Source organism: Chroicocephalus ridibundus, chromosome Z, assembly GCF_963924245.1.
Source record: "Chroicocephalus ridibundus chromosome Z, bChrRid1.1, whole genome shotgun sequence".
Taxonomy (NCBI): Eukaryota; Metazoa; Chordata; class Aves; order Charadriiformes; family Laridae; genus Chroicocephalus; species Chroicocephalus ridibundus.
In genome coordinates this window covers 17,596,332-17,862,590 of record NC_086316.1, presented here as the reverse complement: position 1 = coordinate 17,862,590, position 266,259 = coordinate 17,596,332, and the positions used below count along the sequence as shown (strand labels likewise).

Below are 266,259 nucleotides of genomic sequence, written 5' to 3'. Positions count from 1 at the left end.
CCGTGTCAGTAGTACCAATTAGCTACATGAATTTTCCATCTGCTTTCTCTAAAGAATAGGTGAACAGCTGCATCCTACAGGAAGACAACCTGATGCAGCCAACAGAAACTGTCAAGCACCTGGTCATTTCCTGTCACTAGCTTCACTAGTGCTGCAGATATCAAATCACACAGGCTTTGTCTGCTAACTTTGAACAAACTCCGTTAAAAAAAACATTGCTGCTGTTCCACTTTCTCTTAGTGAAATCTCTTTGCCTACTGATTTAAGTGTTTGGGGTTTATATTTTACTTTATGTGCACTGGGTTGAATAGCATAATGCCATATGTGTGAAAATTGATGGGCCTCACAGTCTCCTAAACAATAAGTACACCAGAGTAATGCTGCAAATTAAAGAGAAATCAATGATTTTCTTTGGCACGGTCTAACTCTGCTGTTAATTGGTAATATATATTGTGTTGGGTGGTTGCATCTAATCTATTTATTTGCTTAAAGGAATACCTACCAGTTCACCCTTATGTTTCACGGTATATCATGCAAACTTTCTCATTCCTCAAACTTAAAGGGAGATACTACTTTCTACCCTTCTTGTCACGACCCCTCACCCTCCACCCCACCACCCTCCCGCAAAAAAAAAAAGATGCATGGATATTATGGTGATAGATAACTTCAAAATGTCTGGCTAGCTGACTTATACCGCTGGTAGTACTGATGTTTTCAGATATTTTGCATGCAGCACAAAGTTTTTTGCAAGATATCTGGACCTTTTTGCTGCTGTCTCCTGCTGAAAATGTTGAGAGAATACCTTTCTCCTTGTTCATTGTTGAAGCAATCTGCTTACTCGCATGGCATTGTTCAGCTCCCTGGCTGAATCAGTAGAAGGCTTGTAAAGAGGTAAGACCATCTGTAGTGTTAGGCAGAGAGTGAGAATGCTTTCTGGAACTGTCAGGGGAATTAGGAGATTTCTAATCTTTTTAGACCCAAGGATTGTGAACCCTGTAAATTTGACTTTGCTTGTGAAATACCCGATTTTAAAAGAAATTGATCATTTTCAAAATAACCGTAGGTGTCAGAATTTAAACTTACGCTCAACGTCTTCACAAACAGCAATTTGAAAGTCACACGTTCATATATAGTTTGGGGCATGACGCGGGTGTATTTATGTAACTTCAGTGCTGCATCTCTTGCCTGACTGTAAAAACTGCCTTATGGACTGCCTGCCTTGTTAAATTTGCTGATACCATGGATGTGGACTGCAGAGCTGTGAACGCAAGACTGCCTCCTTCATTTTACTCTGTTTTTTAAGATCTACTTTCCTTCTAGTTCCAAATGGTCTAATACATTGTCTTTCTCCTCAGTTTCCACAGTAATCATCTTTAAAAACAATTCTTGAAACAGAGGTTTTGTATTGCGGATGCATGCATGCACCACGAGAACGCAGTCAGGGTTTGCTAATAGGTCCGTGCCTTGCAATAGGGAAGATGCTTGAGCATGCCTTCCCCAGTAGTCTGTGAAGGTCTCTGTTGCAAAAACTTGTTCTGTGTTGTCTTCCCTGGTCCTCAGGATCCACAAGCTCACAAACAGTGCAGCTAAGAAGGAAGCAAACATCTGCATGGGAGCCTGGGCAGACTCTGGGGGATGGTCTGATACGAGTTAGAATGGCATAGCGGCATCTTTGCAACTTAGTATTTCTGTTAGGTCAGCTCACATTGGGATGTGTGGCACAGCAACAGCAGCCTCTTTGTGTCATTTGACTGGGAAAGACAGGCTTTCTGCTACAAAAGCATTGTTATACCTCATTTCTGCACCAACATTTGAGAATCTCCAGCTTTTTTAGCAGAGGGAATTGAAATACAGGGGTGAGAGCTGTAACGACCAAGTGTCTTAGCTAATTGCAGGTGTTCATCTCGTGAAACCCACAGAATGAGTTTACAGCATTTCATGACACTTCATAAGTTCTGGGTGAGCCGTTTTGTCTCAATCCTGCGTTCACACCTGTTCCCACCGTGCCTGTCCCTCATTTGTTCCTTTCACAGTTGACAGCCATTTCTTGGTCTTAGCCCAGGGAGGAAAAAAAATAAATAATCATTCGGAATTTTTGATTTACAAGGTTGTACATAAAACTGAGTAAGGATCTTGGAATGGGAAATGCATATAATTGGCATTCAGCAAACTGAATTTGTGATGGCGTTTATTAAAATTCAGAGCTCACAAGACCCCTCAGAGATAAAAGAGAGTTCATTTATGAGTTCTTTTATGGTATTTTTTACTAGTCCTTAGATTACCCAAACATCTGTATCTATGAAAAAGCACTGACTCTTTAATATAAATATCTCTACCTTTTAAAGATAATATCTGAAGCTAAAATGGGTTTTCTTGAGATATATTCAGATCCTTTAGATAATGGTTGTTCATGAAGAAGAGAATATAAATGACTGATTTTTGCATCCTGAATCATTAGGTTATCACGTTATGAGGGATTTTTTGAAGCACAATGTAGAAGTATATGGTTTACAAGTACCTTCTCCACAATCCATTCTGCTGTGGGTGTATCTCCATTCTGTTTTTCTCTTTTAGGCAATTGCCCCTGACAATCAGTATATCCTGAGAAAATTACACTTTAGATTTGAGAAATGAAGATCGTAATAGGATAATCTATAATTAATTTTCAGAGATAAGATAAAATATCCATAAATCAAAGATTGAGCTGCAGCAGATATCCTTCTTCATTATTGGAGCTATTTGTGCAAGGTTTATTCTTGACTCTTATTCAACACCCTCTACACTTCCTTTAGCTGCGTATAGGCTCCTGGTTCAAAAGATTTATAATAGGTGTGCTGTTGTCTATAAAACCAGCTCCAGACATTCGGCTTTTGAAAATCTGCACCTATTCAGTAAGTTCCCAGCTGTAGCTTACCCTCCATAAACACTTACCAAGCACCTAGGCATTATTAGTCTCCTGTAACAGTGTAAGTCTCTCTTTAAGACTCTTTTACGATGACAAAATCTCTGATAAGGGTTCCTAGTACATCAAGCTTTATCATTATCACCACTGCTATAACAGTACCATTCTGCAACGCGCAAATTGGCTTTTGAAAATTGTTTTAGATTGCACAAAGTATCCATTAGACAGACACATGCAGTATGTCATATATCTACATTGGATAGCAAGAAAGGATGGGGCATCATGACAAAAGTAGCTCATTTTTTTGGATGAGGGTCTGTCCCACTGAATCATTTGTGTTTTACTGACTGACTCACTGCGTGAACCAAATGCTGCAAAGCAGGGAATCATGTCAGATAGAAATGGTGAACAATAATTCAGCTAAACACTGAAATAGAGAAATATGTATTATTCTGTATTGCTTTATTCAGAAAGTAGGATTGTGACCCTGTTGAGATAAATTTATTTTTATTTCTTTTGATTTACAAATCCACCCATTTTGCTGTCTTTAAGCTCTGAACATTTTTTCATGTAGTAAAGGTTCATAATCTGAAGCATCAGTCAGTGTATGTATTTAGATACAAGGCAACTATGTCTTAATTCCATAATAGCCACTATATAAATTTATGCACAAATATATAGCATCAGTCACCAATTGCTTGGTGTTTCCCACCAAGTGTAGGGCTCTGCTGAGCCAGCTGCTGTACTAATAGGGAAATAGTTAATGCCTTTCATATTAGGCAAAATGCCTTTCATTTAATCCCCATGGTTACTGCCAGGCCTAAGGCTAGAAGTAGCAATAACAGACCATCAGAGAAAGGTAGATAAGAGGTGCTGCAATGGAAGACTGTGTATTTGCACAGCCAGAGACATACCATACACTACCTGCTGGTACGGCTATGCAATATTTATCCCCTTTAGTCACCATGTAGCATGAGAGAGAGAGAGAAAATGAGCGTGAGGAAGAGAGAGCAAAGGAGTGAGAATAAGAGAGAATGTAGAGCGAAAAGGAGGAGATGATGGTTGCTCCAAGTGCAAGAGGAGTGGTGGTGAGAGGGAGAAAAGCAACTTATTAGCAGCAGTCAGCTATGCAGAGCTCCACTGGGGAGGCAGAAAGCGCAGCTTGAAGGCACTGGTGTGAAAACCATTGGCTGTGGTGTCAGTTTTGATGTGGTTCTGTCTCTAGCTGCTACTGTGGTCGCTCGTGCTGCTCACATCTATCACTCCCACAAGCCTGAAGGAGAAGGCAGGCTTCACAGTACCATCGAGTAGGTGTAAAAAAATAGTCAGAGAGCCAGTGGACTGAGAGGGGGAAGGAAATTCTTGCCTGTGAGGACATGTCGAGCCTGTCCCGCTAGCAACCCCAGTGTTTAAATCACCAGAGCAACAGCTTAAGCTCCTCCAATCACCCCGGCAGCAATGTGGAGTGCTGTGCTGTGCTGTGCTGTGCTGTGCAGGGAGTTACGTTCTTTCAGGTACGCAGGTTAGTGCCAGAATCGTCGGCGTCAGTGAAGATGTGTCATGTTGGATGGGAGGATTTGTGCTAGTTCTGTGAGTAAAGCTTTATACTGGAGACTTCACAGCTTCAACATAAAGATTTCCTAAGGAAGAAGCTGAAAAGATGGTGCTCAGTGACTAATTTCAGACACTGCAAACCAAGAGAAAGGGAGAAGATTTACATTCATGTCAGTCAACCGGCAATATCTTCTTTATTTTAGGTGAATTATTTTCCTTGTTGTTCAAGTCTTCATAGATTTTTTTACCTGTTTCATCAATATAATTATTATATAGGCAGAATCACTGCTATAAATGAAATCCTTGTTGTCTTGTCAAAACAGTGGGACCCAAGGTATGCCTTACTAGCTATGTGTAAATGAAGACTAAAAAGAAGTCAAGTTAATTAAAAAGAGATGAGAACATGAATCAATGGTTTCCCATGGCCACAATTTTTCTTATAACCCTTTATGCACTTTCTTGATGTGCTCATGTGAAAAATAATGCTGGTACTTGAATCAGTCTTCCAAACTCTTTTCAAGTCTACTGTGCGCTCCAACCTTTAACGACAAGCACTTAAACAAAATGCACCGTTCCACTGGATTTACTGTGAGCCTCTTAAGGGATTCTTCTGGTCAGCAAACTCACTTGAAAGCTTGGCAATCTAGCCTTTTTTTTAAGTTGAAGAGGAGCTAATTTAAAATCACTGGAGAAATCAAATGTAGGAAATTAAAGCTGCAAATCAACAGAGGAAAGGTGAACAGAATTAAATGGCCAGTGATTTAAGTGGTATCATCTCCTCTGATCATGGATACATTATGTGAACTTCACCCCGCTTCCTGCTGGTAATTCTTTAAGATCACTAGGGGTGCAGTAGCTACTTAAGACACATACTATGAGTAAAAATAATCTTAAAATATTTTTCCATAAATGCTTCTATTTGACTTCATATCCCTGTAGTGAAATTACTCATGATAAGCTACATGTCTAAACCGGTTTCCATGTAGCATGATTTCTGACGTGATCACTTAACAGGAATTAGACAATAACAGAACTATGTCCGGACATACTTTTTTCTTTTGAAACCAGTTACAAGCCCATTTATTTAAGTCATAACCCTGATTTAGTGGTCCTGAAACTAGTTACAAACTTGATAAATCATTTTGACTTTAAAAAGAAAAGAGAAAGAAAGAGAGAAAGAAAGAGAAAAAGAGAGAAAGAAAGAGAGAGAAAAGAGAGAAAGAGAGAAAAGGAGAAAGAGAGAAAGAGAGAGAAAGAAAGAGAGAGAGAAAGAGAGAAAGAAGGAAAGAAAGAAGGAAAGAAAGAGAGAAAGAAGGAAAGAAACAAGGAAAGAAAGAAGAAGGAAGGAAGGAAGGAAGGAAGGAAGGAAGGAAAGAAGGAAGGAAGGAAGGAAGGAAGGAAGGAAGGAAGGAAGGAAGGAAGGAAGGAAGGAAGGAAGGAAGGAAGGAAGGAAGGAAGGAAGGAAGGAAGGAAGGAAGGAAGGAAGGAAGGAAGGAAGGAAGGAAGGAAGGTGTTGCGTAAAACGGGGCCAAGCGGTTTTGGCAGAAGATAAACCCCCTTGCGTTCTAACACTCCTCACCGAGGTGGGAGGCTAGGTGCGGCTAGGTTTAAATTCTGAGTGATGCCCAATTCAGCACTATCAGTCCAATCGCGTTTAATGTGTATTAAACTATTACGATTTGGATACACTAATAGTGGACTGCACCTGCAGTCTAGTCGTGCTCCTGAACTAGCACGGCCTCTCTCAAGTTTTGGTCACGTTCAGTGAGAAAGCGAAACGGCTAGCTACTTAAACAGTGCAGTTTATTTAAACAACAGATATACAGGTTCTTTTGGATTGCCGGTGATAAATACACTGTCTGCAAAGCACGTGCAAATAAAGATATTGCTAAGTATACAAACGCGCGACAAAATTATAAACGATACAGCCTGGCTATAAATGTAGGGTAGAGATTCTCTAGAGAAATTTCTAAGTCCCCGAGAAAGCGCTCGGTGTAATCGAAGTCTTACCCAAAGGCGTCCCTATGGGGGGGAAGAGAGGTTCAGCCCGTCGACTGATCCCGGAAATCAGCGGTGGAATTCTTCGCGATGGTGTCTTCCCTGACATCCCCTCTCTCTTGGGCTATTTTTATATTATTTTTTTGTCTTCAAAGTGGAGTTTGAGTGACTTTAGTCATACGTACTTTTATTATGATTAATGTATTCAAGGAGGAGTGTTCACACCTCGGGGGCGGACAGCCTCCGGGATGGAGGTGTGTTTTGGTACATTGTGGTGTGCAAAGTTCGCACAAAAGGACAGCATTTCATCAACATTTGACGAAATGTTGGCTTGGGTAGTGTGTAGGCCGCTTATCAGTTCCGTAGTACCATCTTGTCCCCATATCTGCTATTCGTCACAAGGGAAGGACACGGAACAAGCGCGTTCCGTTCCATCCCTCGTGTAGTTCCGCAAACAACCTTGTACAGGGAATCACAGATGCTGCATTCTTCGTGTGCTAGCTGCGGCTGTATTCTACCTCAGAAGCCTCTCGATTTTATGACTTTCCTTAATGTGTGAACAATGCTGTATTTTTGTATTCTTGGCCAATTTAGTAATTATTCCACATAATCCACCCCGTGACTACAGTCACTCAAGCTCCACGATAATCAATACTGATGGGGAATATCACATGTCCTCTTATGGCGAGGGATATCAAGTGCAAATACTTCTTGTGGGGTGATTAAGCGAGTTAAGCTTTTCATCATAATCCAAAGTCTAATATACAAAACAATTGTCAAAGCAAAGCACAATACAGTGAGCGCTAGTAAAACGACAACAGGATGGAGGATCTTGTTAAAAAGTCCTGTAGCTGTTGGTGACCATCCAAAGAGGGTGTCCCGCCATTCATGTCCTCCGTCTCTCTTGACCCTTTCCAGTACATGGTGTATTTCTTCAACATCATGATGGACAGTAATCAGAGTTCTTTGTCCATTTTCTTGGGCCTCTTTCAACAATCGCTTCAATTCATCGTGTTGTAGCAACTTCTTCACTAGTGAGAGATTCATTCCGATAGGGGTAGGCAGCAAATCTCGAATCAATGTGTAATTAGATTGTAGCAATTGAAAAGACGTAACAGGAGCTGAATAACTGAAGTCACATCCAATGATGTTAGTAAAGTTACAAACACAAAGATTTGAGTTATTACTTATATCTACTGCTATGTCATCTACGAATACAAAAGTACAGGGAGACCTCATGCAAACACACCCTTTCCCAATATACACAAGCACAGTTTCTGGGGTTTCATCAGGTTGTATCTCGAAATGACAAACATTCTGGTTGGTGTCAAGACAAATGTCTTGTGCCTTGAGAGTATTACTCTCACAAATGAATCCTTGTTGATCTCGTGAAATGCATGCTTCAACATCAACAGTTTGCCATTTATTCTCGTTTTGTTGTGCCCACACTCTATGCTCTACCGGATGGAGTATAGCTCCATGGTGATTCAACCCCAGTGCGATGATTGGGTATATGGTGTATACTGAGGCATTGCGTATCGTTAAGACAAAAGCTGTGGCTTTGCTCTCAGTGGGATCATAGGTGAAATTAACCAGATACCACCAGGATTGAAATTTTCTCTCAAACTCAATTGCATTATCCCATATTACTTTTCGAATTTCAGTGGGCAAGGTGCCTTCTTCACCTTCCCTTATAATTGCGGCTGTCATAGATTGCATCCACAGTTGGGCTTGGATACAACTAAGGGCCAAGGAAACATTGTTTTGGGTTGTACCAAGTGCATTTGTGATCAGCTGATGGTCCTTTTCACCTGTTTCCTCCCACTGAGGCAATATATTCGATAAAAGCCATTGGTGATTTCCCAATGCTGATAGAGAGGACTGTAGAGGATGTTTTAATTTGTCTAGATCACTAGTAGTTGTGACTAGTTTGTTTGCAAGTATCTCAGCATCTATACTATTTAAGACTCCCAGTCCTGTTTCTAAGATACCAGTCACATCTCTCTTCAGTCGTTGTGAGGTGGCAACAGTTCGCCGGCCTAACCATGCTGACCATCCTGCATAAGATGTACTCAGGAATGGTGAGCAGGTGGGTTTGATCGCAGAGATATTAATCTGCATTGACAATTCTACTCGTTTGAGGGAATATGTTGGGTTAAACAATATTTGTTGTTGACCTGTGTGTTTAATGGCATAAGGGCCAATGTTAAAGGTGTAAGGAGTTAGACTAATGGAGGTCTGAGTAGCTACACCCTTGAAAGTTTGTGGGGGTGTAGGTTTTGGGTTCATTTCAACAGGTTCAGATGTATTTGAGTCAATCATAAATTCAAATAACAATTCCGTGCCCCTGTAGCCCCAAATACAATATACTATGATAGGTTTGATAAAGGTGAAGTTGTGCCAGCAATCTGAGTTTGGCTCTATAATTTTGTAACAATCAGTGTTATATTTGTCCGGTTTAGTAGAGTCTACATGGATGGTTTCAATTACAGTTGGTCTATGGTGAGCAGACCCATTGATTACTCGGCAGCTAATTTGTATTTTCTTTCCTGGGGCGGCTTCAAGCTTAGCCATTTGGAGTGAGTCTTTCCAACTCCATTTATCTCTGGAATATACTTCACTTCCTTGTATAACCAGAGTGGAGAGATTTAAATCCCTCATGTTTTCTAGTGTCTCAGTGCTTGCAGTGTATCGTGACAGTGCATTATCCCAAAGCTCATCATCAAGGGGCAGATTCTTAAGTCCGCTCAATAAGGTGTCATTGTCGGGGGTTTCAGATAGTGGCAGTGGAACCAGACTAGACTGTGGAGTTGAGTCAGGTTCGACTATATCTATGCTTTGATCTATCTCATGTCTTGAAAACACCTCATTTTCATGTAGGACTACAGTGGCCAGGCTCAATTTTCCTTTTCCTGTTCCTGCCATCGCATTGTGTTTTACATAAGCTTGAGACCACGGCCATTCTGGGTCTCTTTGACTACAAACAACAGGGAGTAAAAAGATAAAACTGAATAGCATCAATTCCATCTGCCAATTCGTCATTCTAAAATTTAGGCCTCCAGATGGCCATACAAAACAAAAATAATATTATTGCCAGGATCAATGTCAGGATTCCCTGGAGACACTCGAGGTTAGCGTAGGCCAATGCGTCTGTCCACGTACAGTTCTTCCAAGGTTCCTGTAAGACACAAAAGAAAAGGGAATCTGCTCGGTCTTACTTGACCGACAGGGTTAAAAAGGCAGCGAGGTCCACCAGGAATAGTTGTTAAAAACACTCCTGGTCCCCAAGAATCTCCTGCTTCTTCCTCACTCAGCATAATTCTGTCCCCCCCTTCAGAAGAAACTCGCCACACGTACTCAACAGCTGACTCTTCTGGTTGCCTCGAATATTTCTCCCTTATTTTTGTTAACTCGGTTGGTGTCCATGGAACGGTACGCACAGTGGTGTGAATTTCATCATCGTCATCAACCGCAGTTTCAGTTTTAACCAGAGGACGTAAAGGAAAAACTTGGGATTTCAAAGTAAAAGTCCTTTCCTCCTCATCTTCTTCGTCATCCTCACTATTAGACAAAAAATCTCCGGTCTGGGTTCCGGAATTTGGATAACACATTAACTTACGAATCTGTTGGACCTGGGTCGAGGGCTGCATTTTATCTAAGAGCCCAGTCACCCTTTCCAATAATATTTTAAGTTGAGCATTCTGGTTTCCTAAATATTCATTCTCACTTACAAGCTTATCAACTTGAGTTCTTAATTTTTCTCCTGTCTCCTTTTGCAAGGCTAATGATGACTTCAGCACCTCATTCTCCGATTTCAGGGTTGCATATTCTACAGCTGAAATCAGATTAGGAGCAGGGGTTTCTCTAGCTTCTTGTTGTGCACAAGATAAACAGGCGCCTAACACAGCACAAATCACACCCTTGCCTTTCCCCGCTCTGAGCTTCTGTGAAACCCGACACTCTTCAATACGTTCCACCACTTTCTCTTCATCCTTCCAAAATTTTTGGGCCCACTCCTTCCCAGCCTGGGAAGGGGCACAATCGTATTTTTGCAGCAGTTTATCCATGGCAATCCCGCCGGACTACGCCAAATTCTGTTGCGTGAAACGGGGCCAAGCGGTTTTGGCAGAAGATAAACCCCCTTGCGTTCTAACACTCCTCACCGAGGTGGGAGGCTAGGTGCGGCTAGGTTTAAATTCTGAGTGATGCCCAATTCAGCACTATCAGTCCAATCGCGTTTAATGTGTATTAAACTACTACGATTTGGATACACTAATAGTGGACTGCACCTGCAGTCTAGTCGTGCTCCTGAACTAGCACGGCCTCTCTCAAGTTTTGGTCACGTTCAGTGAGAAAGCGAAACGGCTAGCTACTTAAACAGTGCAGTTTATTTAAACAACAGATATACAGGTTCTTTAGGATTGCCGGTGATAAATACACTGTCTGCAAAGCACGTGCAAATAAAGATATTGCTAAGTATACAAACGCGCGACAAAATTATAAACGATACAGCCTGGCTATAAATGTAGGGTAGAGATTCTCTAGAGAAATTTCTAAGTCCCCGAGAAAGCGCTCGGTGTAATCGAAGTCTTACCCAAAGGCGTCCCTATGGGGGGGAAGAGAGGCTCAGCCCGTCGACTGATCCCGGAAATCAGCGGTGGAATTCTTCGCGATGGTGTCTTCCCTGACATCCCCTCTCTCTTGGGCTATTTTTATATTATTTTTTTATCTTCAAAGTGGAGTTTGAGTGACTTTAGTCATACGTACTTTTATTATGATTAATGTATTCAAGGAGGAGTGTTCACACCTCGGGGGCGGACAGCCTCCGGGATGGAGGTGTGTTTTGGTACATTGTGGTGGGCAAAGTTCGCACAAAAGGACAGCATTTCATCAACATTTGATGAAATGTTGGCTCAGGTAGCGTGTAGGCCGCTTATCAGTTCCGTAGTACCATCTCGTCCCCATATCTGCTATTCGTCACAAGGGAAGGCCACGGAACAAGCGCGTTCCGTTCCATCCCTCATGTAGTTTCGCAAACAACCTTGTACAGGGAATCACAGATGCTGCATTCTTCGTGTGCTAGCTGCGGCTGTATTCTACCTCAGAAGCCTCTCGATTTTATGACTTTCCTTAATGTGTGAACAATGCTGTATTTTTGTATTCTTGGCCAATTTAGTAATTATTCCACAGAAGGAAAGAAGGAAAGAAAGGAAGAAAGGAAGAAAGAAAGGAAGGAAGGAAGGAAGGAAGGAAGGAAGGAAGGAAGGAAGGAAGGAAGGAAGGAAGGAAGGAAGGAAGGAAGGAAGGAAGGAAGGAAGGAAGGAAGGAAGGAAGGAAGGAAGGAAGGAAGGAAGGAAGGAAGGAAGGAAGGAAGGAAGGAAGGAAGGAAGGAAGGAAGGAAGGAAGGAAGAAAGAAAGAAAGAAAGAAAGAAAGAAAGAAAGAAAGAAAGAAAGAAAGAAAGAAAGAAAGAAAGAAAGAAAGAAAGAAAGAAAGAAAGAAAGAAAGAAAGAAAGAAAGAAAGAAAGAAAGAAAGAAAGAAAGAAAGAAAGAAAGAAAGAAAGGAAGGAAGGAATCTTCAAACTAGGCTTCAGAAAACTGAGGAAGAGATATTGATGCTACCTATGCCCCTTTTCATCTCATGGGCTAGTGATACGTGCGCTCACCTGAGATGAGCTCCCTCGTCCCTCTGATGGGGATTTCAGCCAACATCTCTTGTAGCCCACTGCCTCTATCAACATGCCAAAGTTTACTCCAGGATGATCAATCTTCCTGGTCATATCTTGTCAGCCTCACTGCTGTCTCGGTGCGACGGCTCTCCGGATCGGTCAGGTGAAGTGCAGCAGCGTCGTGAACGAGGCTGGGAGTAATTTATCCCCGCAGGCCCAGTAGCACGGCGGCAGTAGCACTCCCCTGGCACCTCCCAGCTCCCAGTCTTCTCAGACAGAGGAGAAGACTGAACCCAAGCCTTGCCCAAGCCGTTGAACAGACCATGTGTCAGGCTGGCAAACCCCTACCACTTGAATTGTTTTAAGTCAGATAAAACACTGTTTAAAGAGGCAGATGAGGGGCTTTCACACCTATTCTCCCTGAAAATATTTCAGAGACAAAACAGACCTTGCACTAAGCAGGAGAAATGTAAAACTGTTGTGACTTTGTGAGTGACTAAAAATAGCACTTCATGGAAACTTCTGTTTTTTACCCATGTCTGGTAAAACGAGAGAAAAGTAATCATAAATATGCTGTCCTGTTTTACGCTGCACTGTATCTCAGCCCTGAGATATAGTCATAAACTGGCAAATCACACACACAGGTTTTCATAAAATGCAAAACAAAAACCCTCAACCATATCTGAGGTCTTTGCTTTTTACTCTTGGGTTTTTTTCTGCCTTGGTACTGTCTGATGACTCCCATGTAAAGAATAACCTTACATTTTACCTTCTTTGCAGAAAACAGTGATCTCTTAATTTTCAAGTAATTTTACAGGAAAACAGGTTTTCATACAGCCTTTGTAGTTGATTTTTTCAACACCTCAGCCCTGAGATATGCACATGAAAAGATCTTCATGATGCTATCTCGATTTGCTCCCAGTTAACTCCCAGTTAAGCCTCAGTGCAGTGAAATCCTGCCCCACTGAACTCAAAGGCATTTTAAGGCAGATTGCTGTAGCATTGGACTCCTTACATATTTCCAGGGACAGCCTAGAGGAATCTAGCAACATATGTTTCACTTTGAATCTAAGGGATGAAAAGTGGTTGAGGGCAGACTCACATCTCTTGCTTCCTGCTTGCTGCTGCAGCTCTATTTATTGATTCTGCAGTGGGTATTTTATAGGCGCCGTCCAATGCCAGCTGAAGGTTACCACAGTAAAGCACAAAAAAAAAAAGATGAGGACTACAAAGTCGTTGGCAGTTTATTTTAATTCGGCTGGAAAGAGCAACTTCTGCTTTTATCATCCTTTGTATTTGGCAAAGGTTAGAGTTTATCTGAGTTTCGCAAGCTGCCAAAATGCTGAGTAGATCCTGCCATTGTCTCAGTGAATACAGAATTGCATATTAATTGAAGATCTAAGGCTCTACATCAAACAATAGAAGTGTAACCATTGCAGACCTGCGACACAAGTGTCTCTGGAGCTAGATGGGTATGTTTGATTTAAGGAGACCCTTTAAATGCTTCCTACAGAAATGTTGCTAAACCCATTGAAACTTTGACAGTGTTTTGCTACTAGCTGCAGTTAAAAATCATTTTCTAGAGGTCAGTCCAGCCTGCTTACCTTGTGGTCATATCCAAATGACATGTGTTAGGAACAGTCCCATCATCCCAGCTCCTAGGGCTGCTTCAGATGACACACATCGTGGAGATTGAACACCTCACCTCCCACAAGGCCTATTGATCACACACACAGACACATTCTAACCTTACTGCTTCCTAATAAAAGGAGAAATAAGATGGGGGCCATGAGAGGAGCTGCCTATCTCATCCTTCCAGGAGGTGTATGAGTATTCCAAGGGCAGAAAACAGCAGCCAAAGGAGGAGACCTAAGCCAGCGGAGGGACATTTGTGCGCTGCTTTAATAAACGGGTGAATTTGGTCAAACTGCCATGCATTAAGAATTTCTATCAGCCACAGATAAGAAGACTTCTCCTGGATGTCATTTAATATATGCATAAACATAAAATAGAAAGAAGACAGAGAGAACTGAGCATTTATCCAATATGCGATACTAACAATATCATGTATATTACTAGCGGTGGAAATCAGGAACAATGCCAAGGAATTTAATGGATTCAAATCCATATAAAAACAGGTCTGGCAATGATCACAACATATTTGAGTTGCACAAATTGTTCAAAGCTGTTTATCCAGATAGGTTTATTCTTTTATGGAAATTTGCATTGAATCTGGGTCCAGCTTTGCTACTCAGTCCTTCTTTCATAGTGATCCTGATCTAAACCACAGAATTCCAGCATTTATAAGTTTACATGTTTACGTATGACCCCTCCCTTGCATGATTTGTTTGTCCAGGGGAACACTGTGACTTAAGTCCCAGCCTCAATGATGTAGTGGTAACTGGCAATAGTCAGTACCATTGTGGCTAGTTAAGGCCCTTGCTTCAGAAGTAGTGTCAGAAATACAAGTTACAATGTGGATATGGTATCTTAATTGCATACTAGATACCTACGTCCCTTTCTGGATCTGACTCTGCCTGACTGCCCTATGTATATTATCTGCCATTTACATAAAATATTTTGCCAAGCAAATCCCTACGTGTAATTTTTCTCATTATATTTGTAATGCAAAAGGTAAACAGTGCACAGATGCAGAAGAATTGCAAGTATAAGTGAATAATGATAACATATGTAGTTTGAATGGACCTTCTTTTAATGGAGAATGGATTATAACCTTCAGCATGCAATGGTGTAACTTTAGATGTGGTCCAAAAGTCTAGGAACCAGACATTTGAGTAGGAAGTAGCTTAGAGTACTAAGTATCTGCCATAATTTTAAACTTTCAATGCTGTATACTGCAGCCAGGAAAATTTGCATCCCAGCATTGGACATCATCCAGAGAAGATCTTCAGGCTCCTACAACTTCTTACAGACTCACCATAGCAACTTCCATCTCCGCCTCATCCATACAGCTCACTGCCTTTCTTCTGACCCATACTTTGGGGATGCACTCATAGATATTTCCAGTAAATACACAGGGCAACTGACTCTTAAGATTGCAAAAAAAAAAAGGATTTGTGAACTAAAAGATGTTAAGGCTCTGTTTCCATATTCAGTACACATACTTTAAGTAACAGAGGTTTCTTGAGTTTCTTTTATTTCTTTTCTCATGGGCATATAACTGATGCATTATAAAAACTTTGTCCTACAGTTACTGGAGCCAGAACAAAGAGGTCACGGTTTTGAAAAGTCATTTATTACCAAGTGCCTCCTCTGTGTAGTTAAACACATATAAAACCTGTGATTCTAAAAGGCAGCAATAAAAAAAAACCAAACCAACTGAAGAGAGATAAGGGAGGTAAGTTCAGTGAGATAAGATCCGCTCTATGTAAAATACTCTGTACCTTTCTCCTATCGGTATAGCAAAACGATTTTGACTGTTGCCTATATTTTACCTAACTCTTCCAAATGATGCTGTGCTTCTTAGTTACTATTTACACACACTAGCATTTGACATGCTATATGTTATAAATAAATCATATTTAGCACTGTTGCTGGAATGGTAAGTTTCATTAACAAGAAACTGTGTGCAAGAGCACCACCTCTCAAGGAAAAAGCTGCAATGTATAACTGAGTTCCTAAGGTAAAAGATACTATTTGTGATTTACCCACATGCTCAGAGGTGACTAACAATCCCCACCCTGCTTCAAGGTCTAACAATAAAAGAGTGCTTCCCAGGTAGTTCTTCCAAGACAAATTACAACTTCAAAGGAAAGAGTAGCTCCATTCACAAAATGGGTCACCAACGAGAGCTGTCAGATGGAAGGAAACATAGCAAGCAAGAAGCACAGAAAAATGGAACGTAAATTTACTGAAATCCCCTTCATGATATACAAAGGAGAACCCCCACCTGTTCTCATGCCTGCAGAATTCTATAGCCTTGCTTTTCTAACACTGGATACAGAAGCTTCAATAACAAGGCAAAAAAATATTACAGTTTTTTTTAATTTTTTAATTTTTTTCAGAGGGGTTATGCACAGTGCAAAATCAACTGGAACATATAATAAAATCTTTTACAAAGCTTCACCTATATATTGCCACATACGATACAAGTAAGGAACAGATTGCATTTAATTTCCACTTTGTTTTTTATTTATTTCATTATATTTATTTCCACCTCTGAATTCATTTATTCCTGATCTTCCAGTCACATAACATGAGGGCAATTAGTTGTTTACTGGAACTCAGCTTGTGGGGGAAAAAAAAAAAAAGTGAATTGTTTAGCCAGTTTGGAGACAACAGTTACGTAGGAGCCCCACTTGCATAAATCTGCATCCTATATGTTACCGGTTCTTCAGAAATTGTTGTCTTCTTTCCATCAGTTTGCTTGCAAAACACATTAAAAGCGCCTCCCACTCTTACGCACAGCCAAATAGCATAGCTATTGTAGTGTGGGGCTTTTCAAAGGGGTGGCCACCCTTACTTAATTACCTGTGCAGTTATACAAGCTGAGCTAAAAAGGCTAATTGAGTTTCCCATGTCCCACTGTAAACTCATCTGTAGAAGGGATCAGTCTGCTGATCTAAATAACTGGTGCATTTTGCCTGTGCTCTAACAACCGGTGGACAGAGAATATACAGCGGTCACAGATTTTTTAAAAGTCCTCCTTTACTGCCGGTTGCCAGACAGCATTGTTTTCAATGCTTCCCTAGCAAGCTTACACACATAGGCACAGGGCATTCAGTACAGAGTGTGGTGTTACCACTGTGTTTTAGGTTTGTAACACCAGCCGTTTGTCTGGCAGCACAGCGTGTACTGTTTTCTCATCCTAAATCTAGAAGGCTGAGAAGTTACGTCTATCAGTTCATAATTATACGTGGCTCTATGGGACTTCCCCCAGGTTTTTTTTGTGTCCACATATGCAGCACTGGAATATCCAGCTTGCTTGTTCCATTGTATTTCCTCCCAAAGAAGAGCTCTAAAGGGACAATTCTATGGTCGCTGAATGCCCTGTATTTTCTCTCTTCACTAATCATGCGTACTGTGCAATGTAGAGTTTGAACTGCTAAGCGTAGTGTGATTCACTTTCTTATGTGAAAAAAAGGCAGGACTGTTGCACTTCACATCAAAATCAGCGAGTTTGTAGCTGCTGGGACTTTTAATGATTGATGAGAGCTTTGGCATAGTTTCTGTTTGGAAAAGAGGGCTTTGAACTGGTGGGTGAAATACGAAGAGGAGAGACTTACATAATGGGCCCATCTCCCCTAATCTCCTCACCAAAGAATACACAAGGAAGAAAAACAAGGAGTCCCTTGTAACCCTTGCAGTGACGAGCGCCTCGTTTAATGTATTCAGTTACTTATTAGTAGGCCAATATAAATCTAGCACAACAGTGTGCAAAGTCAGCAGGGGGTCTGAATCCCGATGTTATTTTTCCCACCGCTGAATAAATGATCCCAACCACCAGCTTCAGAAGCTCATCCTCATTAGTATGTATGAAATGAGTGGAATAAGCACCAGGAGATTTATATTGTTCTGTATTCAATTTAATTAATAAGAGACAGTCCTGATTTCTGGAGGAAAGAGGCAGTGTCCATAGATTCCTGTGCACCTTTCATTGTTATTAGTGATATAAATCTATCACAGCATGGAGACCTTAAAAAGTGCCTCAATCATTTTCTAATCCTACTGACATTCATTAACTAGACGTTTTAGCAACCTGCATATTATAATCTGCCACCATCATTAAGGTCACTGTAGAGTTTTTATTATAAGCCCCCTACTTACAAGGTTTTATAACTCTGCTGGAAAATTTAAGGATAACCAAGGAGTACTTTTTGCAGTAGTCTTGTCTATTTTAAATCCTGGACAGGCCAAAGAAAAAAAGAATAACATAAATGCCACTAAAAAAACAAATCACACACAAAAAAAAGCCACACCAAACACCTATCTGTTGGTGTCAGACAGTGCTTTGAGAGCAAACAGTACAGGTAAAGTCACTGTGAAACCAGTTCCCAAGATGCAGGAATGCAATATTAGTTTCATTAACATGCAGCAGACTGTGGGAAAAGGTGGCTTGTATATGCCTTATCTGACATACACAAAGACCATGCCAAAATCTGGATTTGGACTTGAAAATCAGTGTCTCACCACACTGAGGTCAGCAACAGCTTTGCCATTGATTCCAGTGAGACCAAGAATTGAACACGACTTTCCAGTTTAATGCCTGTTTTAGTTTATTTTGTTTATTTTATTTTACAGTTATGGTCTTTTGACTTTTCTGTTTTCACCAAGCTAGGAGGCATGGTTATAAACTAGTTAACGTTATGGATTTTGCATCTCGGGTGATGTTCTGGTCTCATGAAAGTCAGTGACAAAACACCCAAAGACTGCTGTAAGGCTACTTCTTTACCCCAAGAATTTTAGCCCACGTCAAACACAGTTATAAATCTACTTTGTTTTTTATTTAACGGAACACTCAAATTAAAGATTTCAATAAAATACAGGCCCAAGGAAAAACTTAATACCCTTAAATCAAGTTTTATTTGTGTCTTTGACATAGGAGGTAAGCAGACAGTAAAATGCACATATGTTTTCTGCTGATTTTTTTGTGAACACTAATGCATATTCCACACAGGGATGAATGTACAATCCAAGCAACATCCACAGGAAGTCCCTGCCAAAAGCGAGGAATAATGTTGTTTTCAGGACAGCCCAAATAAAGAGTTAGTCACCAAGAATATTGCTATAAATGATACCCTTGGCAATAATACATGAATTTATTTTTCAGCTAGTGGGAGTTTCATCACTGATAGCACATAAATGAGGATGCCTGTGGTTTATCTCATGCAAGTTGATGTTTTCCTCCACATTTCTTCTTCTTTATATGTAGCCTTGTCACTTCTGTACCTATGAGGTATCCTTCTTTATCTACCAAACTTCCACACACGCAATGATAAGTACACGCTAATACACTATGTTTGGTATAATGGTTTAAGGAAAGGACAATGATTTGACTCAGAAATCAAATATGTGCCTCCAAGCAATGGAAACCCCTCTTTCACGGTGAGTCAGAGTCAGTTTCTGCGTGGTCTCTTGCCCTTTCTGTTGGATCGGTGACAAACCTTCCCAATGGCTTTCACTCAGTTCCTCTCAATTTTGCTGCACTAGTATCAGGCACAGCAGAGTGACTGAAACTCACTTAGGCAGGGCTGGCATGTCTGGGCTGTGATTTACCTGGGACAGTCACACCCAGGAGTATGGGCTGGCTAATGATTGCCAGGAATGAGCAAACACGGGAAGTCTCTGCTCCCCTTCCCTCATTCCCTGGTAATCGTGCAGGCTTCATTAGCAAATGCTTCTCGGCTCTAATAACCACCAGGAAACTCCAGATTACAACCAGCCCAGAGGGAGGGAGGGGTTGTTGTACGTGGCACTAATGCTGTTGTCATCATCAGCCTCAGATAGGCCAGAAGGTATCACCTCTGCACACAGTGAGAAACATCTGACTCCACAGCTACCTGTGCTAGCTTCAGTCCAACTTCTTCTGGATTAAAAACCCTTTTAAATACAAGTACCATTGGCAGAGTACAGATTGCTATCTGGAAGAAATCAGACTACTGAATTCGCGCCTTCAGCATTCTTATTCTTACTTTTCCTGGCCTAATACAATACAGGCAAAAGAGAGCCCTGCCTGCAACAGTTAATTGAACTAGAGCTAGAAACACCATCCTGACAGTTTTCCTCTTAGGAAAAGGATTACGGACAAGCAGACAAAGGAAAATATCAGTTTCAGCTCTTTTGCCCGAATAACATCTTTGCTAGATAAAGCATACTCAGAAATCACTGAAAAGACCCCATCAACTGCCTCTGCCAATTCCCCACTGTAGCCCATAAAAGCCACACTGTGCTACAAACTGACAGCTCATCCCACGTCCTCCCTTGGAGAGGAATTGCTTTCTGCTCTCTCCCATGAGACACCAGGGATATAAAGTCGCCCGTGGTGAGGGCAGGTGCGCGGGGAGCATGAGAGAGGTGTGTTTCCACTCGCCTCCTGTTTTCGCCTTGCTCACAGGTGTGAGCCAAGAGGAGCCGAACTCCATCCAGCCCACCCAGGGGTGATGGCCGCTGGCTGCCCTAGTGTCTTTTCTAGACAGATCCACCATCCAACCCCCGTCCCTGTTATTTCCTGGCTATCCTGTGTCACTTTTTCCACACAGAATTCGGTCCAAATAGCTCGTCAGGCTGCATGGGGAGGTGACTGACACTGATGAAAACTGCTTTGCCAAAAGCAGGACATGCTCTTTTCTTCCCAAATACTTTGTCATGTCTTTCAACACATTTTCAGTCACTCTTCTGTATCTTAGCAGGCCATAATGTGTTTGACATTAATTCCTCCTTTAGTATGTAAAAATATTCATATTGTTTAAAAGCAAGTGTAAACCTAGAGCAACTCAGCCTCTCATTTCTTGTTGTTTTAATTCAGTAATCTCGCAGGATCAAAGGAAAAACCTGACTAAATTATCATTTTCCATCAGCTGCTCATTTGTCAAGGTTTAACCAATCACATTTTTCCTACATTGCTTTACCATATCTCACTAATCTTCTGCGTCACATGCGGACTATTTGCTGTCCTCTCTCTTTGGTCCTCTTTCTTCCTTTCTTCTTCCCCCCATCACTTCTGTCTGGTTTCCCTCCCTCTCCCCCTCCCTGCACACTCTACTTCACAAATTTTCTCAGCTGGAGCCTTGTCCTCTACTCTTCCATTTTGTCCTGGCTGCACTTTTCCCCTGTGTTCTTCACCTTCCTCTTTTTTTTTCTGTCTGTCAGTTCCAGACCCATTTTTCTTCCCACTGCCATCAACTTCAGGGTTAAAAAAAAAAAAAAAGAAAAAAAAAGAATTCAGCTGGATGAGATTTAATGTTATGAATTAAAGTGTGTGTGTTGGGGAGGAGGATGGAATAAAGCCTCTTTCTTTTAGATAGTGAAACCATTAAAGGTTTCTCTTTGGTAATATTGTATTGCCTGGCAATTCCACTTACTGAGTGTTCCTAAGGGCTCAGTTCAGCTGAAGGGGCACTGAAAGCAATGATTTTGACTTATTAAAATAACCACTTCTTATTATTTTAAATTGGATTTGCTCTCAGTTTGATGCTGTAATTGTATTTAAAACATTTTTATTACAATATTGACTTCTTTCAGTGCTGTCTTTTCAATTATGATAATTTTACACTTAGTTCCCCCATGTAGATCTGAAACGTTCATTGCTTTTTTGCAAGCCACTGCAATGGTTGACTTTGGACCATATTTATCCACTGCAAGAACACAGGCAAAGCCAAAACAAATCTCTTTTCTCGCTGTTTTCCTTAAGGTCTTGATCAAGCCCCTGATTTTACTAAGTCCTGATGAGAACAGGGGATTTACCCCAAGAAAACTGTGTGAATTTGACTTAACTTTCAAAAAAATATATATTTTGCATGTTTTTTGAGCATCCCTCTACACCTCTGCTTGTTGTCCAAGCAACTCAGTGTCAAATCTTAATCATACAGAGAGAAACAGCAGCTGAGAGTCATATTTTATTCTGTTCAGTTCCTCACTGTGCTCAAAAAGGATGCAACATCTAAGCACAATGCTGGAAAAGCTGGGGGTGGGAAGGAATTTCTGAAATGGTGAACTACAAATGAAGAGCACAATACTTCAAACTAAACCACCATGAAGTAACTGAGGACCATCCTGTCTTCTCCCATAATAAAACCGATGGGAAAGAAGCCCTGATAACTCTCTTCAGATGCTCTACAGTTTCTGATTAATTTTCCTCTCAGAGACTCTAACTAGAAGAGACTAATGTGAGATCATCAACATCTAATGTATGAAGAAAGTAAGCTTCCCTTTATGGAAAATCCAATAGAGTTCAATAGCAAATAATTTTTCTAGTGACTTAAACAACTGTCTATGGCATACAACAGATAAGTTATACCACTCTTGTGGAGCTCTATAGCCTAGTTAAAAATTACCATATGCTCCCTTCCTGGTGAAATTTTACAAAGCTGATGATCGGTAGGTGAAATCGATATGGACGCACAAACATTAATAAGATTATGTTAATTTACACCAGAGGAGGATCTGGCCCATGTATTTAGAGTAATTTGATAATGATTCTCCACAAATCTCTGTTGGTTTTAACAACTGTTAAATTCTACATCACTTTCCCATATTGATCTTTGATGCTCTGCTGTTTTGTTTTTTTAACGGAACCACTCCCTTCACCATATGGTCCAGCCGCTATCCACAGTATTCTCTGCTTATTTCACCATCATGTAACACTCTCCTCTTCTGGGAACTAGATGACACAGTGACATGTGAATGTTGCTCACAGCGCAACATGAATTTCTGCTGATTTTTCTGGCACAGTACAGCAGGGGCTGACCAGGGCAGCCTCCTGCATAAAACATCTGCTCCGCAGCCTCGTATGCCTTCCAAAATCCTCCATAGCTGTAAAGACCAACCTGCACAGAATTGGCACAGAGAGACTCCCTTTGGGTTCCCAGGCAGAGGCAAATCCTTCAGTGGTGTCCCTGGTATTTCTATTGAATATTTCAAACTACTTTCCTAAATTTTGAATATTTTGGTTTCCCCTGCTGAGCACACCCCAGGTCAGCCTATGGTCATCTGGGTATCCATTTGGAAGATGTCTGAACAAAGTGATTAAGAAAAGCAAATCCATATATGCCATCCTGAAACCTGAAAATGTGGCATTTATAGCAAGGTCCCTAGTTATGGAAGGAATTTTGCAGGGATTCACCAACCATTAAAAATCACACCCACAGTGGAAACTCATGGTTTACCTGTTCTTAATCTAATCTCATTTCACATGTTTGCAGCGGTGTGTAAAATGTCTAGCGCTCATAATATTGAACTATGAGCATGACTGTGGGAGTTAATTGGGCAAAAGACCCATTGCCATTTTACGTTAAGAGACGGGGAATTGGGTCCATGTTGGTTTTTGAGTCTTCTTCCCTTTAGCTGCAGTGTGCCCAAGAACAGCTATGTGCTAATTAAAAACCTACCCACTTTCAACCACATTTTCTGAGTAGAGCTGAGTTTGGTGAATTCCTCTGAAGCGATTAAAAGAAAGATCTTATTTTTCTCTGTGTAGGAGTAATTACTTTGCCAGGCGTTCAATAACGTTGTCCTGACAAAAATCATATTTACAGTTTGATGAGCTTTCACTATTGTTGTAAGATTAAGAAGTCAACACTTCTTTTCATATTAAGATGTCCCTGCACTCAACATTTTGTTTTTATTTGTGGTGAGACATCCACACAGGTAAAGGCGTCTCCTCTGATGTCAGAATGGGAGAGGGTGTAAAGGAGTTACAACCTCTCCTAAGATTACAGGCATCAAGTGCCTCCTGGACATCAAAACCATCTTGTACCTTCCTTGGGGCAAAACCCCCTAGTGTTTCTCACACAGCTGTCAAAATCCTCAGCTCTGCCACTCTGGTGTGTTGTTTCTTGTCAATGTAGAACTCTGCTGCACTTTGACCCTTTGAAATAGTGGCCAGAATGAACTGAACTGAATCTAACAATAACAACCAATACAGAAACTGGGGGACGTTGCACAGGTTATTCTGACATGGGAAGATAATGAGTGGGGATGTGCTCAATGACAAGGTGCCATTGCACCCCTGCTGTATCCCAGCTCCTCAGAACTGTTATCTAATGGGATGCTGCTCCCACAGTCACATGGCTCTGGGAAACTGGTAAAGTAGAAAATACATACATACACAGTGTGGAGCTCAGCACACCAGTTGGCACCGAACCCAACCACAACCCAACTGGAAGAGTCAGCTGCTGCCAGTGAAGTGTCCTTCTCCCACACACGCCAGGTGCCCCACGAAGTTCAAGTCAACATGTTTTGTATGTGATTATGAAGGAGAGGTAGAGGTAACATTTACATACAAAGTCAAATCCTTTGGTAGACACCTAGTCTGAAGAGGGGCTGGAGTGATTTGGAGAACTTTCCTGTAGCTTGTGGGAATTGTTCAGATAAGGCTTTTAAAATACACAGCTCCATGGAGACCTTACCAAGAATTCCTGACTGGAAAACCCAGTGCAATTCTACTTCTGCAGCTGCCAAGAAGCAGCCAGTGAAAAAATATGCCTTTTCCTATCAATAAGGGTAATAATTCCCTTCCCCAAGCCAGTGTGAGTAGCCCACAGTTGTTAACTAGTCTGGGCAAAACAAATAAGGTTGTGTCTCTGTTTTCAGAAAAACTGACAGCATGGAGAATTGAGATTGATACTAAAGTTCCACAAAAATAGCCTAAAAACCTTGGTGTGAGAGAAAAGATCAGGAAAATAATTTACTGGATTGGGTACAGAAAGGGAACAGCGAGTCAGGTAAAAGAAAAGAGAGCGGCTTTTAAAACCATGAAGACATGTCTGATTTTGCAGATTGATCTTAGTAAGCTAAGAGCAGAAGGAGCAGTAAGGGAACGAAGGACAGAAGAGCTGACTTTCGTTTTGGCAGAAGGCTAAATGAAAAAGGGCTACAATGTGTGATTCAAGTGAAGAAATTAGGCAGTGCAGGCTTGGAAATTAAAGACAAGGAAAGAAAGTAAATGAATGGAAAATACTTTTGTAAAAGAACCTGAATATAGAACTTCTAGCAACTGATGCCTTAGCTAGTACCAGTGTCCAGAAAACAGGATTTTTTAAGTGCTTTCTGCTTCTTGTAGAGCTTTCATAAGACAAAAATCTGGTCTGTATTTTTCAAAACCCCAAATATAGGGGGAAAAATGCTCTCTGTCAGAGAGTCTTTTTTGACTAATGAAGAAATGCAAGTGTAAAATAAACCATTCATTGTTGCGGAAACATTTGTGAAGTATCTGAAGCACACAGGGCCCATCTAGATCTGCTTACAGTTCAAACCCACAACAAAGTCAGTGGAAGTTTTGAACACCTCAAAACGTATGTACTGATTGAGTATAATGTAATGATGGAATGTCAGCCTTTGGTATTGTTGAATGGGTATTTCCTGCAAATCTTGACTGCGTTGGGTCTCTGTTCTCGTTTCCTGACAGAGGGAGAAGTAGCATGAGATGCTTGGGGGCCTCTTTGTGGAAATGGGGTTAGGAGTCTTGGCAAATCAAGGTACATTCATCTGGTTTACCCCCCTGACACACGCTTGGGTACCCAGAAATTATTTGTACCAGTTCAGTTTCTCTAATTGCTTTCAGATCTAGGGTAAGTTTGTTTCACTAAAATTTATCTGTCCCCAGCAATTATTCTGTTTGGTGCAGAACTTGCTTCTGTTTTAGATTTTCAGGGAAAGAAAGAAAATATATATTAAGCCCCAGTTCCTTAGGTTAGAAAATTACCCTAAGTATACATTCAGTTTAAACTGTCTGAAAGGAAAGAAGAAACTTTTCCTTGATACAGATGAGCGTTTTCCCTTGTAATCTAACAAGTAGAAATTGAATGAATGTGTGTGTAATTTTAGATCCCAAATCAAATACCAAACCAAAACCAATCTCTCAGAGTCCTTTCATTTTCTGAAAATAAAAGGCAGAAAAACAGCTGTCATAAACAAGTAATTATTTTAATTTTAATGCCACACTTCGTGGCCTGACAGCAAATCCACTAGTTGCAGTCTGTCCTTTCACTTATCTGGTTTGGGAAAGAAAAAAAAAAAAAAAGTATAAATCATGTTAAAGCAATTGCACATGTAAATGAATCCTCTGGAAACCAGATACCTTCGCGCTGAAATAACCAGAGGCTCCCCTTGCAGCGCTACTCCGGCGAGATCTAGAGGGTGGAAATTACTGCTAAAACTCTTGAGGGACCGCGTGCCGCCGCCAAAGAAACGTGCACGCGGATTTCCAGCTCACCGACTTTGGGCTATTTTGTCGGGTTTATAGCGTACTCCGCTCCCGCCGCTTCTCCGTCCGAGCCCCGACGCTCCGAGAGGTCAGCGGGGCACGGGGGTCGCCCCGACGGGCGGTCGGGTCCGACCCCACGGCGGCCGCGCCCCGGGGGGGAGGGGGGAAGCGGCTGAACTCCGCCGGCCGCGGCGGCGGTCTGCGAGCCCGGCGGCCCCGCAGCACCTCCCGCTCCCGGGGACGCCGTCCCGGGGGGGCGGCGGGGCAGGGGGAAGGCGCGGGAGCCGGGGTGGGAAGCGGTCCACCGTTCAGCCCCCGCATCGCCCCGCCGCACCGGGACCGGGCCAGGGGGATTACCGGCGGGGGGCCTCGGCGAGGGGCCGGGGAAAGGGGGATTAATGCATTAGCGCCGCTTGCTCCTGCTCCTGGCTGGATCGGCTCCGAGACGGGGATTAACGCGGCGAGCGACCACCGAGGCGGGATTTGGGCGGAGGGAAGGGGGGAAAAGGGGGAAAGGAAGACAAACGGACGGCCGAGACCCACGCCAGCTGCCAGCTCCGGCCCCCATACCCTGCTCCCCCCGGGGGTACCGGAGATGCTCCCGGGGGATACGGCCCGGCCCGGCCCGGCAGCAGCGTGCGCGGGTCCCTGCCGCCGCCCCGGGCTCCGCAGCAGCCCCCGCTGCCGCTCCCGCAGCCCGCGCAAAACCCGCGCATCCGCCGGGGGGCTGCGGGCGGCTGCCCAGAACCGTGCCCCCACCGCCGCCACCGCCTCTCCGGGCCTGTCCGGCCTCTGGTGGGCGTCTCCGCACCCCGCGGGCGCGGAACGACCGCGGTGGTTGGCAGGCGGCGGCGGCGGCGGCAGCAGCAGCTGCGGGGACACGGGCGGGGGCGGCGGGCCCCCTCCGCTACCACCTGCTCCGCGTAACGCTCGGCACCGGCCACCGGCAGAGAGCACTGGAGCGAAGAGCTCCCCGCAGCACAGACCCGACAACCCCCGCCCCGCCGCAGCCGCCGCCACCGCCCAGGTCCCGCCCCCCGGAGGCCCCGCCCGCCGCCCCATCGGGGCGGGGGCCGCCGGGCTCGGGCGGGGCGGGGTGGGCTTTGTCTCCGCCTCCCGGCGGCGGAGCCGCGTCCCAGGGGCGGCGGGGAGGCGGGCGGCGGGGGGAGGCAGGGCAGCGGCGGGCAGCGAGCGGGAGACAGCGGCTCCCCGGTCCGCGCCGCGCACAGTCCAATGCCCGGCAGCCCGGGGCGAGGAGCGACTGCGCTTTCCTGCCGTGGCACGGCGAGTGCCTCCAGCGTAGGAGTTTTCCTGAAGCAGCCGTCACACCAGGAGCACTTTTGGTAGAGAGGGAGCAGGAGGAGACCCCGAAATGACTCACCTCCCGAGGCGCGACTGAAGGGGACTCTCTGGAGTGGAACCGTAGTGGAATTTGGGTCTGGAGAGGAGTTGCTAACGCTTTTTTTTTTTTTTTTTTCCCTTCTTCTTCTCCCTGTTCCCTCCCCTCTTTTTGCCCATCATTGGAAATGAACAAATTGCATTTGCAATTCAGAAAGTAGAAATATTAAATATTCCATCCCCCGGGAAGCACACATGTAGTAATGACAAAGGATTGCAAAGGAGAGAGTGGCTCCAGTTTCCCAGAGCGATCCCCTTAAATGGATTACTAAATGGGACACTACATCAGCTAGTTCTGTCCTCTAGCTGCCTAGATACATGCACCGAAAAGGTACAGTACTCCCCCGTCCGTATCCCTACCTGGTGTTTTGGGGTTGCTCGGAAAGGAAGGCTCCCGGGTCGCCCCTGCAGGCTCGGGAGGAACGAGGATGGTGTGTGGTTTAAGGCTGGCTGCTGCTTTCTGTCTCGACAGCGTTTACAGCGCCTAGGGAGGAGGAGAAGAGCCGCCTGCAAGTGCACACGCTTGCTGTTGCCACTTTCCAGGCATCTCGTGGCTTCGCCTTTCTTTTCTTTTTTTTCTTCTTTTTCTAACCCTCTTCCCCGCAAACTGCTTAACGTCTTAGTCTCCCCCCCTCGGCACGGCTTGCATGCGGGGTGCTTGGGCTCTTCGCCGCTTCCCCGGCCCCGAGCCCTGCTCGCCGAGGGCCGGCGGCAGGGGGTCGCGGCCGCCGGGGCGCCGCGGGGAGCGGGGCGGCCGCGGGACGACGGGGTCGGGGAGGGGGACGGGGCCCGGGCCGGCGCCCGCTCACCCCGGGGCCGCCGGGCATCGTGTGGGGCTGGGTCGGGGGGAGGGTGCCTTTGTTACAGGGACAATGTGGGCGCTTCATGCAGAGGCGTAACCCCGCGGTCTCCGCTCTTCCACGCGGGGTGGTTGGGTTGCGGTTGATTTATTTATTTTTATTATTTTTTTTTCCAAGGCTGGGGTTGCGGTTTGGAGGTGGGGGGAAGAGGCCGGGAACCGAGAAAACTTCTTCCGTGGCGCAGCCCCGGGCTTTGTTCGCGATCGCGGGCTGGGGCCGCGGTCTCCCCTCCCCGCCCGCTCCCCGCGGACAGCGGCCGCCTTCCCCTCCGCCCCGGCCCCGGCGGAGGGTCGGGTTGCGGGGTGGCAGCTGCCCTCCCGCAGCCCCGGGGAGAAGGGTGTCTCTCCCAGGGCTGCTCCCCGCCCCTTTCTGTCGGCTGCCGCCAGCCTCTCCCCCGCGGGCCGGTGGCTCTGCCAGCCGCTTCCCGCCGGCTGGGGAGCGCAGACAGGCGGGTTGGCACCGAGCACGGGGGGACCGGACACGTCGGGGAGGCCCAGCGGGCGGGGAGCATCGCGGGGCGGCCCAGCTCTTCTCCCTCCGCCCGCGCCCTCCCCCGGCCGCTCCTTCAGCCCCTCTCCTCTCTCCGGCCTCGGGAGAGCCGGGCGAAACGGCGGAAAAGAGAAAGTTTTTCTAAGGGGGGAAATAACAGGGCCGGCCGGCACAAAGGACTTACTGTTCAACCAGCCCTCCCGGAGGGGCTGCGGGCTGCCCCGCGGCTGGCGGGGAGGCCGGGCGGGGGCCGGCAGCGGGGCGCCTTCGCGCCGCTGATGCTGAGGTGGGGAGGGATGCTGAGGGGGGGAAGAGGATGATGCCGAGGGGGAAGGATGCTGAGGAGGGGAGGGATTTCACCCTACACACATACACACCCCGTCCCCCGTCTATGCACGGGCAGGGAAGGCGCTCGGCGGAGAGCAAGGTGCGTTAGGAGCCGTGGCAGCGGCTCCACAGTAGCCCCCCCGGGCTGTGCTGCCAGCGGTGCAGGGGCAGATGCGGAGCCGGGGAGCGGCGGGGTGGGGTCTCGGGCAGCCCCCGGGGGCCGGCGGAAGGTCAGCACCTCCCCGCCGAAAAGTTTGGGTCTCCTTCATCAGGCCTGGAGAAAGTACCTGCTTCTTGCGAGGGCTCGGCCGCCCCAGCCCCTTCCTTCCTTCCTTCCTTCCTTCTTTCCTTCCTGCCCGGGGGAGGCGTTTCCCGGGGGTGGCTCCGGGTGTGGGGCTGGCGGGGGAAGAGGGGCTGAGGCTGGAGGCCGGTCAGTCGCAGCGGAGATGCCCTTCTGCCCGCCGCCACCACCTCCGTCCTGCCTGGCTCTTCCCAGGGTGAGTCGCAAGGCGGTAACCGCTGGGTTTTCTGTCGGCAAAGGACTCTGCTCTTTTTTTTCTTTTCTAACCTTGACCGCTTGTTCAGAGGGAAATTCGCTCTCCTTTTCCTCTCCCGAGCTAATTGCTGCTTTTGAAGTTTGTAAACATGTGCGTTTGTGCCAGCCTCTGTGCAGCGCGGATCTCCAGCTGCTGTAGGCAGAAAATTATTTCACTAATAGAACGGCAAAAAAAAAAAAAAGGCTTTAGTGAGCTGTGTAATAAGTTGTAAAATACGCTAATTCCTGACTCTGCAAGGTGAATGGTTGATCGTCCAAAGGGGCACACACGGCTTGCAGGTGCTGTAAGTAATGAAGAGTTAAATCTCCACAACCGTTTTGTGTCACAGGGCTGCATGTGGTGGCTTACTAATTGACATACATTCTGCTAACTTTTGTTTAGTATCATCCAGTAACGATACTCATTATTAAGCCAACCTCAAAGGTAGTAGCTAGAGGCGTGATTTTCCCCACTGTCTTTGCAAAAAATTAGTTCAGTGACTGCTTTTGGTTTGCATTCATTTAATCTAAGTGTCATCCAGCGAGCCATTCTCATGTAAGTAATCTGTATTTGGCGGGTAAATCTTTTGGCATACGCGTGACAAAGTCCAGCAGAGTCAGGCTCTTTTAATCGCAGAACTCAGGGAGATTTTGAGGAGTCTGTGATATTTCTCTCAGAGTAAGATTTATACAGCTGTTATCATGTTCAGGGCTTCCTTTGCCATTTGTTTTCAGATCAGAAAAGCAAAATGATCTTGCTCTGGTTAACTCCTGTTGGGGTTTTTTTAGTTCTTTTTTTAATGAGACTGATCTAGTGTATTGTGATGAAATTTGGGTCTCCTCCAGCAAATCCCTTTCTTCATGGAATTGCCTTGTATGTGGTTGAAAGCAAATACTAGATTCAGTAAGATCGGGAAGATTTGTCACTCTTAAAAAAGTACAGTTGCCAAGGCAGTTCACTGTCTAGGGTATAATTTTATCTAAAAGGAACCTAGTTTTAATACAGTACCTTCTCATAAGGGATAAGACAAAGAGAATATATACTAACTGTCTTTAAAGCCAAACAATTTCCTATGCATAAAAACATTAATCTCCGTTCTCCACCACTCTTCATGGAGAAAATCTCTGCCTTTCATGGAAGTTTAGTTCAGGAGCAGAATGCCCAGATGACATTTCTGCTAAATGAATTTTAAAATAGTAGGTAATACTGTAAAGTATATTTGCAACATTTGCTTTTCACGTAGTAGGAATCAGATCCTTGAAGCATGGGTGAATACTTTCAGGGAAGATGAATCATATGGTCACAGATGTTCTATGTGTTCTTGATTAGTGTAGATTAAAACTGTATATTCTTACTTAACGGTAAAAGCAACCTTATCAACTGAACTCCTACTACTTGAAACAAAAAAAATAATTGGGCAGTAACATCTATGAGAAACATGGCTAGCTAACATCTCTAGCTACTTGAAGATGAAAGTGAGTATTAGCCATAGTCCCCTCTTAGTGTTTCTAAATAGAGGATCGCAGTTATTGGGAGTTTAAGACTGAAGAAGGAGGTAGGTCGGGCTAAGGATGAGGAGTTGACTTCATTGTTGAAAAGAAAAAGAAAAAAAGAAAAAGAAAAGGAGAGAGATCAAATTAATGACCTGTGATAAATCCAGAGGAGAACTGTTTGCATTAAAAAGGAAGTAGGTGATTGTGAACTTGCTTGTGCATGTTTTGTGAAGGGAAGGGGAAATTTGTCATCTTGTTTTGAAGAGCCATACATAAATACACATGAAAGGAGTTCACATGGTTTACAGCAGGGGAGACATAAAATGTTTTAGGATTAAATTGACCTGAGCTAATACATGCCTCACATCCAACTTGTTTGCAAGAACACATTGTTATACTACCCAAACAAATGTTTTGTGTATAGTACCTGATTCCCATACACTATAGCAGAGTGATGAAAACAAACAACTGGATAAATTCTGGAAAATAATATTCAGCTCTACTACACGCAGCATGTGCTAGAGAAAACGTGAACCATACTAAACCAGAATTTTTCACTATCCTAATTTGATACAGATACTGCAGTATTTTACCTCACATTATTGATTTATTGAGGAGGTAAATCTTTAGCCTTTATCCTTCCCAGTGTCACTCGCCCAAGTAAGCTTTATTCACCCAGTGAAGCCTTGCTTGCCCGAGTAATTTTCTGAGACTAAAGGCAGTTGCTGAACTGTTACTCAAACAGGGACTTTTTTTTTCATACCTAGGCCCCAATCTGAAAATACTGTTCTCTGTTGGCCATCAGTACTTGCTGAGGACTGGAAGGTATGGTGTGAGTACATTCACTCTGGATTGACCTTCACTGTTAAGTCAGACCCAGGTCTCCATGTTACTGAGCAAGTCGCGTCTGACAAATTGTGATAAGCTTTGTCTTGACGGGGCAACAGAAAAATAAGAGGAGTAAGCAATGCTTTTTACTGGTGACCATTTGAGCATTTTATGCTCATTAATTCTGTGTATCGGGATTACTCTGAGATGGGTGAGGCATACACAGAGATCATTTTGGCAGTAAGATACAGTCAGTATTAGCATGGAGTCCGGCTGCTAATCGGCAGCGTACGGCAACCATGAACAATGTTCAAAGGCAGAAACAAGCAGCTGGGGGAAAGCCCGGGCCTGAGCCTGACACTTCTCTGTAGGAATATTTTTATTTTTTGGCCTGTCACCCCAGTCTCTCGAGTGAGGAACAGCTTAGACGTGCGTAGGGTCTGTGAAGGCAGAAGTGGACTTGACCAGTTCAAGTGCAAACCTGGCAGACCGGAGTTTGCATGTCTTTGTTTTCTTTATGTGCTGTCTTGTGAGAAAACTAAACCATTACCTATGGCCATGGCAATAACTGAATGTTCACATTTATGCAGCGTTAAGGGGTCTTGAATTGTCCATGGTGAACAATTCTTTGGGTTTGGGTCTTGATTGCAACATGGCAAGTATGGCAGCACAGCTCCAAGGCACTGATTTAGGATTTAAAGGGAAGAGTGCCACCTACTGTGTTATAATTATACATATTGCATGTCCCGCGTGTCTTTTGGAGTTCCCAAGCCGCTCATTTGCCTATCCTATTTTAGCAGCTGGAAGACGTGAAAGGATTCGAAATTAAATGTGGTATGGGAACTGAGGGAGAAAAAGAATAGAAAACAGATACTCACCTACAACATCAGGGTATTCTGGAAATCTTAGGAGGGGTTCATTGAAAGACGGGCATAGAAGCATTTGCAAGTTTTGTTCCTTCAGACTTTTAAAGACTGCTAACTATTAGTAGTGGGGCCATTGGAAGTAGGGAAGGGCATGAGAGATCCATCCCCCCATAAAATAATCATATTCTCAGCTTTCATGTAGCAGATGAACATAAATGAGGCTGCCAGACTCTTGCCCTCTGAAATCTAAAGTTTAGCTCCAGCTATAGTTTAATAAAAAAAAGAACTAGATAAAAAAACCAGCTTTCAAAAAAGGAAGAAGAAAACAAGAAAAACCCAACATGAATTATCCCGTAATTGACTGTAAAACCTCTTGAAGTCTTTCCCAGTGTAGAACTGTAGTTATTTATCAGCCAAAAAGGAGGTGTGTACTATGCTCTGTGTCAATACAGAGTCATTTTTGTATGAAAGGAATTTTTCCCCAAGCCTCAAAGTGTTTCTTTAGTGGCTGAAATAGAGATGTAAAATGAAGTAGATAAACCAGCTATTAACAGAACTGCCAGTTGCTGTATCTCTAGAGTGAAGACATATGGTAATTCACTACATTCAGCGATGACCTTTCCTTTAAAAGTATTGTTAATAATAGGCATTTCTATATAGAGTATTTATACTAGATACTTGAAATTCACGTATCATGGACTACCCCATGCCATTTTTTCAGGTTTTTTTTTAGCTACCAACAAAACTGCTACTGAGGAACTTTCTACAGAAATATAGTTTTACAACATTCATGCAATGCTGGAGTCAAAGAGTTTCCAGGGGCAGATGCACAGCATTGCAGCACATCGTGCGACATGGCAGCATGCGTGGTCTCCTCCATATGGGAAGCCTTTGGTTCCCCTCCCCAGGTAGGCCTGTGCCTTGACTGCAGGGTTATACCCTTTGTGTGATATGGGCAAAAAAAACATTCCTATGCTTTTATGATCTCTGTAGCCAGTTGCCTTTTGTGAGAACTTTATGAAAGTGGAAAGAAACAAAGAATATTTTTATTATGCCCTTTCACCTTAGTCTGAGACCATCTAGTGGATGAGAACTATAATACTAGTATTTTTACTGGAGATAATAGTGGAAGTTTGATTATGCACTTTAAAAAAAAGATATTCCTAACCCTCATCAATTTTGCAATTACCCTGACAGACTCAAAGTACTCTCATATATGAATACCCAACACAGTGGGAAAAACTATGTCCAAATATATTCCTGACTGCAGCAAACATCATTTCTACTTTCTTATCCCCGCCTGCTCAGCTTCACTCAGATGTTCTGTATATTGAGTATTCCTACATATGGCTTTGATAGTCAGATGGGAAATTTGCTATGTTGGTTCCTTCACCATTGTTCACAAACATTTATCCGTTTCTTGCACTCGAGGCAGCCGTTCATTGAAATGTTAATGAGAATTCGAACAGTTTATAGTTCTATAGAATATTTTTTTTTAGCAGAAAAAAATTGCTGTTTTGTTGATGCCTTTCAAAATCTACTTTTTATTGGTAGATTGAGATGGATTCTATGCTAATTCCTCCTGCATTCCTGAATTATGGCCTAGCTAGGCACTGTCGCTGGGATCTTCATCTATTAATCATGGAAGCTGCTTTCTTATTCGGTTGCCATAGTTTCAGTGCCTCAGACAGTGTTGGGGTGCCTTGGGAAAGGCTTGAGATATATTCGGACTTGCAAGCCTTGCAGTTATTTTGGCAGTAGTAGAGCTCTGAAGGAACAGAGAACAGCATCCAACATTATTCAGAGTTGGATTAAAAGGGGAAACTTCTGGATATGTCTCTCTGGACCTTGTTATGTGAACATCCAGCTGATATTTACTCCCAAGATTTGCTTTTTGTTTTGTCTTGCTGGTAAAATTGTACACTTCAGAGACTAATGGCTACCTTTTCCCATTGCAAGAGCAAGAAAGGCTTTTCATTAGTTCTGCTGATAAATGGTTGGGTAAATTAGGGCATTTAGGGTTTCCTAAGCAATCCAGGTAATTTGTTTTACGTTCTCTTTTAACCTAGATACATACAGCATGACATCATGTTTGAGACCGAGTTAATGTTTATTGTTACCTCAAATTTAATAAAATGACAATAAGTACCCTTTTGTTAGCTGCAAAGCAGCTTGAATTGCAAAGTAGAAAAGGGGAAGTAAACTTTTTCAGACAGAAGTAGTGCTCTTTCAGCAGTGTGTTGTCATTGGCAGTATTTTTTTAAAATAATGTTTCAATATCTGTTCACAAATTCAGCATTAAAACATACTTTCAGAAATGTGTAGCTGTGAGCAGTCAGAAATAGCTTTTTTGACAAATGAGAAAAACGGTAAAGTAGTAAATAGGTCTAACAGGAATGTAGCTGGAAGACTGACTTGTCAATGTAGTGCTGAATAGTAATTGTTTTATCAGTATGTGTAATATAAAATAATGCACGAACATTTTTCACTAAGCAAATCATGGTCTCCTTTTTACTTTCCCATTGAGAAAAAAATTTTCATCACTTCTGTGTGAGCAGGAGTAAGAAATATGTTTTAGCAGATATTTAAATCCCATTTCTTTTGCACTTCACATTACAGCGTCTCCAGAATTAAGTGATTTCCCTCCAGTTCTAATAAACCAATTTGGTTCTTACACAGATAGGCTTCATACGTATCTTCTGTTCACAAAAAAAAAAAAGAAAAGCCTTGAATGTTCACATCAAGCAAAGAATCGTGTTAAAAACTGTGCAGTTTAGATTAAAGAATTCGGTATAATTGGAACTAATCTGGAAAATTAGCCACTTTTTTACTTTCAGATGGTTAACTTGCATTCAAAGATGAGTTTTAAAGCTTTAGCTTGTGTCTTTCTTTACTACCCAATCTTGTCAATTTTTCAAGTGAGATCAACAAGCAGATTGAGAACACGTGCCTGTTATTTGTAATCCACCCTCAGGAGCCCTACCAATGGAACAAATTAAAGTCCAGATATTTCACATGAATTTTAAAGATGACAAAGCTTTGTTTGCTGGTAGATGCACAGAAAATCTGTAATTGTATGGAATTTTCTGTTTTATAGTCTGGCCTTTGCGTACCCTGTTGTATATGCATATTTTACATGAAGCTAATCCCAGCCTTTTTCCTGTTAAACTCACAATGTGCATGTATCTAGCAGATTGGCAGACTGATAGAACAAAATAATTTGCCCTGGCCATTTTGTAGTTCCCTTTGGAATGGAGCTGGTGATGGCATAAGAAAATTGTTGCAATGAAAAAATATCTTAGGTCAAAAGCTGTAGAGGTACAAATTCATTTGCGTTTTTCTTCTCGAAATTTGCACCATTTAGTTTCAGGTTAGATGTAGAATTGGTCTGCACAGAAATTAATTTAAGCAGTTGTGTAAGGTATGTTTGTAATTTCTTTAACATTAGTTAATGATTTTTATTGCTTATTACTCATTTTTTACCTCTAAGATACAGAGAAGTGTGTAATGCTGATTGTGTAGTCAGTGTAGAGGCCCAGTCTCGTTCCTGTTGGAAAGAGTTTCTGCTGAACACCTCAGCAGCAAGCCCTCACTCCATTTACAGTTCAATATAGTTCTATTTATGGTTGGTCGTACGAGGAGTTCTGCATCCCCAAGCTGCCGAGTTTTAGCATCAGATATACTCATCTCATCAAGGAAAGAAAATAATAATTTCTGGGAAAGTAATTGTTATACTTGTGTCTTTTTGGCAGTCTTACGGAGTTTGCTTCGCAAATCTTGCATGTGTTGAATTAGCATCTTACTGCCTGAATATTCCTGGAAGGCTAAAGCTTGGCTTGGGCTGCAAGCTCGCAAAGGAACCTGTTGTCCTCCCCTTCGACTCTGGGGTGCCTGCAGCCGGTCCCTGGGTGTGGGCAGCGTACACCCCTGCCCGCTGTCCCTCTGGATGGGGGGGACTGATGGGAGGGCGGCCGGAGCCCTGTGCCTGGGTTTGCCTGGGAAATGCTGCGGTTGCAATCGTCAGGGGCCAGGAGGATGCTGCTGCACCCTGTCCTAAAACGCCACAGCAAAGAAAAAGATGGGATGGGGTGCCTTTGTGCCATCTGGAGCTGCTTTTACGCCATTTGCCCTGTATGCGGGGCACAGCCCGGTGTCTGTCGCCTGGTGGAAAATAGAGGTTGAGTCCCACGGGATCATCTTTCCTGGGTAAATACTTCACGCCATGCGCATGGCTAAATGCAGCCTGGTATTTGATTCAAAATGTCTTTTTTATTACATAGAGGATCACAGGCTGTTTAACTGCAATCTTGAACCTCAGGTCATAGTCTTCATAGTACTGGCTTTTCATCATAGCTCTCTAATGAAGGAAGGGCATCATGCATTAAAATCAACTTCTGAATTTAGTTTTTTGAATGAACAGAATTTGGTTCTATGTGTATAAACTTTTAATAGTGTTCAACTCATTCTGCTTCTCAATAATTTGTACTTATTAATTACAAATGCAAAGCTTTTGCAATTGCAACTTACTGATCCTAAGCATATTAATCAGAAATGACCAAAGTTAAATGGATTTTTTAAATTTGCTGTAGTCTGTTAGAGGAGGGCGATTATATAACATATTTTTAAGAACTGTGTCCATGCAGTTAGACTTTCCTCTACAGGAATACATAGTGCAGAATTTTTTTTGTTCTTGGAAAGGAACTACAGAGGAGAGTCTTTTCAGGTTTCACGAAGAAGTAAGAACATAAACTTTTTTCTAATGATTCTTTGGGACGCTTTTTTTCTCAACCGGTGAAATTATTCTTGAATTTGAATAGGAATTTGTTTTTCTTTAAAAAGAAGTTAAGAACTGAGTCCTTAAAGAGCTGTTGTGGGAAGAGGAAAGATTTTTGCATGAGCTACTACACTTTTTCATTATTATCTGCAAGGTGTTTCCTTTTAATTCTGTTGTAGGGAAGTTCAGCATGTTCAGATACACCGATTAATTCCGTCACGAGACGCGTATATTGTAGGGTGGTGTCGTCTTTTTTGCTTTATCCTGTTCTAAGCATAAGACCTAGAGATACTGCCAGAACACTTCCTTTCCCAAGATAACAAAAAAAAAAAAAAAGAAAAAAGAAGATCCTGTTCCTGCTCAACATCATGTATAGTCCAAAAGTCAAATTTAGCCATCCTGAAGCGAACAGCCTGAAGGTGTGAGATGAAGGCTGGTGTCTGACTGGCTGACTGTGAGAATAATGCAGTTTTGATTTGTCAGAACATTTTTCTTAGAATACTACATACATGCGTTAAAGCATCTAACAGAGAAAAACTTTGAAAATCTTCAAAAATAAAAGGCAAAGTGTGGAATAAAATAAGTTCTGTGACACACAAATTCTAATTCCTTTTCAGCGCATCCTTTACATGTTTGACCAACTGGTTTTGTGTTCATCTGTGTTTGTGTCATAACCTCTCTTGCTAAAATCCTGGAGATAACATTATTTGCAAAAAAAACCCCCAAGTATCACCCAACTCAAGTTTTGTTTATGTGAAAGAGCAAGTTCGGCCAGGCCCTTTTTGGTAACATGTTGGTGCAACTAAATGCTGGTGATGTGCTGCAGAAGGGTGAAAAATGTAGACTCTGTGAGACTGTTAATGTTGGAGAAGGGTTCTGCAAGAACGCTTGCACTGATTTACCTTGAATAGCAGATCAGTTCTTTAGACTTTTTTTTTTTTTTTTTTTTGCTATAAATGGTCAGTAATCTGTTTTAGTTTGAAAGAGATGAAAAAATTCGTTGTTGGCCCAGTCAAAGAACTTAAAGAACTTTCCAAAACCGGCAACACCTATGTGGATGCTTACACCACTGTTTCTTTAGAAGGACTAATCCTGACCTCCTTTGTGCCAGGCTCCCACGATCCAAGTATCTGGATTCTCAGCCGTAAACCTCTACTCAAACAAGTTGCCTTAGCTTACACGAATAGGGCATCAGAACCAATTACATGGCTCACGTAGATAAGTGCAAAGGAGCTGGGCTGAGGCACAAAAATATGGGTTAGCAGGATCTAACTTTTCATCTGTTAACATCAAACAGAAAAATGAGGGCACGGTTTTGCTTCAGATTGCAGGTCCGTATTTCTTTCACCAGGCATGGGATTTGTCTAGAAAAGCTAACCTCGGACTTGTTCATATCAGTGACATAAATCTTGCTGACTTCCATAGGAGTCATTAGTTACTGAAATACAAAATTTTTGGAGGAAATTAACTCACGAGCAAATTAATATCAAAAACATCAAGAAGGCCTTGCGTTGTGACGGCATCTGCACATTGAATTGATATTGTTGCTTCAAAGAGTCTAGTACTGGAAATTTTTCAACAGTAAACCATCAGAGAACATGTTAGTAGGGGGGCTGGAGTGCTACCTCGCAGCTGCGCTGCCTACTTCCAGACAACCATCGTATGACAGCCTGCTCTCACAGCTACCCGCGCTTAAAAAACAGGGTTGTGTAAGAATGAACACAACACGTTTACCAAAATAACATTTATGGGGGGAGGGCCTTAAAGCTTTCAACTGGTGGAATTTACCGAGAGAGAGAATCCATTGCGTTTTCATTACATTGCATGTCAAAGCCTGGAAGAGGGCAAGTAACTTTTCTTACCGTTACATAGCGGCCTTAGAAATTGCTGCAGATTTCAAGAGAAAAAGACCTTTCACCTTTTGACACAGTTTCTAAATGCAGGGGTACAGCTATAACTAACAGTTTACTGTTTAGAGAAACAGAAGAGGTTGGTCACATGTTTTTATTCTGAAAGTGAGAAATGCGCCTCTTTTAATCTTTTTCCGACAGGCTGTTCAACTGGGCTGTTAACATTGTGAAACCTAGCAGGAAAACGCACTGTGCTTTTTCCTTTGCATGTAGCCTGCCCTCTTGTGTTTCAGAACCTCAGTGCAGACGCTTCAGGCGTCCAGATGATAACTATGGTAGTGGAAAACATGGAACAAAAACAGGAAATGATGGACACAAGCCATGCTCGTGAAAGGCACTGATTTTGTGCGTGTGTGTGTTGTCTTGCTGTTTGCAGTATAAGAAGCAATATAGTTTTCAGCTTTCTTATGCAGAGACAAGAGACATTAGAAAGTGGGTTAGCCAAACTGATGTGCAGAAAAGCTCTCGGAGTGAATTTGCAGCGATGGGTAAAGGCCGTAATGCATATGATTAAAGTGAGACATGCTGCCTACACAAGGAATTGCTAACAAGATTCTTTCACAGCTTTCATGTCTCAGCCCTCCTTTTACAGAAAATAAATTCATGTTTAGTTTCAGTGGTTGCACTGTTTTGCTCAGCCCTACAGGATAGATAAGACAATCAGACTATACAAGTGCAACCATTTGAACGCAAAATAATACAATTTGCACAGAGCAGAAACCGTGGCTGTGCATATTAGCAAAACGGTGTTCCAGGTTAACATTCGCTTGGTCTGTCTTGAGCTCCTGTTCTCTTACTGCTTAGTTCTTTACTAATCACAGGGAAGGGAGGCTAAAAGCACAGATTAATTTAAGGAAAATTAGTTGGGTATTTCAGAGAGAGGGGAAGACAGAAAGAGATTCCATGTCCTTTAAACATTTTTTTTTTTTTTGCTCCTGTTCAAACAAGAGGATAGAAATTGCTTCAAGCTATTTAATAGTTTTTGGCAGTAGTTCTAGCACTTCCCCTTGCTTGCATGAAGTGTATTTTCTGTAGCTCCAAAGAGTATTTAAACACACTCTTATGTTTAAAGAACTTCCCGAATTTAGAATTATATAAAGTTTTTGCAAGATGCAGAAAAAATAGACTGCAGCAGCTGTATGTTGTCCCAGTATTAAGAAGAATAAAGAAATAGTAATTCAAGAAATTCTTTATTTTAAAGTGACTTAGAAATCAGCTAAAAATGGGTTTGAGCCACGAATTTAAGGCCATTTTAATTTTCAGTTTTCCAATATTTTTTTAAGTTATTGAGAAATAGTGTGCATTTGGGTGTGGATTTTGCCTCAGGTCAGTCCCATGTGGTCAGTGCTTATTTTAAACCATTTCACTAGTGTCTTGCTTGAGACACAGCATCTTTCAGTCTTCATTTTCTTAACAATAGTCATATTATGGATCCGGAACAGCTAAAATGCAGATCCTGGAAGTGGCTCTTTTAGCCATCCAAGAGGTACTTTTGCGTTAAGGATTCAAGCCCAAGTGCTCAGGTCTTGACAGAAAGAACTTGCCAGGGTTAGCATGTTTTGGGGGGGTTTTGGTTTGTTGTTTTTGGCGTTGGGTTTTTTTGGTTTGTTTTTGTTTTTCACCTCGAAGCAAGATACCCACAGAAAGAGTTTTATATGTTTGGGGTACTTCTGCTCCCACTCCTGCTGATCCCTTGAGACCCACACAGGCTGAGAAATCAGCAGGAGGGCGCAGCTGGCTGATCAAGACGCCTGTGCTTATGTGCTGATTTTGGGGCTCTTGACTTCCCATGTGGCTTTAAATTTGTGCCTCCCCTGCACCTGTTTTACCAGGGTATGGTGGACTCCCATCTGAGGAAGACCTTTCTGAAAAGCTGGCGTGTTTGTATTTGCATCCTGCGATTGCTCTATGGACAGGTGCTTGCTTCTAACCCCAGTTCACACTTCAGCCTTAGATCTGCAAGCCTGCAGGGGGTTTTACACAAAGCCTTGGGTAGAAAGCTGCTGTCAAGCAGCTGGCATTGCCTGTAAGGAAGGTGATGCATTCACAAAGAAAGCACTCAGTTCTTCAGTCTCATCTGATCAGGTCTCACTGTTGTTTTTTTTTTAAAAAAAGTGAGTTGTGTGTGTTTAAAATATGTCATGGCTGAAATGTCTAGAGACTTAGAACAAAAACAACTCACATGCATATACACATAAACCAGATGTGCCGAAAGAATTATGGAAGACTGTAAAATTTCTCTTCTTGGGTACATTGGGAAGGTGATGCACTGGAAATGCATTGGTGATGCATGGAAATTAATTTGCAAATAAAGATGTTGCCCAATTGCTTCACTCACACTTGTTACCCACTGGTAGATCAGACTTTTCAGACCAGGCATTTGTTTATTTAGATTTCTACTCTGTGCGAACTAGTAACTTCATGTTTGGAGAAGTTAAGAGTGGAAGCCTCCAGTTCTCTTCAGTACAAACCACAGACCCTGTAGGCACCAAGCCCATCTCAATCATCACTGAATAGCCTGGAAAATAGGGAGGTTGTACATTGGAGAGGGCATTGGATTTTCAGTGTGACCAACACAAGGTGTGAGGAGAATGTGTTGTAGCACCAAGTCATCTTGCCGAGAGTGGTGTCCCAGCAGCCCTGGCTCTGTAGACACACTGCCAGCTCCAGCTCAGGTGTCACCCATCAGTTCAGACAAGGAAAGGTGGTTTCTGCAACTCTGTGGTGAAACCAGTTAGGATGAAACAGAAGGTGCCACTGAGTGACAAGGTGGCTCATACTAACTAGACAGATTATCTTTCAAGAAGTAGGTGGGATACTCCATAAAATATCATGTTACGCTCGTGATGGAACCGGTGATCTCCTAGGAGCTCTGCAGTATTTCCATTGACATCGACAGGTGTGAAACAAGGACATTCTCTTTGGCCACAGCTTAGAAAACACTAGGATGTCTTAAAGTCACTGCTGTCATTCTCTGCTTTAAACTCCATTGCAAATTTATGTTATAATGTGAGATATAAAAAGATTAAATGTTTTTCTGGAACCTGCAAGACTAAATGGAAAATTAAGAACAAGATGTCTCCCTTAACTGCAGGAAAAATCCTTACTTGTTATAAGTTTAAATGAGACCACCTTCTTGAACTGAGTACTTCATACCTAATGCATATTTTCAGCATTAACTCAGCAGGCAAAAGATGGGAAGCTGTGTTGTCCTGCTGAAGGATACACTGGAGGAGAATAAGCAATAGAGAATTTATCTACTTCAATATTTGTGGTGTCTTTGAAGTGTTAATAATATTTGGAAAAGTTGGTGTGTCAGGTTAATGCCTGCTCTGAGAGCTTGTAAGAGAGATTGCAAGAACGCTATGAATAATTTGGAGATTTTTTCCCCCCCCATAGCAAAACCACTAAGATGATCTAGGTTGAGGTATCGCTTTATCTTGACCACATTTTTTTGACTGAAGCTTCACGCAAAATATTTTAATGATGAGAAAGAAGTTTTTGAGAGGTGCTCCCCGTCTAATTAAGTTCAAGTTAAATTTATGGAGGCCTATCAGTGCTTTTGGTGTGTGTAATCTCTCAAAAACATTATCTTTGAAAAGATAACATCATGACCGAGTAAGTCAACAACCCTTGAAATTATGAGGGGATACAGCTGTGGTACCGTACTGCTCTTGCTGGATCCCAACTACGCCCACAAGCAGTGGAACAAACACAGATACATAAAGTAATTTTTAAGGAAAAAATGGCTATAGGGAGCAAGGAAAGTAGGTATAAGGTTGAGAGTGAGGGGTGGAAGGTTTCTAGAAACAGAGGGATTAAGGGAATAGCTGTAGGTGTATAACCATATTGGTACCGAGGGATAGCCAAAGTGCTGAGGTATGGGAGGGAAGGGCAGGATGAAAGTGCAGTTATTTCCTTGCTCTCTCTACCTTACAAACTGGCAGTATGCCGTGGGACGATTCCTCTCTGATGAGCTGTCATCGTCTGAAGTATATAGGAGGCTTGGAGTGGTAAAACCAGATGGCACACGGGAGATGCAAGTGACATCATTTGTCTCTCTGCCTGATTTCTTTACCCTTCGTACAGGATTCAGTAGGTGGAGAAGGGAAAAAGCCCAGATGGGACTCTCCTCTGTCCCCACACTCTCCTCCTTGCCCCTGGGAAATCTCACGAGACTCCTTTGACTCCTCTCACAAGCTATTGGTAGAGAAAAGAAGATTTTCCATCATTGCTGAGCATCTTGAGTGATTGGCTTGGAAAAGCGTTTGTTTTTTTTCTGTGGGGAAGAGAGATTGACACGTAGCAGCGCAGAGAGAAGAGGCACAGAAAAGAAGTACAGTAAGCAATTTTGTTGTAATAAATTTTGGGCAAAGAGGTGGAAGGAGGCTTTACAATACGTGTGTTTTGAGGGAAGCTGCTCATGGGCTGTATGATGTTCTTGCTGCCAGGCCAACATTGAGTTGACTTGTTTGCAGCCGTGAAGGAAGGGCATTGGCATTACCCTTTGCAGCTGGCTGGTCAGCTGTCTGAAACAAGTTCGTGGCTTTTGGCCAGTTTCCACTGAACTAGTAGAACTTCCTTTAAAAAAAATCCCTGCACCTGGCACTGTTTAGGAAAATTGTCGGTAGCGTCAGTGGGGAAGCAAAGGCCTAGCTCAACACAGGTTAAAAACCCTAAGAGTTAGATTTGATATATTATACCTTTTGAAAAAAGAGAGGTTTTGTGGGTGGGGAAGGTAAAGGGAGAAGCGGGTGGCTCTGGGGGCAGGAGGCCTCCAGGTCTCTATGGTACCCAAAACGCTTGCTGAGGTGAGCAGGACTTGTCTTTGTGCAGGCAACAAGCATAGGGTTGGTCTTTGTAGTAGGGGAAGAATAATATTGGCCAAGGATCGTCATTTTAAGGTGTGATTGTCACACTGCGGCTGTAACTGCTGACGTGCCAGGAGCCGTGTGAAGTTCAAAGCCTCTTTTCCAGCTCCGGACCAGGATGTCCGCAGAGGAAAAACCTGCCAAGCCGGCTGCTCTGGAGTGAGCCAGGAGTGCAGCGTGCCGGCCAGGTAGTGCCAGGAGGCAGGGCAGTCTGTGTGGCGGCTCTGCCTACGTCATGATGAACGTGAGCAATCTGGTGTTTGTCACAGGTCTTAAAACTAAAACCGAGTGTAAATAAAGAACCCTGCTGCAAGCGAGCAGCATTTTTTTAGCGGTTTCCAGGAATGAAATCAAACCTTAACTGCGAGGGAAATATTCTCTGCCATATTCAAAGTTTGTGTACAGAACTTTTCAAATAAATGCTCTGTAAAAATGATTTAATTCTGCTGTGATTATGAACTTTCACAAACACAGTTTCACGTTGCTCTCTTAAATAAATTTGATTAGTAACAGCTGCGACTCCTCAAGTCCCCCAAATTTTATTTTCTCAATAGAAAAGAGTTGAAAAAAACCCCTCAAATTATTTTAAATGAAGACTTTGTTTGTATTTTAAGCTAAAATGCGCTTGACAACGTCCCAGCAATAATTAGGTGGACGCGCTCCTGCTTGGAGAGGCTGCAACGAGCTGCCTTTAGTCCAGGCAGTCTTTTCAGTTCTTGGAGCACTTTGTCGGTATTAGTTGCTGCATGCTGAACAAGTACTAAAATCTTAGCTAAGTTACAGACGTTGCTGCTCAGTGACAGGCTGTTTGAACGAGGAAGCAGGCTGCCGTGGCTGCATTGTGAATTTGTCGTCCCCCCCCCGCCCCTCGCCATGCAGACTAGGTGCAGACACTCTCCCCCCTCCCACACACACATGTATCGCATATGTTTTCTGATGGCAGTGTTTGTTTACCACCCGTGTCCGTGTTGGTTTTTTCACAGTGCGTAACCCGGCGCAGCGTGCACAGTGGGATAAGACAGCGTTCGGATGCTAAGGACATGGGTTGCCTTTCCCACCCGCTCCTCCCTCACGCAGAAAATACACCCGGTTAACGGGGCAAGGACGTTCTCTGCCGGTTGTGCTCTGGGCTATTGAATCCATTGTTTGGCTTCTCCCCAGAGATGCCAAATCTCACTTTACGGCACAGTGTGCCACAGCGTTTCGCCTTTGTTAGTGGACAGACATCCCTGTCCCCAGTTCTGTCATCTACTGCTATCGCTGCCAGCACCGGGCGGCTTTCTGCATGTGTGATGGCAACCTACTTCTCCCAGTCCTTGATGTGAGCAAGGGCTGCAGGCAGGCTCTCCGATACAGCTCTTCTGCTAATGAGCTTGTCTGCTAATTAAATAGAAAGACGAAGTTGGCAATGTCTTTGATATTTATTCTCAGTGCAGCCCTTTTGACTTGTTTAGAGTTTCAGGGTGGTCTTGAGGGAAGAGATTTGGTAAGCAATTGCTGAGTTTGTATTAAGCTTTATCAACATTGAGATAAAGTTTGTAAAATATGGTTTTGTTCCTTCTAAGCCAGATAATGCAAGGCAATTTAAAAAGTAAAGCCCGACCCAGACCAAACTTACAATTTAGAAGCAAAAAAAAACCCATGTGGGAAAGGCCTTTTGTGAAATTTAGTAGTGTTTTTGTATATGCCACACATGCTCAGTGACATCCATGATGAATGACAGTCAGAGGTTAAGTAGCATTTATTACACACTTTTGACCACCTTACTTGCACTTTGCTTCCTAATTCTCCCTCAAGATTACTTTAACTATTTCAGCTTTCTTGAACAGCTTCGGGCTGCTGCCGTTTTATGAAAGTGAAAAAAAAAAAAACCAACCCAAAACCCAGCCCAGGATAGGAAGGTTGCCTTTTTACCCAGCAAATGAAGAGTGTCCTATCTAGAAGTACGTTTGCCAAAGGTAAAACACATTTTTTGCTGAGGTAGGAAAATAGGTTTAAAGCTGAAATCCTCTGATGTGGCAGGGTGAGAGGCAGATGGCTGGACCCCCAGGTGATTTGTGTCTGCTCACTCACTGCTCCCTATCAAGCATCAGTGCTCCACAGTATGCAGAGCAGGAGATTTCCATACCTCCAAGGAGAAACACGCTACTTGCCTCCTAGTTGTGTGACTTATGTAGGTATCAGAATGTAAAGCAGTAATGTGCCTAAAAAACCCTAGACTGGGTCATATCACGGTTTATAATTTTTAATTAATTACTGTTTTTTTCTTCCTTCCTTCCCCTCTCTATCCACCTCTGTAAATAGGTGTGCTAGCTAGCTAAAGTGCTTAAGTGGGATATTCACAAAAATATATGAAAAATGGTACAAAGCCATAAGACAATTTAAACATGTGAAATGCTACAAGCATTCCATATGTTTCTTCTGTTCGTGGCTCTTCTCTGGAGGTTTGTTGACCATTGTTGCTAGAGATGGGATACCAGGGTAGGTGCACTTTGGGTTGTAACAGACAATATGTCCATTCCAATGTTGTGGTGGTGTGGGGAGTTTCGGATGCGTGCCTTGGTCTGCTGTCCAGGCAAAGAGTTACTGGTGGAGGTTTGTATGCAGATTGAATGAAAAAATTCTCTTTGCTGGGGTCAGGTCAACAAAATAATAAAGGAAAAGCTGAGATAACCATATGCCACCTTGGTGATACAGTAATTTTCACGGACATTCTGTACAGCAGAATGATTCATGACTTCCCACGGTTACTTCGTAGTGCTAATTTCCATCCCAAGAATTAAAGGACTGCTGGTCTGCTGGTATCAACTAGTACCTGAGAGATAGTTCTCTTTGTAACCTTTTGGCAGTCCTGGTTAAGTGTTGTTGAATGTGTGGTGACCATCAGGCTAGATGCTCATTTCATTTGCGGTCATTAAATGGAAACAAGTGCTGCTTCCGTCTGTGTCTTCCGTATGAGAAAATTGCAGGTTCAGAAATTGGCATTAGGAATAGATTGTATTAGAGAGATTACGAAAATCTGCAGACATTAAAATTTGTGTTCAGGTGAAAGGTGTTGAAGGATAGAGGTATGTTATATGGGATGATCTCCTTAATTATTTCTTGGTGGTTCATTAATATTTAGTATGTATGAGAACTGATCTAGACATTGTAAAGTAAAATGGAAATACAGCTAAATAATTTTTCTTTGATTATGTAGAAGAGGATGTGAGTTAATTATCAGAGACCTATTTGCAGGCTGTACTTGGGAGAGTTGGACTGTCAGGGAAGGCACTGTGGGTAGAGGTGTTATCATTCTGATCCCTTCAGTTATCATGACTTGGTTCTAACCACTAAATACACTGTCTAGTTTTTTCAAAACAGAAAAAGATATTATTTTTTCTATATAGGGACATGAAGATGTGCAATATTAATTACCTGCTCTGTGTTTTTAGTGGAAATTCTAAAGAGCAATCCATTTTATTACTTTGCGTAATAATAAAGGTTAACGCTGAAGGGAATGTTCTACTGGAGATGCATTTGATCACTTTCCATCTCTTACAAATACAGAGATTTTAATGTTTTATTTTCTCCAGGGCTTTGCTCTGACGGCTTAGCTTTGTTTGCATCTGTGGAGGCTTAAAGGAGATGTCACGACTTTCAGAACTGCTGAATATTCAGGAGTGCCTGGTGCAGTCGATGGCACTGGCAGGTGCAGCACACTTGCGAAGGGCAGGCACCAGGTCTGTGCTTTTTGCTTACCAGAATAGGCAGAACAGGTCTTTTCTTTGCTTCTGTTGATGCAAAATCCCCATGGACTGTTGGCATTGGGTGCCGCCATCCCGGCCTGCTCTGCCCCTCACCTGGCTCTGCCGGGTTGCGCCGAGCTCTGCTCCAGGCCCACAAGCAGCTCACCTCTGTCTGCAAGAAGTGGTGCTCGAAAAGCTCAGGTTTTATCGGTGATTTGAATTCCTCAGCCTGGGTCTGACAAGGGGCAATGAAGTATGTCACCGAGTCTTTCGTAACATTCAGAGGAGAGTGGTGTTTTTCTGGAGTCACTGGAAAAACGAAGAGGCACAATGTTGCCGAGCTCTACTGGTCAGGTCTTCAAAAATGAGGAAACAGGGAAGCTTGCAACTCAGCCCGAGGGACTGAAGAGTTGCTTTCTGACTTCTAGAAATTCATTTGCTGTCGTGATTCCAGAAACCAGAGCATCAAAGGAAATACCCAATGTTATATAGTCTTGTGATAAAAATTGAAGGAGTTAGCAACACTGGCACACAGGAAAGCTTTTCTTTAAAGGTATAAATACATGTTGCATTGGCTGGCAAATGATCTACTGTTGATTCTTATGTTATCTTCATAGAATCATAGAATGTGTTGGGTTGGAAGGGACCTTTAAAGATCATCTCGTCCAACCCCCCTGCAGTCAGCAGGGACATCTTCAACTAGACCAGGTTGCTCAGAGCCTCATCAAGCCTGGCCTTGAATGTCTCCAGGGGTGGGGCCTCCACCACCTCTCTGGGCAACCTGTGCCAGTGTCTCACCACCCTCAGTGTAAAGAACATTCTTCCTAATGGCTCATCTAAACCTACCCAGCTCTAGTTTAAAACCATTGCCCCTTGTCCTATCGCTACATGCCCTTGCAAACAGCCCCTCCCCAGCTTTCCCATAGGCCCCCTCCAGGTACTAGAAGGGGCTATAAGGCCTCCCTGGAGCCTTCTCGTCTCCAGACTGAACAACCCCAGCTCTCTCAGCCTGTCTTCATAGGAGAGGTGCTCCAGCCTCAAAAAGGTTTGTGTCTTTGTTAGGTGCCACTTTACACAAAAGATGACTTGATGAGTAAAGAAATAAAGAGCTTATAAACTTTGCTGTTACTGTTCATTCATTGTCAGGTATATCAGAGTAAACAAGGAGATGTTCCCTGTGAGCAGACAGCATGTGGAACTAATGGTGTGCCTCCAGACTCCAGGCCTCTTTAGTGATGGGTTTCTTGTACATCAGTCATTGGATGTAAGTCATGTTTTAAACAGCTTTATTCATAGACTATGGGACTGGAGAACAAGGTCACTGTAGAGTCCATCCTGTAGTTATTAAAGCAGATGGTTGAAAAAGGCAAGCAAACATCTGCATCTGCTTTGCATATTTAAATACAAAATTAAAAAAAGGATCTCACGTTCTGTGGATCTTTTAGACAGTGAATGTGTATTTCTGAGAAAAAACTGAAGAATAACTCAAAAAATTCAGGAGTGCGAGGGCAGCATGAGAGGGAAATTGGGAAGAGCGTGACTTGGGAAATATTTTTTTAGAGCTCATGAAGAACAGGAAGAGCAGTGACATTGGAGTTTGATTCTTGAACTTTATACAAGAAATTTAGGCTGTCATCAGCAATCAGACTGTCACTGGGAAAAGAAGTATCATCTGCAGTGAACCCTTTTTTTAAAAAAAAAAGAACAGTTTTCGGAACTCACATCTGATTGTCAGTCCTATTGCGTTTGAAAGTAGGAGCCAAAGCTAGAGAATCAGGGCTCACCAAGGAAAAAAATATAAAAAGTGAATGTCTCTCAGAATAGGCTGAGGGTAGTTCCACAGTCACCAGCACATGTAGCAATGACCCTATTAAAAAAATCTGCTAAAGAGCTGGGAATGGGTCCAGTAAATTTGCTGCAAGTACATTTACTGCCTGGTGAATGGATTTGCAGCAGCCCTGTGCCCGCACCAGCTATGTGCTCTTCTTGTAGAGCAAACTGAGAAGGAACAGCATTTTTAACCCCCTGTATGTAGGCAGTGGAGTGTGGCAACGGGAGGAGCATCGTCATGGCTCAGTGCGCAGAGGTTTCCCAATTGGCGCTTGGTGATTTTGTGCAGAAGCCCTGTGGCTTTGTCAGCACAGGGCTCTGCTTTTCAGAGTCTTGTAGTAAACTGAGTCCCTTTTTTGATGTATAGGTTCACTGTTGTTTTACCTTATCAATATATATGAAGCTTGCACAAAGTAATACTTACTGCTCCTATGGAATATTCCAGGAAATGAACTCGTTTACTTGAGTATTTCTGTATAGAAAGTGAAAAGGAGTATAAAAAACTGTGAACAGGACTATTTTTTGGTGACGTTCACAAATGAATCAGGTAGGCTTATGGATGTTAGGGATATTAAGATTTTGCACCCGCTTTCAAAAACAGTATATAGCCTCCAGGTAACATAGATACTTTAAAATGATGCTAAGTGGTATCGCTCTCCCTCACAGAAAGACCAAATATTTGATAATTATTTATCATGAAAAACACCTTACTTCTTCAGTTCATGTAGAAACCATATTTGCAGCCAACAATTGTAGCGTATGAACGCTTTTGAAATAAAAGTCAGTCAGTGGAAATGAATCTCCTGGAATTCACAGTGGTTAGAAGGTATTATTGAACACAGTCTCACATAGCTAATTTGCAGCTCTTTGAAACTCCTTGCTTTAGAGAAGTAACAATACTGTAATTTTCAGGGTTTGAAGGGCGGGGGGGAGGGGCGGTGAGGGAAGCTGTAGAACCTGACTGCAGGCTCTATAGAAGAAAGTTCCCATTGCTTTTAATAGCTTTTAAGATCCCTCAGAGTGTCAGAAACCTGTGGGAATCCTGCATGTGGCACAGGTGAGCCTTTAGAGCAGCCCTCGGCTTCGAAAGCCTTGCTTGGGGATGTGTTGGGGAGAGGTGTGTGAAAACCATGTCACAGCCAGGGACTGGCCGTACTATTTCTGGAAATCGGTAGGACGCAGAGATGCATTGTTCGTGGCTGCTTTCCCTTCTTTATTTCCCGTACAGTGGTGTTTTGGGAAGCAGTAGTTAAGGACACAACCTGGCAGCTCTGTGCCAACATTAAACAACTCTCTCTCTCTGAAAAAGTCTTTTTGCGCCTCAGCTGCAGAGGTCTGTGTCCGGTTTACCCTCGGAGCCACGATGACAGCACTGAAAGGGTCTGAAACAAAAAAACTTCTTCTATGAGCCGGACAAAAAAGTGCTGTTCATGCTTGCAGTTCAAAAGCAGAAATAGTTCTTTACCTTGAAACAAGAAGGGGTAAGGAAATATTTCTTAACAACTTTTTTTTTTTTCCCCGACTACCTGTAATTTTAGAACACCATTTTTATTTTTGTTACTCATTGCACATAAAACATACTAAACTGCCAGACTTAACCTGAAAACTAATTACAGGAGACCTCAGCATTTTTGCATGCCTTTCTGAGTACAGCACCTGCACTCCACAGGACTGAATTCTCTGTTGATAGGGCTGGAGCCGCCTTCTGCCAGGGTAAACAGACTCCAGACGTGGCTGGCTGGAGACAGTGGGAAGAGTTACCCCATATCAGGCAGTTGTTTGGAGGAGCTTTTTCCTTATCAGGGAATTCAACAACAGTTACTTGAGAAGAGGTACTTTTATTTTATTTGTTCAGCGAGCTCTTGTAGCAAGCTTTACAGTTGAAAAACATCTCAAAAAGCTTTTATCTGAAAGGAGCAAGGGAAGCAAACACCTTGTGTGTGCAGATGTCATATGGGTAGCTGGAAAAGAATCAGGGGAACTTGCTGGCAGGGTTGAGGTGGGAAGTGGGTCCGTGTGTGAAGGAACAGTCCAATGCGTGTCAAAGACCTGCAGTCTTACTGCCTCAGCTAAATTTTTAAACAACAGGAACAAGGGAGGTGAAATATCCTGTGCTCTTACTTGAAATGCCTTTGCTGCTTTCATTATTTCCTGTAGTAATGCACAGGATATCCAGCTGATTAGCCACAGCCGGGTATGTGATCTTCACAACATCTACAGGAACCTTCTAGGATGTAATCTCTTGCTGAACCTGCAGAATAAACTTCTACAATTTACCAGCAATGCCAAATATCACTCCTACTTTTAAGGGTTTTGGGGAAACCGACTACAGATGAGGACGTCAAAGATCCGGTCAGCTAGTCCAAAGTCTTACCATTTTTTTGCCAACCAGACTTTTTCAGGTCTCTTATTTTCTCTGTGTCCTTTATCTCCTCATATCTTCTTTTCTGTTTGTCACGATGTCCTTATTCTCCAGGACATAGGTAAGGCTCATTGTCGACAACTATGCTTTAATTAAAGTGCATTGATCCCTGTATGAGTGATCTTATTCTGAAGTGGCCTTACCTCAACTTAACTCTGCATGCTTTGGAAGATTAGTATGTTTTAAGAATTAACTTAGAATTCACATCTTTCTTCAATTGTGTTGACTTTCCTCAGGATCCCGGTATTGACAAGCTCCTAATCTTCACTGCAGCTCAACCAAATCCTTTCTTCCTCTGAAGGATTCATATTTCAAGCCTTTCTCCTTTCTTTTCTGTAACTGCAGCTGCCTTTCTCTGTACATCTTGATTGCAGTGTTGCCTGCTCCTCCATATTCTTCAATCTTTTGCTTAGTTTCTGACTCTTGTTTGTTTGTCCTTGTCTTCCAGTACCTGACAACATCTCAGGAGGTCTGATCTTCAGGTTCTTTCGTGCATTGTACCATCAGTCTTTGAGGAAAACCTGAACCATCTGAGATTTAGGAGATGCCTGAGAAGCAGACAACTCTGTGTTTGCTGATCCCCACGCTATATTAATAAACATACTTTATTTGTAAATAGCGAGCTTGGCATAGAGACCAAACGTTATTTACGCAAATGTGAAGAAAATGCGGATGGGGTTCAGGGTTTGAGCTAGAGTTCCAGTTGCAGCTGGTTCTTAATTTTTCCCCAGACAGAAGGAACTACTGCTAACTCAACCAAAAATTTAATGTTGTGTTGAAGGAAAAGACTCGTGTTCGTTTTTCTGTATCATTGAAAATACTTTGACCAGTAAATAACCCGGTGATATGAACAGAGTCATCACTAGCAGAGCTGTTTTTTTAGTTAAATCATTTTAAATAATGCCTGTTCTTGCAGCAACAGAAAGTGTTAGCTATAGTGTATGCTTGGGAACGAGTGTCAGAGGAACCAGTAATCTGCAGGTCTGTCTACAAGATTAGCTGCAAAACTTGTACCTTTTTAAGCTTTTGTTTAGGTTATTAACTTTTATGTACAAAATAGGCAGAAATATCCACCAGCACTTCTCTACCTTAAAAGAATGGGTAGTTTCCTGTTCTTCATCTTAATAAAAAATGGGTGCTTTCCTGTTGGCGTCAGAGTGAGTGTGAGCCTCCCAGCAAGAGAGAAATACTTGCTCTTGTGAGGTCAGTGGAAAAACTCTCACTAACTGTGATTTTGTTCCAGGTTCTTGCCAGACTGTTCCGAACATGTGTGGATTTATCTGGGGATGAAACAGCTGGGGTGCCCTTCATTACTCGCTGTCAGTGGTCTGTGCTCTCAGCCGTCTGAACTGGTAGCAGTCGGAGCTGCCTCTGGTGCAGGTCCATCTCTTCTTGCTCGCAGACGGATCAAGGCTGCTTTCTCTCCTGTTCTGAGAGCTGGAATTCGGGAGAAGCGCGCACATGGTGGGGGGGATGTGTGTAAGAGCAGGATACAACGCTTCCTGGTTTGGAAAGCCTGTAGTAGTGCTTACATAGCTTGCAGTTTGTTCTCTTGATTTTAACGATGAACAAAAGTGAAAGTAGAGATGGAGGTAACCCTTCAGTTGAAAATAAATTATTGAAAAAGAAAGAGAAAAGGGGGATGAGAAAAACGGGAAGAGTCAGATCACCTTCCATTCCCCAGGTTCAGCTTGCAAGTGGATCCCAGAAGCAGTCCAGCTGGAATCCCTAGTGACGGGGGTTGTTTGAGTGCATTAACAAGGAGTGTATCCAAAATACAGTTGATCAGGTCTGGCCAGAAAGAAAATAACGAGCACACCCTCTGGTACTCTTTAAAGTTCTGCCAGTTGCAGCTGGCACTTATTCAAACCTGTCATCACCTTCACTGCCTTCGAAAGAAGGCTTTGCTAAAAGGTGGAGGCATACGCTTTCCCCCTTGTTTCGTCTGCACAACTTTTTATAATCCTCAAGTAAATAAAAATGCCACTTAGGCTCAAACAGTCACAATGCTGGGATTTATGGAAACTCGGATTTATTAGCTTGTTTTAATATGTTGATTATACATCACAAGCAGAGTCAGCAAATCTGAGTGGAGAAAGTGTTGAGAAGGGAGCCTCATAACTGGATAACTGAACTTTTTAAGAAGCGAAGAATGAAGTTCAAAACCTGTCAGAAAAAAAAAAAAAAAGAAATTAAGGTATCGTGAAAGTTCTATGACTTGGGAAATGCCATGACATTCATGTGTGAGATTCTTGAAAAAAAAACAGCCTTTATACTTAAACTTATGTGGTGTTCTTAGTAATTTTTAAACCAGGCTTACGATTTCTTTAGGCAAAGAGAAAAATAGCAAATAAATTGGGAGCGTGAGGGCAACAGACTCTATTTATCTGCATTCAATTTATCATTTATTATTTCAGGGGGAAGGGCTCCCAAAGCTGGCTTAGCAAAACACTGTGCTATTAAGCACTGTAAAGGCTAAAAATTTATGCTTTCTAATGAGAACCGTGGAGGCTAGCTGTCCATTGAATTCTAGTAAAAAGCATGTTGTACCTCATTTCGCTCACAGTGGAGGAAGTTGGGAATTATACCACTGAAGCCAATACCATTGTTGAGTATGAATCAACCTGGTGGCAGTTAGGTAAGAATCTTTTATTTTGGTGGGAACCTAACATGGAATTTTCCTGCAGAGCAGAATTTAAACAGCAAGAGTTCCTGCGTAGTTTTCACTACTGCTAGCATGGCATTTTTTGCTGGGACTAGCGGGGTGCATATTTTTTGGTAAATTGAAGCTTAAAGTACTTTGGTTTGTTCCGCTGAAAGGAGCACCATGTCGGTGAGCAAACATCCATGAGGGCTGAGGTTGTCCTCAGACTCTCTGAGCCTTCAGCAGTGCTGTCCGCAGTCCTCCAGCGCAGGGTCTGCTGCACATTTTTCAATGCGCTTTTTGTGATTGAAGGAATTTTATGAAATCTGGCAGAGTGAAATAATGCACTGAAATGAGAGAGCACTAATTTAGTAATGGGGGTTGCAGAAAGCAAAAAACATGTGAACAAGGGTGTGATACAGCTACGCAAGAGAATTCCCATGTGGATAAATCTGTCTTCTTTAAGGCTTGCAGAACTTAGAGCTTTCTCCTGTCCTAGATATCCAGCCGCGTGTAAGATAGCAGCCAGTGTGCTAGAATTACTACAGTGTTTGAACCTGTAACGCAGACAAAAGTTATGTGGGTGGACTATCATCGTTAGTATATAATTGTTAACCCTTTCTTGTGTCCGTGGCAATCTCATTTTTAGCAGTTACTTCAACTATATTTTTAGCACACCATCTTGTATGATTTATTCATTCAGAACATCATGGCTTTCAAATGAAATCCCTCTGCGGTTGCTCTTTTTCTTCTCAGAATGGACACCTTGTTTTTATAAGGCTGATAGATGGAAGGACTGCATTGTCTTGTTTCGCTTCCGACAAATTCAGGATTTTTAGACTAAGCTAATTCCAATTAATTAGTAATTTGCTTCAGTGAGGCCAGCATGTAATTCAGGCTTTTCTTTACCGCTGGGCTTTTTCTCACTGCACCCTGCACCTGCCCCCCACCCCCAAATCTGTACAAGTGTTCACAGGGATATTCAGCCTTCAGCCCATATGGCACAAAACCAATTGTTGACCTTCAAATACTTTGTCACCTGTTAGAGAGCTCTATAAAGAGCTTTTCCGGCAGGGATGAGAGGACTGAATTTTTTATGATACTGTTGGTGTAGCTTGTTTTAATTCCCATAGTTTACACTAAAAACTCTTGACACTGACTCAACTTTGCTAGTGGAAATTTATTTGCAAAGAGTTTTTGGCCTCAATTTAGAGACAGAATAATAAACTGTAGCCCGAGGGCTAAAAGAGATTAAAATTTAGCAGGGAAAACGGCGAATTGTGCCAGCTAGGAAAAGGGGGAATTTCCAGGGAACAATAACATTACCATACACTTGCCTAGCATCCTTTATTTGATTATCTTGAAGCACATTATGAGAATTAATGGAGCCTCATAACTTCCTTGTGAGGCAGGTACTGCATTACGATACTGATTTGCAGATGAATAAACAAAGGCCTGGTGCAATCCTGGGACTCTCAGCGAAGACATAAATATTCTCAAGAGAAGACTGGGAAGTGGTAGCAAAGACAAGCTAACATACCGTGGACTGGTATCTACCAGTGAACTACCCGTGCAGTGCTGTCTTAATTTGTCACGGCTGCCTGGCGTCCCTCTCCTGGAAGAAGTCAGCTTTTAATGTTAAGAGGAGGATGTTAAAGAACTCCCCCCCAAAAAAGAACAAGTTTGGAGACCTCCTGTTTCAGTTGGCTACTAACTTGCCAGTTCGAACAGCCCCTGCAGTCCTGCTCTGCCTTTGTCTCCTGATACTTTATGTTGTTTCTCTTCTTGTTTTCCTGTGCAATTCGAATGAGTTAGCAGTGGCTTAACTGCCTCGGCTAACACAGGGTTCGACTCAGCAGTCTAAAGGGAATTTCCCACCTCTCGTTTAGCTGGCTATGATTTATTCTTTGGGGAGGAAAGATTGGGAACTGGGAAAAATCATACATTTCCCAACCTTTAAAAAAACAAGCTGACAGACCACGAATTGGTGACAGCTTTGTATGTCCTGTGTTTGCCCCTACAGGGGAGCACAAGTAGTGAGGGGAAAATGCTCCACTTAGACCTCATCACGAAGAGCAGGCTTGAGTTGCACTGTGACTAAGTGCTTGATCCCTGCATGCCAAAATACATACCTTCTAATTGACATGAAAGCAGCTTCTGGCTTGGTGTTTAGGATGTAGCACAGCTCCTAGCACAGGCTTGTTTCCAGAGTAAAGCACATACTTTTCTACCGTGCATTGTCCTTCTTCCTTCTCCTAATAGCCCGTGAGATTTGAACTTGGAGTCAGCAAAGTAGGGGCTTTGTGCAGCACAAAAGAACACTAGGTTTTTATCACACCATGCCTGTATAAAGAGCTGTTCAACCATTCAGTTGCTGCTTGTATTGTGCAGCTGTTATTCTGCTGCTGAGAACATCTTGCTGTCGACACTGAAGTAGTACCTGCAGGAAACACTGGCACACTGAGCTTTTCAGGAGGAGCTGGGCTTGGGGATCTGCCAGATCCCTGCATGGAGAGCCGAGGTATTTTCTCCCCCCGTGCCTTTCCCGTTCTAAAATCCCTGTAAATAAGTAACAAATTTTTGTCCGCCCGCCAGCATCTGTTACGGGATTTTTGCACAATGATGTGTTCCTGATGTATTGGAGGCCCATGTTTCTTGTCTTCCAGACCCACCTCTCCAAAGCTGACGGTGGGGCTGTGATGGGCGATCGCAGCACTGCGCCGCCTGGGTCCCCCGGTGGGGGGGATGCGGCTTTCTTGCACAACAGCCCTTTCTTCACCGAACTGATGGTCAGTATCAGGTCAGCTTCATCTATTTAAAGCCAGCCAAGCAGGGATCCCCCGTGCTGGTGGAGAGGGTGCTTTGTTTGCTTACGAGTTAACAGGAAATTCAGCTGTTTCCAATTAAGCACAAACAACTGTGTGAGGACAGGGTGAAGGAAGTGTCTGAAACCCACAGAAGGGACGGAGGGTCAGAGATAACCTCAGCCTCATTCAGCCTCTGGTGCTAAATTTGGCTCTGTGCAACCCGGGGTACAATTCCCACTGTAGTTCAGGGCTGAAATTCTTCTGAGCAATTAATGCAAATGGCTATATTTTTAGCCTGGCATCCTAAAGAAACAAGACTTGTGGGATCGCATTGTGTGTGTACGCGCGGTTCTTGGCTCCCAGTGCCTTGTGAGTCTTTGGGTTGACTAAGCCCAGGCTGCGAGACAGTGGTTTTCCAAGGTCCCTCCTGAAACCAGGCAAGCAGGTGAAAGAGCATGGCTTCAGAGAGGCGGAGGTCGTGTGGGGAACTCTGTCCTTTTAAAGACATCGGCATCAGGACACAAATTCCTAACAACCAGGCTGCGCTGGTTCCACCGCTTGCTTAGTAGTAAAGTTTCCATATAAATAAACAGAACGTTCCTGCTGTAGGGTTGTGTGAGGCTGAATTTGGTATGTTGCGTTTCGCAGTGCCCGACACATCCTATAACATAAACTAGCAGACTAGCTAGTGCAGAATATTAATTTCGTAAGGTCTGACTTGCTGGCTGCACTCCCATTGACTTTATTAAATTAAATGGCAGTTTTGTCTGCCTACGTTTTTCAGGATCTGGACCCACAGTTTGCATATTTTTAACAGTTTGAAAGTATAACAGTGCACGGCCCCTGATCTTTGCCATATGGGATGCTAACCTTGTGCGCCTTGTACAGGAGATGTAACCCCATTAAAACAAGACAATATTAGAAAAAAAAATGCATGGAAAAAATGCACGGAAATCAATGTATGCAACAACAATGTGTTGGATAACAGCATGGCAGGCTGGTGAGCGATACACGAATGTCAAATATCTACTGTATGTGCTTACGACTTAAATGTTCTCATCTTAAATATTTGTGTTCTGTTGCTTTTTCGTTTTTTTGTTGTTTTTGAGAGGAAGAATGCTGACAGCACGTCATGTGTATTTCTGGCTGGATCCTTTAAATCCAGTGGGAATCCTTCCACTGACTCTACTAAGAGTTACACTGATCCCTCATTTTAAAAATTAACTAGTCTTTCTTTCACTATGGAGTGATGTAGAAAACATTTAAAACCATTGAAAGTACAATTTCAGGCTGTAAAATGGAGCATTGTAGATCCCCTTCTCATGTGGAATTGATTTGATGTCTGGGACTGCCAAATTCCAGTCCCATACAAATTGCAATAGCTGAGTTACGATTTTTAAATCAACCCTGAAGATGAGGGATTTATAATGGTTTCATGGGAAGGATGTTTAGCTTTGCAGCTGTATGAAAAATTAGGTCTATTCCATTTAGATTTATCTACCCAACTCCCATGAGACAAGTTAGGTGCATGTTGTGTTGGGCTTTCTCTATATGTCCTTGCTCTCCCTTATTTCTTGCAGGTTCCCTTCCCAATGCCTGTGCTTCTCTCTCGACTCTGTCCTTCCTATCTTGCTCTTTTTCCATTCCACCTTGAGGCTTAGAAGTCTTCTCCCCTCCTTGTGGGCCATTTGTCTGTCGTCTCCAATGCAGCGGCTGGCTGAGGTGCTCTGCAGGAGGACGTTTTCCTCTGCTTTTATAACAAGTCCCTGTGCCGCAGGCAACAGACACAATTACTGTGTAAATCAAGGCACACATGGATACACACAGGGAGCTGGGCCCAGACTCCAAATCCTTCATCTCTGAAACATAAGGACAATTCTCATGCACAGGCAAAATTCCCTTGGCTCAGTAAGTTTTCTAGTTTGGATCTCACAAGAACGATGTTGTTTTGTGGACCACCTGCCTTCCCACCCATGACCTAAAAGCAACTTTCTCTTTAATTTATGGTTAAAATGCATCTCTGAGACAACTCCAGTGACTGCTGACATGGTGGAGTGCGTTTAAGAAAGTATTTAATGTATTTTAATGTATTTACATGGTTTGTGACCAGAGAGGTGCTGACAGAGGTGATGGAGAATTGTCTTTTCATCCAGTAGTGACCCATGGGACAGAAACTGTGAACCTGTGTTTGGATGTAGCTATAGCGTTGGGACCTGCAGCTCTCCCGTGAGCCAGCTGCTGGGAGGGCAGCATCGTTGCCTCCTTAATAAGTGGCATCAGTTGATACGCAGAGGGCTTTCTTGTGTCCTTCCCTCTCCTTGAGTTATTTCTGCGAGATTAAAAAGTTGATGAATTAGTAAAGGAACAAAATAACACACACTCATGAGACCCAATTTCCAAGCATGGACTACAAATGAAAACGAGTGTGATACACAATGGTAACTCTAACAATGTATTTTCTTACTGTTTCAATTCCTTCCATCCAGCTGATGTCCTTCTCTTATTTCCATTTTCTTATTAATCTCCTCTGAATCTTTTTCCTTTCTTCTCCCTTTGCCTGTAATTGTCTTTCTCCACTTCTAAAGATTCCTTTACACATATCTATCTGCATCTGTCCTTCTGCCTCAGAGTCTTTACAGCTATATTCATTTTGAAGTGTCCTTCTCATCTTGGTATTTTTCACTTTGTCTCCCGCTCGCCGATCATTTCTCTCCGTCCATGCCCAGATGCTGCAACAGCTCTTCCTCCCCATCCTGCTTCACCTGTTTGAACCTCCAGCTTCACAGTTTTCACCGTCTTTGTTCTCTGCTTCCCAGTGCCTATGCTCAGATCTGCACCCTTTTTTCCTCCACTTCAGCCTTGCTCTTCCCCATTTCTTTTCCAGGTTCTTCCATCCACAGTGTAAATATAACTATACCTTCAGCCACTTCTGTTTTTAGTGTGGGAAATCTTTGTAGGAATCTGAGAGTAGGATTTCATCTCAAGTATAAAATACATTTTGGAGGTTGTGGTGGTGATTCATGCCTCCTTCTCACATTAGGCCCACTCCTAGTGTTTAGCTAGGAGTCCCAGCACATCCCTGTCACTGGAGGACATTGGGGATTCATCCATTGATGGACATTACTGGATCAGTATTGCCTTGAAAGCATCCTAGTATGACAACAGATTAAGACAGCAACCATCCCAGCAGTGGGATGTGGGGAGATGCAGCCAGCATCAGCACAGAGGGTTGTTGGAACGTGTAACAGTGCGTCATCTTTCTGCATCTTCACGTACACTCGGGTATATTCATACCTCTTCTGTGTCAGTCTTCACAGTTGTTTCCACAAGGCCTAAAACATAGTCGACGTAGGAGCACCGCTTGAATTTAATTTCTCACTGTACCTACCACTTGATACTATACTGGTTTGTACAAATGCCTTAATACCTGCTTTTGCAACTGCTCCCCATAGTGAAGTCAATGGGATTTCTATGTGCAGAATGAGTGCCAAGCTCCACTACTTTCGAGTATAAAAGCTTCCCAGGAGTAGGGAGCGTATCTTTCTGTGTCTGTACAGTGCCGAGCACACAGCTTGTGCTCAATAAATAACATATGTATAGGCTTGGTAAGGAGCGACTCTTCATCTGGCGCAGCTGAGGTGAAACATCTTTTTGTAATAAGAGGCAATGCATTATCACTTTTACTGACCTATTTTATAATTTAGGCTTTAAATGATGAAAGTATATTAGCCAGCTAGTTCAGGGGAAGCTCATTTACACCGCCTTCACACAACATGTCCCGTGTTTCAGATGACAGGAAGGATAGCTCTGTTCTCTACAGCCGAATGCATAGTGATTAAACTGTCTGGGCACCAGCAGTAGGCAGCCATCGAACAGATCATTATTAAGATGGCTATAATTACAGAGTCAAAGCAGCCCCTTGCAGTGCACTGGTAATCTGCTTTGAAAACGGGGGGCACAAAGGCATATCTCCTTTATGTGTTGAGGCCCAAGCTGTGCAAAGTAGCTGCAGATTTTTATGTTGCGTCAGTCGTGTCTTAAGCTGTTAACTGCTTCTGTCTGCTGTTTGGAAGCTGGCCTGTTTTCCTGGCCAGGGGGATCTGAGGTAGAAGTAAGTGCTGAGTAAAAGGCTGTTTAAAAAAAAAGGTACAGCTATGACACCTCCACAAGAGCTCTCATGGTATTGCTTTAGTCATTAGCTGAGTGGATACTTGAGCTTAATCAGTATCAAAGGGACATACACAAAGTCATCTATTTCATTAAGCTAATTTGCATGACTCGGCTTACCAAGAATCAAATTTTCATGTATTGTCCATCTTGCTGTCAGCAAAATAAGGGGAGAGGAAGGAGTTAGCAGTAAGCAATGCAAGACTGGGGTGTGGTGTTTATTCCTTTTTTCAGAGCTACCTGCTAATCTCTGAGGAGCCGCCTTTGCTTTTGGATACCAAAGATACAGACTCGTAGGCTTTATAAAGTTTATTTTTAGTAACCTCTACTTAGAAATCAAACTTACAGAGCTTTATTAAGTGCAAGATCTTCAAAGCACTGCATAGTTAGGCTTTTAGCCACTGCTGTGGTTGAAGAGGAAGGTAAGTGTTGGTTTGGGAGGAGGTGATGGGAGGATTAGAATAGTTAGCTAAAATGGACCTGCAGCCGCCTCTGGTCCCCAAGAGACATCAGTGAAGTGTTTTGTGTGTAGCTTCACACAACATTGCAGTCCCAAGGGAACTGCTGCTGCTGTTTATATCTTACCAGATCTGTCTGTGGCTTTAGCAGAAAGCTGTAATGTGCTGAGATGGCTGTTCTTGTTCTTCTGTTTTGTCCCTGGTGCTCATGACACTGTGCTCCTACAGTACTGAATTTTTGTCTTTCTTTCTTTCTTTAAAAGAAAAAGGTAATATTTAATATCTTCCTTTTCACTACTGCTAGAACGGAAACTTAATGGCTGTTGAATGAAACCATATTCTTTTAGTTGTATCATCTGGTAACTGTTTGCATGTTAAACCTTCAATTTGTCCAAGACATTGTGACTGAGGTTTGCTTTTAAGTGTGAATTTGTTGTGATGATTAGATTATTCTGGCTAAACCCATCTGTTGGAGTCTACTAATGAAATGGAATTTAACTTGATTGATTAGACAGAATGGAGGAAAACTTTCATAAGACAGCTGAAAAAATGTGGGGCATAATTTCTCTTGTAATTGAACCAAGACCGAGAGGTGAATTCTGCAGTCCGTTCCCAGACCCTGCCCAGGTTTTTTCTAAAGTCTGCTGTTTAGGAAAAAGATTTGATAATAACTCTTTTGTTATTTGGGTAAGTGTTGTAGGTAATGTCTAGAAAAAAATGTAGCTTTGACTGACCAGTTGGTAATGATGGAAAAACAAAACAAATGCATGATTACGGGTTGAATATTTGCAGTGAGATGAATCATTATGTTTGTGCTCCTTAAACTGCGAAACTGTGCTCCAAAGCTACGTCTCTGCTGAAACAGAAACTGCAAGCAATAACTCATCTATCCTGGGGAATGCATTCCATGTGTGTGCATGTGTGCGTGATTCAATTTTTAAGGACTTGGTGCTGGACTGGAGGTCAGCAATTGAATGCATTTACCTGGGCCCAAAATGTTGATCTGAGCAGTTTTGGATGTTGGAAGTCCGTTATTACGGGTGCTGTTATGCTGTAGAAATGCTGTCAATATTTTTACAGTTTAGTAACTGAAATGTTTGCTTAGAGAAAGAACAGGGCCAAAGAAGACAAAGAAGACTTGTGTATTTGAATCAAGAACCAGAGGTGGGAGCAGTTTTTCTTGTACCTGTAAAAATTAGAAAAACTTTCTTTATCCATATATGTGTGTGTTGTCTGTGTGGATTGTAGACTTTCCAGGGCAAGGCCTTTTCTTCTTAACAATTGTGCAGTACCTAGCGTTCTTGAGGTAAAATACAAGTTAGGAAAAAATAACCAAGAGGAGCTCCAATGCAGTAGTATCTTCTGCTGGTGAAGATTTGTTGGTTTGGTTTTTTTTTTATTGTTTTTGGTTGGTTGGTTGGTTGGTTTTTTATTCTCTTGGAAGCACTACTTTAATCCCAAGCAGTATTTTGCCATACAGGTTGTAGCCCAAAATTTATTATTGCACTGGTGACAGGCAGAAAGTAGGTTACAGTCCTCTAGTTTATAATTGGGTCCAGCCAGCAATAGAAGTGATAGAGGGGACAGGGCTGCGTAGTGGACTACTTTGTGCAGCTGATGCAAGACACTGGTTGACTGTAGATCATATGCAGTTGGTTTGTGACAAGCCAGCAATCAGTAATCAAATTGCTATTGCAGGAAATGATCAATTCATCTATTGTATAGATTTGCAGAGTCAAAGGGGGAAAAGGTATAGGAAGGAGGAAAGGTGGAACACTACTTGCTGCTGAATAAGCTCCAAGGAAAGGTTTCTCATCCTTGCATTCAAAACTGCGTTACCTCTGAAGTTGTATCTGGTTTTGCTAATTAGAGCTGCTTTATTTCTGGCCTGTCATAAAAGAGAGCATACCTTTTGTCTGTGTTTACATTAGAAATACCTTGAAAGCAGCATATTGGAAATGGAAGTTTTTTATAGAGTTTGTGTGTGTCGGTTCATGCAGTACAATTAATCCTACTTGAGAGAGTTCTAGGAGGAGGACCCTATGGAGGGTATGTGGCTTAGCATTTTTTGTCCTAATGTGTTTGACCTTGTGTATTTCTAAGCGTTCATAGCAAGAGAAGAGACTGGAGTGGAAGTCATGTTGAAAAGATTTCTGTCCTCATTTCGTTTCCAGTCAGGCAAAATTCTTCTGGATGACTGTGTCCCGGCCCTGGGGAACACACAGTAAGGCAATGCACTTCATTCCTGGCAGAGGGAAACAGTTATCTTGGTTTGGTGGGTCAGTGGCAAGGAGGGCGTCTGCCTCTATCAACTGAGAAAGGAGTATGGCAGTTGATCTGTCTGTACGATGGAAAAAGAAGGAATGTGCCTGGTGAGCTCCAGGGGGAAGCAGCTTGCTCTCCACCTTCTTCATTGTCCAACCCCTGGGAGAAAGCTACCACATCTCTCTATCCCGGTTTCTCCATATAACACCTGCCTTCAGAGCTTACCAGCATTCAGCTAAGGCAAATAATGTCAGAAGTCAGCTTTATTAAGATGTACATTAAGAGGTATATTCCAAGTTTAGTCATCCTTTGATCATCAAGAGCTGTTTTTTTATTTATGTGCAGCGCTAGTGATCTTCTTAAAGCTGTCCAAAAAAGGAGGGAAGATACCATCTGTCCCCATGAGCTTGCAGCAGAAATAACATTCTCAGCTTTTGGGAAACGTAAGGGTGTGTGTGAGTAAGGGATGTAATCTGTTCTGGTGTAAGGAAAGCCAAATCTGTTCTTGCGTGAGGAAAGCCAAGTTCTTTTACGAGAGACAGTCCCTGTATGTAAGTGCCGGGAAGAGAAAGGATTGTGGGGAGCTCCTTAGGATTTGGAAAGGAAGCATACAAGCATTTCTCACGGCCTGTACCAGGGAGGCATCGGAGTTTTCAGTCTCATAAACCAATTTCATTCTTTATAAAAGCACTTTATTGTAGAGCATTGCCAGTTTGCAACTTCGTCTTGCTAGTCATAGGTTTGTGTTGCCCCACCTGGATGCATGCAACTTCATGCAGACCCTGTGCAGGGTGTTTCGTCCGGTCTGGGGCAGTAAGTAATGCTTTTAGGACACCAGGGAAAAAAAGTATGGTAATTTGCTGTGGGGAAAAAATTGGTTTCTAACTCTAAATTAAGGAGGGGAGTTGTGTTAGGCACCAATATTCAAGGAGGTAATTATAAATTATCAATTAATTTCCACCTTTTTGCCCCTGTTTCTTTTTAAATATGTGAGAACGTACTCAATATTCAATTATTGTTATTTTTTAAATAAAATTATTCTTCAGCTTGTTCCAAGAGTGCCATTTGTTCTGTAGCTGGAAATGTTTCTGACTCCACATTCAGTAAGCATAGCTTAGTGGTAAGTGAAATAAATAAAGGTCTTGCTCATTTCTGGAAGTTTTGTGAAAGCATGGAGAAGCTCTGGGCTGTTTGTCCCACTGAGGTACCTCTGTGGCTGGTAGCTAGGAAAAGCTATCACTGACAACCCTGAGGTACAGCAGATGTCAGGTAACAGGGTCCCTCAGAGCTTCCAGATGAGATTTTGTAGGTTCAGTGCTTTCTTTCAAAGTTACACTTTTCCGTCAGGAGAGGGGAAATGCCTGAAGGGATCTCCTTTGGATCTCTTTGTTGCTGCAAGTCATTGAGAGAAGCCTTCTTCCAAAAAGCTTTTTCACTGAGCCATCACGGCCTATTTTGTAGATGGTGTTGGTCCTGTTGTTCAGGACACCAGAAGTTATCAATGTATTTAGTCATAGACACTGCAAAATGGCCTTTTTCACAAGCACAGGTTGAATATAGGGGCACCTATGTGCAAAGAATAGTCCCTTACTTAAAGCTGATGTAGTGATGTTTACCACAGAAGAATAATACCCAGGAGATTCTGTTTTGAATTGCTCACAGGTGAATTTTAACAAGAAGAAATACTGCGTGGAATATGACCAAGAGCATCTATTTTGCTTACTCTAAGAAAGCAAGAATTCAAACCAAAAGAAGAATTTCTTCTTTTAAAAGATTAAGTATAACCTCATATTTCAGAGGAAATTTGGATGTGGTATTTCCATTTCCTCATGTTTGATGGAAGACTTTGGCCAAAAGCCATATAAAGTTAGCAGAATTTAACTGAGTCTTTATGTAAGGATGTGTACTTCTGTGAGGATGAAAGTATTAAATATACACAGTCCTCTATAATTGGAAGGCTTATAAATAGGTACAGCAACATCACCCGTGAGCTGATGCAGATGGTATGAGCTGTAGCGCAGCTACAAGTCTTTCTGAAGTCCAGTGGGAATCAGTACTCCACAGTCTCGCAGACATCAGTGTCAGCATTTCCACTGGCATAAATAAAAAACAACTGATGCCCTTTAGTTGTGACTGCTAACTGCGTGACTGTGCGGCAAGCTGGAGAGTCACTGCTCTGTGGTGCAAGGAACGATGATCTGTGGGACATCATTCATACACGTAGGCAAGGCCTGACATGGGGTTGCCGGATTGGAGTCCAGTTGAGAACATCATACCTTGATGCCAGCCTGGATCTCTTCAGGCTTTTCTAGTGAGTTCAGCACAGTCCATGCATGCAGCCTTCAGTCTCATTAAAAAAAAAATTCGATTTTCTAGTCTAACGTCTTTTGTGCTTTTTTTTCTCTTCTATCTGCTGGCAGGAATTTGGGTCTTGGCTGTAGATCAGCTCCTGGCAGCTGATCAGCTGAATGTCCACATTATTGAGGCCAACCCAAAGTTAGAGGAAACTCTCTGTGCAGCATTTGATATAAATCACATAAACAGCAGAACTGCAGAGTAAGAAATAACAGCAGCAGTTTGCCAGCTACACTGTCTTCTTTCCTGTTCCTGCACAGGAATTTCGGTTCTGTCAGGCAAGCTAGGAAGGATTCATTTGGGTTCAAAAGCACCTGGCAGACTTGTTAAAAACCCGTAACTCTGTGTGCCTACTCATCAAGCAGTCTTGCTGAATTCACATAGATGCACTCAGATAATGAGCCATTGCTTTTCCTGCATCCCCCACCTTTAAGGAGTGAAGTTGCAGGGGGTGGAGGAGGTGGGGAGAAGGTTCGGAATAGGTCTTTGGTTGTCTGAGAAAGCCTTAGTGTTTTGGTTAGAACCAAACTTTCTTCAATAAACCCCGGAGTGAGAGTCTTCCTGGCCTGGTGCTGGTGGATGTTATTTCATCGCTGGGATGATGCCTACATTCTGTCCGTTGCGCACAGCGTGGCTTTTTTCAACTCCACAAAATTAGCTGGAATATTAGTAATGCTGTTTTGAGCATCAGTCATTAGCTGTGTGCTGGTGCCATGAAAATGACTTCTCTTCCCGTGTATCTCATTATTTGCAGTTGGAACCTGAATGCAGCCAATCATTCCTAAAATAGCCGTAGGAAGCGCGAGCAATATAGAAACGTCTTTGTCTTGCTGCGGGGTTTTGGGCTGCATAGTTGAGCCTGCCCTAGCGCAGGACCTGGGAACAGGCTGCTGTCTCGTCTGGGTGACAGTCTGGATTGTCCTTTGCAAAAAGCCCGCACGTGGTATCGAAAAGGCAGAGGATGTTTCCCGCAGAAGAAGAGAACGACTTTGCCTTGCTCTACCAATGAGCCGGAGAACGGATTAGAGGCTTTTCCTATCCGCAAGGAAGCTCATCCATCATGCCCCATTCAGGCAGTCATACTCAGTGGGCTTGTTCTTTCTTGCTACACTGAACCTTTTTCTCCACAGCTTTTCCAAAGAAGTAAAGCACATAATAACAGAGCTATTGCTTTTGTAACTTGTACTACAGGCATTTGTCAATGCTGCTTTGACTTCCTTTTCTATGCCGCTCTAATTCCCTCATGCTGTGCTAAGAAGCAGGTGTGAACAAATGTGTAAGGATGCTTGTATTCTTCAGTAAGCGGGTGAATGTGTGTCAGGAGAAGGGAGTAGTGTATTTATGTAGGGCAGGGGCTCATCTCTGTCCAACTGTATTTTATTTTTTTTTTTAACTTTTCCTGACCCACACCACCTCAATTTTAAGTTTGCCCTTGAAATCACATCAGATAGTTCATGTTTCCTCACAGTAACAGACCCCCAGTAATTAAAGTGATCTTGCACTGTTCTATTAATTACAGGAATTGTGATTTTTATATTCAGAGGTTAATTGATGATATCTGCATATAGCGTTTTCCCTTAAAATAAATTGAATTACAGTAATTAACCTTGTGTGCAGGTTAACAGACAATATCATTTGTCTCAATAGTATCCTCAAAGTAGGATTTCTCTTGTGTATCTGTTCACTTCTTGCTTTGCCTTCTGTTTTCTTCATAACCCTGAAGTGGTAGAATGAAAAGAAGAGTGAAAAATGTGTCATGTTGGCATATTGAGGTGATCACTTTACTCAAAAGGCATTCTTGAGGATATGGTACTTTCTTGTATTAACTTGTCCATGAAGCTGTTCGGATAATATATGATGGAAAATCTGGGAGTTTGTTGTGCGTGAATCTAGGCAGAGCAAAGCTCAGAGTCTGCCAATTGCAGCTAGCAATTACTACCGAACTGCAGGAACTGGATTATTGCAAGCATCATGCTCATCTCAGAGGAAAAGCAGAATACATAGATTTTCTGTCTCTGAGTCAGATTTATCCTACTTCTTTAAGGTTTCCAAAAATACCAGCAAAAAACATTGGGCAACAAAGAGTAATCATGAAAGACAGTTCTATGAAATTTCTCTAAAGTTTTAATAAAAAACCTTTCCTGTGGTATCTGAGCCTTTTAAATGTGGGTGAATGTCTATCAGTCTATGGGCATATGCGAGTGGATGGATGTCTGAGGAAGAGAGACATCAGAGGTAGTGCCGAGAGAGAAAGTTTCTAGTTAATTTCATTGTTTTCTTAGCACTGGGAGTCTTCTGTTTTTTTCCCCACCTGCTTGTGCACATCCACAGGCATTTTTAAAATTTCCCTCAGGGATTATGTTTGTTTTGTGGACATTTTTCATTTTTGCAGTAGTCTATTGCATGCTCTTCTACAAGGTGCGGAGAAACATGAGAAAACTGAGTTCGTAAAGAAATTAGGGGCTAAAATTATAAATACATCTTGAGAACTCTTTGCTTACCTGCATTTTTTGTCTGTCAGGGACAAACAGAACTTACCCTGGTGAGTTTGCCTGATTTCTAGAGGGAAGAGCCTTGCCCTTTTTTCCTCTGGTAGGAATCAGCTTGCCTGACCACAATGTGTCTGCACGTTCTTGTGCTCAGCAGCCTTCCCCAGAATACGATGCTGTTTGGCCCGAGTTTTCCTGCAGCCATGACCAGGCTACTGCAGCGTGGAACAAGCGGTGGGCTTGCCAGATGTTGCTGCCAGGGTAAAGCACTTTCGGGTAGCATGGTGACCACAGCTGGAGTAATTATGAAGTAAAAGGTAATGTCTGTTCTTAGCATTTGCAGTGCTACAGGAGCTTTTATTCATGTTTTGAGGCTAGGGGCGTAGTTTGATACTTACCGAGCCACTTCACGCTAAAGTTGATTGGTGCCTTTTGAAAAAAAATTCTCTCATAAAACTTACTGTTTCACTCAAGGTAAATGAAGGTTAATGAGTCAATTTTTGCATAAATGATTTAGGGCCAGAACTGGCCAAATTGCACGAAAGCTAAGTGGTGTGCTCTGATTACTTAAAAGCTGACCTAAACGTGAGGATTTGCTTTTCTCTACTGTCTTACCACCTCAAAAAAAAAGAACACATCCATTTCAAATAGATGGGACAAGTTTCCCGAAGAATACAGCTGGGGTTCATGCATTTAATGCATGAACATTTCTTGCATCAACAAAAAGCAAAGGAGAATTGTTTGTGATTACATTGAGCTTTAAACACAGTGATATGTTCTATGCGATCCTACCTTTTTCTTCAAAGTTAACCTACACCCTTGTATATCGATCTGATTTGTTCCGCAGATGTAAGTGGACTGGAAATTAAGTTTTTCTTCCTGCTTAGAGGGTGAAGAAGGGCTGCAATCCATTTAAGTATGTACCAGCAGTGAAAGGAAGCAAATGCTAAGTATCTGAGGGAATCTGAACTGAAGAGTTGGCTGAGCTGTAGGGATTGTTTTAGGATTACTGCCTGAACCTAATGTTATGTTTACAGCAGGCATGTGGCAGCTGAGACAACGTCTGCAGGGCTGTGTCAAAATTTTAATCAGTGACAATTGTCAATATTGTCATGTTTCACCTTTGTTACCTGAAAGGAGAGGAAAACAAAAGGAGGCCACATTTCTTTCCCGTTACAGCTTTGGGTCACCTGCAGCTACATAATTTTTATTCCATCCATCAGATGCGAGAATGGAAGGTCAGTTGACTGGCACTGATATTTCCCAGGCAAAGTGAGGGCTGGGGAGAGTAATGGTGTTGCCGGTAGTGTATCTGTTTTCTATTAAGCGTGCTGAGATGAAACAGCAAAGTATATATTAGAGATGGCGTTCTCTCCTGTCAAAAGGCAGTGATTGCTACATTTAGCTCTTAAATCAATTCAGAATCTTGACGGAGGCTTGCTGAAGTCCCACAAATAATCAATAGAGCTATTTTTATCTCTTAAATGAGTGAGGCTTTTAAAAATAATAAAGACATCTTTGTAATGACCAACCAAGCTGTTCCAGAGTTAGGTCAGTTGATCTGTCTAGTTGGGGGTGGTGAGTGAAAGGGGTTATTTAGGCATTGCTTTTGTTCCATTCTGCAGGTTTATAACCCCAAAATAAAATTGCAAATGTTTCTGGCAGTCATCCTCCAGGCACAGATGGCTTTCCTCCCAATTTTGGCAAGCCTGATTTCAGTATAAAACTGAGCAATTATTAGAAAGTGAAATATTGCATGATATAATACCACTACCGCCACCATCAACATCATGACAAATGGAGCGTTCATTGTTTCTGGTGCTGTGTGAGAGAGCTAGTGCCACGGCGTTACCCCTTCCTCTAGAACCTGTACCTGTGCTGCTGGTGGTGGTGCACAGACAGAGGGATGTAACAGAGCAGATGCTTTAGCAAGAAACTGTGGCCATTTTCTCATTTGCGTTGGCTCTATATTTCAATGCAAATATCACTGAACAGGTGGCTGATGAGGCCCCCGTGGACTGTTTACAGTAAAGGTTACAACCAAAATCGATAGGCCTGAGATGCTTCTAATTCCATCTGGGAGATGTTCATCTTCCATCTGACTGTTCCCGCTCTGAACAGCAGCATCCTCTTAACGCTGCAGTCATCGGGGATGTCTCACTCAGGTCAGCAGAAGGTTTCTCCTATTTAAGCCTCCATTTGTTCTTTACGTTTTCTTTTTTGCGCTGCACTGGATCACGCAGTAATGTTGATCTTGACAAGACAGGTTGCCAGCATTAAGCATGCTGAGTTTTGCCTACTGACTTGACACCTGCTACTACCGTTCGGAAGGCTGAGGCTCATCAGTGCTGCCTGGGGGTTGTCCAGATCTTTTCAGCTTATCGCTTCCTGAAGCAGGAGGTAGTGATGTTACATATCATAGCTGACATTATTGGGTGTGATATATGGCCTTGTAAAGTTGCAAACGAGGAGAGAGGAAAACTGGTGAGGATTCATGTTTGCACAAACTGAACAAAATGAGCAAGTACCCCTGAAACTTCCTTGAAAAGTACTTTGTATCTTGGCTGAAATTTTATCTTAGAAATCCATTTTTGCAAGTCTTAGTGGGAAGATCCGCATGGATCTGCATGGTCCATATATCTGTGTTTCATCAACCTAGTTATTAAGTTTGTATTATTCTTTTTAATGAAGGTAGATGCTGTTGCTTACTATATGAGGCAAAATCGCTCTCGTTGGTGTCTTTCCCTTGGGCCTAATCGTCACGTCTGGCGTGCAGCCCACAGCAGCTGGGCAATGAGTAAGCAGTACTGAATCCAATTAAAATGGTAGTAAAGCGTATATAGCAGAGGGCATCCATGCGTTCTTCTTATGGTGGGGAAGAACTTTTTCGATACGAACAAAAGATGAGAGAGAGCGTGCTTCATACACATAATTTAGGGTCAACAGGTATGCCAGAGAGGTAGGGGCTTCCGTTGGGCGGTGCCTCCCTCCCCCACCAGCATTTGGGAGCAACCTCTTGCTACCATGTGATTTGAAGGAGTACAGGTGATTACCCCAGTGCATTCACGCACCAGCCTCTCTGGCATAAGCGCCAGCTACCTGGAGTGATAGACTGCTTTTTTGGCCACCTGAAATGGATGGCCAGCTGTAGAGACAACAGGAGCAGGAGAGGAGAGGAAAGATGAATGATGGCTGCGCCATCGGTCACAAAAAGATGTTGGAGGCTGGTAGTGGTGATGGGCACAGAGCTGGCGTTAAGTCTCTGTGGCCACCTGCACCACCATTCAGGTGGCTGAGCAGCAATCGTTAGAGAAAGGACAACCCGAGCAAAAGCGCTGGCCATCCTGGGCACTGTCCTGCCACGTGCCAATTCAGTTGTAATGTCTGGCACTCCATGCTGTGTCTTGCTGGTAGCCACTTGTGTCTCCTCTCTCTTGAGCTCCCCAAGCACCCGCTGAGCTTCTGTTCACTCACATCTGTCTGATCCCCTTGGCACCACTCGGCCTGGGCATTTTGCATGGTCCCGTCTGCTGCCAGGTGCAGCCATGTGAGGTGGCCAAGCAGCAGCGAGCCCACCACCCAAAGAGGCGTAGACAAAGGATGCTCTCCTGAACAGCTCCGCTGTGCCGGCCTAACTTCCCTCGTTTTCTGGAAGCTGCAGCCTGCAGGTTGTATTCCTCTCTTTTTGTTGTTGTTGTTGCATTATTCCTAACTTCTTTCTCTGACTTGCACAGAACTCCTGTCTTTCACTTTCTAGGAGCTGTGAATGTAAAGGGGTAAATAGCAGTAAGGGCGTTTTCCACTCAGAGATTTCCAAAGGCTTAGCCAAAGGAGATGAAGGATGCTTGCTAGGATCGCTTGGCAGATCTGCACCATAGCAGGGAACAGCAGTCAGGTCGGCCGACTGATTTCTGCGCTCTGCCTTCAGCATGGCAAAGCGTGTGCTGTGTAGATCAATAGGTGTTTTCTTATGTATGGGTAGGTAGATCTTGCTCTGTAAGTCTCTTTCGATGAGGCACTTGGGTTTCTGATTCACTTGCATTGCCTTTAAAGCTCTTACTGCAGGGGAATCTCAAATCTTTTTGTTACCGCTGTTACGCAACTCAAATCAGTTTCTTCCCTGCTTTTTTTATGGTCCTTTTGTTTTTCCCAGGGTAAGAAATGCTGATTGTGGTGAGAAGGGCTATTTGCTGAGTATTTACAGGGTCAGTTCACGGAGGCTGCTACTTTTTCTGGTCATGCATTTTTCCTTATGCAGTAGTTCACATTCATCCAGCTTCAGTTTTTAGTTTCCTTACTGTTTGGTTAAATGCTATTCCTTCTTACTAAAGTTACTGTCTTTTTGAAGAATAAGTTATTTCTACATGTTTGTAGAAACAAAAGAATTTAAGATAGTCATGGTTTTTTATGGCCATTAAGTTTTCTGGTCTTGCTTCATGCATAACACAGACCAGTGAATTTTGTCTGGTAATTTTCACGTTAAGCTTAGTAATTTGTGGATCGAAGTGCAGCTGTCGAGTATGAACACAACCCATCATGGTATAAAGAAGGTTTGTAATAAATGAATATAACAAGATCTATCCGTTACTGAGCAGGCTTACTGTGCCGTGGGAAAATTCTGACATGGTTACGTACTTTGATTTTACTTGGAGTTACGCTGGGGTTAGCTGAACATACAGTGAGGCCAAAGCAACATGATGGGAGGTTTTCTAACATGGAAGAGCTTCCCTTTTGATAGTTATTTATAGGTGTGCCTACACAGTCATTGCTGTTGCTGTTGAATTTTTCTCAAGATCAAATCTGGCCTTACAGGTTTATGGAGTTCACCAGGAAGTTAGCTCTTCCATTTAGGATTTTTCATGTGATTTGTATAACCTTTCTGCAACTTATAAGCTGTAGATAAAATAACCTGGTTACTAGGGTATTATGGCAGCTGCCATGTAATCATTTCCTTAGCCAAGCAGCTATTCTATATGCATTTCCACCCAGACTGTGGGTTGTTGTTCACTAAATGCTAAAAATATCACACAGCAAAAAGCATAGCACATGATGGTGTCTTCTTGTTGGCTTAGGTAGACTCGGATAGCCATAGCGGAAGGTACTTGGCACAGAAAAATCAGACTTTTCTCCCTGATTTTGAATGATCGTTACTTCCTTAGCTTCAGAAACTCCTTCATGCCAGCAGCACGTTTTTTACAAAATTAAATGCCCCTATGTCAAGCATCGGGGGGGGGGGGGGATGGCATATGAATATGACTATGACTACGAATATGTATATTTATATGTGTACATAGGCTTTGAATGAATAACTATAATAGTAATAGCAACTATATTGCACTAGTATCCAGATGTCCAGCTTAGAGGTGGTTCACCTTTGGGCTGCAGTGTAAAAACAGAAAAACTTGTTCCAACTAGGACGGCAAAATTTTGATGCCTATATACATTAAGAGATCATGGGGTTTATTTATATTTAATCAGAATGCAACAAAGAAGACGGAACACATAAGTAACCAGAACAAGTTGTCTTACATAGGTAATTGAAAGCATCAACTTCAGAAAGAAAAATCAGAGCACCAGAGTATCTTGCATAAAGTTATATTTGCATTGGTCTTAGGCATGCAAGAAGCAGATTAGTTGGGGGTTTTTTGAAGCTTGGAAGAAATCTGATTACTCCACCACCTCAATAGCCACGAGTCATTGTGTTAGACCTAGATTACACAATCTGCTCTTAAGCGTTTGCAGGGCTCTATTTTATTAGCATTTCTGCCAATATAAGAATACCACCACCAAAACTTACTCTTCTTGACACCACTAGCTTCCTTCAAAAGGAGTGGTAATCATGTTTTGAACAGGGGGAACTGGAGTTCCCAGAGCCAGTTCTCTCTCAACCAGTACGGCTTAATGCAGGCCAGGTTGAACTGCAGTGGTCTACGTTGACTGAAGATCTCTCCATTGATGTTTGCAAAACTTTTATTTGGAGACAGTGCCTGTACTCGCCCAGCATCACTGTCTAGATACTCATGCTTCATCAGACACTGCATTCACAAGCATTTTTGATTAGAAAGTAGTTTCTGCACAGTTGCAAGTGAGAACATTTGCATCACTCCCAGGAGCCCAACCAGAGCTGAGTATTTGCTGAAAAGGAAGTTTGTACTAAAAATAAGTGTGACCTTCTCGAATCAGCACTTTTCTGAAATTCCACTGGAACAGTACAGCCCTTTCCACCATTGTAAGAACAGCAAAAGTTAACATTATGTTTGAATAATTACCTCCTAGTAAAAAGCTGCCTTTGGATGCAACTTGAGACCTACTAGATGTTACTTTATTGGCACAGGCATTGATACACTTGAATCGTTGACAGGTCAAAGTAGACATTTTGCATTTATTTTGTAAGAACTTGAAAACTGTTAGCACTAGATCAACACAGAATTATGCTTTTTTTTTTCGTTCCCTCTTTTCCTCCCCAGAAGCTACCCGTAAGAATGACAGAGAATTTCATATACTTAAAAACCCACTAATCTAGCCTTTGTTAGAAGGCAGTATGTCAGTTTGTCAGTTAATTCTTTTCAGGTAAAAGAAAAAAGATCTGACCTGATAACATGTACATAAAATGACAAAATAAACATGCTGGGCGTTGTTCATTTTCCGGGAAGCTGTCTCCCGTATATATTTACGCGGAGCAGTACTCATGTCTGAATGAGAAGTAGGGAATGATGGTGCAGAATCACCCACGGGAAAAGTTTTTCAAGCTCTAAAGTGGAGTGCAGCGATATGTCTGCAGTACCGTAATGCTCTCCTCATAGCGTACACACCTTGCTAGATGGTGGATGATGTGCTGATAGGGAGTAACAGAAACCAGCTAGTCTTATGCTCCGGAGTCTCACTGTGAGCCAAGTGGTTTGAATTGTCAGCCTGCAGACTGATACTGTGAATGAATAAGGTTCAAGTGGAAGAATTGGATTGCTTGTTAAGTTTCTTCCCATTAAACTGTTGCTCCTCAAGTGTGTTTCAGAGAAGACTTCTGCATTAGACTCTAACAATTTCAAGAAGGAAATAATTTCATTCTGTTTCTGTATTAAGGTAAGGCACTTTGTCACTTTGCATTGTACTTATGAGGGCAAAATTTTAAAAGTGGCAAAATTACATTTCGAAAAATTGTAGAGAGAGAAAGTACCCCTTTAATGTGTATATTTTACTTATAATTCAAACCTTTTGAGGGAAACTGTGTTTCCAAGTATTGTATTTACTTCTGCTGCTTATTTCTACTTTGGGCATTCCTGAGGGCCCCAAATGATGTTTCACTGGGCATGGAAACAAATAGAAAGAAACAGTTCCTACCCCAGAGAGCTAACAGTCAAGAGAAAATGTAAGAGGTGATTAAAGAGACAAATGGAGGAAACAGGTAAAGAAAGTGTCTGCAGGCAGACATAGCTATGTCAGTAATCATACACAGCTATCGGCCTAACCAGTGCTAGATGGAAATGCTTCTCTTGGGGCTCGTATGTACTATCTTCTAGCATGCGTTCTCACATAAGGTATAGTAGACAGACAGTGTCTGCATTGTGTTGTATTTATTCTTGCTATTTTTATCCTTTGCTATCTGTCTGACACTTTGTTCAGTTAAGGTGTCAGTCATTACCTTACATTAGATTTTATTTTTTCTAGTGTCAGTCTAACTCGGTCTCCCAGTTATTTTGTTAATAGAAATAGAGAACCAGCCAAGTTTCCAATTTATGTGTTTGAATAATAATAGGCAAACACAGAGTATAATAAATCATTAGTCCTTATGGACTACATTGGCCTGCAACAGAGTCCCTATTCCAATCCAGTTATAGGAGCTGAAATTTTATTTGAAAGCAAATATCTGATAAGGCAAATTAATTATGTGACATTTTTCAGTTGGGTAAAAGATGAGGAATCAGCTGTGTCTGTGAAATTACAAATGAAAATGCAACACAAGATTTCTTAATTTTTTTTTGGCATCGAGAAAGAAGACATAGGTATCTAATATTAAATGGTGTTGCAGAAGGGCAAGTTAGCACTTTGTTTGCCAAATTAAGTTTCAAAGACTGTGTAGGTTATGAAGTTTGACTTTCTGCCCGTAAATCTTGAATGACTGACAGGCTACTGTAAAATAGCTTTGTTCAAAAGGAATCTTTGGCAGGCAGCATCAAAGGTTTGAAACTCTGGAAGGGATGAAAAGAAAACCCCACTTTTACACTGATTTACCCTGCAGATCAACGTCTGTGTGGAATTTGCCTGGGAATTATGAGCTATTTACTGTATTATGTGCTGTTTTCTTTCACTGTATCCAAAGGTCCCTGTGGCTCCTTTTATCTTCAAGTTTTAGGGATATTTTTGTACATGAAATGTGAATGAGTGAATGCGTCAGTGGAACACAGGGAAAAAATGCTGGGTTTAGACAGTTCTATTCTCCCTTACTTTATCACAAGTTGGAGTATTGGTTTTATGGCATCTAAATTTATGGGTACATATTTTTATGGTAAAGCCCAATGACATGTTCTGCATGCTGCATCAAGCTCTCTCAGTGTTTCTTCACTTGATTCACAACTCTGCAGGGTATGAATCAGTCGTGTAGTATAACCCTTAATCTCTTTTAACCAGAATAATGTAGTGCAGGGTTTTTTTTTCATTTATGGTGTGTATCATTGTGTCATCATCTAATGATGTAAACCAAAGAAGGGGAAAACAAAATATTTCCTGAAAAACTCTTGTCAGCTGTCGATCAGTGCAGGAGTTGAGTTCCTTTATTGCATATAAGCAGAAAATTCTTCGTAACTCACAGGTACTAAGTCTATCCTCAAGCAAGATGTTGCATTGCTGGGGTATGGGCTAAAGGGACACTGGCCTGGTAGGGCAGTGTCTGCTTAGGAACATGACGTACCTCCTCAGGTACGGTGAGAGGCTCGAGGAGAAGTAAAGCTTCCTCTCCGTTCCATCGACTCTTTTTAGCTTTCTGTATGCAGTGAACCGACAGAAGATGCTTAAGCCCCTGTTTGTCTTCCACAGGGTGAAGTGAAGAAGTGAAGCCTCCCAGCTGAACTACTATGAGGTCAGAAGCCTTGCTGCTATATTTCACACTGCTACACTTTGCTGGGGCCGGTTTCCCAGAAGATTCTGAGCCAATCAGTATTTCGCATGGCAACTGTAAGTATAAGAGGACAGAGGCCTCCATTTGCTTAACACTGATCAGGGGACTTCAAAACAACAGTATTTTGTTACAATTGCAATGAATAAAGTTGTTTTTCTTCATGTGTCCCTTATCAGCCAATTTATGGTCTCGGATACTAACACAGAACGTGACTTTTTCGTATCGACTTTTGACTACTGGGTGGTAAGCTGCTGGATCTTCCAAAACCATAGCCTTTCTCCTTCTCAAAAAGAGGTGCTTCAATAGCATAATCAAACCAAATATCTTGCTGTATCCAGCAGCAAAGGAAGGAAGCCTTCCCCTCCCTGCCCCATAATCAAAGTGTCCCTTACCTGACTTATGAAAATGTAGTTCTGGATAACCAGTGAAACACCTCAAAGTATCTGCCATAGCACACTAAAGTAACTGAGCTCTGAAAACATAATTTGTTGATCTAATACAAATCATTGAACGTGCATCTTTAAGCTCTGATGGATTCTGGTTTAGCATTAGGTACTTCTTGCTGAGCTGGAAATGTAGCTAAAAACCAAATCAAAACAAAGAATCTTTTGTAACAGAATCTCTCTTCTGCAGTAATTGGCAAACTCTCCAAAATCTAGGGTAACACGGACAGCTGCGAGTCAGTATTGAGATTTGCTGGCTAAACAGGTGAAGAGCTTTCTGTGCATTTCACCATGGAAGTCAGGCTTAGCATAACTGATTCTTTTACATTTACCTCAACTCAATTACCATTACTGCAAAGAAAAGTCTTCTGAAATCCCAAAGGTTCAGATGTTTAGAAGAAAGTCTTCCGCACCTGGGTCTGTAAAAGTACGCTAAGGAGTAGCGAATTGGGAATGAGCAGGCTTATGTTTAAGCCCACTTTGTGTCAGGAATTTGAATTTAAAGTGAATCTCTTGATTGTCCTTCCTTACTGTGCTTTGGGGTGGCCTTGGCACCCGTAAACTTGTCTGTCTTGGGTAAGACCAAGCTGAAAGACACACTCCAGGGGTGCACTTGGTGTGCTCCAAATGCTAATAGGCGTCTGGAATACAAGAACAGGGCAGAACTGCTCTGAAGCAAACCCTGCTGAAACACGTCTAGTGCGAACACAAGGTCTTCAGCACCAACATTTTCACCCTCCAGAAGGGTGATGCTAATAGTCCTTGCTAACGCAGAAATAGCCAGTCTTGATCCTTTTGGAGAAATAGGACATGGGTTAACTTCTTCCTCTGTGCCATGGCATGCAGAAATGCATGTGAATGTACATGCCCCCAGCTCGTGGCTAGATCCGTGAGTTACAGAGGAAACAGTATTGGACAGAGAATAGCTGTACAGTTAAACTTGGCATTTTGCATGTAGGATTTGGCCAGAAGGATTAAGCTTCTGAACGTAAATCCTGCCTGGGCTGTTTTAATTTGTTTCTCCAAGAGTTCTCAGCATCTGATTTGCAGGGAAGTTCCTGTTCCCATGCAGTTTTATCACCAGGCTTTCTGACGCATAGCACTCTTAAGTGCTTTGCTGAAGCCATGGTGTGAATCAATACTTTTACCAAGCTTAACAGGGAAGACACTTTTAGAGGACAATAGCTGAAAACACTACAGCAGTAGCTGAGTTTCTGAAGAAGTAGACTCCCTCAATCAGCCCCAGGTTTCTGGGAAAGTATATTGATGGGGAAAAGGCTCAGGCATAGCTAGGTGCTAGTCGGCTCTGTCTAACACGTGCATGCAGCAGTTCTGCACTGATAATGATGCTTATCACAGGTTTACCCTCCTCCTGTCTTCTAACTGTCATTTTGTTTACTTAACTGACGCCCTGGTTTGTCCATCTAGATGTCATGATCACATGCACATTCGAAGTTCTAACAGCAAGGTGGCCCTTGGGCAGGAGTGTTCACTGTTGTTACAGGTTGTACACACAGATCATCTGGAGAGCAGCAGCACACTCCATGTATGCTGAGGTCTCACAAAAAAAATCATGGTAATAGAGTGAATAAATGTTCTTGCTGACTGGTAGCACTTGGGGGAAATTGACTTGTTGATAGCATAAGCTCAGTACAGGGCTTCCAGTCAGTAAGGTTATCCAGTTGCCAGAAGAACTGGAGTTTCAGACTGGTTGCCAAAATAATATGCAGTGATTTTCATTTTATAAAGTTCAAGTGGTGGTTTCCCACCATTTCTCAGAAATCCCCACAGCTGTTCTATGATGGCAGTCCAATCCTGTAGGAAACCCAGGGAGCTGGCACTTTGAAACAAGAAGAGCCAAGTTTTTTGCTTTAACCACTACCAGTCCAGTCATTGTGATGATTGATGGGCCACTGTGAAAAAGCTTTGTCCTGCTGCACACACTTTGGCAGCCAGGAGTGAGCATTTAAACTCTGCAAGCAGTGAGAGAAAAACTGTGAGAAAGTGCTGTGTACCGAGGTGCCAAGAGCTCCAGAATAGCTTTATGGTCTAAGAAACCTCACAATTTTTGTCTTCTACAAAGGTGATGACTTTCTACCTTGAAGTTGCAAAGACTGTAACCTTGAAGAACTTGCCAGCCCTCTGTGCTCATGCCTTCCAACCCCAGGCTGTGGTGGCAGGGCAGAACAGAAACTGCAAGTTTTGGCTGTAGCTTGGCCCCATAGTGCTCCGTGTTAGCACGGTTTCAGTTTGTGATTCTCTTTTGACCCTGGTTTTTTTTTCCCTTCCTGCAGATACAAGACAGTATCCGGTGTTTGTGGGTCACAAACCAGGGCGGAACACCACGCAGAGGCACCGGCTGGACATCCAGCTCGTCATGGTCATGAACAGGACACTCTACGTTGCTGCTAGGTCAGTAGTCCCCTGCTTGGCCGCTCTTCCCTTGCTGCTTCAGAGGAGGAAGGAGAAGATGGGGGATATTCTGAGTTCTCTGCGGGACATATTATTTTTAGGATTTTCTCACTCAGAGAGAGCTTAGCAGCCTATTAGTAAGACATATTGGAAACTTGTTAGTCAATGAAGGTTCAGTTTTGCGAGGTGCTGAGACATTCCTTTCAGGACTGCACACCTCTGCTTTCGAGTCCAGCAAGACGGGAGTTGCCACAGAAATTGTACAGCCCCATGGAGGAGAGAGTCCATCCTCATCCTGTAATTTTGTTTGTGCACACCATTAATGACATATTTTAGGGAACAATTCTGCTGGTACACAAATGCATGTTCAGACAAGAGTTATTAAACTGCCACGTTGCCATTTTAGGCATGTTTTTAATATGTTAAGACAAAAAAAAGAGGCAAACATGTTTACTGCTATTCTTTTGATGTACTCGGCAAGGTTAAGTGAATTTGGTGTCTGGATTTTTTTGGGGAGCTGTACTGTGCAGATACAAGCACACGCCTTTTTATAGAAGTTGCATATAGAGCCACCCATTCAGTTTGCATGGCCCATTATGGCACTGTCAGCTTCAATGGAGCTTCACCAACCTATACAGCTTCCAGCTTGGCAGAGGTCAGACATTAACACTTCCTCTCCCTGTCTGTTGTTGGCAAAGGCGACTGGTGATCTTAGAGTGGGAGCTGCCTGATGGACACAGAATAAATGCAAGAAGGCTCCAGGTTAGCAAGGATGGGTATTCCATCTTAGGAGCTCTTGGACCCAGATCCTGTTTGGGACCTCCCCGCAAGCTGCCCCTCTGGTAGCAGCTTGTTTCCTGCTGGTTTTCTGGTTCTTCTTCATCAGAGAAATACACACCCTTCTGCGTTGCCACAGAGAGCCAGGCTGTTGCTGCAGATGGGAGAAGTGGTGGGTGGGATGGCCAGGAGGTGAAAGGGAACAGCTGCTGAACAGGCAGCCTCTCACCACCAGCCCTGTCCTCAAAGCCCTTGGCAGCCTCCGGGAGCTGCCTGGCTTCCTTCTCAAACAACCACTCCCTGTCTTCTGGGTGGTCGGATATGTCCTGTGGTGAGATCTGCCTGTTGACCTCCACTCGGCACCAAGTAATTAGTTGCGTTACACCAGCAGAGTCACTGAGTGCCGTTTTTACATAGCCGTGTCCCTGGCTGCAGGAAGACCACACTTCTGCCTGTTGACCTGCCCAGGCATTGCAGCCATACCAGTTCAGCACAGCTTCTTTGGGCTTCTCACATACGCCAGTTCGTACGGGATCTGGGCAGCAGAGCTCTGGGTTCTCACTCGTGCCAAGCCCTTACGTCAAGTCCGGGCAAAGAACGTGCATCCTTCCACAGGGAGCTGCGGTGGTGTTGGCTGTAAGGCACAAAGAGTGGGCAGCCCCACAGCAAGGCCTCCCTGGGCTTTGCCTGAGCTCGGGGCTAAGTATTTTTGCTGCATTTAGTGTGATAATGAGCGGGGCGGGGGAGCGGGCTGAAGGGGTTTGAAAGGTGGTGGCAGGATTTCCTCCTTTTCATGGCTGAGTTCCCTTTGCTTTCCTTATTTGTTTTCCTTTAAATTAGGAAATCATTTGCAGTGAGAAGGTGGTAAATCCGCTTTGTGGATTTTGCTCGGCTGTATTCATAGTTTGTTCCCAGACTTGAGATTGACGCAATTAGTCTGTCGCAGTGCCCAAGCAGCTGATGTTACATCAGGAAAACCCAGCGAAACATTTAGGGATATGAAACCACCGTGTGCACAAATTATATAAAGAAGGCTAATATTTGAGGGATAGTGTGCGTAGTGGCTGTGAATATGCATTCTTAAGTATTATGTTGCTATATATTTGTATAAAGCAGTTTAGTACAATGAGAGTGCTTATGTACTCCTAGGGTCTAGTGACCTACTAAAAAGAATAAAGACCTGGTCTGTTTTGTACTTACACAAGCCCCAAAAGTCTTCTTACACTTTTTTCCTGTGGTAACACAAAAACTCTTTGACATATTCTTTTCCCCCTGCCTGCGGGGCTGAGAAGCTTATATGATACGAGCTAAAATTCAAAGGTCATTTTTATCTTTAAGTAACAAACTTCAGAAAATGAGTCATCCTGTGATAACTAGTGTGAATGAAAGTTTAAAACTGCAGTACTGCATCTCCTTTAGAAGTACTAGTAAATCTAGAGACCGAAACAAATGTGTACACAAAGGTGTTTCTCAAAGAGTTTTGTAACAAGATTCATTGAAAACGGTGGTGAATGTAAATCTTAGCTATCGTATCAGATGTTGCTTTCATGCTGTTTTTTTTAGACCTTGAAATATAGTGATTATAAGTTTATGTTTATAGTCAATTATCTGAAAAGCGATCAAAACAAATGATTAAACATTGAGAGCTTTTATTTTGGGGTTGTTGGGTTTGTGTTTTTTTTTTTTTATTTGCTTGTTTTAGAAAATCCAGCGTTTACTTTGCAGGCAGTTTCCTTGCGCAGGAGAGAACTAACTCAGATTTGAGAACTGCTAACACTTTATTACTGAGTGACTGGTGTAGAGCAAAATTTCTGTCTTGTCGATTGCTAGTCTTGTCATATGGGATATGTGACTCCTATATTAGCTTTTACCAAATAAAATTTTGTGTCGCTTCGGAAAGGCTGTATTTCATGTTATCAGGCAGAGATATACAGCCAATATAAATTTGAGTAACTCAGCCAAAGCCCATGAAGCCGTGCTGTCCGAATATCTGGCTTGCAGACTGCGAAGGACCAGCTCTGGTTTCTTTTTTCTCGTGGGAAGGGTACTCCCTCACTGTCTCTCTCACACTCGCCCACCCCCGCGCTCACACACCCTTTCCCAAGTTTGCTGTGTCTCCTCCTCCCATTGTCTTGTGTGGTGGCAGCTTTTGTTCACATTATCTGTCACCCCTCATGTGTACGTACAAAATGGTTTATTGAGCCCGCGGAGCATCGGGGATGGCTCCCTCCTCATTTGCAGTTACACATTTCCAGACGATGCATGGAGTGGCCAAGGGTCATGCACAGCCGGTGGCATTATTTAAATTCCCTTCCTCCACAGGATTATGCCATGGCAACAAAACTCGGTTCTGCTGACTGGAGGTGGGAAAAACGGAAGCTCTAGGATTAAGTCAATTTGTGTTAGAATAACTTAATTAGCAGCGAGCTGTACACATACCACAGCTAGCAGATAGTAGGACTTGGGCAGCAGTGGGAAAAGGAGGGCAAGGACAATCCCTCATTGTCTGTGGTTAGAGGGCCCTCCCCTGAATTTGACAGCTCTTTCACTCTGTGCCGACATTGTTAGCAACTGTGTTTCACGTACGGCATAAGAAAATGATATGTAATTTGCCTGATAGTCTTTCAGATGATCCCGTAACTTAGCATCTGAGTTTTCTTTGAAATGTTTCTTGAACCAGAAAATAAGTCGCCTGAAGTTTTACTGGGAGCGGAACTAAGTAACTCAAGCCTTGTTCTGAATACCACTACCGTATTTTCTGATTGTCTTGTTTAAGAAAGAAAAATCATAACCACTGGAAAGCAAGAGTGAAGATTAAAATCAAGAGCTGTGCTAGAAGGTTTTTAGAGCTCCAGCCGCACCTAATTTGCAATTCAAGAGATTTTGTTCCCACTTTTATATAGTAGGAGTGACAGCAACAAAGAGTGATGTACATAAAAAGGGAACTGTGCAGTAATCTATGAAGCTGATACCACGCTAATGGGTAATTTTAGTCCAGCACCAACCCTGACCACTGCTCCATCAGTAAAGTCAGGCAAATTATAAACTGAAGCATTAAACTAATCTTGGAAGTAAATGACAGCTCTGGTTTTAGAGAGTCTGGAGGAGAAGAAAACCCACAACTCCTCAGTTTGGCATCTTACAAAGCAAACAGCCTCAAGCACCGTAGCAGACAGTAGATTTTTTTAAAAGCCAGTTCCCCACAACAATGCCACCTCTTTTCTGCACGTGAGAGAAGTGTTGCTTATTCCTCTTACAGCAGTATTTTGTGTTTGCTTTATTTAAGAGGCCAGCGCTGTTTTCCCCAAACCCAATAAAAAACAAAGCTAACCTTGAGAGCAGGGGTTTCTGAAATGGAAACAGTCTGTATCCCACTTTCAGCAGGCCCCTCCAATGCTGTGGATCATGCTCCAGCTGCACAGCTTCCTGCATTTTGAAAAAAGCCAATGTTATTTCAAGGAAAAATGGGATGCTTAGTCCCAATTTGATGTGGCAGTTACTACAGCGTTGTGGGTTGGTGGGTTTTTTTTTCAAATTTTAGGTTCCATACAGAGATGTCCTTGTTCTCAGCTTACACAGAGGAGAATGTTTAAAAATACCTCTTTACCTGAGTAGTTGAGTCTATTTCCTCTTTCCAAGGAGAGATTGGCAGCTAACTATAAAGAGGGACAGGTTCTCAGGAAAATGAGAAAGTAAATGCAAGCAAGAAATGTGAACTTTTTTCCGAGGAGTATTTTACAGTTTAGTTTGGCCACCAGTTTGTGAAGAGAAGAATGATTTCTGGGAATAGTTTTGTGGCTGTCAGCCTTTTGCCTACCATGTTGTCAATCAAATTATCACAGCTCAGGTTAGACACATAATTTAAAAAAAAAAAAAAAAGAAAAAGAAGAATTAACCTCTTTTTAACCCTGAATGGCTAAATGTGGCATAGTGACTGCTAGCCGAGGAATCTGGCAAAGGCTGCCTAGGAGCTATTCCAGCTGATTTCTGGATGCGCAAAAACATCTGCATGCTGGATCATGGCATCTGCTGTAGGACCTATAGAACAGAAATTACATGAGGCTCATCTCCTCTCCAAAATCACATTTGTTCAAATAATTGCTTTTGGGAAAGAATCTTGCTTTGAAGTTTTGTATCCTTTTTCTTTTTTTCTTAATGGGAAGGAAAACAGTTTATATATGAAAGTGCTTTTCTGGGAGAAGCAGGCAATGCTGGCAGTAATGTTCCCTGGTAAGACCTGTGATCTTTTTTTGAATAGGTTATGGATTATCTTGTGATAGATTGCTCTCTTCATAGAAAATGAACTGTCTGACTACTCCATTTGACTTTGCATTCATTTGACTTTGTTTACAGGGACCATATTTATACTGTTGATATGGACGCATCACACACAGAAGAAATTTATTTTAGCAAGGTAAGTAGCTTTTATCATCATGCAGAAACCAAGGACACTAGAACAAGCTTCAAATAAATAGGAAGATGACATTGTTTCAAACAACTTGCCAGTGCTGCTGTAAAAACTGTAATAAGCAAGTAAGATGGCATTGCTAATCATATTTGGGGAAAGCTAGAATAGCAATCATGTCCTCTGTGAATTTTTGATAAGTGATTTAGCTGGGCTGATAAGCAATCTGTGCTGAAATACAGTGAGGTCCCTGAAGGAACATCTGTCAAACATCTATTCATTTATATTCAGCAGTTTTCTATAACATCTATACTATCCCAATTAAGTATACTGAAACTTTCATCATAAAAAGCAAGTGCTATTTACATATTTTCATGCACACAAATCTTATTCACTCATGCAAGTACTCACTAAATAAAATCTTATTATAACATCACTTTGTAGATGTATTCATGTTGTCTCCATGGGAAGTTACATTCAAGCTAAAAAGAGCTTTGTCTGCATTACCATATTGTATATTAACATAAACATACTAGAAATAGTCTCCCTTCATCTCCTTTGCATTGCATGCACATTGTGTAATATGTGACAAACACAGCCTTGGCCCAGCGGAAGATCATATGAATTTGGGCATGGGGTGATTTCCACTGTAGGAGGGGAGAGTGTTTCATTGTAACTATGAATGATTCTGAAGATGAGTTTATGCCCAATTACTCGTCAAAAAATGAGGGCACAGGCTTGTCCAAGATGTTACTATCTTAGGCCACACGTTTTTAAATAAAGTTTTATTATAATTAAGCAGCCGACCACATTTGACCACTCTTGAAACTCACCGCAAAAAAAATCCAGGCTGGGATTTAACTGTAATTGTTCTGGATGAAGAATGTTAGCAGATAAAATAAACAGTGTTTTGATACGTGGAGGGGTCTCTGAGCCTGTTAGCTCAATTGAATTGATAAGAATTACCTGAATTTGATTTCTTTGGTAATCTAAAATGTCATCTTCCAGAATACATATTTCATTTAGAATCCAGGTAGGGTTTATAGTCCATAAATGTTTATTCTGATTTGCAGAACAATATCAAATTAAAAGAAGAGAGCATCCAGTACTTTTAAGAAAAGTGCACATATTTTTGAAAGTTGGCCTATTGCTGAATTCCATTGGTTTAGGCTTTAAAAGAAAGGGATAGGTTTCTAGTCTAATGAATAGATGGCACCACAAAATTAAGTGAATGCTCCACATCACTGATCTTTCATTGTTGTGGTGAATTAATCATGGAGAACGGGTGCAGAAAGCTTTCAATAAATATATGTTCAACAGCTAGTCTCCCCTAAGGGACTTCTGCTTCTGAAATCAAATGCAACAACCTCTGGGCTCTAATTGATTTCTTTCTTGATCCTTGCAGAAATTGACATGGAAATCTAGACAAGCTGATGTAGACACATGCAGAATGAAGGGAAAACATAAGGTAGGCAATTTTCATTTCTTCTGCATCTGCCACTTTAGTTTAGTTGCTGCACTATTATCTCAGACTGCTGTCTGCAATGTGGAATGGATCATGCCATTCACATCTTGCCAGTAATTGCTTTTTCCATCAACTTACTGAAGTCTTTAATTTGCAAAAATAGTTCACTTTTAATGTGATAAAACATCACGACAGGAGCCACAGCAATATCCTGAAATACTTAAAGCACTGAGGATTTTGGACATAATGCTTGGTGTACTGATTTTGCTTACCATTGCTTCAAAAACTAGGTGCTGCTGTCCCTCCTCCTGCAGGAATTCGCTTAGAATTATGTGTAACGCATCAGAAAGCATGAATGTGTACAGTTGTAGAAGGACTGTTTCTCACACCAGTTTTACCCTGCTGTAACCTGTGACTGGCACAAGTGGTATCATAATTAGATGCAGACTCTTTGATTCTTTACACCTGCTTCCCCTTCTAGTTAGAGGTACTTTATGCCAATATGTTGCATTGGTGATGCTACTGTCTTACAGCAACATAGATGAAAAGAAGATCAGATTTTTCACTCTTGAGGAAAGCCAACAGCATTCAAACAAAATTTATCTATGTGAACAATAGCAAAATCTGAGCTATAATATGAATATTATAACCATTTTTAAACCACTGTAATATAAATCAGTTGTGTCTTGCTCTTTGTCAGTTAAACATAGTTGAAATAAAGCCCAGAATATCACAGTGGCTACCAGCCAATTTCATTTTAGACCTGACAATGAAATATCATGGCATAAAAATAAAACCAGACACCCAAAATGCAGTAGCTGAAATACTTTTTATTCTTTTTCTTCAGGATGAGTGTCACAATTTTATTAAGGTTCTCCTAAAAAGAAATGAGGATACATTGTTTATCTGTGGAACAAATGCATTCAACCCCTCTTGCAGGAACTACAAGGTATGTGATCTGTTTGTGGGATTTCATTTATGCCTTCCTTGCCTTTTTGCTGGATTTATTGTGACTACGCTGGCAACAGCATGAGGTCATCATTCAGCAGTGCATCATTTGACTCTGTAGCATTTATCCTGACTTGTTTCAATGCTACAGAGCTCAGTGTTGATTGGATTTCTGAGGATTGCTTGGATTGATTACCTACTCCTTTGCAACTCCAGCACATCAGAGTTTATTGCCACTTTGCATTGCCCTCTGTAGGTGCAGAGTCCTTCAGATCCCTGCTTGTGGATGTGGTTGCTCCTCAGAAAGTTCCTCAGCTTGTCACTGACACCCACATAAAGTCATAGACTGACGCTGAGGGTTACCTCTGGGGTAGCACATTTTAAATGTTGTACTATTCTCAATCCCAGTGCCAGTTCCAAAGACACTTGAGGGCTTAGCACAGCAAAACCTGGGCAGATTAGTGTTGGGGACCCAGCAGATATGGAAGCTTTGGAGGGCCTATGGCATTGTGTGCTGTAAAAGTGATTGACAGCACATCTCACCAGAGAAAGGTGCAGCAGGAGGGTGATGTATTCCTCACTACCTGGGGATGTACAAAGCCAAAGCATTGTTTAGAGCAGCGTAGAAAACTGTGCGGGTCCACTGATACTTGACATTAATTCCTTGACCCCAGTTTCTTCCTTTTACATAGTGTGTCGCTGTCATCTGCATTTTAACAGGGCCCGTTTATTCAAATATTTCCCATTTTCTCAGGCTTGCATCAGTATAATCTGGTATAACCCCCAACAGTGGATGTCTCTGGAGCAGCTTTGAAATGAATTCACTTAGGCCCTTGGTATCCAGACTCTGCTTTTCCAGGCACTGCTATGTCCCGCAGGTCATTTCTCATCCTTCTTCAGGAAAAAGAAAATTCAGCTTTGCTAATGCTGCTTCTGATAAAGTCACGGCACAATTGGCATGCATTTCATTGGGTTCATGGTTATTGTGAAAAACAGAGTAAAGACATTAACATCCAGGAAAACGACTTCCTTAGTGGTATTTGCTGTGACTGCTGCTCTTCCTTGCGTTTTCTGCAGTGCTGCTTTACCTTGTTTAGCCACTGTGGTGGCTACAGTCTAGGAAACACAGGAAAGAAGCTCAGCATAGTCTTTTCTTTCAGTCTATGGAGGAAGAATCAAATTTGAATAAAAACACAAGCCTACGTCATGGCAACTGTGTGGTACAGGTAGCTGCTCTTTTAACAGCTGTTTCTTCTTTACTTCCTTTCCTCGCATCCCGCTCCGAGCATGCAACGAAGCTTCTCGGTCTCAGTGCCGAGTGTTTAGTCTTCCAGCATGGTTTGTCATTTTTTAGCTCTCAATGCCATTAATGTGGCTAACAAATCTCAACCAGTTCCCTTGCTAGAAAGCTGTCTTTTAATGCAAACACAGATTTCCTTGGCATCCTGATGTGAGGGATATAAATTGCCCTCCTTACCCTGACTGCAGGTTTTTCATTGCCCATGGTGCATGGCCTCTGCAGGCTGCCTCAGCCGTCACTGGGCTGCGGAAATGGATAGTGATACCTCTGGGAGTCAGCAGAAGGTGTCTCTGGACCTGGCTTTTCCTCCATGTATTTCTACATTATACAGAGAGAGCAGCAGAGATGTGCCAAACAGAAAACAGGGCTGCCCCTCCACACTGCCAGTGGAAGTGTGGATGCGCCTGGGGTGTGGGGCTCGGAGCAGGGAAAAACTACTCAGGACTGTAACTCGTTTCCTCTCACTATCACATGAAATGCTTTTCAGCCCTTGAGTAAACACAACTAATTCCCTTCAGAGTGGGTTTTGACAGAAAGGATACATGACAGAAAACAAATGATGACAAATGGTCCACTGGAGGACTTGGGTGCTGTAACATACGAGCAAAACGTTGATTGGAGTAGTTGATGGTGCCAGGTGGGTTATTTTTCATGCTCTGTGAGTCTGTACTGTATGTGATTTATACAGTATGAGCTGCTCAAGCTACTTGAATATGCTAGAAAGATTCTTATTCCCAAAATATGGTAGTATAAGAATCTTAAAGAGACAAGAGCTGTACCTTTACCCCGTAGCTCACTAAACCTTCTTGAACTTAGCGTAAAGTTGATCTGTATGTTTGTATCATTATCAGTGCCTAGGGTGAATTTATTTCCCAGTTTAAGCCTCAGATTTTACAGTTCCCACACAGATTAATTCTTGCCCGATGGTAAGAGGATTTCTCCGTGACACAGACTCAACTGATGCAGTAAGACTTGGAGAGCATCCTTCTGAGTATGCAAATCAAGGAAGAGAGCACCACTGTTGAGACTAGAGCAGAAGGATCTCCGGACTTTGAGGAGGAAAAATGCACACACAGATAATTGTCCTAGTGTTGTTTCTTCTGACTGCTATGGCTTGCAGTCTTTTCTGTGTATAAGAGCGCTTCTGTTGGATCACTGTTGAGGATAAATTTTGAATCCCTGCCAGAACCACAGACCACATAGCCTGCTAGAGTTCAACAGGAAGCTTGTGTACAGATAAAATATAGACTGAAGACTTTTGTAAAATGTGTCGGGGTAAGAGTGATTAGCTCCAAAAGAATGCCTGGCTTATTGGATGCACTCTCTTCGGACTGGTTTTATTTAACATCGTGATTTTTGTTAGGTTTTTAATTCAGAGTCAGGAGCACAGTTAGAGAGAGCACCTTCCTCCCTGCCCAGAAAAGAAGAAATGGTGTCATAAGCCTTATCCTGGATAAGAATTTTCATTTCTCTGTCTGAGGAGCTCCCTTTTGTTTTTCAGATGGATACCCTGGAGTTCCTGGAAGATGAATTCAGTGGAATGGCCCGGTGCCCATATGATGCAAAGCATGCCAACGTTGCGTTGTTCGCAGGTAAAGTGACGGAGATAAACATTTTGCTTTCTGTCCTACAGCCCAGGCCTGCCATAGCGCTGTGTCTCTTGAGTCCAGAAAGCCAAAATCTAAAAGGTGCCAAAGGGAGTAAATGATGACTAAAAATAGGGGGCATAAGGAAATCACTAGCACGGAAGCCTTCCCTTCTTTGGGATTAAGTTCACTATCATAAACATTGCCTGAGGCCTCAGTTTCCTGGTCCAATATTTCAATATTTCCTGGATTCATGATAATATGGTGCCAGACCAGTGTGAGGCACCATTTCTGGCTGCATCCAACTTCTGCAAAAGTCAGGGAAACTCAAGGCTTGTGTGAACGTTAATGAGGAGTAGGCAGGATATGCTCTTTTACAACTCTAAGCTTAAGTTAACCTTCATAATAAAAGGAAGTTAGGGAACATGCTGTGATGTGCCCTTTTCTAGATCTAGAAGGAAAGGGAAGGTGATTTTATTTTAAAGCAGAAAACATCTCAATGTGGTGTTAACCAGCTGTTGTAGACAAAGGGGAGAAGTGTGTTGGTTAATGGTGATTATGCAGGCAGCAGAATACAGTTAACTCTGATTTCTACTGCAACAGTTAAAAAAAATTAGTGCTTATTAATGGGGTTACTTTGGGCTGTTGATTGTGTGTTATTTTTGTATCTCTCCACGAATTCCTGATTAAATTGTTTCTTTATTGAACTTCTCTTAGGGTGAACCGTGCTGATCTTTTCCTAGAGATCGTAAAATAGGTGGTAAAGATAATACAGAAGTCACCCGTGATAATGTCAGTCCTCTTCAGCAGGTGTCATGCTAGAAAGCACAGCCTGGGTGCTCACGTGGAAATGCTTCAGCTATTCCTCTGAAGATTTAAAAGTGTGCAAGTAACTCAGCCACTCTCAACTGAGTCTGTGGCCAAAGGGTTGTATTAAGCTCTACTGTGTTTGAGGTGGCCTCACAAAGGAGAGATTTTATAGCAAGTTGCAGTATTATTATTTTTTTTCACTCTTTATAGTTTAATTAAATGGGCCCTTTTGTTTCAAAAATAATGGTGATGATGATGGCAGTAGTATGTGATGTCTTAATTACAGTTAAAAGAACATTAAGTAGGAATTCTCTGATTGTAGCAGGTAGTTCGTAAACCATGAAAAGAGAGAGGCACCTTCAAAGAACAATTTATCCCATGTGTCTCAGATTCCCTGTCCTTCGGGCAGTCTGAATGACCTTTCAGAAGGGCCTTTCTCATTGTACTGGCCGAGAGACGGCATTCAGCTTAATGTAAACATTTACCTTGCATGCAGCTGAAGTTTGGTAACAGGACTCCCACTCTGTCACTGGAGAAACGCTCACATTATTTGAAAATAAAAAGAATATTTATAGAAATGATTATACTCTTTCATGATGATTCAGAATAAATTTGATAGTGTTAAAATAAATTCATGTAGAATATACCCTGTAAATCTGCTAGCTTCAGAAAATCACTGTTTCATATGCCGTACATACTGATACCCATGATAACTTTTCAGAGTGACAAGCAGTTTCGGAACAGTTTGGGGCACTAATCCAGGAGTTCGTCTGAGTGTGTTGGGTGCACTTACATGAATATGGCTCGTCTTGCAGCCTGTAAGCCATTATGGCTGATGTGTGCGAATTGTAATTGGTCACATGGTCTTCAGGAACTTGGCAGGAAAGAGAATAAATGTGTGATTGTATTAACATGAGTTCAGACATCCATATCTAAACAATTCCGCTTTTTATTCTATTTTAAAATTGTTTTTAATATCTGCTTTTTTTTGTCATTATTTTTTTCTGTTTTGGCTAAGAAAAAAAGGCCATTTTTAACTAGCCAAATAATGATGGGAATCGTGGGGCTCAAAACAAAGAGTACAGTCCATCTAATACAAAACAGTCTGATTTTTAAATCTCAAGCTGAAATTAAACGTTGTCTGTAAGTGCGATGAGGTTGGCCAATAGAAGCTCTGCTTTGTCCTGGGTATGTCCTCTGTGCTGGTGCCCTGAAGGCCCAGCACCAACATAATTTCTGTGAAAGGAGATGCAGGCCATTCTGATTTTTATGTAGATACAACAGAGACACGAGTTGCTGTCCTGCTGCCGCCATGCTTGTGCGCCTATCAGACATCCTGCTCCAGGATCTGTCTCACACATGAAAACAGCCCTGTGCAGTTACCATGACCTGCAAACAGATTAGACAACAATTATCATTTTAAAATGTGGTTGGAGCTCATGCTTTTACCTTCTTATAGTTTTGCATCTTTCAGTTGTACTTGGGGTGCCATTTTGTAGACCCTTTCTTATTGCCTGTCCTCCAGTTCTTAAGAGAGAGGAACACATAATTCACGCAGGAAATGCCTAAAATGCATTTTAGAGAAGAAACATAGGTAGACAGTCCTCCTGCATCTCTTTGCAACCCTGTTTTGCCTGGGCTCCCTGCATGCTATTTAATTTTTTGCCAGTGATCTTTGGCAGAAGAGAAGTGCTCTCAAAGGGAGAAATTTGCATAAGTGTCAATTAGCTGAAAGTCCCTGAGACCTGTCTGGTTTGCCCTCCCAGTTAAAACTAACAGTTCTGTCGAGGCTTCCCCATATTTATTTTGCTCATATACATAGGCAGAATTTATAAGCATTGAACCAAAGGCATGTGCAAGGAAACTGAAACATTAGGGTGGTTCAGTATCACCTGCCTAAACTGGAGAAGAACGACTCCATCAGGTTTCTTCTCCCACAGCATCCCTCTGAAATTACTGTTTTGAAAACTGGTGACTTGCTTGTTCAGGCCTCAGTCCCATTTACTTAGCTGGATTTTTTTGGTGTTCCTAAGGAGATTGTGGTAATTTCATTTGCCCATCTCATTTGACTGGTGAGAGAAAGCAATTATATTATTTCTAATGCTCCTCCCCTCTTCTTTCCTTCCTCCCCAGAGGGAAAGCTGTATTCTGCCACAGTGACCGACTTCCTTGCAATAGATGCAGTCATATATCGGAGCCTTGGAGACAGCCCAACTCTGCGGACAGTTAAACATGACTCAAAGTGGTTGAAAGGTAGATAAACAAACAAAACGAAAAAAGCAGCATCTCTGATGAGAGTCTTGGATTCCTGACAGACCTCTCTGTCATTTCATTTCACCAACGCTTTCTGGCAGAAAGAAGGAACTAAATTACACCTCTTACTTAACACTGATCTGTTTATCTCTTTCCCTCTTCTCCTGACCCCGAGTTACTGGACCTGACAGAAACTGTGAGCATGGTAGATCAGAATATATATTCCAGAGAGGTTTCCAAGCCGAAATCCATCGGTTTACAGCTGTTGGATGTAAAGGTTGGAACTTGCAGGGCTCATTGTCCTTGGGCTGTGTTTGAAAACATTCCTGCATCAGGACTGTGTTAGGTACCAGTCAAGGCTTCGTGAAGTATAGAGGGTTTGTCCTGGAACATTAAGATTCATCAATGAAAATAAAATAATGAGAATATTGCACAAAGCCTTTCTTTTATGATTCTTACAGACTGTACAGCTGCCATTGAATTAGGCAATTTCTGCGCTCTAAATGCCCTCATTGTTCAGACCGGTGCTGTTTAGTTTCACGTAGGCGTTATGAATAGTTAGCATTTGGAGTGATTTTAACAGTGAGCAAAGCCACAGTTTGAAGTCTTTTTCTGCACGTAGAAATGTTTTGCCAGGTGTCGACTTTAGCTGTCCCACTTTGCTTGGTGTTAAAGACACGTGTGGGCAGAAACAGTTAAATGGTTTGTTATTCCCTCCACACACAGCCTGTATGCCATAAAGAGCACTGCTTGGACCCCTCAGGCATACCATTATGGTATATACCTCTTTACCTTTCCTCGTACTCCACACAGGGCAGACCTGTTAGTGGCAAACACTTAACTACCTTGCAGTGATGTTACTCAGACTTGTCCCCAGCTATCCTGTCCCCAGACAGTGGTTCTTCTGCGGTGGTGATGTTGCTGGTTCTGAAAACTGCACAAGTTTGCCTGATGTGGGCGTTTCACCTTTGGATGTTTAGTGTGAATGTATTCGGCGTTCCTTTGCATGCTATATGCTGTAAGTGGTGCCTAAATAGCATGTCATGTTGTTGTTTGGTTTTTTTTCTAGAACCATACTTTGTCCAGGCAGTGGACTATGGCAATTACATTTACTTCTTCTTCCGGGAGATAGCAGTGGAGTACAACAGCATGGGGAAGGTAAGGGCAAAACATTGCCTTGAATGACTTTGTCAGATTCAGGAGGAGGAAAACATGTGCTATTCTTGGACCAATGCTGTTAGGAGTGACCTTGAAATGAGAACCATAAATCATGATGACAAGGTCATCATTTTGAGAAGATTCCTATCGCTCAAGCCAAAAGGTTGGCTGGAGTGAAACATTGCACTGTCTTGAAAGGAAGCAGGGTGGTTTCTTACGGTGATGGCTTATGCTGGAATCTCTTTTCTCAAATCCTAAAAAGCACAAGGCAAATGTAGTTAGTTCAGCGTAGTAGGTGATTGTTAAAAATGGATTCGAAACAAGGAGATATTTTTCTTTAAGAAATCTGAATTGGAGTGCTGAGTAAACAGGGGCAGGAATTTTGTGCTCTGCCGTTCTGGAAAGAATAATTAAACACTTTCTGTGTTTTTGCTAATTTCACAATACAATAGCTTTCTGACTAAGCAGTCAGAAAAGCTGACCAAGGTCACAAAGGTGGAGGGCAGGAATAAAAGCCCAGCAAGATTTGCATAGTTTTTAAGTGCTGAAAACACAAGAGTCAGAGCAGGCAGCGTGGGTTGGAGGGATTGTGAATATAAAATGTGCTTTTGTTTGGGGAAATAGAAAGCTAAGCAGTCTGTATGGAAATGAGTTTTATATGGGTTGAGAACAGATCTCCTGAAGGATTTATGGCTGTATAGTAAATGCCACAGCCTTATCTTTTATAGCACACTGTTCCAAAGCTCATTTTTTCTCTGTTTCTTATTTGTCACAGATTATGGAAACATGGGATTAAATTAAGCACCTTGCTGTGTTATTCCAACTCTTTTAAAAGCAGAATTCCAAGAAAGTCTTTCAGTTCAAATGAACATTTCATTTTCTCCATTATTTTTGTTCTACTCCTTCCAGGTAGTTTTCCCAAGGGTGGCTCAGGTTTGCAAAAATGACATGGGAGGATCTCAGAGAGTGCTGGAAAAACAGTGGACTTCCTTTCTCAAGGCTCGTTTGAACTGCTCAGTTCCTGGCGATTCACACTTCTACTTTAACATACTGCAGGCAGTTACAGATGTTATCCATTTCAACGGCCGGGATGTTGTTTTAGCAACCTTCTCCACTCCATATAATAGGTAATAGGCGCAATAACCTTTTACCTTCTGTTTCCTTTATGTTTTGCTTTTCACTGCAGTTTCTTTTTACTTTATGAAGGTAGAAGAAGTGATTGCTCATACAATGTAATTATTGTGTACCACAGGCCTACTGGTAGTTTGCGTTTCGTTTTAAGACACGCTGGTATTGCTTACTGCATTTTGTATCTCATAATTTAGAGCAGCTTTCGGCCATTTGCTATCTGGACACGTTCCTTGGGTGGACTTTTCTGTACATGGAAGTAATTCAGACTGACCCCCAAGAAGTTTTGCAGCATGTGACTTGCAGAATGTTACTCCATAGAGAAAATACAATTTATTTATTTTTCTCACAGAGGAAGGACTGGATCTGCCCTGTTTACATCTAAACCCCCAAGAACCACTTTAGAACTCTTCCCCTTTATTTCATGCATCCCTCCTGACTCTTGCATTTTCTCCTGGGAGAACCAAGATCCTAAGTTGTCCCGCTTGCTGGGGAGGAGGGTTCCCAGAACACCTGTATTTCATTGTTCGCAAGGTTTTCCAAAAGCATCTGTTCATCTGGAAAGAATTTATTACCACTATGCATTATAACATGTTTCTCCAGAAGTTATTAGAAGAGTAACTGTATCTAATTATTGAGGTCTCCCAGAGAAGTTAAAAAAATAGTAGCATTCTAATTAAAAAATATATTGCTGTTTCACAGAGTAACATTTGAGCTGAAAGGGGAACTTTATTGCTGAAATTCATCTGGCTTTGCTGTACACTCACCGCCTCTTGTCAAAGCCTGAGCTCAGTGAGGTCATGCACAGAACTGACTTCAAATGAGAATAAGCCCAGGCCTGTAATGTATAATCGCTGCTTTTGACATTGAAACGATAAGAACTGCAATGGAATAATTATGCCACCAATGGCGAATACAGGCTTAAATTAAGATGATCCCTTTTTATGCAAACTGGCTTAATGAAAACAAGTGAACAAACAGATTCAGCATCAGAAAATAGTTTGTATCTTGAGTTTATCTCAAAATTGAGATTGTCCTCCCACTCTGCTAGAATTTCCTGTGGTGTCATGAATAATAGTTTTCCTTAAACCCTGTGTTTTAAAATCTAAGTACTTGGTGTTAAAATCAAGGTACTATTTATAGGCCCCAGTTTTTGCCAGACATTGAAGAGGACAGGAAGACGCATAGGTTTGGAGACACCTCATTAACAGACCTACCTCTGATGTGGACGCATCTCTCTCATTCCTCCTCCACTGAGGAAAAGCTGCAACACGTATCTTTGATCTCGGGAACAAAGCTTCCCCCTAGAGTGTGCTGGAAGGAGTTCCCCAGGCTAACCTGAGGTCGCTCAGGGTAGGAGCTGGTGATGGGTTTTAGTCCAGTGGTTGGGAGATGGCTTGTCTGTGACCCACAGTACTCCATCCTTACGGCTTTATCACACTGTGGACCCACAAACCCCCATCCTTAAGAGTAAAAGTTGTTGCAGTCTTCTTACCGCAGCGATCCCTCCATCACTGTGTAGATATGTGCTGAGCACAGTTCTCAGCGCTTTTAGATCTGTATAGTGCACCGCAAGATTTTAGGGTTGTTTTTTCTTTGGGGCTTAATTCAGCAAAGTGCAAAATCTTCTACCTGGAGTGGGTCTTGAGGTGTCTTTTAGGGTGAGGTCCTGTGTATGGACAAATATACCCTTGACCCAACTCTTACAACAGCATACGTATGGCTGCCTCCATTTAAAACTCTTGCTGTGTAGTATCACATTAATATAGAGCTTTGAAGTTTCCTTCCAAGTAAAAACACAATCTGTGGAGATAAAAGTAAGACTAATACTGTCTCCCTACTTCTTGTTTCCTTCAGTAATAAGCATTTTGAAACCTTTTAATATTCAAGCAGTTATTTTTCTATCAATTTATGAGTTTAGTTTTATTCTCTGTTAACAGTATTATAGTTCCTACACTTTTCTTCGGTGTATAATAACCTACTAGCTAAAAGCCAGATTGAAAGCCTCAGCCAGCTGGGTTCATGCTATTTACCTGATAAAATCAAGCGGTGAAAGTCAGACACTAATACAGTAGTTCATGTGTAAAAAAAATGAAAGGCGGATAAATGAATAATTCACACTTCCAAGTGACTGACCATGGGAAACCCCTAAGCCTTTCAGAAAGTATGTAGGTAAGGATATAATTACGTTTAGACAATGCTATCGTGCAGTTGCATGCAAATAATCAAAACGTTGAGATTTACAACTTTATAATCTAAAAATAAAATTGAATTTGCTTCTATAAGCTCTTTACACCTCATTGAGTTAAGCAAATTCCTGAGCATAGTTAACTCCTTTCCGTTGGGAAAATGTGGTGGAGATCAGGCTGTGGGAGGATAGAGTAATAATGTCGAAATGCCAGGTCAATGGCACATTGCAGCATGCTCCCAGTTTGATCAGCACCAACTTCTGAACTGTCTCCAGTGTATTTCTGAGGCATGACAGGGACTGTGAGAATTAATACCAAGAGCTGTTGTGACTTACAAGAACTTAAATTTCCAAGTAATGGGCTCTGAATGAGACTGGCTATTACTCCTCGTTCATCACCAGTGGTACCCAGAGTTTCCCAGATTCTTTCCCTTCTTCAAGATGATAGCAATTATTTCTTTCTATAGAGGCTTTTGAAACAAATTGTGCTGGCAGGAGCTGTCTGCTGATTGGTATATTGCAGGCTTTTCCACAGCACTGGCTTTTCCTGTCAATGCTCAGAGGTTACAGAGTTCAGGATTGGGTAGCCTGTGACAGGAAGACTTCTATACAGCATGTTTTTCACTCAATATTTTATGCATAACTGCAGAATGAGTAACAATTTCTGGGAAATGTCACTTTGCAGCATCCCTGGCTCTGCAGTCTGTGCCTATGACATGCTTGACATCGCCAATGTATTTACTGGGAGGTTCAAAGAACAAAAGTCCCCAGACTCCACATGGACACCAGTTCCTGACGAACGAGTGCCCAAGCCCAGGTATGTTTCATGTGTAGTGATACTGTTCTGTTTCTGCATGCAGAACAGAGGGTTTTGGTAATTTGAGCAGCCTTGCAGAGTGCAGATACAATTGAAGATACATGTTTTAACAGTAAAATAGAAGTTGAGTTGCGTTTGGATATAAGGTATGCAAGTGAGAATTTTTCCACTTTGACAAGATTTGTGTAACATAAATCAGGTCAGCGTCAGATTCACTTGGTCAGAATGATTTATCACTTAAAGAGTGGTGTGAGTTACATACCTGTTGCAAATTGGTTCGGTAATGGATATATCTCATTACAAAGCCTGCACCAGTTCCTGTTCTGCAGTTAACATGCAATTTATGTGCCACAGAGGATGTATCATATGGAGAAAAAAACAGAATTCTATTAAAGTGGAGATTCAGTTTACCTCATTCCTCCTATGAGTTGTTTTCCCTGCTTCCACTTCGCTCCTGTTTGCGTGGCTCCTCGATTACGCTGTCTTTGTATTTCGTGCAAGCACCCATTTCATAGAAGTTGCTGTTGACAGCCACTTGTTAATTCATTTATGCCAGTGGCATTTTGCTCTGAGAATATGATATGAATGTAGATAAAGAAAATTCATTTATCTCAGTCAGGCTTTACCACTTTAATGTATAATTTTCATTGCTTGTGATCTTACATAACGTAAAAGAAAAACACATCTGAAGCTCCGCAGTGGCAACTGAGCTTCTGCCTAAACCCAAATTTGGCCCATCATGTTTTAGAGTTGCCGAGTATAGTATTCCTGTGCTGTCTTTATTCTGAAGTTGTCACTCAAGAGAAGAGACTGGACGTGACTGGAAAATCTGGTAAAATCCGTGTCTGTTTTTGCTCTGAGCCTTAGTAAGGCATCTGCTAGCACTGTTGGTGGATTTTCTCCTCATTTTTGCTGTGTTTCAACAACTTGTTGACATGATGGGCTGCCTTGGTAGTGCAAGGCTGCACAAGGGCTCTAAGGTCCTTTGTTTGCAACTTGCTCAGATAGAGAGTTTTGGCAGGAAAGGGGAAAAGGAGAATAAGGGATCTCCTCTTTCCACGGGAAGGAAGAAGAGAAAGTTGCACTATGAGTTTGCGGGATGAGCCAATAGCAGGCTGACAGTTAGAATGAAGGTGGGGTAATACTGCTCCCTCTAAAGCAGCAGGAGATAACGTGAACTGAACTGGTGAACACTGTTTTCATGTACCATTTGGTCATCAATCTGCTTAATAGAAATAACCATTACTTCTAACTTATGTTGCAAATGCATGAGAGGCACAAGACACCTTTGAAGTAAGTTCATTTTTATTTGGATATCTCAGTATGGTGCAAAAACATTAGTGCTCCTACTGATCGTAACATTTCTCAGAAACATACCAGAGCCTTTCAGGGCCTTTGCTTTCCTTTTTGGCCGGAGTGCACAGCAGGGTTTACTCAGTTCTATGTTTACTCAATTAAACCAGTTTTGAGATTAAAGCAGGATTAATCCAATCACATGATTAGGATTTAGGAGGAAATAGACCTCCAGTTTAGATATACAGTAACTCTAGTGCCACAGTGCCAGAAAGCGTAGGCTGCTCCCTAGAGTTCTCTGGGAATGTCACCTCATGAATCAGTGCCCTTGCAAGAAACTAGGAGACCAGTGGTTCCTTGGTTTCTCTTTCTCTCCTTCTATTGCTAATTCCATATGCAGTTACAAGACGAATGAAATATTTTGGATACAGAGAGGCAGAGCACAGCATCTCTGCGTGTAGTGTTCACTGAACAGCTGTGTGGGACCAGACTCATTGACCCAGCTAGTCCCTTCCAGTCTTATGCTGCCTTCCTACATAACATTTAGTTACCTAGGTTTTGAATATTTATTTAAATTTGAGCGATGGATATGATAGGACCAGCGCTATATTTTGTTTGCTTTACTCCATTGATATCAGTGGCTCTACCCATGTCAGGGCAGATGAAAAATGGACGCTGCAGCACGTTTACGAGTGGGTGGTCCGTCTTTCATCTTCCCATCTCACAGTGGCTTAAAGTCTTGAAGAATCATAATGCTCTAGGAAATGGGGTCAAATGGACCCTTTGTTGGAGAAAATAACCCATAAAATATTAATAACAGGCAAAGCATTTTGCTGCTTCCCGTGTAGCAATGACCCATCCAGGCAGGAAAGTTAAGTTACCTCTGAGGAGCAGGGTAGATTTTAGGAACAGGTTGAGCAGATTTGCATTTAAGTTGTCGAAGAATGATTAGATAACATTTCAGTAAAAGTCCTCAATGTGGTGTCATATTTAAATCATCTCATCCAAATTGGAAGAAGGGTAAAACCAATGTTTACATGTATGACTGCTGGGTTGTCTTCTCCAGTAGTCCTCTTTCTATCAGACAGGACTGAAAGCAGCATTCTTTCACACATGCTAAAAAAATCAACTTCCTTCTGTGTGTTAGGAACTACTTTTATTCCATGAAAGAACAGTCAACTAGACGAGTTACAGATCAGAAAGCACCTGTGCCAGTGGGCAGCACCAAGCCAAATGCACACATGCAGTGATTATGTTCCATGTGAGTGGATGAACTACGAACTGTGTGTGTCATAGCCCTGCTGAAGAAAAGTCTTTGTGCTTTTAGGTGATGTGTTAAGTCCTTTGAGTGAAGGATAGAGCAAGATTTTAGGCTTACCCTGAGGGGCTGAACAGGTTCCGCCAGACTTCTCAATCCTCCATTTAAACCCTTGTAATGCACATCAGATTTCACTGAGGGCCTCATTAGAAAAGGAGATTTGCACTAGGCACCAAATAAGTGTTCCGGCTTTACCCTCTTGTTTTATTTAGGCCCGGTTGCTGTGCTGGCTCTACATCATTAGAAAAATATGTAACCTCCAACGAGTTCCCAGATGATACTCTGAACTTCATCAAAACACATCCACTGATGGACGAGGCTGTACCTTCCATTGTCAATCGACCCTGGTTCCTGAGAACGATGGTCAGGTATGTAGCTCCAAGTGGGCTCTTGTCCTCATCATAGCTGTCAATTTGTGCTAATAGTCTTGCTCAGAATACTCTCAAACTCTGTAAACATCCTTGGTATGCTGGGCATGAATTCAGCTAGGAATGATGGCAGCGCTGAGCAGATGCTGCAGAACTCCCTGAGCAGCTTTCAAGATAGGAAAAAACTTCAGTCCTTTCCAACCACGCTATGCTGAAACCGGATCTCAGAGGAAATGCCGTGCAGGGAAGGTTGACCCGCCTGTTGGCTTATGGGTCGGTGTTTGAGACAGCTCTGTAGAAAACTTTGGGCAAGGATCAGTAGACAGCCCAGGGATATGTACACAGGATACAAACATGTCTGCCAGGATATGTTCACAGGATATGGAGATGTCTGTCGGGATGTGTACTGCTATGTTTTAATGTTTACAGAAGTGTACAGGCAGAAGTAATCACATAATCTGTATCTTTTCTATGGCAACAAGAGAAAAATAATAATGAAGAGATTTGAACAAAGACTCGTAAATCAGCAAGCCTCAAATACACCATCCCCTTCTTATCAAAATATGTTCCCACTCTCTGCTGTGGTCACTACCCTCTGGTCGTGAACAGAATAATGTGACTAACTTCTGCCATATTTTCCTTTCTTCCTCTGTACAAGGGTAGAGTTTTGTGCAAGGCAGTGTTTAACTCTGGAAGGGTCTGACTACTGTATCTTCTGCCAGGTTTTTATGTCAGGTTCTGTACTTCCAACCAAAGACAAGAGCCGCAAGATCTGCAGAGTTCTTTCCTTTGATCGCCAGTACCAGATAACTGGTACCAAATTACTAGTTCTCATTTTCAATAAATTGTGTCATCACAAGGTTCAGTGTCATCTCAGCACTGAACTTGCTTATTGGTGGTTGTGTGATTATTTTTAGTGAGGTAAAATGGTGTTTAGCATCTCACTGTTGCACTGGCACAGCTTTTCCTGCCAAAAAGAAGTTGTATATATATCATTTATCATTACTGCTGCTTTTAATGTGACAGAGCTTGACATTAAAAAAAAAATAAATTACTGTGCTGATTTTCTTTCCCTGCCTGAAGGATTCACCAGGCTAGTACTTTGCTTTTGTTTGGAAGGATAATTCCTAAATGGCCTCAGACTCTTAGCACCCCTGCAGCTTTCTGCAAACACTTCTGCTCACTATTGGATATATGGACGTGCAGTCCAACACACAAAAATTCCCCACCATTTGAGGAGCCAAACTGGTACGGTCTGTGTTGACTTATAGGGTTATTCAGCTAGGAAAAGTGCTTAAATATGTTACATGGTTGCTAGAAGGTTACCACACAGTCATCTGAAGTGGAAAAAGTGAGAAAATAAATGGCAATCTAATCCCGAGTGATGCAAAATGCTGTATTGTTATTCTAGATACCGCCTGACCAAAATTGCCGTGGACTCTGCTGCTGGGCCGTATCAGAACTACACTGTGGTTTTCTTGGGATCAGAGAAGGGAATAATCCTGAAGTTCTTGGCAAGGACAGGAAACAGTGGTTTCCTAAATGACAGCCTTTTCCTGGAGGAGATGAACATTTACAATCCTGAAAAGTGTGTATCTGATTCTTTGTACTCATGTATGGGTGACTTTGAACTTCCAATTTCCCAGAGTAGGTCGTTCCTCGAAAAGGGAAGTGGTTAGAGAAGCCAAGTTTTTTGAGTAATTTTAAATTGTTTGGGGAGGGGATGTCTGCTTATCAGTCTCTACATTGGAATAAGATATTTTTTATTTAGTATGTGTAGAAAATAGACCATCCTATGCAGCATTTGATGGATAATTAAAAGTGAAATTCTGCAAAGGAAGATTAATTCACTAATCCTATAAAAAAAAATCCTGATTCTTCTCCAAATAACTCAACAACCAGCAAGCTGCTCTCCAAGGGAAATTTCCTGCATTTCAGCCTTCCTCAAATATGCCTAAGGGGGCTTTGAAGTGGGCCATAATCATGCAGAAATTTCAGCTACTTTGAGTGCTCAAGAAGAATAAACACAAAAAAATGAAGGGCCCTCAGAAAGCTTGTCTGGTGTGCTGTCGCTCTCCACTTCTTATTTCCCTGTCCCATGCATTTTTAATATTCTCTTGTATGTTTATCAGTGGTTTTAGTGGCTATTGTATATTCTTTTTCCTTGGCTTGTTCAATTCTACTTTTCTCAGGGTTTTTTGTGGGAGGATTTGTGTTTGTTTGGTTTTTTTTTTCAGCTTGAGGAATCATTAAGTTTTCATCTGGTTTCCCAGCAGAACTCATTTATAACTTTTCTCACTTTTTTTCAAATCAGGTGCAGCTACGACGGCGTGGAGGACAAGCGGATTGTGGGCATGCAGCTTGACAAGTCCAGCAGTGCTCTGTACGTCGCCTTCTCCACCTGTGTCATCAAGGTTCCCTTGGGACGTTGCGAGCGTCACGGCAAATGCAAAAAGTACGTGTTTTCTGGTGGCTGTCAGAAGCCCGTGCACCAGGCGTGGGGAAAACGGGAGCGCTCATGAATGCCACCTTGTGCTCTTCTTTCTCGAGGGCCTGCATAGCATCCAGGGACCCCTACTGCGGATGGGTGAAGGAGAGCGGGGCATGCACGCAGCTGGTCCTTGGCTCCAAGTGAGTAAGGGCTCTGGCTGGACAGGCCGTGAAGCTCTGGCGGTGGCGCCGGGCGGTCTTGGGCAGAGCAATGTGAAACAAGGGGCTCTTAGGGAAGGAAAAATGTGGGAAATGTTTGTTTTCTACCTTATTTGCATTCACCTCTGAAATGTCTCACAAATTTTTTTGATGTGAACTCTCAGCTGATTGGTAACTGCTGAAGGAGGAGGAAGAAGAAAATGAAAGAGCTGTACTAAGGTCCGCGTGTTATTGAAAGGAGGGAACTGGATGGGTATGTCTGGACCAGCCCACACTGGAGCCATCACAGCTGATTAAAGAGGCAATAGAATCCAAATTAAATTACTGAAGCAATTTGTCCACTGAAAACAAAACCAGTCCTTCTAATTTACTGTGCATTACTAAGAGGAATCACAGAGCACAGTAAGAGCTTATAGCAGATTCAGAGAAGTGCTGGATCTCCCCTTGCTTAACAGTAGAATTTAATTATTTTATAATAATGAAAGTCTGTGAAGGTTTTAAATGTGGTTACTAAAGCCTCCTTGCAGGGAACAGGCCCACTTCAGAGCTCTCATTTCTTGGCCACATCTGACACACCTCATGCTTGCCCACTCTGAGGTACTTCGTCAAGGTAGTGGTGGAAGTGTAGCACAAACATCACACAACCTTGATAGCCCATAGCCAGCCCCACTTAAGCCTGCTTCTATAGAGGTCTTCAGTATATATGGATAAGTTACCGTCCCCGAGCTTTTGTCTTGTTCTTAAATTGCTATTTCAATTCAAATTGTTTTGTCCCCTGGGGATGCTATAGCTATATCTGTCTGTATATGCTTTACTATGACAGTGTGGACTGTTCCTGACTGGACGTTTGGTAGAATAACGTTAAAGTCCACCTGTGTCCTTACCAGGTTTTCTCAGCAATCCCAAAGTGCTTGAGTCATTTCAGACTTCCATGGCAAGTTGTAGGGTACTTTTGTACCTTACTCTTAAAAGTAGCTTCCATGTTTATCAATAGATCCATCGAGACAGAGGCAGCACAGCTTGCAGTGGTGCAGTCCAGAGACAAGCAAGGCAGGTCACTCTCCGTTCAGCACATAGCACTTAGGAAGGGGGTCCAGATCAGCTGTGAAGATGTCTGGTGAGCTTCTAAAATAGCCATCTCTGCCAAGGAAGCAGAGATGTTAGATGCCCTCCTGGAGTAGGTGACAGTTGAGCAAGGGTTTTATGAACATGGAGGTGGGAATGAAGTGCTTGCAAGGTGCTTGCATGATTATGCTTCAAGGGCAGGATCCTAACTAACATAGACAAGCGCTTGTGTTGGAGGTTTTCCAAGGTTCTTATCATTCACCTTTGACTGTATTGGAAGTTGGAAGAACAGCTTCACTAGTTATCCAAAATCACAGGCAGTGGGGAGCGTAAACTGCGCACGTCAGCTAGAAAACCCTGTGAGTGTTTTTCAATAGAGCCTCTTGAGTTCAGTGAAATGCCTTTTGTGGACTGGAGCTTACGCCCTGCAGCCTTGTCCAGCACACTACCTAAATGATTGCTGAAATGCAGGTTGTTTTCCCCCAGCACGATACCTACCCAATGGGTTCACTTCCTTCCCCCGTCTGAGTATCGGCACACCTTGTCTACTATATGGACAAGTTAAGATAGAATCATAATTGCTTCTGATAATATCTTATATTATAGAGTTAACAGTTTAAAAAGTATGAGTCTGTTTGCCTCCCTTGACAATGAGCAGTTGATTTTAAAAAAAGTAATAATAAAAAGACAATGCATCATCAGAAGCCAAGAAATCATTACACAACTCAAATGTCTAAGTTGCAATTTTTCAGCCTTTGTGTGGAAGTTGCGAAGAAATGGACAGTTTCACGATGAGGCTTTATTTCAGTTGCACGTGTAATAATTTCTTTCTGGTAGTGCCTGTGACTGTTGTTATTCATACTGTTTTGTTTTTTTCTATTATTTAGACTGGCATTTGAACAGGACATAGAACATGGCAATACAGATGGCCTGGGAGACTGCCAAAGTAAGCAAAGCTTTTACCCTCTATTTACCATGTGTCACAGCATCCTTCTGAATGCCTCAAGCCACCATTACCTGTCGGGCATTCTTTTGTGGCAATGTAAGCCACAACAGGGACAGCAACCACAGCTAACGATGCAGGTTCAAAAGAGGAATGGTTGTTTTAATGTATTTAAAGAAAATAGCCCAGTTGGTGGGATTAATACAAACACCAGACTTCAAAGCAGTTACATAGTGAGAAAACCTCAATTCCAAAGGATGTTGATTATAGCAATGGCATAATAAATGGGGTGTTCATTGTCTTTATAAGCCATGGTTGTTGGGTTGTTTATGTAGATGTACGGAAGTGGCTTGGTTTCTTGCTGTAGACTGTGACTTGGACTACATTCCTGTGCAGGACAGGGAAACAGTGAAATATATCTTCAGCTCTGGATCAAGAAGTGGGAACTACTTAGTTTGTGAATCTTAGTGTATTTTACACCCAGGCTGGACAATGTAGCGGTATTAAGGGTCAGGCACTACTGACTCTGCCTGAGAAATTTTAATGGTAATCCTTAGGTTTTGACAGCATCAGTTGGAAGCTTAAACACAGTCTTTAAACATTTATGTTTTGCACAAAGGTGCTTAAAAGTGCACAGCTTGCACTGCATGCAAAGAAACCTTGCATGCTGATTCCTGAGCCTTCAGGAATACCGACATCTGTGTTCAGGACAGCTCTCGTTCCAAATGTTCTTGCCAAGGTTGGTTTAATGCTGAGCCCCAAATATTATTTATAAACCTTATGAAATCAAGAATCACATTCTTTTCAGTGCAATTTGCACTGATGCCTGTAGATGCAATAAAACTGCTGAAGCTGAGGAAGTAATGTACTAGTGAGAGAGTCATTGCTTTTGGAATACAGAGCAAAATAACGGAGGGCTGGAGTATGCCGTCAGATGCAGTGCAGGGCAGCTGCTCTGGAGAAAGCCAGAGCCTTCTCATGCCTTGTGCATCCTTGTTCAAGAGCCATTTATTACTGTGATCCACTGTGCTTAAGGGAGTACAAGGATTTCAGCCTCTGCATGACCCCCATCTCAGCTACACCTCCCTCTGCCTCTGCCCTAAGATAGGGTTACGTAGGCTGTCTCTAAGTGTTTGAAGGAGGTGTACACATATTCCCTCCTGTGCTCCCTGTAAAATGGGTTAGCACCAAAATCAGGTCAGTTCCCAGCTGGTGCAACTTTGCCCTTTTCAGCCAGTTCTGCTCTCCTTGGGCAAATAGGTTAGACTGGAGTGGAGTGTACCTGATATCAGTTAAATATGAAAGAAGGGTAGGAAGTTATTCAGAAAAAGAACATTGTGCTCATGGAGAGAGATTTGCTCCTGTGCAGAGAGCAACAAAGCCCATATCCTGCCTAAATCCCTCTTTAGCCCTGAAGGATGCATTGAACCTTCACACTGCGCAGGGGTAGATTTCACTCCCTGCTAACCCAGCTGGTCTTATTCCTTCATGTGGTCTTGGATCATGTGAGTTCTGTCCTCACTGACTCACATTGCTGGCTACATCCCTTAGTGCCTTGCCTTAGATTAGGACTTGATCTTGCAAAGAAAGCCATGGCAGGGAGGACACTGGCTTTCCCGCTTGGTATCCCTTGCGCCGCGCTGGTCACGAGCACTTTCAAAGCCGGACGTTTTCAGGTTTGTCTGAATATTTGTTTTGCCTGGGTCCTTAGGGTACTAATCACATACATATAAATATCAGCTGAACCATAAAAGGTTGCTAGCAGCAAACTATTAAAAAGAAAAAAACGAGAGAGAAATAATGATTTTTCCCCTGTTATTTGTCTTTCAGATTCCTTCGTAGCCCTGAATGGTAAGGAAGTTCTTAGTTTCATTATTTACTGACAGCAAATCCATTTTGGAGGAATTACTTTTTACTAAACTTTTAAGTATTTTCATACTTTTGTTTTATTTAATGTTTCTTCCCAATTTATTTTGTTCATAGACATTTCAACTGCTTCACCTGATCATGAAATGTCTTACGACACAGTGTATGGTCAGTTTATGGGTGTTTTTTAAAAATTCTCCCCAGATCCTTGTGTTAGCTAGTAGTTCCTGTACTGAAATACCTGTTACCCCTTTTCACTTGTTTTGTCTTGTTTTTTAGGGCCCGATTCACTAATTACAACTAGGATTGAATCATACCTCTTGATTTTCAATCCCTCTTTTCTAGTCCTCCCTCAAAACTGTCTCCATTGAATTAGAGTCAGATATAGCCCATTTTAGTGGCATGCCAGCAGACATGATTAAGAGCATGCTTCATCTGAACATTCAGACAAAGCAACACTTGGGTACAGTGATGCATCTTATCTGTTCGCCAGGAAAAACAAGATAGCAGTTCACATCCCACTCATGAGTCGTCCAGGCTGGTGTCATGACTGCTACAGCAGCCATTCAGAGATACCTTAGGAGAAGGAGCAGAACTGTCCCTGGGTTACCAAAAGATCTCTTATAAGGAAAATTAACCTGTTACCCATGTGATTTGAGACTGGGTTATGCCTTGATTCCTGACGGTTCCTGTCACTTCTAGGGTGAATCATTTATCTTGTCCATGCTTGCAGTATCCTAATGCCTAAATGGGGTCTGATCCTAAAAAAAAAAAAGGGGGGGGGGGGATTTGCATAGCAAATTAAATGACCTGAGCTGAAGAGAAGTATTTCTCCAAGCCTGGAGTAGCAGTTTCCCATGAGGCAGCTGCTTTCCACCACTTTGTTCTGTATATTTGTAAGTGGATTATGCTGGTACTTGGAGTGCAGAATAAATGTCTTCATAAGGAGTTATTGCAGAATAACTAATGACTTTAAATTCAAACCTAGACTTGTATTGGGATAGTTTATAGACATCCTGAACAAAGACAAGTACTCACAAGCTAAAAGGAGGTGTGGTATTGCTCCCAGTGAAGTCAGTGGCAAATTTCCATGTGGGTTGAGAGCTTGCTTGTGAAGTTGCTTTCAGGCGTACAAGACTAACAGTTCATCAGAGCTAGGGCAAATTCACCATATGTTTGGCTAGATGTAGCAAGATGTAGTTTAGTGTGCAGTTGTGATGAACATTTAATTGATCCTTTCATCTCGTGCCTGCAAAATATGTAGGTACAAAACAGAACCAATGACAGCTCAGTACAGCGGAATATAAATAACTGGAGGCACAGTAATACAGTTCAACATTTGTAAAAATAAAATTAAATTCCCCGTGTTGCTTATTACCAGGAAATGGAAAACGTGCAGGTGAAACTTGTTTGAAAGTATGATAATGAAAACCAGTGAAGGGGATATACAAAATCAAAGACAAGTTGAGACTTCATAATGTATGGAAGACTCATAGTTTCATCTGCATATACAGCTTGTACTTTCTTTCGTCTGAAAATTGCTATATTTCCAATGCACAGAGCAGTAATTAAAGAACAGTAATAACAAAATCTGTACTGCTGAATGTAAAGGTAAAGGAAATGGCCTTGGGCATAGTGCTGTTGTGCCAGAAATGTTCTAGGTTTCCTGCTTCTAAGTGCATTCTTAGGCTGCACAGTGACAGCGTGGGGCTGTGGTTCTGTACTGCATCAGCTACCATGTTAGTAGGGACTTCAGCAAAAGTTGATAGTTTCATCTCACCAAGAAAGCAGAAAAACAATTCAAGTGAGCAGCAGAGTGAAAACAGCTGCAGTCCCAGGCTGTACAGGTGACAAAAGGAAGTCCATTTTGGTGTCCAGGCATTCCAAGCCCAAAGACAGACTCCATGAATTTACCCTGCTCTTAAAGTGAGACCCAATAGCTAGATGGAGAAATGCTGAGCCAACATTAACATTAGTTCCCGTTCATGTCCTGTCTTCCACACATTATTTCATTGACCCTCCTCAGGTACATCCTGATAATGTGGTCTGTAGGCAAGTCAGCTCTTCCTTTTATGGATTTATTTAAAATACTCATTGAGATATTATTGCAGTCAGTTTTTTCTTTTCACCTACCATGGCAAAATATGAAAGGAAATGTGCTAGTCACCTCTATTGATCTTGCACATGAGGAGTGTAAAAAATTACAGCATAAGGTAGTAAACCAGTCTCAGTAAGCATGCTTGTGTTTGCTAATTGTAGTGACTGCTCCAAGTCTTTTTCTTCTTGAGAAAACAAAAATTTTATAAATGGCACATTTTAATATTATTTAATACAGTTAAATGCATAAGTAAGTGGTTATTTCATAATAGATTAAACCTCAGAATGCTGGGATATACCAGAATACTGAACAAGTGAATGCTCTGGGTGCTTGTGGATCTAGCAGGCTTAATATATCCAATGGCATCTGAAACTCCAGCTGCAAAAGACGACTTAAGGCTTGATTCCCTTGATTTACTCCACTATAAATCATCTCACTTCAAAAGATTTACTGCCAATCTGTAACAATGTGAATGAAAGGAGAACCAAGCCCTTAATCTCTGCATCCTTGGCATCAGCCTCCTCCAGAATTTGGCAGGTGGGCTCCCTTTTCTGGGGCAGTCTCACATGATCAGGTGTAAACAAGTAAAGTGCAAAGTCCACACAGGTGCATTCAAGTGCATCCCTTTTGACACCCAAGGTCTGGCTGCAGAAGGTCAGAGAGAAAAGATGCAAGAGCCACATACTTAAACAAGGAGATTAGGCTAGATTCCTCTGCAAAATTGTAAGCAGCTTCAATTACCTTTGGAAACATCAATTCTTAGTGAATTGGGCCCTTATTTTACCCCCCAGCCATAGTCCTTCTCCCTCTGTAGTATTGATTTAGCCTTTCCCTCTAATTGTCTAATTAGGTTGCCATAGCTGTTAATGGGATAGTGTGCAGACATCTTAACCTCTGAGATCCTAATGACTTGTGCATATTAGAGCAACTATCAAATACGTATTGAATCCCTGTCTTTGTTTTAAACCTGAAAAAAACTCCTTATATTTTACAAGTGCACTTCAGAATGAGCTATAGTTACAGAAGTGCAGCCCTTCTGAATCATTATCCGTGCCCGTAGACACTAAGTGCTTTTACTCTCCTTCTGTTACTTGATTACAGCACTCCAAATGAAAAGTTTTTGCAAATAATGGAAGCACCTAAAGCAGATTTTTTCAAAGTGTGTCTATTTTGATCTTTACATGTTTGCTTTAAACAAAGAATTCTGAAAAGCACCGTGTCTGCAGTTTTTCAGATGGTTTCTTTTAAAACAAAGGCAGAATTGTTTTTTTAGATATTTAGGTATTAACCAATATTAACATAGAGGTACTGGCCACATCTCAGATATACTAAAGCCTCTTTATATTGCAGCGATGTCTGTTTACAATGTGAGAGTGATAAAAATGCTGTAATGGAAAAAAAAAGGCCCACTGCATGTTAGAAACTATACAGCACGTTGTACAGGTTTAATCATGGCTGTGCGTGAGAGGGCCAGGCCTGGGTTGCCTGCCACTTCAGTCTTTTCTCTGTTTAGGAGAGAAACTTAACTACCTCATGTATGTGTGGTGCCAGTCTGCTCAGAGGTGAAATTCACACAGCGGGACTGGCGATTCAGGCACTTACAGGACACAGTGGTACTACTTACAGGAGCAGCCGCTGCCCAGTAGTAAGTTTGCAGAAAGCAGCTGTAACACAAGAGGGACAGGCTATTAAGGTTTAACCTGCTGCTGCTCTGCTTCCTCAAAATCAAGTGGAAGAAAGTTTATCTCGATTAGGTGTGGAAGGTTGTTTCTCAGTGTGTACTAGACTAACACATTAGTAACAGAGCGAATAGAGTGATTTCTCGCGTTTGTGTGAAACCCTTCTCTACCTAACGACCATCTGGTACACATTAATATCTTCACAAAGCCTTAGCTTTCCATTACGAAGAAGTTCTCTATGTATTTGCAGCATATGTTTCAGGAAATATATATTTTTTTTTTACAGAAAAATGTGTCCCTTAGGCATGTACTTTCTCTAGATTACTGTATTAAGAAATGTTTTTCTTTAAGTATACTTAAAGGCTTTTCCTTAGAATTCCCCCTTTAAGCACACCTAAAGTGCAAGTGTCTGGACAGAGATGTGGGTATATAAATGTATATCAAACACAGGCATAAAATATGATTGCTACTTGGCAAGAGTTTCTTCTCTTTTACCTCCTTATCAAGCTATGGCTAATCACTTTCTTATGTTGAGTGCAGCACTATTTGTAGGCTGACCAAATATTGTACACATTATTGTGGTTGCTGAATGAGGTATTAACTTGGAGACTGGAACCCCATGAGTGCTGGCACTGTGGTTTAGTCCTTAGGGAAAAGAAGACATGGAAATCTCATAATTTCCATTTTCTGGCCTGTTCTCTGTCCTGTTATTTCTCTTATTTCTTGGGGATGAGCACAGGAGTTGACAAGCGTAAAATGGTGTAGGGGTGAACGCTTTCATGCTCCAGTGTGTTCTTGCTTCAAGAGGGCATGTGTCTTCAGTTGCTGGACCTCTACCTGTCCTTTTGGAAACAAGCAGCCCTGCTGCAGGACTTCTGTGGAGCAGGCAGCACGTTTGGATCAGAATCCATCATCCATCTAACTGTGTGTTACCAATGCTCCCAGCCATGCTGTGGCTTATGGAAACCTTTTAGAACTGGGTAATGTTTGGCTTCTCTTTAGTATTTGAGTGACATTAAAACTCTGTCTTCAACAAAATACAGCCTTTGATTCGCCATGTTAAAGAAAGATGGCTGAGAGAAACCACACTTCCTATCATGAGAGGTAAAAAATAATCCAGTGCCCTTGTCAGTATAAGCCTTCAGCCTGAGGTCCAGAGCTAAACTGTGTTAATGATTAGCCATAGTAACAGAAGGTTGGCTTCATGATGAGAGCACAGTGAATTTGACCAAAATTTTCCCTGCTAAGCATATCAGTACTGGAAGAGTTAGTTGTGTCCAGGTCCTATGCAAAACACAGTCCAAAGTGCTGTCATATATAATCCTGTACAGTAAATCAAAAGGGCTCCTCAAAAATATATAGAGAGGCACAGACATTTTCTTCCTCTAAGACCATTAATATTCAGTAGGAGCTCCTTAAATCATAGCTGCATCTTAATAGATGTTGCAGCTTTTTTTCTGAATTCATCGGTAGTTCAACCTCATGAAGCTGGTGAAAGGGCTGGATAAAACAAAGCACATGGGTGCATCAAAAACCTTGGGAGCATTGGTGGCCAACATTTGGACTTTTGATTGCTGAAGTGGAACCGGGGACCTAGGTTCATCAGCACTCTCTGCACTTCGGAGAGCTGGGGCTAGATGGCTTTAGGAGCCATTTAAAACAGCCTTTTTGAGATGCAGCTTCCAAAAGCTTTATGCTTATCCAGTGACTGTTAAAGTAAACTAGAGAAGCACAGTTTCTACCTGCCTAGCTCTGTGCCTTCTTTGTAAGGCTTTAAATTTGGGCTCCTCGTGTTGCTCTGTCTCTGCCTCAGTGAGTCTCAAATTATTGTTCTGAGCAGTGAAACAACATGGAGGGAAGGAGCAGGGAGAGGGTCCCTGCATGGGCAGTCTGTAGTCTGGTGATTGGACTCCTTTCCAAGAGACTCACATCTGAAGAAGTAAAATTAACATACTGGGCTGTTAAGAAGAAGGGCTGCTGTCAGTCTGTCCAGCGTTATCTGAAGAAAAAGTGTTATCTGCCATCTGTCTGTGAATAATCTGATTCTGTTAGGTTGTGTTTGAGCATGTTTGAAAAACCCCTCTTTTGATGGGCTCTTTCAGGAAAGTTGTTAAGGGGAAATACACCACATCAAATTAACCAGGCTCAGAGTTCCTTCAGTCCTGCTGAAAAGAATTCATTTTGGTGCATGTGCCAAAAGGGAACTTTCAGAGATTTGTACAGTTTTGAGGTCAAAATGTTGTGATGTGGATGGAGTTCCGGTGCCTGAAGCCACTGGGAAGTCCAGGTTAGAGCCATCTTCCAGAGACGGTAGACTCCAAGCACTCCAAGCATTTTGGGTGCTGGCGTACTTCTCAGGATCTAGCTGCAAAGGACGCATGAGTCTACAGACATGTCCCTGCCCCAGCCAAACCGCTGTTAAAATTGTGTGGTGTTTCTAGGAGGGCATGTCCTGTGAACGTGCTGTCTGTTGGGGTGTATTTGATAGGCGAGGGGGAGCTCATCAGCCTTGTCCAGGACAACGCTAACAATGTCTAGAGTAAGTTGTAATGGAAAAAAGGCATGTGAGACCTCTGTCCCACAGCTGCTGGTGTCATGGGTTCTTGGGCAGATCTATGTGGTAAGGCTTTGTCCTCACTGTCACCCTGAGTGGAAACGGTGTTCGGTTTCATGCTTATCTCAGAGCCGTTTTGGACGGACGCTTAGGCAGGACCGCTGGCGCAGGTGCAAGGGGGTGCGAACTGCTGATGGGGCCTGCACGTTTCCCACCCGCAGGGTTATGCACACTGGGGCTGGGCAGTCCTTCATTGCCCCGGGGACAGAGAGACACTGATGTCGCCGTCTTGTAGCTCTTCTGGCATTCCCCTTCAGTTTCGGCCATGTCAGAAGTTGTTCCGTTTGAAATTGTTTTTAAAATTGCTTTTTAACGAAGCCAGTACCGGCCAGCACGGGCCAAGACTTCAGTGTCGGTCAGGCCTGTGTACTGAATCCAGCCGTAGGATGCTTGACTCAGACGAAGCCTGCTCACCCCTCTTCCACACGCATTTAGCTCGGTTGAGTAAAAGCACACGACCGCCAGCCCAGCGGCAGCATGGGGCGTGCAGGCACCTCCTCACACCCTGATCTGGAAGGTTCAGATCCCCCCCTTTCTCCGGGGCCATGCTTTGAAGGACTTTTGAAACGTTGCGCAGCCTAAGTCAAGCCCATCACGGATGCAAAGCAGTTGCGTGCATTCCTGAGCGTGGTGAGGGAGCGTGGTAAGTGACTAATGAGACTTGTCTTCCCTACCTGTATTTATAATGTAAACAGGACACTCCAGTTCCCTAGTCCCAAGCACCACCACTTCCGACTCTCGCGCTCGACAGGGTTATGATGGTAGGGGACGCATGCTGGATTGGAAGGATACGCTTGGTTCATCTGAAAATACAGATCCATATGTGGCAGTTTCATCCCATAATCATCAAGACAAGAAGGGTAAGGCCTTGGAAATGACGTCCTGTGGTGAGGAGGGAGGGAGGGGAGGACTAAAGTGTAACTGCTTCCAGCTGGCTCAGAGTAACATGTAATGAAACTCCTGTGCTATAATTAAAAGCTTATCGTAAAGCCTGAAACTAAACAGCCAATCTCAGGCTCAGTCCTAGATAATTCACTGCCTGAGGAAACCACACAAAACAAACAGAAGTGTATGTCTCTGCAGAGTGTGTTGTGCATCTGTACAGGAAGGAGGGAAACAGTGGGGATTTAGCTCTCTTTAAACTTATCTTCCCTGTTCCCCGGCAGAGGAGGATCAGTGGCTTCCCATTGTATTAAGGGTGCACTTTTGTATTGCCTTTTTGTCTGAATTCCCAGGGCAGCACAACAGATCTCGGCTACTTTCACGTTATTTCTGCCTCTCAACAACAGACAGAGATACTGAAGGTCTGCGATAGTTTAACCATTGAAGTAAAGCTGAGAGCAGTCAGAGCCACTGGCCCTAAGTCCTGCTGTCTTCAGTGAGACCTGAGCATCAAATACCTTTGAGAGTGGGGGCTGAGGAGGTCATTAGCATATTTTAAAAGATGAGGAGGCAACTGCTGGCAGGAAGAGATCCTGTGTTGCGTTCTTAAAGGACCAAAAGGTTGGGATTTAGGTGTCATTTCAGTGTTCAGCCCTGTGCCAAAGCACACTTGGATCTAATACAAGTGACAGCCCTGTTCTTCGGCCTTCAGTCCCCCTTTGCTATACATAAAGAGAATTAGGCAGAGAATTGCCTAAATTTGCCACTTGAACATGCTTAGAGAGGAAGAAGCTTTTCTCCTGTGTAAGGATGGTGGTGACCCCTCATTCTATCTTGGCCCTCCATCATTCTTCCAGCTCCGTTTAATCTGTGTCTCAAAGAGGTTAAAATGGTTCCTTTGTAAATAGGGGACTTAAGTTCAAATAGCTCCACTGCCTAGAGAGATCTGAGTCCTTGTTATTCTTCTCCAGGGTGTTCTTAGATCCCTTCTTTCAGTCTCCTCTCTGTTGAAGATGTTTCGCTCTGCATGGACTAATTAAGTACTCAGTAGGCTAGAAGGAGGATGGGTATGAGCGAAACTCACTTGCTGAGTGGTTAGGGCACTCACCAGGGGCAAGAACACACATGAGCTTCAGTCCTTTCTGCTATGAATACTTGATATAAAACACTTAAAATATTAATTGAAATGTGGATTCCAGTCTCTATTGTTCATGCATTTTACATGAAAAACTCATTAGACAAAAGCATCAGCTGTTCCTGGAGAAGCTACTGGCAATGCCAGACCTGCTGCTTTGCATTGTCTGCCCAAACTAGTAGGTTACTAAATCATATTCCTTCCCCTCGTTCTGACCCAGTGAATCTTGAATTGGCTCCACAGCATTGGCTGTGGAGGCTTTCAGCAGAGGCTGATGAGGACATTACCATTGCAGAACAGTCTTCAGCAGAGCTGGCAAAGGTCTGGACCCAGACTGTGAACTCACTGCCTGTTATTCACAACAGCCCCAGATACACGGTGCCTCCCACAGTCCTGGGATATCCTGGATTTCTCACTGAACTCCCCACGATTGACCTCAAAGAGCCTTATGGTTCCTAGCCATAAAGGCAATGGGCGTCACCTGGCTGGCTCAGCAGAGACAAAGCCTGAAGTGCTTTTCCAGCGAGAAGGCTAGTCAAATTAGGTAGCAGATGCAGTAGAATTTCCTGAGATGCCACAGCAAACGTTAATCTAGTAGCCTTGGCTTTTAGGCTTGATAGCAGGAAATGGAATATGAAGATTTGAATTCCCTCAGGCAGAGGATGCAAACTTGTCTCCCACTTCACAGCAATTAGCTTTTCCTATAAAAAGGGGGAAAACTGCCATTTGCTCCTCTTCTTTGAACTGAGTTTTAGAAGTGGTCCCTGTTTGCACAATTTTTATTCAGAGCTTGATCCTGTAGATATTTTGGGAGAATAACTGCAAATCTAAAGCAAGAAAGTGAATTTCTAAAACCTGATCAGGCTTACATGTGAGTTACGCACAGAGCTCCTCTGCACCCTGCAGACCTGTGGGCTCCTGAGCCTCAGCAGAGGAAAATTTCAAACGCATAACTTAGGGTGCAAGGGACTGAGAATGCTGAAGACAAAAGCTCAGATTCCTCATTCCTGCTTAAGCCTGGTTTGAGTTATCATCCTCATTTAATTCCTCAGCCCTTGCCCTTCAGCTGTAGAAGGGCAATTCAGAAAAAGTGATTTCTGGGTATCACCTATGTAGAGGAGGGAAGGCAGATAAACCTGCATGCCCTTCTAAAGATGGCATGTGATTTACGTAGCACTCCTCTTTCCTCAATAGCAATAGATCAGGGATAATGCTGACAGCCAAAACATACGGCTTTTTTCTTTTTCTGTCCAGTCTGTTAGTAACACCTGATACCCAAAATGCTTGAGGTGAGAGGGCATTTCTTAGAAAATCCAGTGTTCCCTCATCTGAAAGTAAGTGCTATCTTTCTCTCCTCCACGCTGAGAGGAGGGGACGTCGTTAAGCAGATTCAATGAGGAAGGGAGGAAGAGAGCCTTGAACCCAGCTCTTCTGCTGGCGTCAGTTGGGGGAGCAGTGTCAGAAACCACGGATAGTGGAAGATCTGGCCCTTTATGTACCCAGAGGAATGCGGAGACGTGTATGCATTTTAATGGCACTGTTTGTTATGTGTGGGTCCCTATGTCACAAATCTTTTGCGAAGCAATGTTTAATAGATGGAAAGCCAGCTCTTAAAAGCATCTTGTATGCCAGTAGCAGCTTTCAGAAGAGCATGCAGTGAAAATATTAATAAATGTATAGCTTTTGGATTCTAATCATTTTCGCTTCAGTTCACTGACTGATGAGGTGGCTTACATTCAATAGTTCCCTCCCCAGGGAGTGATGGTTACCAAAGAGCCTTATTAGCACTTGACAGGGTCATTTAAATATCATGCATTCTTTGGTGCCTAATTATGAATATTGACAAAGCTGGAAGCAGTCTACACGCAATCAAAACAATGGCGGCAGAGGTGACCGCATGGTTGTTTACCATTACCATCTACTTGTGTGGTGTTACTCCTTGCCTTGCCCAGTCAGAGCCAGTTGGCTCCAAAATTACTATTGATTTGTTGTTTTAAAAGGGCAATGGAAAGAGTTCTTACACAAAATTAAATCAGAAAATGTTACACTTACTATCCTTTTATCAAGATTTTGTTTTCGACTTTTGCTGTGATTTCTTTTACTTTCACACATTCACAAAGAAAAAGTATTCCTTTTTTTTTAACATTTTCTCTTTGTGTTGCAAGGTGCTTTGTGTTGTTCTTCATTGGTTGTGTCTAATCCTTTGGACCGTGTTTTATTTCTTTTCCTGTGCCCACAAACGGCTCCTTACTGGTTGTACTAATTGTACAGAATCCACTTGCTGCTTTTTTTTCTGTAACACGGGTGCTTTGATGATGTCACATCCATCCATATGCTTCACTTTTAATTCAGTGCAGGCATCTTGGGGAATATCTGTGGGGGTGTGAAGAGGGGGTTCTTTAAAAGGGTTGAATCATGGGAATGTGACATTTGTATGCCACAGCTTTAGTAGCTAAATATACTCTGGGATTGTTGTTTCTGAGCTACATCATATTTCTTGCCAAGATGAAAATGTGTAGTGCAACCCATAGAGTGGGAACTATGCATTGCCATCCCAGTGGCATTTTCATTTTGGCCATTAGGGAATCTGCCCTTCCTATTGCAGAACAAAAAAAAACAAGAAACAAAACAAAAAAAATCAGCTCTGATTGGGCAAATGGCACCCCTCTTTCCTCTTCTCCTCCGTCTCCTCCCCAGACAAAAAAAAAAAAGAAAAAGAAAAAAAACATGTTCTAGAGTATGTTTACATTTTGTTTCCTTTCTTGCTGTGTTTTAGTGTTAATTTAATTGTGTGTTTCTCACCTTTTTCGAAACAGTTTCCCTAACCTCACCGTCTAACCTTCCCCCCTGCTGCCATTGTACTTGGTCTCCCTCCCTCCGCAGTCGTGAAGCTCCTCCTGTGGAGCACTCCAAGGCTTTACCCTCTGCACCCCAGTAGTGCCGTAGCGCTGTGTCTCTCTGTAATCGTCCTACTAACGAAGGGGGGAGTAGACACGTATGCTCGTAGAGAGGCCTATGTGAAGAAAACAAAGTTATTTTCTTCAGAAGTAGCTGGCCTTGCCCCTCATTACCCTGCTGCCCTTTTTGCTGCCTCCTGTCCTTCCTGCCTCCCTTCAGAAATGCCTCATGCTTTTCAAGTCCTGGGTTCATTAGCACAAATGCAGCCAACTGCTCAGCTTTCTCACTTGCTCCCTAAATGCCTGGAGCCTGCCTTTTAATCACAGTTTTGATAAATTGGTTGCAAATTCAGCTTACAGTTTCATGGTTCTGCTACAGCTTCTTCTCCGCAGCATTGAGGTGGACGTGGCTGAGCTGGGCACTGAATGATGAAAGTGTAGCGTTGCTGCTAGGAGGCTTAATGTTTGTATTCTTACTTGTCTCAACACTCATTAAGTGAAGATTATGAGGTGGTATCTCCTTTCCTTAACAAGCCTTTTTTCGATATCCATGTAACAATGGTAAAAAGCTGATTAGAAGTAGGATGTGATGGACACAGTTTACAGATTTGCTGCTGTATTTGGATGTCAAGAATGCTCCTGTAGATACAGTATCTGCTAACACCTATTATTTTATAGACTGTAGAATCTATGTGACTGTTAATAATAACTGCAGTCCTTCCTCTGGTACAGAATTAGACATCATTAGCAAGTCAACTCTTCTATTTGGAGAGGGCTATGCTATTGGGGAGCCCAAGGGCTGTTCATTTCAAAACCTGACTCCAGAAGATATTTTATATTGTACACAAGTGGCAGTGTTACTAAATTTTACTGTGATTATCGCTACTTGAAAGATTTGCCAAGTGCTGACAATGCTTGTCTCCAGAGAGTCTGCAAATGTTCAGGCAGATTCTGCTGCAGTGAGACAGAATTATATGAAACTTCAGGTACAGTTATGATAAAGAATGTAAAGTGCTGATTTAACAAGATACTTTACAAGTAGACATGAAATGAGAGAAAAAAAATCTGTGGCAAAGCAAAGCTTCGGACTCTTTTTTACATAAATTAAACAACCAGTGTTCATCAGGGGAGGGCTGGGGTTTGCACCAGGAAGTACATTTGCAGAGTATGTTTTTACACAAAAATATTGTTGTATGCCAGTATGTGCAAGGATCTAAAAGACTCAAAGCACTTCTTATCAGAGGAAGCAGGGAGAAGTTTTTTGTTATCTTGCTGGCATTTTGTAATAATTCAGGAGAAGATTTAAAGTGACACAAAATTTGTCAAAACTTATCTTTTGAGTCTGTGTTTGCAGGTCGGAGGGGGAGGGCTTGGATTTTCAAGGTGAAGCAAATACTCTGTATTTGATCCATATCATTGTCCTGGCGTTGTCAGAAGGAACTGACTAAAAAAAAAATTGTTAGGCTAATGGGAGAAGGAGTTGCACCATAGTCGGTTCTGCCTGGATGGGGCTCGGGAAGAGCTATTAACTCAAAGCATGTGTGCCTGGGAGGAAGCTACACAAACATTGCTATTCTTTCCTCGTCTCAAACCATTGTACGCACAAACATAAAGCAGATTGCAAGTACTTTACAGTTCACTAACAGTTTCAAGTGCTGAGGAAACAATGAAGATCTAATCAGACCAGATTCTTTGCTTACTATACTTTTAAGTCTTTTTCCCCCGCAGTCTAGTAAAAGAGTGCTGTGAGAAAGGGAGTAGGGAAGTTGCCCTGATTCTGTCTATGATTCTGTAGCATTTGGCTGAGATTTGAAGTGAGAGGTGTGGTTACTCAGAGCTGTAGTGCTTCACAAAGGGATTTCACCTACACAAGACGACACGGGACTTAGTTTAAACTTTTATAGATCCACATCTAGATTAAAACCTACTTACTTTTCCCATTAGGATTTAAACAGAGGTTGGTTGGATGAGTCTATGCTAGACAAAGCCCTATAGATATTTTTTTTCTAAAATGTTTTGAGATTAATTAGCATCAGTTTACTGCAAACATCCCTGTTTCTAGAGGGGGGACTTACTAATGTTTGTCACGTATACTAGCTACTTGGGCAAAATACTAAAAACATCTTTTTTTTTTTTCACAAACAACCAACCAACCCTATGTATGTCTAGAATGCCTCTTATGAGCAACTTATCCAGAAGCTGAATGTCTCAGAGACTAATCACGGCATACCTGCTGTGGAGCACTATTTTAGCTCTGTGTCAGATAAATACCAGAAAGCCATTGTTAGTGGTTCAATGGGACCAAATTTCTCACCAGAGTTTTTAATGGCCAAATATACCTGTGTCACCAGACCAGGCTAATAACTTGCAAACATGCCAGGAGATTGACGACCTTGCCACGCTGGAGTCTCTGGTAGCCTGTGACATGCACCAGAGGGCTGTGCAGTCAGGATTAAGGGAACACACCAAGCTTGTCCAGAGGAATGACACTGATCCTTCCTCTGGTCTGTCTTGCATGTACAAGCTCTCTGCTCCCAGGGCTAGAGACAGCTAGTCATCTCCGATTGCATCCTCAAGTTCAAACAGTGGGAGTAGAAAACTAGATGCTAATTAATAAAATGGAAATGGTATATAAGATTGATGCAAGACAAATGCTGGAAGGATGTTTCTGACAACAGACTTTCTTCAGACTTGTTTTCATTATGTTTTTGTAAGTTTCTACGAGAACAAGAGCAAAGAGACAGAAAGGAGAAAAGGTATGCAGAAAAGATGACAGAAATTAAGCCTCTGGCCAGGGCCAAATCTTTAAGACAATTTTAATAAAAAATGGGGATTGTAATTGAATACAGGGCAGTGATTTAGTGTGTCTTCTCTGTGACTAAATCTTCATTTCAAACCTTGCATGAAAAGCCCCAGATCATTTAGTCACAGATTTTCTATAGTAACCTTCTGAAAGTGCAAGGAGAGGAGCTGCGAAAGATAGGCAAGGATGAGGGAATCAAAATAACGGAAGGGTTATATTCCAACACACACGAACTGGCTGTGCCACACCTAAAGAAATGCCTGCACTTCCACACTGGCATGAACTTAAAATTTTCAGAAATCGAAATGTTTGTACGTTTCACTAACAGTACAGATTCCAGACTTAACTAGCAGAAGAGGAAGCGTGAGTAGCAAGATTAGAACCAAGATTAGAACCAAGGGCCATTTGCTATTTAGTAGCCAAAAAAAGACGTCATTGGTAATAGAAGATCTTGTGTCAACGTGCAACCCATGGTTATGAAAATTATCAACAGAGCTTTTCTGTCCCCAGATTACCATATCCTACAAATAAAAGGGTGAAGTTTAAAATAGAGCTCATCAGCTGGGGATAAAACCAAGAGCTCATCAACTGGGGATTAAGGGGATAAAACCAGGCCCACTGGTAATGAACCTGAGTGTCAAGGGCCAAAGATGGGGGTGAAATCAGTAGCCCAGGTCAAGTGCATCTACGCTAATGCACGTAGCATGGGCAACAAACAGGATGAGCTTGAAGCCATTGTGCGGCAGGACAACTACGACATAGTCGCCATCACAGAAACGTGGTGGGATGATGGTCATGACTGGAATGCTGCAATGAGTGGCTATAAGCTCTTCAGAAGGAATAGGCAAGGAAGGGCGGGGCGGGGGGTGTGTGTGGCTCTGTACATTAGGGAGTTGTTTGACTCTATAGAGATAGACTCCAGTGATGAAGAAGTCGAGTGTTTATGGGTAAGGGTGAAAGGGAAGGCTAACAAAGGTGATTTTGTGCTGGGAGTCTGCTATAGACCACCCAACCAGGATGAGCAGGTTGATGAGGTATTCTATAAGCGGCTGGCTGCAGTCTCGCAAACGCCAGCCCTTGTTCTAGTTGGGGACTTCAACTTACCAGACGTCTGCTGGAAATATAACACAGCAGAGAGCAGGCAGGCTAGGAGGTTCCTCGAGTGTATGGAGGATAACTTCCTGACACAAATGGTAGGTGAGCCTACCAGGAGAGGTGCCTTGCTAGACCTACTGTTCACAAACAAAGAAGGGCTAGTGGGGGACGTGGAGGTCGGAGGCCGTCTTGAGCTTAGTGACCATGAAATGGTTAAGTTTTCCGTCCATAGTGAGGTAAGGAAGGGGGTTAACAAAACCTCCATCTTGGACTTCCGGTGCGCAGACTTTAGCCTGTTCAGAACCCTGGTTGGGAGAGTCCCGTGGGAGGTAGTCCTGAGAGACAAAGGAGCCCAGGAAAGCTGGACGCTCTTCAAGAGGGAAATCCTAAAGGCCCAGGGGCAGGCTGTCCCCATGAGGTGCAAAATTAAAGGGCGGGGAAAATGGCCGGCCTGGATGAACAAAGAGCTCTTGATGGGACTTAAGGAAAAAAGGAAGGTTTACCACCTTTGGAAGAGGGGACAGGCAACTCAGGAGGAGTACAGAGATCGTGTTAGGTCATACAGAGAAAAAATCAGGAAGGCAAAAGGCCAGCTGGAACTCAACCTGGCAATTAATATAAGGGACAACAAAAAAAGTTTCTATAAATACATCAACAAAAAGAGAGTGACAGAGAATGTCCATCCCTTACTGGATGCGGGGGGAAACCTTGCAACCAAGGACGAGGAGAAGGCTGAGATACTTAATGCCTTCTTTGCCTCTGTCTTCAATAGTCAGACCAGCTATCCCCAGGGTGTTCAGCTTCTTGGGCTGGAAGATAAGAATGGAGAACAGAACAACTCCCCTGTAATCCAGGAGGAAGTAGTTAATGATTTGCTTATGCACCTGGACACGCATAAGTCTATGGGGCCAGATGGGATTCACCCAAAGGTTCTCAGGGAGCTGGCAGGAGAGCTCACCAAGCCTCTCTCCATCATTTATCAACAATCCTGGTCAACAGGAGAGGTACCAGATGACTGGAGGGTGGACAATGTGACGCCCATCTACAAGAAGGGCCAGAAGGAGGATCCCGGAAACTACAGGCCTGTCAGCCTGACCTCGGTACCAGGAAAAATCATGGAGAGGATCATCCTGAGTGAGCTCTCAAGGCAAGTGCAGGGCAGCCAAGGGATCAGGGCCAGCCAGCATGGGTTTATGAAAGGGAGGTCCTGCCTGACCAACTTGATCTCTTTCTATGACCATGTGACCCGCTTTCTCGATGAGGGGAAGGCTGTGAACGTTGTCTACCTGGACTTTGGTAAGGCCTTCGACACCGTCCCCCACGGCATTCTCCTGGAGAAACTGGAGAATCATGGCATAGACAAGTGTACCCTCCGCTGGGTTAAAAACTGGCTGGATGGCCGTGCCCAGCGAGTTGTGATTAATGGAGCAAAATCTGGTTGGCAGCCAGTCATCAGTGGTGTCCCTCAGGGCTCAGTTTTGGGGCCAGTCTTGTTCAATATCTTTATTGATGATCTAGTCAAGGGGATTGAATGCACCCTCAGTAAGTTTGCAGATGACACCAAACTAGGTGGGAGTGTTGATCTGCTTGAGGGTCGGAAGGCTTTACAGAGGGATCTAGACAGGTTGGATCAATGGGCCAAGGCCAATGGGATGAGGTTTAATAAGGCCAAGTGCCGGGTCCTGCATTTTGGTCACAACAACCCCGGGCAACGCTACAGGCTCGGGGCTGCGTGGCTGGAAAGCTGCCCAGCTGAAAAGGACCTGGGAGTGTTAGTGGACAGCCGGCTTAACATGAGCCAGCAGTGTGCCCAGGTGGCCAAGAAGGCCAATAGCATCCTGGCTTGTATCAGGAATAGCGTGGCCAGCAGGAGTAGGGAAGTCATCGTGCCTCTGTACTCGGCACTGGTGAGGCCTCACCTCGAGTACTGTGTTCAGCTCTGGGCCCCTCACTACAGGAAAGACATTGAAGTGCTGGAGCATGTCCAGAGGAGAGCCACCAAGCTGGTGAGGGGTCTGGAGAACAAGTCCTATGAGGAGAGGCTGAGGGAACTGGGCATGTTTAGTTTGGAGAAGAGGAGGCTGAGGGGAGACCTCATTGCCCTCTACAACCACCTGAAAGGAAACTGTAGAGAGGCAGGGGCTGGCCTCTTCTCCCAAGGGAATAACGACAGGACCAGAGGAAATGGTATGAAGCTGCGGCAAGGGAGATTTAGATTAGATATTAGGAAGAATTACTTTACTGAAAGAGTGGTCAGGCACTGAAACAGCCTGCCCAGGGAGGTGGTGGAGTCACCATCCCTGGAGGTATTTAAGAAACGTGTAGACATGGCTCTTCAGGGCATGCTCTAGTGCCCAAGATTATTGGTTTGTGGTGGGGTGTTGTGTGTGGGGTTGTGGGTGTGGAGTTTAGTAGGTGGGTACTTTTTGTGTTTTGGTTTTTTTTTTTTATGTGGTTGGACTCGATCTCAGAGGTCCCTTCCAACCACTAAGATTCTGTGATTCTGTAACTGTCAAATGTAGCTGCAGGAAACAGCAGGTATCCTTGGCCTGTAATTGTCCGCCTGCGTAGATTTAAAGTCAGGCTATCCATTTCCAGGCTGCAATGAGCAGTAGAAGCTTGTCTTACTAAAACAGGGGAAAACTGTCATTGCCCCAGGACCTTGATCTGCTTTTTCAATAAAAGAGGCCACGTCTAATTTGTCAAGGCAGCTGCTCAGGGTTCAGGGTATTAGAGCTATTGTGTGGTGGAGTAGATCCCCAGCTGCATTCATCCACGGTCACCCGGTGAGGACAGCTCAGTGGAGGAACACAGACTGCCCCGTGCTCTTGTTTGACCCTTGCAGCACTGACATATTTATCAGGAGCTGGGAATTCTCTGTAGGGTATGCTGGCCCCACGGGGCCGCTGCTCTCTCTGGAAATAACAAGGCATAATTGATGGACAGGATGTTAAGTAACACCCCGTTTCGTTTTTGTGGCATTTATATTGAGTATAGGGGGACATTGTGCCATACAAAGATGCTGAATTGGGAGGGCAACCTAACCCTTTAGATAAGAGATTCCTGAAACGGCTTTGAAATTTGAAGGGATTTGGGAGCAGAAAATCTAGTAGCTGAAAGACAGTTAAAGCACCTTTTGGTGTTGAGTTAATGCCAGTGTACAATTCAAATGTCAATATGCTGTTAAAGATATTTGAATAATTCATTTTTCTCATATAGGATATGCCTAGTTTCAATAATTCTATTAATCAATAAGTAAGTTGTCCTGTAGTAATTTTACAACAACCTAAACGTTGACAGTCCTGGTTCAGGGCACTTTTAATATGATCTGTGGACTGTGAACTGTTTAATTACATGCCTCTGTACAAAACGTTACCTAGGTTCTTCTTATATAGATAGCCTTCTAGTGAATGGTATCAACATCACTTTCAGTACATAGGAAGGATCCTGACTGATTCTTTTCCTTTTATTCTTAGTTTTTTTCCTAAGATTGTATAAAAGGCAAGCTTAATTCTTTATGTCAGGATGGGCTGGTGCTTACTGATTAACAGCATGCAGTTAATTAAAAAAAGAAAAACTTGGAAAGGGCATAATTTAGATTGTGCCATGTTAATTTTATTGAACATTCAATACCGATTAACAAATGTTGTCACATTTGGAAAGTCGTCGTTCCTATGAATATCCTTAGTTTAGTCAGGTGTTTCAGCAGGTGTTACTTCGAGCTCTTTAATAGTCACTTAGTGAGACACTATCATCTCTGGTATCCAATTACTGTTGCTATGACTTTTGCTAGATTTTAATCATGTGTTCTAAGATTTTCCGTGCCAGTAGCTGAAAAGGAGGATAGGGAAAAATATGTTGTTATTCTCATGTTACAAAAAAAAGAGTCTTACGGGCATTTTATTGAGAAGTTTTGAAGCAGATAGTGCAAATTTACTGTTATATCAAAAATGTGCATCCTGACATCCCCATGAGGAAAAAAAGATCTTCATTGGCCAAGCTGTAAATTTTTGAAAAATCTCAGTCCCTCATACCCAGAAAAGACTTGTCACAATTAGGCAACTAAATACACAGACAACTCCGTGTACATTGAGCATTGGTGCTTTGACTGGTAAGCAGTTTAACCACCAGCTGATAGTCTGACAGCCCTCCCTGCCCCAACAGGTCGGAATAAATCACAGTCCCTGCTGAAGTAGATTTTAACAGCTCCATCGGCATTAGAAGAGCTTAGGGCAGTTTATAGAGAGGTTGCTCAGGAAGCATTAAGAGGCATTTCTGGCACAGCTGTACAATACAGCAAACATTTGGAAATAGCTAACAGCACATTCATCACCAACTTTGTGTTGGCCGCAAAGAATACCTGTAATACGCTGAAATAGTGAGTCCCAGCAGATAGCCTCCAGACCAGTTCCAGCCTCCCACGTCTACAAAGTGGTTAGCCCTGGATATTAAACTGTAGTTCTCCCACCAGCAAAAAAAAAAGACTGCTATCTTCTGTGAAATAAAATGTCAGATGAAGGTACAGCTTGATAGCATTGTCACAACTGGGCATAAACTAGACAGTTCTTTCATATGCCCAACAAGGATTTTTTTAATTGGAAAATAACACCAGCTGCATGCTGTCAATAATATGCCATCTTGTTCATGCTCCATCCCATCTTACCCACAATTGTGATAGAAAATAAAAGAACAGCTGTTAAAAAAAAAGGAGGGGGCAGGAAGCAGGCACATTTTTAAAGCCCTACAAAGCTACTGTTATTCACTATCATGTTCTTGTAGAAAGAAACAGAGGGGGGTTTTTGGAGAGCCTGAAAGATCTGCCATTACTAAATAAACAGTACCAGTGCAGACAGGGAATTTAAGCATGCACAGAAACACCTCCTGAGCAGCAGCACACTGAAGCCTTCATTAAAATAATTCCAAAAGTCTTTTGAGAAGCACCTATTTTCCAGGTGTTTCCTTATCCTTTAAATCAGAAAACGATACTGAGTTCTGTTTGGAAGCAAGCAGGGTGAGCAAGACAGAAGCCATAACGCTGGGTAAATCCTGAGCACTGCTTGTTTGTAAAGAAGCCAACAGAAGTGGTCTTGCCATGTGGTGTAGAAAAGGCCGTCGGTAGTTTCTTTGAGCCTGTGGTCAGCGCTGGAGGAATTTAATTCCGGCTGCCAGCTTGTAGCTCCCATCAAACAGTTCAACAATTCTCCGTGTGTACTCATTGCTGAATGCATCCCAATCAGAGGCTCTCGGAGGAGGGGTGCCCTCTGTTCCCTCTTCTTCCCACTCTCCCCACTGGAGCTCTTGCATTCACCACAGAGCCTGCCCAGAGGTTTGGGCAATCACGGTCCATAATAAAGAACATAAAGAGCACTGCTCTTTCTTTTTTTTTTTTTTTTTTTTTTTGCAGATAGCATTCGGCTTTATCTCTACAAAACACTAGTCTCTATTCAGTGTCTTAAAGAGGTCTTACAGTCCTACAACACTTTATATGCTTTTTGTCTAAACACAACTAAGCTACAGGCAATGCCCTGAGGCACTCATCCAGTACAACCAATCCAATTAATTTTCTTTACCCAGGGGGATTTGTATATCTCAGTGTACAGTTCTCACTCATTGAACTGAATTACTAATATCAAATCAGTGGGTACTTTCATATACCCAGCATTGAGACCTGGAAAGACAATACAGTTTATCTCTACTTGCTCGTGGCAAGATAACTTGATAACGTCAGCTGTGCTTCCACGAAAGGTTTGGTCTCACCTACACTGTATTTAGAAAGGAGGAAACAGAATAAATATATTTATTTAATTATTATTTAATATATTAATACTGAGAGAAAAAAGATTGTGATAAAATTTGTTAGGGTCCCAATGCTAGGGAAAAAATGAGGCTTTAACCTCTCACATGGAATTTGTGTATCTGTAGACCAGTAAGCATATCTTGAGAACTAGTCTACAGGTATGAGAAAAGCCAGTCATGTACCTTGTTATAGCACCTACCTTCATGTTGATTAACTCGCTGTGCAAGCTGCCTGGTTTGCCTGCGGCAGTGGAAAATACTGCCTTAAAGGAAGAGCATGAGCAGAAGCTGGACATACACTACCGTAAATGCAGAAAACAGAGATTTGATCCAGTACCAGAACTGAGTGGAAAGCTGGGGGAGTAGTTGTATTGCAGAAACACCGCTGCTGGTGAGATGCGTGATAAAGCAAATATACAGGTACATCTGTCTGGCCTGCTGCTGGACAGTCGAGAGGGTGTCTGTATGGGCCTTAGATGTGTGTTAGAGGAGTCGCTGGTCTGCATGCTCTACTGTGGCTGGATTGCTGCCGACCCCAGGGCAGCCTTCTTGGAGCTGGGTCAGGTACCTGCTTGCTAAGATATGTCCTCTGAGATGAAGCTACAGGTTCATCTCATCCAGGGAGGCAGACTGGCCCGAGTCATCACTGCGCACATTAAAAAACGCACAGACAGGAAACATCAATGAGGTTAGGGCATCAAAGTGTAGAAGCAGTGCCTGCGAAGTGGGGAGATGATAAAAAAAAATTAGGTCAAAAAATGCAGAGAACTATTAATTTGACAGAGAGAAAAATGCATGAAGGAAGCCACCACTGGAGACAGAAAATGAAGTAAGTGAGAGAGCGATGATAGCAGCACCAGGAGGAGTCCGTCAGAGAAATGCTGTGTTTTACCTCAGGATGTGGCCAGAGTAACTCTGCTTGCTTTACTGGAGGTACTACGGATTTGAGTGAATGTGACTGAGAGGAAAGAAGGCTTCTGGTATTTATGTGGGAAGAGTCGTGAGATACAGAAAAAAACCTAGCAGTAAAATTAGTTTTACTGACTGTTATGGGCAGTGTTTCTAACTCATCGCAATTCCTCAGTCGCTTAATATATTCAAAGGCAGATGAGGCTGTGGGACTGCAATATGGAGGGAAATGATAAACCTAACATCAGACATATATAAGCTATTTTTTGCCTACAGCCCCATCGCTGCAAATATTTCTAGAAGAAGCAGTCCTGTCTTTTACTGATCACTGGAGGCATGTTTTAATTCATAAGTCCAGGTCTTTTCACTACACCTGCAGTGTTCATGAGTGTAGGAGAAAAGAAGAGTTAATCCACAGTGTTTGCATTCCATTAGAAAATATACAGTGCTGGCGTTTTAATGACAGATGTTTCATCCTTCCTCTGTGTAAAAGCAGACTTAAGGTGGGGTCCAGCCATGTTGCTAACGTGCACCAGCAATCCAGCTGTGGGCAGAAGGACTCTCCGTAAGAAATACAGTCTGTGTGCATGAGTAAACATCATTGGCTTGGTCACATAGTTGTTCAACAGCTTAATAATAATTTCCAGGGACCTCATAGAATAGGATGTATGGGTTATAGTCTTATTATCCAAATGTTTTGGATGTTCGATAGATGGCTCCTTTGTTAGTTCAGCTGTAATGTGTTCGGTCACACTGGTGGCTCAAAACTAGCATTTCCATTTTTGTGTTTTCAAAGAAGATCAGAGCTGATGAGGAAACGGTTTTTGCTTTTCGGTCGTATGCAGTGTTTGAAATTTAACCCCAGTTCTTCCATAAGGCTGCTTTGAGCTTCAGCCTGCTAAGCAGAGCTGCTTATGTTGACATTCAGTAAAATTCACTTTTCCCTGTTGTACAGAAAGGCCATAGTTCAAAACAGGCTGTAAAAAAGGAGAGGAAAAGCCACAGAATTTCTCAGTGACAGCTTCTCTTTCCTTGACACTGTTCATAAAAACTGCTTCCAGAAAGGCACTGGGCTGCCCAGAATACATAATGCCCACAGCAGGGGGAAAAAAAAATAAAGGAAAAAGAAAACCAAACCAACAAAAACTCAGCATTTGTTCTGCGCCATCAGAGGAGCTCCATGCAGTGGAATGGGAACTGTGAAGATGAGAGATTCACTTTGCAGGCTACAACAACTTCTCTGGAGCCCTGAAATCATGCATATTCAGCCAAACATATGTAAATCTGGTTTAACCCAGCTGTGAAAGATCCCCTGAAGTAAACTAATAAAGAGCATCTGGATATGTTTAAGCTCATCCCAGGCATAGTAGAAAGGTCCCAGAATGTGCGCTGAGCTTTTTTTACGTCATTAGAGGAAATGCAGCAGACTTTAAAGGAAACTTGTGTTTTAAGATGCAAAGCAGCATAAAGTTTGCCTCTGCCGAGACATGCTACAAAAGAATTAATTTTCCTTGACATTTGGATTTCATACATCTTGTTTTAACTACTGTGAATGCCTGTGTTTTACTTTTCTAAAGGACCTGCTATGTCTGCTTATTCACTCTCACACAGAGGCATCTAAAATTATCATTGCTCACTGGGAAAGGGTGAGAGGTGAAGGAAAGTACTGAAATCAGGAAAGTACTGAAATCAGGAAAGTTCAAAATGATCAGCCACTGCATACCACCTGCCAGTGGGAGAAAGGTTGTCAGGCACTTTCTGGTGCAAGAGCTGTCCTTGAGCCTAGCCGCTGGGACAAATAAAATTGAGCTGGCTTCAGGACTGCAATGACTTTCATCGTTATATTACAGATCCAGGAGGCTGCGTACCTCAAACCTTCTCCCATACTTGCAAACTTAATAAACTGCTTTATTTACAGAGATTCTGCATAGAAGTAACACAATTAAAAAAGCTCTAAGAGCTTGCTACTCCAGTCTTTTTCAGGTCTGCTTCCCCTTTGTTTCAGTTGGGGTGGGAGTTGTCTGAGCATTAATGTGCTGGTTCAGATCTTGTAATTCCCATCTGTAACGAACCCTTTCAAAAAAGAACTGCTTGTTTCTAATTTCTCAAAATTCACAAGTGTGGCCATGGTATTGGTTTTGTGTGGCCACTGTGGCACGCAGAAAAGTAATTGGATTGCAGGTTCATGATCGAACTAAAAACAGATAATTGAAATTGGTTCTGAAAATGTTATTTCAGGACTCACAGGTGATCTCATATGGACATGGTGGAGTTGTTTCTCTCACCTTTCTTGCTTAATTTATCTAGCTTAAAAAAATACAAGAATGAAAGTTCTCCATCTTCCCGTTGAGAGCAAAGCCACCTGTTGATTTCCTTTCTTTTAGTAAATTACAACCATCTTTTTTCTGTAGAGAGTTGACAGTCATTCATCAAAAGTAGAGAGAAGTGATACAATTTGGACCAGTTGAAAGGAGAAATAAAACCACCCTTAGAGATCAGTAGATAAACGTGTACTGGAGGGATTGCTTCTGAAATAAAACCGATTAAGGGCCAAAAAACCCTGACAGAGGCCACTATGGCTGATCTGATTGTTTAGGTCCTTTTCAAGGTTTTGTTACGTGTTACTTCAGGCATGTTATATATCAATTTTCTTTTCATAGTTATGAAGTAAGATTTCTCCTCATGCCTCTAATAATCCCCAAGCCACTTGTAGATGAAGTTTTTTCTTTACCAAACTCATTCATCTCTTCATCTCTTTTGTTCGCTGGATATCTCAGGCTGCTAGCTTGGGCAGCTGGGTTTTGAGAGCCATGGGTCAGAATCGGGGGGGAGATGGATCGCCTTCTCAGCACAGTCATGCAAAACTTACAGTTGGAGACCTTTACAAATCAACAGTACAGCTTTACTGCGAGGGAAGGGAAAAAAAAAAAAACACCAAAAAAAGCATTTGCCAGCAGCTTTAACTATGAACGTTTGAGCTGGTTTATTCTAGCTGGTGACACTGAGAGTCCAGAAGAATGAATATTGGGTAGAATTGCACTTAGTCAGCAGAACAAGTCCTTGCAGCCAGAAGGAAGATGAAGGAAAAATGTACTTACTGTTTTCAACAAAGCAGGTCCAATAAAGTCGCAAACATCAAATCATTGGGATTATAATGTGGTTGGTTCATGTCAAACCTTGGAATTATTCCTTCAAGAAAAATGATGAGATAAGATCTCAGAAAGCATTGATAGACTCTGGTCATTCCTGGATTTGCTGTTGCTTTAAATCAGGATGTCCAGTCTAAATTCATCTGATTTTTTTTTTTTTAAATTCCTATTGCTGGTTAAAAGGGAGGAAGAATGCTTGTTAATACCTGCAGGGATTTTCCAGGCTGAAATAGTCTTTTAGCAGCATGAGACTGCCTGTAAACACAGTTCTAACACCTGGAGACACATGTTGAAAACCTATTCGGTGGTATTTAAAAAAGATATTCTGAAGCTCATAAAAACCTCCATTCATAATGAGTCTATACCAGCGTTTCTTGCAAGTCTAAGCAGAGGGAGACGTACATCAGACAGAGAAGCTTGCAGGGAAGAATGAAATTAACTGCAAGGTTTTCCCCTTAAATAGCAACAGTAAAGAAATCATTGTGCGTTTCTGGAACAATGACTTGTTCTGTGGAAAGCCTCAAGTGATTTTGTAGGTGTTGGAGATGGAAGTGGGCTTATTCCCATTAGAGAGGCGAAGTTAAGACAGCAATGACACTCACTCCCTGTGTGCTCTTAATGTGTGGTCTAGGCATAAATATTACCTTATTCCCTGATAGTTATTCCCTCACTTTCCTGCCAAAACATCATTCTTCATTTCCCACCTCTGTGTTTCAGTTTTGTGTGTGCCACCATTTTGGGTTATGACTTTACCATCTGTTGCAGGCGACTTTGGGACGCGGGACAATGGTACCTCCCTGCAGAGGTGATCACGGAGCGTTCTCGGTGCACGTGGCCTGTGGTCCGGGGTGCACCTCTCAAAGCCACACATCGTTTCTGGGACAGAAGCGTCTTTGTGTCCACGCCACAGCTAACTGTAGTGCTCGAACTGAAAGGTGCTATCTTTGGTGACAGGTTAGGGGACCAGGTATTGCTCTCTGCCCTGCCCTTGTTATTCTCAATGACTTCAGCCTGGTTGCGAAAGAAGGCAGCAGTCCAGACTGTTGTATCACTAAAACAGCCTCACGTTAAGCTATTCAAACTAGGAAGCAGTTTGTTCTTTGTTTTCATTCATCAAGCAGTTGTGAGGATTATAAACTGGAATTTCAGTTTGTGGTCACTGCTGAAGCGTAGGCCAGAATTTAGAATTAGAGGAGTGTGACTGTGGGGCTCGTCTTGATGTTCTGTCATCCCTGCCCCTGATCACAGATGAGGCAAAGAAATTTAGGCTTTATCATGGGATGTTTCTTTCTATACTGTATATGCTAAAAGGACACATCTTTTGCTGTGCCTCTGGAGTTGAGGTTTCCTTTCTGCAGATGCCTGTTAATTGCTGTTCTCCTGAGACAGACACCTTACTTCAGATCCCTTTCCAGGTAGACCTTTGATCAATACTTTTCAACTGCTGCTGTTCAGCAGGTTTTAGCTCACTTTCATTTCCTTCTGAGAAAATAAGTCAAAGACTTTACAGGAGTCAAAGGGTATCGTACTTAATGTTTCCCCATAAAAAGTAAGCCATTTATCCTGTCAAAAAAGGAAGTTTGTCTGGTTTAATGTAATTTAATCCTGGCAAATTTGCTTTGGCTTTTTTTTTTTTAATAGTTACTTTATCTTCTGTTGGAGGTTCATAAAATTGATTGTTTAACCACTTATTGTAGTGTCATTCCTATTCTAAAAATTGGACTGACAGGTCTGTCCCTTTGGCTCATCTCAAAGGCAGATAATATGCTTGTCCTTTTCCAGAGCTCTTGACGCTCATACTTCCTCCAGTGTTCTCCAAGATCCTGCACAGTGTCTAGAAATTGCTTTGGATAGCTCTTAAGCAGTTGGGGACAAATTCCTTTAGGGAACTTGAAAACTTCTACATTATCTAAATACTTCTACCTCTCTTCCCTGTTCTGGTCAACACTTACTCCCTGACTTTGTTACATTTCTGATCACAGATCAGAGTGGGGATTTTTGCTGAAAAATGAAGCAGGAAAATGAGTAAATGCTTCAGTCTTCGTGTCTTTCCTTATCTGTCCTCCTTTATTGAAGTTTGTTGTAGTGATATTCATTATTCTTATTCAGTTATGCTCATGCCTTGTATTCTTTAGAACGATGAACTCTATTCCTTTCTGATTATTTCATTCTAATTACATTTCTGCCCTCAGAAGTTCTTTCCTGTTAGAATTAGAAGGAGCAGAACATGCCTAGAATAGCTGCATCAGCATTTTCATACAATACTACTTTCAGCACTGTGCACATCTTGCTTTTTAACTTGGTTTTTAGCAGATACAGGGGTACAGTCCTTGAGTACGACCGTTTAATACGTTTTTTCATTGATGAAAAGAAGAATCCTCACCCCCTTCCTGCACCTACCTTTAGTGAACAAGCTAGATCAATACTGTACTCATGTGATTTATCCAAGCACTAGCTCATTTCAGAATTGAAACACTTGGAAGGTTTGGAAATACTTTTCGTAATGTCCTCTTAACCAACCAGCCAGCCAACATTGTATACCTTACCTACAAGCTCTGCTGGAAGAAAGAATGAATTATGTATAGCAGGATAATAGAATACCATATCAGGTCTTCTCTCTCATTAGATGAGTATGAAGAGGTGATTTTGCATATTCCAGACTGTTACAGTACAGGGCATACTGACTGGGAAAATGAACGGTGATGTTAGGAGATGCAGACAAAAGGACATGGGATGAAATTACAGAAAGTTAGTGGGGGAAGAAGGATCAGGTTGTCTACGAGAATCAGGTGACTAGCCTGACTCTTTCAGTAGCCAGAAATAATAGTACATCACATGTGGGAAGACCCTGAAGTCATAAGACCAGCTGTGATTTGCAAGGAAGGATTTGACTTAACTGGAAGGCTTCAAGGAGACAGATAAGTGTCAGCATGTTTGTGGCATGTAAGGTCTGATGCTTGAAGGTGCAAATATTTTACCTTGTCTCTGCCTTGGAAGCTTTTTCAGTTTTACTACTATTTTTACCACCAGACCTCTCCCAAGTATAATATTAATAGAGGTAATTCTCTCAACAATATCCCTTTGCTAAGAATAGATGGGTTTTATCCATGGCAGTATGTCTCTGTGTACTGCAGAAAACAGTCAAGAGTATGGATGAGCAGTTCAGGCCACATAAAATGAAATAAGCAATGTATTTTTACATTTGGAGAGAACATATTGCACACAGGGAAGTGCTAGGCATAATATTTTAGAAGTAAAAGTATTTAATTTAGAATGATTGTTTTATTATTAAATATAAGTTAAAAATAATATAGTGATAATTGTAGCAATTGTATTTTGCAGTCTGGTTCCATCCATAGCATTTTATGCAGACAGCCCAGTCAGTTTTCCAGTATATAATGTCTTAGAAGAATGTCAGATAATATATAGCTATAAGACTTTTCAATAGCAGATATTTCCTCAAAGCTGGGTGTACAGATACTTTACTTTACTTTCAAAAATCTAGGCCCTACATTTTTCTGATTATTTTCTCCATGTATTTTAATTCTTTGAATAATGAGTGCTCATGAACGATGCTGGACTGAGCCTTGGGGAATGTGTTGTTCTTTAAGAACTGCAGGACAGGTAAAAGCACACACAATGCAGTCTGTAAAGTGGCACAAACACTGTCCTATCTGCTTGCTTTCAAACTGACTTGTTTTGGGGACATAGTCGGGATCACACACTTGCTTATTCATCCCAGTCTGGAAGGCAGTTAGTACTGATGCTTGGGGCTTGAGATTTTGATTGACAATGACTGCAATTATCAGCATATTTCATATTAGATTTTCCCCCACAGTGGTTATGACAGTAGGATGATGAACATTCCTCATACTTTGTCATTATTTAATTGTATCCATTCCATAAACATTAATGCAGGGTCAAATCTTGCCCATCTTATTTCATTTAAGTTAAAGTTGTTGGGATTGCTTGCATAACTAAAGACACATGGATATGATGCATGATAAAAAATAAATTATATCATTAACCTGACATTGTGTCCAGAGAAGCTCCACCTGCCTAGAGCAAAAGCACTAATGTTAAATATTCTGTAACTCTAGTATAGAAAACATAATAAGCATCAGTGAGGTTTGAGCTCAAGAGGAACTAGCTGGAATCAGGCTGGTTTATGACCCTCATAAATTTGTGCTGATAAAACACCTGCAGCGTGAGCAACATCATTTCAGCTACCCCTTTCTTGAACGCACATGTTCACTCAGTCTGAATTGTGTGGCAGTTTTGTAACGTGAGTTGTAATGATTCAATATCCGTTAGTAATATAAAACTGAAAACTTCATGTTGTGTTTGTATGCAGTGATGCAGGTTTGTGCTTAAGGCTGTCATTCGCAGAACAGGACTTAGCCTAAAGCGGAAGGCTGAGGGTGGAGAACAACTTCACTTAGCCAGCAGGAAATATCAGGCGTGGATGCGAGCTTTAAGCCATTCCCTCTTATCCTGTCACCGGACACCTGAAAGAGAGATCAGCACTTCCCTCTCCACTCCCCACCATGAGGAAGATTTAGACAGCAGTGAGGTCTCCTCTAAGCTAAACAAACTGAGTATCCTCAGCCGCTCCTCATCAGTCATGCTCTGTAGTCTTTTCACCATCTTTGTTGCCTTCCTTTGGACACATTGTAATATTTTTGTACAGTTGGCCCTTTTGGCCACCAGGGCACATTGTTGACTCCTCTTGAGCTTACCATCAACCAAAACTGCCAGATCCCTTTCTGCAGGGCTGCACTCCAGCCTCTTGTCCCTGAATCTGGATAAAATAAAAGGGTGGTTAGTGAGGCATGACTTTCCTTTCATGAACCTATGTTGGCTTTGACTGTATGTTCTTACACCCTTAGGTGGGCACTGACCAAGGATTTTGAGTCTTTTTCATGCAAAAACCATGGGACTTAGGTGCTCAAAGGGACATATCTCTGAGAAGTTTGTGCATGGAGGGAATCCATGAAATTAGGCTTTTTAAGTTGAAGCTTTCCTTAACTTCACACCCAGCAATTCATTTCTGGATAAGACTTAAAACTTCCCTGACAAGCCTTCCCACCCATCTAAGATTCTTCATTTCTGATTCTTCAGTTAATGACCACAGACAGTTTTACAAGTGTAAATATATTTGGTCTCAAAATGCTGCGGAGTCTAGCATGTGAATATCAGCATGTGTAAGGTCCACAGAAGACCAGCACCCTTGCAGTGAATATAGTTACTGCTGATTGGGCCGTAACCACTATACTGTGCTGCTGGTCTATATACAGAGATTTTCTATGTGGACTTAAATTACAGGGCTAGGTTCTACTGCAACTTGTTAACCACCGCTGACAAAGAATAGAAAAATCTGCCTCTTAAAAAAGCTGCTGGACTTTAAAAGAGGGTTCTCTTAGAAGCACTTACTTTGAAAAGTGTTTCTAATTCTATATTGTTTTCTGAGATTTACTTTCCTCCCCTTACTTTTTTACTATTAAGACATTTATATGAATGCAGGATCTTATTTTCTTAAGCAATCATCCACTCTTGCTATTTATTCTCCTCATGAAATCATAATCCTCTATTTGTTAGAGCACAATAATTTCCATGGCAACCAGCTGTGATGTCATACACAGGAGCTTATGATTTCAAGGGCTGGTTTGCTTTTAAATGTAAAGTTCCTACCTTGTAAGCAAATATCCTTTGTCCACCCCAATGCTGCAATTAAATGGGGACAGAAAAATATATGCCATAGAAGCAATACTATACCTAGCCATAATACATATGAAAGGCTTCTGTGAGATAGTGGCAACTTTTCAATGCTCTTTTAACATAGTTTGCTGAGGAATATTTTGCATTTAATTCTAATTCTGGGCCGCTAATACCCTGTCTGTCAAATACATGAAAAGACATTCTTTTAGAAGGAGTTGATTTACAACATGAAAATTCTGTATCTTCACGAAGTCTCAGGAGAGCCTTGGAGGTACATTTTCTGTCTTTCTGTCTCTCTTGTAATAAGGACAAGGATTACATTTCCTTAGAGTATGTGGAACTTTTAGTGCCCTGGCACTTGGACCCTCTCTGGAGAAAGAGGTGGGAGAGATGTTCCTTCAGCTCCTTGTCAGGCTGTGGCTGCTCCTTGTTAAGCACTAAGAACAAAACCAGAAATGAAAAAAAGCAAACTACAGGGTCTGTGCTTGTCTTTCATTAGTGCTGCTGGCTTAATGCCCAATTATGTCAGAAGAAACGACTTTCTTCAGAAATTCAGGGTATTGATTAATGCTGAATTAGGGGACTTCAGATGGAGGACACGCACTCTGCCAAAGATGCCTTCTCTGACAACAGGCGCTTGGAAAGCCAAGTAAGATTTGACAATGATCTCTGACCACAGCACAGGACCACAAGATGAGGCCTTCAGAGTCAGGGCTTTCAGCTGAGAAAGCATAGGCTTCAGCACAGAGGTCGACCTGTTCATGTGTTCAGAACAAGAGGGAGCTTTTAAAATTAAAATAGGAAGGACAGTCATGTAGCAGGCTGAATAGATTTCAACACTGTGCTCTATCTTTCATAGTTATTTAAGCATCCTCCTGAAGCTCAGGCATGTGACGCTGACTTTTAAAACACATGACAAAGACAACGGAATGATGAGCAGAGAAAGAAACCTTAAACAATGTGGGATGCACTTCTCTGGTATTTGCAGAGCTTCTGTCTCCTCTCTTCCTTTTAAAGGTTTTTCAATGTGAATGGTTTACCGTAGTAAAAGCAAGAACGTATTAGCTGAGAAGGGGTCGGATGGAACGAGGGAGGAATGAACACTGTGTCAGAGGAGGAGAAATAATAGCTCTGACCTGCTGAAGTCAGTGTGACTTGCCCAGGGCCAGGATTTCAAACTGATGGCACTTGCCCTGCAAGTAAATTCTCTCTCCTTTCCTGAACTTTGTAGTCTTCAACTCCAGATCTGAAAGCTGTACTAATAGCCCAAGGCTGCACATGCAAGATGTAGCTGGCAGGTACAGTATGCCTCCAAATTTGGGCGAGCTGATGAAAAATCACCTTGCAAAACTCAAATCAACCTCCCAGGGCATGCTTTGAACAAAGTAGTTAATGATAAGTGGCTTTTCCCCATTCTTAGTTTGTTTAACCACTGTATGCTGTTTATTGCAGGAGTGATTCGTGAGAGTTACCTGAAGGGTCACGATCAGCTGGTGCCGGTCACCCTGTTGGCCATTGCTGTTATTCTTGCTTTTGTCATGGGGGCCATCTTTTCGGGAATCATAGTGTACTGCATCTGCGACCATCGCCGCAGAGATGTGGCTGTTTCGCAGAGGAAGGAGAAGGAGCTGACCCACTCCCGCCGCGGCTCCATGAGCAGCGTTACGAAGCTCAGTGGCCTCTTTGGGGACGCTCAGTCTAAGGAGCCAAAGCCTGAAGCTATCCTCACACCCCTGATGCACAATGGCAAGTTGGCTACCCCGGGCAGCACTGCCAAGATGCTAATCAAAGCTGACCAGCACCATCTGGACCTGGCCGCACTGCCAACCCCTGAGTCCACCCCGACCCTGCAACAGAAGAGAAAACCCAGCCGTGGCAGCAGAGAATGGGAGAGAAACCAGAACCTCATCAATGCCTGCACAAAAGAGATCCCCCCAATGGCCTCGCCCGTGATCCCAACCGACCTGCCGCTCAGGGCTTCTCCTAGCCACATTCCCAGTGTTGTGGTCCTGCCCATAGCCCAGCAAGGCTACCAGCACGAGTACGTTGACCAGCCAAAAATGAGCGATGGGGCTCAGATGTCTGTGGAGGACCAGAATGCCACCCTTGAATACAAAACTATCAAGGACCATCTCAGTAGCAAAAGCCCCAGCCATGGGGTTAACCTGGTGGAAAATCTCGAGAGCATGCCACCAAAAGTACCCCAGCGGGAAGCTTCCCTCGGGCCGCCGAGCGCCTCACTGTCACAGAGTGGCCTGAGCAAGCGGCTGGAGATGCACTCTTCCGCTTATAACGTGGACTACAAGAGAAGCTACCCTACAAACTCGCTCACAAGAAGTCACCAGACGTCGACCCTCAAAAGGAACAACACTAACTCCTCTAACTCATCCCACCTCTCCCGCAATCAGAGCTTCGGCCGGGGCGATAACCCGCCGCCAGCCCCACAGCGAGTGGACTCGATACAAGTCCACGCGGCTCAAGCACAGGCTGTGACTGTATCTCGGCAGCCGAGTCTCAGCGCCTACAACTCGCTGACAAGGTCGGGGTTGAAACGCACGCCCTCGCTAAAGCCAGATGTACCTCCCAAACCTTCCTTTGCTCCGCTGTCCACATCCATGAAGCCCAATGATGCGTGTACATAATCAGAGTGGGGGGGGGAGGACAGCAATTAAGCAGAGGTTGCCCTTGAAAGCCAGTGTTCTGCAACTGTTATCACTCGCTCCTCTGAGAAGATGGTTGTTGCAAGCTGAAGATGTGTTGGATTTCTGCTCTCTGGGAAAAGTGGAATATTTTTTTAAACCCGAGCCATATGACCCATGGTTGAAGGTTTGCAATTGCAGGACTCGCCCCCACAACCTGCCAGTTCTTTGCTCAAATGACTAACCCTCCATCACAAACGTTGAGCCAAAAGCACACAGGTGAAAGATGACTGTGACATTTCACCCTACCCCCCAGCTGCACAGCGCATTCCTGAACTGGGAAAAGAGTGCTCTGAAAAAGCAAAACAAATAATTACAAAAACAAACAAACTTTAAAAAAGACAAAAAAAAATCCATTGATAAAGCTAACTCTGACTTAACAATGGCAGAAGTTTACTATGTGCAGGTACTGTGAAATGATGCCCATCAGTGTTACAGCCATTTGGTTACAGCAGCTAAATGCCATGTTGGGCAACCTATGTCATAGATTTCTGCTACACTTCTCTTTTAATGAATAACACGTGACTCTTAATGCAAGTAACTCCTCTTATTTATTGTTCAACTTTTGTTTTTCCTAAGGAAATGACTTCTGCATATCATCCTGTGAGCAGCTCTTCAGAAGTACCTTGAGAGTTATACCTATTTAACGTGAAACCCATTAACTGGAGTAATTAAAACTCTTTTATTTTTCCAATGAATTCACTGAGTTAGATAAGTTGGAGCTGGAATTCTGAACTTTGTGCCTGGACTGCCTGATTAGCTGAAAAAAAAGGGGATATCTATTTAAGTCTCTCAGCTAATTAGTTGGCTGGGCCTCTGACCTAAGACAGCAGCAAACAAATACCGCAAGTTCATAACTTCTAACGTAACTGCAAGAGAAACTCTTAAAAGCTGCACATTTGTGCACCATCGCTATCAACATGGCTTTGTCAGTAGCTAATACTTTCTGTGAAGGCACCAGCTTGTGATGTGCCATCTCATTTCACCTTGCATGTGAGACGGCAAACAAAATCCTCAAACAGTGTGAACTAGTTAATATGCCGGCTGTTACCATGCATAAATTATGGTCTTATCACACGGGTTTTTCGTGGGAATATATCTGTGAATAGCCTGTTTTCTTCCACATGTAAATTTGTGCCTTACACCCTCAGTTGTGTATACTTGTGAGCTGTAGTATGTAAAACCTTTTTCTTTTTCCCCTTTGAGTAATGCAAATATTTATTGATCCTTCCTCCTCCAAGCCCTTTCAAGAACTGGAGTAAAGACATTGAAAGAACATGGTGGTTATTGTCGTAACCCTGTGTCTCTCAAGAAGTTAGGCTAGCACCATACCTTCCGCTTCAATTTGACTTTCTAGCTGTGCCAAGTCCTCTCTCAAAACCACCTACAAGCGTCAACGATCCCAAGGCACCACGCTGGGGGTTCTGCCTTCCCCCCCGCCTCCTTCTCCCCCTTTACCACACATCAGCGCGGGGATTGTTCTCACCAGGTGGCGGGGAAGTGACCAAGACCCTTGTCCACGGGGCTGGTGTGTCCCTGGGCTGCGGACGGGTGCAGGCGAGAGGGGCCAAGCCCCGCAGAAAGCCCGGCTGCATGTCCCGCAACACGCAGGGCACACGGAGCTAGGACAGGCAGGCGGGCTCCTGCTGTAGCTACCTGCTGCTCCAGGATGCTGCATGTACTTCTTTGGGGAAAAAAATGTAATTTTTTTTTAAATTTTTTTTTGTTTTTCCTTTGTTTCTTTTGTGTGACTGTGCATGTAGCTAGCGTGGGAGTGTGCGCGTGCACAAGTGTGTGCGTGTGTGTGTGTGCGCGCAGGTGTGTAAGTTCCTTTCCAGTCTTTCAGTTTATGCAAAAACGTAGATGTGTTTTTAATCTGTTACAATAACTGTGTCAACATACTGTAGAAAAATGATGGGGATCGCTTCTAAGCTTTTTATATATATATATATATCTACTGAACAGTATGTTTGAGTAAGGTGGTTTCTGTTTCAATTTGTTTTTTTAAAATTTTATACTTCCATTTGTTTTTCAGGGTTTTGGTTTTGTTTCTGGATGATTGAAAAGACAGATTTTAAGTCCATTAGCTTATAGATGGTATATATAAAGTCTGGATGGTCTAGACCAAAGTGTGTAACAAGGGTGCTTGCATGTTCTTTCATTTCATCATGGCTTCTTTTATGACAGTTTTGTTCACCCTTAGTGAACTATGCAGACTGGAGTAGATAGTTCTGTATCCAAAGCAATGTTGTTGTTTTAATAAAAACAAACAGAAAACCCTTTGAAAACAGTAGGTAGCAGGGTCTTTTTTTTTTTTTTTTTGGAAAGAACCAACTCGCCACCTTTTCACTAAGCTCCAAATCCCTGAAGCACCAAACACGCAGCTCCCACTGATACAGCCCCACAAAGTGTTCTCCCAAAAACATAGAGACGAATAATCACGGCAACAGCCTGTGCAGCGATCTGCCTTCGCGATGTACGCCACACCAGTTACCAGGTTGACCTTGAAACATGCATTTTGTACTCCGTGGGTCTTCTGTTTTCGTCCTTTCCCACTCCTGGTTCCCTTCCACCCTTTGTTTCGAGGGGTTCATGAACCTATGTGTGCCTTTGCTTTCCACCCTTGCTATACACTGGTAGATGCAACAAATTCAGACTCTCATTTGTTGTAAAGTTGTAAAGTATTGTGATGTCACCAGTTTCCCTTCATTTCCACATGCCCCTAACATCTGATTCACAACTTAATGTATGTTGTAAAAAAAAAAAAAAAAAAAAAAAAAAACAGGAAAGGAAAAGAAAGAAGGAGGCGACAAGGTGAAATAAAAGCTCTTGATCACATATGGTAATAAAACCAGACTGTTCTACCTTATTTCTTGTGCTCCAGTTCTTTTGTTTCTATGGCGATTTATCCTTTTCCTTTAAAAATACATATAAATGCAATGCTGATCGTTTAAATCAGGTTATGGTGAGAAAGAAATTTGTCACTTTCTGTCTCTCACAGAAGATGAACTTCACTCTAGAGTAAGGTGATGGTAATTAAAAATTGAATCACACATTTGCTCTCCCTCTATTCATATTCTGCATTTTCTTTTTATGAGCTTGTTCATCATCAAATATTTATGGCAGACTTGATAGTTTAAAAGATCAAGGCTGGGATTTAAGCAGGCGCGGTCCACCAAAATAGATCATCATACAGATGTAACTTCATCTCCAGGCTTTACATATTAAAAACAGAGGAGCCTGTGTTTTCTTTTCGCAGGCATAAATCTATTGTGCTCCATAGGCCTGCTTTAGAGGATGTTGCCTCAGTCATTAATTCTGCAAGAAAATGGTAGTAAACAGATAAATAACAAGAGTACATAATCTCCCTAGTCCTGTGAGTCATTTAAACATACCCACGTTCTCCATGTTGATTTTGTGTAACTGTGGGTCACTTACGCTTAGCCATTACAGTACAGGTAAATACTTGTTTATGTTAGTTACTGGGCTAAGTGATTTTGGTTTGTGACATGCATGTGACCCTGTAAAGATGAGGGATCCAGTCCAGTAATTTGCCCTTGCTTGGGACATACTCAGGCTTTCCTGCCCTGCCAGGACACCCTGTTCTCGACCTAGAGCCTTACTGATATGTGCCAGTCCCCCACCTCGCACCATGGATAGCCCTGACACTGGCTCAGCAGAAAGCGGTGAAGTACTAGATTTCATCGAGGAGCGGGACATGATGGATTTAAAAAGTCAAATCACAAAGCCTTGGCATGCTCTCCTTGGTGGAAGGCAGGAGGCCCCTCTACAGCTCCATGTCCCCCCTCTGCCCTGAAGGACACCAGGTCTCCAAAGGTGGTGGCCTTGGCATAGAAGTGACACACAAGAGCAGAGCATTGCAAACACGTTTTTTCAGTGCCTTGCCCACAGATGTGTCTGTCTTTATTTCAGGTGCAGGCTTCCCTTGAGCCAGGCACGCCGGCATGCAGATGAGCAGTGTGGATGTGGGGATGATGCCTGCCAAGGCCAGGACCTGGCAGGCTGCCCCAAGTGATGCTGAGGGATCCCTAGCCTGGGGATGGGGGGCACTTTGTGGTCACACAGTGCTCCACACTTGGCTGCATTTGACCTGTGCGCTCACAGAGTTGCAGCACACGTGAAAGCGAATGCTCTCCGGTTGCTCAGACACATATCGTTTTCAGTCCTGCAGCCGGTCCTCTGTGCAGTTACTTTGTCCAGCTTTATTTGAAGTGCTTCAGATAAGCAGCACCTATGGAAGCTATTCGAAGATTAATATACCTCTATTTTAACATTTATAATCATATTCCTCTGTAAACAATCGCAGGCTGCTGCCTGAAGGACAGGGCCCAAGAGCACCTCCAGCAGTGGCAGTGGCTGCCTCCTTTGCAGAGCTCCCCCATCTGTTGCCAGTGAAAGGAAGTTCCATTTAAAGCATGGGCATGAAGGAGGGAGGGTGGGAAGAGGGATGCCCTGATACACAAGCCGTATGGGGTCCGTAACTGCTCTGCTTGTGTGGCCACAAACTGCTGCCTGAGGGAAGGTGTGAACCTAGCCCCTTAAAGCAATTTTCCCTCGTAGCACATTCCCGAATGTTCACCTCTGTGCTGGCACGCACGTGGTCTCTGACAGAGACCTCTCTCACCATACTGCTGTGCTAAAATGACCAGGAGAGGAACTGGAGGAATAGACTGTGTCAGATCCCACCAACACAGTGAGGACTTGGCCAGCCAAGCAGCAGCACGCTGCCAAGTAAAGGTCCCTCCACTGATCTCCCCCCCGAGAAGAGGCAGTGCCCCGAGCCTCCAGTATGGCGGCTTTTGACAGGGGAGGAGATCCCTGAGCTGCCCGCTGCCTACTTGAATCGTGAGATCCGTCCCCTGTAGGGAGCACTGGTGCCACACCAACAACAGAAACTCCCTGGAGCTGCACAGGGCAAAGATGATAGCCAGGAGAAAGCAGGCATGCTTTGAGCACTTCAGTCAAGTTAATGTCGCCTTATTCATCATAATAATGGTACTCATGTTGACCTCATTTAGCATGTCATGGAGGATGCATGGAAGTTCCTTTCCAATAAGCATTAATTTGCATACATATTTTTACACAAAATGGAACCCAGCTGAATGACTCAAAACAATAGGTCCCCATAAATAAGTCCTGGTCCACCACCCTGTTCCTCCCCTCTCCTTCCAATGGGCATGCCTTTTCAAACTACACAAGAGTGTTATTCCAAATATAACTGCAAATCCTGCCCCATTGCAGCTTCTAGAGCAGCGAATATTTTGCACCTGAAAGGTCCTCATATAAAAAAAATGTAGGCAATCAGGAAAAGCATGGGTAGTTCAGTCAGCTTTACTGCCAGCAGGATGCAATACACAGGGCTGATTTTGCATGAAAGGGAATGCCAGAATGAAGTGCCAGAACAGTAATGCATCGACACCGGGTACAACACAGTGATCCAACCGATGGCCAGAGTTATTTCTGGGATGCATTTCCAGATCATTCTTCTGTCACGGAATTAGCAGGATTACTCTGTGCTCTCCCCCAGGGCTGGACATGTATTTTTGCTCCCTAAAGCTTGCCTATAAAGCTTGTTTAAAGCAATGTGGAGGACCCCAAGAGGTAGTCTTGTCTACCCCACTGCACTGAGGCAGGACCAAGCAAACCTAACCCATTCTTGATGGCTGATTGCCTCACCTCTCCTTGTAAACGTGTTTTACTCTGGAAAGAAGCAAGGGTCACCCAAGGGATCAACATCAAGCATTTCAGAGTGTCTAAAGAAAATAATAATCTAAGAAAGTGGGTTGGGCTGGCTTAGTTAAGGCCAGTTTTCTATTTATCCAATTAAAGTTAATTTCCCAGAAGTATGGCACCTGCTCCAACCAACAAGTGTTAGAGAAACACATTGTGTGTGTAATATTCATATGCTTCCTGCTGACGCATGTGTCTGCTAATGAGACTCTAAGTAGTCTTCTTATTACTTTTTTTTAAAGAGTGGAGATGCTTTTCTTTTCAGAATAAGTACTAAGACCATCATCACATGCTTTGTGCAGGAGAACGATAATGTGTTAGACTTCTTTGTATGAATAGAAACAGGTAAATAGTCATCTATCCCCTGACTTTGTAATTTAAACAGTGTAAGTCAGTAGGGAAAGGCTATAATTGGAGTCAGAGTAAGTGAGGTGAAAATTGCTAGGTGGCAGTACCATCTGCATCTTGTTTTAATTAGCCAAGTTTATTATCAGAATATAAAACTTTCTGCTATTGAAGTCCTTGGCTTATTTCAACCATCAGTCCAAAGCGATTGCCACATGTCTAGGTAAGCACAATTACTGATCAGCAAAGGAAAATTATCCTCCCCACTGATCTGGCTAACAGTTACTGCGTCTGGGAGTAGGGACAAAAATATGACTAACCAAGATCATTGTCACATCTGCTTAGTGTTTCATGACAAACTCTATTAAGCCTAAGAGCACCACTGTTAATTCAATTAGATCAGTGTTTTCCTTTGCTGGCCATGATGCATTTGGAAGACCAGCAACTGTATGCAGAGCGTGGCTGGCAGTCCACTGCAAGGAATAAAAGCATCATAAATAATATATTAAGACGAAGACAAATCTAGCAGGCTGCAGTCAGAGCACATCAGCCATATAGCTGAACCCTGCAATATCGCAAGGGGGGGAGGAAAAAAGTGGCTATGACAGGAAATTATAACAACTATAAATGACAGGGACTACAGGAGGGAACAAAACTCATTAGGTCAGCTCTTTAAGCAAAGTGCAGGGGAAGCACAGGCCAGCCTGCCTGCAACGGTGGAGGCACTGCGTGCCCTTACATTCATCCTCCTTCAGATGAAATAGCAGACGTCTAGTGCTGGATTTAAAGCAAGATGATAAATAATGAAAGGTAACTCGCAAAGAGCTCGGTGGAAATCCAGCTCTTTTCTCTGGCCTGTAAGCTCTGAGAGTCCTGGTGGACAACAGGATGACCATGAGCCAGCGATGTGCCCTTGTGGCCAAGAAGGCCAATGGCATCCTGGGCTGCATCAAGAAGAGTGTGGCAAGCAAATCAAGGGAGGTGATCCTCCCCCTCTCCTCTGCCCTGGTGAGGCTGCATCTGGAGTACTGTGTCCAGTTCTGGGCTCCCGGACAGGGAACTGCTGGAGAGGGTACAGCAAAGGGCTACCAAGATGATGAGGGGACTGGAACATCTCTCTTAGGAGGAAAGGCTGAGGGACTTGGGTCTTTCTAGTCTGGAAAAAAGGTGACTGAGGGGGGACCTTAGCAATGCTTATAAACACTTAAAGGGTGGGTGTCAGGAGCATGGGGCCAGGCTCTTTTCAGCGGTGCCCGGTGACAGGACAAGAGGTAACGGGCACAAACTTGAGCACAGGAAGTTCCATCTCAACATGAGGAGGAACGTCTTTCCTGTGAGGGTGGCAGAGCACTGGAACAGGCTGCCCAGAGAGGTGGTGGAGCGTCTGTCTCTGGAGACATTCAAAAACCCCCTGGACGCGTTCCTGTGCCACCTGCTCTGGGTGAGCCTGCTCTGGCAGGGGGGCTGGACTAGATGATCTCCAGAGGTCCCTTCCAACCCCCACCGTGCTGTGATCCCGTGATTCTATTTAATTAAAGAACTGAATACGTATTGTAACAACGTGTGGGAAAAAATGGTTTTCATCTTACTATTGGACAAAAGCATGACTGAATTTGTCAAAGTGTTGGGTGACTTCCCCGGTGGTGAGGATTTCAACTGAGAGCGCTCAGCATCTTGTTGGACTTCACCCAAAAACTGGTAAAAGTTCAAGAGTTGCTGCACAACCACTTCGTATCTCACTAGCTCTTAAGCCAGTTTGTTTTCCTGGGATTTCCTTGTGAAGGTACGCATTTAACTTTGTACAAACAATCGCTACATTAACGTTCTTTCTTTCCCTTTCTACTAGTATAGGGAAAAGCTCTATTTCCGAGTCTGTTCCCCAATCAACTCCCTCCGTCCTGCCTGAGGCAGAATGCTTCCCAAGAAGGCACGTCTGGTTGGCAGAGCAGGAGGGTAGTGAAGGGGTTCTTTCTTCTGCTTTGCTTAGGCGTGTAGCTCTTGCTTTACCTACTAAACGGTCTGAGCTCAGCCCACACGTTTTCCCACTTTTACCCTTCAGATTCTCTCCGCCACTGTCCCCCTGGGGCAAGGGATTGAGCAGCTGCGTGATGCCAAGCTGCCTACTGGGATTAACCCCCAACACCTGGCAAGCCAAAGCCCAGGGACTCGGGAAACCAGAGCCCACTGCAGCGGCTCTTCTGCAAAACACCCCCTGACTCTGCGGCAGCTGCGCAGCCAGCAGCTTGTGCCCGCCTTCCCCAACAAAGCGATGCATGGCCACTCACGGACACAGCGTTAGTTCAAACAAACAAGTGATTTATTGACAACTTTGTACAGGGTGAAGTTCCCGCAGGGAACGGACTCCCAGGAAGAGGGAGGGCAGTCACTGTCCAGGTGGTAGAGGCAGTCTCTGTCGCAAGGCTCCTTGCAGCAGTCTCTTCCTAGTGGATGCTCAGGACGGCGTACGAGTCACCTTGCTGCACCCCAAGCATCATGTGAATGAAGACAGTACTGCCAGAAGCATCCGTCAGCCGGAGCTTGCAGGAGCGCTTGGAGGGCAGCACCTTCAGATGGCAGTGTCTCGACTGAGGCAAAGCCACCCAGGCGTCTTTTACCATGTCCTGGAACCAGCGGGCCGTTTTCTCTACGTCCAGGTAGGGGCCGGTGCAGAAGGTGTCGAGGAGGCTGGGACCCCGATTTTTCCGCAGCTGCTCCTGGTGGCAGTGGAGGAAGCACAGCGTGTCCTTCTCCAGCCGCTCCCTCTTGCAGCTGCACTCCGGCTCCACGCGGATGCAGGAGTGCTTGGCCGGCATCCCCTCCATGGTGCCCAGCTCCAGATGGAAGGCGTGCCCGTGAGGAGGCTTCAGGGGCACCAGCAGGCGGTAGGTGGCATCATCCTCCTGGGGACCCCAACCTCCTAAAGCGCTCTCCACCCCGACGACTGCCTTCACGCGTGGCATCCCAGTATCCCTGGAACGCTTGTGGCAGATGCGGAGGAGATCATCTACCAGGGCCTCCACCTTCATGAATGACTCCGACAGTTCAAGGAGGCGCTCGACGGAAATCAGGCGCGCGTGCAGTGCAAGACTGGGTTTTGATTCTTGCTCCCGCTCCTCCGCCTTCTTTCCGGAACCGCTCTCCTTGCTGCTGCTGGCTGGCCAATGACTCCTTTTCCTGAGCCACCAGCCGAGCCCGAGGAGCAGCACCAGGACACCAGCAAGAGCCCCCCAGGAAACGTCGCTCTCCTTCTGGCTCCACGGCTCCAGGTGCGTTTCCTCCAGATCCTGCAGCAGCCGCCTCATCTGCGTGTCCAGAAGGTCAGCACGCCAACGCATGCGGTCTTGCGTGGCCTCGTCCAGCTCATCGCCCACCGGCAGTGGGAGCTGGAAGACGCTTTGCACAGCAAGGAGGGACAGTAGCAAACTGGCAGCAGCCATGGCCTGCAGGAGGAGGGAGAGAAGGGGTTCAGTGGGGCTGGGAGGGCAGGCGGGAGCTGGCGGTAGCGGGGACGGCAGCCGCAGGGAGCTGGGGGCAGGCAGGAGGGGGGCCGAGGCAGCGGGGAGGCAGCAAGGCCTGCGCCCAGCCCCGCCGCCAGCGGCACCGGGCCTGGCCCAAGGCGCTCCCGCCAGCGGCTGGGCCCTCTATGCCATGTGAGAACCCACCCCCCAGGGGCCAGCGTTTGTGCCCCGGCCCTGGTCCAGCCCAGCCTCCCCCCGCCAGCCCACTCACCATTGTCCCGTGCCGAACTGGGGCAGCGCTGCCCGACGGCGCCCTTTATAGCCGGCCCCATCGTGACGCGTCCCCTGTGGTGTCCCAGGCACCAGAGCGCGTCACAGGGCAACCAGCCCCGCCCTGGGGCCACCCCCCGCCTCAGCGACCCACCGCTGCCCCGGGCAGCCCCAGCCCCGACCCCACACAGTCCAGACCCACCCGGCAGGCCGGGGCTCCCGGGAGTTCCCTTTCCAAAGCCGACACAAGCCCCCCCAGACCCTTACCAAACCTACTGTCAGGTGACGTGACCCGCAGGTGCTTTGCTCCTGGAGATCCCAGCCCGTGCGGTGAATCGGCTCCCTTGGTGCTGCCTCTGAGCTTGGGGTGGCGGGTGTGCTCTTGGTGGGCCCACCTGACACCCACGGGTGGGTGGTGGTGTGTGTGCTGGTGGTGGGGTGGGGCCTGTCCGCGGCAGGATCTCTGCTCCTGCTGTGCCGCTGCCAGAGGACGCTGCTTTCCCGAGGGTGATGGTGGGGGAGCGGGCAGACGTTTCCCGGTGGGCAAGTCCCACTGCCGATAGAGCACGGGCTTCTCTGTGTCCAGCGTGTTCAGTTCTGTGGTATCAACTCCCTGGGGAGCATCTGGGTCGGGCATATTCTCCAGCCGCACCCCGGTGAAGGCACGGAGGCACATGAGCGGTGCCTCTCGCTTGGTCCCTGCCCAGCCGGAGCTGCCGGGGAGTTTCTCGGCCCATGTGAAATTGCCACCAGGGTGGTGACGAGTGTGAAGGGAAAGCAGTGCCACAACCATCTTTGTAGCCACCGTGCTCTTCACCGGCTGCTGCGCTGGGGAGACAATCACTGAGAGGAGAACGCTGCCGCTCTCGGCAGAGGGCCGCTGCGCAGGCGTTTCCCTTTCCTTTCTGGCTCCCGCATTCTCCCGTCTTTTTCCCTGCACCATGAAGTCAGGTGAATGCCATCAGCTCCCAACAGACCTGGCTTCTCTAAGGTAGATCCACCATCACAGAAGCCAAAACCTTGAGTCCAAGTTCTGGGCTCCCCAGTTGAAAGAGGACAGGGAACTGCTGGAGAGGGTACAGCAAAGGGCTACCAAGATGATGAGGGGACTGGAACATCTCTCTTAGGAGGAAAGGCTGAGGGACTTGGGTCTTTCTAGTCTGGAAAAAAGGTGACTGAGGGGGGACCTTAGCAATGCTTATAAACACTTAAAGGGTGGGTGTCAGGAGCATGGGGCCAGGCTCTTTTCAGCGGTGCCCGGTGACAGGACAAGAGGTAACGGGCACAAACTTGAGCACAGGAAGTTCCATCTCAACATGAGGAGGAACGTCTTTCCTGTGAGGGTGGCAGAGCACTGGAACAGGCTGCCCAGAGAGGTGGTGGAGCGTCTGTCTCTGGAGACATTCAAAAACCCCCTGGACGCGTTCCTGTGCCACCTGCTCTGGGTGAGCCTGCTCTGGCAGGGGGGCTGGACTAGATGATCTCCAGAGGTCCCTTCCAACCCCCACCGTGCTGTGATCCCGTGATTCTATTTAATTAAAGAACTGAATACGTATTGTAACAACGTGTGGGAAAAAATGGTTTTCATCTTACTATTGGACAAAAGCATGACTGAATTTGTCAAAGTGTTGGGTGACTTCCCCGGTGGTGAGGATTTCAACTGAGAGCGCTCAGCATCTTGTTGGACTTCACCCAAAAACTGGTAAAAGTTCAAGAGTTGCTGCACAACCACTTCGTATCTCACTAGCTCTTAAGCCAGTTTGTTTTCCTGGGATTTCCTTGTGAAGGTACGCATTTAACTTTGTACAAACAATCGCTACATTAACGTTCTTTCTTTCCCTTTCTACTAGTATAGGGAAAAGCTCTATTTCCGAGTCTGTTCCCCAATCAACTCCCTCCGTCCTGCCTGAGGCAGAATGCTTCCCAAGAAGGCACGTCTGGTTGGCAGAGCAGGAGGGTAGTGAAGGGGTTCTTTCTTCTGCTTTGCTTAGGCGTGTAGCTCTTGCTTTACCTACTAAACGGTCTGAGCTCAGCCCACACGTTTTCCCACTTTTACCCTTCAGATTCTCTCCGCCACTGTCCCCCTGGGGCAAGGGATTGAGCAGCTGCGTGATGCCAAGCTGCCTACTGGGATTAACCCCCAACACCTGGCAAGCCAAAGCCCAGGGACTCGGGAAACCAGAGCCCACTGCAGCGGCTCTTCTGCAAAACACCCCCTGACTCTGCGGCAGCTGCGCAGCCAGCAGCTTGTGCCCGCCTTCCCCAACAAAGCGATGCATGGCCACTCACGGACACAGCGTTAGTTCAAACAAACAAGTGATTTATTGACAACTTTGTACAGGGTGAAGTTCCCGCAGGGAACGGACTCCCAGGAAGAGGGAGGGCAGTCACTGTCCAGGTGGTAGAGGCAGTCTCTGTCGCAAGGCTCCTTGCAGCAGTCTCTTCCTAGTGGATGCTCAGGACGGCGTACGAGTCACCTTGCTGCACCCCAAGCATCATGTGAATGAAGACAGTACTGCCAGAAGCATCCGTCAGCCGGAGCTTGCAGGAGCGCTTGGAGGGCAGCACCTTCAGATGGCAGTGTCTCGACTGAGGCAAAGCCACCCAGGCGTCTTTTACCATGTCCTGGAACCAGCGGGCCGTTTTCTCTACGTCCAGGTAGGGGCCGGTGCAGAAGGTGTCGAGGAGGCTGGGACCCCGATTTTTCCGCAGCTGCTCCTGGTGGCAGTGGAGGAAGCACAGCGTGTCCTTCTCCAGCCGCTCCCTCTTGCAGCTGCACTCCGGCTCCACGCGGATGCAGGAGTGCTTGGCCGGCATCCCCTCCATGGTGCCCAGCTCCAGATGGAAGGCGTGCCCGTGAGGAGGCTTCAGGGGCACCAGCAGGCGGTAGGTGGCATCATCCTCCTGGGGACCCCAACCTCCTAAAGCGCTCTCCACCCCGACGACTGCCTTCACGCGTGGCATCCCAGTATCCCTGGAACGCTTGTGGCAGATGCGGAGGAGATCATCTACCAGGGCCTCCACCTTCATGAATGACTCCGACAGTTCAAGGAGGCGCTCGACGGAAATCAGGCGCGCGTGCAGTGCAAGACTGGGTTTTGATTCTTGCTCCCGCTCCTCCGCCTTCTTTCCGGAACCGCTCTCCTTGCTGCTGCTGGCTGGCCAATGGCTCCTTTTCCTGAGCCACCAGCCGAGCCCGAGGAGCAGCACCAGGACACCAGCAAGAGCCCCCCAGGAAACGTCACTCTCCTTCTGGCTCCACGGCTCCAGGTGCGTTTCCTCCAGATCCTGCTGCAGCCGCCTCATCTGCTTGTCCAGAAAGCCAGCACGCCAACGCATGCGGTCTTGCGTGGCCTCGTCCAGCTCGTCGCCCACAGGCATTGGGAGCTGGAAGATGTTTTGCACAGCAAGGAGGGACAGTAGCAAACTGGCAGCAGCCATGACCTGCAGGAGGAGGGAGAGAAGGGGTTCAGTGGGGCTGGGAGGGCAGGCGGGAGCTGGCGGTAGCGGGGATGGCAGCCGCAGGGAGCTGGGGGCAGGCAGGAGGGGGGCCGAGGCAGCGGGGAGGCAGCAAGGCCTGCGCCCAGCCCCGCCGCCAGCGGCACCGGGCCTGGCCCAAGGCGCTCCCGCCAGCGGCTGGGCCCTCTATGCCATGTGAGAACCCACCCCCCAGGGGCCAGCGTTTGTGCCCCGGCCCTGGTCCAGCCCAGCCTCCCCCCGCCAGCCCACTCACCATTGTCCCGTGCCGAACTGGGGCAGCGCTGCCCGACGGCGCCCTTTATAGCCGGCCCCATCGTGACGCGTCCCCTGTGGTGTCCCAGGCACCAGAGCGTGTCACAGGGCAACCAGCCCCGCCCTGGGGCCACCCCCCGCCTCAGCGACCCACCGCTGCCCCGGGCAGCCCCAGCCCCGACCCCACACAGTCCAGACCCACCCGGCAGGCCGGGGCTCCCAGGAGTTCCCTTTCCAAAGCCGACACAAGCCCCCCCAGACCCTTACCAAACCTACTGTCAGGTGACGTGACCCGCAGGTGCTTTGCTCCTGGAGATCCCAGCCCGTGCGGTGAATCGGCTCCCTTGGTGCTGCCTCTGAGCTTGGGGTGGCGGGTGTGCTCTTGGTGGGCCCACCTGACACCCACGGGTGGGTGGTGGTGTGTGTGCTGGTGGTGGGGTGGGGCCTGTCCGCGGCAGGATCTCTGCTCCTGCTGTGCCGCTGCCAGAGGACGCTGCTTTCCCGAGGGTGATGGTGGGGGAGCGGGCAGACGTTTCCCGGTGGGCAAGTCCCACTGCCGATAGAGCACGGGCTTCTCTGTGTCCAGCGTGTTCAGTTCTGTGGTATCAACTCCCTGGGGAGCATCTGGGTCGGGCATATTCTCCAGCCGCACCCCGGTGAAGGCACGGAGGCACATGAGCGGTGCCTCTCGCTTGGTCCCTGCCCAGCCGGAGCTGCCGGGGAGTTTCTCGGCCCATGTGAAATTGCCACCAGGGTGGTGACGAGTGTGAAGGGAAAGCAGTGCCACAACCATCTTTGTAGCCACCGTGCTCTTCACCGGCTGCTGCGCTGGGGAGACAATCACTGAGAGGAGAACGCTGCCGCTCTCGGCAGAGGGCCGCTGCGCAGGCGTTTCCCTTTCCTTTCTGGCTCCCGCATTCTCCCGTCTTTTTCCCTGCACCATGAAGTCAGGTGAATGCCATCAGCTCCCAACAGACCTGGCTTCTCTAAGGTAGATCCACCATCACAGCAGCCAAAACCTTGAGTCCAAGTTCTGGGCTCCCCAGTTGAAAGAGGACAGGGAACTGCTGGAGAGGGTACAGCAAAGGGCTACCAAGATGATGAGGGGACTGGAACATCTCTCTTAGGAGGAAAGGCTGAGGGACTTGGGTCTTTCTAGCCTGGAAAAAAGGTGACTGAGGGGGGACCTTAGCAATGCTTGTAAACACTTAAAGGGTGGGTGTCAGGAGCATGGGGCCAGGCTCTTTTCAGCGGTGCCCGGTGACAGGACAAGAGGTAACGGGCACAAACTTGAGCACAGGAAGTTCCATCTCAACATGAGGAGGAACGTCTTTCCTGTGAGGGTGGCAGAGCACTGGAACAGGCTGCCCAGAGAGGTGGTGGAGCGTCTGTCTCTGGAGACATTCAAAAACCCCCTGGACGCGTTCCTGTGCCACCTGCTCTGGGTGAGCCTGCTCTGGCAGGGGGGCTGGACTAGATGATCTCCAGAGGTCCCTTCCAACCCCCACCGTGCTGTGATCCCGTGATTCTATTTAATTAAAGAACTGAATACGTATTGTAACAACGTGTGGGAAAAAATGGTTTTCATCTTACTATTGGACAAAAGCATGACTGAATTTGTCAAAGTGTTGGGTGACTTCCCCGGTGGTGAGGATTTCAACTGAGAGCGCTCAGCATCTTGTTGGACTTCACCCAAAAACTGGTAAAAGTTCAAGAGTTGCTGCACAACCACTTCGTATCTCACTAGCTCTTAAGCCAGTTTGTTTTCCTGGGATTTCCTTGTGAAGGTACGCATTTAACTTTGTACAAACAATCGCTACATTAACGTTCTTTCTTTCCCTTTCTACTAGTATAGGGAAAAGCTCTATTTCCGAGTCTGTTCCCCAATCAACTCCCTCCGTCCTGCCTGAGGCAGAATGCTTCCCAAGAAGGCACGTCTGGTTGGCAGAGCAGGAGGGTAGTGAAGGGGTTCTTTCTTCTGCTTTGCTTAGGCGTGTAGCTCTTGCTTTACCTACTAAACGGTCTGAGCTCAGCCCACACGTTTTCCCACTTTTACCCTTCAGATTCTCTCCGCCACTGTCCCCCTGGGGCAAGGGATTGAGCAGCTGCGTGATGCCAAGCTGCCTACTGGGATTAACCCCCAACACCTGGCAAGCCAAAGCCCAGGGACTCGGGAAACCAGAGCCCACTGCAGCGGCTCTTCTGCAAAACACCCCCTGACTCTGCGGCAGCTGCGCAGCCAGCAGCTTGTGCCCGCCTTCCCCAACAAAGCGATGCATGGCCACTCACGGACACAGCGTTAGTTCAAACAAACAAGTGATTTATTGACAACTTTGTACAGGGTGAAGTTCCCACAGGGAACGGACTCCCAGGAAGAGGGAGGGCAGTCACTGTCCAGGTGGTAGAGGCAGTCTCTGTCGCAAGGCTCCTTGCAGCGGTCTCTTCCTAGTGGATGCTCAGGACGGCGTACGAGTCACCTTGCTGCACCCCAAGCATCATGTGAATGAAGACAGTACTGCCAGAAGCATCCGTCAGCCGGAGCTTGCAGGAGCGCTTGGAGGGCAGCACCTTCAGATGGCAGTGTCTCGACTGAGGCAAAGCCACCCAGGCGTCTTTTACCATGTCCTGGAACCAGCGGGCCGTTTTCTCTACGTCCAGGTAGGGGCCGGTGCAGAAGGTGTCGAGGAGGCTGGGACCCCGATTTTTCCGCAGCTGCTCCTGGTGGCAGTGGAGGAAGCACAGCGTGTCCTTCTCCAGCCGCTCCCTCTTGCAGCTGCACTCCGGCTCCACGCGGATGCAGGAGTGCTTGGCCGGCATCCCCTCCATGGTGCCCAGCTCCAGATGGAAGGCGTGCCCGTGAGGAGGCTTCAGGGGCACCAGCAGGCGGTAGGTGGCATCATCCTCCTGGGGACCCCAACCTCCTAAAGCGCTCTCCACCCCGACGACTGCCTTCACGCGTGGCATCCCAGTATCCCTGGAACGCTTGTGGCAGATGCGGAGGAGATCATCTACCAGGGCCTCCACCTTCATGAATGACTCCGACAGTTCAAGGAGGCGCTCGACGGAAATCAGGCGTGCGTGCAGTGCAAGACTGGGTTTTGATTCTTGCTCCCGCTCCTCCGCCTTCTTTCCGGAACCGCTCTCCTTGCTGCTGCTGGCTGGCCAATGACTCCTTTCCCTGAGCCACCAGCCGAGCCCGAGGAGCAGCACCAGGACACCAGCAAGAGCCCCCCAGGAAACGTCGCTCTCCTTCTGGCTCCACGGCTCCAGGTGCGTTTCCTCCAGATCCTGCAGCAGCCGCCTCATCTGCTTGTCCAGAAGGTCAGCACGCCAACGCATGCGGTCTTGCGTGGCCTCGTCCAGCTCATCGCCCACCAGCAGTGGGAGCTGGAAGACGCTTTGCACAGCAAGGAGGGACGGTAGCAAACTGGCAGCAGCCATGACCTGCAGGAGGAGGGAGAGAAGGGGTTCAGTGGGGCTGGGAGGGCAGGCGGGAGCTGGCGGTAGCGGGGACGGCAGCCGCAGGGAGCTGGGGGCAGGCAGGAGGGGGGCCGAGGCAGCGGGGAGGCAGCAAGGCCTGCGCCCAGCCCCGCCGCCAGCGGCACCGGGCCTGGCCCAAGGCGCTCCCGCCAGCGGCTGGGCCCTCTATGCCATGTGAGAACCCACCCCCCAGGGGCCAGCGTTTGTGCCCCGGCCCTGGTCCAGCCCAGCCTCCCCCCGCCAGCCCACTCACCATTGTCCCGTGCCGAACTGGGGCAGCGCTGCCCGACGGCGCCCTTTATAGCCGGCCCCATTGTGACGCGTCCCCTGTGGTGTCCCAGGCACCAGAGCGCGTCACAGGGCAACCAGCCCCGCCCTGGGGCCACCCCCCACCTCAGCGACCCACCGCTGCCCCGGGCAGCCCCAGCCCCGACCCCACACAGTCCAGACCCACCCGGCAGGCCGGGGCTCCCAGGAGTTCCCTTTCCAAAGCCGACACAAGCCCCCCCAGACCCTTACCAAACCTACTGTCAGGTGACGTGACCCGCAGGTGCTTTGCTCCTGGAGATCCCAGCCCGTGCGGTGAATCGGCTCCCTTGGTGCTGCCTCTGAGCTTGGGGTGGCGGGTGTGCTCTTGGTGGGCCCACCTGACACCCACGGGTGGGTGGTGGTGTGTGTGCTGGTGGTGGGGTGGGGCCTGTCCGCGGCAGGATCTCTGCTCCTGCTGTGCCGCTGCCAGAGGACGCTGCTTTCCCGAGGGTGATGGTGGGGGAGCGGGCAGACGTTTCCCGGTGGGCAAGTCCCACTGCCGATAGAGCACGGGCTTCTCTGTGTCCAGCGTGTTCAGTTCTGTGGTATCAACTCCCTGGGGAGCATCTGGGTCGGGCATATTCTCCAGCCGCACCCCGGTGAAGGCACGGAGGCACATGAGCGGTGCCTCTCGCTTGGTCCCTGCCCAGCCGGAGCTGCCGGGGAGTTTCTCGGCCCATGTGAAATTGCCACCAGGGTGGTGACGAGTGTGAAGGGAAAGCAGTGCCACAACCATCTTTGTAGCCACCGTGCTCTTCACCGGCTGCTGCGCTGGGGAGACAATCACTGAGAGGAGAACGCTGCCGCTCTCGGCAGAGGGCCGCTGCGCAGGCGTTTCCCTTTCCTTTCTGGCTCCCGCATTCTCCCGTCTTTTTCCCTGCACCATGAAGTCAGGTGAATGCCATCAGCTCCCAACAGACCCGGCTTCTCTAAGGTAGATCCACCATCACAGAAGCCAAAACCTTGAGTCCAAGTTCTGGGCTCCCCAGTTGAAAGAGGACAGGGAACTGCTGGAGAGGGTACAGCAAAGGGCTACCAAGATGATGAGGGGACTGGAACATCTCTCTTAGGAGGAAAGGCTGAGGGACTTGGGTCTTTCTAGCCTGGAAAAAAGGTGACTGAGGGGGGACCTTAGCAATGCTTATAAACACTTAAAGGGTGGGTGTCAGGAGCATGGGGCCAGGCTCTTTTCAGCGGTGCCCGGTGACAGGACAAGAGGTAACGGGCACAAACTTGAGCACAGGAAGTTCCATCTCAACATGAGGAGGAACGTCTTTCCTGTGAGGGTGGCAGAGCACTGGAACAGGCTGCCCAGAGAGGTGGTGGAGCGTCTGTCTCTGGAGACATTCAAAAACCCCCTGGACGCGTTCCTGTGCCACCTGCTCTGGGTGAGCCTGCTCTGGCAGGGGGGCTGGACTAGATGATCTCCAGAGGTCCCTTCCAACCCCCACCGTGCTGTGATCCCGTGATTCTATTTAATTAAAGAACTGAATACGTATTGTAACAACGTGTGGGAAAAAGTGGTTTTCATCTTACTATTGGACAAAAGCATGACTGAATTTGTCAAAGTGTTGGGTGACTTCCCCGGTGGTGAGGATTTCAACTGAGAGCGCTCAGCATCTTGTTGGACTTCACCCAAAAACTGGTAAAAGTTCAAGAGTTGCTGCACAACCACTTCGTATCTCACTAGCTCTTAAGCCAGTTTGTTTTCCTGGGATTTCCTTGTGAAGGTACGCATTTAACTTTGTACAAACAATCGCTACATTAACGTTCTTTCTTTCCCTTTCTACTAGTATAGGGAAAAGCTCTATTTCCGAGTCTGTTCCCCAATCAACTCCCTCCGTCCTGCCTGAGGCAGAATGCTTCCCAAGAAGGCACGTCTGGTTGGCAGAGCAGGAGGGTAGTGAAGGGGTTCTTTCTTCTGCTTTGCTTAGGCGTGTAGCTCTTGCTTTACCTACTAAACGGTCTGAGCTCAGCCCACACGTTTTCCCACTTTTACCCTTCAGATTCTCTCCGCCACTGTCCCCCTGGGGCAAGGGATTGAGCAGCTGCGTGATGCCAAGCTGCCTACTGGGATTAACCCCCAACACCTGGCAAGCCAAAGCCCAGGGACTCGGGAAACCAGAGCCCACTGCAGCGGCTCTTCTGCAAAACACCCCCTGACTCTGCGGCAGCTGCGCAGCCAGCAGCTTGTGCCCGCCTTCCCCAACAAAGCGATGCATGGCCACTCACGGACACAGCGTTAGTTCAAACAAACAAGTGATTTATTGACAACTTTGTACAGGGTGAAGTTCCCACAGGGAACGGACTCCCAGGAAGAGGGAGGGCAGTCACTGTCCAGGTGGTAGAGGCAGTCTCTGTCGCAAGGCTCCTTGCAGCGGTCTCTTCCTAGTGGATGCTCAGGACGGCGTACGAGTCACCTTGCTGCACCCCAAGCATCATGTGAATGAAGACAGTACTGCCAGAAGCATCCGTCAGCCGGAGCTTGCAGGAGCGCTTGGAGGGCAGCACCTTCAGATGGCAGTGTCTCGACTGAGGCAAAGCCACCCAGGCGTCTTTTACCATGTCCTGGAACCAGCGGGCCGTTTTCTCTACGTCCAGGTAGGGGCCGGTGCAGAAGGTGTCGAGGAGGCTGGGACCCCGATTTTTCCGCAGCTGCTCCTGGTGGCAGTGGAGGAAGCACAGCGTGTCCTTCTCCAGCCGCTCCCTCTTGCAGCTGCACTCCGGCTCCACGCGGATGCAGGAGTGCTTGGCCGGCATCCCCTCCATGGTGCCCAGCTCCAGATGGAAGGCGTGCCCGTGAGGAGGCTTCAGGGGCACCAGCAGGCGGTAGGTGGCATCATCCTCCTGGGGACCCCAACCTCCTAAAGCGCTCTCCACCCCGACGACTGCCTTCACGCGTGGCATCCCAGTATCCCTGGAACGCTTGTGGCAGATGCGGAGGAGATCATCTACCAGGGCCTCCACCTTCATGAATGACTCCGACAGTTCAAGGAGGCGCTCGACGGAAATCAGGCGTGCGTGCAGTGCAAGACTGGGTTTTGATTCTTGCTCCCGCTCCTCCGCCTTCTTTCCGGAACCGCTCTCCTTGCTGCTGCTGGCTGGCCAATGACTCCTTTCCCTGAGCCACCAGCCGAGCCCGAGGAGCAGCACCAGGACACCAGCAAGAGCCCCCCAGGAAACGTCGCTCTCCTTCTGGCTCCACGGCTCCAGGTGCGTTTCCTCCAGATCCTGCTGCAGCCGCCTCATCTGCTTGTCCAGAAGGTCAGCACGCCAACGCATGCGGTCTTGCGTGGCCTCGTCCAGCTCATCGCCCACCAGCAGTGGGAGCTGGAAGACGCTTTGCACAGCAAGGAGGGACGGTAGCAAACTGGCAGCAGCCATGACCTGCAGGAGGAGGGAGAGAAGGGGTTCAGTGGGGCTGGGAGGGCAGGCGGGAGCTGGCGGTAGCGGGGACGGCAGCCGCAGGGAGCTGGGGGCAGGCAGGAGGGGGGCCGAGGCAGCGGGGAGGCAGCAAGGCCTGCGCCCAGCCCCGCCGCCAGCGGCACCGGGCCTGGCCCAAGGCGCTCCCGCCAGCGGCTGGGCCCTCTATGCCATGTGAGAACCCACCCCCCAGGGGCCAGCGTTTGTGCCCCGGCCCTGGTCCAGCCCAGCCTCCCCCCGCCAGCCCACTCACCATTGTCCCGTGCCGAACTGGGGCAGCGCTGCCCGACGGCGCCCTTTATAGCCGGCCCCATTGTGACGCGTCCCCTGTGGTGTCCCAGGCACCAGAGCGCGTCACAGGGCAACCAGCCCCGCCCTGGGGCCACCCCCCACCTCAGCGACCCACCGCTGCCCCGGGCAGCCCCAGCCCCGACCCCACACAGTCCAGACCCACCCGGCAGGCCGGGGCTCCCAGGAGTTCCCTTTCCAAAGCCGACACAAGCCCCCCCAGACCCTTACCAAACCTACTGTCAGGTGACGTGACCCGCAGGTGCTTTGCTCCTGGAGATCCCAGCCCGTGCGGTGAATCGGCTCCCTTGGTGCTGCCTCTGAGCTTGGGGTGGCGGGTGTGCTCTTGGTGGGCCCACCTGACACCCACGGGTGGGTGGTGGTGTGTGTGCTGGTGGTGGGGTGGGGCCTGTCCGCGGCAGGATCTCTGCTCCTGCTGTGCCGCTGCCAGAGGACGCTGCTTTCCCGAGGGTGATGGTGGGGGAGCGGGCAGACGTTTCCCGGTGGGCAAGTCCCACTGCCGATAGAGCACGGGCTTCTCTGTGTCCAGCGTGTTCAGTTCTGTGGTATCAACTCCCTGGGGAGCATCTGGGTCGGGCATATTCTCCAGCCGCACCCCGGTGAAGGCACGGAGGCACATGAGCGGTGCCTCTCGCTTGGTCCCTGCCCAGCCGGAGCTGCCGGGGAGTTTCTCGGCCCATGTGAAATTGCCACCAGGGTGGTGACGAGTGTGAAGGGAAAGCAGTGCCACAACCATCTTTGTAGCCACCGTGCTCTTCACCGGCTGCTGCGCTGGGGAGACAATCACTGAGAGGAGAACGCTGCCGCTCTCGGCAGAGGGCCGCTGCGCAGGCGTTTCCCTTTCCTTTCTGGCTCCCGCATTCTCCCGTCTTTTTCCCTGCACCATGAAGTCAGGTGAATGCCATCAGCTCCCAACAGACCCGGCTTCTCTAAGGTAGATCCACCATCACAGAAGCCAAAACCTTGAGTCCAAGTTCTGGGCTCCCCAGTTGAAAGAGGACAGGGAACTGCTGGAGAGGGTACAGCAAAGGGCTACCAAGATGATGAGGGGACTGGAACATCTCTCTTAGGAGGAAAGGCTGAGGGACTTGGGTCTTTCTAGCCTGGAAAAAAGGTGACTGAGGGGGGACCTTAGCAATGCTTATAAACACTTAAAGGGTGGGTGTCAGGAGCATGGGGCCAGGCTCTTTTCAGCGGTGCCCGGTGACAGGACAAGAGGTAACGGGCACAAACTTGAGCACAGGAAGTTCCATCTCAACATGAGGAGGAACGTCTTTCCTGTGAGGGTGGCAGAGCACTGGAACAGGCTGCCCAGAGAGGTGGTGGAGCGTCTGTCTCTGGAGACATTCAAAAACCCCCTGGACGCGTTCCTGTGCCACCTGCTCTGGGTGAGCCTGCTCTGGCAGGGGGGCTGGACTAGATGATCTCCAGAGGTCCCTTCCAACCCCCACCGTGCTGTGATCCCGTGATTCTATTTAATTAAAGAACTGAATACGTATTGTAACAACGTGTGGGAAAAAGTGGTTTTCATCTTACTATTGGACAAAAGCATGACTGAATTTGTCAAAGTGTTGGGTGACTTCCCCGGTGGTGAGGATTTCAACTGAGAGCGCTCAGCATCTTGTTGGACTTCACCCAAAAACTGGTAAAAGTTCAAGAGTTGCTGCACAACCACTTCGTATCTCACTAGCTCTTAAGCCAGTTTGTTTTCCTGGGATTTCCTTGTGAAGGTACGCATTTAACTTTGTACAAACAATCGCTACATTAACGTTCTTTCTTTCCCTTTCTACTAGTATAGGGAAAAGCTCTATTTCCGAGTCTGTTCCCCAATCAACTCCCTCCGTCCTGCCTGAGGCAGAATGCTTCCCAAGAAGGCACGTCTGGTTGGCAGAGCAGGAGGGTAGTGAAGGGGTCTTTCTTCTGCTTTGCTTAGGCGTGTAGCTCTTGCTTTACCTACTAAACGGTCTGAGCTCAGCCCACACGTTTTCCCACTTTTACCCTTCAGATTCTCTCCGCCACTGTCCCCCTGGGGCAAGGGATTGAGCAGCTGCGTGATGCCAAGCTGCCTACTGGGATTAACCCCCAACACCTGGCAAGCCAAAGCCCAGGGACTCGGGAAACCAGAGCCCACTGCAGCGGCTCTTCTGCAAAACACCCCCTGACTCTGCGGCAGCTGCGCAGCCAGCAGCTTGTGCCCGCCTTCCCCAACAAAGCGATGCATGGCCACTCACGGACACAGCGTTAGTTCAAACAAACAAGTGATTTATTGACAACTTTGTACAGGGTGAAGTTCCCACAGGGAACGGACTCCCAGGAAGAGGGAGGGCAGTCACTGTCCAGGTGGTAGAGGCAGTCTCTGTCGCAAGGCTCCTTGCAGCGGTCTCTTCCTAGCGGATGCTCAGGACGGCGTACGAGTCACCTTGCTGCACCCCAAGCATCATGTGAATGAAGACAGTACTGCCAGAAGCATCCGTCAGCCGGAGCTTGCAGGAGCGCTTGGAGGGCAGCACCTTCAGATGGCAGTGTCTCGACTGAGGCAAAGCCACCCAGGCGTCTTTTACCATGTCCTGGAACCAGCGGGCCGTTTTCTCTACGTCCAGGTAGGGGCCGGTGCAGAAGGTGTCGAGGAGGCTGGGACCCCGATTTTTCCGCAGCTGCTCCTGGTGGCAGTGGAGGAAGCACAGCGTGTCCTTCTCCAGCCGCTCCCTCTTGCAGCTGCACTCCGGCTCCACGCGGATGCAGGAGTGCTTGGCCGGCATCCCCTCCATGGTGCCCAGCTCCAGATGGAAGGCGTGCCCGTGAGGAGGCTTCAGGGGCACCAGCAGGCGGTAGGTGGCATCATCCTCCTGGGGACCCCAACCTCCTAAAGCGCTCTCCACCCCGACGACTGCCTTCACGCGTGGCATCCCAGTATCCCTGGAACGCTTGTGGCAGATGCGGAGGAGATCATCTACCAGGGCCTCCACCTTCATGAATGACTCCGACAGTTCAAGGAGGCGCTCGACGGAAATCAGGCGTGCGTGCAGTGCAAGACTGGGTTTTGATTCTTGCTCCCGCTCCTCCGCCTTCTTTCCGGAACCGCTCTCCTTGCTGCTGCTGGCTGGCCAATGACTCCTTTCCCTGAGCCACCAGCCGAGCCCGAGGAGCAGCACCAGGACACCAGCAAGAGCCCCCCAGGAAACGTCGCTCTCCTTCTGGCTCCACGGCTCCAGGTGCGTTTCCTCCAGATCCTGCTGCAGCCGCCTCATCTGCTTGTCCAGAAGGTCAGCACGCCAACGCATGCGGTCTTGCGTGGCCTCGTCCAGCTCATCGCCCACCAGCAGTGGGAGCTGGAAGACGCTTTGCACAGCAAGGAGGGACGGTAGCAAACTGGCAGCAGCCATGACCTGCAGGAGGAGGGAGAGAAGGGGTTCAGTGGGGCTGGGAGGGCAGGCGGGAGCTGGCGGTAGCGGGGACGGCAGCCGCAGGGAGCTGGGGGCAGGCAGGAGGGGGGCCGAGGCAGCGGGGAGGCAGCAAGGCCTGCGCCCAGCCCCGCCGCCAGCGGCACCGGGCCTGGCCCAAGGCGCTCCCGCCAGCGGCTGGGCCCTCTATGCCATGTGAGAACCCACCCCCCAGGGGCCAGCGTTTGTGCCCCGGCCCTGGTCCAGCCCAGCCTCCCCCCGCCAGCCCACTCACCATTGTCCCGTGCCGAACTGGGGCAGCGCTGCCCGACGGCGCCCTTTATAGCCGGCCCCATTGTGACGCGTCCCCTGTGGTGTCCCAGGCACCAGAGCGCGTCACAGGGCAACCAGCCCCGCCCTGGGGCCACCCCCCGCCTCAGCGACCCACCGCTGCCCCGGGCAGCCCCAGCCCCGACCCCACACAGTCCAGACCCACCCGGCAGGCCGGGGCTCCCAGGAGTTCCCTTTCCAAAGCCGACACAAGCCCCCCCAGACCCTTACCAAACCTACTGTCAGGTGACGTGACCCGCAGGTGCTTTGCTCCTGGAGATCCCAGCCCGTGCGGTGAATCGGCTCCCTTGGTGCTGCCTCTGAGCTTGGGGTGGCGGGTGTGCTCTTGGTGGGCCCACCTGACACCCACGGGTGGGTGGTGGTGTGTGTGCTGGTGGTGGGGTGGGGCCTGTCCGCGGCAGGATCTCTGCTCCTGCTGTGCCGCTGCCAGAGGACGCTGCTTTCCCGAGGGTGATGGTGGGGGAGCGGGCAGACGTTTCCCGGTGGGCAAGTCCCACTGCCGATAGAGCACGGGCTTCTCTGTGTCCAGCGTGTTCAGTTCTGTGGTATCAACTCCCTGGGGAGCATCTGGGTCGGGCATATTCTCCAGCCGCACCCCGGTGAAGGCACGGAGGCACATGAGCGGTGCCTCTCGCTTGGTCCCTGCCCAGCCGGAGCTGCCGGGGAGTTTCTCGGCCCATGTGAAATTGCCACCAGGGTGGTGACGAGTGTGAAGGGAAAGCAGTGCCACAACCATCTTTGTAGCCACCGTGCTCTTCACCGGCTGCTGCGCTGGGGAGACAATCACTGAGAGGAGAACGCTGCCGCTCTCGGCAGAGGGCCGCTGCGCAGGCGTTTCCCTTTCCTTTCTGGCTCCCGCATTCTCCCGTCTTTTTCCCTGCACCATGAAGTCAGGTGAATGCCATCAGCTCCCAACAGACCCGGCTTCTCTAAGGTAGATCCACCATCACAGAAGCCAAAACCTTGAGTCCAAGTTCTGGGCTCCCCAGTTGAAAGAGGACAGGGAACTGCTGGAGAGGGTACAGCAAAGGGCTACCAAGATGATGAGGGGACTGGAACATCTCTCTTAGGAGGAAAGGCTGAGGGACTTGGGTCTTTCTAGCCTGGAAAAAAGGTGACTGAGGGGGGACCTTAGCAATGCTTATAAACACTTAAAGGGTGGGTGTCAGGAGCATGGGGCCAGGCTCTTTTCAGCGGTGCCCGGTGACAGGACAAGAGGTAACGGGCACAAACTTGAGCACAGGAAGTTCCATCTCAACATGAGGAGGAACGTCTTTCCTGTGAGGGTGGCAGAGCACTGGAACAGGCTGCCCAGAGAGGTGGTGGAGCGTCTGTCTCTGGAGACATTCAAAAACCCCCTGGACGCGTTCCTGTGCCACCTGCTCTGGGTGAGCCTGCTCTGGCAGGGGGGCTGGACTAGATGATCTCCAGAGGTCCCTTCCAACCCCCACCGTGCTGTGATCCCGTGATTCTATTTAATTAAAGAACTGAATACGTATTGTAACAACGTGTGGGAAAAAGTGGTTTTCATCTTACTATTGGACAAAAGCATGACTGAATTTGTCAAAGTGTTGGGTGACTTCCCCGGTGGTGAGGATTTCAACTGAGAGCGCTCAGCATCTTGTTGGACTTCACCCAAAAACTGGTAAAAGTTCAAGAGTTGCTGCACAACCACTTCGTATCTCACTAGCTCTTAAGCCAGTTTGTTTTCCTGGGATTTCCTTGTGAAGGTACGCATTTAACTTTGTACAAACAATCGCTACATTAACGTTCTTTCTTTCCCTTTCTACTAGTATAGGGAAAAGCTCTATTTCCGAGTCTGTTCCCCAATCAACTCCCTCCGTCCTGCCTGAGGCAGAATGCTTCCCAAGAAGGCACGTCTGGTTGGCAGAGCAGGAGGGTAGTGAAGGGGTCTTTCTTCTGCTTTGCTTAGGCGTGTAGCTCTTGCTTTACCTACTAAACGGTCTGAGCTCAGCCCACACGTTTTCCCACTTTTACCCTTCAGATTCTCTCCGCCACTGTCCCCCTGGGGCAAGGGATTGAGCAGCTGCGTGATGCCAAGCTGCCTACTGGGATTAACCCCCAACACCTGGCAAGCCAAAGCCCAGGGACTCGGGAAACCAGAGCCCACTGCAGCGGCTCTTCTGCAAAACACCCCCTGACTCTGCGGCAGCTGCGCAGCCAGCAGCTTGTGCCCGCCTTCCCCAACAAAGCGATGCATGGCCACTCACGGACACAGCGTTAGTTCAAACAAACAAGTGATTTATTGACAACTTTGTACAGGGTGAAGTTCCCACAGGGAACGGACTCCCAGGAAGAGGGAGGGCAGTCACTGTCCAGGTGGTAGAGGCAGTCTCTGTCGCAAGGCTCCTTGCAGCGGTCTCTTCCTAGCGGATGCTCAGGACGGCGTACGAGTCACCTTGCTGCACCCCAAGCATCATGTGAATGAAGACAGTACTGCCAGAAGCATCCGTCAGCCGGAGCTTGCAGGAGCGCTTGGAGGGCAGCACCTTCAGATGGCAGTGTCTCGACTGAGGCAAAGCCACCCAGGCGTCTTTTACCATGTCCTGGAACCAGCGGGCCGTTTTCTCTACGTCCAGGTAGGGGCCGGTGCAGAAGGTGTCGAGGAGGCTGGGACCCCGATTTTTCCGCAGCTGCTCCTGGTGGCAGTGGAGGAAGCACAGCGTGTCCTTCTCCAGCCGCTCCCTCTTGCAGCTGCACTCCGGCTCCACGCGGATGCAGGAGTGCTTGGCCGGCATCCCCTCCATGGTGCCCAGCTCCAGATGGAAGGCGTGCCCGTGAGGAGGCTTCAGGGGCACCAGCAGGCGGTAGGTGGCATCATCCTCCTGGGGACCCCAACCTCCTAAAGCGCTCTCCACCCCGACGACTGCCTTCACGCGTGGCATCCCAGTATCCCTGGAACGCTTGTGGCAGATGCGGAGGAGATCATCTACCAGGGCCTCCACCTTCATGAATGACTCCGACAGTTCAAGGAGGCGCTCGACGGAAATCAGGCGCGCGTGCAGTGCAAGACTGGGTTTTGATTCTTGCTCCCGCTCCTCCGCCTTCTTTCTGGAACCGCTCTCCTTGCTGCTGCTGGCTGGCCAATGACTCCTTTTCCTGAGCCACCAGCCGAGCCCGAGGAGCAGCACCAGGACACCAGCAAGAGCCCCCCAGGAAACATCACTCTCCTTCTGGCTCCACGGCTCCAGGTGCGTTTCCTCCAGATCCTGCAGCAGCCGCCTCATCTGCTTGTCCAGAAGGTCAGCACGCCAACGCATGCGGTCTTGCGTGGCCTCGTCCAGCTCATCGCCCACCAGCAGTGGGAGCTGGAAGACGCTTTGCACAGCAAGGAGGGACGGTAGCAAACTGGCAGCAGCCATGGCCTGCAGGAGGAGGGAGAGAAGGGGTTCAGTGGGGCTGGGAGGGCAGGCGGGAGCTGGCGGTAGCGGGGACGGCAGCCGCAGGGAGCTGGGGGCAGGCAGGAGGGGGGCCGAGGCAGCGGGGAGGCAGCAAGGCCTGCGCCCAGCCCCGCCGCCAGCGGCACCGGGCCTGGCCCAAGGCGCTCCCGCCAGCGGCTGGGCCCTCTATGCCATGTGAGAACCCACCCCCCAGGGGCCAGCGTTTGTGCCCCGGCCCTGGTCCAGCCCAGCCTCCCCCCGCCAGCCCACTCACCATTGTCCCGTGCCGAACTGGGGCAGCGCTGCCCGACGGCGCCCTTTATAGCCGGCCCCATCGTGACGCGTCCCCTGTGGTGTCCCAGGCACCAGAGCGCGTCACAGGGCAACCAGCCCCGCCCTGGGGCCACCCCCCGCCTCAGCGACCCACCGCTGCCCCGGGCAGCCCCAGCCCCGACCCCACACAGTCCAGACCCACCCGGCAGGCCGGGGCTCCCGGGAGTTCCCTTTCCAAAGCCGACACAAGCCCCCCCAGACCCTTACCAAACCTACTGTCAGGTGACGTGACCCGCAGGTGCTTTGCTCCTGGAGATCCCAGCCCGTGCGGTGAATCGGCTCCCTTGGTGCTGCCTCTGAGCTTGGGGTGGCGGGTGTGCTCTTGGTGGGCCCACCTGACACCCACGGGTGGGTGGTGGTGTGTGTGCTGGTGGTGGGGTGGGGCCTGTCCGCGGCAGGATCTCTGCTCCTGCTGTGCCGCTGCCAGAGGACGCTGCTTTCCCGAGGGTGATGGTGGGGGAGCGGGCAGACGTTTCCCGGTGGGCAAGTCCCACTGCCGATAGAGCACGGGCTTCTCTGTGTCCAGCGTGTTCAGTTCTGTGGTATCAACTCCCTGGGGAGCATCTGGGTCGGGCATATTCTCCAGCCGCACCCCGGTGAAGGCACGGAGGCACATGAGCGGTGCCTCTCGCTTGGTCCCTGCCCAGCCGGAGCTGCCGGGGAGTTTCTCGGCCCATGTGAAATTGCCACCAGGGTGGTGACGAGTGTGAAGGGAAAGCAGTGCCACAACCATCTTTGTAGCCACCGTGCTCTTCACCGGCTGCTGCGCTGGGGAGACAATCACTGAGAGGAGAACGCTGCCGCTCTCGGCAGAGGGCCGCTGCGCAGGCGTTTCCCTTTCCTTTCTGGCTCCCGCATTCTCCCGTCTTTTTCCCTGCACCATGAAGTCAGGTGAATGCCATCAGCTCCCAACAGACCCGGCTTCTCTAAGGTAGATCCACCATCACAGAAGCCAAAACCTTGAGTCCAAGTTCTGGGCTCCCCAGTTGAAAGAGGACAGGGAACTGCTGGAGAGGGTACAGCAAAGGGCTACCAAGATGATGAGGGGACTGGAACATCTCTCTTAGGAGGAAAGGCTGAGGGACTTGGGTCTTTCTAGCCTGGAAAAAAGGTGACTGAGGGGGGACCTTAGCAATGCTTATAAACACTTAAAGGGTGGGTGTCAGGAGCATGGGGCCAGGCTCTTTTCAGCGGTGCCCGGTGACAGGACAAGAGGTAACGGGCACAAACTTGAGCACAGGAAGTTCCATCTCAACATGAGGAGGAACGTCTTTCCTGTGAGGGTGGCAGAGCACTGGAACAGGCTGCCCAGAGAGGTGGTGGAGCGTCTGTCTCTGGAGACATTCAAAAACCCCCTGGACGCGTTCCTGTGCCACCTGCTCTGGGTGAGCCTGCTCTGGCAGGGGGGCTGGACTAGATGATCTCCAGAGGTCCCTTCCAACCCCCACCGTGCTGTGATCCCGTGATTCTATTTAATTAAAGAACTGAATACGTATTGTAACAACGTGTGGGAAAAAGTGGTTTTCATCTTACTATTGGACAAAAGCATGACTGAATTTGTCAAAGTGTTGGGTGACTTCCCCGGTGGTGAGGATTTCAACTGAGAGCGCTCAGCATCTTGTTGGACTTCACCCAAAAACTGGTAAAAGTTCAAGAGTTGCTGCACAACCACTTCGTATCTCACTAGCTCTTAAGCCAGTTTGTTTTCCTGGGATTTCCTTGTGAAGGTACGCATTTAACTTTGTACAAACAATCGCTACATTAACGTTCTTTCTTTCCCTTTCTACTAGTATAGGGAAAAGCTCTATTTCCGAGTCTGTTCCCCAATCAACTCCCTCCGTCCTGCCTGAGGCAGAATGCTTCCCAAGAAGGCACGTCTGGTTGGCAGAGCAGGAGGGTAGTGAAGGGGTCTTTCTTCTGCTTTGCTTAGGCGTGTAGCTCTTGCTTTACCTACTAAACGGTCTGAGCTCAGCCCACACGTTTTCCCACTTTTACCCTTCAGATTCTCTCCGCCACTGTCCCCCTGGGGCAAGGGATTGAGCAGCTGCGTGATGCCAAGCTGCCTACTGGGATTAACCCCCAACACCTGGCAAGCCAAAGCCCAGGGACTCGGGAAACCAGAGCCCACTGCAGCGGCTCTTCTGCAAAACACCCCCTGACTCTGCGGCAGCTGCGCAGCCAGCAGCTTGTGCCCGCCTTCCCCAACAAAGCGATGCATGGCCACTCACGGACACAGCGTTAGTTCAAACAAACAAGTGATTTATTGACAACTTTGTACAGGGTGAAGTTCCCACAGGGAACGGACTCCCAGGAAGAGGGAGGGCAGTCACTGTCCAGGTGGTAGAGGCAGTCTCTGTCGCAAGGCTCCTTGCAGCGGTCTCTTCCTAGCGGATGCTCAGGACGGCGTACGAGTCACCTTGCTGCACCCCAAGCATCATGTGAATGAAGACAGTACTGCCAGAAGCATCCGTCAGCCGGAGCTTGCAGGAGCGCTTGGAGGGCAGCACCTTCAGATGGCAGTGTCTCGACTGAGGCAAAGCCACCCAGGCGTCTTTTACCATGTCCTGGAACCAGCGGGCCGTTTTCTCTACGTCCAGGTAGGGGCCGGTGCAGAAGGTGTCGAGGAGGCTGGGACCCCGATTTTTCCGCAGCTGCTCCTGGTGGCAGTGGAGGAAGCACAGCGTGTCCTTCTCCAGCCGCTCCCTCTTGCAGCTGCACTCCGGCTCCACGCGGATGCAGGAGTGCTTGGCCGGCATCCCCTCCATGGTGCCCAGCTCCAGATGGAAGGCGTGCCTGTGAGGAGGCTTCAGGGGCACCAGCAGGCGGTAGGTGGCATCATCCTCCTGGGGACCCCAACCTCCTAAAGCGCTCTCCACCCCGACGACTGCCTTCACGCGTGGCATCCCAGTATCCCTGGAACGCTTGTGGCAGATGCGGAGGAGATCATCTACCAGGGCCTCCACCTTCATGAATGACTCCGACAGTTCAAGGAGGCGCTCGACGGAAATCAGGCGCGCGTGCAGTGCAAGACTGGGTTTTGATTCTTGCTCCCGCTCCTCCGCCTTCTTTCTGGAACCGCTCTCCTTGCTGCTGCTGGCTGGCCAATGACTCCTTTTCCTGAGCCACCAGCCGAGCCCGAGGAGCAGCACCAGGACACCAGCAAGAGCCCCCCAGGAAACATCACTCTCCTTCTGGCTCCACGGCTCCAGGTGCGTTTCCTCCAGATCCTGCAGCAGCCGCCTCATCTGCTTGTCCAGAAGGTCAGCACGCCAACGCATGCGGTCTTGCGTGGCCTCGTCCAGCTCATCGCCCACCAGCAGTGGGAGCTGGAAGACGCTTTGCACAGCAAGGAGGGACGGTAGCAAACTGGCAGCAGCCATGGCCTGCAGGAGGAGGGAGAGAAGGGGTTCAGTGGGGCTGGGAGGGCAGGCGGGAGCTGGCGGTAGCGGGGACGGCAGCCGCAGGGAGCTGGGGGCAGGCAGGAGGGGGGCCGAGGCAGCGGGGAGGCAGCAAGGCCTGCGCCCAGCCCCGCCGCCAGCGGCACCGGGCCTGGCCCAAGGCGCTCCCGCCAGCGGCTGGGCCCTCTATGCCATGTGAGAACCCACCCCCCAGGGGCCAGCGTTTGTGCCCCGGCCCTGGTCCAGCCCAGCCTCCCCCCGCCAGCCCACTCACCATTGTCCCGTGCCGAACTGGGGCAGCGCTGCCCGACGGCGCCCTTTATAGCCGGCCCCATCGTGACGCGTCCCCTGTGGTGTCCCAGGCACCAGAGCGCGTCACAGGGCAACCAGCCCCGCCCTGGGGCCACCCCCCGCCTCAGCGACCCACCGCTGCCCCGGGCAGCCCCAGCCCCGACCCCACACAGTCCAGACCCACCCGGCAGGCCGGGGCTCCCGGGAGTTCCCTTTCCAAAGCCGACACAAGCCCCCCCAGACCCTTACCAAACCTACTGTCAGGTGACGTGACCCGCAGGTGCTTTGCTCCTGGAGATCCCAGCCCGTGCGGTGAATCGGCTCCCTTGGTGCTGCCTCTGAGCTTGGGGTGGCGGGTGTGCTCTTGGTGGGCCCACCTGACACCCACGGGTGGGTGGTGGTGTGTGTGCTGGTGGTGGGGTGGGGCCTGTCCGCGGCAGGATCTCTGCTCCTGCTGTGCCGCTGCCAGAGGACGCTGCTTTCCCGAGGGTGATGGTGGGGGAGCGGGCAGACGTTTCCCGGTGGGCAAGTCCCACTGCCGATAGAGCACGGGCTTCTCTGTGTCCAGCGTGTTCAGTTCTGTGGTATCAACTCCCTGGGGAGCATCTGGGTCGGGCATATTCTCCAGCCGCACCCCGGTGAAGGCACGGAGGCACATGAGCGGTGCCTCTCGCTTGGTCCCTGCCCAGCCGGAGCTGCCGGGGAGTTTCTCGGCCCATGTGAAATTGCCACCAGGGTGGTGACGAGTGTGAAGGGAAAGCAGTGCCACAACCATCTTTGTAGCCACCGTGCTCTTCACCGGCTGCTGCGCTGGGGAGACAATCACTGAGAGGAGAACGCTGCCGCTCTCGGCAGAGGGCCGCTGCGCAGGCGTTTCCCTTTCCTTTCTGGCTCCCGCATTCTCCCGTCTTTTTCCCTGCACCATGAAGTCAGGTGAATGCCATCAGCTCCCAACAGACCTGGCTTCTCTAAGGTAGATCCACCATCACAGCAGCCAAAACCTTGAGTCCAAGTTCTGGGCTCCCCAGTTGAAAGAGGACAGGGAACTGCTGGAGAGGGTACAGCAAAGGGCTACCAAGATGATGAGGGGACTGGAACATCTCTCTTAGGAGGAAAGGCTGAGGGACTTGGGTCTTTCTAGTCTGGAAAAAAGGTGACTGAGGGGGGACCTTAGCAATGCTTATAAACACTTAAAGGGTGGGTGTCAGGAGCATGGGGCCAGGCTCTTTTCAGCGGTGCCCGGTGACAGGACAAGAGGTAACGGGCACAAACTTGAGCACAGGAAGTTCCATCTCAACATGAGGAGGAACGTCTTTCCTGTGAGGGTGGCAGAGCACTGGAACAGGCTGCCCAGAGAGGTGGTGGAGCGTCTGTCTCTGGAGACATTCAAAAACCCCCTGGACGCGTTCCTGTGCCACCTGCTCTGGGTGAGCCTGCTCTGGCAGGGGGGCTGGACTAGATGATCTCCAGAGGTCCCTTCCAACCCCCACCGTGCTGTGATCCCGTGATTCTATTTAATTAAAGAACTGAATACGTATTGTAACAACGTGTGGGAAAAAATGGTTTTCATCTTACTATTGGACAAAAGCATGACTGAATTTGTCAAAGTGTTGGGTGACTTCCCCGGTGGTGAGGATTTCAACTGAGAGCGCTCAGCATCTTGTTGGACTTCACCCAAAAACTGGTAAAAGTTCAAGAGTTGCTGCACAACCACTTTGTATCTCACTAGCTCTTAAGCCAGTTTGTTTTCCTGGGATTTCCTTGTGAAGGTATGCATTTAACTTTGTACAAACAATCGCTACATTAACGTTCTTTCTTTCCCTTTCTACTAGTATAGGGAAAAGCTCTATTTCCGAGTCTGTTCCCCAATCAACTCCCTCCGTCCTGCCTGAGGCAGAATGCTTCCCAAGAAGGCACGTCTGGTTGGCAGAGCAGGAGGGTAGTGAAGGGGTTCTTTCTTCTGCTTTGCTTAGGCGTGTAGCTCTTGCTTTACCTACTAAACGGTCTGAGCTCAGCCCACACGTTTTCCCACTTTTACCCTTCAGATTCTCTCCGCCACTGTCCCCCTGGGGCAAGGGATTGAGCAGCTGCGTGATGCCAAGCTGCCTACTGGGATTAACCCCCAACACCTGGCAAGCCAAAGCCCAGGGACTCGGGAAACCAGAGCCCACTGCAGCGGCTCTTCTGCAAAACACCCCCTGACTCTGCGGCAGCTGCGCAGCCAGCAGCTTGTGCCCGCCTTCCCCAACAAAGCGATGCATGGCCACTCACGGACACAGCGTTAGTTCAAACAAACAAGTGATTTATTGACAACTTTGTACAGGGTGAAATTCCCACAGGGAACGGACTCCCAGGAAGAGGGAGGGCAGTCACTGTCCAGGTGGTAGAGGCAGTCTCTGTCGCAAGGCTCCTTGCAGCAGTCTCTTCCTAGTGGATGCTCAGGACGGCGTACGAGTCACCTTGCTGCACCCCAAGCATCATGTGAATGAAGACAGTACTGCCAGAAGCATCCGTCAGCCGGAGCTTGCAGGAGCGCTTGGAGGGCAGCACCTTCAGATGGCAGTGTCTCGACTGAGGCAAAGCCACCCAGGCATCTTTTACCATGTCCTGGAACCAGCGGGCCGTTTTCTCTACGTCCAGGTAGGGGCCGGTGCAGAAGGTGTCGAGGAGGCTGGGACCCCGATTTTTCCGCAGCTGCTCCTGGTGGCAGTGGAGGAAGCACAGCGTGTCCTTCTCCAGCCGCTCCCTCTTGCAGCTGCACTCCGGCTCCACGCGGATGCAGGAGTGCTTGGCCGGCATCCCCTCCATGGTGCCCAGCTCCAGATGGAAGGCGTGCCCGTGAGGAGGCTTCAGGGGCACCAGCAGGCGGTAGGTGGCATCATCCTCCTGGGGACCCCAACCTCCTAAAGCGCTCTCCACCCCGACGACTGCCTTCACGCGTGGCATCCCAGTATCCCTGGAACGCTTGTGGCAGATGCGGAGGAGATCATCTACCAGGGCCTCCACCTTCATGAATGACTCCGACAGTTCAAGGAGGCGCTCGACGGAAATCAGGCGCGCGTGCAGTGCAAGACTGGGTTTTGATTCTTGCTCCCGCTCCTCCGCCTTCTTTCCGGAACCGCTCTCCTTGCTGCTGCTGGCTGGCCAATGGCTCCTTTTCCTGAGCCACCAGCCGAGCCCGAGGAGCAGCACCAGGACACCAGCAAGAGCCCCCCAGGAAACGTCGCTCTCCTTCTGGCTCCACGGCTCCAGGTGCGTTTCCTCCAGATCCTGCAGCAGCCGCCTCATCTGCTTGTCCAGAAGGTCAGCACGCCAACGCATGCGGTCTTGCGTGGCCTCGTCCAGCTCATCGCCCACCAGCAGTGGGAGCTGGAAGACGCTTTGCACAGCAAGGAGGGACGGTAGCAAACTGGCAGCAGCCATGGCCTGCAGGAGGAGGGAGAGAAGGGGTTCAGTGGGGCTGGGAGGGCAGGCGGGAGCTGGCGGTAGCGGGGACGGCAGCCGCAGGGAGCTGGGGGCAGGCAGGAGGGGGGCCGAGGCAGCGGGGAGGCAGCAAGGCCTGCGCCCAGCCCCGCCGCCAGCGGCACCGGGCCTGGCCCAAGGCGCTCCCGCCAGCGGCTGGGCCCTCTATGCCATGTGAGAACCCACCCCCCAGGGGCCAGCGTTTGTGCCCCGGCCCTGGTCCAGCCCAGCCTCCCCCCGCCAGCCCACTCACCATTGTCCCGTGCCGAACTGGGGCAGCGCTGCCCGACGGCGCCCTTTATAGCCGGCCCCATCGTGACGCGTCCCCTGTGGTGTCCCAGGCACCAGAGCGCGTCACAGGGCAACCAGCCCCGCCCTGGGGCCACCCCCCGCCTCAGCGACCCACCGCTGCCCCGGGCAGCCCCAGCCCCGACCCCACACAGTCCAGACCCACCCGGCAGGCCGGGGCTCCCGGGAGTTCCCTTTCCAAAGCCGACACAAGCCCCCCCAGACCCTTACCAAACCTACTGTCAGGTGACGTGACCCGCAGCTGCTTTGCTCCTGGAGATCCCAGCCCGTGCGGTGAATCGGCTCCCTTGGTGCTGCCTCTGAGCTTGGGGTGGCGGGTGTGCTCTTGGTGGGCCCACCTGACACCCACGGGTGGGTGGTGGTGTGTGTGCTGGTGGTGGGGTGGGGCCTGTCCGCGGCAGGATCTCTGCTCCTGCTGTGCCGCTGCCAGAGGACGCTGCTTTCCCGAGGGTGATGGTGGGGGAGCGGGCAGACGTTTCCCGGTGGGCAAGTCCCACTGCCGATAGAGCACGGGCTTCTCTGTGTCCAGCGTGTTCAGTTCTGTGGTATCAACTCCCTGGGGAGCATCTGGGTCGGGCATATTCTCCAGCCGCACCCCGGTGAAGGCACGGAGGCACATGAGCGGTGCCTCTCGCTTGGTCCCTGCCCAGCCGGAGCTGCCGGGGAGTTTCTCGGCCCATGTGAAATTGCCACCAGGGTGGTGACGAGTGTGAAGGGAAAGCAGTGCCACAACCATCTTTGTAGCCACCGTGCTCTTCACCGGCTGCTGCGCTGGGGAGACAATCACTGAGAGGAGAACGCTGCCGCTCTCGGCAGAGGGCCGCTGCGCAGGCGTTTCCCTTTCCTTTCTGGCTCCCGCATTCTCCCGTCTTTTTCCCTGCACCATGAAGTCAGGTGAATGCCATCAGCTCCCAACAGACCTGGCTTCTCTAAGGTAGATCCACCATCACAGCAGCCAAAACCTTGAGTCCAAGTTCTGGGCTCCCCAGTTGAAAGAGGACAGGGAACTGCTGGAGAGGGTACAGCAAAGGGCTACCAAGATGATGAGGGGACTGGAACATCTCTCTTAGGAGGAAAGGCTGAGGGACTTGAGTCTTTCTAGTCTGGAAAAAAGGTGACTGAGGGGGGACCTTAGCAATGCTTATAAACACTTAAAGGGTGGGTGTCAGGAGCATGGGGCCAGGCTCTTTTCAGCGGTGCCCGGTGACAGGACAAGAGGTAACGGGCACAAACTTGAGCACAGGAAGTTCCATCTCAACATGAGGAGGAACGTCTTTCCTGTGAGGGTGGCAGAGCACTGGAACAGGCTGCCCAGAGAGGTGGTGGAGCGTCTGTCTCTGGAGACATTCAAAAACCCCCTGGACGCGTTCCTGTGCCACCTGCTCTGGGTGAGCCTGCTCTGGCAGGGGGGCTGGACTAGATGATCTCCAGAGGTCCCTTCCAACCCCCACCGTGCTGTGATCCCGTGATTCTATTTAATTAAAGAACTGAATACGTATTGTAACAACGTGTGGGAAAAAATGGTTTTCATCTTACTATTGGACAAAAGCATGACTGAATTTGTCAAAGTGTTGGGTGACTTCCCCGGTGGTGAGGATTTCAACTGAGAGCGCTCAGCATCTTGTTGGACTTCACCCAAAAACTGGTAAAAGTTCAAGAGTTGCTGCACAACCACTTTGTATCTCACTAGCTCTTAAGCCAGTTTGTTTTCCTGGGATTTCCTTGTGAAGGTACGCATTTAACTTTGTACAAACAATCGCTACATTAACGTTCTTTCTTTCCCTTTCTACTAGTATAGGGAAAAGCTCTATTTCCGAGTCTGTTCCCCAATCAACTCCCTCCGTCCTGCCTGAGGCAGAATGCTTCCCAAGAAGGCACGTCTGGTTGGCAGAGCAGGAGGGTAGTGAAGGGGTTCTTTCTTCTGCTTTGCTTAGGCGTGTAGCTCTTGCTTTACCTACTAAACGGTCTGAGCTCAGCCCACACGTTTTCCCACTTTTACCCTTCAGATTCTCTCCGCCACTGTCCCCCTGGGGCAAGGGATTGAGCAGCTGCGTGATGCCAAGCTGCCTACTGGGATTAACCCCCAACACCTGGCAAGCCAAAGCCCAGGGACTCGGGAAACCAGAGCCCACTGCAGCGGCTCTTCTGCAAAACACCCCCTGACTCTGCGGCAGCTGCGCAGCCAGCAGCTTGTGCCCGCCTTCCCCAACAAAGCGATGCATGGCCACTCACGGACACAGCGTTAGTTCAAACAAACAAGTGATTTATTGACAACTTTGTACAGGGTGAAGTTCCCACAGGGAACGGACTCCCAGGAAGAGGGAGGGCAGTCACTGTCCAGGTGGTAGAGGCAGTCTCTGTCGCAAGGCTCCTTGCAGCAGTCTCTTCCTAGTGGATGCTCAGGACGGCGTACGAGTCACCTTGCTGCACCCCAAGCATCATGTGAATGAAGACAGTACTGCCAGAAGCATCCGTCAGCCGGAGCTTGCAGGAGCGCTTGGAGGGCAGCACCTTCAGATGGCAGTGTCTCGACTGAGGCAAAGCCACCCAGGCGTCTTTTACCATGTCCTGGAACCAGCGGGCCGTTTTCTCTACGTCCAGGTAGGGGCCGGTGCAGAAGGTGTTGAGGAGGCTGGGACCCCGATTTTTCCGCAGCTGCTCCTGGTGGCAGTGGAGGAAGCACAGCGTGTCCTTCTCCAGCCGCTCCCTCTTGCAGCTGCACTCCGGCTCCACGCGGATGCAGGAGTGCTTGGCCGGCATCCCCTCCATGGTGCCCAGCTCCAGATGGAAGGCGTGCCCGTGAGGAGGCTTCAGGGGCACCAGCAGGCGGTAGGTGGCATCATCCTCCTGGGGACCCCAACCTCCTAAAGCGCTCTCCACCCCGACGACTGCCTTCACGCGTGGCATCCCAGTATCCCTGGAACGCTTGTGGCAGATGCGGAGGAGATCATCTACCAGGGCCTCCACCTTCATGAATGACTCCGACAGTTCAAGGAGGCGCTCGACGGAAATCAGGCGCGCGTGCAGTGCAAGACTGGGTTTTGATTCTTGCTCCCGCTCCTCCGCCTTCTTTCCGGAACCGCTCTCCTTGCTGCTGCTGGCTGGCCAATGGCTCCTTTTCCTGAGCCACCAGCCGAGCCCGAGGAGCAGCACCAGGACACCAGCAAGAGCCCCCCAGGAAACGTCGCTCTCCTTCTGGCTCCACGGCTCCAGGTGCGTTTCCTCCAGATCCTGCAGCAGCCGCCTCATCTGCTTGTCCAGAAGGTCAGCACGCCAACGCATGCGGTCTTGCGTGGCCTCGTCCAGCTCATCGCCCACCAGCAGTGGGAGCTGGAAGACGCTTTGCACAGCAAGGAGGGACGGTAGCAAACTGGCAGCAGCCATGGCCTGCAGGAGGAGGGAGAGAAGGGGTTCAGTGGGGCTGGGAGGGCAGGCGGGAGCTGGCGGTAGCGGGGACGGCAGCCGCAGGGAGCTGGGGGCAGGCAGGAGGGGGGCCGAGGCAGCGGGGAGGCAGCAAGGCCTGCGCCCAGCCCCGCCGCCAGCGGCACCGGGCCTGGCCCAAGGCGCTCCCGCCAGCGGCTGGGCCCTCTATGCCATGTGAGAACCCACCCCCCAGGGGCCAGCGTTTGTGCCCCGGCCCTGGTCCAGCCCAGCCTCCCCCCGCCAGCCCACTCACCATTGTCCCGTGCCGAACTGGGGCAGCGCTGCCCGACGGCGCCCTTTATAGCCGGCCCCATCGTGACGCGTCCCCTGTGGTGTCCCAGGCACCAGAGCGCGTCACAGGGCAACCAGCCCCGCCCTGGGGCCACCCCCCGCCTCAGCGACCCACCGCTGCCCCGGGCAGCCCCAGCCCCGACCCCACACAGTCCAGACCCACCCGGCAGGCCGGGGCTCCCGGGAGTTCCCTTTCCAAAGCCGACACAAGCCCCCCCAGACCCTTACCAAACCTACTGTCAGGTGACGTGACCCGCAGGTGCTTTGCTCCTGGAGATCCCAGCCCGTGCGGTGAATCGGCTCCCTTGGTGCTGCCTCTGAGCTTGGGGTGGCGGGTGTGCTCTTGGTGGGCCCACCTGACACCCACGGGTGGGTGGTGGTGTGTGTGCTGGTGGTGGGGTGGGGCCTGTCCGCGGCAGGATCTCTGCTCCTGCTGTGCCGCTGCCAGAGGACGCTGCTTTCCCGAGGGTGATGGTGGGGGAGCGGGCAGACGTTTCCCGGTGGGCAAGTCCCACTGCCGATAGAGCACGGGCTTCTCTGTGTCCAGCGTGTTCAGTTCTGTGGTATCAACTCCCTGGGGAGCATCTGGGTCGGGCATATTCTCCAGCCGCACCCCGGTGAAGGCACGGAGGCACATGAGCGGTGCCTCTCGCTTGGTCCCTGCCCAGCCGGAGCTGCCGGGGAGTTTCTCAGCCCATGTGAAATTGCCACCAGGGTGGTGACGAGTGTGAAGGGAAAGCAGTGCCACAACCATCTTTGTAGCCACCGTGCTCTTCACCGGCTGCTGCGCTGGGGAGACAATCACTGAGAGGAGAACGCTGCCGCTCTCGGCAGAGGGCCGCTGCGCAGGCGTTTCCCTTTCCTTTCTGGCTCCCGCATTCTCCCGTCTTTTTCCCTGCACCATGAAGTCAGGTGAATGCCATCAGCTCCCAACAGACCTGGCTTCTCTAAGGTAGATCCACCATCACAGCAGCCAAAACCTTGAGTCCAAGTTCTGGGCTCCCCAGTTGAAAGAGGACAGGGAACTGCTGGAGAGGGTACAGCAAAGGGCTACCAAGATGATGAGGGGACTGGAACATCTCTCTTAGGAGGAAAGGCTGAGGGACTTGGGTCTTTCTAGTCTGGAAAAAAGGTGACTGAGGGGGGACCTTAGCAATGCTTATAAACACTTAAAGGGTGGGTGTCAGGAGCATGGGGCCAGGCTCTTTTCAGCGGTGCCCGGTGACAGGACAAGAGGTAACGGGCACAAACTTGAGCACAGGAAGTTCCATCTCAACATGAGGAGGAACGTCTTTCCTGTGAGGGTGGCAGAGCACTGGAACAGGCTGCCCAGAGAGGTGGTGGAGCGTCTGTCTCTGGAGACATTCAAAAACCCCCTGGACGCGTTCCTGTGCCACCTGCTCTGGGTGAGCCTGCTCTGGCAGGGGGGCTGGACTAGATGATCTCCAGAGGTCCCTTCCAACCCCCACCGTGCTGTGATCCCGTGATTCTATTTAATTAAAGAACTGAATACGTATTGTAACAACGTGTGGGAAAAAATGGTTTTCATCTTACTATTGGACAAAAGCATGACTGAATTTGTCAAAGTGTTGGGTGACTTCCCCGGTGGTGAGGATTTCAACTGAGAGCGCTCAGCATCTTGTTGGACTTCACCCAAAAACTGGTAAAAGTTCAAGAGTTGCTGCACAACCACTTCGTATCTCACTAGCTCTTAAGCCAGTTTGTTTTCCTGGGATTTCCTTGTGAAGGTATGCATTTAACTTTGTACAAACAATCGCTACATTAACGTTCTTTCTTTCCCTTTCTACTAGTATAGGGAAAAGCTCTATTTCCGAGTCTGTTCCCCAATCAACTCCCTCCGTCCTGCCTGAGGCAGAATGCTTCCCAAGAAGGCACGTCTGGTTGGCAGAGCAGGAGGGTAGTGAAGGGGTTCTTTCTTCTGCTTTGCTTAGGCGTGTAGCTCTTGCTTTACCTACTAAACGGTCTGAGCTCAGCCCACACGTTTTCCCACTTTTACCCTTCAGATTCTCTCCGCCACTGTCCCCCTGGGGCAAGGGATTGAGCAGCTGCGTGATGCCAAGCTGCCTACTGGGATTAACCCCCAACACCTGGCAAGCCAAAGCCCAGGGACTCGGGAAACCAGAGCCCACTGCAGCGGCTCTTCTGCAAAACACCCCCTGACTCTGCGGCAGCTGCGCAGCCAGCAGCTTGTGCCCGCCTTCCCCAACAAAGCGATGCATGGCCACTCACGGACACAGCGTTAGTTCAAACAAACAAGTGATTTATTGACAACTTTGTACAGGGTGAAGTTCCCGCAGGGAACGGACTCCCAGGAAGAGGGAGGGCAGTCACTGTCCAGGTGGTAGAGGCAGTCTCTGTCGCAAGGCTCCTTGCAGCAGTCTCTTCCTAGTGGATGCTCAGGACGGCGTACGAGTCACCTTGCTGCACCCCAAGCATCATGTGAATGAAGACAGTACTGCCAGAAGCATCCGTCAGCCGGAGCTTGCAGGAGCGCTTGGAGGGCAGCACCTTCAGATGGCAGTGTCTCGACTGAGGCAAAGCCACCCAGGCGTCTTTTACCATGTCCTGGAACCAGCGGGCCGTTTTCTCTACGTCCAGGTAGGGGCCGGTGCAGAAGGTGTTGAGGAGGCTGGGACCCCGATTTTTCCGCAGCTGCTCCTGGTGGCAGTGGAGGAAGCACAGCGTGTCCTTCTCCAGCCGCTCCCTCTTGCAGCTGCACTCCGGCTCCACGCGGATGCAGGAGTGCTTGGCCGGCATCCCCTCCATGGTGCCCAGCTCCAGATGGAAGGCGTGCCCGTGAGGAGGCTTCAGGGGCACCAGCAGGCGGTAGGTGGCATCATCCTCCTGGGGACCCCAACCTCCTAAAGCGCTCTCCACCCCGACGACTGCCTTCACGCGTGGCATCCCAGTATCCCTGGAACGCTTGTGGCAGATGCGGAGGAGATCATCTACCAGGGCCTCCACCTTCATGAATGACTCCGACAGTTCAAGGAGGCGCTCGACGGAAATCAGGCGCGCGTGCAGTGCAAGACTGGGTTTTGATTCTTGCTCCCGCTCCTCCGCCTTCTTTCCGGAACCGCTCTCCTTGCTGCTGCTGGCTGGCCAATGGCTCCTTTTCCTGAGCCACCAGCCGAGCCCGAGGAGCAGCACCAGGACACCAGCAAGAGCCCCCCAGGAAACGTCGCTCTCCTTCTGGCTCCACGGCTCCAGGTGCGTTTCCTCCAGATCCTGCAGCAGCCGCCTCATCTGCTTGTCCAGAAGGTCAGCACGCCAACGCATGCGGTCTTGCGTGGCCTCGTCCAGCTCATCGCCCACCAGCAGTGGGAGCTGGAAGACGCTTTGCACAGCAAGGAGGGACGGTAGCAAACTGGCAGCAGCCATGGCCTGCAGGAGGAGGGAGAGAAGGGGTTCAGTGGGGCTGGGAGGGCAGGCGGGAGCTGGCGGTAGCGGGGACGGCAGCCGCAGGGAGCTGGGGGCAGGCAGGAGGGGGGCCGAGGCAGCGGGGAGGCAGCAAGGCCTGCGCCCAGCCCCGCCGCCAGCGGCACCGGGCCTGGCCCAAGGCGCTCCCGCCAGCGGCTGGGCCCTCTATGCCATGTGAGAACCCACCCCCCAGGGGCCAGCGTTTGTGCCCCGGCCCTGGTCCAGCCCAGCCTCCCCCCGCCAGCCCACTCACCATTGTCCCGTGCCGAACTGGGGCAGCGCTGCCCGACGGCGCCCTTTATAGCCGGCCCCATCGTGACGCGTCCCCTGTGGTGTCCCAGGCACCAGAGCGCGTCACAGGGCAACCAGCCCCGCCCTGGGGCCACCCCCCGCCTCAGCGACCCACCGCTGCCCCGGGCAGCCCCAGCCCCGACCCCACACAGTCCAGACCCACCCGGCAGGCCGGGGCTCCCGGGAGTTCCCTTTCCAAAGCCGACACAAGCCCCCCCAGACCCTTACCAAACCTACTGTCAGGTGACGTGACCCGCAGGTGCTTTGCTCCTGGAGATCCCAGCCCGTGCGGTGAATCGGCTCCCTTGGTGCTGCCTCTGAGCTTGGGGTGGCGGGTGTGCTCTTGGTGGGCCCACCTGACACCCACGGGTGGGTGGTGGTGTGTGTGCTGGTGGTGGGGTGGGGCCTGTCCGCGGCAGGATCTCTGCTCCTGCTGTGCCGCTGCCAGAGGACGCTGCTTTCCCGAGGGTGATGGTGGGGGAGCGGGCAGACGTTTCCCGGTGGGCAAGTCCCACTGCCGATAGAGCACGGGCTTCTCTGTGTCCAGCGTGTTCAGTTCTGTGGTATCAACTCCCTGGGGAGCATCTGGGTCGGGCATATTCTCCAGCCGCACCCCGGTGAAGGCACGGAGGCACATGAGCGGTGCCTCTCGCTTGGTCCCTGCCCAGCCGGAGCTGCCGGGGAGTTTCTCGGCCCATGTGAAATTGCCACCAGGGTGGTGACGAGTGTGAAGGGAAAGCAGTGCCACAACCATCTTTGTAGCCACCGTGCTCTTCACCGGCTGCTGCGCTGGGGAGACAATCACTGAGAGGAGAACGCTGCCGCTCTCGGCAGAGGGCCGCTGCGCAGGCGTTTCCCTTTCCTTTCTGGCTCCCGCATTCTCCCGTCTTTTTCCCTGCACCATGAAGTCAGGTGAATGCCATCAGCTCCCAACAGACCTGGCTTCTCTAAGGTAGATCCACCATCACAGCAGCCAAAACCTTGAGTCCAAGTTCTGGGCTCCCCAGTTGAAAGAGGACAGGGAACTGCTGGAGAGGGTACAGCAAAGGGCTACCAAGATGATGAGGGGACTGGAACATCTCTCTTAGGAGGAAAGGCTGAGGGACTTGGGTCTTTCTAGTCTGGAAAAAAGGTGACTGAGGGGGGACCTTAGCAATGCTTATAAACACTTAAAGGGTGGGTGTCAGGAGCATGGGGCCAGGCTCTTTTCAGCGGTGCCCGGTGACAGGACAAGAGGTAACGGGCACAAACTTGAGCACAGGAAGTTCCATCTCAACATGAGGAGGAACGTCTTTCCTGTGAGGGTGGCAGAGCACTGGAACAGGCTGCCCAGAGAGGTGGTGGAGCGTCTGTCTCTGGAGACATTCAAAAACCCCCTGGACGCGTTCCTGTGCCACCTGCTCTGGGTGAGCCTGCTCTGGCAGGGGGGCTGGACTAGATGATCTCCAGAGGTCCCTTCCAACCCCCACCGTGCTGTGATCCCGTGATTCTATTTAATTAAAGAACTGAATACGTATTGTAACAACGTGTGGGAAAAAATGGTTTTCATCTTACTATTGGACAAAAGCATGACTGAATTTGTCAAAGTGTTGGGTGACTTCCCCGGTGGTGAGGATTTCAACTGAGAGCGCTCAGCATCTTGTTGGACTTCACCCAAAAACTGGTAAAAGTTCAAGAGTTGCTGCACAACCACTTTGTATCTCACTAGCTCTTAAGCCAGTTTGTTTTCCTGGGATTTCCTTGTGAAGGTATGCATTTAACTTTGTACAAACAATCGCTACATTAACGTTCTTTCTTTCCCTTTCTACTAGTATAGGGAAAAGCTCTATTTCCGAGTCTGTTCCCCAATCAACTCCCTCCGTCCTGCCTGAGGCAGAATGCTTCCCAAGAAGGCACGTCTGGTTGGCAGAGCAGGAGGGTAGTGAAGGGGTTCTTTCTTCTGCTTTGCTTAGGCGTGTAGCTCTTGCTTTACCTACTAAACGGTCTGAGCTCAGCCCACACGTTTTCCCACTTTTACCCTTCAGATTCTCTCCGCCACTGTCCCCCTGGGGCAAGGGATTGAGCAGCTGCGTGATGCCAAGCTGCCTACTGGGATTAACCCCCAACACCTGGCAAGCCAAAGCCCAGGGACTCGGGAAACCAGAGCCCACTGCAGCGGCTCTTCTGCAAAACACCCCCTGACTCTGCGGCAGCTGCGCAGCCAGCAGCTTGTGCCCGCCTTCCCCAACAAAGCGATGCATGGCCACTCACGGACACAGCGTTAGTTCAAACAAACAAGTGATTTATTGACAACTTTGTACAGGGTGAAGTTCCCACAGGGAACGGACTCCCAGGAAGAGGGAGGGCAGTCACTGTCCAGGTGGTAGAGGCAGTCTCTGTCGCAAGGCTCCTTGCAGCAGTCTCTTCCTAGTGGATGCTCAGGACGGCGTACGAGTCACCTTGCTGCACCCCAAGCATCATGTGAATGAAGACAGTACTGCCAGAAGCATCCGTCAGCCGGAGCTTGCAGGAGCGCTTGGAGGGCAGCACCTTCAGATGGCAGTGTCTCGACTGAGGCAAAGCCACCCAGGCGTCTTTTACCATGTCCTGGAACCAGCGGGCCGTTTTCTCTACGTCCAGGTAGGGGCCGGTGCAGAAGGTGTTGAGGAGGCTGGGACCCCGATTTTTCCGCAGCTGCTCCTGGTGGCAGTGGAGGAAGCACAGCGTGTCCTTCTCCAGCCGCTCCCTCTTGCAGCTGCACTCCGGCTCCACGCGGATGCAGGAGTGCTTGGCCGGCATCCCCTCCATGGTGCCCAGCTCCAGATGGAAGGCGTGCCCGTGAGGAGGCTTCAGGGGCACCAGCAGGCGGTAGGTGGCATCATCCTCCTGGGGACCCCAACCTCCTAAAGCGCTCTCCACCCCGACGACTGCCTTCACGCGTGGCATCCCAGTATCCCTGGAACGCTTGTGGCAGATGCGGAGGAGATCATCTACCAGGGCCTCCACCTTCATGAATGACTCTGACAGTTCAAGGAGGCGCTCGACGGAAATCAGGCGCGCGTGCAGTGCAAGACTGGGTTTTGATTCTTGCTCCCGCTCCTCCGCCTTCTTTCCGGAACCGCTCTCCTTGCTGCTGCTGGCTGGCCAATGGCTCCTTTTCCTGAGCCACCAGCCGAGCCCGAGGAGCAGCACCAGGACACCAGCAAGAGCCCCCCAGGAAACGTCGCTCTCCTTCTGGCTCCACGGCTCCAGGTGCGTTTCCTCCAGATCCTGCAGCAGCCGCCTCATCTGCTTGTCCAGAAGGTCAGCACGCCAACGCATGCGGTCTTGCGTGGCCTCGTCCAGCTCATCGCCCACCAGCAGTGGGAGCTGGAAGACGCTTTGCACAGCAAGGAGGGACGGTAGCAAACTGGCAGCAGCCATGGCCTGCAGGAGGAGGGAGAGAAGGGGTTCAGTGGGGCTGGGAGGGCAGGCGGGAGCTGGCGGTAGCGGGGACGGCAGCCGCAGGGAGCTGGGGGCAGGCAGGAGGGGGGCCGAGGCAGCGGGGAGGCAGCAAGGCCTGCGCCCAGCCCCGCCGCCAGCGGCACCGGGCCTGGCCCAAGGCGCTCCCGCCAGCGGCTGGGCCCTCTATGCCATGTGAGAACCCACCCCCCAGGGGCCAGCGTTTGTGCCCCGGCCCTGGTCCAGCCCAGCCTCCCCCCGCCAGCCCACTCACCATTGTCCCGTGCCGAACTGGGGCAGCGCTGCCCGACGGCGCCCTTTATAGCCGGCCCCATCGTGACGCGTCCCCTGTGGTGTCCCAGGCACCAGAGCGCGTCACAGGGCAACCAGCCCCGCCCTGGGGCCACCCCCCGCCTCAGCGACCCACCGCTGCCCCGGGCAGCCCCAGCCCCGACCCCACACAGTCCAGACCCACCCGGCAGGCCGGGGCTCCCGGGAGTTCCCTTTCCAAAGCCGACACAAGCCCCCCCAGACCCTTACCAAACCTACTGTCAGGTGACGTGACCCGCAGGTGCTTTGCTCCTGGAGATCCCAGCCCGTGCGGTGAATCGGCTCCCTTGGTGCTGCCTCTGAGCTTGGGGTGGCGGGTGTGCTCTTGGTGGGCCCACCTGACACCCACGGGTGGGTGGTGGTGTGTGTGCTGGTGGTGGGGTGGGGCCTGTCCGCGGCAGGATCTCTGCTCCTGCTGTGCCGCTGCCAGAGGACGCTGCTTTCCCGAGGGTGATGGTGGGGGAGCGGGCAGACGTTTCCCGGTGGGCAAGTCCCACTGCCGATAGAGCACGGGCTTCTCTGTGTCCAGCGTGTTCAGTTCTGTGGTATCAACTCCCTGGGGAGCATCTGGGTCGGGCATATTCTCCAGCCGCACCCCGGTGAAGGCACGGAGGCACATGAGCGGTGCCTCTCGCTTGGTCCCTGCCCAGCCGGAGCTGCCGGGGAGTTTCTCGGCCCATGTGAAATTGCCACCAGGGTGGTGACGAGTGTGAAGGGAAAGCAGTGCCACAACCATCTTTGTAGCCACCGTGCTCTTCACCGGCTGCTGCGCTGGGGAGACAATCACTGAGAGGAGAACGCTGCCGCTCTCGGCAGAGGGCCGCTGCGCAGGCGTTTCCCTTTCCTTTCTGGCTCCCGCATTCTCCCGTCTTTTTCCCTGCACCATGAAGTCAGGTGAATGCCATCAGCTCCCAACAGACCTGGCTTCTCTAAGGTAGATCCACCATCACAGCAGCCAAAACCTTGAGTCCAAGTTCTGGGCTCCCCAGTTCAAAGAGGACAGGGAACTGCTGGAGAGGGTACAGCAAAGGGCTACCAAGATGATGAGGGGACTGGAACATCTCTCTTAGGAGGAAAGGCTGAGGGACTTGGGTCTTTCTAGTCTGGAAAAAAGGTGACTGAGGGGGGACCTTAGCAATGCTTATAAACACTTAAAGGGTGGGTGTCAGGAGCATGGGGCCAGGCTCTTTTCAGCGGTGCCCGGTGACAGGACAAGAGGTAACGGGCACAAACTTGAGCACAGGAAGTTCCATCTCAACATGAGGAGGAACGTCTTTCCTGTGAGGGTGGCAGAGCACTGGAACAGGCTGCCCAGAGAGGTGGTGGAGCGTCTGTCTCTGGAGACATTCAAAAACCCCCTGGACGCGTTCCTGTGCCACCTGCTCTGGGTGAGCCTGCTCTGGCAGGGGGGCTGGACTAGATGATCTCCAGAGGTCCCTTCCAACCCCCACCGTGCTGTGATCCCGTGATTCTATTTAATTAAAGAACTGAATACGTATTGTAACAACGTGTGGGAAAAAATGGTTTTCATCTTACTATTGGACAAAAGCATGACTGAATTTGTCAAAGTGTTGGGTGACTTCCCCGGTGGTGAGGATTTCAACTGAGAGCGCTCAGCATCTTGTTGGACTTCACCCAAAAACTGGTAAAAGTTCAAGAGTTGCTGCACAACCACTTTGTATCTCACTAGCTCTTAAGCCAGTTTGTTTTCCTGGGATTTCCTTGTGAAGGTATGCATTTAACTTTGTACAAACAATCGCTACATTAACGTTCTTTCTTTCCCTTTCTACTAGTATAGGGAAAAGCTCTATTTCTGAGTCTGTTCCCCAATCAACTCCCTCCGTCCTGCCTGAGGCAGAATGCTTCCCAAGAAGGCACGTCTGGTTGGCAGAGCAGGAGGGTAGTGAAGGGGTTCTTTCTTCTGCTTTGCTTAGGCGTGTAGCTCTTGCTTTACCTACTAAACGGTCTGAGCTCAGCCCACACGTTTTCCCACTTTTACCCTTCAGATTCTCTCCGCCACTGTCCCCCTGGGGCAAGGGATTGAGCAGCTGCGTGATGCCAAGCTGCCTACTGGGATTAACCCCCAACACCTGGCAAGCCAAAGCCCAGGGACTCGGGAAACCAGAGCCCACTGCAGCGGCTCTTCTGCAAAACACCCCCTGACTCTGCGGCAGCTGCGCAGCCAGCAGCTTGTGCCCGCCTTCCCCAACAAAGCGATGCATGGCCACTCACGGACACAGCGTTAGTTCAAACAAACAAGTGATTTATTGACAACTTTGTACAGGGTGAAGTTCCCACAGGGAACGGACTCCCAGGAAGAGGGAGGGCAGTCACTGTCCAGGTGGTAGAGGCAGTCTCTGTCGCAAGGCTCCTTGCAGCAGTCTCTTCCTAGTGGATGCTCAGGACGGCGTACGAGTCACCTTGCTGCACCCCAAGCATCATGTGAATGAAGACAGTACTGCCAGAAGCATCCGTCAGCCGGAGCTTGCAGGAGCGCTTGGAGGGCAGCACCTTCAGATGGCAGTGTCTCGACTGAGGCAAAGCCACCCAGGCGTCTTTTACCATGTCCTGGAACCAGCGGGCCGTTTTCTCTACGTCCAGGTAGGGGCCGGTGCAGAAGGTGTTGAGGAGGCTGGGACCCCGATTTTTCCGCAGCTGCTCCTGGTGGCAGTGGAGGAAGCACAGCGTGTCCTTCTCCAGCCGCTCCCTCTTGCAGCTGCACTCCGGCTCCACGCGGATGCAGGAGTGCTTGGCCGGCATCCCCTCCATGGTGCCCAGCTCCAGATGGAAGGCGTGCCCGTGAGGAGGCTTCAGGGGCACCAGCAGGCGGTAGGTGGCATCATCCTCCTGGGGACCCCAACCTCCTAAAGCGCTCTCCACCCCGACGACTGCCTTCACGCGTGGCATCCCAGTATCCCTGGAACGCTTGTGGCAGATGCGGAGGAGATCATCTACCAGGGCCTCCACCTTCATGAATGACTCCGACAGTTCAAGGAGGCGCTCGACGGAAATCAGGCGCGCGTGCAGTGCAAGACTGGGTTTTGATTCTTGCTCCCGCTCCTCCGCCTTCTTTCCGGAACCGCTCTCCTTGCTGCTGCTGGCTGGCCAATGGCTCCTTTTCCTGAGCCACCAGCCGAGCCCGAGGAGCAGCACCAGGACACCAGCAAGAGCCCCCCAGGAAACGTCGCTCTCCTTCTGGCTCCACGGCTCCAGGTGCGTTTCCTCCAGATCCTGCAGCAGCCGCCTCATCTGCTTGTCCAGAAGGTCAGCACGCCAACGCATGCGGTCTTGCGTGGCCTCGTCCAGCTCATCGCCCACCAGCAGTGGGAGCTGGAAGACGCTTTGCACAGCAAGGAGGGACGGTAGCAAACTGGCAGCAGCCATGGCCTGCAGGAGGAGGGAGAGAAGGGGTTCAGTGGGGCTGGGAGGGCAGGCGGGAGCTGGCGGTAGCGGGGACGGCAGCCGCAGGGAGCTGGGGGCAGGCAGGAGGGGGGCCGAGGCAGCGGGGAGGCAGCAAGGCCTGCGCCCAGCCCCGCCGCCAGCGGCACCGGGCCTGGCCCAAGGCGCTCCCGCCAGCGGCTGGGCCCTCTATGCCATGTGAGAACCCACCCCCCAGGGGCCAGCGTTTGTGCCCCGGCCCTGGTCCAGCCCAGCCTCCCCCCGCCAGCCCACTCACCATTGTCCCGTGCCGAACTGGGGCAGCGCTGCCCGACGGCGCCCTTTATAGCCGGCCCCATTGTGACGCGTCCCCTGTGGTGTCCCAGGCACCAGAGCGCGTCACAGGGCAACCAGCCCCGCCCTGGGGCCACCCCCCGCCTCAGCGACCCACCGCTGCCCCGGGCAGCCCCAGCCCCGACCCCACACAGTCCAGACCCACCCGGCAGGCCGGGGCTCCCGGGAGTTCCCTTTCCAAAGCCGACACAAGCCCCCCCAGACCCTTACCAAACCTACTGTCAGGTGACGTGACCCGCAGGTGCTTTGCTCCTGGAGATCCCAGCCCGTGCGGTGAATCGGCTCCCTTGGTGCTGCCTCTGAGCTTGGGGTGGCGGGTGTGCTCTTGGTGGGCCCACCTGACACCCACGGGTGGGTGGTGGTGTGTGTGCTGGTGGTGGGGTGGGGCCTGTCCGCGGCAGGATCTCTGCTCCTGCTGTGCCGCTGCCAGAGGACGCTGCTTTCCCGAGGGTGATGGTGGGGGAGCGGGCAGACGTTTCCCGGTGGGCAAGTCCCACTGCCGATAGAGCACGGGCTTCTCTGTGTCCAGCGTGTTCAGTTCTGTGGTATCAACTCCCTGGGGAGCATCTGGGTCGGGCATATTCTCCAGCCGCACCCCGGTGAAGGCACGGAGGCACATGAGCGGTGCCTCTCGCTTGGTCCCTGCCCAGCCGGAGCTGCCGGGGAGTTTCTCGGCCCATGTGAAATTGCCACCAGGGTGGTGACGAGTGTGAAGGGAAAGCAGTGCCACAACCATCTTTGTAGCCACCGTGCTCTTCACCGGCTGCTGCGCTGGGGAGACAATCACTGAGAGGAGAACGCTGCCGCTCTCGGCAGAGGGCCGCTGCGCAGGCGTTTCCCTTTCCTTTCTGGCTCCCGCATTCTCCCGTCTTTTTCCCTGCACCATGAAGTCAGGTGAATGCCATCAGCTCCCAACAGACCTGGCTTCTCTAAGGTAGATCCACCATCACAGAAGCCAAAACCTTGAGTCCAAGTTCTGGGCTCCCCAGTTCAAAGAGGACAGGGAACTGCTGGAGAGGGTACAGCAAAGGGCTACCAAGATGATGAGGGGACTGGAACATCTCTCTTAGGAGGAAAGGCTGAGGGACTTGAGTCTTTCTAGTCTGGAAAAAAGGTGACTGAGGGGGGACCTTAGCAATGCTTATAAACACTTAAAGGGTGGGTGTCAGGAGCATGGGGCCAGGCTCTTTTCAGTGGCGCCCGGTGACAGGACAAGAGGTAACAGGCACAAACGTGAACATAGGAAGTTCCATCTCAACATGAGGAGGAACGTCTTTCCTGTGAGGGTGGCAGAGCACTGGAACAGGCTGCCCAGAGAGGTGGTGGAGCGTCTGTCTCTGGAGACATTCAAAAACCCCCTGGACGCGTTCCTGTGCCACCTGCTCTGGGTGAGCCTGCTCTGGCAGGGGGGCTGGACTAGATGATCTCCAGAGGTCCCTTCCAACCCCCACCGTGCTGTGATCCCGTGATTCTATTTAATTAAAGAACTGAATACGTATTGTAACAACGTGTGGGAAAAAATGGTTTTCATCTTACTATTGGACAAAAGCATGACTGAATTTGTCAAAGTGTTGGGTGACTTCCCCGGTGGTGAGGATTTCAACTGAGAGCGCTCAGCATCTTGTTGGACTTCACCCAAAAACTGGTAAAAGTTCAAGAGTTGCTGCACAACCACTTCGTATCTCACTAGCTCTTAAGCCAGTTTGTTTTCCTGGGATTTCCTTGTGAAGGTATGCATTTAACTTTGTACAAACAATCGCTACATTAACGTTCTTTCTTTCCCTTTCTACTAGTATAGGGAAAAGCTCTATTTCCGAGTCTGTTCCCCAATCAACTCCCTCCGTCCTGCCTGAGGCAGAATGCTTCCCAAGAAGGCACGTCTGGTTGGCAGAGCAGGAGGGTAGTGAAGGGGTTCTTTCTTCTGCTTTGCTTAGGCGTGTAGCTCTTGCTTTACCTACTAAACGGTCTGAGCTCAGCCCACACGTTTTCCCACTTTTACCCTTCAGATTCTCTCCGCCACTGTCCCCCTGGGGCAAGGGATTGAGCAGCTGCGTGATGCCAAGCTGCCTACTGGGATTAACCCCCAACACCTGGCAAGCCAAAGCCCAGGGACTCGGGAAACCAGAGCCCACTGCAGCGGCTCTTCTGCAAAACACCCCCTGACTCTGCGGCAGCTGCGCAGCCAGCAGCTTGTGCCCGCCTTCCCCAACAAAGCGATGCATGGCCACTCACGGACACAGCGTTAGTTCAAACAAACAAGTGATTTATTGACAACTTTGTACAGGGTGAAGTTCCCACAGGGAACGGACTCCCAGGAAGAGGGAGGGCAGTCACTGTCCAGGTGGTAGAGGCAGTCTCTGTCGCAAGGCTCCTTGCAGCGGTCTCTTCCTAGCGGATGCTCAGGACGGCGTACGAGTCACCTTGCTGCACCCCAAGCATCATGTGAATGAAGACAGTACTGCCAGAAGCATCCGTCAGCCGGAGCTTGCAGGAGCGCTTGGAGGGCAGCACCTTCAGATGGCAGTGTCTCGACTGAGGCAAAGCCACCCAGGCGTCTTTTACCATGTCCTGGAACCAGCGGGCCGTTTTCTCTACGTCCAGGTAGGGGCCGGTGCAGAAGGTGTCGAGGAGGCTGGGACCCCGATTTTTCCGCAGCTGCTCCTGGTGGCAGTGGAGGAAGCACAGCGTGTCCTTCTCCAGCCGCTCCCTCTTGCAGCTGCACTCCGGCTCCACGCGGATGCAGGAGTGCTTGGCCGGCATCCCCTCCATGGTGCCCAGCTCCAGATGGAAGGCGTGCCCGTGAGGAGGCTTCAGGGGCACCAGCAGGCGGTAGGTGGCATCATCCTCCTGGGGACCCCAACCTCCTAAAGCGCTCTCCACCCCGACGACTGCCTTCACGCGTGGCATCCCAGTATCCCTGGAACGCTTGTGGCAGATGCGGAGGAGATCATCTACCAGGGCCTCCACCTTCATGAATGACTCCGACAGTTCAAGGAGGCGCTCGACGGAAATCAGGCGCGCGTGCAGTGCAAGACTGGGTTTTGATTCTTGCTCCCGCTCCTCCGCCTTCTTTCCGGAACCGCTCTCCTTGCTGCTGCTGGCTGGCCAATGGCTCCTTTTCCTGAGCCACCAGCCGAGCCCGAGGAGCAGCACCAGGACACCAGCAAGAGCCCCCCAGGAAACGTCGCTCTCCTTCTGGCTCCACGGCTCCAGGTGCGTTTCCTCCAGATCCTGCAGCAGCCGCCTCATCTGCTTGTCCAGAAGGTCAGCACGCCAACGCATGCGGTCTTGCGTGGCCTCGTCCAGCTCATCGCCCACCAGCAGTGGGAGCTGGAAGACGCTTTGCACAGCAAGGAGGGACGGTAGCAAACTGGCAGCAGCCATGGCCTGCAGGAGGAGGGAGAGAAGGGGTTCAGTGGGGCTGGGAGGGCAGGCGGGAGCTGGCGGTAGCGGGGACGGCAGCCGCAGGGAGCTGGGGGCAGGCAGGAGGGGGGCCGAGGCAGCGGGGAGGCAGCAAGGCCTGCGCCCAGCCCCGCCGCCAGCGGCACCGGGCCTGGCCCAAGGCGCTCCCGCCAGCGGCTGGGCCCTCTATGCCATGTGAGAACCCACCCCCCAGGGGCCAGCGTTTGTGCCCCGGCCCTGGTCCAGCCCAGCCTCCCCCCGCCAGCCCACTCACCATTGTCCCGTGCCGAACTGGGGCAGCGCTGCCCGACGGCGCCCTTTATAGCCGGCCCCATCGTGACGCGTCCCCTGTGGTGTCCCAGGCACCAGAGCGCGTCACAGGGCAACCAGCCCCGCCCTGGGGCCACCCCCCGCCTCAGCGACCCACCGCTGCCCCGGGCAGCCCCAGCCCCGACCCCACACAGTCCAGACCCACCCGGCAGGCCGGGGCTCCCGGGAGTTCCCTTTCCAAAGCCGACACAAGCCCCCCCAGACCCTTACCAAACCTACTGTCAGGTGACGTGACCCGCAGGTGCTTTGCTCCTGGAGATCCCAGCCCGTGCGGTGAATCGGCTCCCTTGGTGCTGCCTCTGAGCTTGGGGTGGCGGGTGTGCTCTTGGTGGGCCCACCTGACACCCACGGGTGGGTGGTGGTGTGTGTGCTGGTGGTGGGGTGGGGCCTGTCCGCGGCAGGATCTCTGCTCCTGCTGTGCCGCTGCCAGAGGACGCTGCTTTCCCGAGGGTGATGGTGGGGGAGCGGGCAGACGTTTCCCGGTGGGCAAGTCCCACTGCCGATAGAGCACGGGCTTCTCTGTGTCCAGCGTGTTCAGTTCTGTGGTATCAACTCCCTGGGGAGCATCTGGGTCGGGCATATTCTCCAGCCGCACCCCGGTGAAGGCACGGAGGCACATGAGCGGTGCCTCTCGCTTGGTCCCTGCCCAGCCGGAGCTGCCGGGGAGTTTCTCGGCCCATGTGAAATTGCCACCAGGGTGGTGACGAGTGTGAAGGGAAAGCAGTGCCACAACCATCTTTGTAGCCACCGTGCTCTTCACCGGCTGCTGCGCTGGGGAGACAATCACTGAGAGGAGAACGCTGCCGCTCTCGGCAGAGGGCCGCTGCGCAGGCGTTTCCCTTTCCTTTCTGGCTCCCGCATTCTCCCGTCTTTTTCCCTGCACCATGAAGTCAGGTGAATGCCATCAGCTCCCAACAGACCTGGCTTCTCTAAGGTAGATCCACCATCACAGCAGCCAAAACCTTGAGTCCAAGTTCTGGGCTCCCCAGTTGAAAGAGGACAGGGAACTGCTGGAGAGGGTACAGCAAAGGGCTACCAAGATGATGAGGGGACTGGAACATCTCTCTTAGGAGGAAAGGCTGAGGGACTTGGGTCTTTCTAGTCTGGAAAAAAGGTGACTGAGGGGGGACCTTAGCAATGCTTATAAACACTTAAAGGGTGGGTGTCAGGAGCATGGGGCCAGGCTCTTTTCAGCGGTGCCCGGTGACAGGACAAGAGGTAACGGGCACAAACTTGAGCACAGGAAGTTCCATCTCAACATGAGGAGGAACGTCTTTCCTGTGAGGGTGGCAGAGCACTGGAACAGGCTGCCCAGAGAGGTGGTGGAGCGTCTGTCTCTGGAGACATTCAAAAACCCCCTGGACGCGTTCCTGTGCCACCTGCTCTGGGTGAGCCTGCTCTGGCAGGGGGGCTGGACTAGATGATCTCCAGAGGTCCCTTCCAACCCCCACCGTGCTGTGATCCCGTGATTCTATTTAATTAAAGAACTGAATACGTATTGTAACAACGTGTGGGAAAAAATGGTTTTCATCTTACTATTGGACAAAAGCATGACTGAATTTGTCAAAGTGTTGGGTGACTTCCCCGGTGGTGAGGATTTCAACTGAGAGCGCTCAGCATCTTGTTGGACTTCACCCAAAAACTGGTAAAAGTTCAAGAGTTGCTGCACAACCACTTTGTATCTCACTAGCTCTTAAGCCAGTTTGTTTTCCTGGGATTTCCTTGTGAAGGTATGCATTTAACTTTGTACAAACAATCGCTACATTAACGTTCTTTCTTTCCCTTTCTACTAGTATAGGGAAAAGCTCTATTTCCGAGTCTGTTCCCCAATCAACTCCCTCCGTCCTGCCTGAGGCAGAATGCTTCCCAAGAAGGCACGTCTGGTTGGCAGAGCAGGAGGGTAGTGAAGGGGTTCTTTCTTCTGCTTTGCTTAGGCGTGTAGCTCTTGCTTTACCTACTAAACGGTCTGAGCTCAGCCCACACGTTTTCCCACTTTTACCCTTCAGATTCTCTCCGCCACTGTCCCCCTGGGGCAAGGGATTGAGCAGCTGCGTGATGCCAAGCTGCCTACTGGGATTAACCCCCAACACCTGGCAAGCCAAAGCCCAGGGACTCGGGAAACCAGAGCCCACTGCAGCGGCTCTTCTGCAAAACACCCCCTGACTCTGCGGCAGCTGCGCAGCCAGCAGCTTGTGCCCGCCTTCCCCAACAAAGCGATGCATGGCCACTCACGGACACAGCGTTAGTTCAAACAAACAAGTGATTTATTGACAACTTTGTACAGGGTGAAGTTCCCGCAGGGAACGGACTCCCAGGAAGAGGGAGGGCAGTCACTGTCCAGGTGGTAGAGGCAGTCTCTGTCGCAAGGCTCCTTGCAGCAGTCTCTTCCTAGTGGATGCTCAGGACGGCGTACGAGTCACCTTGCTGCACCCCAAGCATCATGTGAATGAAGACAGTACTGCCAGAAGCATCCGTCAGCCGGAGCTTGCAGGAGCGCTTGGAGGGCAGCACCTTCAGATGGCAGTGTCTCGACTGAGGCAAAGCCACCCAGGCGTCTTTTACCATGTCCTGGAACCAGCGGGCCGTTTTCTCTACGTCCAGGTAGGGGCCGGTGCAGAAGGTGTCGAGGAGGCTGGGACCCCGATTTTTCCGCAGCTGCTCCTGGTGGCAGTGGAGGAAGCACAGCGTGTCCTTCTCCAGCCGCTCCCTCTTGCAGCTGCACTCCGGCTCCACGCGGATGCAGGAGTGCTTGGCCGGCATCCCCTCCATGGTGCCCAGCTCCAGATGGAAGGCGTGCCCGTGAGGAGGCTTCAGGGGCACCAGCAGGCGGTAGGTGGCATCATCCTCCTGGGGACCCCAACCTCCTAAAGCGCTCTCCACCCCGACGACTGCCTTCACGCGTGGCATCCCAGTATCCCTGGAACGCTTGTGGCAGATGCGGAGGAGATCATCTACCAGGGCCTCCACCTTCATGAATGACTCCGACAGTTCAAGGAGGCGCTCGACGGAAATCAGGCGCGCGTGCAGTGCAAGACTGGGTTTTGATTCTTGCTCCCGCTCCTCCGCCTTCTTTCCGGAACCGCTCTCCTTGCTGCTGCTGGCTGGCCAATGGCTCCTTTTCCTGAGCCACCAGCCGAGCCCGAGGAGCAGCACCAGGACACCAGCAAGAGCCCCCCAGGAAACGTCGCTCTCCTTCTGGCTCCACGGCTCCAGGTGCGTTTCCTCCAGATCCTGCAGCAGCCGCCTCATCTGCTTGTCCAGAAGGTCAGCACGCCAACGCATGCGGTCTTGCGTGGCCTCGTCCAGCTCATCGCCCACCAGCAGTGGGAGCTGGAAGACGCTTTGCACAGCAAGGAGGGACGGTAGCAAACTGGCAGCAGCCATGGCCTGCAGGAGGAGGGAGAGAAGGGGTTCAGTGGGGCTGGGAGGGCAGGCGGGAGCTGGCGGTAGCGGGGACGGCAGCCGCAGGGAGCTGGGGGCAGGCAGGAGGGGGGCCGAGGCAGCGGGGAGGCAGCAAGGCCTGCGCCCAGCCCCGCCGCCAGCGGCACCGGGCCTGGCCCAAGGCGCTCCCGCCAGCGGCTGGGCCCTCTATGCCATGTGAGAACCCACCCCCCAGGGGCCAGCGTTTGTGCCCCGGCCCTGGTCCAGCCCAGCCTCCCCCCGCCAGCCCACTCACCATTGTCCCGTGCCGAACTGGGGCAGCGCTGCCCGACGGCGCCCTTTATAGCCGGCCCCATCGTGACGCGTCCCCTGTGGTGTCCCAGGCACCAGAGCGCGTCACAGGGCAACCAGCCCCACCCTGGGGCCACCCCCCGCCTCAGCGACCCACCGCTGCCCCGGGCAGCCCCAGCCCCGACCCCACACAGTCCAGACCCACCCGGCAGGCCGGGGCTCCCGGGAGTTCCCTTTCCAAAGCCGACACAAGCCCCCCCAGACCCTTACCAAACCTACTGTCAGGTGACGTGACCCGCAGGTGCTTTGCTCCTGGAGATCCCAGCCCGTGCGGTGAATCGGCTCCCTTGGTGCTGCCTCTGAGCTTGGGGTGGCGGGTGTGCTCTTGGTGGGCCCACCTGACACCCACGGGTGGGTGGTGGTGTGTGTGCTGGTGGTGGGGTGGGGCCTGTCCGCGGCAGGATCTCTGCTCCTGCTGTGCCGCTGCCAGAGGACGCTGCTTTCCCGAGGGTGATGGTGGGGGAGCGGGCAGACGTTTCCCGGTGGGCAAGTCCCACTGCCGATAGAGCACGGGCTTCTCTGTGTCCAGCGTGTTCAGTTCTGTGGTATCAACTCCCTGGGGAGCATCTGGGTCGGGCATATTCTCCAGCCGCACCCCGGTGAAGGCACGGAGGCACATGAGCGGTGCCTCTCGCTTGGTCCCTGCCCAGCCGGAGCTGCCGGGGAGTTTCTCGGCCCATGTGAAATTGCCACCAGGGTGGTGACGAGTGTGAAGGGAAAGCAGTGCCACAACCATCTTTGTAGCCACCGTGCTCTTCACCGGCTGCTGCGCTGGGGAGACAATCACTGAGAGGAGAACGCTGCCGCTCTCGGCAGAGGGCCGCTGCGCAGGCGTTTCCCTTTCCTTTCTGGCTCCCGCATTCTCCCGTCTTTTTCCCTGCACCATGAAGTCAGGTGAATGCCATCAGCTCCCAACAGACCTGGCTTCTCTAAGGTAGATCCACCATCACAGCAGCCAAAACCTTGAGTCCAAGTTCTGGGCTCCCCAGTTCAAAGAGGACAGGGAACTGCTGGAGAGGGTACAGCAAAGGGCTACCAAGATGATGAGGGGACTGGAACATCTCTCTTAGGAGGAAAGGCTGAGGGACTTGAGTCTTTCTAGTCTGGAAAAAAGGTGACTGAGGGGGGACCTTAGCAATGCTTATAAACACTTAAAGGGTGGGTGTCAGGAGCATGGGGCCAGGCTCTTTTCAGTGGCGCCCGGTGACAGGACAAGAGGTAACAGGCACAAACGTGAACATAGGAAGTTCCATCTCAACATGAGGAGGAACGTCTTTCCTGTGAGGGTGGCAGAGCACTGGAACAGGCTGCCCAGAGAGGTGGTGGAGCGTCTGTCTCTGGAGACATTCAAAAACCCCCTGGACGCGTTCCTGTGCCACCTGCTCTGGGTGAGCCTGCCCTGGCAGGGGGGCTGGACTAGATGATCTCCAGAGGTCCCTTCCAACCCCCACCGTGCTGTGATCCCGTGATTCTATTTAATTAAAGAACTGAATACGTATTGTAACAACGTGTGGGAAAAAATGGTTTTCATCTTACTATTGGACAAAAGCATGACTGAATTTGTCAAAGTGTTGGGTGACTTCCCCGGTGGTGAGGATTTCAACTGAGAGCGCTCAGCATCTTGTTGGACTTCACCCAAAAACTGGTAAAAGTTCAAGAGTTGCTGCACAACCACTTCGTATCTCACTAGCTCTTAAGCCAGTTTGTTTTCCTGGGATTTCCTTGTGAAGGTACGCATTTAACTTTGTACAAACAATCGCTACATTAACGTTCTTTCTTTCCCTTTCTACTAGTATAGGGAAAAGCTCTATTTCCGAGTCTGTTCCCCAATCAACTCCCTCCGTCCTGCCTGAGGCAGAATGCTTCCCAAGAAGGCACGTCTGGTTGGCAGAGCAGGAGGGTAGTGAAGGGGTTCTTTCTTCTGCTTTGCTTAGGCGTGTAGCTCTTGCTTTACCTACTAAACGGTCTGAGCTCAGCCCACACGTTTTCCCACTTTTACCCTTCAGATTCTCTCCGCCACTGTCCCCCTGGGGCAAGGGATTGAGCAGCTGCGTGATGCCAAGCTGCCTACTGGGATTAACCCCCAACACCTGGCAAGCCAAAGCCCAGGGACTCGGGAAACCAGAGCCCACTGCAGCGGCTCTTCTGCAAAACACCCCCTGACTCTGCGGCAGCTGCGCAGCCAGCAGCTTGTGCCCGCCTTCCCCAACAAAGCGATGCATGGCCACTCACGGACACAGCGTTAGTTCAAACAAACAAGTGATTTATTGACAACTTTGTACAGGGTGAAGTTCCCGCAGGGAACGGACTCCCAGGAAGAGGGAGGGCAGTCACTGTCCAGGTGGTAGAGGCAGTCTCTGTCGCAAGGCTCCTTGCAGCAGTCTCTTCCTAGTGGATGCTCAGGACGGCGTACGAGTCACCTTGCTGCACCCCAAGCATCATGTGAATGAAGACAATACTGCCAGAAGCATCCGTCAGCCGGAGCTTGCAGGAGCGCTTGGAGGGCAGCACCTTCAGATGGCAGTGTCTCGACTGAGGCAAAGCCACCCAGGCGTCTTTTACCATGTCCTGGAACCAGCGGGCCGTTTTCTCTACGTCCAGGTAGGGGCCGGTGCAGAAGGTGTCGAGGAGGCTGGGACCCCGATTTTTCCGCAGCTGCTCCTGGTGGCAGTGGAGGAAGCACAGCGTGTCCTTCTCCAGCCGCTCCCTCTTGCAGCTGCACTCCGGCTCCACGCGGATGCAGGAGTGCTTGGCCGGCATCCCCTCCATGGTGCCCAGCTCCAGATGGAAGGCGTGCCCGTGAGGAGGCTTCAGGGGCACCAGCAGGCGGTAGGTGGCATCATCCTCCTGGGGACCCCAACCTCCTAAAGCGCTCTCCACCCCGACGACTGCCTTCACGCGTGGCATCCCAGTATCCCTGGAACGCTTGTGGCAGATGCGGAGGAGATCATCTACCAGGGCCTCCACCTTCATGAATGACTCCGACAGTTCAAGGAGGCGCTCGACGGAAATCAGGCGCGCGTGCAGTGCAAGACTGGGTTTTGATTCTTGCTCCCGCTCCTCCGCCTTCTTTCCGGAACCGCTCTCCTTGCTGCTGCTGGCTGGCCAATGGCTCCTTTTCCTGAGCCACCAGCCGAGCCCGAGGAGCAGCACCAGGACACCAGCAAGAGCCCCCCAGGAAACGTCGCTCTCCTTCTGGCTCCACGGCTCCAGGTGCGTTTCCTCCAGATCCTGCAGCAGCCGCCTCATCTGCTTGTCCAGAAGGTCAGCACGCCAACGCATGCGGTCTTGCGTGGCCTCGTCCAGCTCATTGCCCACCAGCAGTGGGAGCTGGAAGACGCTTTGCACAGCAAGGAGGGACGGTAGCAAACTGGCAGCAGCCATGGCCTGCAGGAGGAGGGAGAGAAGGGGTTCAGTGGGGCTGGGAGGGCAGGCGGGAGCTGGCGGTAGCGGGGACGGCAGCCGCAGGGAGCTGGGGGCAGGCAGGAGGGGGGCCGAGGCAGCGGGGAGGCAGCAAGGCCTGCGCCCAGCCCCGCCGCCAGCGGCACCGGGCCTGGCCCAAGGCGCTCCCGCCAGCGGCTGGGCCCTCTATGCCATGTGAGAACCCACCCCCCAGGGGCCAGCGTTTGTGCCCCGGCCCTGGTCCAGCCCAGCCTCCCCCCGCCAGCCCACTCACCATTGTCCCGTGCCGAACTGGGGCAGCGCTGCCCGATGGCGCCCTTTATAGCCGGCCCCATTGTGACGCGTCCCCTGTGGTGTCCCAGGCACCAGAGCGCGTCACAGGGCAACCAGCCCCGCCCTGGGGCCACCCCCCGCCTCAGCGACCCACCGCTGCCCCGGGCAGCCCCAGCCCCGACCCCACACAGTCCAGACCCACCCGGCAGGCCGGGGCTCCCGGGAGTTCCCTTTCCAAAGCCGACACAAGCCCCCCCAGACCCTTACCAAACCTACTGTCAGGTGACGTGACCCGCAGGTGCTTTGCTCCTGGAGATCCCAGCCCGTGCGGTGAATCGGCTCCCTTGGTGCTGCCTCTGAGCTTGGGGTGGCGGGTGTGCTCTTGGTGGGCCCACCTGACACCCACGGGTGGGTGGTGGTGTGTGTGCTGGTGGTGGGGTGGGGCCTGTCCGCGGCAGGATCTCTGCTCCTGCTGTGCCGCTGCCAGAGGACGCTGCTTTCCCGAGGGTGATGGTGGGGGAGCGGGCAGACGTTTCCCGGTGGGCAAGTCCCACTGCCGATAGAGCACGGGCTTCTCTGTGTCCAGCGTGTTCAGTTCTGTGGTATCAACTCCCTGGGGAGCATCTGGGTCGGGCATATTCTCCAGCCGCACCCCGGTGAAGGCACGGAGGCACATGAGCGGTGCCTCTCGCTTGGTCCCTGCCCAGCCGGAGCTGCCGGGGAGTTTCTCGGCCCATGTGAAATTGCCACCAGGGTGGTGACGAGTGTGAAGGGAAAGCAGTGCCACAACCATCTTTGTAGCCACCGTGCTCTTCACCGGCTGCTGCGCTGGGGAGACAATCACTGAGAGGAGAACGCTGCCGCTCTCGGCAGAGGGCCGCTGCGCAGGCGTTTCCCTTTCCTTTCTGGCTCCCGCATTCTCCCGTCTTTTTCCCTGCACCATGAAGTCAGGTGAATGCCATCAGCTCCCAACAGACCTGGCTTCTCTAAGGTAGATCCACCATCACAGAAGCCAAAACCTTGAGTCCAAGTTCTGGGCTCCCCAGTTCAAAGAGGACAGGGAACTGCTGGAGAGGGTACAGCAAAGGGCTACCAAGATGATGAGGGGACTGGAACATCTCTCTTAGGAGGAAAGGCTGAGGGACTTGGGTCTTTCTAGTCTGGAAAAAAGGTGACTGAGGGGGGACCTTAGCAATGCTTATAAACACTTAAAGGGTGGGTGTCAGGAGCATGGGGCCAGGCTCTTTTCAGCGGTGCCCGGTGACAGGACAAGAGGTAACGAGCACAAACTTGAGCACAGGAAGTTCCATCTCAACATGAGGAGGAACGTCTTTCCTGTGAGGGTGGCAGAGCACTGGAACAGGCTGCCCAGAGAGGTGGTGGAGCGTCTGTCTCTGGAGACATTCAAAAACCCCCTGGACGCGTTCCTGTGCCACCTGCTCTGGGTGAGCCTGCTCTGGCAGGGGGGCTGGACTAGATGATCTCCAGAGGTCCCTTCCAACCCCCACCGTGCTGTGATCCCGTGATTCTATTTAATTAAAGAACTGAATACGTATTGTAACAACGTGTGGGAAAAAATGGTTTTCATCTTACTATTGGACAAAAGCATGACTGAATTTGTCAAAGTGTTGGGTGACTTCCCCGGTGGTGAGGATTTCAACTGAGAGCGCTCAGCATCTTGTTGGACTTCACCCAAAAACTGGTAAAAGTTCAAGAGTTGCTGCACAACCACTTCGTATCTCACTAGCTCTTAAGCCAGTTTGTTTTCCTGGGATTTCCTTGTGAAGGTACGCATTTAACTTTGTACAAACAATCGCTACATTAACGTTCTTTCTTTCCCTTTCTACTAGTATAGGGAAAAGCTCTATTTCCGAGTCTGTTCCCCAATCAACTCCCTCCGTCCTGCCTGAGGCAGAATGCTTCCCAAGAAGGCACGTCTGGTTGGCAGAGCAGGAGGGTAGTGAAGGGGTTCTTTCTTCTGCTTTGCTTAGGCGTGTAGCTCTTGCTTTACCTACTAAACGGTCTGAGCTCAGCCCACACGTTTTCCCACTTTTACCCTTCAGATTCTCTCCGCCACTGTCCCCCTGGGGCAAGGGATTGAGCAGCTGCGTGATGCCAAGCTGCCTACTGGGATTAACCCCCAACACCTGGCAAGCCAAAGCCCAGGGACTCGGGAAACCAGAGCCCACTGCAGCGGCTCTTCTGCAAAACACCCCCTGACTCTGCGGCAGCTGCGCAGCCAGCAGCTTGTGCCCGCCTTCCCCAACAAAGCGATGCATGGCCACTCACGGACACAGCGTTAGTTCAAACAAACAAGTGATTTATTGACAACTTTGTACAGGGTGAAGTTCCCACAGGGAACGGACTCCCAGGAAGAGGGAGGGCAGTCACTGTCCAGGTGGTAGAGGCAGTCTCTGTCGCAAGGCTCCTTGCAGCGGTCTCTTCCTAGCGGATGCTCAGGACGGCGTACGAGTCACCTTGCTGCACCCCAAGCATCATGTGAATGAAGACAGTACTGCCAGAAGCATCCGTCAGCCGGAGCTTGCAGGAGCGCTTGGAGGGCAGCACCTTCAGATGGCAGTGTCTCGACTGAGGCAAAGCCACCCAGGCGTCTTTTACCATGTCCTGGAACCAGCGGGCCGTTTTCTCTACGTCCAGGTAGGGGCCGGTGCAGAAGGTGTCGAGGAGGCTGGGACCCCGATTTTTCCGCAGCTGCTCCTGGTGGCAGTGGAGGAAGCACAGCGTGTCCTTCTCCAGCCGCTCCCTCTTGCAGCTGCACTCCGGCTCCACGCGGATGCAGGAGTGCTTGGCCGGCATCCCCTCCATGGTGCCCAGCTCCAGATGGAAGGCGTGCCCGTGAGGAGGCTTCAGGGGCACCAGCAGGCGGTAGGTGGCATCATCCTCCTGGGGACCCCAACCTCCTAAAGCGCTCTCCACCCCGACGACTGCCTTCACGCGTGGCATCCCAGTATCCCTGGAACGCTTGTGGCAGATGCGGAGGAGATCATCTACCAGGGTCTCCACCTTCATGAATGACTCCGACAGTTCAAGGAGGCGCTCGACGGAAATCAGGCGCGCGTGCAGTGCAAGACTGGGTTTTGATTCTTGCTCCCGCTCCTCCGCCTTCTTTCCGGAACCGCTCTCCTTGCTGCTGCTGGCTGGCCAATGGCTCCTTTTCCTGAGCCACCAGCCGAGCCCGAGGAGCAGCACCAGGACACCAGCAAGAGCCCCCCAGGAAACGTCGCTCTCCTTCTGGCTCCACGGCTCCAGGTGCATTTCCTCCAGATCCTGCAGCAGCCACCTCATCTGCGTGTCCAGAAGGTCAGCACGCCAACGCATGCGGTCTTGCGTGGCCTCGTCCAGCTCATCGCCCACCGGCAGTGGGAGCTGGAAGACGCTTTGCACAGCAAGGAGGGACGGTAGCAAACTGGCAGCAGCCATGGCCTGCAGGAGGAGGGAGAGAAGGGGTTCAGTGGGGCTGGGAGGGCAGGCGGGAGCTGGCGGTAGCGGGGACGGCAGCCGCAGGGAGCTGGGGGCAGGCAGGAGGGGGGCCGAGGCAGCGGGGAGGCAGCAAGGCCTGCGCCCAGCCCCGCCGCCAGCGGCACCGGGCCTGGCCCAAGGCGCTCCCGCCAGCGGCTGGGCCCTCTATGCCATGTGAGAACCCACCCCCCAGGGGCCAGCGTTTGTGCCCCGGCCCTGGTCCAGCCCAGCCTCCCCCCGCCAGCCCACTCACCATTGTCCCGTGCCGAACTGGGGCAGCGCTGCCCGACGGCGCCCTTTATAGCCGGCCCCATCGTGACGCGTCCCCTGTGGTGTCCCAGGCACCAGAGCGCGTCACAGGGCAACCAGCCCCGCCCTGGGGCCACCCCCCGCCTCAGCGACCCACCGCTGCCCCGGGCAGCCCCAGCCCCGACCCCACACAGTCCAGACCCACCCGGCAGGCCGGGGCTCCCGGGAGTTCCCTTTCCAAAGCCGACACAAGCCCCCCCAGACCCTTACCAAACCTACTGTCAGGTGACGTGACCCGCAGGTGCTTTGCTCCTGGAGATCCCAGCCCGTGCGGTGAATCGGCTCCCTTGGTGCTGCCTCTGAGCTTGGGGTGGCGGGTGTGCTCTTGGTGGGCCCACCTGACACCCACGGGTGGGTGGTGGTGTGTGTGCTGGTGGTGGGGTGGGGCCTGTCCGCGGCAGGATCTCTGCTCCTGCTGTGCCGCTGCCAGAGGACGCTGCTTTCCCGAGGGTGATGGTGGGGGAGCGGGCAGACGTTTCCCGGTGGGCAAGTCCCACTGCCGATAGAGCACGGGCTTCTCTGTGTCCAGCGTGTTCAGTTCTGTGGTATCAACTCCCTGGGGAGCATCTGGGTCGGGCATATTCTCCAGCCGCACCCCGGTGAAGGCACGGAGGCACATGAGCGGTGCCTCTCGCTTGGTCCCTGCCCAGCCGGAGCTGCCGGGGAGTTTCTCGGCCCATGTGAAATTGCCACCAGGGTGGTGACGAGTGTGAAGGGAAAGCAGTGCCACAACCATCTTTGTAGCCACCGTGCTCTTCACCGGCTGCTGCGCTGGGGAGACAATCACTGAGAGGAGAACGCTGCCGCTCTCGGCAGAGGGCCGCTGCGCAGGCGTTTCCCTTTCCTTTCTGGCTCCGGCATTCTCCCGTCTTTTTCCCTGCACCATGAAGTCAGGTGAATGCCATCAGCTCCCAACAGACCTGGCTTCTCTAAGGTAGATCCACCATCACAGAAGCCAAAACCTTGAGTCCAAGTTCTGGGCTCCCCAGTTCAAAGAGGACAGGGAACTGCTGGAGAGGGTACAGCAAAGGGCTACCAAGATGATGAGGGGACTGGAACATCTCTCTTAGGAGGAAAGGCTGAGGGACTTGGGTCTTTCTAGTCTGGAAAAAAGGTGACTGAGGGGGGACCTTAGCAATGCTTATAAACACTTAAAGGGTGGGTGTCAGGAGCATGGGGCCAGGCTCTTTTCAGCGGTGCCCGGTGACAGGACAAGAGGTAACGAGCACAAACTTGAGCACAGGAAGTTCCATCTCAACATGAGGAGGAACGTCTTTCCTGTGAGGGTGGCAGAGCACTGGAACAGGCTGCCCAGAGAGGTGGTGGAGCGTCTGTCTCTGGAGACATTCAAAAACCCCCTGGACGCGTTCCTGTGCCACCTGCTCTGGGTGAGCCTGCTCTGGCAGGGGGGCTGGACTAGATGATCTCCAGAGGTCCCTTCCAACCCCCACCGTGCTGTGATCCCGTGATTCTATTTAATTAAAGAACTGAATACGTATTGTAACAACGTGTGGGAAAAAATGGTTTTCATCTTACTATTGGACAAAAGCATGACTGAATTTGTCAAAGTGTTGGGTGACTTCCCCGGTGGTGAGGATTTCAACTGAGAGCGCTCAGCATCTTGTTGGACTTCACCCAAAAACTGGTAAAAGTTCAAGAGTTGCTGCACAACCACTTCGTATCTCACTAGCTCTTAAGCCAGTTTGTTTTCCTGGGATTTCCTTGTGAAGGTATGCATTTAACTTTGTACAAACAATCGCTACATTAACGTTCTTTCTTTCCCTTTCTACTAGTATAGGGAAAAGCTCTATTTCCGAGTCTGTTCCCCAATCAACTCCCTCCGTCCTGCCTGAGGCAGAATGCTTCCCAAGAAGGCACGTCTGGTTGGCAGAGCAGGAGGGTAGTGAAGGGGTTCTTTCTTCTGCTTTGCTTAGGCGTGTAGCTCTTGCTTTACCTACTAAACGGTCTGAGCTCAGCCCACACGTTTTCCCACTTTTACCCTTCAGATTCTCTCCGCCACTGTCCCCCTGGGGCAAGGGATTGAGCAGCTGCGTGATGCCAAGCTGCCTACTGGGATTAACCCCCAACACCTGGCAAGCCAAAGCCCAGGGACTCGGGAAACCAGAGCCCACTGCAGCGGCTCTTCTGCAAAACACCCCCTGACTCTGCGGCAGCTGCGCAGCCAGCAGCTTGTGCCCGCCTTCCCCAACAAAGCGATGCATGGCCACTCACGGACACAGCGTTAGTTCAAACAAACAAGTGATTTATTGACAACTTTGTACAGGGTGAAGTTCCCACAGGGAACGGACTCCCAGGAAGAGGGAGGGCAGTCACTGTCCAGGTGGTAGAGGCAGTCTCTGTCGCAAGGCTCCTTGCAGCGGTCTCTTCCTAGCGGATGCTCAGGACGGCGTACGAGTCACCTTGCTGCACCCCAAGCATCATGTGAATGAAGACAGTACTGCCAGAAGCATCCGTCAGCCGGAGCTTGCAGGAGCGCTTGGAGGGCAGCACCTTCAGATGGCAGTGTCTCGACTGAGGCAAAGCCACCCAGGCGTCTTTTACCATGTCCTGGAACCAGCGGGCCGTTTTCTCTACGTCCAGGTAGGGGCCGGTGCAGAAGGTGTCGAGGAGGCTGGGACCCCGATTTTTCCGCAGCTGCTCCTGGTGGCAGTGGAGGAAGCACAGCGTGTCCTTCTCCAGCCGCTCCCTCTTGCAGCTGCACTCCGGCTCCACGCGGATGCAGGAGTGCTTGGCCGGCATCCCCTCCATGGTGCCCAGCTCCAGATGGAAGGCGTGCCCGTGAGGAGGCTTCAGGGGCACCAGCAGGCGGTAGGTGGCATCATCCTCCTGGGGACCCCAACCTCCTAAAGCGCTCTCCACCCCGACGACTGCCTTCACGCGTGGCATCCCAGTATCCCTGGAACGCTTGTGGCAGATGCGGAGGAGATCATCTACCAGGGCCTCCACCTTCATGAATGACTCCGACAGTTCAAGGAGGCGCTCGACGGAAATCAGGCGCGCGTGCAGTGCAAGACTGGGTTTTGATTCTTGCTCCCGCTCCTCCGCCTTCTTTCCGGAACCGCTCTCCTTGCTGCTGCTGGCTGGCCAATGGCTCCTTTTCCTGAGCCACCAGCCGAGCCCGAGGAGCAGCACCAGGACACCAGCAAGAGCCCCCCAGGAAACGTCGCTCTCCTTCTGGCTCCACGGCTCCAGGTGCGTTTCCTCCAGATCCTGCAGCAGCCGCCTCATCTGCGTGTCCAGAAGGTCAGCATGCCAACGCATGCGGTCTTGCGTGGCCTCGTCCAGCTCATCGCCCACCAGCAGTGGGAGCTGGAAGACGCTTTGCACAGCAAGGAGGGACGGTAGCAAACTGGCAGCAGCCATGGCCTGCAGGAGGAGGGAGAGAAGGGGTTCAGTGGGGCTGGGAGGGCAGGCGGGAGCTGGCGGTAGCGGGGACGGCAGCCGCAGGGAGCTGGGGGCAGGCAGGAGGGGGGCCGAGGCAGCGGGGAGGCAGCAAGGCCTGCGCCCAGCCCCGCCGCCAGCGGCACCGGGCCTGGCCCAAGGCGCTCCCGCCAGCGGCTGGGCCCTCTATGCCATGTGAGAACCCACCCCCCAGGGGCCAGCGTTTGTGCCCCGGCCCTGGTCCAGCCCAGCCTCCCCCCGCCAGCCCACTCACCATTGTCCCGTGCCGAACTGGGGCAGCGCTGCCCGACGGCGCCCTTTATAGCCGGCCCCATCGTGACGCGTCCCCTGTTGTGTCCCAGGCACCAGAGCGCGTCACAGGGCAACCAGCCCCGCCCTGGGGCCACCCCCCGCCTCAGCGACCCACCGCTGCCCCGGGCAGCCCCAGCCCCGACCCCACACAGTCCAGACCCACCCGGCAGGCCGGGGCTCCCGGGAGTTCCCTTTCCAAAGCCGACACAAGCCCCCCCAGACCCTTACCAAACCTACTGTCAGGTGACGTGACCCGCAGGTGCTTTGCTCCTGGAGATCCCAGCCCGTGCGGTGAATCGGCTCCCTTGGTGCTGCCTCTGAGCTTGGGGTGGCGGGTGTGCTCTTGGTGGGCCCACCTGACACCCACGGGTGGGTGGTGGTGTGTGTGCTGGTGGTGGGGTGGGGCCTGTCCGCGGCAGGATCTCTGCTCCTGCTGTGCCGCTGCCAGAGGACGCTGCTTTCCCGAGGGTGATGGTGGGGGAGCGGGCAGACGTTTCCCGGTGGGCAAGTCCCACTGCCGATAGAGCACGGGCTTCTCTGTGTCCAGCGTGTTCAGTTCTGTGGTATCAACTCCCTGGGGAGCATCTGGGTCGGGCATATTCTCCAGCCGCACCCCGGTGAAGGCACGGAGGCACATGAGCGGTGCCTCTCGCTTGGTCCCTGCCCAGCCGGAGCTGCCGGGGAGTTTCTCGGCCCATGTGAAATTGCCACCAGGGTGGTGACGAGTGTGAAGGGAAAGCAGTGCCACAACCATCTTTGTAGCCACCGTGCTCTTCACCGGCTGCTGCGCTGGGGAGACAATCACTGAGAGGAGAACGCTGCCGCTCTCGGCAGAGGGCCGCTGCGCAGGCGTTTCCCTTTCCTTTCTGGCTCCCGCATTCTCCCGTCTTTTTCCCTGCACCATGAAGTCAGGTGAATGCCATCAGCTCCCAACAGACCTGGCTTCTCTAAGGTAGATCCACCATCACAGCAGCCAAAACCTTGAGTCCAAGTTCTGGGCTCCCCAGTTCAAAGAGGACAGGGAACTGCTGGAGAGGGTACAGCAAAGGGCTACCAAGATGATGAGGGGACTGGAACATCTCTCTTAGGAGGAAAGGCTGAGGGACTTGGGTCTTTCTAGTCTGGAAAAAAGGTGACTGAGGGGGGACCTTAGCAATGCTTATAAACACTTAAAGGGTGGGTGTCAGGAGCATGGGGCCAGGCTCTTTTCAGCGGTGCCCGGTGACAGGACAAGAGGTAACGGGCACAAACTTGAGCACAGGAAGTTCCATCTCAACATGAGGAGGAACGTCTTTCCTGTGAGGGTGGCAGAGCACTGGAACAGGCTGCCCAGAGAGGTGGTGGAGCGTCTGTCTCTGGAGACATTCAAAAACCCCCTGGACGCGTTCCTGTGCCACCTGCTCTGGGTGAGCCTGCTCTGGCAGGGGGGCTGGACTAGATGATCTCCAGAGGTCCCTTCCAACCCCCACCGTGCTGTGATCCCGTGATTCTATTTAATTAAAGAACTGAATACGTATTGTAACAACGTGTGGGAAAAAATGGTTTTCATCTTACTATTGGACAAAAGCATGACTGAATTTGTCAAAGTGTTGGGTGACTTCCCCGGTGGTGAGGATTTCAACTGAGAGCGCTCAGCATCTTGTTGGACTTCACCCAAAAACTGGTAAAAGTTCAAGAGTTGCTGCACAACCACTTCGTATCTCACTAGCTCTTAAGCCAGTTTGTTTTCCTGGGATTTCCTTGTGAAGGTACGCATTTAACTTTGTACAAACAATCGCTACATTAACGTTCTTTCTTTCCCTTTCTACTAGTATAGGGAAAAGCTCTATTTCCGAGTCTGTTCCCCAATCAACTCCCTCCGTCCTGCCTGAGGCAGAATGCTTCCCAAGAAGGCACGTCTGGTTGGCAGAGCAGGAGGGTAGTGAAGGGGTTCTTTCTTCTGCTTTGCTTAGGCGTGTAGCTCTTGCTTTACCTACTAAACGGTCTGAGCTCAGCCCACACGTTTTCCCACTTTTACCCTTCAGATTCTCTCCGCCACTGTCCCCCTGGGGCAAGGGATTGAGCAGCTGCGTGATGCCAAGCTGCCTACTGGGATTAACCCCCAACACCTGGCAAGCCAAAGCCCAGGGACTCGGGAAACCAGAGCCCACTGCAGCGGCTCTTCTGCAAAACACCCCCTGACTCTGCGGCAGCTGCGCAGCCAGCAGCTTGTGCCCGCCTTCCCCAACAAAGCGATGCATGGCCACTCACGGACACAGCGTTAGTTCAAACAAACAAGTGATTTATTGACAACTTTGTACAGGGTGAAGTTCCCGCAGGGAACGGACTCCCAGGAAGAGGGAGGGCAGTCACTGTCCAGGTGGTAGAGGCAGTCTCTGTCGCAAGGCTCCTTGCAGCAGTCTCTTCCTAGTGGATGCTCAGGACGGCGTACGAGTCACCTTGCTGCACCCCAAGCATCATGTGAATGAAGACAGTACTGCCAGAAGCATCCGTCAGCCGGAGCTTGCAGGAGCGCTTGGAGGGCAGCACCTTCAGATGGCAGTGTCTCGACTGAGGCAAAGCCACCCAGGCGTCTTTTACCATGTCCTGGAACCAGCGGGCCGTTTTCTCTACGTCCAGGTAGGGGCCGGTGCAGAAGGTGTTGAGGAGGCTGGGACCCCGATTTTTCCGCAGCTGCTCCTGGTGGCAGTGGAGGAAGCACAGCGTGTCCTTCTCCAGCCGCTCCCTCTTGCAGCTGCACTCCGGCTCCACGCGGATGCAGGAGTGCTTGGCCGGCATCCCCTCCATGGTGCCCAGCTCCAGATGGAAGGCGTGCCCGTGAGGAGGCTTCAGGGGCACCAGCAGGCGGTAGGTGGCATCATCCTCCTGGGGACCCCAACCTCCTAAAGCGCTCTCCACCCCGACGACTGCCTTCACGCGTGGCATCCCAGTATCCCTGGAACGCTTGTGGCAGATGCGGAGGAGATCATCTACCAGGGCCTCCACCTTCATGAATGACTCCGACAGTTCAAGGAGGCGCTCGACGGAAATCAGGCGCGCGTGCAGTGCAAGACTGGGTTTTGATTCTTGCTCCCGCTCCTCCGCCTTCTTTCCGGAACCGCTCTCCTTGCTGCTGCTGGCTGGCCAATGGCTCCTTTTCCTGAGCCACCAGCCGAGCCCGAGGAGCAGCACCAGGACACCAGCAAGAGCCCCCCAGGAAACGTCGCTCTCCTTCTGGCTCCACATCTCCAGGTGCGTTTCCTCCAGATCCTGCAGCAGCCGCCTCATCTGCGTGTCCAGAAGGTCAGCACGCCAACGCATGCGGTCTTGCGTGGCCTCGTCCAGCTCATCGCCCACCGGCAGTGGGAGCTGGAAGACGCTTTGCACAGCAAGGAGGGACAGTAGCAAACTGGCAGCAGCCATGGCCTGCAGGAGGAGGGAGAGAAGGGGTTCAGTGGGGCTGGGAGGGCAGGCGGGAGCTGGCGGTAGCGGGGACGGCAGCCGCAGGGAGCTGGGGGCAGGCAGGAGGGGGGCCGAGGCAGCGGGGAGGCAGCAAGGCCTGCGCCCAGCCCCGCCGCCAGCGGCACCGGGCCTGGCCCAAGGCGCTCCCGCCAGCGGCTGGGCCCTCTATGCCATGTGAGAACCCACCCCCCAGGGGCCAGCGTTTGTGCCCCGGCCCTGGTCCAGCCCAGCCTCCCCCCGCCAGCCCACTCACCATTGTCCCGTGCCGAACTGGGGCAGCGCTGCCCGACGGCGCCCTTTATAGCCGGCCCCATCGTGACGCGTCCCCTGTGGTGTCCCAGGCACCAGAGCGCGTCACAGGGCAACCAGCCCCGCCCTGGGGCCACCCCCCGCCTCAGCGACCCACCGCTGCCCCGGGCAGCCCCAGCCCCGACCCCACACAGTCCAGACCCACCCGGCAGGCCGGGGCTCCCGGGAGTTCCCTTTCCAAAGCCGACACAAGCCCCCCCAGACCCTTACCAAACCTACTGTCAGGTGACGTGACCCGCAGGTGCTTTGCTCCTGGAGATCCCAGCCCGTGCGGTGAATCGGCTCCCTTGGTGCTGCCTCTGAGCTTGGGGTGGCGGGTGTGCTCTTGGTGGGCCCACCTGACACCCACGGGTGGGTGGTGGTGTGTGTGCTGGTGGTGGGGTGGGGCCTGTCCGCGGCAGGATCTCTGCTCCTGCTGTGCCGCTGCCAGAGGACGCTGCTTTCCCGAGGGTGATGGTGGGGGAGCGGGCAGACGTTTCCCGGTGGGCAAGTCCCACTGCCGATAGAGCACGGGCTTCTCTGTGTCCAGCGTGTTCAGTTCTGTGGTATCAACTCCCTGGGGAGCATCTGGGTCGGGCATATTCTCCAGCCGCACCCCGGTGAAGGCACGGAGGCACATGAGCGGTGCCTCTCGCTTGGTCCCTGCCCAGCCGGAGCTGCCGGGGAGTTTCTCGGCCCATGTGAAATTGCCACCAGGGTGGTGACGAGTGTGAAGGGAAAGCAGTGCCACAACCATCTTTGTAGCCACCGTGCTCTTCACCGGCTGCTGCGCTGGGGAGACAATCACTGAGAGGAGAACGCTGCCGCTCTCGGCAGAGGGCCGCTGCGCAGGCGTTTCCCTTTCCTTTCTGGCTCCCGCATTCTCCCGTCTTTTTCCCTGCACCATGAAGTCAGGTGAATGCCATCAGCTCCCAACAGACCTGGCTTCTCTAAGGTAGATCCACCATCACAGCAGCCAAAACCTTGAGTCCAAGTTCTGGGCTCCCCAGTTCAAAGAGGACAGGGAACTGCTGGAGAGGGTACAGCAAAGGGCTACCAAGATGATGAGGGGACTGGAACATCTCTCTTAGGAGGAAAGGCTGAGGGACTTGGGTCTTTCTAGTCTGGAAAAAAGGTGACTGAGGGGGGACCTTAGCAATGCTTATAAACACTTAAAGGGTGGGTGTCAGGAGCATGGGGCCAGGCTCTTTTCAGCGGTGCCCGGTGACAGGACAAGAGGTAACGGGCACAAACTTGAGCACAGGAAGTTCCATCTCAACATGAGGAGGAACGTCTTTCCTGTGAGGGTGGCAGAGCACTGGAACAGGCTGCCCAGAGAGGTGGTGGAGCGTCTGTCTCTGGAGACATTCAAAAACCCCCTGGACGCGTTCCTGTGCCACCTGCTCTGGGTGAGCCTGCTCTGGCAGGGGGGCTGGACTAGATGATCTCCAGAGGTCCCTTCCAACCCCCACCGTGCTGTGATCCCGTGATTCTATTTAATTAAAGAACTGAATACGTATTGTAACAACGTGTGGGAAAAAATGGTTTTCATCTTACTATTGGACAAAAGCATGACTGAATTTGTCAAAGTGTTGGGTGACTTCCCCGGTGGTGAGGATTTCAACTGAGAGCGCTCAGCATCTTGTTGGACTTCACCCAAAAACTGGTAAAAGTTCAAGAGTTGCTGCACAACCACTTCGTATCTCACTAGCTCTTAAGCCAGTTTGTTTTCCTGGGATTTCCTTGTGAAGGTACGCATTTAACTTTGTACAAACAATCGCTACATTAACGTTCTTTCTTTCCCTTTCTACTAGTATAGGGAAAAGCTCTATTTCCGAGTCTGTTCCCCAATCAACTCCCTCCGTCCTGCCTGAGGCAGAATGCTTCCCAAGAAGGCACGTCTGGTTGGCAGAGCAGGAGGGTAGTGAAGGGGTTCTTTCTTCTGCTTTGCTTAGGCGTGTAGCTCTTGCTTTACCTACTAAACGGTCTGAGCTCAGCCCACACGTTTTCCCACTTTTACCCTTCAGATTCTCTCCGCCACTGTCCCCCTGGGGCAAGGGATTGAGCAGCTGCGTGATGCCAAGCTGCCTACTGGGATTAACCCCCAACACCTGGCAAGCCAAAGCCCAGGGACTCGGGAAACCAGAGCCCACTGCAGCGGCTCTTCTGCAAAACACCCCCTGACTCTGCGGCAGCTGCGCAGCCAGCAGCTTGTGCCCGCCTTCCCCAACAAAGCGATGCATGGCCACTCACGGACACAGCGTTAGTTCAAACAAACAAGTGATTTATTGACAACTTTGTACAGGGTGAAGTTCCCACAGGGAACGGACTCCCAGGAAGAGGGAGGGCAGTCACTGTCCAGGTGGTAGAGGCAGTCTCTGTCGCAAGGCTCCTTGCAGCAGTCTCTTCCTAGCGGATGCTCAGGACGGCGTACGAGTCACCTTGCTGCACCCCAAGCATCATGTGAATGAAGACAGTACTGCCAGAAGCATCCGTCAGCCGGAGCTTGCAGGAGCGCTTGGAGGGCAGCACCTTCAGATGGCAGTGTCTCGACTGAGGCAAAGCCACCCAGGCGTCTTTTACCATGTCCTGGAACCAGCGGGCCGTTTTCTCTACGTCCAGGTAGGGGCCGGTGCAGAAGGTGTCGAGGAGGCTGGGACCCCGATTTTTCCGCAGCTGCTCCTGGTGGCAGTGGAGGAAGCACAGCGTGTCCTTCTCCAGCCGCTCCCTCTTGCAGCTGCACTCCGGCTCCACGCGGATGCAGGAGTGCTTGGCCGGCATCCCCTCCATGGTGCCCAGCTCCAGATGGAAGGCGTGCCCGTGAGGAGGCTTCAGGGGCACCAGCAGGCGGTAGGTGGCATCATCCTCCTGGGGACCCCAACCTCCTAAAGCGCTCTCCACCCCGACGACTGCCTTCACGCGTGGCATCCCAGTATCCCTGGAACGCTTGTGGCAGATGCGGAGGAGATCATCTACCAGGGCCTCCACCTTCATGAATGACTCCGACAGTTCAAGGAGGCGCTCGACGGAAATCAGGCGCGCGTGCAGTGCAAGACTGGGTTTTGATTCTTGCTCCCGCTCCTCCGCCTTCTTTCCGGAACCGCTCTCCTTGCTGCTGCTGGCTGGCCAATGGCTCCTTTTCCTGAGCCACCAGCCGAGCCCGAGGAGCAGCACCAGGACACCAGCAAGAGCCCCCCAGGAAACGTCACTCTCCTTCTGGCTCCACGGCTCCAGGTGCGTTTCCTCCAGATCCTGCTGCAGCCGCCTCATCTGCTTGTCCAGAAAGCCAGCACGCCAACGCATGCGGTCTTCCGTGGCCTCGTCCAGCTCGTCGCCCACAGGCATTGGGAGCTGGAAGACGTTTTGCACAGCAAGGAGGGACAGTAGCTAACTGGCAGCAGCCATGGCCTGCAGGAGGAGGGAGAGAAGGGGTTCAGTGGGGCTGGGAGGGCAGGCGGGAGCTGGCGGTAGCGGGGACGGCAGCCGCAGGGAGCTGGGGGCAGGCAGGAGGGGGGCCGAGGCAGCGGGGAGGCAGCAAGGCCTGCGCCCAGCCCCGCCGCCAGCGGCACCGGGCCTGGCCCAAGGCGCTCCCGCCAGCGGCTGGGCCCTCTATGCCATGTGAGAACCCACCCCCCAGGGGCCAGCGTTTGTGCCCCGGCCCTGGTCCAGCCCAGCCTCCCCCCGCCAGCCCACTCACCATTGTCCCGTGCCGAACTGGGGCAGCGCTGCCCGACGGCGCCCTTTATAGCCGGCCCCATCGTGACGCGTCCCCTGTGGTGTCCCAGGCACCAGAGCGCGTCACAGGGCAACCAGCCCCGCCCTGGGGCCACCCCCCGCCTCAGCGACCCACCGCTGCCCCGGGCAGCCCCAGCCCCGACCCCACACAGTCCAGACCCACCCGGCAGGCCGGGGCTCCCGGGAGTTCCCTTTCCAAAGCCGACACAAGCCCCCCCAGACCCTTACCAAACCTACTGTCAGGTGACGTGACCCGCAGGTGCTTTGCTCCTGGAGATCCCAGCCCGTGCGGTGAATCGGCTCCCTTGGTGCTGCCTCTGAGCTTGGGGTGGCGGGTGTGCTCTTGGTGGGCCCACCTGACACCCACGGGTGGGTGGTGGTGTGTGTGCTGGTGGTGGGGTGGGGCCTGTCCGCGGCAGGATCTCTGCTCCTGCTGTGCCGCTGCCAGAGGACGCTGCTTTCCCGAGGGTGATGGTGGGGGAGCGGGCAGACGTTTCCCGGTGGGCAAGTCCCACTGCCGATAGAGCACGGGCTTCTCTGTGTCCAGCGTGTTCAGTTCTGTGGTATCAACTCCCTGGGGAGCATCTGGGTCGGGCATATTCTCCAGCCGCACCCCGGTGAAGGCACGGAGGCACATGAGCGGTGCCTCTCGCTTGGTCCCTGCCCAGCCGGAGCTGCCGGGGAGTTTCTCGGCCCATGTGAAATTGCCACCAGGGTGGTGACGAGTGTGAAGGGAAAGCAGTGCCACAACCATCTTTGTAGCCACCGTGCTCTTCACCGGCTGCTGCGCTGGGGAGACAATCACTGAGAGGAGAACGCTGCCGCTCTCGGCAGAGGGCCGCTGCGCAGGCGTTTCCCTTTCCTTTCTGGCTCCCGCATTCTCCCGTCTTTTTCCCTGCACCATGAAGTCAGGTGAATGCCATCAGCTCCCAACAGACCTGGCTTCTCTAAGGTAGATCCACCATCACAGCAGCCAAAACCTTGAGTCCAAGTTCTGGGCTCCCCAGTTCAAAGAGGACAGGGAACTGCTGGAGAGGGTACAGCAAAGGGCTACCAAGATGATGAGGGGACTGGAACATCTCTCTTAGGAGGAAAGGCTGAGGGACTTGGGTCTTTCTAGTCTGGAAAAAAGGTGACTGAGGGGGGACCTTAGCAATGCTTATAAACACTTAAAGGGTGGGTGTCAGGAGCATGGGGCCAGGCTCTTTTCAGCGGTGCCTGGTGACAGGACAAGAGGTAACGAGCACAAACTTGAGCACAGGAAGTTCCATCTCAACATGAGGAGGAACGTCTTTCCTGTGAGGGTGGCAGAGCACTGGAACAGGCTGCCCAGAGAGGTGGTGGAGCGTCTGTCTCTGGAGACATTCAAAAACCCCCTGGATGCGTTCCTGTGCCACCTGCTCTGGGTGAGCCTGCTCTGGCAGCGGGGCTGGACTAGATGATCTCCAGAGGTCCCTTCCAACCCCCACCGTGCTGTGATCCCGTGATTCTATTTAATTAAAGAACTGAATACGTATTGTAACAACGTGTGGGAAAAAATGGTTTTCATCTTACTATTGGACAAAAGCATGACTGAATTTGTCAAAGTGTTGGGTGACTTCCCCGGTGGTGAGGATTTCAACTGAGAGCGCTCAGCATCTTGTTGGACTTCACCCAAAAACTGGTAAAAGTTCAAGAGTTGCTGCACAACCACTTCGTATCTCACTAGCTCTTAAGCCAGTTTGTTTTCCTGGGATTTCCTTGTGAAGGTACGCATTTAACTTTGTACAAACAATCGCTACATTAACGTTCTTTCTTTCCCTTTCTACTAGTATAGGGAAAAGCTCTATTTCCGAGTCTGTTCCCCAATCAACTCCCTCCGTCCTGCCTGAGGCAGAATGCTTCCCAAGAAGGCACGTCTGGTTGGCAGAGCAGGAGGGTAGTGAAGGGGTTCTTTCTTCTGCTTTGCTTAGGCGTGTAGCTCTTGCTTTACCTACTAAACGGTCTGAGCTCAGCCCACACGTTTTCCCACTTTTACCCTTCAGATTCTCTCCGCCACTGTCCCCCTGGGGCAAGGGATTGAGCAGCTGCGTGATGCCAAGCTGCCTACTGGGATTAACCCCCAACACCTGGCAAGCCAAAGCCCAGGGACTCGGGAAACCAGAGCCCACTGCAGCGGCTCTTCTGCAAAACACCCCCTGACTCTGCGGCAGCTGCGCAGCCAGCAGCTTGTGCCCGCCTTCCCCAACAAAGCGATGCATGGCCACTCACGGACACAGCGTTAGTTCAAACAAACAAGTGATTTATTGACAACTTTGTACAGGGTGAAGTTCCCGCAGGGAACGGACTCCCAGGAAGAGGGAGGGCAGTCACTGTCCAGGTGGTAGAGGCAGTCTCTGTCGCAAGGCTCCTTGCAGCAGTCTCTTCCTAGTGGATGCTCAGGACGGCGTACGAGTCACCTTGCTGCACCCCAAGCATCATGTGAATGAAGACAGTACTGCCAGAAGCATCCGTCAGCCGGAGCTTGCAGGAGCGCTTGGAGGGCAGCACCTTCAGATGGCAGTGTCTCGACTGAGGCAAAGCCACCCAGGCGTCTTTTACCATGTCCTGGAACCAGCGGGCCGTTTTCTCTACGTCCAGGTAGGGGCCGGTGCAGAAGGTGTCGAGGAGGCTGGGACCCCGATTTTTCCGCAGCTGCTCCTGGTGGCAGTGGAGGAAGCACAGCGTGTCCTTCTCCAGCCGCTCCCTCTTGCAGCTGCACTCCGGCTCCACGCGGATGCAGGAGTGCTTGGCCGGCATCCCCTCCATGGTGCCCAGCTCCAGATGGAAGGCGTGCCCGTGAGGAGGCTTCAGGGGCACCAGCAGGCGGTAGGTGGCATCATCCTCCTGGGGACCCCAACCTCCTAAAGCGCTCTCCACCCCGACGACTGCCTTCACGCGTGGCATCCCAGTATCCCTGGAACGCTTGTGGCAGATGCGGAGGAGATCATCTACCAGGGCCTCCACCTTCATGAATGACTCCGACAGTTCAAGGAGGCGCTCGACGGAAATCAGGCGCGCGTGCAGTGCAAGACTGGGTTTTGATTCTTGCTCCCGCTCCTCCGCCTTCTTTCCGGAACCGCTCTCCTTGCTGCTGCTGGCTGGCCAATGGCTCCTTTTCCTGAGCCACCAGCCGAGCCCGAGGAGCAGCACCAGGACACCAGCAAGAGCCCCCCAGGAAACGTTGCGGTCCTTCTGGCTCCACGGCTCCAGGTGCATTTCCTCCAGATCCTGCAGCAGCCGCCTCATCTGCGTGTCCAGAAGGTCAGCACGCCAACGCATGCGGTCTTGCGTGGCCTCGTCCAGCTCATCGCCCACCGGCAGTGGGAGCTGGAAGACGCTTTGCACAGCAAGGAGGGACAGTAGCAAACTGGCAGCAGCCATGGCCTGCAGGAGGAGGGAGAGAAGGGGTTCAGTGGGGCTGGGAGGGCAGGCGGGAGCTGGCGGTAGCGGGGACGGCAGCCGCAGGGAGCTGGGGGCAGGCAGGAGGGGGGCCGAGGCAGCGGGGAGGCAGCAAGGCCTGCGCCCAGCCCCGCCGCCAGCGGCACCGGGCCTGGCCCAAGGCGCTCCCGCCAGCGGCTGGGCCCTCTATGCCATGTGAGAACCCACCCCCCAGGGGCCAGCGTTTGTGCCCCGGCCCTGGTCCAGCCCAGCCTCCCCCCGCCAGCCCACTCACCATTGTCCCGTGCCGAACTGGGGCAGCGCTGCCCGACGGCGCCCTTTATAGCCGGCCCCATCGTGACGCGTCCCCTGTGGTGTCCCAGGCACCAGAGCGCGTCACAGGGCAACCAGCCCCGCCCTGGGGCCACCCCCCGCCTCAGCGACCCACCGCTGCCCCGGGCAGCCCCAGCCCCGACCCCACACAGTCCAGACCCACCCGGCAGGCCGGGGCTCCCAGGAGTTCCCTTTCCAAAGCTGACACAAGCCCCCCCAGACCCTTACCAAACCTACTGTCAGGTGACGTGACCCGCAGGTGCTTTGCTCCTGGAGATCCCAGCCCGTGCGGTGAATCGGCTCCCTTGGTGCTGCCTCTGAGCTTGGGGTGGCGGGTGTGCTCTTGGTGGGCCCACCTGACACCCACGGGTGGGTGGTGGTGTGTGTGCTGGTGGTGGGGTGGGGCCTGTCCGCGGCAGGATCTCTGCTCCTGCTGTGCCGCTGCCAGAGGACGCTGCTTTCCCGAGGGTGATGGTGGGGGAGCGGGCAGACGTTTCCCGGTGGGCAAGTCCCACTGCCGATAGAGCACGGGCTTCTCTGTGTCCAGCGTGTTCAGTTCTGTGGTATCAACTCCCTGGGGAGCATCTGGGTCGGGCATATTCTCCAGCCGCACCCCGGTGAAGGCACGGAGGCACATGAGCGGTGCCTCTCGCTTGGTCCCTGCCCAGCCGGAGCTGCCGGGGAGTTTCTCGGCCCATGTGAAATTGCCACCAGGGTGGTGACGAGTGTGAAGGGAAAGCAGTGCCACAACCATCTTTGTAGCCACCGTGCTGGGGAGACAATCACTGAGAGGAGAACGCTGCCGCTCTCGGCAGAGGGCCGCTGCGCAGGCGTTTCCCTTTCCTTTCTGGCTCCCGCATTCTCCCGTCTTTTTCCCTGCACCATGAAGTCAGGTGAATGCCATCAGCTCCCAACAGACCTGGCTTCTCTAAGGTAGATCCACCATCACAGCAGCCAAAACCTTGAGTCCAAGTTCTGGGCTCCCCAGTTCAAAGAGGACAGGGAACTGCTGGAGAGGGTACAGCAAAGGGCTACCAAGATGATGAGGGGACTGGAACATCTCTCTTAGGAGGAAAGGCTGAGGGACTTGGGTCTTTCTAGTCTGGAAAAAAGGTGACTGAGGGGGGACCTTAGCAATGCTTATAAACACTTAAAGGGTGGGTGTCAGGAGCATGGGGCCAGGCTCTTTTCAGCGGTGCCCGGTGACAGGACAAGAGGTAACGGGCACAAACTTGAGCACAGGAAGTTCCATCTCAACATGAGGAGGAACGTCTTTCCTGTGAGGGTGGCAGAGCACTGGAACAGGCTGCCCAGAGAGGTGGTGGAGCGTCTGTCTCTGGAGACATTCAAAAACCCCCTGGACGCGTTCCTGTGCCACCTGCTCTGGGTGAGCCTGCTCTGGCAGGGGGGCTGGACTAGATGATCTCCAGAGGTCCCTTCCAACCCCCACCGTGCTGTGATCCCGTGATTCTATTTAATTAAAGAACTGAATACGTATTGTAACAACGTGTGGGAAAAAATGGTTTTCATCTTACTATTGGACAAAAGCATGACTGAATTTGTCAAAGTGTTGGGTGACTTCCCCGGTGGTGAGGATTTCAACTGAGAGCGCTCAGCATCTTGTTGGACTTCACCCAAAAACTGGTAAAAGTTCAAGAGTTGCTGCACAACCACTTCGTATCTCACTAGCTCTTAAGCCAGTTTGTTTTCCTGGGATTTCCTTGTGAAGGTACGCATTTAACTTTGTACAAACAATCGCTACATTAACGTTCTTTCTTTCCCTTTCTACTAGTATAGGGACAAGCTCTATTTCCGAGTCTGTTCCCCAATCAACTCCCTCCGTCCTGCCTGAGGCAGAATGCTTCCCAAGAAGGCACGTCTGGTTGGCAGAGCAGGAGGGTAGTGAAGGGGTTCTTTCTTCTGCTTTGCTTAGGCGTGTAGCTCTTGCTTTACCTACTAAACGGTCTGAGCTCAGCCCACACGTTTTCCCACTTTTACCCTTCAGATTCTCTCCGCTACTGTCCCCCTGGGGCAAGGGATTGAGCAGCTGCGTGATGCCAAGCTGCCTACTGGGATTAACCCCCAACACCTGGCAAGCCAAAGCCCAGGGACTCGGGAAACCAGAGCCCACTGCAGCGGCTCTTCTGCAAAACACCCCCTGACTCTGCGGCAGCTGCGCAGCCAGCAGCTTGTGCCCGCCTTCCCCAACAAAGCGATGCATGGCCACTCACGGACACAGCGTTAGTTCAAACAAACAAGTGATTTATTGACAACTTTGTACAGGGTGAAGTTCCCGCAGGGAACGGACTCCCAGGAAGAGGGAGGGCAGTCACTGTCCAGGTGGTAGAGGCAGTCTCTGTCGCAAGGCTCCTTGCAGCAGTCTCTTCCTAGTGGATGCTCAGGACGGCGTACGAGTCACCTTGCTGCACCCCAAGCATCATGTGAATGAAGACAGTACTGCCAGAAGCATCCGTCAGCCGGAGCTTGCAGGAGCGCTTGGAGGGCAGCACCTTCAGATGGCAGTGTCTCGACTGAGGCAAAGCCACCCAGGCGTCTTTTACCATGTCCTGGAACCAGCGGGCCGTTTTCTCTACGTCCAGGTAGGGGCCGGTGCAGAAGGTGTCGAGGAGGCTGGGACCCCGATTTTTCCGCAGCTGCTCCTGGTGGCAGTGGAGGAAGCACAGCGTGTCCTTCTCCAGCCGCTCCCTCTTGCAGCTGCACTCCGGCTCCACGCGGATGCAGGAGTGCTTGGCCGGCATCCCCTCCATGGTGCCCAGCTCCAGATGGAAGGCGTGCCCGTGAGGAGGCTTCAGGGGCACCAGCAGGCGGTAGGTGGCATCATCCTCCTGGGGACCCCAACCTCCTAAAGCGCTCTCCACCCCGACGACTGCCTTCACGCGTGGCATCCCAGTATCCCTGGAACGCTTGTGGCAGATGCGGAGGAGATCATCTACCAGGGCCTCCACCTTCATGAATGACTCCGACAGTTCAAGGAGGCGCTCGACGGAAATCAGGCGCGCGTGCAGTGCAAGACTGGGTTTTGATTCTTGCTCCCGCTCCTCCGCCTTCTTTCCGGAACCGCTCTCCTTGCTGCTGCTGGCTGGCCAATGGCTCCTTTTCCTGAGCCACCAGCCGAGCCCGAGGAGCAGCACCAGGACACCAGCAAGAGCCCCCCAGGAAACGTCGCTCTCCTTCTGGCTCCACGGCTCCAGGTGCATTTCCTCCAGATCCTGCAGCAGCCGCCTCATCTGCGTGTCCAGAAGGTCAGCACGCCAACGCATGCGGTCTTGCGTGGCCTCGTCCAGCTCATCGCCCACCAGCAGTGGGAGCTGGAAGACGCTTTGCACAGCAAGGAGGGACAGTAGCAAACTGGCAGCAGCCATGGCCTGCAGGAGGAGGGAGAGAAGGGGTTCAGTGGGGCTGGGAGGGCAGGCGGGAGCTGGCGGTAGCGGGGACGGCAGCCGCAGGGAGCTGGGGGCAGGCAGGAGGGGGGCCGAGGCAGCGGGGAGGCAGCAAGGCCTGCGCCCAGCCCCGCCGCCAGCGGCACCGGGCCTGGCCCAAGGCGCTCCCGCCAGCGGCTGGGCCCTCTATGCCATGTGAGAACCCACCCCCCAGGGGCCAGCGTTTGTGCCCCGGCCCTGGTCCAGCCCAGCCTCCCCCCGCCAGCCCACTCACCATTGTCCCGTGCCGAACTGGGGCAGCGCTGCCCGACGGCGCCCTTTATAGCCGGCCCCATCGTGACGCGTCCCCTGTGGTGTCCCAGGCACCAGAGCGCGTCACAGGGCAACCAGCCCCGCCCTGGGGCCACCCCCCGCCTCAGCGACCCACCGCTGCCCCGGGCAGCCCCAGCCCCGACCCCACACAGTCCAGACCCACCCGGCAGGCCGGGGCTCCCGGGAGTTCCCTTTCCAAAGCTGACACAAGCCCCCCCAGACCCTTACCAAACCTACTGTCAGGTGACGTGACCCGCAGCTGCTTTGCTCCTGGAGATCCCAGCCCGTGCGGTGAATCGGCTCCCTTGGTGCTGCCTCTGAGCTTGGGGTGGCGGGTGTGCTCTTGGTGGGCCCACCTGACACCCACGGGTGGGTGGTGGTGTGTGTGCTGGTGGTGGGGTGGGGCCTGTCCGCGGCAGGATCTCTGCTCCTGCTGTGCCGCTGCCAGAGGACGCTGCTTTCCCGAGGGTGATGGTGGGGGAGCGGGCAGACGTTTCCCGGTGGGCAAGTCCCACTGCCGATAGAGCACGGGCTTCTCTGTGTCCAGCGTGTTCAGTTCTGTGGTATCAACTCCCTGGGGAGCATCTGGGTCGGGCATATTCTCCAGCCGCACCCCGGTGAAGGCACGGAGGCACATGAGCGGTGCCTCTCGCTTGGTCCCTGCCCAGCCGGAGCTGCCGGGGAGTTTCTCGGCCCATGTGAAATTGCCACCAGGGTGGTGACGAGTGTGAAGGGAAAGCAGTGCCACAACCATCTTTGTAGCCACCGTGCTCTTCACCGGCTGCTGCGCTGGGGAGACAATCACTGAGAGGAGAACGCTGCCGCTCTCGGCAGAGGGCCGCTGCGCAGGCGTTTCCCTTTCCTTTCTGGCTCCCGCATTCTCCCGTCTTTTTCCCTGCACCATGAAGTCAGGTGAATGCCATCAGCTCCCAACAGACCTGGCTTCTCTAAGGTAGATCCACCATCACAGCAGCCAAAACCTTGAGTCCAAGTTCTGGGCTCCCCAGTTCAAAGAGGACAGGGAACTGCTGGAGAGGGTACAGCAAAGGGCTACCAAGATGATGAGGGGACTGGAACATCTCTCTTAGGAGGAAAGGCTGAGGGACTTGGGTCTTTCTAGTCTGGAAAAAAGGTGACTGAGGGGGGACCTTAGCAATGCTTATAAACACTTAAAGGGTGGGTGTCAGGAGCATGGGGCCAGGCTCTTTTCAGCGGTGCCCGGTGACAGGACAAGAGGTAACGGGCACAAACTTGAGCACAGGAAGTTCCATCTCAACATGAGGAGGAACGTCTTTCCTGTGAGGGTGGCAGAGCACTGGAACAGGCTGCCCAGAGAGGTGGTGGAGCGTCTGTCTCTGGAGACATTCAAAAACCCCCTGGACGCGTTCCTGTGCCACCTGCTCTGGGTGAGCCTGCTCTGGCAGGGGGGCTGGACTAGATGATCTCCAGAGGTCCCTTCCAACCCCCACCGTGCTGTGATCCCGTGATTCTATTTAATTAAAGAACTGAATACGTATTGTAACAACGTGTGGGAAAAAATGGTTTTCATCTTACTATTGGACAAAAGCATGACTGAATTTGTCAAAGTGTTGGGTGACTTCCCCGGTGGTGAGGATTTCAACTGAGAGCGCTCAGCATCTTGTTGGACTTCACCCAAAAACTGGTAAAAGTTCAAGAGTTGCTGCACAACCACTTCGTATCTCACTAGCTCTTAAGCCAGTTTGTTTTCCTGGGATTTCCTTGTGAAGGTACGCATTTAACTTTGTACAAACAATCGCTACATTAACGTTCTTTCTTTCCCTTTCTACTAGTATAGGGAAAAGCTCTATTTCCGAGTCTGTTCCCCAATCAACTCCCTCCGTCCTGCCTGAGGCAGAATGCTTCCCAAGAAGGCACGTCTGGTTGGCAGAGCAGGAGGGTAGTGAAGGGGTTCTTTCTTCTGCTTTGCTTAGGCGTGTAGCTCTTGCTTTACCTACTAAACGGTCTGAGCTCAGCCCACACGTTTTCCCACTTTTACCCTTCAGATTCTCTCCGCCACTGTCCCCCTGGGGCAAGGGATTGAGCAGCTGCGTGATGCCAAGCTGCCTACTGGGATTAACCCCCAACACCTGGCAAGCCAAAGCCCAGGGACTCGGGAAACCAGAGCCCACTGCAGCGGCTCTTCTGCAAAACACCCCCTGACTCTGCGGCAGCTGCGCAGCCAGCAGCTTGTGCCCGCCTTCCCCAACAAAGCGATGCATGGCCACTCACGGACACAGCGTTAGTTCAAACAAACAAGTGATTTATTGACAACTTTGTACAGGGTGAAGTTCCCACAGGGAACGGACTCCCAGGAAGAGGGAGGGCAGTCACTGTCCAGGTGGTAGAGGCAGTCTCTGTCGCAAGGCTCCTTGCAGCAGTCTCTTCCTAGTGGATGCTCAGGACGGCGTACGAGTCACCTTGCTGCACCCCAAGCATCATGTGAATGAAGACAGTACTGCCAGAAGCATCCGTCAGCCGGAGCTTGCAGGAGCGCTTGGAGGGCAGCACCTTCAGATGGCAGTGTCTCGACTGAGGCAAAGCCACCCAGGCGTCTTTTACCATGTCCTGGAACCAGCGGGCCGTTTTCTCTACGTCCAGGTAGGGGCCGGTGCAGAAGGTGTCGAGGAGGCTGGGACCCCGATTTTTCCGCAGCTGCTCCTGGTGGCAGTGGAGGAAGCACAGCGTGTCCTTCTCCAGCCGCTCCCTCTTGCAGCTGCACTCCGGCTCCACGCGGATGCAGGAGTGCTTGGCCGGCATCCCCTCCATGGTGCCCAGCTCCAGATGGAAGGCGTGCCCGTGAGGAGGCTTCAGGGGCACCAGCAGGCGGTAGGTGGCATCATCCTCCTGGGGACCCCAACCTCCTAAAGCGCTCTCCACCCCGACGACTGCCTTCACGCGTGGCATCCCAGTATCCCTGGAACGCTTGTGGCAGATGCGGAGGAGATCATCTACCAGGGCCTCCACCTTCATGAATGACTCCGACAGTTCAAGGAGGCGCTCGACGGAAATCAGGCGCGCGTGCAGTGCAAGACTGGGTTTTGATTCTTGCTCCCGCTCCTCCGCCTTCTTTCCGGAACCGCTCTCCTTGCTGCTGCTGGCTGGCCAATGGCTCCTTTTCCTGAGCCACCAGCCGAGCCTGAGGAGCAGCACCAGGACACCAGCAAGAGCCCCCCAGGAAACGTCGCTCTCCTTCTGGCTCCACATCTCCAGGTGCGTTTCCTCCAGATCCTGCAGCAGCCGCCTCATCTGCGTGTCCAGAAGGTCAGCACGCCAACGCATGCGGTCTTGCGTGGCCTCGTCCAGCTCATCGCCCACCGGCAGTGGGAGCTGGAAGACGCTTTGCACAGCAAGGAGGGACAGTAGCAAACTGGCAGCAGCCATGGCCTGCAGGAGGAGGGAGAGAAGGGGTTCAGTGGGGCTGGGAGGGCAGGCGGGAGCTGGCGGTAGCGGGGACGGCAGCCGCAGGGAGCTGGGGGCAGGCAGGAGGGGGGCCGAGGCAGCGGGGAGGCAGCAAGGCCTGCGCCCAGCCCCGCCGCCAGCGGCACCGGGCCTGGCCCAAGGCGCTCCCGCCAGCGGCTGGGCCCTCTATGCCATGTGAGAACCCACCCCCCAGGGGCCAGCGTTTGTGCCCCGGCCCTGGTCCAGCCCAGCCTCCCCCCGCCAGCCCACTCACCATTGTCCCGTGCCGAACTGGGGCAGCGCTGCCCGACGGCGCCCTTTATAGCCGGCCCCATCGTGACGCGTCCCCTGTGGTGTCCCAGGCACCAGAGCGCGTCACAGGGCAACCAGCCCCGCCCTGGGGCCACCCCCCGCCTCAGCGACCCACCGCTGCCCCGGGCAGCCCCAGCCCCGACCCCACACAGTCCAGACCCACCCGGCAGGCCGGGGCTCCCGGGAGTTCCCTTTCCAAAGCTGACACAAGCCCCCCCAGACCCTTACCAAACCTACTGTCAGGTGACGTGACCCGCAGCTGCTTTGCTCCTGGAGATCCCAGCCCGTGCGGTGAATCGGCTCCCTTGGTGCTGCCTCTGAGCTTGGGGTGGCGGGTGTGCTCTTGGTGGGCCCACCTGACACCCACGGGTGGGTGGTGGTGTGTGTGCTGGTGGTGGGGTGGGGCCTGTCCGCGGCAGGATCTCTGCTCCTGCTGTGCCGCTGCCAGAGGACGCTGCTTTCCCGAGGGTGATGGTGGGGGAGCGGGCAGACGTTTCCTGGTGGGCAAGTCCCACTGCTGATAGAGCACGGGCTTCTCTGTGTCCAGCGTGTTCAGTTCTGTGGTATCAACTCCCTGGGGAGCATCTGGGTCGGGCATATTCTCCAGCCGCACCCCGGTGAAGGCACGGAGGCACATGAGCGGTGCCTCTCGCTTGGTCCCTGCCCAGCCGGAGCTGCCGGGGAGTTTCTCGGCCCATGTGAAATTGCCACCAGGGTGGTGACGAGTGTGAAGGGAAAGCAGTGCCACAACCATCTTTGTAGCCACCGTGCTCTTCACCGGCTGCTGCGCTGGGGAGACAATCACTGAGAGGAGAACGCTGCCGCTCTCGGCAGAGGGCCGCTGCGCAGGCGTTTCCCTTTCCTTTCTGGCTCCCGCATTCTCCCGTCTTTTTCCCTGCACCATGAAGTCAGGTGAATGCCATCAGCTCCCAACAGACCTGGCTTCTCTAAGGTAGATCCACCATCACAGCAGCCAAAACCTTGAGTCCAAGTTCTGGGCTCCCCAGTTCAAAGAGGACAGGGAACTGCTGGAGAGGGTACAGCAAAGGGCTACCAAGATGATGAGGGGACTGGAACATCTCTCTTAGGAGGAAAGGCTGAGGGACTTGGGTCTTTCTAGTCTGGAAAAAAGGTGACTGAGGGGGGACCTTAGCAATGCTTATAAACACTTAAAGGGTGGGTGTCAGGAGCATGGGGCCAGGCTCTTTTCAGCGGTGCCCGGTGACAGGACAAGAGGTAACGGGCACAAACTTGAGCACAGGAAGTTCCATCTCAACATGAGGAGGAACGTCTTTCCTGTGAGGGTGGCAGAGCACTGGAACAGGCTGCCCAGAGAGGTGGTGGAGCGTCTGTCTCTGGAGACATTCAAAAACCCCCTGGACGCGTTCCTGTGCCACCTGCTCTGGGTGAGCCTGCTCTGGCAGGGGGGCTGGACTAGATGATCTCCAGAGGTCCCTTCCAACCCCCACCGTGCTGTGATCCCGTGATTCTATTTAATTAAAGAACTGAATACGTATTGTAACAACGTGTGGGAAAAAATGGTTTTCATCTTACTATTGGACAAAAGCATGACTGAATTTGTCAAAGTGTTGGGTGACTTCCCCGGTGGTGAGGATTTCAACTGAGAGCGCTCAGCATCTTGTTGGACTTCACCCAAAAACTGGTAAAAGTTCAAGAGTTGCTGCACAACCACTTCGTATCTCACTAGCTCTTAAGCCAGTTTGTTTTCCTGGGATTTCCTTGTGAAGGTACGCATTTAACTTTGTACAAACAATCGCTACATTAACGTTCTTTCTTTCCCTTTCTACTAGTATAGGGAAAAGCTCTATTTCCGAGTCTGTTCCCCAATCAACTCCCTCCGTCCTGCCTGAGGCAGAATGCTTCCCAAGAAGGCACGTCTGGTTGGCAGAGCAGGAGGGTAGTGAAGGGGTTCTTTCTTCTGCTTTGCTTAGGCGTGTAGCTCTTGCTTTACCTACTAAACGGTCTGAGCTCAGCCCACACGTTTTCCCACTTTTACCCTTCAGATTCTCTCCGCCACTGTCCCCCTGGGGCAAGGGATTGAGCAGCTGCGTGATGCCAAGCTGCCTACTGGGATTAACCCCCAACACCTGGCAAGCCAAAGCCCAGGGACTCGGGAAACCAGAGCCCACTGCAGCGGCTCTTCTGCAAAACACCCCCTGACTCTGCGGCAGCTGCGCAGCCAGCAGCTTGTGCCCGCCTTCCCCAACAAAGCGATGCATGGCCACTCACGGACACAGCGTTAGTTCAAACAAACAAGTGATTTATTGACAACTTTGTACAGGGTGAAGTTCCCGCAGGGAACGGACTCCCAGGAAGAGGGAGGGCAGTCACTGTCCAGGTGGTAGAGGCAGTCTCTGTCGCAAGGCTCCTTGCAGCAGTCTCTTCCTAGTGGATGCTCAGGACGGCGTACGAGTCACCTTGCTGCACCCCAAGCATCATGTGAATGAAGACAGTACTGCCAGAAGCATCCGTCAGCCGGAGCTTGCAGGAGCGCTTGGAGGGCAGCACCTTCAGATGGCAGTGTCTCGACTGAGGCAAAGCCACCCAGGCGTCTTTTACCATGTCCTGGAACCAGCGGGCCGTTTTCTCTACGTCCAGGTAGGGGCCGGTGCAGAAGGTGTCGAGGAGGCTGGGACCCCGATTTTTCCGCAGCTGCTCCTGGTGGCAGTGGAGGAAGCACAGCGTGTCCTTCTCCAGCCGCTCCCTCTTGCAGCTGCACTCCGGCTCCACGCGGATGCAGGAGTGCTTGGCCGGCATCCCCTCCATGGTGCCCAGCTCCAGATGGAAGGCGTGCCCGTGAGGAGGCTTCAGGGGCACCAGCAGGCGGTAGGTGGCATCATCCTCCTGGGGACCCCAACCTCCTAAAGCGCTCTCCACCCCGACGACTGCCTTCACGCGTGGCATCCCAGTATCCCTGGAACGCTTGTGGCAGATGCGGAGGAGATCATCTACCAGGGCCTCCACCTTCATGAATGACTCCGACAGTTCAAGGAGGCGCTCGACGGAAATCAGGCGCGCGTGCAGTGCAAGACTGGGTTTTGATTCTTGCTCCCGCTCCTCCGCCTTCTTTCCGGAACCGCTCTCCTTGCTGCTGCTGGCTGGCCAATGGCTCCTTTTCCTGAGCCACCAGCCGAGCCTGAGGAGCAGCACCAGGACACCAGCAAGAGCCCCCCAGGAAACGTCGCTCTCCTTCTGGCTCCACATCTCCAGGTGCGTTTCCTCCAGATCCTGCAGCAGCCGCCTCATCTGCGTGTCCAGAAGGTCAGCACGCCAACGCATGCGGTCTTGCGTGGCCTCGTCCAGCTCATCGCCCACCGGCAGTGGGAGCTGGAAGACGCTTTGCACAGCAAGGAGGGACAGTAGCAAACTGGCAGCAGCCATGGCCTGCAGGAGGAGGGAGAGAAGGGGTTCAGTGGGGCTGGGAGGGCAGGCGGGAGCTGGCGGTAGCGGGGACGGCAGCCGCAGGGAGCTGGGGGCAGGCAGGAGGGGGGCCGAGGCAGCGGGGAGGCAGCAAGGCCTGCGCCCAGCCCCGCCGCCAGCGGCACCGGGCCTGGCCCAAGGCGCTCCCGCCAGCGGCTGGGCCCTCTATGCCATGTGAGAACCCACCCCCCAGGGGCCAGCGTTTGTGCCCCGGCCCTGGTCCAGCCCAGCCTCCCCCCGCCAGCCCACTCACCATTGTCCCGTGCCGAACTGGGGCAGCGCTGCCCGACGGCGCCCTTTATAGCCGGCCCCATCGTGACGCGTCCCCTGTGGTGTCCCAGGCACCAGAGCGCGTCACAGGGCAACCAGCCCCGCCCTGGGGCCACCCCCCGCCTCAGCGACCCACCGCTGCCCCGGGCAGCCCCAGCCCCGACCCCACACAGTCCAGACCCACCCGGCAGGCCGGGGCTCCCAGGAGTTCCCTTTCCAAAGCCGACACAAGCCCCCCCAGACCCTTACCAAACCTACTGTCAGGTGACGTGACCCGCAGCTGCTTTGCTCCTGGAGATCCCAGCCCGTGCGGTGAATCGGCTCCCTTGGTGCTGCCTCTGAGCTTGGGGTGGCGGGTGTGCTCTTGGTGGGCCCACCTGACACCCACGGGTGGGTGGTGGTGTGTGTGCTGGTGGTGGGGTGGGGCCTGTCCGCGGCAGGATCTCTGCTCCTGCTGTGCCGCTGCCAGAGGACGCTGCTTTCCCGAGGGTGATGGTGGGGGAGCGGGCAGACGTTTCCTGGTGGGCAAGTCCCACTGCCGATAGAGCACGGGCTTCTCTGTGTCCAGCGTGTTCAGTTCTGTGGTATCAACTCCCTGGGGAGCATCTGGGTCGGGCATATTCTCCAGCCGCACCCCGGTGAAGGCACGGAGGCACATGAGCGGTGCCTCTCGCTTGGTCCCTGCCCAGCCGGAGCTGCCGGGGAGTTTCTCGGCCCATGTGAAATTGCCACCAGGGTGGTGACGAGTGTGAAGGGAAAGCAGTGCCACAACCATCTTTGTAGCCACCGTGCTCTTCACCGGCTGCTGCGCTGGGGAGACAATCACTGAGAGGAGAACGCTGCCGCTCTCGGCAGAGGGCCGCTGCGCAGGCGTTTCCCTTTCCTTTCTGGCTCCCGCATTCTCCCGTCTTTTTCCCTGCACCATGAAGTCAGGTGAATGCCATCAGCTCCCAACAGACCTGGCTTCTCTAAGGTAGATCCACCATCACAGCAGCCAAAACCTTGAGTCCAAGTTCTGGGCTCCCCAGTTCAAAGAGGACAGGGAACTGCTGGAGAGGGTACAGCAAAGGGCTACCAAGATGATGAGGGGACTGGAACATCTCTCTTAGGAGGAAAGGCTGAGGGACTTGGGTCTTTCTAGTCTGGAAAAAAGGTGACTGAGGGGGGACCTTAGCAATGCTTATAAACACTTAAAGGGTGGGTGTCAGGAGCATGGGGCCAGGCTCTTTTCAGCGGTGCCCGGTGACAGGACAAGAGGTAACGGGCACAAACTTGAGCACAGGAAGTTCCATCTCAACATGAGGAGGAACGTCTTTCCTGTGAGGGTGGCAGAGCACTGGAACAGGCTGCCCAGAGAGGTGGTGGAGCGTCTGTCTCTGGAGACATTCAAAAACCCCCTGGACGCGTTCCTGTGCCACCTGCTCTGGGTGAGCCTGCTCTGGCAGGGGGGCTGGACTAGATGATCTCCAGAGGTCCCTTCCAACCCCCACCGTGCTGTGATCCCGTGATTCTATTTAATTAAAGAACTGAATACGTATTGTAACAACGTGTGGGAAAAGATGGTTTTCATCTTACTATTGGACAAAAGCATGACTGAATTTGTCAAAGTGTTGGGTGACTTCCCCGGTGGTGAGGATTTCAACTGAGAGCGCTCAGCATCTTGTTGGACTTCACCCAAAAACTGGTAAAAGTTCAAGAGTTGCTGCACAACCACTTCGTATCTCACTAGCTCTTAAGCCAGTTTGTTTTCCTGGGATTTCCTTGTGAAGGTACGCATTTAACTTTGTACAAACAATCGCTACATTAACGTTCTTTCTTTCCCTTTCTACTAGTATAGGGAAAAGCTCTATTTCCGAGTCTGTTCCCCAATCAACTCCCTCCGTCCTGCCTGAGGCAGAATGCTTCCCAAGAAGGCACGTCTGGTTGGCAGAGCAGGAGGGTAGTGAAGGGGTTCTTTCTTCTGCTTTGCTTAGGCGTGTAGCTCTTGCTTTACCTACTAAACGGTCTGAGCTCAGCCCACACGTTTTCCCACTTTTACCCTTCAGATTCTCTCCGCCACTGTCCCCCTGGGGCAAGGGATTGAGCAGCTGCGTGATGCCAAGCTGCCTACTGGGATTAACCCCCAACACCTGGCAAGCCAAAGCCCAGGGACTCGGGAAACCAGAGCCCACTGCAGCGGCTCTTCTGCAAAACACCCCCTGACTCTGCGGCAGCTGCGCAGCCAGCAGCTTGTGCCCGCCTTCCCCAACAAAGCGATGCATGGCCACTCACGGACACAGCGTTAGTTCAAACAAACAAGTGATTTATTGACAACTTTGTACAGGGTGAAGTTCCCGCAGGGAACGGACTCCCAGGAAGAGGGAGGGCAGTCACTGTCCAGGTGGTAGAGGCAGTCTCTGTCGCAAGGCTCCTTGCAGCAGTCTCTTCCTAGTGGATGCTCAGGACGGCGTACGAGTCACCTTGCTGCACCCCAAGCATCATGTGAATGAAGACAGTACTGCCAGAAGCATCCGTCAGCCGGAGCTTGCAGGAGCGCTTGGAGGGCAGCACCTTCAGATGGCAGTGTCTCGACTGAGGCAAAGCCACCCAGGCGTCTTTTACCATGTCCTGGAACCAGCGGGCCGTTTTCTCTACGTCCAGGTAGGGGCCGGTGCAGAAGGTGTCGAGGAGGCTGGGACCCCGATTTTTCCGCAGCTGCTCCTGGTGGCAGTGGAGGAAGCACAGCGTGTCCTTCTCCAGCCGCTCCCTCTTGCAGCTGCACTCCGGCTCCACGCGGATGCAGGAGTGCTTGGCCGGCATCCCCTCCATGGTGCCCAGCTCCAGATGGAAGGCGTGCCCGTGAGGAGGCTTCAGGGGCACCAGCAGGCGGTAGGTGGCATCATCCTCCTGGGGACCCCAACCTCCTAAAGCGCTCTCCACCCCGACGACTGCCTTCACGCGTGGCATCCCAGTATCCCTGGAACGCTTGTGGCAGATGCGGAGGAGATCATCTACCAGGGCCTCCACCTTCATGAATGACTCCGACAGTTCAAGGAGGCGCTCGACGGAAATCAGGCGCGCGTGCAGTGCAAGACTGGGTTTTGATTCTTGCTCCCGCTCCTCCGCCTTCTTTCCGGAACCGCTCTCCTTGCTGCTGCTGGCTGGCCAATGGCTCCTTTTCCTGAGCCACCAGCCGAGCCTGAGGAGCAGCACCAGGACACCAGCAAGAGCCCCCCAGGAAACGTCGCTCTCCTTCTGGCTCCACATCTCCAGGTGCGTTTCCTCCAGATCCTGCAGCAGCCGCCTCATCTGCGTGTCCAGAAGGTCAGCACGCCAACGCATGCGGTCTTGCGTGGCCTCGTCCAGCTCATCGCCCACCGGCAGTGGGAGCTGGAAGACGCTTTGCACAGCAAGGAGGGACAGTAGCAAACTGGCAGCAGCCATGGCCTGCAGGAGGAGGGAGAGAAGGGGTTCAGTGGGGCTGGGAGGGCAGGCGGGAGCTGGCGGTAGCGGGGACGGCAGCCGCAGGGAGCTGGGGGCAGGCAGGAGGGGGGCCGAGGCAGCGGGGAGGCAGCAAGGCCTGCGCCCAGCCCCGCCGCCAGCGGCACCGGGCCTGGCCCAAGGCGCTCCCGCCAGCGGCTGGGCCCTCTATGCCATGTGAGAACCCACCCCCCAGGGGCCAGCGTTTGTGCCCCGGCCCTGGTCCAGCCCAGCCTCCCCCCGCCAGCCCACTCACCATTGTCCCGTGCCGAACTGGGGCAGCGCTGCCCGACGGCGCCCTTTATAGCCGGCCCCATCGTGACGCGTCCCCTGTGGTGTCCCAGGCACCAGAGCGCGTCACAGGGCAACCAGCCCCGCCCTGGGGCCACCCCCCGCCTCAGCGACCCACCGCTGCCCCGGGCAGCCCCAGCCCCGACCCCACACAGTCCAGACCCACCCGGCAGGCCGGGGCTCCCAGGAGTTCCCTTTCCAAAGCCGACACAAGCCCCCCCAGACCCTTACCAAACCTACTGTCAGGTGACGTGACCCGCAGCTGCTTTGCTCCTGGAGATCCCAGCCCGTGCGGTGAATCGGCTCCCTTGGTGCTGCCTCTGAGCTTGGGGTGGCGGGTGTGCTCTTGGTGGGCCCACCTGACACCCACGGGTGGGTGGTGGTGTGTGTGCTGGTGGTGGGGTGGGGCCTGTCCGCGGCAGGATCTCTGCTCCTGCTGTGCCGCTGCCAGAGGACGCTGCTTTCCCGAGGGTGATGGTGGGGGAGCGGGCAGACGTTTCCCGGTGGGCAAGTCCCACTGCCGATAGAGCACGGGCTTCTCTGTGTCCAGCGTGTTCAGTTCTGTGGTATCAACTCCCTGGGGAGCATCTGGGTCGGGCATATTCTCCAGCCGCACCCCGGTGAAGGCACGGAGGCACATGAGCGGTGCCTCTCGCTTGGTCCCTGCCCAGCCGGAGCTGCCGGGGAGTTTCTCGGCCCATGTGAAATTGCCACCAGGGTGGTGACGAGTGTGAAGGGAAAGCAGTGCCACAACCATCTTTGTAGCCACCGTGCTCTTCACCGGCTGCTGCGCTGGGGAGACAATCACTGAGAGGAGAACGCTGCCGCTCTCGGCAGAGGGCCGCTGCGCAGGCGTTTCCCTTTCCTTTCTGGCTCCCGCATTCTCCCGTCTTTTTCCCTGCACCATGAAGTCAGGTGAATGCCATCAGCTCCCAACAGACCTGGCTTCTCTAAGGTAGATCCACCATCACAGCAGCCAAAACCTTGAGTCCAAGTTCTGGGCTCCCCAGTTCAAAGAGGACAGGGAACTGCTGGAGAGGGTACAGCAAAGGGCTACCAAGATGATGAGGGGACTGGAACATCTCTCTTAGGAGGAAAGGCTGAGGGACTTGGGTCTTTCTAGTCTGGAAAAAAGGTGACTGAGGGGGGACCTTAGCAATGCTTATAAACACTTAAAGGGTGGGTGTCAGGAGCATGGGGCCAGGCTCTTTTCAGCGGTGCCCGGTGACAGGACAAGAGGTAACGAGCACAAACTTGAGCACAGGAAGTTCCATCTCAACATGAGGAGGAACGTCTTTCCTGTGAGGGTGGCAGAGCACTGGAACAGGCTGCCCAGAGAGGTGGTGGAGCGTCTGTCTCTGGAGACATTCAAAAACCCCCTGGACGCGTTCCTGTGCCACCTGCTCTGGGTGAGCCTGCTCTGGCAGGGGGGCTGGACTAGATGATCTCCAGAGGTCCCTTCCAACCCCCACCGTGCTGTGATCCCGTGATTCTATTTAATTAAAGAACTGAATACGTATTGTAACAACGTGTGGGAAAAAATGGTTTTCATCTTACTATTGGACAAAAGCATGACTGAATTTGTCAAAGTGTTGGGTGACTTCCCCGGTGGTGAGGATTTCAACTGAGAGCGCTCAGCATCTTGTTGGACTTCACCCAAAAACTGGTAAAAGTTCAAGAGTTGCTGCACAACCACTTCGTATCTCACTAGCTCTTAAGCCAGTTTGTTTTCCTGGGATTTCCTTGTGAAGGTATGCATTTAACTTTGTACAAACAATCGCTACATTAACGTTCTTTCTTTCCCTTTCTACTAGTATAGGGAAAAGCTCTATTTCCGAGTCTGTTCCCCAATCAACTCCCTCCGTCCTGCCTGAGGCAGAATGCTTCCCAAGAAGGCACGTCTGGTTGGCAGAGCAGGAGGGTAGTGAAGGGGTTCTTTCTTCTGCTTTGCTTAGGCGTGTAGCTCTTGCTTTACCTACTAAACGGTCTGAGCTCAGCCCACACGTTTTCCCACTTTTACCCTTCAGATTCTCTCCGCCACTGTCCCCCTGGGGCAAGGGATTGAGCAGCTGCGTGATGCCAAGCTGCCTACTGGGATTAACCCCCAACACCTGGCAAGCCAAAGCCCAGGGACTCGGGAAACCAGAGCCCACTGCAGCGGCTCTTCTGCAAAACACCCCCTGACTCTGCGGCAGCTGCGCAGCCAGCAGCTTGTGCCCGCCTTCCCCAACAAAGCGATGCATGGCCACTCACGGACACAGCGTTAGTTCAAACAAACAAGTGATTTATTGACAACTTTGTACAGGGTGAAGTTCCCGCAGGGAACGGACTCCCAGGAAGAGGGAGGGCAGTCACTGTCCAGGTGGTAGAGGCAGTCTCTGTCGCAAGGCTCCTTGCAGCAGTCTCTTCCTAGTGGATGCTCAGGACGGCGTACGAGTCACCTTGCTGCACCCCAAGCATCATGTGAATGAAGACAGTACTGCCAGAAGCATCCGTCAGCCGGAGCTTGCAGGAGCGCTTGGAGGGCAGCACCTTCAGATGGCAGTGTCTCGACTGAGGCAAAGCCACCCAGGCGTCTTTTACCATGTCCTGGAACCAGCGGGCCGTTTTCTCTACGTCCAGGTAGGGGCCGGTGCAGAAGGTGTCGAGGAGGCTGGGACCCCGATTTTTCCGCAGCTGCTCCTGGTGGCAGTGGAGGAAGCACAGCGTGTCCTTCTCCAGCCGCTCCCTCTTGCAGCTGCACTCCGGCTCCACGCGGATGCAGGAGTGCTTGGCCGGCATCCCCTCCATGGTGCCCAGCTCCAGATGGAAGGCGTGCCCGTGAGGAGGCTTCAGGGGCACCAGCAGGCGGTAGGTGGCATCATCCTCCTGGGGACCCCAACCTCCTAAAGCGCTCTCCACCCCGACGACTGCCTTCACGCGTGGCATCCCAGTATCCCTGGAACGCTTGTGGCAGATGCGGAGGAGATCATCTACCAGGGCCTCCACCTTCATGAATGACTCCGACAGTTCAAGGAGGCGCTCGACGGAAATCAGGCGCGCGTGCAGTGCAAGACTGGGTTTTGATTCTTGCTCCCGCTCCTCCGCCTTCTTTCCGGAACCGCTCTCCTTGCTGCTGCTGGCTGGCCAATGACTCCTTTTCCTGAGCCACCAGCCGAGCCCGAGGAGCAGCACCAGGACACCAGCAAGAGCCCCCCAGGAAACGTCGCTCTCCTTCTGGCTCCACGGCTCCAGGTGCGTTTCCTCCAGATCCTGCAGCAGCCGCCTCATCTGCGTGTCCAGAAGGTCAGCACGCCAACGCATGCGGTCTTGCGTGGCCTCGTCCAGCTCATCGCCCACCGGCAGTGGGAGCTGGAAGACGCTTTGCACAGCAAGGAGGGACAGTAGCAAACTGGCAGCAGCCATGGCCTGCAGGAGGAGGGAGAGAAGGGGTTCAGTGGGGCTGGGAGGGCAGGCGGGAGCTGGCGGTAGCGGGGACGGCAGCCGCAGGGAGCTGGGGGCAGGCAGGAGGGGGGCCGAGGCAGCGGGGAGGCAGCAAGGCCTGCGCCCAGCCCCGCCGCCAGCGGCACCGGGCCTGGCCCAAGGCGCTCCCGCCAGCGGCTGGGCCCTCTATGCCATGTGAGAACCCACCCCCCAGGGGCCAGCGTTTGTGCCCCGGCCCTGGTCCAGCCCAGCCTCCCCCCGCCAGCCCACTCACCATTGTCCCGTGCCGAACTGGGGCAGCGCTGCCCGACGGCGCCCTTTATAGCCGGCCCCATCGTGACGCGTCCCCTGTGGTGTCCCAGGCACCAGAGCGCGTCACAGGGCAACCAGCCCCGCCCTGGGGCCACCCCCCGCCTCAGCGACCCACCGCTGCCCCGGGCAGCCCCAGCCCCGACCCCACACAGTCCAGACCCACCCGGCAGGCCGGGGCTCCCGGGAGTTCCCTTTCCAAAGCCGACACAAGTCCCCCCAGACCCTTACCAAACCTACTGTCAGGTGACGTGACCCGCAGGTGCTTTGCTCCTGGAGATCCCAGCCCGTGCGGTGAATCGGCTCCCTTGGTGCTGCCTCTGAGCTTGGGGTGGCGGGTGTGCTCTTGGTGGGCCCACCTGACACCCACGGGTGGGTGGTGGTGTGTGTGCTGGTGGTGGGGTGGGGCCTGTCCGCGGCAGGATCTCTGCTCCTGCTGTGCCGCTGCCAGAGGACGCTGCTTTCCCGAGGGTGATGGTGGGGGAGCGGGCAGACGTTTCCCGGTGGGCAAGTCCCACTGCCGATAGAGCACGGGCTTCTCTGTGTCCAGCGTGTTCAGTTCTGTGGTATCAACTCCCTGGGGAGCATCTGGGTCGGGCATATTCTCCAGCCGCACCCCGGTGAAGGCACGGAGGCACATGAGCGGTGCCTCTCGCTTGGTCCCTGCCCAGCCGGAGCTGCCGGGGAGTTTCTCGGCCCATGTGAAATTGCCACCAGGGTGGTGACGAGTGTGAAGGGAAAGCAGTGCCACAACCATCTTTGTAGCCACCGTGCTCTTCACCGGCTGCTGCGCTGGGGAGACAATCACTGAGAGGAGAACGCTGCCGCTCTCGGCAGAGGGCCGCTGCGCAGGCGTTTCCCTTTCCTTTCTGGCTCCCGCATTCTCCCGTCTTTTTCCCTGCACCATGAAGTCAGGTGAATGCCATCAGCTCCCAACAGACCTGGCTTCTCTAAGGTAGATCCACCATCACAGCAGCCAAAACCTTGAGTCCAAGTTCTGGGCTCCCCAGTTCAAAGAGGACAGGGAACTGCTGGAGAGGGTACAGCAAAGGGCTACCAAGATGATGAGGGGACTGGAACATCTCTCTTAGGAGGAAAGGCTGAGGGACTTGGGTCTTTCTAGTCTGGAAAAAAGGTGACTGAGGGGGGACCTTAGCAATGCTTATAAACACTTAAAGGGTGGGTGTCAGGAGCATGGGGCCAGGCTCTTTTCAGCGGTGCCCGGTGACAGGACAAGAGGTAACGGGCACAAACTTGAGCACAGGAAGTTCCATCTCAACATGAGGAGGAACGTCTTTCCTGTGAGGGTGGCAGAGCACTGGAACAGGCTGCCCAGAGAGGTGGTGGAGCGTCTGTCTCTGGAGACATTCAAAAACCCCCTGGACGCGTTCCTGTGCCACCTGCTCTGGGTGAGCCTGCTCTGGCAGGGGGGCTGGACTAGATGATCTCCAGAGGTCCCTTCCAACCCCCACCGTGCTGTGATCCCGTGATTCTATTTAATTAAAGAACTGAATACGTATTGTAACAACGTGTGGGAAAAAATGGTTTTCATCTTACTATTGGACAAAAGCATGACTGAATTTGTCAAAGTGTTGGGTGACTTCCCCGGTGGTGAGGATTTCAACTGAGAGCGCTCAGCATCTTGTTGGACTTCACCCAAAAACTGGTAAAAGTTCAAGAGTTGCTGCACAACCACTTCGTATCTCACTAGCTCTTAAGCCAGTTTGTTTTCCTGGGATTTCCTTGTGAAGGTACGCATTTAACTTTGTACAAACAATCGCTACATTAACGTTCTTTCTTTCCCTTTCTACTAGTATAGGGAAAAGCTCTATTTCCGAGTCTGTTCCCCAATCAACTCCCTCCGTCCTGCCTGAGGCAGAATGCTTCCCAAGAAGGCACGTCTGGTTGGCAGAGCAGGAGGGTAGTGAAGGGGTTCTTTCTTCTGCTTTGCTTAGGCGTGTAGCTCTTGCTTTACCTACTAAACGGTCTGAGCTCAGCCCACACGTTTTCCCACTTTTACCCTTCAGATTCTCTCCGCCACTGTCCCCCTGGGGCAAGGGATTGAGCAGCTGCGTGATGCCAAGCTGCCTACTGGGATTAACCCCCAACACCTGGCAAGCCAAAGCCCAGGGACTCGGGAAACCAGAGCCCACTGCAGCGGCTCTTCTGCAAAACACCCCCTGACTCTGCGGCAGCTGCGCAGCCAGCAGCTTGTGCCCGCCTTCCCCAACAAAGCGATGCATGGCCACTCACGGACACAGCGTTAGTTCAAACAAACAAGTGATTTATTGACAACTTTGTACAGGGTGAAGTTCCCGCAGGGAACGGACTCCCAGGAAGAGGGAGGGCAGTCACTGTCCAGGTGGTAGAGGCAGTCTCTGTCGCAAGGCTCCTTGCAGCAGTCTCTTCCTAGTGGATGCTCAGGACGGCGTACGAGTCACCTTGCTGCACCCCAAGCATCATGTGAATGAAGACAGTACTGCCAGAAGCATCCGTCAGCCGGAGCTTGCAGGAGCGCTTGGAGGGCAGCACCTTCAGATGGCAGTGTCTCGACTGAGGCAAAGCCACCCAGGCGTCTTTTACCATGTCCTGGAACCAGCGGGCCGTTTTCTCTACGTCCAGGTAGGGGCCGGTGCAGAAGGTGTCGAGGAGGCTGGGACCCCGATTTTTCCGCAGCTGCTCCTGGTGGCAGTGGAGGAAGCACAGCGTGTCCTTCTCCAGCCGCTCCCTCTTGCAGCTGCACTCCGGCTCCACGCGGATGCAGGAGTGCTTGGCCGGCATCCCCTCCATGGTGCCCAGCTCCAGATGGAAGGCGTGCCCGTGAGGAGGCTTCAGGGGCACCAGCAGGCGGTAGGTGGCATCATCCTCCTGGGGACCCCAACCTCCTAAAGCGCTCTCCACCCCGACGACTGCCTTCACGCGTGGCATCCCAGTATCCCTGGAACGCTTGTGGCAGATGCGGAGGAGATCATCTACCAGGGCCTCCACCTTCATGAATGACTCTGACAGTTCAAGGAGGCGCTCGACGGAAATCAGGCGCGCGTGCAGTGCAAGACTGGGTTTTGATTCTTGCTCCCGCTCCTCCGCCTTCTTTCCGGAACCGCTCTCCTTGCTGCTGCTGGCTGGCCAATGACTCCTTTTCCTGAGCCACCAGCCGAGCCCGAGGAGCAGCACCAGGACACCAGCAAGAGCCCCCCAGGAAACGTCGCTCTCCTTCTGGCTCCACAGCTCCAGGTGCGTTTCCTCCAGATCCTGCAGCAGCCGCCTCATCTGCTTGTCCAGAAGGTCAGCACGCCAACGCATGCGGTCTTGCGTGGCCTCGTCCAGCTCATCGCCCACCAGCAGTGGGAGCTGGAAGACGCTTTGCACAGCAAGGAGGGACAGTAGCAAACTGGCAGCAGCCATGGCCTGCAGGAGGAGGGAGAGAAGGGGTTCAGTGGGGCTGGGAGGGCAGGCGGGAGCTGGCGGTAGCGGGGACGGCAGCCGCAGGGAGCTGGGGGCAGGCAGGAGGGGGGCCGAGGCAGCGGGGAGGCAGCAAGGCCTGCGCCCAGCCCCGCCGCCAGCGGCACCGGGCCTGGCCCAAGGCGCTCCCGCCAGCGGCTGGGCCCTCTATGCCATGTGAGAACCCACCCCCCAGGGGCCAGCGTTTGTGCCCCGGCCCTGGTCCAGCCCAGCCTCCCCCCGCCAGCCCACTCACCATTGTCCCGTGCCGAACTGGGGCAGCGCTGCCCGACGGCGCCCTTTATAGCCGGCCCCATCGTGACGCGTCCCCTGTGGTGTCCCAGGCACCAGAGCGCGTCACAGGGCAACCAGCCCCGCCCTGGGGCCACCCCCCGCCTCAGCGACCCACCGCTGCCCCGGGCAGCCCCAGCCCCGACCCCACACAGTCCAGACCCACCCGGCAGGCCGGGGCTCCCGGGAGTTCCCTTTCCAAAGCCGACACAAGCCCCCCCAGACCCTTACCAAACCTACTGTCAGGTGACGTGACCCGCAGGTGCTTTGCTCCTGGAGATCCCAGCCCGTGCGGTGAATCGGCTCCCTTGGTGCTGCCTCTGAGCTTGGGGTGGCGGGTGTGCTCTTGGTGGGCCCACCTGACACCCACGGGTGGGTGGTGGTGTGTGTGCTGGTGGTGGGGTGGGGCCTGTCCGCGGCAGGATCTCTGCTCCTGCTGTGCCGCTGCCAGAGGACGCTGCTTTCCCGAGGGTGATGGTGGGGGAGCGGGCAGACGTTTCCCGGTGGGCAAGTCCCACTGCCGATAGAGCACGGGCTTCTCTGTGTCCAGCGTGTTCAGTTCTGTGGTATCAACTCCCTGGGGAGCATCTGGGTCGGGCATATTCTCCAGCCGCACCCCGGTGAAGGCACGGAGGCACATGAGCGGTGCCTCTCGCTTGGTCCCTGCCCAGCCGGAGCTGCCGGGGAGTTTCTCGGCCCATGTGAAATTGCCACCAGGGTGGTGACGAGTGTGAAGGGAAAGCAGTGCCACAACCATCTTTGTAGCCACCGTGCTCTTCACCGGCTGCTGCGCTGGGGAGACAATCACTGAGAGGAGAACGCTGCCGCTCTCGGCAGAGGGCCGCTGCGCAGGCGTTTCCCTTTCCTTTCTGGCTCCCGCATTCTCCCGTCTTTTTCCCTGCACCATGAAGTCAGGTGAATGCCATCAGCTCCCAACAGACCTGGCTTCTCTAAGGTAGATCCACCATCACAGCAGCCAAAACCTTGAGTCCAAGTTCTGGGCTCCCCAGTTCAAAGAGGACAGGGAACTGCTGGAGAGGGTACAGCAAAGGGCTACCAAGATGATGAGGGGACTGGAACATCTCTCTTAGGAGGAAAGGCTGAGGGACTTGGGTCTTTCTAGTCTGGAAAAAAGGTGACTGAGGGGGGACCTTAGCAATGCTTATAAACACTTAAAGGGTGGGTGTCAGGAGCATGGGGCCAGGCTCTTTTCAGCGGTGCCCGGTGACAGGACAAGAGGTAACGGGCACAAACTTGAGCACAGGAAGTTCCATCTCAACATGAGGAGGAACGTCTTTCCTGTGAGGGTGGCAGAGCACTGGAACAGGCTGCCCAGAGAGGTGGTGGAGCGTCTGTCTCTGGAGACATTCAAAAACCCCCTGGACGCGTTCCTGTGCCACCTGCTCTGGGTGAGCCTGCTCTGGCAGGGGGGCTGGACTAGATGATCTCCAGAGGTCCCTTCCAACCCCCACCGTGCTGTGATCCCGTGATTCTATTTAATTAAAGAACTGAATACGTATTGTAACAACGTGTGGGAAAAAATGGTTTTCATCTTACTATTGGACAAAAGCATGACTGAATTTGTCAAAGTGTTGGGTGACTTCCCCGGTGGTGAGGATTTCAACTGAGAGCGCTCAGCATCTTGTTGGACTTCACCCAAAAACTGGTAAAAGTTCAAGAGTTGCTGCACAACCACTTCGTATCTCACTAGCTCTTAAGCCAGTTTGTTTTCCTGGGATTTCCTTGTGAAGGTACGCATTTAACTTTGTACAAACAATCGCTACATTAACGTTCTTTCTTTCCCTTTCTACTAGTATAGGGAAAAGCTCTATTTCCGAGTCTGTTCCCCAATCAACTCCCTCCGTCCTGCCTGAGGCAGAATGCTTCCCAAGAAGGCACGTCTGGTTGGCAGAGCAGGAGGGTAGTGAAGGGGTTCTTTCTTCTGCTTTGCTTAGGCGTGTAGCTCTTGCTTTACCTACTAAACGGTCTGAGCTCAGCCCACACGTTTTCCCACTTTTACCCTTCAGATTCTCTCCGCCACTGTCCCCCTGGGGCAAGGGATTGAGCAGCTGCGTGATGCCAAGCTGCCTACTGGGATTAACCCCCAACACCTGGCAAGCCAAAGCCCAGGGACTCGGGAAACCAGAGCCCACTGCAGCGGCTCTTCTGCAAAACACCCCCTGACTCTGCGGCAGCTGCGCAGCCAGCAGCTTGTGCCCGCCTTCCCCAACAAAGCGATGCATGGCCACTCACGGACACAGCGTTAGTTCAAACAAACAAGTGATTTATTGACAACTTTGTACAGGGTGAAGTTCCCACAGGGAACGGACTCCCAGGAAGAGGGAGGGCAGTCACTGTCCAGGTGGTAGAGGCAGTCTCTGTCGCAAGGCTCCTTGCAGCGGTCTCTTCCTAGCGGATGCTCAGGACGGCGTACGAGTCACCTTGCTGCACCCCAAGCATCATGTGAATGAAGACAGTACTGCCAGAAGCATCCGTCAGCTGGAGCTTGCAGGAGCGCTTGGAGGGCAGCACCTTCAGATGGCAGTGTCTCGACTGAGGCAAAGCCACCCAGGCGTCTTTTACCATGTCCTGGAACCAGCGGGCCGTTTTCTCTACGTCCAGGTAGGGGCCGGTGCAGAAGGTGTCGAGGAGGCTGGGACCCCGATTTTTCCGCAGCTGCTCCTGGTGGCAGTGGAGGAAGCACAGCGTGTCCTTCTCCAGCCGCTCCCTCTTGCAGCTGCACTCCGGCTCCACGCGGATGCAGGAGTGCTTGGCCGGCATCCCCTCCATGGTGCCCAGCTCCAGATGGAAGGCGTGCCCGTGAGGAGGCTTCAGGGGCACCAGCAGGCGGTAGGTGGCATCATCCTCCTGGGGACCCCAACCTCCTAAAGCGCTCTCCACCCCGACGACTGCCTTCACGCGTGGCATCCCAGTATCCCTGGAACGCTTGTGGCAGATGCGGAGGAGATCATCTACCAGGGCCTCCACCTTCATGAATGACTCCGACAGTTCAAGGAGGCGCTCGACGGAAATCAGGCGCGCGTGCAGTGCAAGACTGGGTTTTGATTCTTGCTCCCGCTCCTCCGCCTTCTTTCTGGAACCGCTCTCCTTGCTGCTGCTGGCTGGCCAATGACTCCTTTCCCTGAGCCACCAGCCGAGCCCGAGGAGCAGCACCAGGACACCAGCAAGAGCCCCCCAGGAAACATCACTCTCCTTCTGGCTCCACATCTCCAGGTGCGTTTCCTCCAGATCCTGCAGCAGCCGCCTCATCTGCTTGTCCAGAAGGTCAGCACGCCAACGCATGCGGTCTTGCGTGGCCTCGTCCAGCTCGTCGCCCACCGGCAGTGGGAGCTGGAAGACATTTTGCACAGCAAGAAGGGACAGTAGCAAACTGGCAGCAGCCATGACCTGCAGGAGGAGGGAGAGAAGGGGTTCAGTGGGGCTGGGAGGGCAGGCGGGAGCTGGCGGTAGCGGGGACGGCAGCCGCAGGGAGCTGGGGGCAGGCAGGAGGGGGGCCGAGGCAGCGGGGAGGCAGCAAGGCCTGCGCCCAGCCCCGCCGCCAGCGGCACCGGGCCTGGCCCAAGGCGCTCCCGCCAGCGGCTGGGCCCTCTATGCCATGTGAGAACCCACCCCCCAGGGGCCAGCGTTTGTGCCCCGGCCCTGGTCCAGCCCAGCCTCCCCCCGCCAGCCCACTCACCATTGTCCCGTGCCGAACTGGGGCAGCGCTGCCCGATGGCGCCCTTTATAGCCGGCCCCATTGTGACGCGTCCCCTGTGGTGTCCCAGGCACCAGAGCGCGTCACAGGGCAACCAGCCCCGCCCTGGGGCCACCCCCCGCCTCAGCGACCCACCGCTGCCCCGGGCAGCCCCAGCCCCGACCCCACACAGTCCAGACCCACCCGGCAGGCCGGGGCTCCCGGGAGTTCCCTTTCCAAAGCCGACACAAGCCCCCCCAGACCCTTACCAAACCTACTGTCAGGTGACGTGACCCGCAGGTGCTTTGCTCCTGGAGATCCCAGCCCGTGCGGTGAATCGGCTCCCTTGGTGCTGCCTCTGAGCTTGGGGTGGCGGGTGTGCTCTTGGTGGGCCCACCTGACACCCACGGGTGGGTGGTGGTGTGTGTGCTGGTGGTGGGGTGGGGCCTGTCCGCGGCAGGATCTCTGCTCCTGCTGTGCCGCTGCCAGAGGACGCTGCTTTCCCGAGGGTGATGGTGGGGGAGCGGGCAGACGTTTCCCGGTGGGCAAGTCCCACTGCCGATAGAGCACGGGCTTCTCTGTGTCCAGCGTGTTCAGTTCTGTGGTATCAACTCCCTGGGGAGCATCTGGGTCGGGCATATTCTCCAGCCGCACCCCGGTGAAGGCACGGAGGCACATGAGCGGTGCCTCTCGCTTGGTCCCTGCCCAGCCGGAGCTGCCGGGGAGTTTCTCGGCCCATGTGAAATTGCCACCAGGGTGGTGACGAGTGTGAAGGGAAAGCAGTGCCACAACCATCTTTGTAGCCACCGTGCTCTTCACCGGCTGCTGCGCTGGGGAGACAATCACTGAGAGGAGAACGCTGCCGCTCTCGGCAGAGGGCCGCTGCGCAGGCGTTTCCCTTTCCTTTCTGGCTCCCGCATTCTCCCGTCTTTTTCCCTGCACCATGAAGTCAGGTGAATGCCATCAGCTCCCAACAGACCTGGCTTCTCTAAGGTAGATCCACCATCACAGCAGCCAAAACCTTGAGTCCAAGTTCTGGGCTCCCCAGTTCAAAGAGGACAGGGAACTGCTGGAGAGGGTACAGCAAAGGGCTACCAAGATGATGAGGGGACTGGAACATCTCTCTTAGGAGGAAAGGCTGAGGGACTTGGGTCTTTCTAGTCTGGAAAAAAGGTGACTGAGGGGGGACCTTAGCAATGCTTATAAACACTTAAAGGGTGGGTGTCAGGAGCATGGGGCCAGGCTCTTTTCAGCGGTGCCCGGTGACAGGACAAGAGGTAACGGGCACAAACTTGAGCACAGGAAGTTCCATCTCAACATGAGGAGGAACGTCTTTCCTGTGAGGGTGGCAGAGCACTGGAACAGGCTGCCCAGAGAGGTGGTGGAGCGTCTGTCTCTGGAGACATTCAAAAACCCCCTGGACGCGTTCCTGTGCCACCTGCTCTGGGTGAGCCTGCTCTGGCAGGGGGGCTGGACTAGATGATCTCCAGAGGTCCCTTCCAACCCCCACCGTGCTGTGATCCCGTGATTCTATTTAATTAAAGAACTGAATACGTATTGTAACAACGTGTGGGAAAAAATGGTTTTCATCTTACTATTGGACAAAAGCATGACTGAATTTGTCAAAGTGTTGGGTGACTTCCCCGGTGGTGAGGATTTCAACTGAGAGCGCTCAGCATCTTGTTGGACTTCACCCAAAAACTGGTAAAAGTTCAAGAGTTGCTGCACAACCACTTCGTATCTCACTAGCTCTTAAGCCAGTTTGTTTTCCTGGGATTTCCTTGTGAAGGTACGCATTTAACTTTGTACAAACAATCGCTACATTAACGTTCTTTCTTTCCCTTTCTACTAGTATAGGGAAAAGCTCTATTTCCGAGTCTGTTCCCCAATCAACTCCCTCCGTCCTGCCTGAGGCAGAATGCTTCCCAAGAAGGCACGTCTGGTTGGCAGAGCAGGAGGGTAGTGAAGGGGTTCTTTCTTCTGCTTTGCTTAGGCGTGTAGCTCTTGCTTTACCTACTAAACGGTCTGAGCTCAGCCCACACGTTTTCCCACTTTTACCCTTCAGATTCTCTCCGCCACTGTCCCCCTGGGGCAAGGGATTGAGCAGCTGCGTGATGCCAAGCTGCCTACTGGGATTAACCCCCAACACCTGGCAAGCCAAAGCCCAGGGACTCGGGAAACCAGAGCCCACTGCAGCGGCTCTTCTGCAAAACACCCCCTGACTCTGCGGCAGCTGCGCAGCCAGCAGCTTGTGCCCGCCTTCCCCAACAAAGCAATGCATGGCCACTCACGGACACAGCGTTAGTTCAAACAAACAAGTGATTTATTGACAACTTTGTACAGGGTGAAGTTCCCGCAGGGAACGGACTCCCAGGAAGAGGGAGGGCAGTCACTGTCCAGGTGGTAGAGGCAGTCTCTGTCGCAAGGCTCCTTGCAGCGGTCTCTTCCTAGCGGATGCTCAGGACGGCGTACGAGTCACCTTGCTGCACCCCAAGCATCATGTGAATGAAGACAGTACTGCCAGAAGCATCCGTCAGCCGGAGCTTGCAGGAGCGCTTGGAGGGCAGCACCTTCAGATGGCAGTGTCTCGACTGAGGCAAAGCCACCCAGGCGTCTTTTACCATGTCCTGGAACCAGCGGGCCGTTTTCTCTACGTCCAGGTAGGGGCCGGTGCAGAAGGTGTTGAGGAGGCTGGGACCCCGATTTTTCCGCAGCTGCTCCTGGTGGCAGTGGAGGAAGCACAGCGTGTCCTTCTCCAGCCGCTCCCTCTTGCAGCTGCACTCCGGCTCCACGCGGATGCAGGAGTGCTTGGCCGGCATCCCCTCCATGGTGCCCAGCTCCAGATGGAAGGCGTGCCCGTGAGGAGGCTTCAGGGGCACCAGCAGGCGGTAGGTGGCATCATCCTCCTGGGGACCCCAACCTCCTAAAGCGCTCTCCACCCCGACGACTGCCTTCACGCGTGGCATCCCAGTATCCCTGGAACGCTTGTGGCAGATGCGGAGGAGATCATCTACCAGGGCCTCCACCTTCATGAATGACTCCGACAGTTCAAGGAGGCGCTCGACGGAAATCAGGCGCGCGTGCAGTGCAAGACTGGGTTTTGATTCTTGCTCCCGCTCCTCCGCCTTCTTTCCGGAACCGCTCTCCTTGCTGCTGCTGGCTGGCCAATGGCTCCTTTTCCTGAGCCACCAGCCGAGCCCGAGGAGCAGCACCAGGACACCAGCAAGAGCCCCCCAGGAAACGTCGCTCTCCTTCTGGCTCCACGGCTCCAGGTGCGTTTCCTCCAGATCCTGCAGCAGCCGCCTCATCTGCTTGTCCAGAAGGTCAGCACGCCAACGCTTGCGGTCTTGCGTGGCCTCGTCCAGCTCATCGCCCACCAGCAGTGGGACCTGGAAGACGTTTTGCACAGCAAGGAGGGACGGTAGCAAACTGGCAGCAGCCATGGCCTACAGGAGGAGGGAGAGAAGGGGTTCAGTGGGGCTGGGAGGGCAGGCGGGAGCTGGCGGTAGCGGGGACGGCAGCCGCAGGGAGCTGGGGGCAGGCAGGAGGGGGGCCGAGGCAGCGGGGAGGCAGCAAGGCCTGCGCCCAGCCCCGCCGCCAGCGGCACCGGGCCTGGCCCAAGGCGCTCCCGCCAGCGGCTGGGCCCTCTATGCCATGTGAGAACCCACCCCCCAGGGGCCAGCGTTTGTGCCCCGGCCCTGGTCCAGCCCAGCCTCCCCCCGCCAGCCCACTCACCATTGTCCCGTGCCGAACTGGGGCAGCGCTGCCCGACGGCGCCCTTTATAGCCGGCCCCATCGTGACGCGTCCCCTGTGGTGTCCCAGGCACCAGAGCGCGTCACAGGGCAACCAGCCCCGCCCTGGGGCCACCCCCCGCCTCAGCGACCCACCGCTGCCCCGGGCAGCCCCAGCCCCGACCCCACACAGTCCAGACCCACCCGGCAGGCCGGGGCTCCCGGGAGTTCCCTTTCCAAAGCCGACACAAGCCCCCCCAGACCCTTACCAAACCTACTGTCAGGTGACGTGACCCGCAGGTGCTTTGCTCCTGGAGATCCCAGCCCGTGCGGTGAATCGGCTCCCTTGGTGCTGCCTCTGAGCTTGGGGTGGCGGGTGTGCTCTTGGTGGGCCCACCTGACACCCACGGGTGGGTGGTGGTGTGTGTGCTGGTGGTGGGGTGGGGCCTGTCCGCGGCAGGATCTCTGCTCCTGCTGTGCCGCTGCCAGAGGACGCTGCTTTCCCGAGGGTGATGGTGGGGGAGCGGGCAGACGTTTCCCGGTGGGCAAGTCCCACTGCCGATAGAGCACGGGCTTCTCTGTGTCCAGCGTGTTCAGTTCTGTGGTATCAACTCCCTGGGGAGCATCTGGGTCGGGCATATTCTCCAGCCGCACCCCGGTGAAGGCACGGAGGCACATGAGCGGTGCCTCTCGCTTGGTCCCTGCCCAGCCGGAGCTGCCGGGGAGTTTCTCGGCCCATGTGAAATTGCCACCAGGGTGGTGACGAGTGTGAAGGGAAAGCAGTGCCACAACCATCTTTGTAGCCACCGTGCTCTTCACCGGCTGCTGCGCTGGGGAGACAATCACTGAGAGGAGAACGCTGCCGCTCTCGGCAGAGGGCCGCTGCGCAGGCGTTTCCCTTTCCTTTCTGGCTCCCGCATTCTCCCGTCTTTTTCCCTGCACCATGAAGTCAGGTGAATGCCATCAGCTCCCAACAGACCTGGCTTCTCTAAGGTAGATCCACCATCACAGCAGCCAAAACCTTGAGTCCAAGTTCTGGGCTCCCCAGTTCAAAGAGGACAGGGAACTGCTGGAGAGGGTACAGCAAAGGGCTACCAAGATGATGAGGGGACTGGAACATCTCTCTTAGGAGGAAAGGCTGAGGGACTTGGGTCTTTCTAGTCTGGAAAAAAGGTGACTGAGGGGGGACCTTAGCAATGCTTATAAACACTTAAAGGGTGGGTGTCAGGAGCATGGGGCCAGGCTCTTTTCAGCGGTGCCCGGTGACAGGACAAGAGGTAACGAGCACAAACTTGAGCACAGGAAGTTCCATCTCAACATGAGGAGGAACGTCTTTCCTGTGAGGGTGGCAGAGCACTGGAACAGGCTGCCCAGAGAGGTGGTGGAGCGTCTGTCTCTGGAGACATTCAAAAACCCCCTGGACGCGTTCCTGTGCCACCTGCTCTGGGTGAGCCTGCTCTGGCAGGGGGGCTGGACTAGATGATCTCCAGAGGTCCCTTCCAACCCCCACCGTGCTGTGATCCCGTGATTCTATTTAATTAAAGAACTGAATACGTATTGTAACAACGTGTGGGAAAAAATGGTTTTCATCTTACTATTGGACAAAAGCATGACTGAATTTGTCAAAGTGTTGGGTGACTTCCCCGGTGGTGAGGATTTCAACTGAGAGCGCTCAGCATCTTGTTGGACTTCACCCAAAAACTGGTAAAAGTTCAAGAGTTGCTGCACAACCACTTCGTATCTCACTAGCTCTTAAGCCAGTTTGTTTTCCTGGGATTTCCTTGTGAAGGTATGCATTTAACTTTGTACAAACAATCGCTACATTAACGTTCTTTCTTTCCCTTTCTACTAGTATAGGGAAAAGCTCTATTTCCGAGTCTGTTCCCCAATCAACTCCCTCCGTCCTGCCTGAGGCAGAATGCTTCCCAAGAAGGCACGTCTGGTTGGCAGAGCAGGAGGGTAGTGAAGGGGTTCTTTCTTCTGCTTTGCTTAGGCGTGTAGCTCTTGCTTTACCTACTAAACGGTCTGAGCTCAGCCCACACGTTTTCCCACTTTTACCCTTCAGATTCTCTCCGCCACTGTCCCCCTGGGGCAAGGGATTGAGCAGCTGCGTGATGCCAAGCTGCCTACTGGGATTAACCCCCAACACCTGGCAAGCCAAAGCCCAGGGACTCGGGAAACCAGAGCCCACTGCAGCGGCTCTTCTGCAAAACACCCCCTGACTCTGCGGCAGCTGCGCAGCCAGCAGCTTGTGCCCGCCTTCCCCAACAAAGCGATGCATGGCCACTCACGGACACAGCGTTAGTTCAAACAAACAAGTGATTTATTGACAACTTTGTACAGGGTGAAGTTCCCGCAGGGAACGGACTCCCAGGAAGAGGGAGGGCAGTCACTGTCCAGGTGGTAGAGGCAGTCTCTGTCGCAAGGCTCCTTGCAGCAGTCTCTTCCTAGTGGATGCTCAGGACGGCGTACGAGTCACCTTGCTGCACCCCAAGCATCATGTGAATGAAGACAGTACTGCCAGAAGCATCCGTCAGCCGGAGCTTGCAGGAGCGCTTGGAGGGCAGCACCTTCAGATGGCAGTGTCTCGACTGAGGCAAAGCCACCCAGGCGTCTTTTACCATGTCCTGGAACCAGCGGGCCGTTTTCTCTACGTCCAGGTAGGGGCCGGTGCAGAAGGTGTCGAGGAGGCTGGGACCCCGATTTTTCCGCAGCTGCTCCTGGTGGCAGTGGAGGAAGCACAGCGTGTCCTTCTCCAGCCGCTCCCTCTTGCAGCTGCACTCCGGCTCCACGCGGATGCAGGAGTGCTTGGCCGGCATCCCCTCCATGGTGCCCAGCTCCAGATGGAAGGCGTGCCCGTGAGGAGGCTTCAGGGGCACCAGCAGGCGGTAGGTGGCATCATCCTCCTGGGGACCCCAACCTCCTAAAGCGCTCTCCACCCCGACGACTGCCTTCACGCGTGGCATCCCAGTATCCCTGGAACGCTTGTGGCAGATGCGGAGGAGATCATCTACCAGGGCCTCCACCTTCATGAATGACTCCGACAGTTCAAGGAGGCGCTCGACGGAAATCAGGCGCGCGTGCAGTGCAAGACTGGGTTTTGATTCTTGCTCCCGCTCCTCCGCCTTCTTTCCGGAACCGCTCTCCTTGCTGCTGCTGGCTGGCCAATGGCTCCTTTTCCTGAGCCACCAGCCGAGCCCGAGGAGCAGCACCAGGACACCAGCAAGAGCCCCCCAGGAAACGTCGCTCTCCTTCTGGCTCCACGGCTCCAGGTGCGTTTCCTCCAGATCCTGCAGCAGCCGCCTCATCTGCGTGTCCAGAAGGTCAGCACGCCAACGCATGCGGTCTTGCGTGGCCTCGTCCAGCTCATCGCCCACCGGCAGTGGGAGCTGGAAGACGCTTTGCACAGCAAGGAGGGACAGTAGCAAACTGGCAGCAGCCATGGCCTGCAGGAGGAGGGAGAGAAGGGGTTCAGTGGGGCTGGGAGGGCAGGCGGGAGCTGGCGGTAGCGGGGACGGCAGCCGCAGGGAGCTGGGGGCAGGCAGGAGGGGGGCCGAGGCAGCGGGGAGGCAGCAAGGCCTGCGCCCAGCCCCGCCGCCAGCGGCACCGGGCCTGGCCCAAGGCGCTCCCGCCAGCGGCTGGGCCCTCTATGCCATGTGAGAACCCACCCCCCAGGGGCCAGCGTTTGTGCCCCGGCCCTGGTCCAGCCCAGCCTCCCCCCGCCAGCCCACTCACCATTGTCCCGTGCCGAACTGGGGCAGCGCTGCCCGACGGCGCCCTTTATAGCCGGCCCCATCGTGACGCGTCCCCTGTGGTGTCCCAGGCACCAGAGCGCGTCACAGGGCAACCAGCCCCGCCCTGGGGCCACCCCCCGCCTCAGCGACCCACCGCTGCCCCGGGCAGCCCCAGCCCCGACCCCACACAGTCCAGACCCACCCGGCAGGCCGGGGCTCCCGGGAGTTCCCTTTCCAAAGCTGACACAAGCCCCCCCAGACCCTTACCAAACCTACTGTCAGGTGACGTGACCCGCAGCTGCTTTGCTCCTGGAGATCCCAGCCCGTGCGGTGAATCGGCTCCCTTGGTGCTGCCTCTGAGCTTGGGGTGGCGGGTGTGCTCTTGGTGGGCCCACCTGACACCCACGGGTGGGTGGTGGTGTGTGTGCTGGTGGTGGGGTGGGGCCTGTCCGCGGCAGGATCTCTGCTCCTGCTGTGCCGCTGCCAGAGGACGCTGCTTTCCCGAGGGTGATGGTGGGGGAGCGGGCAGACGTTTCCCGGTGGGCAAGTCCCACTGCCGATAGAGCACGGGCTTCTCTGTGTCCAGCGTGTTCAGTTCTGTGGTATCAACTCCCTGGGGAGCATCTGGGTCGGGCATATTCTCCAGCCGCACCCCGGTGAAGGCACGGAGGCACATGAGCGGTGCCTCTCGCTTGGTCCCTGCCCAGCCGGAGCTGCCGGGGAGTTTCTCGGCCCATGTGAAATTGCCACCAGGGTGGTGACGAGTGTGAAGGGAAAGCAGTGCCACAACCATCTTTGTAGCCACCGTGCTCTTCACCGGCTGCTGCGCTGGGGAGACAATCACTGAGAGGAGAACGCTGCCGCTCTCGGCAGAGGGCCGCTGCGCAGGCGTTTCCCTTTCCTTTCTGGCTCCCGCATTCTCCCGTCTTTTTCCCTGCACCATGAAGTCAGGTGAATGCCATCAGCTCCCAACAGACCTGGCTTCTCTAAGGTAGATCCACCATCACAGCAGCCAAAACCTTGAGTCCAAGTTCTGGGCTCCCCAGTTGAAAGAGGACAGGGAACTGCTGGAGAGGGTACAGCAAAGGGCTACCAAGATGATGAGGGGACTGGAACATCTCTCTTAGGAGGAAAGGCTGAGGGACTTGGGTCTTTCTAGTCTGGAAAAAAGGTGACTGAGGGGGGACCTTAGCAATGCTTATAAACACTTAAAGGGTGGGTGTCAGGAGCATGGGGCCAGGCTCTTTTCAGCGGTGCCCGGTGACAGGACAAGAGGTAACGAGCACAAACTTGAGCACAGGAAGTTCCATCTCAACATGAGGAGGAACGTCTTTCCTGTGAGGGTGGCAGAGCACTGGAACAGGCTGCCCAGAGAGGTGGTGGAGCGTCTGTCTCTGGAGACATTCAAAAACCCCCTGGACGCGTTCCTGTGCCACCTGCTCTGGGTGAGCCTGCTCTGGCAGGGGGGCTGGACTAGATGATCTCCAGAGGTCCCTTCCAACCCCCACCGTGCTGTGATCCCGTGATTCTATTTAATTAAAGAACTGAATACGTATTGTAACAACGTGTGGGAAAAAATGGTTTTCATCTTACTATTGGACAAAAGCATGACTGAATTTGTCAAAGTGTTGGGTGACTTCCCCGGTGGTGAGGATTTCAACTGAGAGCGCTCAGCATCTTGTTGGACTTCACCCAAAAACTGGTAAAAGTTCAAGAGTTGCTGCACAACCACTTTGTATCTCACTAGCTCTTAAGCCAGTTTGTTTTCCTGGGATTTCCTTGTGAAGGTATGCATTTAACTTTGTACAAACAATCGCTACATTAACGTTCTTTCTTTCCCTTTCTACTAGTATAGGGAAAAGCTCTATTTCCGAGTCTGTTCCCCAATCAACTCCCTCCGTCCTGCCTGAGGCAGAATGCTTCCCAAGAAGGCACGTCTGGTTGGCAGAGCAGGAGGGTAGTGAAGGGGTTCTTTCTTCTGCTTTGCTTAGGCGTGTAGCTCTTGCTTTACCTACTAAACGGTCTGAGCTCAGCCCACACGTTTTCCCACTTTTACCCTTCAGATTCTCTCCGCCACTGTCCCCCTGGGGCAAGGGATTGAGCAGCTGCGTGATGCCAAGCTGCCTACTGGGATTAACCCCCAACACCTGGCAAGCCAAAGCCCAGGGACTCGGGAAACCAGAGCCCACTGCAGCGGCTCTTCTGCAAAACACCCCCTGACTCTGCGGCAGCTGCGCAGCCAGCAGCTTGTGCCCGCCTTCCCCAACAAAGCGATGCATGGCCACTCACGGACACAGCGTTAGTTCAAACAAACAAGTGATTTATTGACAACTTTGTACAGGGTGAAGTTCCCGCAGGGAACGGACTCCCAGGAAGAGGGAGGGCAGTCACTGTCCAGGTGGTAGAGGCAGTCTCTGTCGCAAGGCTCCTTGCAGCAGTCTCTTCCTAGTGGATGCTCAGGACGGCGTACGAGTCACCTTGCTGCACCCCAAGCATCATGTGAATGAAGACAGTACTGCCAGAAGCATCCGTCAGCCGGAGCTTGCAGGAGCGCTTGGAGGGCAGCACCTTCAGATGGCAGTGTCTCGACTGAGGCAAAGCCACCCAGGCGTCTTTTACCATGTCCTGGAACCAGCGGGCCGTTTTCTCTACGTCCAGGTAGGGGCCGGTGCAGAAGGTGTCGAGGAGGCTGGGACCCCGATTTTTCCGCAGCTGCTCCTGGTGGCAGTGGAGGAAGCACAGCGTGTCCTTCTCCAGCCGCTCCCTCTTGCAGCTGCACTCCGGCTCCACGCGGATGCAGGAGTGCTTGGCCGGCATCCCCTCCATGGTGCCCAGCTCCAGATGGAAGGCGTGCCCGTGAGGAGGCTTCAGGGGCACCAGCAGGCGGTAGGTGGCATCATCCTCCTGGGGACCCCAACCTCCTAAAGCGCTCTCCACCCCGACGACTGCCTTCACGCGTGGCATCCCAGTATCCCTGGAACGCTTGTGGCAGATGCGGAGGAGATCATCTACCAGGGCCTCCACCTTCATGAATGACTCCGACAGTTCAAGGAGGCGCTCGACGGAAATCAGGCGCGCGTGCAGTGCAAGACTGGGTTTTGATTCTTGCTCCCGCTCCTCCGCCTTCTTTCCGGAACCGCTCTCCTTGCTGCTGCTGGCTGGCCAATGGCTCCTTTTCCTGAGCCACCAGCCGAGCCCGAGGAGCAGCACCAGGACACCAGCAAGAGCCCCCCAGGAAACGTCGCTCTCCTTCTGGCTCCACGGCTCCAGGTGCGTTTCCTCCAGATCCTGCAGCAGCCGCCTCATCTGCTTGTCCAGAAGGTCAGCACGCCAACGCATGCGGTCTTGCGTGGCCTCGTCCAGCTCATCGCCCACCGGCAGTGGGAGCTGGAAGACGCTTTGCACAGCAAGGAGGGACAGTAGCAAACTGGCAGCAGCCATGGCCTGCAGGAGGAGGGAGAGAAGGGGTTCAGTGGGGCTGGGAGGGCAGGCGGGAGCTGGCGGTAGCGGGGACGGCAGCCGCAGGGAGCTGGGGGCAGGCAGGAGGGGGGCCGAGGCAGCGGGGAGGCAGCAAGGCCTGCGCCCAGCCCCGCCGCCAGCGGCACCGGGCCTGGCCCAAGGCGCTCCCGCCAGCGGCTGGGCCCTCTATGCCATGTGAGAACCCACCCCCCAGGGGCCAGCGTTTGTGCCCCGGCCCTGGTCCAGCCCAGCCTCCCCCCGCCAGCCCACTCACCATTGTCCCGTGCCGAACTGGGGCAGCGCTGCCCGACGGCGCCCTTTATAGCCGGCCCCATCGTGACGCGTCCCCTGTGGTGTCCCAGGCACCAGAGCGCGTCACAGGGCAACCAGCCCCGCCCTGGGGCCACCCCCCGCCTCAGCAACCCACCGCTGCCCCGGGCAGCCCCAGCCCCGACCCCACACAGTCCAGACCCACCCGGCAGGCCGGGGCTCCCGGGAGTTCCCTTTCCAAAGCCGACACAAGCCCCCCCAGACCCTTACCAAACCTACTGTCAGGTGACGTGACCTGCAGGTGCTTTGCTCCTGGAGATCCCAGCCCGTGCGGTGAATCGGCTCCCTTGGTGCTGCCTCTGAGCTTGGGGTGGCGGGTGTGCTCTTGGTGGGCCCACCTGACACCCACGGGTGGGTGGTGGTGTGTGTGCTGGTGGTGGGGTGGGGCCTGTCCGCGGCAGGATCTCTGCTCCTGCTGTGCCGCTGCCAGAGGACGCTGCTTTCCCGAGGGTGATGGTGGGGGAGCGGGCAGACGTTTCCCGGTGGGCAAGTCCCACTGCCGATAGAGCACGGGCTTCTCTGTGTCCAGCGTGTTCAGTTCTGTGGTATCAACTCCCTGGGGAGCATCTGGGTCGGGCATATTCTCCAGCCGCACCCCGGTGAAGGCACGGAGGCACATGAGCGGTGCCTCTCGCTTGGTCCCTGCCCAGCCGGAGCTGCCGGGGAGTTTCTCGGCCCATGTGAAATTGCCACCAGGGTGGTGACGAGTGTGAAGGGAAAGCAGTGCCACAACCATCTTTGTAGCCACCGTGCTCTTCACCGGCTGCTGCGCTGGGGAGACAATCACTGAGAGGAGAACGCTGCCGCTCTCGGCAGAGGGCCGCTGCGCAGGCGTTTCCCTTTCCTTTCTGGCTCCCGCATTCTCCCGTCTTTTTCCCTGCACCATGAAGTCAGGTGAATGCCATCAGCTCCCAACAGACCTGGCTTCTCTAAGGTAGATCCACCATCACAGCAGCCAAAACCTTGAGTCCAAGTTCTGGGCTCCCCAGTTCAAAGAGGACAGGGAACTGCTGGAGAGGGTACAGCAAAGGGCTACCAAGATGATGAGGGGACTGGAACATCTCTCTTAGGAGGAAAGGCTGAGGGACTTGGGTCTTTCTAGTCTGGAAAAAAGGTGACTGAGGGGGGACCTTAGCAATGCTTATAAACACTTAAAGGGTGGGTGTCAGGAGCATGGGGCCAGGCTCTTTTCAGCGGTGCCCGGTGACAGGACAAGAGGTAACGGGCACAAACTTGAGCACAGGAAGTTCCATCTCAACATGAGGAGGAACGTCTTTCCTGTGAGGGTGGCAGAGCACTGGAACAGGCTGCCCAGAGAGGTGGTGGAGCGTCTGTCTCTGGAGACATTCAAAAACCCCCTGGACGCGTTCCTGTGCCACCTGCTCTGGGTGAGCCTGCTCTGGCAGGGGGGCTGGACTAGATGATCTCCAGAGGTCCCTTCCAACCCCCACCGTGCTGTGATCCCGTGATTCTATTTAATTAAAGAACTGAATACGTATTGTAACAACGTGTGGGAAAAAATGGTTTTCATCTTACTATTGGACAAAAGCATGACTGAATTTGTCAAAGTGTTGGGTGACTTCCCCGGTGGTGAGGATTTCAACTGAGAGCGCTCAGCATCTTGTTGGACTTCACCCAAAAACTGGTAAAAGTTCAAGAGTTGCTGCACAACCACTTCGTATCTCACTAGCTCTTAAGCCAGTTTGTTTTCCTGGGATTTCCTTGTGAAGGTACGCATTTAACTTTGTACAAACAATCGCTACATTAACGTTCTTTCTTTCCCTTTCTACTAGTATAGGGAAAAGCTCTATTTCCGAGTCTGTTCCCCAATCAACTCCCTCCGTCCTGCCTGAGGCAGAATGCTTCCCAAGAAGGCACGTCTGGTTGGCAGAGCAGGAGGGTAGTGAAGGGGTTCTTTCTTCTGCTTTGCTTAGGCGTGTAGCTCTTGCTTTACCTACTAAACGGTCTGAGCTCAGCCCACACGTTTTCCCACTTTTACCCTTCAGATTCTCTCCGCCACTGTCCCCCTGGGGCAAGGGATTGAGCAGCTGCGTGATGCCAAGCTGCCTACTGGGATTAACCCCCAACACCTGGCAAGCCAAAGCCCAGGGACTCGGGAAACCAGAGCCCACTGCAGCGGCTCTTCTGCAAAACACCCCCTGACTCTGCGGCAGCTGCGCAGCCAGCAGCTTGTGCCCGCCTTCCCCAACAAAGCGATGCATGGCCACTCACGGACACAGCGTTAGTTCAAACAAACAAGTGATTTATTGACAACTTTGTACAGGGTGAAGTTCCCGCAGGGAACGGACTCCCAGGAAGAGGGAGGGCAGTCACTGTCCAGGTGGTAGAGGCAGTCTCTGTCGCAAGGCTCCTTGCAGCAGTCTCTTCCTAGTGGATGCTCAGGACGGCGTACGAGTCACCTTGCTGCACCCCAAGCATCATGTGAATGAAGACAGTACTGCCAGAAGCATCCGTCAGCCGGAGCTTGCAGGAGCGCTTGGAGGGCAGCACCTTCAGATGGCAGTGTCTCGACTGAGGCAAAGCCACCCAGGCGTCTTTTACCATGTCCTGGAACCAGCGGGCCGTTTTCTCTACGTCCAGGTAGGGGCCGGTGCAGAAGGTGTCGAGGAGGCTGGGACCCCGATTTTTCCGCAGCTGCTCCTGGTGGCAGTGGAGGAAGCACAGCGTGTCCTTCTCCAGCCGCTCCCTCTTGCAGCTGCACTCCGGCTCCACGCGGATGCAGGAGTGCTTGGCCGGCATCCCCTCCATGGTGCCCAGCTCCAGATGGAAGGCGTGCCCGTGAGGAGGCTTCAGGGGCACCAGCAGGCGGTAGGTGGCATCATCCTCCTGGGGACCCCAACCTCCTAAAGCGCTCTCCACCCCGACGACTGCCTTCACGCGTGGCATCCCAGTATCCCTGGAACGCTTGTGGCAGATGCGGAGGAGATCATCTACCAGGGCCTCCACCTTCATGAATGACTCCGACAGTTCAAGGAGGCGCTCGACGGAAATCAGGCGCGCGTGCAGTGCAAGACTGGGTTTTGATTCTTGCTCCCGCTCCTCCGCCTTCTTTCCGGAACCGCTCTCCTTGCTGCTGCTGGCTGGCCAATGGCTCCTTTTCCTGAGCCACCAGCCGAGCCCGAGGAGCAGCACCAGGACACCAGCAAGAGCCCCCCAGGAAACGTTGCGGTCCTTCTGGCTCCACGGCTCCAGGTGCATTTCCTCCAGATCCTGCAGCAGCCGCCTCATCTGCGTGTCCAGAAGGTCAGCACGCCAACGCATGCGGTCTTGCGTGGCCTCGTCCAGCTCATCGCCCACCGGCAGTGGGAGCTGGAAGACGCTTTGCACAGCAAGGAGGGACAGTAGCAAACTGGCAGCAGCCATGGCCTGCAGGAGGAGGGAGAGAAGGGGTTCAGTGGGGCTGGGAGGGCAGGCGGGAGCTGGCGGTAGCGGGGACGGCAGCCGCAGGGAGCTGGGGGCAGGCAGGAGGGGGGCCGAGGCAGCGGGGAGGCAGCAAGGCCTGCGCCCAGCCCCGCCGCCAGCGGCACCGGGCCTGGCCCAAGGCGCTCCCGCCAGCGGCTGGGCCCTCTATGCCATGTGAGAACCCACCCCCCAGGGGCCAGCGTTTGTGCCCCGGCCCTGGTCCAGCCCAGCCTCCCCCCGCCAGCCCACTCACCATTGTCCCGTGCCGAACTGGGGCAGCGCTGCCCGACGGCGCCCTTTATAGCCGGCCCCATCGTGACGCGTCCCCTGTGGTGTCCCAGGCACCAGAGCGCGTCACAGGGCAACCAGCCCCGCCCTGGGGCCACCCCCCGCCTCAGCGACCCACCGCTGCCCCGGGCAGCCCCAGCCCCGACCCCACACAGTCCAGACCCACCCGGCAGGCCGGGGCTCCCAGGAGTTCCCTTTCCAAAGCTGACACAAGCCCCCCCAGACCCTTACCAAACCTACTGTCAGGTGACGTGACCCGCAGCTGCTTTGCTCCTGGAGATCCCAGCCCGTGCGGTGAATCGGCTCCCTTGGTGCTGCCTCTGAGCTTGGGGTGGCGGGTGTGCTCTTGGTGGGCCCACCTGACACCCACGGGTGGGTGGTGGTGTGTGTGCTGGTGGTGGGGTGGGGCCTGTCCGCGGCAGGATCTCTGCTCCTGCTGTGCCGCTGCCAGAGGACGCTGCTTTCCCGAGGGTGATGGTGGGGGAGCGGGCAGACGTTTCCCGGTGGGCAAGTCCCACTGCCGATAGAGCACGGGCTTCTCTGTGTCCAGCGTGTTCAGTTCTGTGGTATCAACTCCCTGGGGAGCATCTGGGTCGGGCATATTCTCCAGCCGCACCCCGGTGAAGGCACGGAGGCACATGAGCGGTGCCTCTCGCTTGGTCCCTGCCCAGCCGGAGCTGCCGGGGAGTTTCTCGGCCCATGTGAAATTGCCACCAGGGTGGTGACGAGTGTGAAGGGAAAGCAGTGCCACAACCATCTTTGTAGCCACCGTGCTGGGGAGACAATCACTGAGAGGAGAACGCTGCCGCTCTCGGCAGAGGGCTGCTGCGCAGGCGTTTCCCTTTCCTTTCTGGCTCCCGCATTCTCCCGTCTTTTTCCCTGCACCATGAAGTCAGGTGAATGCCATCAGCTCCCAACAGACCTGGCTTCTCTAAGGTAGATCCACCATCACAGAAGCCAAAACCTTGAGTCCAAGTTCTGGGCTCCCCAGTTGAAAGAGGACAGGGAACTGCTGGAGAGGGTACAGCAAAGGGCTACCAAGATGATGAGGGGACTGGAACACCTCTCTTAGGAGGAAAGGCTGAGGGACTTGGGTCTTTCTAGTCTGGAAAAAAGGTGACTGAGGGGGGACCTTAGCAATGCTTATAAACACTTAAAGGGTG

At 50.2% G+C, this 266,259-nt stretch overlaps 1 protein-coding gene across 8 annotated transcripts; it reads left to right on the top strand.

Annotated features, from left to right (window-relative positions):
* The first annotated feature begins 27,154 nt into the window (after positions 1–27,154).
* SEMA6A (semaphorin 6A) lies at positions 27,155–146,165 on the top strand. Of its 8 annotated transcripts, none has more exons than XM_063319619.1 (20): positions 27,155–27,732; positions 78,551–78,688; positions 81,370–81,487; positions 86,618–86,678; positions 88,075–88,137; positions 88,982–89,083; positions 91,884–91,974; positions 94,912–95,031; positions 96,101–96,189; positions 97,099–97,316; positions 100,191–100,322; positions 103,146–103,301; positions 104,713–104,889; positions 105,616–105,756; positions 105,852–105,932; positions 107,903–107,961; positions 109,789–109,809; positions 109,942–109,992; positions 116,911–117,075; positions 142,052–146,164. In XM_063319619.1, exons 2-20 carry the CDS (start codon positions 78,589–78,591, stop codon positions 143,239–143,241), a joined length of 3,135 nt encoding a protein of 1,044 aa, XP_063175689.1. In that variant the 5' UTR covers positions 27,155–27,732; positions 78,551–78,588; the 3' UTR covers positions 143,242–146,164. The 8 variants fall into 8 exon arrangements, with proteins under 8 accessions (XP_063175689.1, XP_063175693.1, XP_063175694.1 ...); XM_063319621.1 differs by lacking the exon at positions 27,155–27,732 and adding an exon at positions 29,128–29,177 and having other exon boundaries at positions 142,052–146,165; XM_063319620.1 differs by lacking the exon at positions 27,155–27,732 and adding an exon at positions 29,455–29,574 and having other exon boundaries at positions 142,052–146,165.
* Positions 146,166–266,259: the final 120,094 nt, after the last annotated feature.

Excerpts from the sequence above, each read along its gene's own strand:
- SEMA6A (XM_063319621.1), top strand. The coding sequence starts at position 78,589 with ATGAGGTCAGAAGCCTTGCTGCTATATTTCACACTGCTACACTTTGCT. Across the intron at positions 86,679-88,074 it reads AAGAAATTTATTTTAGCAAG|AAATTGACATGGAAATCTAG; the intron begins GTAAGTAGCTTT and ends TGATCCTTGCAG. Across the intron at positions 109,810-109,941 it reads TTCCTTCGTAGCCCTGAATG|ACATTTCAACTGCTTCACCT; the intron begins GTAAGGAAGTTC and ends TTTTGTTCATAG.